Genomic DNA, 275745 nt, shown 5'->3' with positions numbered 1-275745 from the left:
ATATTGTTAACTGTAGTCACCTTGCAGTGCAATAGAACCTGGGAACTTATTCCTCCCAGATAGTTCTACACTCTAGCTTACTACCATAAGCCCTCTGGGCAGGCTCCCTTTCCATTTCCCACCTGGCCTCCTGGCCTTGGCATCTCTTCTTCCTGCTTCTGCACTTACACTTGATTGTGGGGGTGTGTCACTCAGAACAGCATTCATACCGAGATCATTCTCCCCACCCCACCCCATTCCCCACACTGCTCACTAGGCATTGCCTAACAATATGGGGTAAAAGGGTTGGGCCATATCTGCCTGATACAAGAGGCCTCTATTGGGCATCTTTGTTGGGGAACTTCCCAGTTGTTTGGTCAAGACGTTTTTAGAGCTGCACTGCAGACTGGGCTCTTCCTAAATGCTCTCCTCTCCTTCCCTCTTCCATCTCATAAGTGTCAGACCAGGTTTGTGTTTTGAAATCTCTCCTCCTGCTCCTTTCTCCCTTATATTTCATAGACGATTACTTCAAAACATCTTTAGAACACTTATCTAATTTGGACTTGATGTCTGATACTCAGGAGACATAAACATTAATCCAGCCATGGTGGATTAATCCTTTGATAAGGTTAGGGTCCTTATGATCCAATTGCTTCCCAAAAGCCCCTCCTCTGAACACTGCTGCATTGGGTAATTAGCCTTCAGTACATGATTCTTTGGGGGACGCTTCATAGCTAAACCGTAACAAGTATCTGTGAGAATAATTGTGTTGGCTGGTTATTTCAACGTTCTATTTATGTCCTCCTAAGGAGGGATGAGAAACTGAGAAATGATAAGAGGTAAAGGGTGAGAGACAGAGAGCCTCTTTAACTTGGAATACTTTCTTGGGTCATGGGATCTAACATCATTATAAGGTTAGTTTTCTAGAGAAAGTAATGGCCCATACTGAGTGAAATAGAAATTCTTAAGTTGTCAAGACAGAGAGCAAGAGGAAGAAATATAAAAATGGCTGGAAACAGATGCTGCAGTGGATTCATAATGTGAGGCCAGAATTTCCATGAGAGAATTATGTCTACCACAGGGCCCAGAGAACACCCCAGTTTCCAAGGCCATTGAGAAAGTTCTGAGGAGAGAGGCATCAACATCATTAAGAACTTTAGTAGTGGCTGCCCCTGCAGGCAGGGCTGAAGGTGTCACAGAGTTAGGTTTATTAGTAACAATAGGGATGATAGCACCCCAAAAAGATAGAGGCCAGGTAACAATACTTAACCGCCAGAAGCCAGAGGGCTGCCATTATTGTAACTATCAACAGCATTAAAATAGCTGTCAAGGGGTCATGACCCAGAAGACAGAAATAGTTAATAAAATATAATAGTCCCTGGGGAAAAAATAGAAGGTCAGCCAATCAAAGCGCCATTTACCATTTATAATTAGAAACAGGCAAGAGGATGAAAGTGGTTTCCCAAAAAGAAATTCATGATTCATTGCTTAGTTCCTGAGGAAATTTTCACACCCAGAAGGCAATGACTGAGAGGTGATTGTCCAAAGAAAGAAGAACCTTGCAACACCATGACAAGTATTAACTGTGATACCCCTGTCCTGCCCAGAAGGATCTTATAGCTATTTGTTCATGTGACTAAACACTGGGAAAAGTAGTATATCCACACATATTGAGGACTTACAGACACATTGAGCTGTCATTGAAACGTGAAGTCCTGTTAGATACCTAGTCCCATTAGAGCTGGGGCTTTGTGGCCTAATTATATATGAAGTCTGTCTACAGCCCAGTTTATAGTGAGCTCACTGGTTCTATGGATCCAGCTGGTAGTCATTTCATCTACCCTTGGTGAAAAATTAGGATTTATACTCATCTTGTTTGACTCACGTAAGATCCTTAGCTAGTGGGGTAAGGTCTTTCATACTGGAAAAACCAAGAAGAAGCCTCTGAAACTACCACGTCCTGAGCCAAGATTGTGAATCAAACATAATATTATATCTCAGAAATGACAGCAGACATTAGTACCACTGTGATGATTAACTTTATGTGTTAACTTGGCTGGGCCATGATGTCTAGTTATTCGGTTCAATATTTTTCTGGATGTTTCGGTGATGGCATTTTAAAAGGAGCTTTACATTTTAATCAGTGGACTTTAAGTAAAGCAGATTGCCCTCCATAATGTAGGTGGGCTTCATCCAATTAATTGAAGGCCAAAGTAGAAAAAAAGCTGACTTCCCTCGAGCAAGAGGGCGTTCTGCCAGCAGCCTTCCCTCTGACTTCATCTGTAACGTCTGCTCTTTCTGGCTCACTAGCAAACTGCCTTTGAACTAGAACTCCTTCCTGAGCCTCCAGCCAGCCATCCTCCCTCATCAGACTTTGGACCCACCAAATTTCCACTATTGTATGAGCCAAGGCTTAATCCTCAAAATAAATTTCTCTTTCTCTCCCGATCCCTCCCCCAACTTCCCTCATATACCCTACTGGTTCTGTTTCTCTGGAGAACCCTGACTAATACCGCACAACACCTGATAGACTTCTTTGAGGTCTGCAGGTGACCTCGTGTCAGGTAAGACTGCAATGCCTACACACTGGGTGACAGGGAAGTCTGCCTGCTTTGAGTATAAACTGGAGCAGAAAAGAGCTGTGCAGTTCTAACTGCCCTTCCGTTGGACATGAGGAGGTCTGCAGTAGAAGGTGCAAGAATACAGATGATTTTTAATCTTACATGTTAATGCCCATCAGAGAATTGACACAATGAGCATGTGAATGGAATGGCCCTGGTGGCCCTGGTAGCTCTGGTGGCCATTCCATTCACATACTCATGGCAGCTTCATGCAGGGTAATCTAACTACTTCTGCCTGAGAACATCCAAACTCTATCAGCAGAAGAGACCAACATGGAGACACTATTCCTCAAGGAAACAAAATGCTATTTGATGCTATTGAGATTCTTCTGTCCAGGAAGGGCCCAATGGTTTATTTTTATAGGCATAGATATTTGTTCTAGGGGTGGGTTTGCCTTTTCTTAAGAGCCTCAGATAGCATTATTATGTTGAGGTCTTTCAGAAAGTCTGATTCACAGACACAGGATCCCACACAACATGGCATCTGACCAGGGGGCCCCCTTTAAAGAGAATGAGGTGCAAGAGAGGACTCCAGGCCATGGAATTTCCCGGTTCGTCACCATCCTGAAGTAACCGGCTTGGTAGAGTGTTAGATGGTTTGTTGAAGCACAGCTGAAGTACAGCTCAGAGGCAATACTCTGAAGCACTGGGTACAGTATATGCAGAGACTTCTATCTGTTACTGAGTTTCCAAATGAAAGAAAACATGGGTTTAGGAACACAGGGTAGAGCAGCTATGGCTCACTGCCATCACTCTCAGGGACGCATCGGAGGACTTTTGGCTTCCTGTCTCCATAATTCTGAGGTCAGAGGGAGTGAGGAGCATATTCAAGCCAGGAGGATGACAAAGTTCTCATTTAATTATGAACTATGCCTACTGCCTATGTGTTTGGGCTCCTTATATCCACCAACCTGCTGAAAAAGAGAAGTCACTATTTTAGCCAGAGTAATAGACTCAGAACAATAGGAACAAGTAGGGTTATATTTCTACAATGTGATCCTCTTGGGTACTTCTTAGTACTCCATTGTCCAATGATAACCATGAACAGACACGTGAGACGGTATGATTACCAAGGAGTCAGATCCCTCAGAAATGAAACTTTGAGTTATACCACCAGTTAGGTCACCAGGAACAGCCAAGGTAATAGCTGAGAGTGAGGGGAATGTCAAAGGACAGTGGAGGAAGGAGACAATGAGAAGCAGTTACAGTTCTGAGATCAGCTGCAGCATCTAGGGTTGTAGTTGATCTTACTCAGGAAGAGAGGCTCCCAGGAGCCATGCAGGTACTGCTTCCTGAACATGCATGGGGGAATGTACCTGTGTGATGCAAGGGGTGGACCACAATGGCCATGTGGGCATGACATTCAGATCTCCCTTCCAAAGAACTTGCTGTGAGAAATGGAGCTGGTTAAAACATACTCAGCTACTGCATTTTCTGACCTAGAACAGCATTCATGCTGTAGCCATAGCCAGATTGCCCCCAGGCTGCTCCCCATCAATGACTGAGCACAGTGGGTGTTCTAGAGCTGGATCATTTCTCCCTGGTGCATGGCTGCTGTAATGGACATTCCATGATAGGGCATTTGCCTTTGACCTGGCTGTGCTGCAATCTAGGTTTTTATCTACAACGTCCTCCTTCCTTTCCTCTCCCCTTTCCCAGGGTTCAGACCTGTATTGGTGTTCCTTCCTACTCCTGATCCCTCTCTACTTTTTCCTTCCCAGGAATTCTCCTCTATAAAATTTCTACCCATCTCATTTTTCTTAGCATCTTGCTTCTTGGAAGTTCTGCACGGAGGCAAACTGTTTTGGAAATTTTGATATTTAGAGTTCTTAGTCAATTTTTTATTTGGAGGGCGGGTAACGAGGATGGAACTTGGGAGCATTCGACCACTGAACCACATCCCCAGCCCTGTTCAGCCCTGTTTTGTATTTTATTTAGAGACAGGGTCTCACTGAGTTGCTTAGTTCCTCGCTGTTGCTGAGGCTGGCTTTGAACTTGCAACCTTAGTAAATTTTGATATCTGTTCATTCTTCTTTTTTATTCTTTTTCCATCTTATGTAGTCTCCTTCCATCTTATCCTTTAGTCCTCAGCCTCTGGCACACTTCCAGATGTGTTTGTGAATCTACACTAAAATCTGGCATTAGAGCACACTTTTAAAGATCATATCATATTAGCTCAGTCCTGACAAGAACAGTCTTGTCATTGATTAGTAATGCATTATAGTCCTTGGATAATTATTGCTTTTGAAGCCAACCTAGCAGGTGCTTCACATCATCGATACATAAATTATCTAGTCTCACTTAGCAGGCAAGTTTTTTTTTCAAACTTCCCTTCACAGCTTCTACATTTGCACATCCCCTCTGAGCCGATTTAGGTATGGGTTTCCAAGCTCATTCTTCCTGCACCTTCCCAAATATATTGCTGGATCTGAATTCCTAGGATTCTTTACTTAAAACCTGAGTTTCCTCATAGACTCATTAGCATTTTAAGATGCCCACTCAAAAGGAGTGTTCCTACAACTGTCTTTGTTTTCAGCTAATTTTATATCCTTCCATTTTGTGGTAGACCAGTTCTCTCGCCAGCCTTTCCACTTATTTTTTGGTTGTAATATTCCATTACTTCTGCTTTTCAACTCAGTTGTCCATTTACAGGCAGCATTTTGCTTTTATTCACCCAATAAGAGAAACTCAAGCTTTGAAGTTGGACTGTTCCAGAATGGTTTTCACATAAGCACAGATCTTTCTCTTAATATACTTTTCAGCTGGTGAAATTATTTCTAACACAGGAAAAAGATTCCAAGAGAGTATACAACAAAGAAAACCTCAGTAAACTAGGTTAGTGCTAATTCCATACACACTGTTGAAAGCTTCCCAGGTGCCTATAATTACAGGAACATATATCCTTGATGCAAATACACATTTAATGCAATCATAAATATTTCACTTGCAAACTACCCATTCACAAAGCTCCCCCAAGTTTTCCCTGAATCGATTCTAACACAGTATAATTGTTTCATAATGATCACCTTAGAGAATCATACACTGAAGGAGTTTTAAAAAGTCAGTGCTGCTGTATTCTCCTGCCTTCAGGCAGAAATGTACATAAACTAGCCAGATAGGACAAAAAGTTCCCCTGGAAAAGATCAATAAAGTCACTCTAGAGACCAATGATGGGAGGACAGTGATTTCTTCTTCAAAGATATAAATCCATCTATTGAATCTCAAATTCATTTTTTATAATAAGTTTGATAGAGACATAGAAGCTAAAAATTCTTAGAGGAAACATTATTTCCTAAGTTGCAATTGTTTACTTCCTATCATAAATATTTTCATGTAAATGACCATATGTATCCAAATATAACTCATTAATCCATTCAATATTTATTAGTTTTAAACCATCATTTAGCAATTATTTTAAAGTCTTTACCTTATGGCTCCCTAGACTCAATATCTTCCAGTTATTGTGATCAATTTGTGTGTGTGTGTGTGTGTGGTACTGGATATTGAATCCTCATGCCTGCCAGGTAAACTCTTACCACTGAGTCACATCCCTAGCCCCTACTGTGATCATCTTACTGCCAAATTTGTCACATTTTGCCCAATGACTATTCTCTCTGGGCTAGACTCTCATTTTTGACACTTATCTAAGTATTTCCAAAGCCTTTAGTTTTTGACAATAACAAGCTATATCGGGCTCTTGCTTTGTCTTCCCTTAGGACCTTGCACCATAGCTCCTTTTCAGAACAATTTTGTAAGAAAAAAACCTTGGACATGAAGGGTTCACACTATATTTTTGTCCATGACTTTTGGAATTATTCCCAGCTGAAATCTTTAGGGAAGTTGAAGTTAGAAAAGTGAAGGAGGAAGACAAGAGTGTTCTATGCATCAGAGAGCTTCAACAAGGCAAGACCTGTAACAGCCAATAATATGACGTGTGCCAGCTAACAGGAGAGAGGATGGAAAGGGACTGGGGAAGCAGGTCAAAGCAACACTCACTTAGGTTCAGAATTGAGCAATGTTGGTCAGAAAGGGCTCTCTGAATAAGTGACTTAGGTGGTAGGCATTACTAAAGCTCACTATCACCCAGTTCACTTTTCCTTCCTGTGCATGAGGAAGGCTACACTCCTTGGCTCCCCTCTAATTAACCTAGGCCATGTCGCTAGCTAATAAAGTATGAACAGAAGTAATGTGTCACTTCCTGGCTGAGGCAGTGAAAGGTGCTTTTATTCTCCACTCTTTCTTCTTGTGACAAAGTGACCAGCAACATTCCAGAAGATGGGAATTCTGGCACCTGGGCCCCTGAGTGACTTTGTGGATATGAGCACCACTCTGTTAACTTACCACCACTTTGGTGTAAGAAATAATCTTTCATGTGTTGAGCTGCTGACGTTTGGAGATTGTTGATGGCCATAGCAAACCTAGCCTAATTATGAACAATGTAACCTCATATCTTCCTTACTCACCTTGGTTAAGCTTAACTCTTTTACGTTGACAAGGGCAAGAGAGCCATCAGGCATTAAGATATCAAAATGCAACTTGAGCTAATTTTAAAAAGCCATCAGGAAAGTAAACTTTGCTTTCTAATTCAAGATTTCTCCCAGAAAGTGATGCTGCCAGACAAAGTAGTATGTTAAAAACTACTGTTGTCTGTTTATACTGGTTATGATCAAACCTCTAGGAAACATAACAAGTCTTCATTCCTCAGAAAGTTCTGGCGACTTTTCCATCTCTTATTATAGTTTGCTGCATGTGGTTCATTTCACTATGTCATCATTAATATGGGGAGGGGGATGTGAGGCCTGTGATAGGCAACTGGGAATGTTGCCTCAACAGCTGAGCCTTGGCAGGACCTCCTGCTCCATGTTGTCAAATTCCCAAATTCTTAGTTTATCTCAATTGTGGGGTTGTAAAATGTAAACAAGTTATATTTTGTCTTGTCTATGTCTTTTTCTCTTCTTCCTGTGTTAGGGATTGAACGTAGGGCATGTTTAGTAGGCACTCTACCAGGAGCTACAACCCCAATCCATCTGTCATTCTTTTTTTGGCAAAACGCATCTCCAAAACCCACTAAATTAGTACATTGTGTTTCTATTAATAGCACAGACATACATATACACACCGAAAAGCTCCAAGTATACTTTACGGCATAATTACAGCTTTCCAAATCCTTTGTTAGTCCCTGTTGTGGATCGTTTTGTTTGTTTAATATTTGCCTTATTCTCATTAAAATGTAAAATAAACCCCACAAGGACAAGGACTCTGTCATTTTGTGTTCTGCTCCTATCCTCAGAGCTTAGCACAGGTCCTAGCACACAGTAGCCATGCAATACGTATTTGTTGAATAAATGGATCATTTTATAAAGGTCACTTACAGTTGCAATGAAAGGAATAGATTGGAATTCAGTGAGGCTAGCAGCAGACAGTCCAGTTGGAGACTACTGTAGTTCTTCAAAAAGAGATGAAGATGACTCAGAGCAACCCAGTCACAATGGGTTGGAGAAAAATGAACAGATTTGAGACATACTTAGAAGGCAAGGTAGATAAGACTTGATGATAGAATTTAGGAATCAGGTGGGGCAAAAATCAATATTTCCACTTTGGGTAATGAAGTGAAAAAGCAACTCTGAAGAGGAACAGGGTTAGGAGGGTGCAAGGTGATGATAATGACTCCATTTGGCATGGGTTTCCATGAGCTAGCCACATATCAATGCCCAGTAGGCAATTTATATGTTGAGCTGTTGAAATTTGTAGATTGTTGTTACCTGGCCTGAGGTAAGGAAGCACAAACCTTACCTCCTCCATGTAAAGAGAAAAATATGCGACAGCCCTCCCTATTTGGCCAGCAAAATTCTTTCAAGAAATCCTCCTATGATTCCTTAGCTGAGCTAAGGGATGCCCGGTGAGATCTGTCCACTCAGTGAGTCATACTTCTCTTTTGAATATGGGGTTTCTTACTTACTTTCAGTTTAAATTTGACACACCAGAAAAATCCCCATTTAGCATTTTATTATATCTCTAAATGCACTTGGATCAACTACCAAGAGGTAGGAAGAAAATCAAGAGAATATGTGGTCTTGGGAGCCAAAGAGAGTGTTTTTAAAAGCAAGGAGCGTGCCAACTGTTTTAAATCTGTTGAAAGACTAAGGAAAATAAGGACAGAAAAGTGTTCATTGAATTTTGGGAAAAGGTGATGTCCCTGCCAAGGATGGTTTTAGTAGAAGGAGGGTGGGAACAAGTTACCCAACAGTGAGCTGAGGGTGAGGGCTTGGTGAGGGGTCGGGAAAGCCTCCTAGAGAACGCAGGTCAGGCAGTGTGGACATGAAGGGAGGGGAGGGCCAGGAAGATGGTTGAGGCAGGGTTGGGGGTTAGAAGAAGGTTTATTTTTTAAATGAAAGACTTGATCATGTTTAAGTGCTAATAAAAAAGGAAGTCGTTGAAAATGAGAGAATAAATGGGTGATGAAATGTTTTTTAATTTTTTTTTTTTTTTTTGCTTCTCCAAAGGAAAACAAACCCACATAACTGATGTTAAAATTCACTGCAGAGATGCTAGTAGGCAGCGGAAACTGGTATTGATGTGTGTGGGTGGGGTAAGGGGATGAGAAGAAGAACTGGAAGACTGACTCTGTGTGAGCAATAATGTGTTTGGACAGCTGTGCTTTTCCGTTGAACAGAATGGGTATTTTGGGTTGGGGTGTAGCTCAATGGTAGAGTGCTTGCCTAACATGCATAAAGCCTTGGGTTCGATTCCCAGCACCACAAAATAAATAAATATTCACAGGGCTCTAAAATTTTCTAAACATCTTTGCATTCTCTCAGTAGTGAACAAGGGGCTTATAACTTGCTCTCTGGTGCTATTTACATGGCTCATTAAGCTTTTATTTATTTCACTGCTTATAGTAGGAAAACTCTAAAGATAACAATTAGCATTTATGTATAAGGAACCAACCTGCTAAATGCTTTGTGTCTTCTGACTCCCACTCAAGTATTCTGCTGCACCAACCCTCTCTCCCGGAAGGAGATTATTTAATTTTGGATGATTTTTTTAAAAATGTACTTCCTGTGGTATGTGTAAAAAAAGATGCATTTTCCAACACCCTTCCTTTTCAAATTTTTTTCCAAATCTAATTAAGTGGATTGCTAAATCCTATCAGAAAACATCTATAGATTATAATTTACAACCAACCAGATCATTATTTCTACCTCTTTTCTTGACAAGTTTCTTCACTTCTTTGTATTTTACATTGAGACAGGGTCTTGTTGAGTTGCTTAGGGCCTCATTAAGTTGCTGAAGCTGGTTTTGAACTCACGATCTTCCTGACTCAGCCTCCAGAGCCACTGGGATTACAGGCATGTGCCACCATGCCCGGCTAGAAAGAATTCTTTTAGTGTGTGATGAAAGGACAAATGAAAACATGGATGGATAAAGATATGAAAGAATAAAGGATTATTATGCAAGTGGCAAATAACATCAGAAGTGTCGTTCAACTCCATTCCAATCCCCTTGTAGGGCCCTACTAAGCAATCAAGGATGAAAATCTCAAGACCACATGTTTCAGACTTCCTTCCTGCTCATTTTCTGTTTATGACCTCGCTCCCACCAAGGAGGTATAGCTGTGTAAAACTTGGAAGATGGAGGTGACTGTTGTGAGATGGAAAATGTGTAGCTGCCAATTCTCTCTGGAAGCCATTGAATTTTTGATGACAGTGGTAGCCAAGGTCCAGTACCTGATCCTTAATTTTAAGCATATTTGGAGGCTAATGATATGCCTTGAAAGCCTAAGGAAAAATTGTTTTCAAGACAACAGTGCTACAGCTTCCCAGTCTCTGCAGAGCAGCAGCAACCTTGACAGCTCAGTTGTGCAGTGTTTTTTCAACAGTCATTTATGGAAGTTCAACCTAGAGTCCCCTCCTCCAGTTCTTCTATGATTGGATAAGCAAGGAAGCCATCAGTGCTGTTGACCAAAGCCACGCTCGCTTGAGATGGGTCTGGCTCTGTGACTTGCTTGAGTAAATGAGATGAGAACAAAAGATGCTTTCTGGATGCAAACCTTGAGAGACAGTGCACAATTAATCATCTCTCTCCTCTACCATGGTTAACAGCAGTCACTCCATTAGTTTGGTAAGGTATCCATGGATCAGAGTCTGGTCTCTCACTACTCTGATCCTGGAACCATGATTTTCAACTCCACACAAAAGAATGGAAATATAATGTAGACAACTGACATATATCTAGCACCTTCTATGTAGCAAGAACTTAATATATATTTTCTCACTTAATCCTATTTATCTTATATGGTTGGTATCTTGCTCACTTACAGTGAGGAAACAGGGTGAAACAGGTAAAGTGCACGGATAGTCAAGGTCAGAGACAATGCCTATACCCAGGTCAGTCTGCCTCTCAGGTCCAAACTCTTCTGCACAGGGTTGATAAGGCTGGAGAATAACTGCCCCACCTACCTAACAGATTGCTTTATGCCAGAGGCCAATTAATTTGCAGAGGGGATGAAGCTTTCCTATGACTACATATTCACTGTCAGGTACAACTTCCCCCTGTCAAAGCAATTTATTGCAAATGAACTCAATGAGTTTTTATGATCTGGACATTGAAGGAAGTATAATGCTAAGTAAGACAATTCTTATATTGCTTACAGGGTTAGAAGTGACTAGGCACTAGGGATCTATAAGAAGACCATATGAATATCCTTGTTCATGTTACACATCCAAACCCAGTTGGGCATATTCTTAGAAATCCTAATTCCTAGACCCTTGCCTATGGAATCAGAATATTTGAGAGTGGGCCCTAAGATTCTGCATTTAAAATTTTTAAAATAATTTTTGGCACTGGAGATAAAACCCAGGGGTGCTGAACCACTGAACCACATCCCATCCTTTTTTATTTATTTATTTTTTAAATTTTGAGACAGAGTCTTTCTAAGTTGCTGAGGCTGGTCTTGCACTTGTTATCCTCCTGCCTCAGCCTCCTCAGTCGCACACCACGCCCATATGGACTCCGATGGTTTAAAAATCTCTCTAGGTGATTCATAATTAACCAGCCCAGCTGAGTAGCCAATTCCAGAGTTTAAGAAATGAATACTTTCTTTATATAAAGCCTTAAATATAAGTGACAAATGAAAACACTAGCTTTATCTGATAAGAATGTGATCATTTTTTTCTAAGTAGTAATTGTATAGTACTTGTATTTTAGGAGCTCAGATAAAGGAGCACTGTTTAGATAATTTCTATGTCCCTTATAGTGACCCCCCTGAAGATGAAGCAACACTTCTTATTCCTCTGATAAAGGTGACAACAGATTATAAAGAGGCCATATAATCCCACTTACCTGCCTTCAATATTGTCAAACAATAACCCAGCTCTATCACATTATAGAAGTTTCACAGGGACCAAGTGTTGAGGTAACAGAGTTTTTCACTTTGACTTTGCCCTTGGTGAATTCAGAATTTTGGGAGGCACCAGGAAAGGGACAACAGTTGCTATCTCAGTTGGACTCTCGACGGCTAAAGAAGTTTGAATCACAAAGTTATAATTAGACTTGAGGTTTTTGCACATCACGATAAGATGCATTCACAACGAATCCATTGCATTTTAGCTTTCACTTGAATCGTGTGTAAAGTCCTCCAGAAATTTGGGTTATTTTTCTTTAAAATTCTTTCCACTTAGCAGTGAATGGAATGCTCTAAAGATGCACTTTACTTAATAGGAACAACAGCTGTCAAGCAGGCCTACTGGCAAACTTATTTAAATTTTTAATCATTGGGGAAGATGAACACAGAAGGAAAGAACTATATAAAATCTCCCACTAGGGTAGCAAGAAAAATATCCAAATGGTACTGGAAAGACCAATTTTCACTTTGCAGAAATATGTTTTGCCAGGCACAGTACACCACTTTACCCTCATAGCCAAAAAATACTTCCAAGGTATATTCAGTTAGTTGTTTCATGATATTTATTCAATTTAGTATTATTATTACTACTAATACTACTAAATTAAAGAGTTCCCCTTAAAAATGCATTTCCCCATTGGTACAAACCTTACTAACTAAATTAAAGCAAGAATTTGATTTGGGAAAATAATTTATTGAAGGAAATATAGGAATAATATAGGTGAATGCTGAGGAAAACAGTTTTCTCCCCCTACCAGTAAGAAAATCAATGTCAACATATCAAAATAAATCTTTACTAACTTGACCTTTAAAAATTCTATGAATGGAAAAAAATTCTGAATACTCTTTTAATGCACTGGGGATGATGCTAAGAGGCTATTTTCGCCTTCAGCAAATCCTGGTCATGATATGTCTAGCACCTAGACTCCAGAATGCCTTTCGTTCCTGAATGCATGTGCTTTTCAGAGGCATAGAGAGGAGGCAGGGAAGACTACAGACTCTGGTTCCAAATTGTCTGTGTTCTAATATCAACTCTGCCTCTCAGAGGTTGTATGACACTGGATATGGTCTTGAACTTCTCTGCTTCAGCTTCTGCACATGTATAACACCCATCTCATGGGGGTTTTGTGAGAATTAAGTTATCTACTTACATGTGGCATCGAGTGAGCACTCATTATTCTTAGCTGTGATTATTATCCTAATTTATTTGGGGGTTGTTATCTCTTTCCTACTGTACCAAAAGAATAAGGATTGGCATCTAATTGATGGGCAAGTAAGGGCCTGTGTAAAATGAACTCTATTGTAGTAGGATAATTCAACAGCAAAAATTTATTATAATGCCGATACTGTTCTAGGTTTTGAGGATACATCGATGAACAAAAATAAAAATAATGTCTGTCCTCAAGTAATTTATATTTCAATAGCTGCAAAAGGAAAATTATAAGAAGTAATATGACAATGTGTTAGAAGATGATAAGAGCTCGGATTAAAAAGAGGCAGCATAGCTGGTGCAGTGGCACACATCTGTAATCCCAGCTGCTTAGTGGGTAGAGGTAGAGGATGGTTTGAACCCAGGAACTTGAGGCTACCTGGGCTCATAGCAATACCCCAACTCAAAAAAAAAAAAAAAAAAAAAGAAAGAAAGAAAGAAAAGAAAAGCAGGAAACAGGTAATTAGGAGTGCAGATGGAGGAGTCAGGGTGCATTTCATAGGTAAGGGGAGTGAACACTGAGTTTTAAAAGGCAACAACATTGCAACTTGAAGGTAGTTCATTACACAATTTCCACAGCCTTTTAAAACTCCTATTTAAATTTAGTAGGTCAGACAACTTCTTATAGACTTCATGCTGATACCACATTCAGTAATGTTGTTAACGAAGTGGTTTCTCAACTCTGAAACATATGTTCCGTTTCCAAAGTGAGATTTTGGAGTTCTTGGAAACTTTAGAAATCTGACCTGATTTCATCATTTCAAAACACCCAGAACTTTCACAAGTGACCCTATTTATATACCATTCATACTTTGTCCCATTGCCGTGGGAGAAAAGACTCAATTGAAGTGACACTGCACTTTTTCTCTCTAACTCACCGTGACATTTAAAATAGACACTGACCTGGCTGCAAGCTGCACACATTATGGCTCTCAAATGCCTAAACAAAGGAAGGCTCCATTGTAGAAAGTGTTATTTGGTTACATTTATATGTCACTTTTTCCAACATAGCTCTTTGCTCCTAAGTGATGAAGGAGAGGTTTTTCAGCTACACTTAACCTTTAATTACAAGTGAATTTGAGTGCCAATGAGATTACAGAATTTAACAAAAGCTGACATTTTCCCAGGCCACCTTTATTAGTACTTCTCCTGTGAGAGGAAATGGAGAGGCACCCAGAACTGTCCTTTTCACAACTCTGATCCATTCCTTCTCATTATTAAATAGGAATACCAGGCAAGGAAACGTACAGGCACAGCAAGTCTCCATTCATTCTTCCAGTCTATCAGTCAGTGAGCTTTAATCAAAAACTAGCCATATGCTCCAATATGTTCAAAGCTGGACTAAGTGATGGAGAATTGCATGGGGACATGCAGTCCTTGTCCTCCCAGATTAGAATCTTAGTGAGCTAGGGTTCTGTCCTTATGCTCCCAGGGACATTTGTATTAATAGACCTGCTGGCTTCAAAAAGCAAAAGCTAAAAGTTAAATTGATTCCAATTAAGAAAAAAAAAGGAAGAAGAAGAAAAGGAAGAGGAGGAAGAGGAGGAGGAGGAGAAAATTTCTTATAGGGCATATAGATATCTCAGAATTTAAGTGTAGATCTCTGGGTCTCAAGATGGATGTTAGGTAGGTCACATATGCCACAGGAATTCAGCAGTGTCTTTGTGCTCTTCCCCTTCCTCTTTATCTCTGCACATTGGCAATTCTCTCTTTTCTTTAGTCCACAAGGCAGAAAAATAGTCACCTTGCCACTCTTGCATTTACCTCTCTTCCATTCAAAAGGATACTTGATTTGGGAATTATTTTAATCTCCAAATTTCCAAGAAATATAATCTGATTGACCAAGTTTGGGTTAGATGCCATCTATGAACCAATTGGGTATAACCAAGGGATGGGGGTGGCACATTTTGTACACTCCTAAGACCAAGGTATTACTTCTTTGGCTTATAGATTTAGGATGGCAGTTCGGGGACACTTTACATTTAAATTGACTGTTTGGATAACCCAAATTTGTTCAAAATAACATTGCAAAATAGCCTTTTTCTTTGAACTGAGAAAGTAATGATCATTAAAAGTTTGGAAAATGAAGAAATGTAGGGAAAAACTTAAATATCTGGAACATTCACAACATTAAAAAATCCACTGTTAACATTTACATAAGCATTTCACTCTTTTGCTTATGCAAACTAATTTCTCTCTATATTTTTAACTCTGACATTAAACATTTTTTTATTCTTTTCAAAGTTTACATTTTGAACATTTATCCATGTAAGTATATTTTCATTAAAAACTCTTTTAAATGTCTGTAAGATATTCCATTGTATAATATTTCTTTGATCGGTTCTCCACGATTTTCTTATTTCTGAGGTTCACTTTTGAAAATGAGAGAATAGGATGGTAAGCACCCATATAAATAAGTCACAATATGCTTCAGTAGCTATTACTTTGGATTATTAAAAGAGAGACAAAACATAAGGTTTTAGAGGTACGTGTGGTCACCAGGCAGTGCATTAAGAGCTTAATTGAGCAATTAGGTTTATCATGGCTCACCAGCAGCATTACTAATATAGACAAGAAGAAGGTGGAACGTTGGAGTAACCATCACCACCTCCATAGGCAGCCTGTCATTGTAAGCTGCTGTTCCTCATCCTCACTCCCCATTCTTCCACTTTTCCCAAGGGGAACACATTCCTACCTGTACATTTCTATCACAACTGCATGAGCCACCATTCTTGCAGGCATGATTTTTCCTGTTACAGTTACCACACATTTCATAATTGTTTCTGTGAATTCCTAAAGGGCATGGACAGTGTATCTTGTGTTTTTAAAAAAATATTTTGGTACTGTGGATTATTGTTTTTTTTATTTGTTGGTACTGGGAATGGAGCCCCGAGGTGCTCTACCACAGAGCTATACCCTTAGATCCTTCCTTTTTTATTTTAATTTTGAGACAGGGTCTTACTAAGTTGCTGAGGCTGACCTTGAACTTGCAATCTTCACGCCTCCCAAGTTGTTGGGATCACATTCATGTGCCACTAGGTCTGGCTTATATTCTTGTTTCTTATATATCCAATATCTAACTGAGTGCTTGATATAGTGCATATGATTAACATGTCAGTGAATTAATGAATCAATGAATGGGTAAGTAAATTTGATAGGTCAACTGCCCAACTTCCCACAAGTACATAATTTTTTTCTAAAGACTTTTCCTGAACACCTCCAATGTTCTAGCCTGTCAAGAAAATGTGATGGAGTTAATTCATGATATGTTAATTTGTTTATGCAATAACCATCTATCCCTTGTCTATTACATGCCAGGGACTGAGAAGTCACAGATCTTTAGTGATTCTTATACAGAAATTCAAGCACTTGAATTTCTGGGGCTTTAGGCATCTGAATATTGACCATGAACTGTCTTGGACTCTCAGAGTTCTCCAGAGAAACAAAACCACATATATGTGTACAGGAAGATATTTATTATAAAGTTGGGCTTACCTGATTATGGAGTCAGATAAACCCCCCAAATCTGCACAGGGCACTGATGCTCAGGAGAGCTGGTGGGGTAGATCTAGTCCAAGCTAGAAGACCTGAGAACTAGGAAGGCAGATGGTATAGTTCCAGTCCAAAGTCTTGAGAAGGCTCAAGACTCACAGTTCACATTTTATTTCAAGTCAGAAGACAGGGAAAATTCAATAACCCACTTTGAAGGCTGTTGGGCAGAAAAATTCTCTCTTCCTCTGGGGAGAGCCAGCCTTTTTGTTTTGTTCTATTCAGACTTTCAACTATTGGATGAGCCCCATTCATCTGTTTTACTCAGTCTATCAATTTCAATGTAAAGCAAGCTCATCCAAAAATAACCCTCACAGAAACACTGTTTTAGTTAGCCTTGCCTCACCATGACCAAAAGACCTGAAGTGAACAACTTCCAGAGGAAAAGTTTGTTTTGGCTTAAGATGTCAGCCCATGGTCTGCTGACTCTACAGTTCTGGGTCTGAGATAAGGCAGAACATCATGGCAGAAGGGCGTGGCAAAGGGAAGCAGCTCCGTTCACGACAGCCAGAAAGCAGAGGGAGAGAGAGCTCTGCTCCTCAGCGACAAAATATAAATCCCAGTCTAGTCCCCAGCAACCTACTTCCTCTAGCCACACCCTCCCTGCCTACAGTCACCACCCAATTAATCCATATAAGTGGATTAATCTACTGATTAGGTTACAACTCTCATGATCTAATCATTTTACCTCTGAAAATTCTTGTATTGCTTCACACATAAGCTTTTGGGGGTCATTTTATATCTAAACCATAACAAACACCCAGAAAAATGTTTGAGAAAATATCTGGACTCCCTGTGGCTCAGTCAAATTGGCTCATAAAATTAAACACTACAGCCTCCAAATATGCCCCTCCCCGGTTTAATAGTAAGACATTCCATTCACAGATTTTATTTTATTTTATTTTTTTTTGCTTTTCTTTAAAAATCTGACAATCTACGTGGCAATAATAAGATAAAGTCGGCTTACTTAGATAGGGGGATTTATTAATCCCTCCAGGTTATTAGGCATACTAACTCATTTACCAACTGAATGTCTGCCTTTTAGGTCCTGATAGGCATTTGACATGATGGTGTCTGCATTTAGGCTAATTCATCTGGTAGTTGGAAAGAGCTGGGACAGAATGAATAGAGTGCATGGTAGAAAGCTCCCTGGTGACTGAGCATCACCTAGCTTTGCAATCTTGAGTAAAACTTTGATGAATATCAATTTCCTTATTCATACATATGCAGGGATTAGAGATAATCTCCAAGTTCTTTTTAGTTCCAACATTCAATTATGGAATTATCATTTTGCAAGTCAAGGGAGTTAAAAAGTGCCCACAAATTGAAATGATGAAAAAGTTTTGGAAATAATGGTGATGGTTGTGCAATATTGCAGATGCCCTTAGTGCCTCTGAATTGTACACTTAAAATGGTTAAAATAGCGAATTTTATGTTATTCAGTTATACATGACTTATGAGGAGGATGCATTGTTTCAATGTGTCATTAAGCAATTTTGTCATTGTGTGAACAATGTAAGATGTACTTATGCAAACTAAGATGACTATGATGTCATTATGGGGCCATTATCACATATGCAATTCATCATTATATGGTACATGACTGTGTGCTTTTCACCACAATAAAAATATTTTTAAAAGATAAGTTCCTGCATAGATTTGGACCCTGTCCTCCAACACTTAGGATCAACTATTTAATCAATTACTTAATGAGTCTTAAGGGATGGTGAGGAATGGAGAGAGTAGCCACCAGTTTAGGCTTAAAAGGTGGATGGCTCTTAAAAGGTGCTCTGGCCTCCCTAGCTCCCTTAACCCTCTGGCCTGGAAGCTATTCCATGGTTTGCCCCACAGTCCCTCATGTCAGGGACAGGCTGAATCCCCAGGGTGTCCATGCCACCTACCTCTGACGCTGATGAGGAACCACCGCTGTATCTTCAATCGATCTAATGAAGTTGTAACAATATTTTTCTTTTTGTTTCTGCTTCTCACCTCTGTAAACTGATTCCTGGACACTAAACACATGCTGACTCGTCAGCTCAGCAGGTGACTCACCCAGGCTTCCTCTCCTCTGTCTGGGGATGGCCTGGAAGCATCAGGACTCATTCTTCACAAAGCTGAGGCCAGCAGCTCACACTGAACAACTTTAACACTTCACTGTCCTGGTTGAACATGTTCCTGTGTGTGGCCATGGCTGCCTGGCCACTCTCAGGTGGAGTCCTGGGTGAATGGTAGATCATTTTATTCTATTCCTGGGTGCATGGAATTAAAGGATGAGCATGTTTGATGGGGAACTGTTAATTTTGCACAAAATGGATTTCTAAAACAGTTTATCACGATAGACACAACACTAGACACTTAATTTTGTTTACTCGTTGAGGTTAAATTTATATATTTAAATGCATGAGTTACATCTGGAGTTATTTATTTTTTGCAGTGCTGGGATTTACTTAGGTCCTTGTACATGCTAGGCAAGTGCTCTACCAGTGAGCTACACCCCTAGACTCCATAAATGGAAAATTGTAACACTTGGTTTCACTCCTGTGACCAGTATCTTTCTTTCTATCTACTGCCGCTCACCAGTCAGTCATGTTCACCCTCAGAAGAAACCATAGCTTGGATTTTTTTTTTTTTCACTAGACTAATTTAGCCTGTTCTAGAAGTTCATCTGCCTGGACCTATCTGGAGGGCATTGTATTGTTTCTGGCTTCCATTATTTACTATAACATTTGTAGGATTCATTCATGACCATGTGTGTATCAGTAATTCATTCTTTCTTTTTTTCTTTTTTTCAGCACTGAGATTCAAACCCAAGACCTTGTGCATACTAGGCAAGGGCTATACTACTCAACTACAGTCTCAGCCCTTTATTTTTTTTCTCAGTCCTTTATTTCTATTTATTTATTTTGTGGTATTGGGTTTTGAATCCAGAGATACCCTAATCCATTATTATTATTATTATTATTATTATTATTATTTCGAGACAGGGTCTTGCTAAGTTGCTGATGCTAACCTTGAACTTGTGATCCTCCTGCCTCAGTCTCTTGAATTGTTGGGATTATAGTTGTGTACCACCATGCCCAGCAGAGTTCATTTCTTCTTATTGCTAAGTAATAACTTATGACACATTTAATTTTTTATTTAAGTTTACTTTTTAACTGATACATAAAAACATAAAAGTTGCACATATTAATGGGATACCATATGATGTCTTACACCTATATACATTGTGTAATGTTGAAATCATTTTACATAAATTTATCTCTTCAAACATTTATCATTTCTGTAAACATTCAAAACCTTTTGGCCTAACTTTTTTTTTTCTAATTTTAATTTTTGCAGTAATGGTGATTCAACTCAAGGCCTCAAATAGGGTAGGCAAGTGCTTCTCCACTGAGTCACATCCCCTGCATTTTGCCTAGTTTTCCTGAAATGCACAGTGACTTATTGTTATCTATAGTCACCCTAGTGCAATAACACACCAAAATTTCTTGCTCCTCACTGAAACTTTGCACCGTTGATGATCTTCTCTCCACCTTTCCCTACCCCCTCTCTCAGCTTCTAGGAGATCAACCTTTTCAGATTTTGCATGAGTGTGAGATCATGTGGTACTTTTCTTTCTGTAATGTTAAGCATTTAATTTTAAATTTCAAATTATTTTCACAACATAAACAATATAAGTTTACATTTTTTCTTGTAAAATTTGAAACATGATAGATAAGAAGTCTAATAGGGCTCTGATCACTGCTACTCCTTCTTACTCCTATTCCTAGGTATCTGGATATAATTACTGGAAACTGTTGGTGCAGATCTTTATAATATTTCTTTCTCTACATTCATATACATGTAAATATTTCTTAAGAAAACATTCATATTCCTTCCTTTGTATTCATGGGAGATTGGTTCCAAGAATAAAATCCATGCATACTCCCATCCCTTAGGTAAAAGGGCATAGACCTGTACACATCCCCCCATAAACTTTATTTATTTATTTATTTAGGTACTGGGTATTGAACACAGGTACACTTTACTACTGAGCTATATCCTCATCCCTTTTTCTTTTCTTTTTATTTTGAGACAGGGTCTCACTGTGTTGCCCAAGCTGATCTTGAACTTGTGATCCTCCTGCCTCAGGCTTCTGAGGCACTAGAATTACAGGCATGTACCACTTCACCCAGTCCTCCCATATATTTAAAATCATATCTAGATAACTTATAATACCTAATACAATGTAAATGCTATGTGAATCATTGTTATTCTGTATTGTTTAGGGAATGTCAAGAAAAGAGAAAAAAGTTGCAATATTCAGTATAGAGGCCACTTTTTTTTTTTTTTTTTTTTAGTATTTTTGATCTGAGGATGCTTGAACTTATGGAGGCAGAGCCTGTGGACATGAAGCCAACTGTAATTTTGTATCTTTAAATAGTAGGTATCACATTCTATCTATCTCTGGAATTTTTTTTTTTTTTTTTTTTTGTGTGTGTGTGTGAGGGGTGGTACTGGAGATTAAACTCAGGGGCACTAGACCACTGAGCCACATCCCCAGCCCTATTTTTTTTATTTTATTTAGAGACAGGGTCTCACTGAGTTGTTTAGTGTCTTGCTTTTGCTGAGGCTGGCATTGAACTCTGGATACTCCTGCCTCTGCCTCCCAAACTGGTGGGATTATTGCAGGCATGCCCCACAGTGCCTGGCTCTGAAATTGCTTTTTTTACTCAATGTTATGTTTGGTAGATAAAACCATATTTGTGCCTAGAAATCTGCTGTGTGTGTGTGTGTGTGTGTGTGTGTGTGTGTGGTGGTACTGGGTATCGAACCTAGGAATGCTCTATCCCTGAGCTACTTTTAAAATTTTATTTTGGGACAGGTTCTTGCTAAGTTACTGAGGCTGGCCTCAAATTTGCAATTCTCCTGCCTCAGCATCCTGAGTAGCTGGGGTTATAAGCATGCACAGTGGCACCTGGCTACTCTATTTTTAAACTGCTGCATAGTACTGCATCATATATTCTATATTTTTAATCTAGTACTAAGCTGGTTTCCAAGTTTTTCCATTTCAACACATGCTGCAATAAAAATATTTGTCAAGTTTCCTGGTGTACACATGTGTTTCTGTAGGATAGGTGTGGAGAAGTGGAATTTCTGAGTCAGAGTGTACATTTAATTTCAATAGATTTGCCAAAGTATCTACATAAATTCATATACTCCCACCAATGCTTAGAGTGTCATGAATCTTTGAAGTTTCAGCCAATCTTTGAAAGAAAAAAATTTTCCTCATTTTAATTTGTATTTCACTGATTTAAGAAAGATTGAATACTTTTTCATGTGATTACCAACTATTTGTTTTCTTTCTTTTCACGGAAATCTCAGCCCATTTTTTTTAAGGTAGCAAACAAAAAAACCAAAATATTCAAGTTTTATTTATAATAGAACATAAGAACTGGCAAGGCTAACATATTCACAAGAAAAGTAAATATCTCTTGAATTAAAAAAGGAAATATTTTAATGGAAAAACATTAAAAGATTGAAGGAAGGAGAAATTTTTCTAAACAGCAGCCAGTACTTCTGCTACAATATGTGCCTAGAAATACACATTTTTTTGTGTGTGTGTGTGGTGGTGATACTGGATATCGAACCTAGAAACACTCTATCTATAAGCTACATCCCCAGTCCTTTATTTATCTTTTAAAATTTTATTTTAAAATTTTATTATTTGTACAAAGACGTCATTAAATAAATACTTTGGGTTGGGGATATAGCTCAGTTGGTAGATTGCTTGCTTTGTATGCACAAGGCCCCAGGTTCAATACCCAGTACCACCAAAAAATAAAAATAAATAAATACTTTGCTGATATTTACAAAATAGAGGTGAGAGGGTAAAACCTACAGTCTCAGAGTCTTTGATTTGCTGTATCTCTTTCAATCTTCTGAACAATTTACATACCTATTAAAATGTGATTCTAGTGAACTATGTCAAAAGCTTATCAATCAAGTCATCAATAGTGTCAACAAGAAGTTGAATGTCCGCTTTTTCTATGATCACTGTGATTTTGGAGGATGACATTTACATCTTTGCTGACTACTCAGTCAGTAACCTGCATGGATGTATGTCAAGGTATGATGTCATCCTTCATGTCATGGAGCCATCTTGTAGGGCAGTTCACAGGAATCCAACTGTGTGACAAACAATGATATTCTGCTTCCTTAATGAAACTATTGAATGTGATAAAATCCTTTTTCATGGTATTTTGATGGCTTAGACCACACACCTTTTATGTCTACTTCCTTTTTTTACCTCAACAGGAAGCTGATTAAACTTCATCACCAGGCCATCTGCGATTATAGCTACACCAATAAGAGCCATGACCTTATCAGGTCATGCAACTGCAGCATGAAGCCTAAGCCATCCACCAAGGCTAGATCCAACTAGTATCTGTGGTCCTACAGCTAATTCATCAAATATGGAAAGAACATCTTTTCTGTTTCCTCACTGTGAATTCTTCTAATTTACCATCTGAATCTCTAACTCCTGAGTAATCAAACCTTATACAGTCATGACCTAGAGATTTGCAAAACTCCTCCATTGCCAATACTTTTGTACCATTCATATTAGAAAGATAGCCAGGGATAAAGGTAATAAAAGATAAAGCCTCTTATAAGCTAAAAGGCCAAAGCTTTTAAGTTTGGGGAGGTCTAGTCGATTAAGGGAAGAGACTGATGTCTTCTGTCTGCAAACTGGGAGCCCCCAGGGTGCCCTCTGGGGCTTTCATGGATGTAACAAGCTGAGGTCACTGTGTGGGACCAAAGGAGACAGCTGCCCAGCCCCAGCTCCAACAGGGTACCCAGGCAGCCACAGTAGTCAAGCCCACACCCGCCATCTTCCCAGCTGTCCCTCAGCCCAATTTTTCTATTGGCTCGTTTCTCCTTTGCTTAGTGGGTTTATTGGAGTTAGTTTTAATACACATTATTATTCTCAGGGCCAATTCTTCTATTTTTTTGCAAGTAAGATAAACTTCAATTTTGGAGGCTATTTTTGTAGTACAGAAGTTTCAAATTACATAAATCTTTTAGTTATCACTTTTGCTTTTTTAGGCCCTTCTAAAGAAAGGCCTAAAAATCATCCTAAGGGTATAAGCACACAATTTCCTTCTGATATTTCTATAGTATAGGTTGATTTTGATGGGCTTATAGGATATTCTGATAGATGAGGGCCATTCCAATCTCCTCCAGGCTTCAGCAAGCAAACTCACTCCTATCACTTTGGGTATCTTGAGTTTACTATCGTGTCTTTCAACCTATTTCCAGTTCAGTGTGTGTTTGTTTGACTAAATAAACACCATGAGATTATCCCACTTTTGTGGCTTGTGTTCCTTCTTAAATCCATCTTAAATTCTGAAAAGTAAACAAACTTATTCATCCAGCAAATATCTTTATGTGCCTCTTTGAGACAGGCATCAGCACACAGCAAGACAGACAGACAAGTACCCTCTTTTAGGAAATTTTTTCAATGCTGTGACCAAAAGGCTGACAGGAACAATTTTCGAGGAGGAAAAGTTTATTTGGGGCTCAGTTTCAGAAGACTCAGTCTGTAGACAGCTGACTCTGTGCTCTGGGCTTGAGATGAGGCAGAACTTCATGGCAGAAAGGTGTGGAGGAGGAGAGCAGCTCAGGACATGGCACCAGGAAGCATAGAACGAACTCTAGCTCACCGGGACAAAATAGAAATCCCAAAGGCATGCCCCAGAGACTCACCTCCTCTAAACACACCCTACCTGCCTACAGTTGCCACCCAGGTAATCCATTCAAGGGGATTAGTGAACTGATTAGGCTAAGACTCTCATAACTCAATCATTTTACCTCCAAACCTCCTTGTATTATATCACACATGAGCTTTTCGGGGACACCTCCTATCTAAACCATAACATGTCCCTAACTGCACACCATGTAGAAGCCTGTTGAAGGCAGGAAGAAAGCAAATAGCCATCAATGTGATGAGGGCCAAGGAGATGTATAGCAGAGTGCTGCCAAGTCTCCAAGATGTCTGCTGAGGTCAAAGTGACTTCAGATACTCATATTCAATTGGCCTGAACCTTTCCTCCAGGTCCTGCAGGGAGTCCATAACTTTCCCCTGATTCCTGTGAATTCCTCGGGGCTTTGTCATCTTGGCCTCTAAGTTTGGCTTCACTCAACTGTTTCACTTGCTTCCTATCCCTGAAGTTGTCCCTTGCTCTGTCCCAGGCTAGTGGACCTTGGTTCATGCTCCTTGATTTCCCCTCAAGTTGGCCCTTCAAGACTTGCATTTATGAAATCCCCAGTGGAGCTTTGGGGAGCCAGGAGGTATCTGTGTGTCAGCCTGACAAATTCACATCCAACACCCTGCAGCCTTCCCACGATTGGCGCCTGTTCATCATTTCCCCAGTCAGCATTCTGTGTGCTCCAGGGCCTTTGTGTTTGGTGTCCTTCCTCTGTCTGCCACAATACTCTTGACACATCTCCCAGTTTCTTGATTCCAGGCTCCTCCGCAGCTCAGTTAATCCCAGGTTATTATACAGCTCAGTTTCACTAACCATCTTGCCCTTTTGCAGCACAGAAGAACTTGCAGTGAAGCCAAAGCTTTGGTGTCTTTATCCCTCTGCTAGTGGGAGGAGCCAGTTTACAGATGAATCTCCCCTTTGATAAGAAAGATGCTACCCTCTGTTAGTAGACAGAAGCAGCCATACTCAGCTTTGAGTACCTTTCTCCCCCAAGAGAGGAATTAAAGAATGGACACTAATACAATGTGGGCATTTGTGGAAGAAGTGGCATTGAAGCTGAGATGTAAAAAAAATAAAATGAGGCGAGGGCAGAGCTTGGAAAAGTATTCCAGACAGAATATGCAGCACATACAAAGGCCCGGAGATGGACCGAAGCAAGGTTCATTCAAGAAAACTAAGAGAAGACTGCAGAAATGAAGAGATTGGGTAAGCAGAAGAGAGTGGGGAGGACTTTATCTTAAGGGAAATGACAAAACACTAAAGGGTGTTTAGAAAATAAGTAACAGGCTATATTTTTACATTACCAAAAAAAAAAAAAAAGATTACTGTGGGCTGGAGGTGTAGCTTGGTGGTAGAGCATGCTCAGCATGTGCGAGGCCTTGGGTTCAATCCACAGCCATAACAGCAACAACAAAAAACAATTAAAAAAGATTCCTCTGACACAATGACACATTACTTTACACCTAATAGGATCACTGTGATTTTTTTAAAAAGGAAAATAACAAGTATGGGCAAGAAAGTGGAGAAACTGGAGCCCTTTGACATGACTGCTGGGAATGTGAAATGCTGTAGCCACTCTGCAAGAGTCTGGCAGTTCCTCAAAATGCTCAGCCTAGAGTTGCCACATAACTGAGCAACTCTACTCCTAGGCATATACCTCAAAGAATTAAAAACCTGCATTCAAATACCAGTCCACAAATACTCAGAGGATGTTAAGTGTTCCACCAAAGGTCCATTGTGTCCCCACAATGGCACTATGGGAGGTGGTGGGACCTTTAGGAGATGGGGCCTTATGGGAGGTCCTTAGGTCATTGGGAGCATGCCTTCAATGGGGACTGTGGCATCCCACCCAGTAATCTTTTTCTCTTTTGCTTCCTGGCCATTAGGTGGACAATTTGCTCCACTGTTCACTCCCTGCCATTGTTGGGACCAGAGGCCCAAAACACCAGGTCTGCCTGATCACGGACTGGAACCTCTAGAACTGTGAGTCACATACACGTTTTTCTCTTCGAAGTTAACTATCTCAGGTATTTTGTTATATTGACAAAAAGGTGACGAACATAGCAACAGAATGTGGAAAAGTTTTAGAACAGATTTTATAGAGAATGTGCTAGAGAGTAAACTGGTCTGGATGAAGGATTGCCAAGGAACCCTGAAATTTAAGAACACAGCTTTGTAGGGAAGCCAAGCTACTTGTTATGTAATTTTTTTTTTTTTCCAAAAGCACCAGGGCTAAGTCGGAACTAAGGCAGTAATCCTGATGGGTATATTGTTACATAAAACACTAATGAAGCAGTACCCGAAATAGAATGGGAATAGTGTGAAAGAAATACAAGTAGTCTTATGAAAAGTAGGATTTGAAAACCTTCCATATGTAAGCTCCTTCTTCAAAAGAAATGTGATTGAAAGCCATATTGGATAAGTAATTATATGTTAAATTAGCCAGTAGGAATTATTTTTGTACTTAGATGTATGCATGTACCATATAAATTATAATAAGATACAGGCAGCTTTTAAAAAGCCTATCTACTGAAACTATGTTTTAAAAAGTTGTGGAGGATTTTTATGCCAGGGATAACATGAAAATTCTCAAACTTATAAAATTATAGTAATTGTTAGAGTCATAGTGTCATGTACTAAAAAAATTGTCATCCTAATTGAATAAGCATGTTTTGGAGAAACCAATTAACTTTATTCCCTACCTTAAGTACTATATACCTATTATAGCTTATAAATAATTAATATGGTTGTAGTTGACACTCTAGGAATTAAGCTTTTTCTCTTTTTAAATGATTTTATAGTTGTAGCTGGACATAATATCTTTGTTTTATTTATTTGTTTTTATGTGGTGATAAGGATCAAACCCATTGCCTCATAAATGCTAGGCAAGCGCTCTACCACTGATCTACAGCTCCAGAATTTGGCTTTTTCAATGAACATTAAGGCCCTGCAAGTACAGGCTATAGCAAGTGCCCCAACATTTTGTTGACCAATGCTCTAGATCTTAATACTACAAAGAGGAATAAGAAATAGTCCCTAAATTCAGAAAGTTGAAGCCTCATTGGGACTGTAAAACAGTTTTCCAAACATGAATCTAGCAAGATGAAGTAGAAGCTCATGACTGGTGCAGAATTAAGTTTTAGAAGATCTGAAGGGTCAGATCTCACTTTTTTTCTAGGCAGAGGTAAGTGAGGGTATTAAGAAACCTGGGGAGGGAAAACATTGTATTTGAACTGAGATTTTTCTGGGGATGAGAGAAGTGGTTATTTTCTTAAGAGGAGAAGACAACATACAGGTAGATCAAAATACAGAAGCAAACACACAGTAGAGGCGATCTGGTCAATAGAACAGTTGGCTGGAGCAGAGCAGAGGTGTAAGGGGAGCAGGATGAGGTTTTGAATGGAAGCAGGATACAAACTGTGGGTCCTTCCCTTAGGGAATAGGAAAGTAAGGAGGCAGGAGTGAAAGCTCTTGTGTGGTATGCCTGACTCCTACATGAATCATCAGACTCAACAATATTAAATGAATTAGTGCGTGGAAAGACCCCACTACAATGCCACCCCAAGGAAGTGTTCCATTGAGTCACCGTTGTCAGTGTTATTGGGCTGAGTTGTGCAGGATCCTGACAGCTCCAGCCACCTTACACCAGACAGATCAGACCCTGGATACTTCATTCCTTACCCTCCTCCTAAAAAGACTGCTCCTGTTCTTGTCTTCCCAGCATAGAAAACAACACCACCAATGGTGTAATTGTTCCAGACAGGAACCCTTTCTTCACCACCCTATCACCAACCCAGCCCTGTTGTTTCTGCTTTCAAAATATATTCTCCACCATCCCACTTTCCTCCCTCTTTACAGCCAGCATTTTGCATTATTTAGACCTCTGCAAGGGTTTCCTGTCCACGTTCCTATTTTTACTACTCTGCAATATATTTTCATCTCAGATTAGTCTTTTAAAAATATATTCTTTTAAAAATCAGTCTTTTAAAATATAGACTAACTTGAAACATCTCTAGAGAAATCACAGTGTATTTGGAAACATCACAAGTGAATGTTAGTTTTACTCATTCCCAAATATGTGTACCTTTAACATCTGCAAATGTAACATGTAACATCTGGAAAGCAATAAAATTTTCATGGTGAAAAAAATAAAATAAAAATATAGAATAGATCACCTCACCTTACCCTCCCTTCTTAAAAGATCCTCTGGGCTCATTTCTTTGCCACAGACCACAGGAGTCCAATTTCCTACCTCCTCATTCTGACGAATCCCATTTTCTCTTTGTTGACCAGTGCTCTAGATCTGCTGCTCTTTTCTGGCCTAGGCCCACTGCATGTTCCATTCCCATGTTTGTTTGCCTTTCTCGTTCTTAGATAGCAACTTCTATACCACCCTCTCAGAGGTTCCCATGAGCATCAACTCTAAAGTAGATTCCCTCCCTGCTCATACTGTGGGTAGTTTCACCCATCACCTTCCTTGGCCTTTACAGCAGATCTTCCTATTGGAAATACTTGTGTCTTATATTTGCTTGTTTACATGACTAACTGGATGTTTTTAAATGCAGATACTAAAAACAAACAACTAAATCTATCTTAAACAACAAGGACTATTTAAAATCACATCCTTGCAAATGAACATCCAGAGATAGGATGGGATTCAGAGCTGGTTGAGTCAGAAGCTTATGATATCCCATTTTTTTTTTTTAATATATATATTTTTAGTTGTAGATGGACACAATACCTTTATTTTTTTATTTATTTTTATGAGGTTCTGAGGATTGAACCCAGTGCCTCACATGTGCTAGGCAAGTGCTCTACCGCTGAGCCCCTACCCTATTCTTTCATTTTCTCTACTCCACAGAATCAGTATCATCTGGAGGCTGTGAACATTAGTGGAACAAAATGGCAGCCTTTGGGGATAGATGTGACCCGCTGACTTTTTCACATTTACTAGAGATGGAAAGTCTCTCCTTGTAACTAGTTCTTTCAGTCATATTGGGCTAAATTAGGTAGACCCTTCACCCAACTATCATCAGGAAGAAGGCTTTATGCTGGGTATCTTGGGTCTGAGTTTCTGACCAAATAAGTAGGATGGGTTTATTATGTGTTAGTTATATTTTAGATCTGGAGTGTCTCTCAAAAATTTGTGTTGAAGGATTGGTCTCAAATGCAGCAGTGTTTAGAAGTGGGGCCTTTGGAAGGTGATTGGATCATGCACCTCATTAATGGATTAATTCAATGAATTCACAGCTTAATGGGCTGTTGGGAGGTGGTGGAAACTGTAGGAGATGGGTCCTAGTTGGAGAGACTAGTCAATAGGGGTATGATTTTTAAGAGATTTTTTTATCCCTTCTGTGTTTTATAGGTACACTCCTTGCCATGATGTACTGACTCAAACAATGGAAACAAGTGACCAGGAACTTAAATGCCTGAAACTGTGAGGCAAAACAAATCTTTCTTCCTTTAGGCTGATTTTCTCAGGCGTTTTGCTACAGCAACAGAAAGCTGACTAGCACAGCTTTTTATAAGACTAATAAGAAATCTAGGAATGAAGTCAACTAATAGAATCACACTCACTACTCCACTGTGAAACAAAAGTAGGATAACAGTGGGGAGTCAAGCTTTTTATTCATTTACATTTCTACATTCAGTAAGAGAAGGGATCATGTCTATTTAATTCATCCTGTGCACTCCTTTCCTAGCACAGTGTCAGACAAGGAAGAACTCATGCATTATTTGTTTAATGATGAATTGGAGAAGAGAATCAAGGAAGCAGTTTAGAGGCCACTGGTCAGTGGAAGTATATACAGAAGGCTTGCAAATCAGTCTCTCTCCCTCTTTCTGTCTCTCACATACACACACAGAAGGAATAGGTAAATGTGAGTGATATTTAGTCAAAGACTTTGGATTTGTGAAGTAAAAGAGGGAGGTGAAGAATTCCAAAACAGTTTTGAGCCTGGGATTAGACACACTGGGATGAACTTTCAGTCCTCTTTGCTTTCAATTCAGAGCTCTGTCACTGAAAGCAAGAAGAAAGCATGTGTAGCTCAGAGATGGCAGGGTACCAGAGGGCACTGAGGAAGGGCTGAGTCAGGTTTTGGAGGACAGGCATGCTCAGCAGGGGAGACATCACCCATGGATGGGTAAAAATGGATTCTTGTGGAAGGAAAAGAAATCAGATACTACAAAGGTTTGTACCTCTCCAAAGTGCAACCTTATCCAACAAAATCTCAGTAGGATTTAAATGAAATTAAAATATTCTTCTTAGAGGGAGGGAACAGTAACGAATAAAAAACAAGGAACACCAGATTAAAGGATGAGAGATGGAAGATGAGAGATGAGCAATTTAGAATACAGGGAAATTGAAAACCAGAAGAAAATCTCAAAAAATCTCTTGTACACACACACACACACACTCTAGTTATTAAGAGGACCATCTTATATAGTTACAAATAACAAATATGGAAATATTACCTTTCAACTTAAAATTCTTTTAACTGAAAAATATAAAAATAATTTTTGAGTATGGTATTCTATCTCAGCCAAGAAAACCAGCACTTTCTCTGTTCAGAAACATGCCAAAAAGGACACAGATGAGACTGGACGGGTGTGTTTAAGAATATGATGATTCTACCAGACATACATTAGAAAATCATCCCTGCCTGGGGCTGTGCATCAACAGGGAATGAGCTTAAGTGAACTTCCAGGACTTCTTTTCATGTATCATGGTCACTCTGGCTGGCAAAATAAACCTGAGTAAGTTTGACAGAGTTTTTCAAATAAAATATCACTAAGGCTTAGTTGAATATTCATATTAAATCAAGAAGTAAAGGGAAAAAAAATACTACCACACAGTCTCCAAAAGTTCTGAAATAAATTTATCTGAGAAGCCAGTGAACATATACTATGAGGGCAAGTATTTGAAACTTGCTTGGTTTAGGCCACAAATAGAAAGTTTCCTTTTTCTTCTCTATAAAGTGATTTGGAATGTCCTGAGCCCTTGATACTCACCAACACTGATAAGCAATGTTGGTCCCAGGTACCAGGAGGCCTTGGGGAATGAGAAGGCATGAATGATCAGATGTCTCTTCAGCATTCCATTAAAAAACCATATCCGAGGAGCCAAGGAACCAGTGTTGGTCACCATAATAAAGTTTCTAAAAACATATTTTGTTTTTGTCGTGCTGGGAATCAAACCCAGGACCTTGCTCATGTTAGGCAAGAGCCCCACCACTGAGCCATGTCCCCAGCCCCATATTTTTCCTTTTACAAAACAAAACCAAGCTGGGCATGGTAGTGCATGCCTGTAATCCCAGTCTGCAGGAGACTGAGGTAAAAGGATCATGAGTTCAAGGCCAGCCTCAGCAATTTATCAATGCCCTGAGCAACTCAGCAAGACCCTGACATAAAATAAAAAATAAAAAGGGCTGGGGATGTGGCTCAGTGGTTAAGTGCCCCTGGGTTCAATCCCCGGTACAAAAAGCAAAATAACCCCCCCCACCTCTAAAACAAAAAAAGAAACCAACATGACCACCACCACTACCAAATGTTTAAACAACATTACTATGAGAAGCTTGGGGAATATGAGAAGAGGTAACTTGGAAGGTTAAAACTTCAACCCAAACTTCACAAACCTGTATGTCATACTCCACGCAGTGTCTAAAGCTCATTCGTTTTCTTGCTCTGGTGTAAGCACCCTATTACTTTCGCCCTGAGTTCAGGACAGGAGAGAGTCTTATTGCAAAGATACAAAAATGTGTTTCTGTGACTGTGTTTGAGTAGTATATACATATATAAAATTTAAGCTCTAAATTTTGTGATTCTCTTCTTGAAAACACCAAGCTTCTACTCTAATTCCTCTCCATCCTCAATAAAGAAGCTAGTTTCATAACAGAGATTTTCACCTTTACAAAAACCAAAAACCTAGCATCCCATGAATAGAGTTTACTTTTCTGGGAAAAACAGGAAACCCATGCATTCCCTTCAGTGTAGAATTGACCATTTAATATTAATGACATAGATTTAGATGCTTAGGAAGGGGGAACTATGTTCTATACATTTTTATTTTTATTTGTTTTATTTTTTCTATACATTTTTAAATGTTTGCTTTGTAGTTTATCTCATTTGATCAGGGATGGAACCCAGGGGAGCTTAACCACTGAGGTATATCTCCAGCCCTTTTTATGCTTTGAGACAGGGTTTTGCTAAGTTGCTTAGGGCATAAGTTGCTAAGGATAGCTTTGAAGTCATGATCCTCCTGCCTCTGCCTCCTGAGTTACTGGGATTACAGGTGTGTACCACCATGCCTGGCTTATCCCATTTGACCTTTCACTTGCTTTGCTTGTTTGAGATGGTTAGGGGGCCTCAAGTTGACTGTAGTCATTGAAAGGATGCATACTCCAGCTTGTCAACAGACCTCCTAGGTTTTGATATGAACGTAACTTGCCTTGAAGCATAAGAAGTGATACATTAAGCAAATCAGTGTAGCCACTCACACTGTCCGTTGAATACAGTTTATTTCACTAGACTGTAATTTTATACACAGTATGAAGGGGTTTCCAGATAGCACATATATAGTTTACTTTCTGTACTGCTGAAGAACCAATTTTTTTTTTTTACATTATATCATAATACCCTATTCAGTGAATTTTTCCAACTACATATAAACGGAGATTTACCACACACACGGTGCAAGAATGTCTTTATAACATATTTGAATCACAAAATGTGAATCTAAAATACATCACTGTAATTCGAACACTACTTTAAAATTACAATGCCCCATCATGTCATAGTAGCCAGATTTGATTAATCCCCGTGTAAATCAAAAGCAGTTTGGTGGGTAAGTTCTTGGGTAACTGGCAGCAGCTTTTAACTATGATTTCAAAAGAAATCTTAAGAACCAAAATTTCACAATTTTAAAATGTCTTCCCTTATGTGTTTAATATTCTCAGAGTCAAAAATGGGACATTTTAAAATTTATAGTCTTTTTAAACAAGGAGAATAAATCCAACCCTCCCTTAGCTGAAGGGCTGGAATGGTAATATTAGATTTCGTAGAAACCTAAGAAAAGTATTGTACAGGGGAGTGGAAATGAATTATAGAGAAACATAAAAATTTCTTTTAAAACAGCTTGGGTTTCTCTGCCCCTTCCCACTTCTGTCAAACACAGAGAGAATACTGCATTACAAATAAAGATGCTTTTCCACAAAATGACGTAAACAAGTCGGAGAGAAAGGTTTCTTCATTTTCCCATTTTTTTTTTTTTTTGGAGTGGGGCAGTGGGATGATGCTGAGTTAAATAAGAGATATAACTCCTTAATCAAAGAACCACTTCATCACGCACACAACAGCTAGTGACAATCGCTGAAAATTTCTCCTGTGTTTCCTTTGCTTTCCCCCAAAGTCTGAGAATGTTTGAAAGTTCAATAAATAGTAGAAAAATAATCCTTTACTTAGAAATTTTGAGATGCATCATTTAGAGAGCTTCACTTAAGTTCCATACAGCAACCATGGTATCCAGGTACCGCTAAGAAACAAAGCACAATCTTCAAAGCACACACTGGTGTCTGGAGGTGCCACGTTCCCAGTCTCTGGTTGAGCAGATTTTCCTCTTCCAGTTAAGGAGAGCTGAATGCTTCTGGCTCCCTAGAACATTCCTCTGGCTCAGCTTCAGTGACACGTTTCGTCTGTGTTTGGAGGTTTGCCGTCTGTTCCATTCCATTAGCATCGTGGCAGGTTCATTAATCAGGCTTTCCCCCTCCGTTTCAGAACCAGCTTCGCGTCCTCACAAATGTGATTTTGTTGTTGCTTCTCTGTTTTTAAACATGCCGATGGGCAGGCAGTGAGTTGAACCACCCTGGACAAAGCACACACACAAAGGGTCTCTGACGGCAGGTTTTATGCTGGCTCTTTTTTTTTTTTCTTTCCAGAACATTCTGTATCTCCCAGACCCTCGTCTTCTCTTGGAGCTGAGGAGATTGTTAGCATTCTGCATCGACAGTGTGTACGGTCACGGCTGCCTGTAAGTGGTGGCTGTGGTGCAAGGTGGGGTGGTGTGAGCGGTAGTGGTGGAACTTGTGACTTAGTAGGGCTGCAGTCTGGGGCGGCGTGTCCAGGTCTAAGTCCTCGTCGTGGTTCCCCACATCCACCCCAGCTGACAGGGGGTCGTTGTTGCATGGAGGGTTTTCGCTGTCTTCCTGTGGGCTCATGGTGCTATAACCTGGAAAAGGAACAGAGTAAGTACAGCTGAGAGCTCCCAGACACAGGAGAGATGCCAGGAGGTACCCCTGTTGTGTGATACACAGGTGCAGACACAGACACTTGCATGCTGCCTGCAGATGTTGAAGGAATTTTTTTTCCTTGCAAAAGAACTATGAACTTTTTTTTTTTTAATTGGTGCATTATAATTATACACAATACTGGGATTCATTATGCCATATTTATACATGCACATTACATAATTCAATTCATCTCATTCCCTGGTACATTCCCTTTCCCACTCCTCCTCCCTCTCCCTGATCTGCTTGCTCTACTCTATAGTCTCCCTTCTATTATTATTGTCATTTCACTCAGTGCATTATAATTATATAATAAGTGACATTCATTATGTTATAGTCATATATGGACAGAGCATAATTTGTTAGATTCAGTCCTCACAGGAAGCAACTTATTTTTAAAAAGAATTGGAGTTAACAGTTTTTTTTTTTTCTAAAAATGAGTACATAATAAATACATGATCAGTTGAGACAACTGAGAAAGTATGGAGGAAAACAAAATAAACAAGAGCCTTCACCAAAGACCCCCAAGTCCATGAAACAAAACCTGAAATCACTCCACATCCCACGACCTCTAGGTAACCACCACAGTCATTTGGGGAGCTCTCTCTTGAACTCCTTCCTGAGATTAAAAGTTTCTCTCCTATTAAAGAAATCTACAGGGCTGGGTTTGTGGCTCAGTTGGTAGAGTGCTTGCCTAGCATGTGTGAGGCACTGGGTACGATTCTCAGCACCACATATAAGTAAATAAATAAAGGTCAATCAACAACCAAAAAAAAAATAAAAAAAAAAATCTACGAAGTAGGCAACAGGCAGCTTCAAGGGAAAGATCTGAACAATACTCAGATCCTTCAGGGGTAGTGGGGCAATGAGCTTTGAAATGTCCACAAGGACAAAGCCAGCGTCACCATCACTGTATACCTGCCCCATGGCAGGCACAGTGTCAGGCAATTCTTACATACCCATGAATCATGCACATTAATATCCAGTTTATAAGGGAGAGAAACAATGATCAGAGAAGTTAAGGAACTTTCCCAAGGTTCTAGCACCTAATCAGATACTCCACATCTACCCCTAACCAACTAGAAAAGGAATCAACTATTCTCTGTGTAAGCCGGCTCACTGCATTTAAAGATTCATTTCTTTTGGTATTCTGAGTAATACATGTTTCAAAAGAAATTGCCCTTGTTGATCAAAGGATTCCATTCCAGGAACCCTGGCATGTTTTTAAATATTGCAAAAATCTCCTTTAAACGTTTTAGAAGTGGCAGCTCATTAATATCTCCACTGCATCTACAGTTAGCATCAATCAGCACCCACCCATGGGTAGTGCTAGTCACATTTGTGGCTGAAAAATTGATGTGCTTGCAAACAGCCGAGCAGGATTTGTTTGTGATTGAAAATGTATGCTCTGTGAAAAAGTGAGAAAGGCAATTCTCTGTCCTCAATGAAATCTTACTCAAATGATAGCACAGACCGTCCAAGGCAACAAATATTTATTGGGCACCTCTTATGTGCAAGTCACTGGGGTAGACACACAGATGAAAACCTGTCCCGTAAAAGAAGCTCAAAGCTAGTCTTTAAGAAATAAAACAAGTAAAATTTACTTGTACAAGTTATTCAATTACTCATACATTGCAGACCATATGGGCTGGAGGGGGAGATGACAAAACATGAATAAGCAATGTCTTCTTTCCTTAATGATTTTAACTGAGATATAATTTAAGTGCAGAAGAGACAATAATTCCAATTTTGGGAAATGAGGAAGCATCACAACTCATTTCAGTTGGGCCTAAGTAGAAAAAAATGGGAGTTAATAAGTGGAGATGAGTAAAGAAACAGGAGGCAGCTACCAAGAAAGAGGCTTGGAAATGTAAGGCCATTCCTACACCATGTGATGTGATGTGCACTTGCAGGTAGCTGGAGGACAAGACAGGTGGAAGGCAAGAACTTTAAGAGGTAATAGTAGCAGTATTTGGAAATGATGGAAGCAGTTGGCTTCAAGGGATTATTCCAGACTGGATTTGGTGACCCAATGGATGTGTCTGGTCAAGATGCCAGGTGAGTTGACATTCTTAGTATGTGGTTGCTAGGTTCCAAGGCCAGGGAAACAGCGATGCTTTTACCTATGGTGAAGAGACTGGGAGGCCAGAATAAGTACCTCAGCTTCTCAGCTTTGACTGTGCTAAGACTACGATGTGACACTGGAAATGAGACTCCAAAACTTCAATAACAAGTATGGGGTACACTCAGACCACCTTATGCTATACATGTTAAGGCTATGATAGAAAATACGATTTGGGGGGACTGGGGATGTGGCTCAAGCGGTAGCGCGCTCGCCTGGCATGCGTGCGGCCCGGGTTCGATCCTCAGCACCACATACAAACGAAGATGTTGTGTCCACCGAAAACTACAAAATAAATATTTAAAAAAAAAAAAGAAAATACGATTTGGGCTGGGGATGTGGCTCAAACGGTAGCGCGCTCGCCTGGCATGTGTGGGGCGCTGGGTTCGATCCTCAGCACCACATAAAAAAAAAAAAATAAAGATGTTGTGTCCACTGAAAACTAAAAAAAATAAATATTAAAAAATTCTCTCTCTCTCTCTTTAAAAAGAAAATAAGATTTATCTCTGCATACTTACAAGCACCCATGGTAATGCTTCATTCATTTTAGCATTCCTGGGTGTTATGGTTTGGATCTGGAATGTTCCCCAAAGGCTTATGTGTTGAAGGCTTGGTACCCAATACAGCAGTATTCAGAGGAGGGTTTTTGGGAGCTGACTGGATCAAGAAGGCTCTAACCTCATCGATGGATTAGTTTACTAATTTATACCTGAGTAGACTATTAGGAAGAGGGAGAAATAGTAAGAGGTAGGACCTAGTTGGAGAAAGTAGATCTTTGGAGGTGTGTCCTTGGGGATGATATTTTATCTCTGACTCCTTCCTCTCTGTATCTCTATTTCTCTCTGCTCCCTGGCTCTCAATGAGCATGAGTAGTTTTCCTCTACTGTGCCCTTCTGCCATGATGATTCTGCTTTGTCACAGGCCTAAAAGGAATGGAGCCATCTGACCATGTACTGAAACCATGAGCCAAAAATAGACCTTTCTTCCTCTAAGTTGATTTTCTCAGGTATTTTGTTATAGCAATAGAAAGCTGACTAGCACATGGGGTCCTTCTGCTTGGCTTGCTCTCCCATCTTCCCTCATCCTGCTGTTGTGCTTCCATATGCACATCTCCTCTGAGAACCCTTCTCAACCAAATCCAAACCCGGTCCTGCCAGCCACAGGACTCTGGTGCTCCTTCTATGAGTTTACACAGCATTCTGTGCATATCTCTTTGCTTTACTGTATTATAAATAAAAACAAAAACAGGGCTGTTCATTGGCAATTTTTTTCTTAAATTCCAGAACACAAAGCAGGCACTTAAAAACAAACAACCCCTGCATGCTATATCCCCCAAGCAATGGTATCAATGGGATTTTATTTTTTCTTAATTTGCAACTTTGCCTGGTATGAGATTCACTAGTCTCATGTAATTATGATGATAGGTGAGAATTCTTTGAATCCTGTCCAGGGCTTCTGACAAAGCCCAGTGTTGCGCTGAATCTGGGTGGTCACAGTACCTGGGTTCACTCAGGGTGGTAATAATGGTAGCTGTCTCCATGGCAACTTGGGGTACCCCCAATTCTTTTGTTACTGCTTTCTGATGAGCATCCCAGTAGAGGCCTTTCCATAGTAAAACCCTCATACTACAGCCATTTCATTTAATGTCCTCATTACAACAAAATTGCTCAATCCCTCTGTAACTTCCTCTTACTTAAAAAATTAATGGAAGTCTGAAGGGGGGAGCAAACAGGAGAAAGACAACACAGTTTCTCACTCCACACATTAACTGCTTGCTCAGTGCCAGGCCATTCTGCTGAGCACTGGGAACAGTGATGAATGAAGGCAGACAGGGCCCCTGACTCTGGAGGAGGAAGCAGTATTTAAACACAAAGGTTGTCAGCTAACACTTTCAAAGGAAACAGTACTTCCCAAAGGCATATGAAGAAAAGTGTCTGCAAAGACTATCTCAAGTGAGAAACTGACTTCAGGAATGAGGCCAGGCATCCATAAGGAACAGAAGAGCCAAGAAGAGGCTCTTGTGCCTTGGCAATCTGCTTATGTATTTTTGGGGTGGTTCCTAAGAAGCCTCTTGCTTGCAGGGGAATGCTCTGTCCTTCTGGGATCTCACGCACCATCTTGTGGCCACAGAGAATAACTGCAGTAGGATATTTCTGCCTCTCCAGGAAAGGGTCTTGTGTTTTTGACCAGGTTTTCAAGGTTCAGCATTTATTTGCCTTTTAAGCATTTTGTAATATTTTCTTTTGCTTTTTGCTTTTGTTAGTGCATTACAGTTGTACATAATAACTAGGTTGATTCTGACATAATCATACAGATATGGAATTGAATCTACTCCAATTTTACTTCCCGGTTTCTCCCTTTTCCCTCCCCTTAACTCTTCTCCTCTACCTTTCACTCATCTATGGTTAAAAATACACACAGGGCATAACTCTACTTATAAGTGTAACAGTTTGCTGAAAAACAATACTGTAGGTATTCTTAGAATACTGACAAAAATGCCTAGTGCCTGATGGCAAGTTCAAGGTCAGCCTCAGCAATTTAGAGAGACCTTGTCCCAAAATTCAAAGGTTGGGAATGTAGCTCAGTGGTAAAGCCCCATTGGGTTCAATCCCTAGTACTGCAAAAAAACCAAAAACAAAAGACAAAAATGGAGCTGGGATGTGGCTTAGTTGTAGAGCACCTACCTAGCACCTACCAAACACCCATAACATTGACAAAAATGGCCCTATTAAAAAATATATTCTTAACTTGAGTAACTCATCTTTTGTGATATAAAATTAAAATTAGATTCCTTTAAAATACAGAAATTTATTGATCACATAATTTTTTTTTTTAGTACCAGGGATTGAACCCAGGGGTGTTTAACCACTGAGCCACATGTCTGCCCCTTTTTAAAATTTTATATTTTGAGACAGGATCTTGCTAAGTTGCTTAGGGTCTTGTTAAGTTGCTGAGGCTGGCCTTGAACTTGCCATCTTCCTGCTTCAGCTTCTTGAGTTGCTGGGATTATAGGCAAGTGCCATCACACCCAGCCCACATAAATATTTCTAAATAAAAATGCAACCTGGGCAACATTTAGTTTTAATTCTAAAAGCTTCACTACTCTAAGCCATACTCCAGGGGCTAGTCTGTTCAGCAGCTCTTTATTTATGTATTTCAAATTTGCTTTTGTGTATCACACCAAGACTCCTGTGAAAAGAACCCACACTGGGCAGCACAGAACCATGGCACTGTGATCCTGTTTACTCCACGGCCAGTCCCAATGCCTCCTCTACAGAAGCTGTCACATACCACCTTTTACCAATCTCAGGAATATGTGCATTCGTTTCTGCTTTCTTCCCGGATTTAATTTCTCAGGTCAAACAGGTGAATCCTGAGCTCCAAACCTATCGTATGTTATTTGACTTAATCCTCACAACACATTTACAAGGTAGGAATTTTAAATTTTACTTTAAGGTATTAGAAAACTCAGGTCCAAAGTAGCTCACTAACATCTAACAGCTTGTTAAAGGGCGGGGGGGGGGGGGGGGGGGAATCTGAAGTGAGCTTGGTTTGACCCTTAATCCTGTCTCCTAAGCTCTCTACTGTACCGCCCCACCTTGCAGAAATAACAAGTCTCCCATTTTAACTAACTCTGCAGTGCCTGGCACACAACAGATACCCCACACAGGGGAATGTACAGAGCAGCAAGAGTGTGCCTACAACTAAACTTCCTTGCTGAATGTGAATGTGTATGTATAGCTTACCCTCTAGGCACCACAGGGACATTAACTTGACACCACCACTCTCAGTGACCCATGGTACAAGTTCAGAAATAAGACAACACCCAGTTAATTTCTATTAATTTCATGATGCATTTGGGAATATGTGGAACATCAATGCCCTCCACTTCTGGTATTGCATTCTGTCTGCATGAAAAACTATTTTTTTTTTAACCCTTGGGGATAACAGGGATCCAATTATTGTGAAAAATGAAAGAAACGAAGCCCTTAGCTAGATTCCTTGGTTTTCAGATACTGCCACACTACACCATTCTCTTTATCTAAGCTGTTGCTTCATCTGCCATTTTACTGAGACAATGGGAGGGGCTCGTGGACCACTGGAAACATCACTCAGAATCCCAATTTGGTAGGGATGCAACTGGGGAGAGAGACAAAAAAAGGATTCAGTATTTCTGCTGAATAAGAAATTATTTCTGTTGACCTTTAGCAGCCGCAAACCTGTTTTATTATTCAGAGGAGAAGGCACAGAACTGTCGAGCAGAAGAAATTTATGCAGGTTCAAAGGTTTTGTTTTTTTTTTTTTTTTTTTTTTTTTTTTGGGAAAAAAGCCAGAAAGTCAAGAAACTGAAAAAATTTAACTTCTGCTTTGGCTCTCCATAGAAACCCTAAGGTTCTATTTAGTTGGTGGAAACAATGTTATTCAGAGTCCAAATGAAGAGTCTCCAATTTACAAAGCAGAGTTTTAGCTTCTCCTGTTTTCCAAATGGAGTTTGAATACCTGGCAGTGGTATAAAAGGTGTCATGGGTTGCTGGGATGAAAATGACCCTGACACTTGAGCATAGGGGGGAAGCACATAAAGATTTTTATTTTCCTTCAGGATAGGTGTGGGAAAAGCTAAATAAAAAAGACTTAAATATATTATTTATGCATAAAAAGACTTATTTCTGAGAGAAAAATAAAGATTTCTGGAAAATTAGATAACTATCTTAGAAAATAAAAAAAGAGATTTTACAAGAGATTTTTCATCCCTTTTATGTTTTTTTTGAAATGGTGGCAGTGATGCTCACAGACCAGGACATATCTACTGTTCTTCATGAAAATAAGCAATATGACTTTAGAAGGTGAGAAGCCATGTGGTATGGCCGAGTCTCCAGTGGAGCACATGGCCTTCCTAGTCCTGGGCTCCATTGGCACCTACTCAGCCTAGGCTGTCCCTTAGCATCTTACTGGTATTTGTACATACTAATTACCTCTAATATCCTTGGTTCCTAACTTTCTTTAATAATCCTTCAAGGCTCAGTGCAAATATTTCTTTGGCAAAGTTTTTTTTCCTGAGTTTCCAAGACAAGGCCAGAGATTGGGGTGGAGAGTGCTAGAGACAGCCCAGATTCTTGTCATGCCCCAATAGAGCCCTGAATGATGTTGTGGTTTGCCCAACAACAACACTGGGTGGTTGAACCTCAACAGGTGTTGGTTGTGCTGAGAACCAAGCTCAGCAGTCGGGTTCCACATAGTCAACAAGAATTCTCCTCCTCCTTCCTTTTCTTGTGGTGCTGGGAATTAACCCAGGGCCTTGCATACCAGTTAAGTGCTCTACTGCTGGGCTACACCCCAGCCCTGAATCCTTTGTGGAGAAAAACTTGGAAGCAAACCATATGCCCAGAGGTCATCTGGCTTATGCCTGGAAGTGCTGAGATATAAGCAAAACTGCCCTTGGGCTCCTACAAAATGGTTTCATGCTGATGTGCATCTTTTGGGGGAAATTATGTAAAAATAACTAACTTTAAGCACAGAGCAGGTGAGAGAGGGAGTAGGTGTGAGCATCATCCCACAGGCAGAGCAGGCTCCTCTGGTCTTCTATGGAAGGAAGCAAGAACTCACCATGATCACTTTCAGTTCCAGACCGGCCCCAGTAACGACGCCTCCTTTCTGGACTGTGCGCGTGTCTCTCAATGACAGCAGCTATGAAGCGGGTGTTGCTGACTGCAGGAAGTTAAGGACAGTGAACGTCACTCTCATGCCAGCACCTTCATCCTCTCAACCCCCTTGCTCTGAACATGCTCACTTGCATGCTGGGGGAAGGTATTCTTTGGAGAGCTAGAATAAGCAATTTTTGAAAAAAATTCTGAGGATGAGGAGAGGTGACTTAGAACTGAGGCAGGGAGAGGTACTTAATTATCTAGCTTTAACGTGTACCAAGAGGCCATGTTCCAGGTAGCTGAAGGCCAGGGTCTCTCAAGGAATGCTCCTTTGATATAGAAAATGTGATTTCCCTTCTGAGTTTTGTGTGTGTGAGTGTGTGTGTATGTGTGTGTGTGTGTATGTGTATGTGTATGTGTGTGTGACTGAAAAAATGCATATTGGAACATTCCCTTCCTAAAACACTGTTTTGGAAAGTAATGAGGGAGAGAAAGAAAGGAAAAGGTGAGCAGCTTCAGGTCAGAGCACCTACTGCAAAGAATAACAACATAAAGTCTTTTGAGATTTTTCTAAAACAAAGTGAGGACCTACACTTATTCCTAATGGAAAAGGGAGGAAAAAAAAAACACACCCACCATGTCAAAGCTTCTTAAATTTTCATACAAGGCAAAAGGACATAAGAAAGAATATTTGTTTTGGATCAGCCTCCTGCTGACGCCTTCTGCCGCCAGGCCGCTCGGTACTCACTGATGCCTCTGTCCTCGTGGCTGTCGTCGTCCCTTTCATCTCTGTCATTCTCCAGGTTGGACATACGCACTGACATTTCTACCCATCATTAAAAAGAGAGAAACATGACTATTTAATCAAACAAAATCACCCGCTTTAATACCCTGCTGAGTGCTCATTTGATGGCTGGGTGACAGCATTCCATCAAGAATGAATCCTGGGCTGGGGGGGTAGCTTAGTGGCAGAGCACTAGCACAGCACACACGCACACACACACCCAGAGGCAGTAGAGAGTTTCTATCTTGGATGAAAATGAGCTGCACCCCTCCATGCTTTCTTTAATGAAAGAGGGAGCAGTAATCAAAAGGAGAACAAGAAGTGAATAAACAAGCCAGGCATAGTGGCACATGCCTGTGACCCCAGAGACTAGGAAAACTGAGACAGGAAGGTCTCAAGTTTGAGGATAGGCTTGGCAACTGAAAATAAAAATATAAGAAGGGCTGGGAGTATAGCTCAGACGTCGAGCAAGTCTGGATTCTATCCCTAGTTCTACACTCAAGCACACAAACACATGTGCTTGCACACACACACACACACACACACACACACACTGAGGTTGATTTCTGAAGAAACAGGAGAAAAGAAGCTGACAGAGGTCAAGTGATCTTTAACCCTCTACTATAGTGACAAAACAGAAGCAACAGGGTCAAAAACAAAGACCTACCATGTTGATAAAATGGTGTAATGGTGTTACAAATCCCTATAAAAGGCCAGGCACAGGTCACACTGGATGGTGGTCATCCTCAGCCTAGCCAAATCTCACCAAGGGCTGGTGCATTTTCATTATCCCTGCTACTAACAGAGATCATGACCCCTTGGTCCCCTTCAGCTGCAGTCATAGAAAAGCCTTCCAACCTCATTCCATTATTACTGCTGCCAGGGTGAGCTACCTCACCAGTTAACTTTATCTCCATGAGAGTCAGGTTAACACATCCCTGGGGCTTTAGGAGGAATAGGATGGCCATTAATCGTTGTTGCTCCCTTCAAATGAGTACCATAGCATACTTAAAATCTGGTATCTCAGTATCAAGGTCATGATTACAGATTTTTTTTTTTTTTTGCACTTGGATTTGATTACTTTTCCTGTTTTAAGAGATGTGATTATTCCAAGGTGTGCTCCTTCACTTCATATAATAGCAACTGCAATACAACAGATCCATGTTCTTGGCAACAGTGCCATGGGGAATCACCAGGGCAGTGCAAACTTCCCACTCAGTCCCCCCAGTTTCCCGGCTGACTCACTAGAGGCAGGCCATGGTGGGCCAATGCTGGTAAAAGAGAAGATCCATGGATTTTCCTGGGGAATCAGAATGGGGCTTGCAGGGTTTAGGCATTAAAGAAAACAGGCTTTGGGGACTTTTGAGATGACTCCAAAGAAGCTAAGGATATAGTGCTGTCCTTGCAATTTCTTAAGAGACTTAACCAATTGGTCATTGTCCTTCCAGCCTTGGAACAACCCCGTGGAGGCAGCTGCCTCCTAGAGGAGCACTGGGATTCATTCTGCACTCACCTTGGGCAGCAAGCGGAGACATATGCTGGTGACTCCGGCGATGAATCTGATGGCGGTAGGCGTACACAGCAAGGACCAGCACCATGATGCAGCCCATGATGCCTCCGGCCACAGGACCCACGGGTGCACTCTTAATCATGTTTAAGGTTATCACCTCGTCACCTTCAGCAAATACACAAACACGTGTGTTGGTAGGAGGTGGGGATGGAAGGATGACGATGGATAGGAAGGACAGAGCGGGAAGGGTTCTGATGAACAGTCGTGTGGCACTCTGAATTCTCCAAAAGACCCACCAATGTGGGAATAGAAGCTTGCTTTAGCTCCTTGCTCTAAAATGCTTGCAAACTGGAGCAAGAGCACAAGGGCAAGGACTGTTCAAGTGGATGTAAATCACTTAAATAGACAGCACCCAGCGCTGTAAGAGTCCTAGCTCCTGGAAGAGGAGACCGTACCCAGCACAGAGGTAAGGTCTTGCTGGGGGTCAGGTCACTCATTCACTGAAACAAGGGACCGAGGCACAATAAATATGAGCTAAACAGACCAAATTTCAGAGCTTATGGGTTCCCTTTAAAGCGCTATTTTCTCTTTGCAGGTAGGAAATTGCAGGTGGACATAGAAAATAATTGCTTGGAGCACAGGTGCCTCAACTATGCTCCCAACTGACCCCATGGCAACACATGAGCTCAAAAAATAATGTGGTGGGTAAGTCAAGGTATAGGTGGTCCCCAATCTCTTACGATTCAGCTTAGATTTTTCAACTTGATGATGACACAAAGCAATAACGCATTCAGCAGAAAATGTGCACTGACTTTTGAATTTGCATCTTTTCCTGGGCTGGTGATCTGTGGTGGGATACTCTCCCAGGATGCTGGGCAGCTGCAGTGAGCCCTGGCTCCCAGTCAGCCACATGGACTTGAAGGCAAACAACTGACAATCCACTGTGTGCTGTGTTGCTAAGCTATGATGTTCAACAGGTTAAATGTATTAAACCCATCCTCTCTTAGGATAGTTTCAACTTACAGTGAGGCTTTCTGGGATGTAATTCCATCATAAGTTGAGGAACATCTGTATTAATTATATTTGACTCAACTGTCAGCTAAGAATTAGAATTTGGTGCTAAATCCAGAAAGACTGAAAAAATATCTAATGAGAGAAATAGTGTCCTTGATGGTGTCTTCAAGGTCTTGGAGCCCAACCCCAGAGGCTCTCTTTCCTGTGGTGTTCTGTACTCTACCTGAAGCTACATGGGGTAGGTTTGGCAACTGCTGACTTGGAGGCCCTAAATTTGGACGTGTAGCTTTAAGACTTCTGCCTTGTGAAAGCTGCAAGGAGAAAGGTAAATAAGAGGCTGCATAGGAAATAGATATACAGTGGTCACTGCATGTCACTGGCCCCGCTAGCTTCTGACAGCTAGAAGCACATTCACGCAGGCGTGGAGTTCAGGAAATCAGCCCTGTATTTCTCAGGACAAGCTTTATGGGAGTGAATTCCAGTATCTCAAAATCTGGCAGGTCATAGGGTTGCTTGCTGTCTCTGAACCGAGTATTGAGCCAGCTCTGAAGGTAATTATGTGCCTTGGTTTTGTAACTAAAGACTACTGGCAAAGGAATAGGGGAAATTGGGCAGAGGATTATTATTTTAACATGTTTCTGTTTTGCTGGGTATGGTGGCACACACCTGTAATCCCATTTATTGTGGAGGCTGATGCCAGAAGATTACAGATTTGAGGCCAGACTGGGTCACTGAGGGAGGCTCTGTTTCAAAATAAAAAAGGTCTGAGGATGTATGTAGCTCAGTGGTAGAGCACCCCTGGATTCAATCCCCAGAACCATTAAAAAAAAAAAGATTTTTGTCTTAGTATGTAGGTGGGAATATGTGTATTTAAGAATCAAGTTACTTTGGGCCCCCAATAAACATACCTATTGCTCCCATGTCATCAACGTAGGGACTTTTGGCTCCCACGATGCCCCCAAAGCATTCCTTCTGTGGTGCACAGTAGGATTTGTCCAGGTGAGTCTTCCCGTCACTGTCCACCACACACCATTCACAATCCAGTACACCAAAACAGTCCCTGTCAGAGACAACACTTCATGTTCCAGAAAGCCGTGTGGGCGAAAGGCCACATGAGCCTGGGCACAGACAGTCCCCAGAGTTCAGTACTGACGTGTTCTGTGGATGACCTGCCTTTTCCTTTCTCTTTCTTTCGAAATGGGAACAGCAATAGTCTGCCTGAGGATAGCTGCTTTATGCCTCTTGACCACTTGGAAATGAGAGAAATAAAACTGTTCTCTGTGCATTAAATTATGACACCCACATATCATGGATTAGTGCAGGGTTATTCTAAATCATCCTGAAAAAAGACCAAATGAATATGACCCAAAGGTTTCTTTGATTTTGGTCTAATAACCCCCATGTGTGTGGTCATTATTTAAAAAAAAAAAAGAAAGGAATAATCAAATAAGTTTAGGAAAACTGAGGCTGCTTAAAATGATTTTCTGCCAATTTCTTAGAGCCTTTAATATATTACATTCACAATGACTCTCTTAAGAGAGTACATGCAGTGCTTCCCAAGCCTAATTGATGGGGGCTACTGCATAACATACCAAATTAATCAGTCTGATGGCACACCCCTCCTCTGCTAGAGTATACAGCAAAAGCAGGGCTGGCTGTCCCCTGTACGCACTTGCTTTGCTTAATCCAAGGGAACCAAGGCTATAATGAACTAATCACCCCCACTCCCCAGGCTTAGTCTATCACAGCCACGATTCCCATGATGTTTAGTGAGCAAAACCTAGGGAGGAGTGCAGCAGAGAGCAGGGGACATGCAGCTCTTAGTTCTCCAAACTGCCATGAAGCAGACTTGCTTTCTAAGACAGGGAAGTTAATGAGCTTCAAAATATCACGCAGAGCCTTGAGGCTGGGTTCTGTTTCTGGATTCCAGCAGATCTTGCTCCCTTGCCTTGCTTCTTCACACCACATCTACTCACCCTGTGTTTATTTCAAGAGAAACATTCCCAGCCTATGGTCAAATGCCAAATAGCTGTAACAAGCAGGAGCTGAAAAATATTTAATCTGGTGGACAAAAGGTGTCTAAAAATCCATTTCAGATCAGAAAAACTGATATTCTTTTCAAAGCAGCAAGAATGGGAATGATCAAGTTTTAGCTAGAAAAGCTCAGTGAGGCTGCTGGTCGCCATTCCCTATGGGGTTTGCTTACCCACTTTCCATCCTCTGACTGCACCTGCTGTTGACACACTGGTGAAGAGAATCTTGTAGGCCAGGATCAATGGCTGTGTATGTTACTGGCTCCTGGTGGACCTCACAGCTTGGGTTTCTGTACAAGAAGCAAGTCTGGAGGTTAGGACTGTATCACTCACATTCCAAACTCATCATGCCCTGGTCCTTGACAGTGGTCAGACAAATCTGAGTTTGAATTCTGGCTTTTCCACTTAATGTAACCTTAGGTCAATTATTTAACTACCTGGGATTCAATTTGTTTATGTACAATAGAACATACACACATATAATAAAATAATAAACCTTCAACATAACAGGAAAGTATAAAATTAAAAGTGAATATAATCTCTCTTGCTCAATCTCTTCCTCAGTCTTACTTTTCTGAGGTACTCACTGTTAGCAACACAATAAGGACACTTTGTTTTTCTATACCTAAACAGATATGAGAATCACAGGGCTAATTACAAAACTAAGTGATTTAATGTGTTAAAGTACCTAATACATGGTATATACTTAGTAAATGCTCATTTTTTTTGTACATAGCACTGACACTTTTCATATTTTTACATTATTTAAATTTAACCTCAAAGCGTACATCATTGGAAATCTGGCATACTGAACAGGTTCATCATTGGAATGAATCATTTTTGTATACCCCAACCTAAACCAAATCCATAGGAAACCTCGTAGCATTTTGTACATAGTTATGTGTACATTTATAAGGAGATCATATATCATATGTGTACACACACACACACACACACACACACCTCTTACCGATTCTCTGCATTGGTGAGGTTGCCAGTACACTCATTGACCTCTAGGGGGCACTCACAAGGGCATTCGCATTCATTTTGTTCCATTCTGAAAAGCAAAGGAAAAGTTACTAGGCAGAGGGTCAATGACAATCGTATATTGTACATGCACTGTAGAAGTAAAATGATGAAACCCTTTGCCAGTTAAAATGACAGTTAAAATAAAAAAGTGGTGACCAAAGTTTTAAATACTCAATTGGCCTTGGTCCAGTGCCCCATGGACAACAATGTTGCAAACAATACAGCTCTAAATGTTTCTGTAACTGTGACTTTCCTTTTCCTCAGGACACACATCTGCCTATTCGGTTCATATGCTATTTTGAATGACTGGCATCAGTTAAATTTTTAAACAGTGTGGGGAACACAGAGTATGACCCATGGCATTTTTACCGGTGACAGTTGAGACAGAGTCGGTCCACCATGCTGCAAGCACAGAAGGCAAGTGAGTCGCATGTCTCATTGACAATGCCAACAAATGCATTTGTTCCTGGGATCCTCGCCAGTCTGTATTTAGAACAGTGGCTGCCGTGCACAAGGTTTGTCAAATCCCCCTATAGAACAATCAAGGTGTCAGCAGTGACAGACAGTAATGCAAAGACTCAGTCCTACCTTGGTGAAAACAACCCTTCAACCATCTGCTGAAAACAGCTTCAAATAAAACTTTGTTGCTGATTATAAAAGTAGTACACAGTCACTGTTAAAATATGGGGAAAAATTACTCAGTTCCATCAGTCAGACATAATTCCCATTTATCACCTGCAAACATATTATATAATCTTTTAATCTATATCTACACCCCAAAACACATTTTTATAGCTGATTTGATCATCTTTTTAAAAACACAAAACAATATGTCATAAAAATGAAAATTTCAAGAAGCAATAAAAGATGACTTTCAGGTAAGGAATAGCTTAAAATTTATTCAAAGGCAAACCCAATTAACCACATAACATGAAGAAAGATTTCTTTCCCTTGGTTAACAAACCTTTCTCCCAGAGTAATATAATATTTAAAAACTAAAGTCTCTTTAAGAGGCTAGTTTGCTGCTTTCAGAATATTGAAACAATCTAACTAAAGTAGGTATCTCCTTTTTTTGCTCCATAACAAGCAAATTTGGGATAGCCAGCTGATTGGATGGCCAGATGTGTTCATTATATTAAAAAGCCAAAGACTCAAAAGCATGTTCTAAAGTTGTCTATAACCATTTTCCTGCATGTGTCATATACCCCAAGGCAAATGAATGCCTGTCTGCAAGCTATTCTTTGCCTATATGTGTGTGGTGAGGAGGAGCCTAACTGAGAATCAGAGCACTGCGTGAGTTCTTAGGGGTTTAGATGCATTTTTCACTATGTGGATGATGCACACCTCTGGAGTATGTGCAATAACACAGGCTTCCCATCCTGTTAGCTCCAGTAACCAGGGGTGCTCCAAATCTAACTTGGTCCCTTAAGAAATTATTCTAATTCACATTGACATGTTTCTACCTGAGTATATTGGCTTGGTCTACCAAAAACTCTGAAAATCATTGCACAAATAATATAAGCCACACAGAAAAAGCCAGATTTTCATATGACAACCTTCCAGCCTCCCTCTGACCACTCCTCAAGTTTGTCAGTGTCCCCCCCCCGCCAAAAGAGAGTGCTGCTCAAAATGGTATGGGGTCTGAATGGGGTGGTAATGACCTCCCTTGCTTTGAAGAGTTAATAAATTAACTACCTGAAAAAAATGCATATGCATTGTTAATATATTCACTTTTTAAACTCCTCTCTTCTACTGTACAATTGCTTTTTGCAATCAACTCTTTAACACTTAGTTTAAGATTTTCAACTTAACCCACTACATTCAAAAATTATTTTTAATCCTGCATAGTGGCACATGCCTGTAATCCCAGTGACTTGATAGGCTGAGGCAGGAGGGTTCCAAGTTCAAGACCTGTCTCAGCACTTAGTGAGATCCTGTCCAGAAATAAAAAAATAAAAAGGGCATGGGATGCAGCTCAGTGGCAAAGCATCCCTGGATTCTATCCCCAGTACAAAAAAAAAAAAATTAAGTTACATATTTAATGATACTTATTCTAAGTTAAAGACTTTCTGTGAATAACTTCTTGAATGTTAATTCTATTTCCCTATTATAATTGCTCCCAATTAGGATTATTTTTTACATATTAGTAAGAATGTCCTTAAGACATTTAACCACAACCAGGTATATTTTGCAGCAACTCAAATTATGCAGAGTATTCTAAGGGCAAAAAGAAATTATTTTCAGGTGATTTGCATAACAGTTCCCATCTAACAGGGTGGTGATCAAGAACTGACTCAAAGTGGCCTTAGGAATTTAAGGAGACTGAGTGATCTCTAGAAGACAGGAAGAGATGAGTATGTGGTGCCCCATATATTTATATAAGAGTGTGGGAAAAGGCTTAAGCAGATATTTCAAAGGGAAAGATTGGGTGAGTCTTCAAACAAACAAAAGAAAAAAAAATACCAACTGTGAGACTTTAAAAAACATTCCCTTCTCTACCCTGGGCTTTCTATCTCACATTCATCTAATCACGAGCTGGACTAAGATTGTGTTCCATCCTATCATTCTGTAATTCTAAGGCAATGAAAGAGGCAAGAGCAATATTCAGACATTAACCCATTATTCTGTTTCATATCTTTTTTTTTTAATTTTTATTGTTGGTTGTTCAAAACATTACATAGTTCTTGATATATCATATTTCACACTTTGATTCAAGTGGGTTATGAACTCCCATTTTTACCCCGTATACAGATTGCAGAATCACATCAGTTACACATCCGTTGATTTACATATTGCAATACTAGTGTCTGTTGTATTCTGCTGCCTTTCCTATCCTCTACTATCCCCCCTCCCCTCCCCTCCCCTCCCCTCTCTCTACCCCCTCTACTGTAATTCATTTCTCCCCCTTGTATTTTTTTTCCCTTTCCCCTCACTTCCTCTTGTATGTAATTTTGTATAACCCTGAGGGTCTCCTTCCATTTCCATGCAATTTCCCTTCTCTCTCCCTTTCCCTCCCACCTCTCATCCCTGTTTAATGTTAATCTTCTTCTCATGCTCTTCGTCCCTACTCTGTTCTTAGTTACTCTCCTTATATCAAAGAAGACATTTGGCATTTGTTTTTTAGGGATTGGCTAGCTTCACTTAGCATAATCTGCTCTAATGCCATCCATTTCCCTGCAAATTCTACGATTTTGTCATTTTTTAATGCAGAGTAATACTCCATTGTGTATAAATGCCACATTTTTTTTATCCATTCGTCTATTGAAGGGCATCTAGGTTGGTTCCACAGTCTTGCTATTGTCAATTGTGCTGCTATCTGTTTCATATCTTGTAAAAGGTTGGTAAATGAGAGTGCTAAGGAATCAACTTACCACAAGGCTAGTGTTGAACTTATAAAACCTCTGGACTGTTCGGTCACTAAAGCTGTTGCACAGGTTTTTCTTTACAAAGTTGGGGTGGTTCAGGATATCATTTGCTACCAGGGGCTCCTAATAAGACCAAACAGAACAGAAGACAATGCCATGGAATGAGGTGTAGGCTGCTGGAGAACTGAGCTTATCAGCTTTGCAACAAATACCTTGTGGGTGATGTGCTGCTGTTCCACAGGTGCATGTCCTTTGGGGTCAATGAGAGTTGGATGTGCCACCAGATAACCCCTGTCCTCCATTATGAAGCATCTGTACCAAAACAAGTGATGTTCATTCACGTGAGCTGCTCTTCTGTGCTTTCAGAGAGCATTTACCTTGCTAGCCCTGAAACAAATTGCATTTATTTCAAGTTCTCAACAAATACTCATTGAAAAAAAAATGTAGGCAGGCTGGCTGGTATGTAGATAGACACTTTATTTTTGAGGTGGTAGACTGCCTGGGATGCAGGATAAGGTCAGAGTTAAACCATCCTCTGTGGTCACCTACATATTTCATACAGAATGTACCCACTCAATCCAAGCATGATGAACTGAGAAGACATTTTGCAAGGATATATGTGACTTGAGTATTTATAGGCATGAGCTTCAAGGAAACCATATAATTTATTTTTTCAATGATAACCATATATAAAATAAAACATTCTTGGGAAATATAAACTCTATTTTATAAAAACATTACATAAGCAAAGCTAGAACTGCTTTAATCAAGGCTACATTATGCTTTATTTTATTCTACATTGGTTATATCACTTTGCCAGGAATCCTGCACTTCCCCATTAAGAGCCAATGTGAAATTCAGCCCTGACATGAAGTACGGACCATGAGATTGAACTAAGAAAGCTATTTTTAAAGCAGCCTGCATTAAATCAAGGGAATGCCCTTGCTTTGATCAGACATGTTCTTTTGAAATTCAGGAGGCAAAGACTTTTAGTTCCATGAGCATCTTTCTGGGGAAATGTAAAAGGAGCAGTCTAAGCAGCTGAAATTTCACAAGGACTTTGGTTTAATGACTAAGTTAACATCAAAAGTACTACCCAAGAGTACCCTCCGGTCTTTCTAGTACCAAAGATATGGGAAACCTCTAATTACTGACTTCTAGGGAAACAAGAGCTTTTGGTATCTGTGCCAGTTACTCATCTTGTTATGTGTAGCATCCATTTGTCTAAATCATCTTAGAGAAAGGAAAGATGAGAAAAAGGAGAAAAATCTTTTCAATATAAGGTTCTTAATAGAACACCCAAACAATGATCTTGACTTCTTATCTTGACCATATCTATGTAGTTGCCATTTATCTGGAGATATCTGACAGCTATTTCTTTTTATTTTAGCAGTAGATGGGAAACAGTGTCCCTAAGGGGCTTACCTTATTTTGTTGCCACCATCTTGGTTACAAACTGGTAATAAGTCCATCAGAACTTTGTAGAAGTATCTAAGTGTAAAGTCAATGCCCATCACAGCCACAGTGTGCCCGGAAGACAGCTGTGTACTTCAAGTGAAAAAGATTAATGAGGACAAGAGGCATGGCTTATTTAAGCATAAAAGATTTGTTCAGGGGCTGGGGTTGTAGTTTAGCGGTAGAGCACTTGCCAAGCATGCGTGAGGCACTGGTTTGATTCCCAGCAATGCATATAAATAAATAAAATAAAGGTCCGTTGACCACTAAAAAAATATTTTTTAAAAAGAGATTTGTTCAGTAATAGGGACATTGTACAGTATCAGAAATACATTGCTACTGTTCTTCCCCACTTCCCATGCCTGTAAAAACTAAGTGACTGATTTACTATAACTTGATATTTCATGACAGAAAATGTTAAGACTTAAGATATGACTTTCTGAATAAGACCAGTCCCAAACACAGGCAGTGGCGGAATGTGGCTAGCCCTGACGCCACATGTGTTCAGAGAGTGGCTAGACTATTTGGCAAAAATATAGGTACATAGGTATCCCACTGGGAGGTTGGATGCTTGGCTATTATGCCATTTCCTTACTTATTTCCTTCATTTTATAGATAAGGAAATGAAGATCCCAAAGGCTGACTGACTGCTGTAAGGTCACACAGAACTTGGTAGGAACAATGTCTACTCTAGTTTTCTTTCCACAATACTAAGGTTGAATCTACTCAAAGCACAGTTTATATTTAAGAACTAGACTCTCTTGGTTCATCCACCAGTGCTTTCTCCATTCTACAAAGTTACTTTCAGAAGGAGGAGAGCTGTGGAAGAGAAAGTTGAGCAACATGACATGGCGCTAACTTTTTAAGTACACAGGAAGTCAAATCCTGGTCCTGATGGTTTCTGTTTAGGTGACTCCTGGGATGCTACTGAGACTTTCTACACTTCGGTTCTCTCATCTGAAAATGGAGGCATAACTGGACCTGCTTCATAAACCTGTTATTGAGATTCCACAAGAGAGCGCATTTGTAGTGCTTAGCGAGCTGCCTGACAGAGAAACACCCCATAAGGAGGAGTTACTCAGAAGAAAACGAGATTGTGAGTTTAAGCCCTCATACCTGGGTTGAGAATGAACTTATCTCTCTTTCAGAGAAAATAGACTTTAAGAAATTGCTAGATAATATCAGAAGTGTGGACTTCTCATCTGGTTTTTTAATTGGAGGGGCCTAGGTTCCTTGACCCTCTTGCACTCTTCTGTTTAGAATTTGCAGGGTTTACCCAGAACGGGACTTTTAAGAATCTATCATTTATCATCATCACTGGTCTGATTTATTTTTTTCTTTTCTTTTTAAAAATTTTCAGTTGTAGATGGATACAAAAACTTTATTTATTTATTTATTATTTATTTATTTATATGTGGTGCTGAAAACAGAATCATTTCCTCACATGTTCTAGGCAAGCATAATACCACTGAGCTATAACCCCGCCCCTGTGTGATTTCTTTATACAGAAAATACCAAACAGAAACCTTAGTTATTTCTCATAGCAATCTTATGAAACATTACCAGTTTAGGAACACTGAAGCTTGGGGAGATGTGGGATTGTGAATGTGGGATGTTTTGGGATAAATTGATCTTATTTTTACACTTTCTCTGTATGATTACTATCTGCTCCAGTATGATCAATATGAAGTAACAGCATGCATCTTGCCTATCTATGCCATTCTATGTCTGGATTCATATCTTTACCTGCATTTCAGATTAAATATACTGTTACCATAGCAACTCATAAGGAATTTCATAGAAAAAAATCCAACCAAACCTACATTTCTAAGCACATCAGACTAGGCTGTTCACAATGCTTGTATGAGCTTTAAACTGCCCAAAACACACGTGACCAGTCCCTAAATCAATGACTGTACTTCATCTCTAGCAGCATTATCATTCTCCAAGAATGCAAAGCTACATTCTTAGTCCCCTGAGCATGCTTATGGAAGAACTGCAACAGAGCTACTGTGAGTAACTGACAAGTGAGTGCTGAATTAGAAAACCCCTCACCTAACTCTCAGCCACACCACTTCTGAAAACCAAGGGTGAATAGGAGTACTTCACAACAAGCTAATTATTAGCTAAAGCTCTTCCTTTTGACCTGTTAAAATGTGGCAAATTCAAAGGACGAATGGTATTATAATAAAAATAGCTGCCATTTGGGAGGACTTGTCATTGTCAAGTACAGTGCTAAGCATTTTACTTGCATTACCTACAGTTCTCATTGCATCAGTTCAATATGGGCATTATTATATCTGTTTTACATGAGGCTCAAAGAGGTTATGGAACATAATAATAATGAAAGTGAGATTTATTGAGTCCTTATCATGAACCAATACTGTTCTAAGAGCTTTATATGTTACATGTTATTTAATTCTTAAAATAATGACTTGAAATAGTTCCTGATATTCCTCTTTCCTAGGTGAGGAAACAAAGGCAAAAATGTTTGAATTTGGTTCTCAAATTGACACAGGAGGCCCAAATCACTGCATTACTTTTTGTACCTTTGCAAAGCCCATCTATCAATAGATCTGCAAAGCCAGGGTTACTTTGAGCACCAGAAGCTGACTTGCAATCTAAACTACACTGAATAAAAAACACACAGCTTTAAATAGTAAAATCACACTCAGCTAAGGAAAATATTCAAATGGTGAGAAATATGGACTGCATATTTTTGCTGGGCAAAAGCAGATATTTATTCATTTAGGGACTTGGTGGACAGAATCCAGGATTAAATGGCCATTTCTCTCATTGAACTTAATATAGGTTAAGGGTACATTATAAAGGTAACTAGAAGGGGTATTTGAACCCAGGCTTTTCTAATTTGAAAGTTCATCAGATTTCCATCATGCTTCATTTGGACAGACATCATACATGTTTGTACATCAACCAAATCAAAATTCTTCCATTCATCCAGATCTCCCCTACAAAACATGCATATAATATACATAGATACAAGCATCCAAACTGTCTCTCCCTCGCCCTTCCCAACCAAAAGAACACTACACAGAAGGAAAAGCCAATGGCTCCTGGTATAGAGGTGCCAACTGGGGAAGCCAATGGGACACCTGAAGACTGAGCAAAAACCTGGGTTTTAATTCTCCTCACTGTAACAGCACCTTAAAGAGCCCAGCTCTGGCCTATTTTTTTTTCTAATCAAAGACCAAGGTGTATGATGTCTTCTTAAAGAAACAGAATTTGCTCACTTCTCCCCCATCAATTGGAATATATGGGAAGGATGAAAGGTTTCACTAGTCTGATACTTACAGGTGTATGCCCCAAATACACCTAGTCTGTCAGCAGAAACACTTAGGGATCTGTTGTTCTAAATAAACAAGTACTTACTCGTTTATAATGCGAAATATTATGTTATGGGAGCAGCTGACAGAGTCAAATAGATACTGTGCCCTACAAAAGAACCAACATTTGGCTAGCTGCAAGGCTCTGCTTCCCACTGAGACCCAGGCCATGATATGGAAATTCCACACCACACTGCTTTCCAGTTCCTACTCCCAGTGAACCTGCATTAGAGGAATTCTACTGAATATCTATCATTTTATAGATAACGAGCGCCAGTGAAAAGCATAAATTAAGCAAAAAAAAACAAAAAACAAAAAACAAAAAACAAAAAAACAAAAAAAAAAACAAAAAAACTGTCTCCTATAAATTTTAAGGCATCATTACAGGTACCAGTCAAAATATGGTCTTTCTTGGTTGCTGTGGGGAAGCAGTTATTTGTATAATGAACGGATTAAAACAATGTGTGTGACTTGCCTCTCTACCCAATGTTTTACTGACATTTGTAGCTTAAATATTGAAGCCACAAATTGCAGGATCTATAAAGCAATCTAAATATATCTATAGTGATATTGACATCATGTAGCATTCTGGGAAAATCAATTTTCAAAGAGCCATTTTATTTTTCAAGAGACAGTTTCAAGGACAAGTGGAAAAACAAAACAAAACAAAAACTCATATTACTCTAAAGAGTTAGATGCAAATACAAGAGGTAATACATTTTATGTCCTAGCTTCTTTTTTCATTAAAAAAATGTTCCTTTGCTTGGAGAACACTCTGGCAGTGAAAGTTGTAATGCTCCTGCTGACATTTAACCAGTGTAAAAGTGGCATTTCTACAAACTGCTCTATTGACTCTAACGTCCTTTTCTTTTTCATAGACATCACCATGGCTGCCAAGAACAGGGCTGAGAGCTTTTCATCAACTTAACTGAGGTGTTAACCTCGTGAGGGGGGAACTAGCCCCATTTTACAGATGTCAGGGGGAAGCTTGGACAATCCAAGGTGACACAGCTGGAGAAGATATTCAAATTCCATCTTGCCTCACTTCAAAGGTCATGCTTTTGCCACTATTTGAATTGTCTCCTATTCTATTTGAATTTTAAAAATATCCCTGATGGATTTAAAGAAACGACTAAAAAATTAATTAAAATATTACCTGGATGAATGAATTGTGTGACTGATTGTCACAACATAGCCAGCTCCTCCAACATCTAGGTAAGGGCCAGTCAAAGAAATCAATCCTGGATTAGCTACAGCATGGAGATACCTAATGGAGTCCAAAGAAAGTCATGTTATTTTAGGTATGAACAACTACTTGGTCGATTTCAAAGAAAAGTGAACCTGCAAGTCTAAAAAAGTTTACTATCATTTTGTGCTTATGTTACCTTAAAATTCAAAAGGATTCTTAGTTTTTATGTCTGATTGTTGCATTAAGTTTCAGAGAATCTGAAATTCTGAAAATCTGTCTCCTATAAATTTTAAGGCATCATTACAGGTACCAGTCAAAATATGGTCTTTCTTGGTTGCTATGGGGAAGCACAATATATAGTTGAACTGAAGGCAGTATATAGCTGTGTTCATTTTCCACAGGTCATACATGAGCTGTAACTGGATGCCATAAAGGTGTGTGGTAAAAATGCAGCATACCCATTAAGGACCACACGCTGCGCACAAGGTAGGAATTAAACAAATATGAGGTGTTGAAATGGCCAAGCACAGAGCATGTCAGCCTCAGGACTTCACTGAGGAGATAGAAACATTATAGGCAGAGAGAAGACATGAAGTTGTGATGCTACGTTAAAAAACCATTCAAAGACAGTTTCTCCCCCACCCCCCCCAAAGTGTCTTCTTTAATGTGATTGCCTGAAGTTGCTTTATTGTGTGTACTTATCATGTCTCTCCAGGATTGGGGGGGGCGGTGCTGACAATGGAGGCCCCTCGAACTCACCACTGTCTCCTAGTGGGATCAAATGCTTTGTCCATGAGGGAACCAGGATAAATTCTGAGGACGCCATTGGGCGTTGCTATGTAACGGCGGACAATGTAAGTGTTCAGGCTACTCATTTCCATTTGTGTCATCCATTCATCTGTGACGTGGCTGGTAGCCATTACTTCATTTCTGACAGAGAACTGGGAAAACAAAGGAAGGCATAGCAGGGCTCCTTTAAAACTCACATGAAAAGAGCGTGGGCCGCTGGCAGGGCTTCCCAAGGCTCTCTCGCAGAGAAGCCAAACCCAATTACTTCTTAAAAATCTTTCCACAGCAGACGACTGCAGCCAAATTTGGCAAAAACAAAAGCTTACAGAAATCTAGTCAAGGGATGTGTGACTACTCGGTGTTCACCCCAGCTAGGCATTCTGAGTTTTAGAGGAAAAATCTTGGGATGTAGCATTAAAGACTCATACACCAACAGCCTCCTCTGCTCCAAATCTTTGCCATTCTGAGTGTCATATTTATCTTGATAGACAGCAGGGGCACTTTACTTCTTTCCCCTGGGAAAGTGGGGGTGGGAAAGTCTCACTGGTCTCTTAATCACACACCCCCTACCCTGACCCTGGAAACCCCTAGTGCATCTGAGACCTGAAACAGATTCTTCATGTGGCCCACAGGGCTTCTTAATCCATCAAAAGGGTCATCACTGACCAGCCTCCCCTGGGCCACCCACTCCGCCTTTCTGGCTCTCCAGAGAGAGGCCCAGATGCAAAGCTAGGCTTCACACTTCAAAGGGTCACTGCCAGCACTCCCTCTTGGGCCCGTAGAGGGGTGCGCCAGGAACGGGGCCCCACGCCAACACTCACTTTGAGTCCCGGGTTAGCAATGAGGCGGGTGTTGTCACTGAGATAGGCTGTGTAATGCTCCACCATGCGCTTTGTCTCTGGCTGGCTGAGGTGTTCGTAGGGGGAGGAGAAGCTGCCAGCAGACAGCATGACAGTTGGACTCTCTGAAAGAGAAGCAAACAAAGCAGGCCTGAGAACACAGGACTTCATCTCAGGCCGGAACAAAAGCATCGCTCAGGCTCTGCCAATCCGTCTGCTACGGTGGCTTAACGTCTTCCATAAGGCAACAAAGAGCTTGACTCTGAGAGCAACAAAGAAGGGAAAAGCCACATTCTCTCCCTTCAGGGAGCTTATGGTCCTAAGAGTGAACAGAACAGGTACGTGCACAAATAAGTTCAAGAGCTGCAGGTGAAAAGTCTTAAATGCACCTCAGATCTATGCATAACATTTTGTATTTATTATTATCATACTGTGTATGACATGGAGCCAGGCTACACTAGATCTGGGCTCCACCATTTCCTGGCTGTGTGATGCCACAATGCTGGAAAGGTTGTGATCCAGGTAACATTTTCCTCATGTGTGAAGGAGGGATCAATAGGAGCATCAATTCTATACTTAGAGTGAGAACTAAATGAGTTAATAGCTGTAAAGCAAAGGAGACAATAATGTAAACCACATAGAACAGTGTTTGGCACTGGGCAAGTGCTTGGTAAGTGCTTGCCATTATTCACAGCAGCATCATTATTTAGGAAGAAGGAAAGATGACAGTAGAAAAATGCAGGAATCAAATAAAGAAGTTATTCTCACAGATGGTACAGCCAAATTTGATATAAACAAGAGCTGTAGAAACAGAACAGTCAATGTACACATATTTAATTATTGATGCTTATAGGAAAGGCACAGTTTCTTATTTAAGACAAAAATCCTTGCAATGAGTTACAGTATGAAACAAAAATGTGAAACCCTTGGGATTTTCTATGGTTCAGTCTTACCATCTCTCTTTTCCTGACCTGGGGAGAGAGCCAAGGGCCTTTTGCATGTTGGGCAAGTGCTCTACCACTGAGCTACATCCCCAGCTCTTACCATATTTGACCTATCTCATTTATATTTGTGGGTCATTTTCTAAACCTTTTGTTAGCAGTCACACATGGTGTCTGGTTCCTCATAGCCTGGTAATCTTTGATTGTGCTGGGCATTATTTTAAAAAACTAATTCAGGGCTGAGGGTATAGCTTAGTCAGAGAGTGTTTGCCTAGCATGTGCAAGGTCCTGGGTTTAACAGCCAGCACTGAGTAAACAAACAAAAAAGACAAAGCAATAACAAACAGCACTAATTTGGAGGAAGAGCTTGAAGTTTTAGAAGACGAGAGTGTCTTCCTCCAGAGGAGATGGTTGTTTGATTCTGCCACGGGCCATGCTACCAGATGAGGCAGGGAGGGTTCCGATAAAGAACCAGGATACTGGCCCAGCATGACACTGTGACTTTGGTGTTTCATTAGCCCCTATCTTATTTTCAAAAAGTAATGCTTAAAGTTTCCCAATCCACTCAGACAATGGAATCCCACAAGGCAAGGCCTGACTCTCAGCCCCTCTCATGCTACAGATGCAGCTTTTCTGGATCTCTGTGGGGGCAAAGAAGACTGGGTTCCATTTAGTAAAGGCTACACCTTTTGGGGACCCTGGATTTGATTTCTATCCCTCTTCCTAGCCCTACCTAAAGGGCTGGGGCTGTGGCTCAGTGGCAGAGCACTTGCCTAGCATGTGTGAGGCACTGGGTTCAATCCTTAGCACCATATACAAATAAAATAAAGGTATTCTATCCATCTACAACTACAAAATAAAATAAAATAAAATAAAAACAGAAGCTACATAAAGGAGAATTTCATTTCACAGCTCTTTCTTCTAGGTTGGGAAATATGTGTACCACTAAAGTGGCTTTAAGAGTTGCTCTTTCCTCTGGGTTTGTATCTTCTCCTAGGTTTTGGCTCAGTAATTCCTCATTATAGTGCTATTTTAGTGTTTTTCAAGAAGATTTTAATCTTGGATTATGTCTTAATCCAGGATTGTTAGTTGTCCTCAATAGGATGGGTCCAAGTTACCATTCTCAGACAATGTGGCTTCTCATTTGTTTCTCATTTAATTCTCATGATGTCTTCGTAGGGCATCTTGGGAGGTTATTATATTAACCATAAATAATCAAAGAGAAAAAAAATAGAAGATTGCGAAGACTAGGCTGTTCAGCAGCATGCTTTAGATTTAGGTGCAGACACTCTTGTGGTCTGTCTATGCAAGGATGGCCAGAAAGACAGAGAGGATGGCTCCTAAGCTCAAAAAATTTTGGATCTGGTCAGAGACTCAGGAATAAGAACAATAGAGGAAAACCACAGTGAAAGAAAAACACAATATAAGATGTATCAAGGCATACACATGCTTCAAAGTCAGGAGAGCTGCAGAAGGGGCCCGAGTGAAGAGAAGAGACACCCCGGGAAGGGGCCCTTTCATGTAGCAACAGAGACTGGCTCTTTAGAAAAGGCTGATACAGTAAGTCGGATGGAACATAAAGGAAGAGAAAGAGTCAAGATATAGGACTCAAAGCTTTATGTCAAAGAGGTAGATATATACTTATATAAATACTTACATTCAGCCTTAACTACCTCTGATGATGTGCTCTCAAAAAATTCTTCGTCTTTTTGTGCATCAAAAAAGATTATATTTCTATCACTCCCCTTAAGGCAGCTCTGACATACTTGATACTTTGCCTCAAAATCTTTAATTCATCAATGCAATAAGATAGAAGTCACTTTGCCATAATTTCCCACATTTTCCACTCCACTTTTATTGTATTTTAATTATCTTGGGTCATTTTTATTGCTAACTGATCCTAAGGTCTACCTGTGTGACCTGGGATCAGTCAATTAATCCTATGAACAGTGTTTAAGTTGATGAACTCTACATTCCTGGGAAATAGCACAAGGAAAGGCAGTGGTATTTAGTTGAAAAGCAGTACAATCCACAAATGTAATTTAAAAAATTTCCAGGTACCATATTAAAAAGGCAAAAAGTCATTCCATACATATTTTATTTAAATTGATTTAAATAAAATATGTATGGAATTCAGTTTTTCAAAACTATTACCATTTTAACATGTAATCTATATAAAAAAATCAAGTGTGCATTTCACACTTCTCATATACGTTGATTTGGACTAGCCCCATTCTATGTGCTTAATAGCTACATGTGGCTAATGCCACCAGATTGGAAAGGGTAGCTATGAGGGATTATCCAAAGGAAATTTTAAAGATCTAGGCACAAACATCTTTCTTACCAAGAAAACTGCTGCACTGTACTATCGCAAATTTCAGATCATTTTTACCAGCAATAGAACTTAGCTAACTGACTCAGAACTTAGAAGAGTCATGTCCACATTACCTTTTCAGTCAAGCATTTCTTAAAACTATGAACTATCATTATACCCTTTTCCTGTATATACAACCATAACCCCCAAACCCAAATGAAGACAAACAAACCAACCCAGCCTTCTTTCACCAACATCCAGCTCTCTCTAATTGATGGACTGTGTCATAGAAGAGATCACTTGGTCCAGTCTGTTCTTCTGATTTCATGTTCAGAAGGAATTTTCTAAAATGGAATTTAAAGGAGGAATCTAAACTTGAGTGCTCTGATTTGGATTCTAGAGTGGGGATGACTCTCCTCAATCCTCTTCCAACCTATGTCCTCTCTAACTCAGTTTGTCAGTTACGATTCTTAGTTCTTAAGTCTTTTGAATCCTAAGTATTTTCCACAGGGAAAAAGAGCATACCTGTTTACTGTACTATGAGCGTCCCATGGTATATTGTCACAAAGGCCTTGGATATGTCTGACATACTGCAGAATGGCAGGCCAGAGGTACACGAGTCAATCTCAGCATGGCCAACAGAAATATAAAAAAGTGCTCGACATCATCAGGGAAATGCAGGTTCAAACCACAATGATGTATCACCTCACTCCAGTAAGAATGGCTATCATCAAGAAGACAAAGGATAACAAGTGCTAGCGAGGACATGAAGAAAGGGGAACTCTTGCCCACTGTTGGCGGTAATGTCAATTAGTCCAACCGTTATGAAAACACCTTGGAGGTCTCCCACAAAATTAAAAGGAGAAGTACCATATAAGAACTATCATGTAAGCCTGGGTATGTATCTAAATGGAGTGAAATCAGTCTGCTAAAGAGACATTTGAATTCTCATGTTAATTATAGCACTATCCACAAGAGCCAAGATAGGTAACAGCTTAAGTGTCCATCAAGAGAATGTGGTACATATATACCATGGAATACTGTGTAGCTGTACAAAGAATAAAATCCTGTCGTGTGTGACAATAAAGACAGAACTAGAAATCATCATATTAAGTGAAATGAGCCAGGCACAGAAAGACAAGTATGACATGATCTCACACACGTGGAATCTCAAAAAGTTGATTCCACAGAAGTTGAGAATAGAGGATGGGGAGAGTATAGGAGGTAGGGAGGGAGAAGGGGAGAAGATTGACTGAGTGGATACTAAGTTACAATTACATAGGAACAAGAGATTATGGTGTACTATAATATAGTAGGATGATGATGAATACTTAACAATAATGTACTATACTTTTTGAAGAGCTAGAAGAAGTATTTTGGAAGCTTAAGCCAAAAAGAAATGATAGATATTTGAGGAGTTAAATATGTTAATGATTTATATATATAAATTATATATTATATAAATATAAATATATATATATATATAAGAAACATTGCATGGTACCCCCTCAATATGCACAATTTTTATGTTTTTATACATCAGTTAAAAAATCAGTTTGGAAAAACACCAAGAAAGGTGTTTTTTAAAATAAAAGATATATTTATAAAAGATGTCTTAATACATTCACATTAAATTTAAAGGCACATATAGATTAGAGAAATAAATGGGTAAAGAAGGATAAATACTAATCAAAAGAAAGTAGAGTTGCTATATAATTTCAGACAGAGCAGACTTCAAAATAAGGAAAAATATCAGGGAAAACCAGGATTACACAATGGCAAAAAGGTAAAACATCTCAGTTTTTCTACTTTTTGTGTTTATGGGAAGATCATTTATCTGTGCTAATCCTAAATGTGTTCCTCTATCCCAGGGCAACTCTGGTGATGAATGCAAGGCTTTGTTATATTAAATGTAAATTTTCTTTGGCCTCCTCCAAATTCTTCTGCAGATAGGGATCATGGAAGACACCATCAGCATGCTCCATTGATTCCTCTGGATCCCTCTTACTGCTTCCCCCACCCCTTCCCCATACTTCCCCACACCTGTACTGGGCAGTAGCTGTGACTCACATAATGAACTGACTGCCTTTGAGACTAATGAAACTTCTTTGCTAAACACAAGAGAAAGCTGAAGGTAAATGTGAAGGTGGGTCTGCCTGTCTAGTCTGGGCAAGCCCTGTGGTGCCATGTACACTCCAGAGCCACCTAGGGTGTCAGGGGGAGGTTGGGATTTCACCTGATATCTAATTTGTCTTTCCTCTGTTCTGTTCCCTCACTTTCTCACTGGTTTCTGCTGAGATCTTGTCATGTATAAATCACTCACACAAAAATCCTGTCTCAGTATCTGCTGGGCAATCTGACCCCAGGCAAGACTTTCAGTCTTCTTCACACTGTCTGTCATCCCCAGACCACCTGGCGCTGCAGGCATTCACTATTTGGGTAGAGCAAGGGGGAGCAGTGAGAGTCAAACCGATAGTTACGGTGAGCTGCTCTGAGCAAGATGAGGCAGGAGGCAGAGAAGCCAGGGCGTTACCTAGAGTTGCCAGCTGCTTGAAGTGAAGGCAAGCACTAGGCTGGCCCAGCAGATCGAGCCGGTGGTACAGCAGCTTGCTGCTGGGGACGGTGTTGAGGTTCTTCAGTTGTTTGACAGGTATTTCTGGCTGAATCACCACGATACACAGAATAAAGGAAGTGTCTTGTACCTGTAAAAATTAGCAAAAAAATTTCTAAAATAGAAAATGAAGATTCTACAGGGACAGGAACATTGCATACATTATCTTCTGCTCTCAGCTGTCTATCTTCAGTTGGAAGGTGTTCATTAAATACTTGATGAATGAATGAAGCTATCAAGATAGGATATCTTCAGGTAACAGAAGGTATTTCTATGTATTTCTATTTTCCTTTCCTGTTGAGGGATCTTAATGTATGTGGCAGGATATCATGGAGCTAATGGAAGGATAACAAAGAAGTCCTTTGGAAACCGTGACACCTGCTAACCATGTTTTGCTTATATAGGTTAATGGATACAAGATTACAGCAGAGCATCACAATACAACATTCATTTTTATTTCGGTGGAAATGTGCTAAAAAACATAACCAGTTTTGCAGTAAGTATTCTGAGAACTGCTAATTGTGATTGCACACTTTAAGAAAAAGGACCAAGGAGCAGCCAGTATAGAATCCAGTTCATTCAATTTCCAGATGACACTTTGTCCTTTCCAGACTGAAGGTGGCCAACATCACCACTTAAACGCATGGGAAGCCCAGACCCCACGGCACCCTGCACTGCCTTCCCAACTCGATACCTCAGACCAGGGCAGGCTTAGCTTAATGTATTAAGTTCAAGGGTGGAAACAGTTGTGCTTTCAGATTCACCTTGCTCCAATAAGGCATGTTTGAACAAATGTAATGAGGAGAATGTCCACCAAAGAATCAAAAGTCAATCAACACTGACCACAAATATGATGTCATCTTACAAGATTGTAATGGAACTAAAAAATTTCTAATGCCTGGTATCGTCACATGTGTTTGGGCTGAAGCTGGTGTTAACCTACTGACGGTGCTGCACGTCATACAGAAGGTGTTGCACATATAATTCTGTACACTTCACATTACTTGATAATGATAATAAACAACCGTGTCACTAATTTATGTATTTACCATAGTATATTTTTATTATTAAGAATATATTTCTTCTACTTATAAGATGATAGTTTACTGTAAAACATGCCATGCTACACTAGTGACAGCCTCATACATCTGTTCATTCCATATCTTGATTGTATTAGTGGGCCAGGTTGGGTGATTGACCTGTATCATTTAGGTTTGTGTAAGTATATAGTGTTGGCACAATGATGAAATACCCTTAAGATGCATTTCTCAGAATGTGTCTGGGTCATTAAGCAGTGCATTACCATATAAGTCTATTACACAGAAGATGGAAAGAGCCTATTTAAAAGATGGCTTATAAATACCTGAGAGGGTGAGGGCCCACTATGTCAGAACTAAAGGACAATGCCTTATAAAGCAACTCAAATGATTTACTTAGTGATCAAGGAGAAAATTTTAACTAGGCAGGTTAGAGTTAAGTGTTATTTAGGGTTTATGAAAATGGTTCCAGAATCTTTAAATACAGAAGCAATTTACATCTTCCTGGAATTGCTTTCAAGTACTGCTGGCAAAGATATTCAATTAGATTAGTAAATTTAATCCTCTGCCTTCATCCCTCAAATTAGAAAGTGACAGTGTGTTGTGAAACATTCAATATTTCCTCTCTTCTCAATCTTACACAGTCATCCTTTGAGTTTTCCTATGTTTTATGTTCCAATGAACCAAAGACAAAAGACAAAAATAAAAAATAAAAAAATAACCCCCCCCAAAAAAACCCACAAAAAGCCAAAAACCTTACCAGAATGACCAGAAGATAATTTTATAATGAGGTCTATTCTCTAAGAGAAAAACTAAAAGTTATCCTACGCTTCTAAAAGTTGCACTGTAAAATCATCCTTAGGAAAGCACATTTTAATATAGGTCTTTTGATCATGTTCTTAGCTAAACAAACAAACAAACAAACAAACCAAAAAAAAGCTAGGGAACTCGGATGGGTCTGGAAGAGCTCTCCATGACGGGGAAGTGATTTTGTCCACAGATAACATAGGGGATCCATGTTATGAAGTCACACCCGAGAACGTGAACCTTCTCATCCCTTCCAACAGTCAACACTTCCTTCTGCTACCACAGCCAGCCTCCTCATATGCTCAAAGATGGACCTGTGTCCATCACAGTGAGAGAGTGATCCTTCAACATTGCTAACATAATCTCTCAAATTACATTTAAATAAATTCAATGAAATAGTCCATCAGTATCTGGAGTATCTATGGATCCTAAGCAGTTTAGCCAATTATTCTCAGCCTAAGTGAATTCTGTTGGATTCTATTAGTAGAAGAATCCATTTTATTCCTTAGGACAAGATGAGCATCTGCTCTCCTCCTCCTCAAAGTAACTGAAGATAGCTTAAAAATATTTGCCTTTATTACTGGATAAGCAGGCAAGCCACTTTTATCTTGAATCTCATTATCTCCCTAATTTTTCACTTAACAGTGATCTGCTTGAAAATTTTAGTACTCTGAGAAAGCTAAACATCTCCCTGAAATGATTGCATGACTATATCTGCCTAAGGCGAGTGGCCAGAATTTACTGGCATCACTGAAAAAAGTCTCTAATAATACTTCTGCCCAAAATGTTAATGGTGGGTTTATTTACTATGCAAAGAAAATCACACGTATGTCTACATTTCCTTCTTTCTGTTATAACACCAACCATTGTTAATGCAGATATTCCACCAGGATGTAATTGAGCTGCTTTCAGTTGGAATATGCTAGAAGTAAACAGTCTCCAATTTCAAATATAAACTTATGTTTCAATTCAGAATTTAATGGAAAGGGTGGCTGGCTCACCCTTTTCTGATGTAAAAATTGAGCAATTGTCTTTAAAATTTACATAAAGACAAGGGTAGTTGCATTATTCTAAATCAATAAATAAATAGTTCTGAAAATGAGGCCAAGAACATTTAAAAATAGATTTTGTCCTTCCTCAAATTTGTAATACCACGAAGCATGGTGGTGCATACCTGTAATCCCAGCTACTCAGGAGGCTGAGGTAGAGGATCCCAAGTTTGAGACCAAAACAATATAAATAAAAACAAAGGGCTGAGGATATGGCTTAGTGGAAGAGCACTTGACCAGCAAGCCAGGCCCTGGGTGGGATCCCCAGCACTGCAAGATATTGGTTCCTCCCTCTCATTTCCTGTCATTTCTGTCCCAGACATGGATACTCTACAAGGGCAGGGACCTTCACTCTTATGCATGCTTAGTGTATATGAAATGTTCCATAAGTAGTTCTTAAAGGGATGAGTAAATGGATCTCTGTGGAGTCAATAGGCTAGGCCTCAGATACGTCCACCCAAACAATCTCAAGTATGGCTGCATTTTAAGTTTAATAGTTAAATTTAATGATAAAAATGAAATTCTACTCTTTTGGTCAGTTACAGAATTTAGTGCCTCACAATAGCATTGTTGTGGTATATAGGGAGGGGAGGAGAGAAACAGGTAAAGTGTACAGTGTGTTTTGGATTCTGTTTCTCTATGATTCTTTGAGGCCCAGGGTCTAAATGAGGTTGGTAAGAGAAAGTTGAAAGGGTACCAAGAGTTACAGCTACACTGTTAATCCACTTGTGTTAAATGTGAATAATTTGAGTTCTAACCTAATGTTTATTTTCCTTGAAGAATGTCAGAGGGCATTAACTTCGAATTTTCACAATCTGAGTTTAAATGATAGAAAACTAACAGGTATAATCTGAATTAATAGGAGATGGGGTAAAGGAATTTGGTCTATCTATATAACTCAATATTATATAGTCATTATAACGTGTACACACACACATACACATTACATACACATATATGTGTGTACATATACATATACATATACAAATTTTCTGGAAATTAATGTAAGTGGTTACATATGGGGAATGGGAGGTCAAGGGCATAAAGGAGGAAAGGCCATAGTTTACTTTCTACTTTATATCCATATAAAATATGGTTTGATTTATTCATCATGAATAATTATTAGTTTTACAAAAAAAAAAAAGGAAAAATAAAAAACATCTGTGGAATGTCTTCTTTCTATGATCACTTTAAATACCAGTCCCATTATCTGACTCAAGTCCCCCAGAGTCCCCATGAAGACAAGCGCTGTACCCTGTAGCCCTTCAAGCAAAAGTGACTTTCCACCACTCACCATCTTCCAGGCGTAGCTAACATTGTAGGCCTCCTTCCCGGTCTCTCTCAGCTTGTTTATGTGCCAAGACAGGGATGAGTTCACAGGGACTGCGATAATCTGGCTGCCCAGAGGGAGGCTGTGTTGCCAAACAGAATTAAATACTTGAGGCAAAAGATAAAATTAAGCACTTAATTAAAGGCAAGGAAGAAGCTGTGAGTCAATGACCACCTCCTGATTCTGAATAGCAATGAAGCTCATCACTTTTGAAAGACATAATGTGAGACTTTCAATTCTGTAAAAGCATGATGTCAGCTCTGCATTAAAAACATTCCTTACTCTCTACCCCTGCCCCCAATTCTAATTCTTTCCAGAGACTAACCTGTCTCAAATCACTCAGTCATTAATTTTCAACCAATGAGCACAAAGACCTATTTCTCTATAGGTTACCATCTGCCAAATGTATCACAGTTGGAAAACATCCAATCTGTTTTTATTTTAAGGGAAAATGTTGTTTAAGACTGTGCTATCAACTTGGAATGATATCAACTTGCCAAGCTATTTTTTGGCAAATACAGTAGAGCTAGTCTTCAACTTAACCTTTTATTTTGCTGTTATTTTCTAGTTAGGTGTAACTGAAGTATTTTTTAATGAAATAATATGTACCTTATTTTACAATTAAAGTCAATATGAACATAGAATTTTATTTACAAGACAATAGTCCCACATAATAGTTTTGAGAGATCTTATCTGTTATATGCAGAAGATAAAATCTTGGCTACTATTCTCATGGAAAAATAACTCAGAATACTTTTGATAACAATAAAATGATTTATATACTCGCCTTATACTCTATAGTAAACAGTCATATTTGACCTTGATGGGTCCCATTTTCTGAAAAAAATACAACAACCCTCACTTTTTTCTTACCTTAGGATATTTTGCCGAACCAACTCAAACTTGGGGATATTTTCATAATGTATAATGTCAGTATGAAGGGGGGGTTCTGAGAGTAAATATGGCCTAGTGAGAGACGGATGCATAAGTGTATACCCTGAAATCAGAAAACACAATGCACACCATTAGAACATGCTATTAGAAGTTCTGGTTGGAATCGAAGTGCTGATTGCTGATTTCAGACGTGGGATACTCTGGGATGGCTGTCCAGGACTCAGCTTCTCAGCTTGTAACTCATCAGTCCAGTAAAAACTGAACCTGATTTATGTATGCTGGTATAAAACTCTTAAAACATAGAAAGAGATTTTAAATCACTGAACAATTTCTCTAATTAAGAATATGATTGAAGTAGGAATTATTTGGTTTTCATTTCATTAAATATTCTAATCTACCACATAAACCTTAATGCTGGTAAATCTAAAGATAAAAATACAAGCAAAAATGATTTAAAGGATCACATCCCTATGTGTGAGTCAATCCTCAAATTCAACTTCCTGATGTTGCAAAATACTGTGACATCTTGACAGAACATAGAAATAAATGTGTAGTTTGTAGATTCCCTCTGCATCTTGGTGTGTTCTACTTCAAATAAGCTATCCTAGTCACACTGCTTTTCTCTCAATACCATCTTTATCCTATTAAGTACCAGAATACCTACAGACTATTGTCTTTGGGTTGCTAAAGAAACCTTTCCTTCCTATGATTAACTTTTAGCAAATTACCTTTGTCATCTATGAGAAAAGTATAGGAAGCCAAAGAATCTTGGTAGTATGTCACGTCTTCAAGAATGTAAGCCAGATTCACGTCCACGCCTACAATTCCCAGAAGTAGGTTTCCAAAATAACATGGTTTACTCACGGTCATGATCAAACCTGTGGGTTAGAAACAAACAAAAAACCCAAAGGGTATCAGAGAAGGCTCTAGACAAAGGCTAGAGATGTGCTCCCGTGAAATACAAAGGGTAATATCAGTCATCTTAATTCTTCTTGGTAGAAAGAGAGAGTGAGAGGGAAAGAGTGTCCTTTGGCAGTTCAGGTACTGAGTTAAATGGAGGCAATTGGTATGCTTCCCACTGCTTTTTCATCTAAGCCATGACACTGCAGATCAGTGCAAACCTCAGCAGTGCATATGTCATTCTGTTTCCTGGGGTGTGGAAATTCAGCTGAACTTGAAAGTCAGTGAACAAGGAATCTAAAAATCCGAGTTCTAGTCCAGTGGTATTCCTTCTGTATTGTACCTGTGACACTCTTGAGTATAAAGGAGAAATTTAACTTCTGCTGGAATTTTTCCAGTCACTTAGGCTGCAAGTTCCTATACTTGTATGTAAAGGGCCAGACAGTAAACATTTCAGGCTTTGTCAGCCATATAGTCTCTGGTACATGTTCTTTTACATTTCTTCTTCTTTTTTTTTAATATTTATTTTTTAAAATTTTTCGGTGGACACAACATCTTTGTTTGTTTATTTTTATGTGGTGCTGAGGATCGAACCCAGCGCCCCGCGCATGCCAGACAAGCACACTACTGCTTGAGCCACATTCCCAGCCCCTACATTTCTTCTTAAAAAACAAAACAAAAAATCCACAACCCCTTTCAAAGTATACAAACCATATTTAGTTCCATATAAAAACAATGGGCTATTTAAGGATAAAATTAAAAAAGGAGAAAAGCACACAGGAAGAAATTCGCAGAAGTAGAGAGTGTAAGTGGTGGAGGAAGGCCCAATCTGAGCATCTGGGCTCTCCTTCGGGCTCCATTACTAGGCTGGGAAAGTTGTGCCACCTTGAATAAGTGTCTTCATGTACCAGATGTGGAGCTGGCACAAAATGATCTCTATGATTCCTAACAATGCTACACTCTTATGGCTGTAAACAAAACTGTAAAGACAAAGGTGGGTCGTTTATCTCTACTTGACCTTGTATTTTCCTGCACTTGGGAGCACCTGCTTGCCTTAGTGGTATATCAGAAAGTCTCTTCTCTAGTACACTCAGGAAAGGGATCTGGATACTCATGAAGACTCTACAAAGTACGGGCCTCCTCACAGGGTTTGCCCATGATGTCTACTTGAGATACTGTTGAATCGAGGTGGTCCCAGAGATTCACTACATGCCTCACCTAGCAAGGGGAAGTGTGTGAAAAGTCATGCAATGAGGGTCTCTTCTATGTCAAAAACCCTTCACTGAGCAGTTCACAGTTAGAATGCCTTTTGTCTGTTCTAAAACTTCTTTTTTTTGAGGAGTTGGGAAAGGAAATTCAGAATCTTGCATATGCTAGAAAAGTGCTCTTCCGCTGAGTTACACCCACAACCCTGTTTTAAAACACTTAAAAATAACAGGTATTTAAGAAGATTTTTAAGAATGCATTTTGTGGGAACTTTTGTTCAGGTCGCCCTGGATGGATGGGTTATAAGTGGCAGGAGCAGCACAGTGAGCGCCAGTATGGAAACAGAGGTCCCCAAATGCAAGCCACATTTTCCAGAGCTTTTGTCTAAGATTAAAGCTATTTTCATAGATTTCAGTAAAGTACTACAGAAATGCTCTGTGACTAAGATGAATGCTCATTTCAAATTTCTATTCTCCTCTGGATTTGTTGAGAACAAAGTATTAAAAAAAAAGAAACACAATCTCACTTTTCAATTATCAACTTGGACAGAACACTCTTGATCCCTTTGTGGCAAAGGAAGTATGCTAAGCTCTTGCCACACTGACAAAAATCCTGCAACACTCTCTGTGAACCAAAAGCACAGAGATTTGCTTTTTCAAAGCAATACATGTTCAGTAACTGACATTTTAATCCATGGTGGTTTTGAATTAGAGCCATGTAAACATGGGTTTCCCTAGACTGAAGTCCTCATGTCATGGAGTTAGAGGATGTGTCACCCAATAATTCTAGGGATTGAAAACACAAAATGAAAAGACACACTCTATGTGGGGAACTCAACAGATCTATAAAGCAATGACTGAAACCCACTGTACGGGACTCATAAAACAAGACTCAAAACTAAGATCTGGATTACTGCAGCCAACAGGTGACCAAAGGTTGACACATGATTTGGTTTAAAGCATTCTGGGTAGCTCTCTGGGCTGCAGAGTTAAATTTTAGGAAGGGTCCCACCCTTCCTGACACCACTAATTGGTAGTAAAATTGGGCTGTTTAATCCCAACTTTGTATAGGACTAGGTATCTACATCTATCTTTGTTCTGTTCACACAGAATTAATTGGATTTCTTGATCTCTCCTTCTCTTATCAGACATAAGATCTCCGCAAGGGTGAACTGTGTGCCTTATCTACCACTGCCTGGCACAACGAGTTTTGGCTCTTAGTAACACAGCCTAATACAATAGTCACTTGCATTCAAGACACAGTGTTTTTACTATGAAATAAAATAACCTTATCTCAGATGTAAGTTTCAACCCTACATATATCTGTGAACCCTTTCAGAAAGAGGAAGGATAGAAAAATCAAGGTGTAATAGCAATTGCCATGTTTCTTTTTATTCTTTTATTTATTTCTTTATTTTTTTAACCAGAAATTGAACCCAGGTGCACTTAACCATGGAGCTACATCTCCAGCCCTTTTTGCTTTTTATTTTGAGACAGGGTCTCACTAAGTTGGTGAGGCTGGCTTTGAACTTGTGATCTTCCTGCCTTAGCCTCCTGGATAGCTGGGATTATAGGTGGGCATCACCACACCTGGCGCCATATTTCTTCTTTATAGAAAGAACATGTTTACTTGTTTCTATAAAACACATTCTCTGTAGGCTTGCTATTATTTGTTTGTTTGTTTATTTATCTATTTTCGGGGGACCAGGGATTGAACTCATGGATGCTAAACCACTGAGCCATATTCCTAGCCCTTTCAGTTTTTATTTTGAAACAGGGTGTCACTAAATTGCTTAGGGTCTCCCTAAGTTGCTGAAGCTGTGATTGAACTTATCATCCTCCTACCTCAGCCTCCAGAGCCCCTGGGATTACAGTTGTGTGCCACTGTGCTTGGCGAAGCTTGTTACTTTTTATACTTGTGTTTTCTTTGAATATTTGTATTTGTGAGAGTTCCAAGTTAACTGCACATTGAAGAAGATCTCGACTCATGATGCTGTCTGGTCAGTAATAAGCTGCCCATTCAATCTTTGGTGTCAGGGATGAAGGGAAAAGAATGCATGTGGTCATGAGGAAGAAAAGAAACAGACTGCATTTCCCTGAGAATAAACTATTGAACAGTCATTTTCCTAGACACTGGATATATATAATATTCCATTTAATCTTCATAATTGCCATTTTTTTTGATAAGGAAATTGAATCATGTGAAGGCTGAACGCTTTATCCAACATCATATCATGGGTATTAGGATGATGACGATGATGAAAACAGCAAAGGTAAAATAGTACATTAAGAAATAAATAAAGGGCTGGGGTTGTGGCTCAGTGGTAGAGTGCATGCCTAGCTAGTGAGGCACTGGGTTTGCTCCTTAGCACTACATAAAAATAAAATAAGATATTAGTTCCACCTACAACTAATATATATACATATATATATAAAATAAATGAAAGCAGTTATTATAATTGGATAATATGCCAGTTACTGCTAATTAATTATTACAGATAATGGATCTAGTACCTAAAAACTAGAAATATTACTTCTTTTGGTAAATGACAAAATGGAGAATTAATGAGATTAAATAAGTTACCAAGGACAACTATTTAATGGAAGGATGGGATTTGGGATCCCATCTGATGCCTCCTTCCCTCTATTTGTTTGAGTACGCCCTGGTGCCTGGCTTTTGAGGCTAAACTTTAAGTACTTTATTTATTTGTGATGCAAAGCTACCTCTTGATTCCAAATGACCAAATTTGGATACTGAAGAATCCTCACAAAGTCTCATCAAAAAACATGCCATTCTATCTATTGAGACTTGGGCAATAAGGAGGAAAAGGGCTGGGAATTTCTGCTCTAGAATACAGTGTTACAGGTTATATGGCAGAGGACTTCACAGGCCTGGGATCCCCAGAAAGTGGTACACATTTCTTCCTGTTCATTTCTTTCCCCCTTCCTCTAATAGGAAGTGTTCTCCAAACTCACCATCTCCCATCTCATCAGAGAAGGGGAGGCTGAAGACAGCTTCATCAATCATCCGGTTGGGAAGGTTTGTGTAGAACCTGCCAACTGTGGTCTCCAGATTGCTCAGCTGGTTCAGCACCATCATGCTGCCCTTAATCACGGGCAGGGCGGTCCGGTCCGGCACCCCGTACTTCCCAGAGTTCTGTTCAGCCAGATCCCTCAGAAAAGCCAGCTCTTTCAAACCAGTCACCCCATCTGAAATCAAAGGCAAGGGAAGACCATGGAAAGCAAAAGGGTTAATATGCACAGCGTCTTACCACTTAGATCCAATGGGGACATGGATGAGGTCTTACAAAGTCAAAGGGGTCTTTTCAGACACAATATGGACTCAGGAAACAAAGACCAGTTCCTGCTGAGGAGCAAAGTTTGAGACAGAGTCTTCCCTTAAATAGCCAAGAGGGTAAAGGGATTCTTCAAAGGTCAGTGATGAAAAACATATGAGTAAATAAAGGAACCCTCTTCAGCAAGGATGTGTTCTCCCTCAAAAAGCTTAATTATAAGATTTAGATTCCTTTGCTGCATTTAATAAGTGAAAGCAAAAGTAATGGTTAACAAGTCTGTATTTAATTTAAAGTAGGAGATGAAATTGTAAGAGTTTTAAAGAAGTTTACCATTTCATTCCTTACTTTCCCCACAAAACCATTTGCCAAAATCTCATGAAACTAAATGAAAGAATTATGGATTGCATTTAGTGATGCCTCCAAACCCTGTTTCCTTAAGCTCATTTTAATTACAAATGTTTTCATGCTTGATATTGTTAGGATAATACTGAATTTGATTTATTTAATGTATACTTTTTATATTTAGAAGGTTTTGAAAACTTTGTAAAAAGATTTAGGCATACTGGGATGTATTGTTCTAAAACATCTGTAACCTATAGCAAAAAATAAATTTAATAAACCATGTTTTTTAGTTTGCTATTGTTGGAACGCAGTCAAAAGGATTAGTAACTGATCACATATGGGTACCATTGTAAACAAATTCACATGATCTCCGTCACTATTGAGATTCTACCATTGTGTTTTGAAAAGGGTTTGCCTCATATTCTTGAAGATTTTAATAGCAAACCATGAACCATTCAGTCATTGAAAAGAATCTGAAGCTTTCATGGTTCACCTACCATACGTGTCTTCATCATTTCTATATAGGTAATACAGACTTTTTTAGCATTAGATGTTTATTCCTCACGTAGTGGCAGAATCAAATGGATATGATTTCTTTCACAAAACATTGTATTTAGAAAAACATTGTATTTTACTCCACTCATATACAATTCTAAACGAAAGGAAAATAATACCTGGGAAAAATTAGGTCAGAAGTGACTTATTGTTTCCTTTGCTTGGTATGAATTGAGATTGGGAGGCCAGGGGTATGCTCCAGAGTAAATGACAATAAAAAGCCATGACTGACCCCCAACCTTATACCCTTGAGAAGCCCGCAGAGGTGAAGTGTTAAATCAGGCAGTAAAAACGTTTCCTTTCTTTGCATGTATTGCTTGGCTCACTCAAAATGTAAAAACTGACAAGAGTATCTTCTAGGCAAAGCAGCACCGTGTGGGGTGGAAAGTTATCAAGTGTTGGTTTTTCATTTAGGGATGGTAGAAGGTAGGGTCTGTAGGTGGCAGACTGATAAGTGTGTTGGATTGTCTACTGCTAACATGGTCATGCTGGAAACGACATTTCCCAGATTCTCCAAACTATATGCTTTCTAGTTGAAGATGACAAAAGCCAGTGTTTTTGAGTTTTGGGTGATGAAGTAAGAGAGGAAATAGAATGTTCCAGTTTTTCCCACTCTTCGTCGGTTGGCTTGCTCATCAACAGCAACCCTAGGCATGTTCAAGATATTTCACGGAGAGCACACAAGGACCAGCAGCCATGAAAAGCCAACGACCTTCCAGAGGCTTCTATACCAGGCTCCTAAATGGTCCTCAGAGTTCCCAATTTTAGACTTCTTTGCAAGCTTCCATTGGGTGATTATAATTTCTGAAGTGTCAGCTTTCCTTTCTGGATCTCTACATTTCCAGTTTCTCCTAGAACTGTGTACATTTAATTCCAATAATAAAATTTTATTCCAAAATTCTCAGAGTGGCTCTGCTTACCTATCTGAACCATGCCTGATCTAATAAGGGCATATGTCCACCCCAGTGAACAACCTTCAGAAACTGCATTCTGAGAAAGAGGGAAGAGAGACAACTGGTGGGTATGTGTTTGGTTTGATGAAAAGGAGAAAGAGAAGGAGATAAGGATGGGTGGATGAAGTCCCTGGAGGTTTGAAAGTGTGGAATCATCAGGGCACCACAGAAGTAACAGGAGCAACAAGCAGTCAGAGATGACCCCGAGGGTTACGTGACTAGGCAAAAAGAGGGACTTGCACCTACCTCAACTGTGCTCAGTCCTGTACCAAGTTCTCAGGGTACAGAGAAAACAAAGACACAGTTCATGTCTGCAAAGCTCACATACTAGGGGAAAGTGGAGGGACAGGGAAGGGGACATTGTGTGAGCACCTCACTGCAATACAGTGGGGGACTTGCTCATGAGTAGGAAGCATGGCATGTGGGGACACCATGCTGAACAGGGAGCCCGACAGGGACAGCAGTGACATCCTCCACCTCTAGCTGTGCTGTCCGACAGGAAACCACATCCTCCTCTATTCACTCCTTCAGCTGCCTTGTTATTTACCAGGTTCTATGTTAACACATCCTGAAGGACACGCTGGACAGCAGGAGGGAGCAAATGAACTTTCCTTGAATTTATCAATTTACTAAGCCTCTTTGAAATACTATCACTTAACAGGAACACAATTCCTATTAATGAGTATTGAGAAGTGCCAGGTACTACCCCAGTGTTCGCCTGCCCCACGGCTAATACAGCCCTGCAAAGTAGGTCGCTCTTATCTCCACGTGACAGGCATGGAAGCTGAGGTGAAGAAAGAGGCTGAAGAGGCTTCAGGAGGAGATTCCACAGGAAAAGTTGCTATTCATAGCCTCGGTGACATGGAAGAATCTAGGCCAGTGCTTTGGCTTCCCGCAGCCGAAACCAATGAGAGAAGTTAATGACCTCCACGTAGCATCAAAACCTTGGATAACCTAGACTATGAAGGAGAACTGAAAAAAGGGAGCTGGACAAAATCCTCTGAAGACCATGAAAGTGGAGGTTTAGGAACGAGCAGTCGGCTGGACAAAGAGATGAAGGGAAAGGGGCACCCCAAGCTGCCCAGAACACCAGCATTAAATAGAAGAGCTGCTCAGCCTCCTCTGATAGCCTTCATCAAAGCCTGGTCATGATTCTCTCTCTCTCTCTCTCTCTTTTTTTTTTTTTAAAAAAAAAACAAAACCAGCATTCACTTAGAGGGAACTTTCATCTGAAAGAAAAATCTCGAATCACTGCCTACCGTTCATGAGGGCATAGGTGAGAATCATTACGGAGTTGTTCAGAAAGCTATTTTCTTCATTGATGACACGGAGAGTTGCCTTTTTATCTTCTTCCGAAGAGTCCTTTGATGTAATGCCAGCTGACAGGTAAATGACGACCAAGTCTGTATCTAAACAAAAACATACAAACTGCTGTTATGCCTGGACTCCGGCTGGAGGCAGCTGTGCAGCTGGATGTGTCCACCCCGAGGACCTGCAGGCCCCCAGTTCCCATTCCTCCCTGAGTGATGGGTGGCTTTCATCTCCCCACCCCCGCCTCCTTTCCATCCTGTCCTCTCTGGACACTGCAGCCTCATTTAATCCAGCATCCCGTAAAGATGCTCCTGATGCATTTATCAAATAAAAGGAGATGATTTCCTTTACACACCACTGGCTGTGGTAATGTGAGCCAGCCCAGGTGGAGGGGTCTCCAGCTTTCTGAACCAGAGGATTCCAAACATGACTTATTCTTTCCTCAGGGATGAAGGATCATCACCATGAACCACATTTTTTGGGGGACTAGACTTTAAGATGATGGTTCTTCCAGAGGTTCTTTAGGGATGCAAGGTTATTTGCCCCAGGTAGACTTTTTATTTTGAAAACTCATCAACATCATGTAGCCGAACGGTAAAAACAGGGACGTAGAGCCCTGTGCTCAGAATCCAGCTCTGCTACTTATGTGCTGTGTTGGGGTCATTTGACAAGTGTCTGAACCTCTCTACCATACCTTATCTATAAAATGGGGTAATGGCACCATGACTTCAGAGGGTTGCTGTGAGAACTAGTGGGTTAATTCACGTAAAAAGTATAAGCAAAAGGATAATGGCATAAGAGGGTAAAAGAGAAGAAGAAGAAGCTGAATAACAATAATAACAACAAGAACACACACACACCCCTTCTATTGGTCTAAAGAAGTGCCTGTGATGTGAGATTAAAATTACTCTCTAAATGGACTAATGGACGGAGTGACTGAGAAGTAGTTCTGGCTAAGTGAGAAGTACTTGCATCAACTAGATGGACTTAAAGATGAAGATGATAAGCTTCTTACCACTTCAGATGCACAGGTGGAGGGTGAACAATCACTTTAATAAAAGGAGGGAAGTAAGAACATGAATTTTATATTTCTTTCTAATCTGAGGTTCTTTGATTCAATTGATATTTTTAGGACATCCTGCATATTATCCTTTTATTGGGAAATAAATATTTGTTATATATTTATTTCTTTGGGTTCCTATCATTGTCATTTTTTTTTGGAATCACTTTGACAACCTCCAAGTTGGTCCATCAATAAGGCCACCTCTGATAATCATGTCCTTGGGAGGATGCCTCCCTGAGTGTAGACTAAATTTAGTAACTTGCTTGTGGTGAGCAGATGCATCAGCAGTGATAAGATATCAAGATAGGTTAGGTTATAAAAAGACTGTGGCTCCTGCTGTGGGTATTTTCTCACTCTGAGGGAAGCCAGCTGGTGTGTTGGGAATTATCCTATGGAGAGGCAAGCAATGAGGCCCTCAGAACTGAAAGTCCTCCAAGCAACAATGTGACTTTGGAAGTAGATCCTCCTCTAGTTGGACTCGGAGATGACAATAATTGTTTGACGGCAACCTTCTGAGACACCTTGAATCAGAGGCACCCAACTATGCTGTGCCCAGATTCCTGACCCATAGAAACTATGAGCCAATACATATTTATAGTTTTAAGACATTAAGTATTGAGGTAATTCATTATACAACAATAGATGACAAATATAGTTACCCTGAAAATTATCCTAATAGTAAGACATAATGCTAGAATTTCTTTCAGTCTGAAAATTTCCATTTTAGGTTTTGAAGTATTCATTAATATGCAGAATTGAAACGTTAATTTGTTGTATCAATGTTGTAGACAATTAAAGTGACTTTAATAGAATGTGACTCAAAGAAATAAATACAAAGTTTGTTTATATACTACCAACACTTCATATATAAGCAAATCTTAAAGTCAGTTTTGATGATTGAATACTCCTGTAACAAACCTTAAGTACAAATAGAAATTCCATTGTGTGGTCTTCAGAGATTAGAAAAGTGAATACTGATGCAAATGTATGATGCAAATGTGTGTGTGTGTATGTGTGTGTGTGTGTGTCCTTAAGTTTTAGGAAAATTCCTATCTTAAACTAGGTGTCAATATTTATTTCAGTGTTGTAAATACATTCCTGTAAATTATTTTATTTTATTAAATTATTTTATTACGATCCTAAAAAAAAGCTCCAGAATAAAAACACAAACAAATGAAAGAATGAAAACCACTCCATTCCTCCTGGGGAAGGGGAAGGTGAGGCTACAGCTGTACCATGGGCTGATATATAGTACGAGACAATTCCTTGTGAGACTTGGACTGACCTAAAAGAAAACACTTTGGGTTTTCTTACTTAGGTTTATGGTTCTGGATATAATTCACTGTCACCAAGACCTGGGTTATATGGCAGGGGTCATGACTGAAAAGCCAGAAGATCTACACCCTCAGGCTGTTGAGCAGCCAAGCATATTTTCGTTCTATTCCAACAATAAGGCATATATTCTGTAAGTATCTTCACTGGTTCTTTCCAAACCCTGACTCCACTCCTACACTTATTTTTCCATCCTTAGTTATAAGATTTATCAAATCTGATCTGACTTTTTAAAACTTTTGTTTTAGTTGCAGATGGACACAATACCTTTATTTTATTTGTTTATTTTTATGTGGTGCTGAGGATCGAACCCAGTGCCTCATGCATGCTAGGCAAGCACTCTACCACTGAGCCACAACCCCAGCCCCTGATCTGTCTTTTTGACTCATCAAAATATTTTCCCCCAAACTACTGACTTAAAGAAATTTAAAATTTGCAAATGGTAATGTTAGGGGTGGTTAATTATTGAAACCTGTGGCAGAGAAAAGACACAGTATGGAAATTGAAAAGAATGTAGCAGACTCTTCATTTGAAAACTCTCTAAGTCACCATCATGTTTTTTGGGGGTCCATATGAAAGTGGAAAGGCAATTCAAATTTGAGCTCTGCCCATATAATTTGATTCCCATTCCTAATTATCTTATGCCTTCGGCTATAAAATGATTCCCTAATCAATCATTCTCCAAACTTAAAAATCTAAAAGGGTTATTGGTACCACTGATGGATCTACTATGGGACTGAAAAAGAGCCAGCTTTGAATAAAAGTTTTGGATTTGCGGATTAGTACAAAGCAAATTGATGCAAAGCTACAGTGGTTTATGACATGTAGTTTCTGTTTATATGATTACTAACATGGGGCAGATGCTTTGCTTCCATGCATGGGCTAATCCTTACAACAATCATAAAGGATAGGTCTTACTCATTTAAATAACCTTGCCCCGTGGCATATGAAGCAGCACCAGATACACAGTGGATGTTAAATAATCATCTGTGGCTTAAAGTAATGATGTCGAGTTACAGCTCCTAGGAGTAGTATTCAGACCCTTCACTTGCTGTTGCCAAGGCTATAGTGGTCCTTGGCCATCTTTGGGCTTGAGGTCAACCTAGGACCTCTGAGGAATCTGCTTTACTTTGGCTGGAGTGAGAAGTCTTGTAGGAAATGGAATATCATAATAACCACAGCTAACATTATTGAATACTTATGATGGGAACCTTGAACTTACTGTCACCTCCAGTTTATGGATGAGGACAGGAGAGGTGAATTAATTTACTCTAGTTTACAAGGATAGAAAAGTTTCAGACTAGAACCCCGGTTGAAATTCAAAACACATGCTAAGTCACTAGGCTATACTGCTTGAGAGCACCTTAAAACCTCTCCTAGATGAAGAGGACAATGCAAATCCCCAGAGCATTTCTTTATACAAGCTAATTTGTATTTGTTTCTCTGAACTGCCAGTACATGCTGCCAAATGGAGGATAGTGACCTAAACCTTAAAAATGTCTTGGCCTAAAGGAAGCTTTTCTGAGCATTTTGAAACCCAGGCCATCAAAATTTGTCCAAGTCTTTGATGATCAGTCTTCCTGCCATGGTTCTGTTTGCCAACATTAAGAAAAACAAACACACACACACACACACACAAAAAAAAAATCCCAGAGGAGAAATGCCTCCCATCAAAAAAGGGTTCTGCTAATGTCCAGCGCAGGGAGCCGTATGAGAAGTTTAATGAGGTCTTTATTTGTGGCTTTAAAGCTGAATGAATGTCAACACTTGAAAACTAAGGAATTTCACATTAAAAATCCACATTTCTAGCTTCTCTTGAGTCAGAATATCTGGCAGCACTGGGCAGGTATTTCTGTATGCCAAAAATAGACTGGACACAAGAGCACCTGCCCTTCTGGTGGATCACACACTCTCAGGCTTACCATGCTCTCCAACTGATCCTCATTACCATACTCCTGCCTTGTTGGTCCCACATTGGCTGCCTGGTCACGGTGGGCATCTGGGTTTGCAACTGCTAGTCTAATATTTCTCTCTATTATTTGAAAGTGTAACAATCAAAACTGGTCTTAAATTCTAATGATGGCCAGTAACTAAGAATTAGGTGGAAAGAACACTTCTGGGAAAGATCACTGACAGGTTTGTAGCCCTGACCAACTAGCCAATCTGTCTTGTCCACCAGCTCTACTGAACCATGCTCAATTTAACACTTAGCTATCCTGTGATATGGGCCCGTGGATAGCTGGTATTTGCCAATGCTGGCAGGAAAAAATTCTAAGGTGATCCAAAAAATCCAGAGCAATGTGTCATTCTTTTTTCTTGGCATAAACTATAATTTGCTTCTAACCAACAGAATATGGCGAATGTGATAGGACATCACTCCTGTGGTCATGCTACATATCTGATTGAGATGGATGAATCATGGAGATGTAATTAAGGTCCTTTTGGCAAGACAGTGGATTTGGTCTAATCAGATGAACGCATTAAAAGAGGTCTAAGCCTTCCTTCAAGATAGGGACTTTAAGCAGAAGAGATGTTCTCCCAGTGGCCTTGAAGAAGACAATCAACCCGAATTTTATAGTTGCAAGGAAACAAATTCTGCCAACAAATATGCAAGCTCAGAAGAAGGCTCAGAACCTCAAATGAGACAATATCCCTGGCTGACATCTAGTCTTTAGCCTCATGAGGCCCTAAATAGAGGACCCAGCAAAGATGTGCCTGGACTCCTGAACTATAGAAAATATGAGATTATAAATGTATGTTGTTTTAAACTGCTAACTTTTTGGTAATTTTTTTTTTTTACAAAGAAAGACAAAGCCATTACTGCACATAGTATCATCATTTGTAACAATTACAGTAGCTTCCTTCTTTCAAGGGCCCATTATGTGCCAGGCACAATGCTTTGTGCTTATCAGTGCTGTCTTCGTTTAAACACATACACATGGAAGAGCTTGAAAATGCATTCCTTAAATTTATCTCAATAGGATATATTAATGTTTTCAAAAAAAGAAAAAAGCTCCAAACAGATTTTTGAATATAAAAGGGAAAATGAAACAGATTCCTTCCAGTAGTTTCAAAGCTTGAATTCCATTTCAAATATTCCTTCCTTTATGTTAGCATGCACCCTGATTCCAGATTTTCTTTAGTACATGAAAATTAAATTAGAGTGTCTTTGTACATTTGAAGGGCTGTGCTCATCTAAATGACAGCTGGTTAGAAGAAGGAAGGATCAAGGCAAGAATTCCAGCAGCCCCCTTCAAGTGCACATGCGCATAAGCAGGGCATCGACCCCAGGTCCACGGGCAGGCAGAGCTGCCAATTAACACTGAAAAGGATGTGGCTATTCCCTTAGGAAATAAGTGAGGACATGTTCTTAATAAAGACGCAGGAAAAGGAAACCCTGGGAGTCAAGAAATCATGCAAACTGACCACCTCTGGTTGGAAAGGATGAGAAAATCTAGTAAGATCCTCATATTAAGTGATCATGAAGACAATAAGTGAAAATTTTATCCCAAAGTGAATTAAAAAAAAAGTCTCTAAACACAGTTTTGAACTCAATAGTCCTATTGATTCCTATGTTATGCTTATGAATTCTCAAAAGACACTTACTTGCTTGGAATTTTGTGTTATTGTTTGTGCTTCGAATCAGCTGGAATGCCTTTTGAAACCCTGATGCGTGCTGTGTGGGACTGTCTGAAGCTTTGACGCTGCTGACGAAGGTGGACATTTTCCTTTTCGTCTCACTGGTGGCTGGAGACAGGAAGGTCTTGTAGCACTGATCTAGTGAGCAAGTCCTGACAGTGTCTGCCACAGTTAAGACAGAAATCTGCAGGAAAGGGAGAAAAATAACACAACAAAATTTGTTATCCCACCATTTAAAGAATGTTTTAGAACTTAGAGATGGGGGTGTCTTGCTCTGTTTGCCCAGGCTGGCCCCAAGCTCCCAGGCTCAGGCAATCCTCTTGACCCCACATCTGGGGCTATAGGTGTGTGCCACTGTGCTGGCCAGGATTTTTAAGAAATCAGAAAAACCCAATCAGTGAGAAGTATTATAGAACAGCTTATGAATTTAAAAGTAAATGCCTGGAGGCACCAATCTATCAAATTTGAAAAGGATTAGTAAAAGGTGAGGGGCCTGTAGAGTTTGGTTTTGATCCCCAAATGAGGTAGCAGTACAGTGTTCACATATAACATTAAAAAACAACAAAAAGCCAAATTCATACAAAGAATAACTTTAACAGGAACTAGCCATCTTGTTTTATAAACTGGAGTTAAGGCTGGGGGTAGGGGCATGATGGGTGTACTCTAATCAACTGGGTTCATGAGTAAAACCCTTGGAGAGGAAAACGTCAGAATGATGAAGAAGAAAATACCTGAAGGCAATAGATTATCATTAGCTGTACCTATCGCTAAGGTGTGCTCTGAGATTAGTAACCTCTAGTAGTCTTCCTTTTTCCCTCACTTCCCACTAATCTTGAGATAAAAAAGTTCAGCCACCCATTAGCACCCAGATTCCCTTACCCTTCTCCTCCACAGCATAACTTTGTGAAAGTTCTGGCTCATCACAAGTATTTACAGGAGCCATCAAGGAAGTGGGACTCTGCTTGATGGTGGTATTAGTTAAAAGGGAGGTTTGTCAGATTGTCAGTAGCTTTCACAAATATTAAAATAAAAATTAAATCACTCTCTGTCCCCACAATCATTTTAAAAAGATGGATTAAAAATGCATAGGCATGTACTGCTTAATGATGGAGAGGTGTTCTGAGAAATGCATATTTAGGCAATTTTGCTCTTGTGTGAATATCGCACACTCTGTTGCACTCTAACTATGTTCTAAGTAAGCAGTGTAATCTACTTACACAAAGCTAGATCTATTACCTATTATAAACTGAGGCTATATTACAATCTCATGGGACCCTTGGTGTATATGTGGTCCATTACTGACTTACAGTGTTGCTATGTGGCATACAACAGTATATTATAAAACAGAAAAATAATTTTAAAAAGACCTTCAAGGAAGACCCCATGCCATAGGGACCAGTAAGACCATGTCACCTTATCATGTTCATCGATGGCGCTGAGGATGACCTGAGCAGCGTCCTTGGCGATCTGAAGCTGGGTGTCTGTGACTGAAGCCCCATGGTCCAGGATCACGACGATGTGCTTGGACTGTGGCCGTACAGTAGAGACGTAGATGGGTCTAGAGGGAGAAGAGGCCCTCTGGAGTCAGTTCTGGTACAGGTGAAAGGCCTCAACCTAACACGATTCTGGACACTACAGACGTGTGGGCAAGGTGATATTTATGTGTTCTTCTGATGCACAAGGAGGGAGAAATCAGCATGGAGGGAGAAACCAAATTGGTGCGCTGAAAATACCACCTCAAGACAACATTTTGTGTTGAAACAGGGACTGGGAATTTATGACTTTAATGATGAGGGGAGTTTTTAGGAAGCAAATCCTTTGGGAAGTTGGCTTTTTTTAGCACACTTAAAAATCACCTTTCATTTCTGCATGGCAATGCCATTCTGCTGCAGGAAATGAACTGGTGGACCCTTGGACTGTAGAAACTAGCCAAGAGGGAGAGAAGGTCTACTGGCCAGTGTTGAATTCTTCACAGACTGACAGAGTGCAAGAAGTGAGCTAGTCCATAACCCGTGGATGTGCTAAGCGGCTTTGAATGGCAGGTTTTGTTTCTCTCTTTGCACATAAACACTCCTGCTAAGAGACCCCTTTTTCCTTTCTGTGCTGAAACTATCCACACAGGTTAGCCTCCCAAAGGTCCCTTATCTGAGCATTTAAGACCATGCCACCAAAATTTGTCCAAGCCTGTGATCCCCACTCTTTCTGCTAGGTTTTTGTTTGCCAACATTAAGAAAAAGAGGGTGGAGTGCAACCACAAAGGAGAAATGCCTTCAACCAGAGCAGCCTTCTGCTAATGTGCGGTGCAGAAGGGTTTGTGAGAAGAGGTTTAATGAGGTCTCTATTCACAGTTTTAAAGCTGGAACAAATTAGGGAGAGTTTAGGAAAGCAAACCAGCCTCAAGAGAATTCTCTCCTTTATTGATACTCCTAAAACACTAAATTTTTCTGTGAAATCTTAGATGCCAGTTGAGTCACAAAAGCCTGGGCACAAATTGAGAAATGTACGCAAAGTAAAAAAACAAAACAACAACAACAACAAAAAAAAAACCCCAAAAGCTGGCCAAGTTTACACTAATTGTTTTCAAGCCAACAGCCCTGAATTAATACTAAAGTACCATTATTACATTTTCACTGGTCAATACCACTGAGCCAGGAGGGAAATGGGATAAAATGAATCCAGGAGAGGTGACCATAGAAATGGAACAGGAAACACAAACAAAAAGAGGACATCTGACCATCCCAACAGACAACTAGGTTAAATACTTCATTTTTGAGGTTCTCCAAATGAGGGGAGAGGATTTTCTTTAAAACAAAATACTTCCTTCATCCAACTGAACTCAATGCAAATGAAAAGTGGGATATGCATTAACATTGTCTCATGATGTTGTTAAATCTGCTTCTGTGGGATACATAAATTCAAGGTTAAATGTATAAATGGGAAGGCTGACTCAGCATGACTGGTATCCAGGGTCTCTTTCTCATGTTGCTATGTTTTTTGAAACACACTCCACTCTTTTGAGGGTTGCAGAGATCTCACAAAGGCATCAGAGGACAGCAGTTGGTACAAGTAGAAATGGGAATAGCAATCTATAAGGCTTAGGCTGGAGACACAGGGAAGCCTCCCAGTTGTGCGGCGTTGGTGAATGCTGACTTGTGAAAGGTCTTGCTCTCCCTTTTGGATTATCCCTCACAGGTGCTTCATTAGAAGCAACACACCATCTAAGCTGTCTCCTAGAAGCAAATGAGAATCAGATGGTTCACAGTAGCCTTTGTTCTCCTGAGACAGCTAACTAGCCAACGACATGACTTCTGGTCCAGTTTCCAAGATACCCAAGTCCCCACCAGAGTGGCTAGGGAGGGATGGAAGAGACAATACAAACAATGAAAAGTTTTCTTCCTAGGAAGAATGCAGAAGTATTTTCTGTGGGGAAAAATCCTAGATACAATTTAAAGGCAAGATGAAGGGAAGCTAAAGTCATTGTTTATTTAGATTCCAGAAAATGGCGTGGAACGTGGGCACCTCCTCGCACTAGCTCCAGATGTTCTGTCATCAAACACCTGACACTGCAAATGGGAAACTTTGGGGGCTCAAAGGAAAGCATCTTTGCCTTCAGGGTTCTGCAAATTGATGAGACTTGTCATACAAATTATCTCACCATTACTCTCCCTCTGGCTATGTGGTACAATCCCAAGTCATTTCCGTGAGAAAAGCAGGATGCTTTCTGAATAGCCTTAAAACTTCTAGTAGTTGAAATTGGTATGTAAATTTCAAAGTATAACCAAGTCTTTTATCACAAAAAGGAAAGCTGAGAATCATGAACTCTACTGCAATATACTATAGAGTTTTGTTCTAGAATTGTGCTATATCGATATCATTATTTATATTTCAATAAAGACGCCTGAAGTTCAACACATTCTAAGTACTTCAAACAATTCAATTTCATTAGTATCTATCTGTTCTGTAGTTGGTGCATTAGTTTCTGAAAAGCTCTTAGTTTTATCATCTGCCCTATTCTAGCATTTCCACATCTCCAGTTATCAAAGTGTGAAATAAGTTCAGAACAAGAACCAGCTTCTCAACTTAGAGCTTTCAGGCACAGCTGTGTATGGAAAAGAGAAATCTATATTTCATGTAGATTCCTCTTTTTTCTTTGTTGTTTGTGGCCCTGGGATCAAGCCCAGGGCCTCGCACATGCTAGGCAAGCGCTCTGTGGAACCACAGTTGCAGCCTGCTCAACATAGATCACTATTAAGCAATAATTAAAAACTCATTAAGCAAGTCTACATACCTACTGCGATGTTCGTAGGTGCCCTTACACCGGAACTTGTGTGCTGGGAAAACAGTGAAAATTCCTTCTTCTGAACTGAAATACTGCCACTTAATTCCAGGGTTGGATTTCAGGTTGTCTGCAAGAACTAGAGAAGTAAAGAAAATGAAATATAACCGCCAAATGCACAGGTGTACACAGGCCTGGCTCTGCAGGCATCTGTCTTGCATAAACTGCTTGTAGTATGAAGAAATTCCACTAGATAAGAGGTTGTAAATTTTCTACAAAACATATCTTTCTGCTTCTTAAAAAAATATCCTTTGAATAGAAAATGCAATGTTTCAGTTAAGTGAAGCTATGATTCTTAACATTGTAGGGTGACATTTTATGTCCTGGATTATTTTTTCCAGCACAAATGATTCATTTGCATTAATCTCTCTCCTCATGGGGCTGGTCCCTGTGGGCTGGTGTCCATTCTCTTACTATGGAAACAGTGTTGTTAATAGGCCTTGTCTCCAGAAGGACTAGACCTATGGCATTGACCTTGCCTTCACCTGTCTTACTCACAGTAAGGGAGATAGCACAGATGGTACCTGAAGGGCTCGAATCATCCTCATTGAGGAGAGCTGTTACATATAGAATGATTCCTATGTGCCAGCTGATGGGAGAGAGGCTTTCCATTATTCATATCATTTCAATCATGAAACAACCCTAGGATATTAGTAATATTATTATGCCCACTTTGGAGTCGACTTGAGAAACATGCTTACTGAGTGTAAGCAGTTTGCCAAAGACTTCATCAGTAAATGACCCCAGTTGGAGTCCAAACCAGGTGTTCTGTCTCCTGTGTTCTTTGTGTGAAGTGGTCCTGCCTCCCTGCTGCTGATCTGCATCTGCTGCTATTCCCTCAGCAAGTCTTTTTTACCCCCCTCACAATCAAAATTTCCTTCCTTCCTTAAGCTCTTTTGCCCTTTTGTACTGTTCCACACCAACTCAGTCATTCGTGACACACTTACTCTGCGTCAGTCACTTCTTCGTATCCTGCAAGATATTCAGAAATAAGCAAGAACCCAACTCTGTGGTCACAACTGGCACACCAGCAGAATTACAGGGATGGAAATGGAGCAGAAAGCAATTCAAAGGAAGAAGGAGCCTGAGGAAAGGCCAAAAGGAAGAGAGGAATGGGCTGTGTTTGACCAAAATTACACAGAGCTCTAAATGCCTGGGTGACAAATTAAAGATCTGTTTCTATGGCTTGAAGGTCTGAGATGTGACTTTAACAATGATGATGGACCTTGACTTCCTCAGTAGACAGAGTTTTCATACAGGCTATTTAATTCCATTGAATTTTTACAAATATCAAATGCAACATGTGGTCTCATTTCCATGTTACAAATGAAGAAACTGGTGCTCAAAGATGCGAGGTGGCACTTTATAACATCACCCCAATTTATTTTCTTCATTGCACACTTGCCAACATCTGAAATTGTCTTATTCGTTTAATATCAGCTCACCCTTCTCTCTTTCCTCATCCCCAGCTACACCTTGAGGTCTGTGCAAGCAGTAACTACAACGCCTGCCCGATCAGTGTGCAGATTCCACAGCTGGTAGGTGGTAAGGTCACATCTCAAACACAGCTCTTGTGACTCTAATGCATACTGTCAGCAAATCCTTCTGCCCTGAATACAAAAGGGTGAACTAATAATAATATTATGTTTTTTATGCCATACTTCATACAAGAGATTAGAATTCTGAAATGGGAGAGACAAAGATTGGCAGGATATAGTGGGATCAGTGGTACTCTTGGTGGTCTAATGGTGTGGGCGATAACCATATGCTTGCCTTTCTTCCTCCATAGCATCACAAACTTCAAGAAGGCAATATGCTAGTCTGCTCCTTAGAATTCTGTACACCTGCTGGCCTGCCATGGTGGCTCACTCTATAGGCTGGATTGAATTCCCATTTGGCATGGGAAGCCCTTGCTTCAGGTCCCAAGTCCTGCTGCCTCTCACTCGCTGTATTTGCATCTATCATCCTGATGCCCATTTAGCTTTTGATCAACTCTTCATCACTCATTCCTGGCAACAATGGGCAGGAACTGCTTGGTGGGATGAGAACAAGGCATTCCAAAAGATCAAATTTATACCTACAAAAGATACAGACTAGCAAGGGAGACCAAAAATAGACATTAAGCCTTTTATTAATTATCATTCTATCTGATTAAAAGCTTAGATAGATACATAGGAGAGCTATCCAAAAGTGGGGAACATCTACTTGTGGCTGTTAGAAGGTGTTAGGGACAAGTGACAGCATCCCACCTACCAGGTTTTATGCTAGGCGTCCTGCACACACTACAGTGGAGTTTTGGGTCACTTGGGAATGTAGTGTGAATACATAACTGCTTCTTGCGAGGTAACCAATATGCAGGGGTGAGGACATTACAGTAGGGTCACTATGGGAAAGGCTGACTTAGCAAGAAAGGAGGCTAGCCAGAGGCCAAGAACTCTCCAACTTGTCAAAAGACAGTGCACAGAGGTGCATGTCATCTGCAGTTGCCCTGTATGAAGTGGAACACAGAGTGACAGTCTGTTTGGCTCCTGTTCCTTTCTCCATCAGAACGAGATTCATTATGCTTAAAGTTTTATTGACTTAGCGGACGTCTTCCAGCCATCAGCAATATGTTTTCTGAAGGCTATCTTTGTGAGCCATGGCAAATATTTTGATTGCTTTCCAAAAATTAACAAACGTGACAGCAATTAAAATATCTGACTGATGTTAAAATGCCAGCTTCGTCTTTCCTCCTGGCAGGTACAGATGTAGGTCTGCTATTAGAGCCAGCTCCACCTGTCACTGGAACCATTCCAAAGATGGAGCAAACATAAAGATGTTGGTCAATAAACCTCTTTTTTATGTTGATCATTAACTCTAACTTTTGAAGAAGAAAATGATGAGACAACATGAGACTGTGCCACTGAACTGCCACACAGTTGCCGCCTCTGTCAACCTGCTTACTTCCAGGAACATATGCCTGGGGCTACCCAGGGTTAAGCCTAGGTAGGGTCCCATGAAACAAAATCAAGAATCTATCCTAACAAACGCCTACCAGGCACTGTATGTGACAAACTTTGTGCTAACAGGAATTTTGTAATAATGGCCTCCCATAAGGCCATTAAATTCTCACCTCAACAAATGAAACTTTAATATACACTAAAGTTTCCGGTGTTTAAATTAAATCAAAATAAGGTGAACCCCACAGATGAGCAGGAACACTTCAGACTTCCCACCTATCCCCTACCCATTGATGATTTAAATGACCAGTTCTCAGCATAGAAACATTGATTCAGTCTGGTTCAGTGCTCGCAAACTTCAGTAAAGGGCCAAATAGTGGTCACTGCGTCTTTGTAGATGACACCGACCCTCTTCAAGGCTTCTGAATTATGCCACTGTAGTGATAAGGCAGTCCCAGACATGTATTAATGAATGAACATGGCTGCATGCCAATAAAAGTATATTTACAAAAACCAGTGACAGGCCAAAAAAGTTGTGCAAAATATGCTGCATATAGGACTTAAGGTATTTCCAAAACCTATACTTTTAGCAATTGCTATCCTTACATTTCTGTACCTCCTCAACATATATACCAAAGAATGCTAGCACATCTTAGCTTCACAAAATTCCTAATGGTATAAATATTATCATCTCCAAAGGGTTTTTGACAAATCTGAGGTTTAACTTAGGACGAGATGGGGACCTGAGAGTCCAGCTGGCCTTTAACCATGATGTTTAGCTTCCCGCCTCTGTGAGGAATGTGCCCTTGTCAAGGTCGTCTCCTGGACCAGCAGCCACACTCTTTCACGAGGCATCTGCTGATATGAGCATGTGCAAACATGGATGAGGATGCTTCTGCTTGTCTCCTGGGGTCTGAAGCCTTAACCTTGATCTCATATTCACACCATTCCCCAGGCAGCTCTGCCTACCCCACAACAAAAAGGTAAACACTGCTTTTGGATGTAAAGAAAAGCTCAATGACCTCTTTTAAAAGTAACATCTGTAACAATAAATAGACTCCAGTGAAACTATTAAAAGGAGCCAATGAGACCAAGAGTGTTTTTAAAATAAATCAGAATTCATACAGTGCATGACTCATTTAGTCTGACCACAAAAGATCACTCTGGGTCCTTATCATCATTCCACATTATAGCACAGTATCAGGCAAAGTTGTTCAAATCCTGCTGAGGATTCCTTTGGCATCTGATTAAACTTAATCCACCATCTGATACTAGCAGAAGATGATGGATATGATGATAATGAGGCCCCCAGAATCCAGTGGTGATCTATCACTGTGATGTGCAATCCACATAGGCCCTTCTCTGACCTGGATGTAGTGGTGAACAAGAGCAGCCACGTTGTCTGTCTATACAGCAGGCCAGAGGGGATCCCCCTTTCATATGAGCCAGTTACATGTTCTAGCCACTCGGGCTGGTGTCCAAACACAGGGTCCTATACACTCATTTCTCACACATGCTGGAAGTTATCCAGAAAAATATCTGGGCAGATGCCCAACCCATGGGCCCATGATACACAGCATCAAGCTTTAAGCTATTAATGGGCAGGGCCTGTATCTGTATCCCTGAAGCAGGGGTCCCCAGTTCTTTTCACATCCAGGCACAAGTTCTCTGAGAGCTGTGCAGCTAGTGTCTGCTGCACACAGGCTGAGACAACTTGTGCTTGTGTCCATAAGTTCAAAAAATCTTACTTTCCTCTAATACCAAACCTAATTAAAATAAATATTTTAATTACAATAAATATTTTAATTACATCAATATCAAAGCAATGACAATTTAAAGTGTTTTACCATGCTAACCACTCCCTTCTCCAAATACCACTGACTTGTTGAGAATGTTTGCCTGTATGACTAACACAGAAATTGACAGGCAAATGGAGAGATAGAAAGCCTGCTCATGGGATGATTTCATGGGTCTAAACATGCCAAAATGTAGTAACTGTACATGTTAAAATGTAAAATTTATTGGATATCAATAAATTGGATATCAATATTCCTCCATAAAGCTGTTTTGCTAATAAAACTCACAATTTTATTGAGCATCAATCTATATATATGGCATGCCACTTTTCATAATCGCACCTTGTTATGGTTTGTATCTGAAATATCTCCCAAAGGCCATGTGCTACAGATTTGTTGCCTGCCTGTGGCACTACTAGGTAGTGGTGCAAACTTTTGGGGAGGTAGGACCTATTTGGACGAGGCAGGTCACTGGGGATATGCCTTCAAAGGTTATATTTTGTCCCTGGTCTCCTCTTTTCTCTGTTTCCTTGATTCCATGAACTGACCAGATTTTCTCCACCATACCCTTTCACCATGATGCTCTGCCTCTGCTTCATCTCAGATCTAGACACAGTGGAGTCATGTAATCATGGACGGAAACCTCTCAAACTGAGCCAAAATAAATCTTCCCTTCTTTAACTTCATTTTTTCCTCTGGTATTTTGTCACCATGATGGAAAGCAGGCAAATACACCCCATGAGTTTTTTTCTTTTATTCTCACTTCACAGATGCAGAACTTATTCAAGGCCAGAAAGGCATGACTTGATCTGGGGGTGTCTGGCTCTACAGCCCTTACTCTTTCTAGAACACTTTTGTACTTCTGGCGTCTGAAATACATTCTGAATCAGTTAGCAATCAAAACCTAAGTCTTTCTTGAGAAGCAGAATAAATATATGAATGAATATACAGGTCCTTGTCAATCAAAATAATAACTTGCATTTGTTTGTAAATATACAAGGTAAATAGGTACAACTAAAGAGATACTTAACAAAGAGAAATAACTTTATAATTGAAATAAGAATTAATTATGGGAGAAAAAACACACTGTTGAACTGCCAGGACTAGCACAATAAGCTGGGAAGGCCAGCGCCCAAGGGTTTGCCACTACCCACCAGCTTTAGCTGAGGATGGCACAGACATCTGTTGTATCACAGCGAGCATGACTCTGAGCAACACTGAACAACAAATAGCATATTTTAGACAAGAGAGGGAGCTTGATTTATTTATTTATTTATTTATTTATTTATTTTGGGGGGTATCAGGAATTGAACACTCAACCACTGAATCACATTCCCAGCCCTATTTTGTATTTACTTAGAGACAGGGTCTCGCTGAGTTGCTTAGTGCCTAGCTTTGAACTCTCAATTCTCCTGTCTCAGCCTCCCGAGCCACTGGTATTAAAGACATGCACCACAGTGCCCGGCGAGAGAGGAGGCTTTGAGAAACTCTATAGCTGAGACATTTTTCTTGCGTTTTGTCAACTTGAGCAAAACTGAGAAGGCCATTTGGGCCAAGTACTACTGTGCACTTTCTATTTACCTAATGCTGGCACTTATGTACTAGAAGGAAGACTGTGACAGGTCAGAATGGACCAGGAATGAGCAGCCATGGTTCAAGTCCCATCTTGAGCCTGGCAAGACATCTTAAAGTTACTCTCCATAGAGCACCAGAGGCATCTTCCAAAAATGTAAAACAGATCCCACTGTTGCTTTACTGAAAACCTTTCAAAGGTTTCCCATGGTACTGTATCTACCATTTAATCCAAATTCTACAAACCCTGTACAATCTGGTTCCTCTGAATGCTCCAATTTCACTTTCTTCCTCGTTAGCTCACTACATTGAGCATCAACAGTTAATTCTTTCAGTTCCACAAATGTGCCAGGCCCTTTGTACAAGGCAAGCCTTAGGGGTGAGATAACTCTTTTCTCCCACTTTTCACCCACTTAGCTTTATTTGTATCCTTCAAGTTTTGTCTTAAATCTCACCTTCACAGAGGTCCTTTCCTGACCACCCTCAGTTTTCACCCTCTTGTATAATACCCAATAAATTCTTTCACAGTAAAACTTGGTAGTGCTCTGTGTATTTATTTATAAGGATATTTGATTAACACCTCACATGCAGAGGCACGGTAAGCTATGTGAAGGCAGGAACCAATCAGCTCTGTCCATCAAATTCAAAGGGCCTCCCATAGGCCCGGATGTTAGCAAGCACTGCCAGTGTTTGCTGAGTGAACCAAGATCTTGGCTAAGTCTCTTCACTTCTGTCCCCTATGAAATTTAATTATTTCAATTATTCCTCATGTGCAAAGCAACGGATTGGACAAGGAGTTCCTAAAAACCCTCTAGAATTCAAAAGAAAAGAGTGGTAAAAAGGTAAAGAATGAATGTCAACAGGAAGTATGGATGATGCTCCTTGGCTTACAACCAGGTGACATCTGATAAACCCTGCATTGCTGAAAATATAAAATAAAAATGATTAAGACATCTCACCTACTGAGTGAGTATCATAGCTTAGCCTCGCCTACCTCAAACACATGCATAGCATTGCGCTAGTCTACAGTTGGGCATTGAACACAAATATTTTATAGTAAAGTGTTGACTATCTCTTGCACACACCTGGATGGACATTTTGTAGATGTAAGATGGAACACCCTGAACAGAATATCCAAAAGGCACTAGAAACAGAGTACACTGTAGAGTACAGGATACTTGCATGGGATCATATGACTAACTGGTAGCCAGTCAGGCCACTGCCCAGCATCAGGAGAGAATATCATCCCATATGTCACAAGTCCAGAAAAAGACTCAAATGTAAAGGATGAGTTCTGCTGCATGTGTATCAGTTTTGTGACATTGTAAAGCTGAAAAAATAATAAGTTGCACCACTATAAGTCAGAGACCATGGATTTATAACTAGAGAGGAAGAATAAAGTTCCAATTGGCTTTCAGAAAGTTTGTAGAAAAAAAGAAAGAAAGAAAGAGAGAGAGAAAGAAGAAAGAAGGTAAAAAAGGGAAAGAGGGAGCAATCTTACTTCCTATTGATTTAAAAGCTATGTCAGCACTATGTACAAAATGTGCAAACATATCAGGAAATGTTATTTAGATGAGCATGATGGAGAAAACTTAATGCCGGCCTTTAAAAAATGAGGAGCCATCACAAGCTGTGATCTCTGATGAGTAAGAGCAACGAGAGGAAGTGTTTTCCCATCTCAAGTAATAAGTTAATTATAGAAGCATTTATAGAATCTCTTTTACTGTAAGCCCTTAAAAGCCAGAATGAAGCTTAATAGCTTAAAAGTATTTGGATAAAGCCCAGCAGACCATCAGGAGGCCAGTAGAAATTGCGTTTAGTCCTAAAAATTTTGTTTTTGGATTTTGCTTAAGATTGTGTAATGGAAACCTTTGGATCTGGTCACAAGTTCAGGACAATCCTCCTCCAACAAACTCTAAATCAGAGGACATTAACATCTCCATTACAGTGAAACAGTTTTCAGAAATATTAAAAATTCAGGTTTATAGCATTATATGCACTTCCTTCTTAATGCATCAAGAAAGATTTAATGGTAGGCCCATGCTAATCTTTGGAAATGGTTTGAGTGTGTCCCTCAAGGGTTCATGTGTTGAAGTTTAATCCCTATTGTGAGATATTAAGGCAGAAACTTAAATCTGACCATGGTGTTTAGAAGCGGGACCTTTGGGAAGTAATTAGGATTAGATAAGGTCCTTAAGGTAGTGCCCCCATGACTGGTGGCTGAGTAAGGAGACAGACTGACTAGTGAATACAGACACACATGTGCGCTCTCTGCCATTGCCATAAAATACCCCGTGCTCCCTCAGTGCTCTGCCAGAAGAAAGGCCATCCCTATATACAGTCTCCGGCCAAAATAAAATCTCTTTTCGGTATAAATTAGCCTGCCTCATGTATTTTGCTGTGGTAAAACAATGGAATAATACAATCTATTATTCCATTATCTTCCATAATTGGGAAATCAAGATGAGCATATGATGGTACTACAAGACATCTTTAGCACCCATTCTCTCGGAAAAAAACAGTCATGATTTCTTTAATGGCAGCCACTAGTATGGCAAGTCACTGTGGAGTGTTGCCTCAATCTAATCAGTGAATTAGAGGGTAGTGAAAATAAGGACCTAATTTATTTAACATCCAAATTAATCCATGAATACCTTTAATTCTGTTCAGGAATCCTTTGGGAGGGGATAGGGTTTGTGATCACTAGACTAAAAAGACCTTATTCTAAGAGACTCTTGCTGCTTTTTATATTCGTATGGATTAGAAATCAACTTATCGAGAAGGTTTCACTGTGAGGACCACTATTATGAAGATGCACTTTCGAAACAGCTACATGTAGATATCAAGGTACTCAGTGTTGACCCTATTTATATCAATAGGAGTAAGTTTACAGCAGCTCAGGAAAAAACAAAATACTTCTAAAAACAAAAACATCAAAGGCCTATAATAAGAAACTGGCAGGTTATGGTGATGCCAACCCTGAACTTTCTCTACCAACTGAAAATGCCCAGGGTGCTAAGCAGATGGCAATCAGCAGTTGGAGATGGGATTTAGATAAAAATCATAATGATGGGTCAGACATTTTACTTATTTTTTATGAAATGTTATAAATATATTTTATAAATTTAACATAATTACTGATTTTTTTTTTTTTTGAGGAGAAAACTGAAGCCGAGACAGGGGAGGTGACTTAACCATGACCATAAAGTTGTTAAAAATGGTAGGAGGAAAGTCCAATCAATGGATTTAGTAAACTCACTTTCTTCCCACCTTCCTGCCTTCCAAATATTTATTGAGTCTCGATTCTGTGTGAAGCATGATGCAGGGGTCATACCTTTTGCCTTTTAGTCCAGAACACTTTCTACTAAACCAATGGAAGGTTCCCTGCTTGCTGCAGTGAGAGCACAGGTGAGAGGCCTCAGCGGAGAGGTGCTTACCACCATTCTTTGGGTGCTGCATGTTCTTGCCCAGAGCACCTCCATAGGTAAATCTCTTGAGTATAGGAGCTCTTTTATTTCTGCACCATCAAATGCTGATGAAAGACTGTTTCAAAATGGAAACAGGTTTTCCAGCAAGCTCTATGCTCTCCAGGTAAGGACTTCGACAAGCTGACTATTTTTCTTATAGTTCCCATGCTAATTCTAAACAAAGACCAACAATTTCGTAATAGCCACTGCAAACTGTTATGAGATAAGCAGCTGAAAAAATAGGCCTTTCTCCTTTTCAGATGCTCTTTATTTCTCATTTATTGAGTCTCAAGATTCACCAGCATATAGTGTAATAAATTTTCTGTGAATCATGTGAATATATGGGCACCAGATTCTCTGGCCCCCAAATATTTTCCTTCTAATTTTACCGTCCACATTGTCTAACTGGTTCTTTTGCCATGGCCTCCCCAGTCAAAACAAAACCTAGCCATGTCCCCAAAATTCCTGGCCTGCCTTTTTGAATCCTTAAACCACCCCATCTATGGGAAACCAATTATAATTGGGTGGAGACTTTTGTTTCTCTCAATATTATTCACCAGAAGTAGAGACAAAAAGAAAACAGTTGTAGTGGAAAGTTTGTGCCACCTCAAGAACTCTAGGCTTTCTCATGCCCAGCCCGACAGCACTCAGCCAAGCACACCAAGCAGCGCACCTCCCACAGCCTGATGAACAGAACATACAAGAGCTATCCTAACAGACACACAAACACACACATCCTCAACAGACCAGAATTTACATAGCGCCTCTTAGGAACAGTCTGTGAAATAGCAAACATTTTGGAGAAGTAAATCAATACTCTGAGGACCCTCAGTAAAATTCCTGGCATCATAACCTATTCTACCTTTCAAATTCCCACTCCTCACTTCCACCTTGAGTAGTGCTACCATGTAATCTGGAGAGGCCATATTTCAGAGACTCCTGGGTCCTTTGTATGATGCTCCAGGAGTGGCAAGCATATTAAGTACTTAACCACCTACCAGATATTTTATTAATTCTTTTAAATACAGTATCTCAGTTCTTTCTTACAACAACCCTATGAGGTAGATTTTATTTATCATTCAGAAAACCAAGGCATAGAGAGTTAAATTTCCAGTACACACTAGCCAGCAAGAGTCAGAATGTGGAGGTTGACCAAGAGGTAGCATTATTCCCATTTGATGGCTAAGGACATTCTGTTTCAAAAAGGGAAGAGTCCTGAATGGGACCCAGAGACTTCATTACCACATGCCCACCGTCAAGTTAAATTAGGGACAGTTGACCAAATTTGCTCCCCGCAACAACTCAGTGATCCTTTCCTACTTCCTTGTATTTATTTTAGACTAATACTTAGGAAAGGACATCCTTAAATCTCAGATTCTGTTCCAAGTTCAGGGCTCTTCATACCCATTTGAGGTTAAGTATATTACACAAAATTAACCAGTCCATTTGGTCCTTGATTCATTTGAGACAGCCTGCTTACGGGCTCAGAAAACCTAGGATAAACTTCTGGATCATTCATAATCAGGAAGGATCTACTGTTCTACCTTCTTCCTGTCCTAGGACACACTTACAAGAAGCCCAAAGGGTGAGGAGATCTCCAAATTCACTCATGAAAGGAATAACAGAAATTTCACAAAAAAAATTTCATTCCCAAGCCTGTCTGAAACCTATGGATTTCCAGTCTCTACCAAGTCAACCTTTGGATCCATTGGGTCTGGGTTGGCAGCCAAAGAATAGTTTTTGTTTGTTTTAAACAAAGCAGCCAAGATGACTCAGATAAATCATCAGCTAGGTTAGGGGCCACTAACCCAAGATGTTAAATGGCTTCCCAGACTATCTTTGTGTCTTTAGCATAAAATATTTTCAAATATATCTAACTTTTAAAAAGTATATTAATGGCAGCAAAAACAATAAAGACCTTCCTATATTCCAAGTTACCATGGATTTCTCTACTTTTCTTGAACAACTTCAAAGAGTGATCTACACCGACTCTACCCTTTACCCCACCCCATTCAACCCTCATCCAGCCATCCTGCATATGCCTTGGTCCCTCTCCACCACCCACTCTTGGATGAATAGAACAGTCTACGCCCATTTCCCCTCCTTGCCAGACTAACTACACTTCTTGCCATCCTCAAATCCCTCCAGTGGCCCCTCAGCTGGTTGCCTTCAGAGTAAAAACATAAACAAATCAAACAAAAACAAACCAAACCCAAACTGACATACATGATCCATTCATATATGGCTTAGTGCTGCTCTATTTTCTGATGCTCATTCCCTCTGAAACAAAGATCCATTCTGGCAACTCATTTTACAGATTTCAAAATATGTACTTGCTACAAATGTCTCATCTGGAAATTTCCATTCACGTTGTAAGACTCAGATCAGAGCACAAGGCCTGAGTCACGTGCCCCAGTTTACTTTTATCATTTTTTAACTTAGCACCCTACTGTCTGTTTTGACTTTTCTCCCCCACTCCCCTCCCACCAATGTACACATACACACGACTAGGTTTTAAACTCTCTATAGGCAAAAACTTTATCTTCATTATTTTGGTGTCTGGTACAGGAACTACATGCAATTGCCAGCCGAGAGAAGCTTTTTATAAAGGAGAGTGGGGAAGGAGTCAGGGTTGTTTCTGGGTCTCAAGCTTAGGCAAGCAGCAAAACAAAACTGCTCATAACTGATATATGAAGCACAGGCCAAAAGGAGGTCTGGGTGAGTGCAGAGATTCTAGGTTTGGTTTAGATGTTAAGATTTTCAAGTGTCAGCAGGCAAAACATAGCAATAGAGAAACATGTCTTTAGTGATCTATTATAGGGAGGCCTTTAGACTTGGAGTCAGGACCCATAATATTTAGCCATGTCAATTACAAGAATTTGGTATTTCACTGTAGGTGATCAGTTGACTTCTCTGGCCTGTTTCTCATCTATAAAATGATGCTGACACTTGTCTTTGGTATCTATGGCAAGAATAACATGAATGTATAAAATCAATTATGACACATAAAGAGGCACTAGACTGGTTACCTTGTATACATAGTGTGTTTGGACTCCTCACAGGGAGTTTCCTATGAATGTTGAAGACTATGACTCATCTGTAGAGCCTGTGTCACTCTATATACTGGGACCTTTATGTGTGCAGATTTGCTGTTAAGCTAAGAAAATCAGGAGCTACTTTATAATAAATCAAAATCACAGTCCCCCCCCACCCACACTGAGATCCTTCAGAAGTCTTGATTGCTCCACCATAAAAATGGAGAAACAAAAGCATAAAGAAAATTCTAGCTCCTTTCATTCTAACATTCCATAAGGACCTACTGTGTACCTGCTATGGGCAAAAACCTGGATCAGGCCCCTGGCATACAAAGGAGCAAACAGAAAGGAGCATAAAGTCTAGCAGATGTCCAACATGAAAAAAATCAACATGCTGTAATAAGAATATGTCATGGAGCAAAGTCACACAAAGGAATGGTAGCTGAGCCAACACAACTCTGAAGGGTAGAAAAGGGGAGGAAAGATTCACAGTGTAACCAGGATGCAGGTGCCAGTGACCAGGACTGGGGACCCAGATTGGGGAGTTCAGAGGCAAGTTTGGTTTCTGTTTGATTTTTGAGGTCACAATAAGATAATCATAGAGAGAAAAACTGAAGGTGGTTATTTAGTAAATAAATTCAGCATTGGGCCAGGGCTGTAGCTAGAGATTTGGAATTTAGCAGCACGTGCAGAAACTGGGGTGTGGGTTAACCTGACTGAGAACTTTCAGGGGGGTGACAATTAGTGAGGGTGTGTGGGAGCATCTACGCTGAGAAAGAGACAGAGGAAAGAGACAGAGGAAAAGAAGCCCTGGAAGAAAGACAAAAAGGTCTGAGAAGAGGCTGAATAACAGAAAATAATTTTATAGAGACCAAAGGATGACAGTTGCAAAAATGAGGTTTATATGTCAATGGCTACAAAGAAGTCAAGTGCAATTGTAGAGGAGTCACTTGAAATTCTACCCAGGATTTTTTTTTTTTTTGTAGTACCATGGAGCTACATCCCCAGCCTTCTTTATTCTGTATTTTGAGACAAGGTCTGACTAAGTTGCTAAGGCTGACTTTGAACGTGCCATCTTCCTGCCTTAACTTCTTGAGTTGCTAGGATCATAGGTGTGTGCCACTGTGCCTGAAAGCTGGGAAAATCTAAGTGTTAAACTGAATTGGACTGGTAATTCAACGATATTATACAATCATCACCAAATGATATAAGAAAATGTAAAAATGTATATATGAGTATGTGTGCGCATACATACATTTTTAAGTTAAAAATCATCTCTAGTCATTATGATCTCATATGCTAAAAATATTTCATAAGTGTGCTCTAGCACATTCTCTTCATTATGAACCTATGTATAAAAATATATATCAGTATATGGCTTTTAAAATATTCTGAAATGGGGGCTGGGATTGTGGCTCAGTGGTAGAGTGCTTGCCCAACATGTGTAAGGCACTGGGTTCAATCTTCAGCATCACATTAAAAAAATATAAATAAATAAAATAAAGTTACAAAAAATTCTGGAATCAATAAAATAGGGTTGTTGTGAGGAACTTTAAGCAGACTAGACTCCGAACTAGTAACTTGAGGGGGAAGTCAGGGTTAAAAAAGGACCTTCTGTTTTTCACTTGATCATGTTTGTGTACATATCCACATAAATAGATGAAAATAAACCAAATCATAGGAGTAGAAGAATTGAGAAACTGAATAGTTTTTTGATGTTATATAAGTAATTGCCACATCTTTAATGAAACTAATGCAATTGTGCAGCTGGGGTAATTGGGCATAAAAAAGAACCAGAGATTCCTAGTTTGGCAGAGTGTTGTTCTTTTATTTTAGATATAGCATGGCTCTTTTTTTTTCTTTTCTTTCTTTTTTTTTTGTTACTAGGAGAATTTGCCAATGCTTATATAATAGATCATTTTCAATAAACAGATGCTTCTTGACTTACAATGGAGCTCTGTCTTGATTAACCCACTGTGAGTTAAGAGTATTGTTAAGTAGAAAAATGCATTTAATACACTTAACCTACTGTACATCCTAGCTAAGGAACATAGGACAGTGTGGAGTTTTAGTTGTCTCCCCTCCTGATTGAGGTGACTAACCGGGAGCTACAGCTATCTCCCTGCCCAGCATCATGAGTGGGTATCAAACCTCACCTTGCTATCCTGGGAAAAGATCGACAATCAAATGTATTTTCTAATGAATGAGTTTTGCCTTTGTACCAGTATCAGTCAAACCATTGTAAATTGAGCACCATGTGTATTTTTTTAAAAAACTATTTATTTTTATGTTGTAGTTGGACACAACACCATTATTTTATTTATTTATTTTTATGTGGTGCTAAGGGTCGAACACATCCTAGGCGAGCGCTGTACCACTGAGCCACAACCCCAGCCCGAGGACCATGTGCATTTTACAGAAGGGAGAGCAGTGGTTACTCACCACAGAAGTGCTGAAGCTACTGAAATTAGCAGTCTATAGCCTTTGGGGCCCACCTGTACCTCCCGTAGCATTTACCTCTGTAACGTGACTTCTAAATGCCCCTTACACCCCATGAATCCTATATCTCAATGAAGACTGCAACGTTACCAAGATCGAAGTTTGTAACTTCAAATACTCTTTAAAAAAATCAAACACAATAAAGAAAGTCCAGACACTTTTTCTTTCAGCAAGAAAGACTAACTCCCACTTCCACTCTCACCTCAATTGCATAACTCAAGAGAGCAAGAGGCAACTTTCCTTGGACTCTTCAAATAAACTCTCTTTAGGGATCAGGCCACATACAAGAAAATAGCTCAGCAGGAATTTGAAAGAAAAAAAAGAGAGAGAGAGTGAGAAATGAGGGATAAAAGCAGGAAAGAGACTGAGCAAAACATTACCAGCACCATAATATAACACATGCACTGTCAAACTTTAGTTACTTGAATGGAATCAGGGACAAGGAGTCAATTTAGAAAGTAGAGATCTGCCAGGGGTGTTTTAAGAAAAAGACTGCACATGTGTGTTGGATGGATGAACACATGACCTAGTTTTGGATAAATGAATCTAAGAATGGTTTATAATTTATGTGAGTCTGTTTCCAGCTAGTCTGAACAGCAATCTGAAACTGTGTTATCAATTAGGGGCTCATTGATGGATTATATACAGTCTGAAAGAGCCTGAGGCTGGACATCTTACAGATGTAAATATCGGACATGTGATAGCCCAGGAGCACATTAACTCTGCTCTGAAAAGGGGGTATGCACTGTAGGAGGAGGAAAAGGGGGGACTCTGAGGTCACCCTTCACCACCTACCACTCCTCTCATGTTACAAATAACTGCTCAAGTATGTGGACTTTGGGATTCAGCCGCTGCCTGCTAGAGTGACACATGACTTCAAAAGCAAATCAGTTCTTAAATACCTAAATATTGCCAAGGGCTGCTTGTAAATCTAGCTGTGTCAACTGTGCCGAGAACAACTCTTGGTAGGCAGTAGGTTACACTTGAGTCATGCTCTTAGAAATGTCAAAATTCAAGATCTAGTCTCTATGTTCTACTTACCCCTGTCATCTTCACTCTAGTTTTCAAACTCTCTTAACTCCCTTAACAACAAACACTGCACTTTATAGAGATTCTTCTACTTTTTCAGTGCTGGGAATTGACCTCGGGCCTCATGCAAGCTGCACAAGCACTCTACTGCTGAATCGTACCCCAGCTCTTGTAGGGGTTCTTGATCATTTGTGTAGCTAAGTTTTACTCTAAATCTTAGTAACAGAATGTAACTGTAGTTCAACTAATAGGTCTTTAACTCTTAGCTCATGATATTGCTTCTTGATTTTCCAAGAAAATAGAATTACTAAAGCAGGAATGTCCCCAGTTTCCAGGTATTGTGACACTACACCTATCATCCTCTGGGCATCTCTAATCACTGACTTTTCCTTCCCTCTTCTTTCGCTCTACCCGTGATGCAACCATCTCTCACTTCATTGAGGAGAAGGTTCCTGTATCATTAGCTTTTCTCTGCTGGATCATTCCCTTTATTACATGAACTTGCTCTAACTTCGCTCAATGTAAAAATACACTCTGGACTCCTAAGGCCCTTCAGTTTTTCTTTAAGCAAAACCTCATGCAATTACTGTCTTCAACTTCTCTCTTCCATTCTCAAGAGCTTAAACCCACCGCCATCAGCCTTTCATTCTAAGATGCTACTCCACCCAGCACCTCTTCTCAGGCTCACCAGTGACTGTATGTCGCTAAGTCCTGTGGTCAGGTTTCTAACCCTCACTTACTGGGACTGCCGGACAGTCAATCTCTCCCCAAGAAAGTGTTTTGAAACAGGGAGATGTTCCTCTTGGTTCTCTCCCTAGGAGACTGACTGTCCCTTCTGATTCCTTTTGGGTTGCTTCTGAGAGTCCTCTAAGTGACAAAGTGTCCCAAGACAGTCTCTGGAGTTCTTCTCTTTTCTAACTCCAGTCATCTGCTATATGATTTTAGCAAGTTCCATGACTGAGGTATTACTACACCTAGACATAATGAGCCCCAAATTTAAATCTCAAGTCTGACTCTGTTCCTGGTCTATAGGCCTGTATAGCCAACTGTCCAAAGTCCTTTCAACTTGGGCGTCTAATAAGCATCTCATTTAGCTGCCTGTATCTTGGCCTTTCTCTTGTCACAGCAGCTCAAATTAAGTAGATTGCTTCCCTGCATCAAATCCTCTGATGGCCTTAAATTTTATTCATACAAAATCTAAAAATCTTTAAAATGGCCAGTAAGGAAAGGCTTTTGGTGATCCATCCCTCAACTACTTATCTGACCTAATCTTTTACTCTCCCTCCTCGTTCACTCCATCACAGCTTCTGGCAGTTTGGAGCACACCAAACATTCTCCTAGCTCAAGACCTTTGCATGGGATATATTTCCACCAGTTATCCTCATGACTTACAGCCCCCACTTCTTCAGATCTCACCAATGAGCCCTTACATAAAACAGTAAGTCTCCTCCTGTTTCCACACCAAAACCCCAAACAACAGCATTCCTTGTCTCAACTCTGAATTATTTTTCCTTGACAGCATCTGTCTTAGTCTGTTCTGTGCTGCTACAACAGAATACCACAGCCTGAGTAACTTATTTGGTTTATTTGGCTCACAGCTCTGGAGGTGGGAAATCTGAGGTCCAGGGACAGGATCTTCTGGAGGTCTTCTTGAAGCATGGTGGAAGGCATCACATGGTGAAAGAGAGAATGAGACCAACTTGCAGCCTCAAGTGCTTTGATAATTGGCATCACCCATTCAGCAGGGTGACGCCTCACGATCTGAACACCTAGCATTAGGCTCCTCTCATCAGGCTCACCTTGGGACACAGTGGAACCACAGAGGCACTCCTCATCATCGACCTGGGCATTTACTTGTCTATTTGTTCAAAATCTACAGCTCTTAACCTCTGAATTTTGTTCTTTGTTTTGTTTATAGTTCCTGGCCTAGAATTTACCATGTAGAGAATACTTAATAAATAACTGCTGAACACATTGTTATGTATTTATTTCCAATTGGTAGAGAAGAGGCAATAGCTTGGAAAAACTGCTTTTTCTGTATCTGTGGTGAGCCGCTTCTGCCGTTTCTGCAGATTATGGTCGCCATTACAAGATGACGCTGGCTCCGCTGTGGTCTGTGACAAACAACTCCTTATCTGGGAGAGTTGGCACATGATTTTTCACCACCCTGTACATCACCCTGTGAGAAAGCTCCACGCGGCAGCTTTGCATTGGGGCTTGGGATGCTTTATTAAGGCTGGGAGGGGCATCCGAGAGAGAGAAGAAAAATATCAGGGGCCTGAATAAACTGTTGAAAGAAGATTCCCGAGTTGCGTCTTCCTTGCGGGCAAGGGGTCGCGACATGTATCCACTAAGAAAAAGGTATAATACTACTAGTAATGATGCATGAATGAGTTTTGTATGTCTACAAGAGAACTGGGCTTTGGGATATACTTTTGTCATGTTTAAGGATTTGATCCTTCAAAATAAGGAAATGGGAATGTGGCCCTGGCTGCAGAAGCTTCCACATCCTCCAAGGTCTGGCCTACTCACTGAGGTTGGTGGCCCTGGCAGGGGAGCCTCATTCTGGACACAAGTGAACATGTACCACCTGCCTGCCCCAATTTGCCCTTTCTTATTGTCCCAATCATAGAGCCAGGAGGTAACAGAGCTTTGCTAGAAACTCAGCACCAGACTGAGGATCTGTTGTCAGAGATATGTTAAGCAAGGTATTAGCTACCAAAAAAGAGAACAAACATATTTGAAAGTACAGTTAGTCTATCTGTGGATTTACCCAATCTTTGATTGAAAATATTCAGAAATAAACTGAATCTGTACTTATCAGGTAAAAATTTTTTTCTTGTCATCATTCCCTAACCAATATGTATAGCAACTGTTTACTTAGTATTTACATAATACTAGGTATTACAAATAATCAGGAGCTGATTTATAATAAGCTGATTATAAAAGCTATGAATGCTTAATTAAAATAAGAAAATAAAAATACACCACTGTTCCATCACTTAAATATACCCACTATCATTAATGACTAGATCCTTCTAGATCTTGTTTGAATGAATAATGCATTGTTTTCTCTCTGTCTCTCTCTTTTTTATCAAATTATGAAAACAAGAATAAGATTTATTAACAGTGTAGAGACAGACGCACTCAGCTGAACTCTAGGGACTTGGTGGTGCTGCTTGGGAGGCAACTGTACTTGCATTTTGTATATTTCATAGGTAATCATATTACCAATAATATGATTAAATTATATTACCAATGACAAACTATTTCATATTTCATCATTTATGGTAATAATCATTTTCTCCAGAAATACTTGTTTCTGTGATGTTACCAGTTGTACTAAAAATTTCTTTTTTTTCCTTAGTTATAGATAACAGTAGAATGTATTTGAATATAGTATACATACATAAAGTATAACGTCCCATTCTTGTGGTTGTACATGATGTAATGCACTGTTTTCTTTATTAATTCAAATAAATAACCCCACAAGTTCGCATGAATTGCAAAAAATAATAACTACATACAATAGTAAATTACCTTGTACATTTTTGGGACACACTTAGATCTGATTCCATTAAAAGATTGCTGCTTCAACCTCAAATCTTCAGACCCAGTCACATGTCTTGTGTTAATGAACTTTTTTTCAGGGAAAGAGGTAAAGTACTGAATTTGAGAACATGGAGAATAAAGTGCCAGCTCTGAGCCCTGTGTCAGTTATGAAATCTTCCACACTTAATTTTTTTTTTTTTTGGCCATTCCATACTTTTATCTACTTTTTTTTTCTGTTATTACTGAAAAATATTCTCATATATCTTCGTTTCTAGCAGTAAACCTTATCTGCTCCTGAAGGCTTTCAGTTTCTCTGACCAATTAAAAAATTATTGACTTCGGCTGGGGTTGTGGCTCAGTGGTAGAGCACTTGCCTAGCACGTGTGAGGCCCTGGGTTCTATCCTCAGCATCACATTAAAAAATAAATAAAATAAAGATATTGTGTCCAACTACAACTAAAAAAATATTAAAGCAAATCTTAAAAAAAAAATATTGACTCTACTATATATTGGCCCAGAGAATACGTGCCTGGCAGATTTGGATTGGACCATTTATCTAGCAGCTATAGTTTTATTATCTCTAAGAAATATAAAACTTTTAAGTCTTTTTTTTCCAGGCCCAGTAGATTACCTGGTTTGTGTATACAGTTCCTCATGATTATATCTTTCTTTCCCAGAGACTGGATGGGGCCCTACAAGTAAATGTTCTCATCCTATGGCTTCTCTCTTGGGTTCTGCATGTCTACAAAAGAACTGGGCTTTGGGAAATATATTTCTCATGTTCAAGGATTTTATCCTTCAACTTCCCAGTAATAAAGGAAAGCTTAGGACCATTCTGGGCTTTGGATTCTTCCTCAGTAATATCTAAAAATTGAGGCTGGTATTATTTCTAAAATTTCTTCCAGCTCCAAAAAGGTGAAGCCTCCAGGCTCTGAGATCCATCAATCAGCAAGTGTACACAAGACAAAATGGGAGAAATATGAAGTGGAACTCCAGGGCAAGAAAGCAGAGACATCATGTTACTCTGACGCTGTCAGGAGCTAGATAAACATAGGTAGCTAGTAGTCATTACCACTGCATGGACCTGAGTTCCAATTAGACAGGAAGAAAGTTTAACCTGAATCTATGATATTATGTGGTAACATTAACAGGTAGAAAACCTCTTCCATCATTCTTCCAGAAAACCCCCAAATTTAAAATTATAAATACGCAATGCAAATGAAGTCCAACAATTCTTGTTGCAAACATAACTAGGTCTCTAAAGTAACCTTTAAAATACAAATATAAAACACACAACAAACAAGATAATGGATTGAAGAGTCTAGCAAGGTCCTTGGCACATGCCATATGTATAACTAGACAGTAGATGCCAGCTTGATTTTTTTTTTCTCCCTCTCTATTGAGGGTTAACTTACCAGAAAGAAATATCCAATTCTGGGTATGTGATAATTTTCTTCAAAATGTGAGGGAAAATGTTTGAGGCAATACCTGTATTCCACTTAAACTTGATAGAAAATAGTTCACCCTTATAAAACAAACAAATTACTGACCTGAATTTAAGTCTCGTCCCGGATTGAAGGCTCGGCTATTAACAGTGGTGGAAAGTCGATCACAACTGATTGTTCTAGATACATTGGTATTAAAGTTCCCATCAAATCTGAAACAATAGAAAAGTAAGATTAACAATGCTTATTTGGGGGTTTTCTGATCTAGAAAAACCAACAACAAAAACAATAGTTCATACTATGTACAAAAAAGTTCAGCCAATAAACAGGAGAATAGTGATTTAACATTAAAAACTTAAATATTCAAAAAAAAAAAAAATTCAAGCCTGGGATGTGACTCAGCAACAGAGTACCAGCCTAGGATACATGAGGCCCTGGGTATTCCATCCCCAGCCTTTAAAAACAAAACAAAATATCAATAAAATATGGGAAAAAAAACATCTGTGTCTAAAAAATTTAGAAATCAAATTCAATGCTAAGGGGATTAAAAAAATAGATGACAAAATTCAGACTGACTAAAATCATAAAAATTCAGACTTGAGCTTTGGGGTTATATGTGAAACCATATTCTTTAAATTATCCTATTTGAAAACAAATGAAATAGTACAAAAATAGACAGCATTGAAAGGGACATAATAAGTCTGGATCTGAAGCTCTTCTGTGTCTCTACTAAATTGTGTGACCTTGAGAAACTTAATAAATTTTTCTGAGCCTTAGTTTCCTTATCTGGAAAAAAAAAGAGATAATAAAATTTACTTTCCAAAGCTCTCAGAAAGATTATAAATGATGTATGTAAGTTCCTCTCTCAGTACAGACACAGAACTTCTACCTGCTAGACTGTAATGCAAATAAGGCCAAGCTCTTTTTTTGATTTTTCAGTGTGGTAGTACAATGCTACTATTATAAGCAAAACAACAGTACAACTCTGGATCACAGCAGATCAACAATACCTATTAATAATCAATTACTCATTTGCTAGAGAAAACAACAATCTGAAAAAATGTATTAGGAACATGGGCCAATAAATTTATAAATAGTCATTAAGAGTATTTTTAAGCAAATCTAATCCAAATGTATCAAAAGAGATTTTAAACTTCCATGTAACTTGTTTAGGTTTCAGATGAGAGGTCTCCTGAAGTTTCTTTGAGATACTCAAAAGAACTCAAGCTTATATTAGGATTTTTTAAAACTTGGGGTAAAATGTGTAATTAATGAAATTCCATGAGCACATAACTTAGGAGAGGTGCTCTTCAAAATCAAGATCCATTTGATCTTGAAACTCTATTGTCTGTTGGTCACATCTCATAATAGATATGAATTATTAAAATCACATTGGTTGAATAAACAAGGAAGCTAGAATTTCACGAGGTACGTCAGTTTCAACAGCAGAAGTTAAAAGTTTTGTTTTGTTACACAGCACCTCAAAGAAGGAGATAACTGAATTTCACAGTCCTTTAGGGCTATAGCTCATGGGTAGAATACTTGCCCATGCATGAGGCCCTGGCTTCCACCCCCCAGCACCACAAAAAGGGGGAAAACATAGAGTCCTTTAGTCTAGCCTCTAGCCCAGTGCAGAATTACATCAACATGAACTGTGCCTCAAAGGACACAGTTGCTTCACCAACAAAGTTGCTCTTCCTTGGACCTGCTCCAATTTGTCTAGACGAGAAGACTGCTGCCTTAAAAGCCACAGATGGGGAGAAAAAAAGACAAGATTAACACAGCAGCAGCTGCCCGTGTGTGTGCGCTGGCAAAGCAGCATCACCATAATCTCACTCCTCTTCATGTGCTAGCTAGCCATGAAAAGGCAGTTTCTTTACGAAACGCTTTTATAGAAGGCCAGATAATAAATACTTTAGGCTTTGTGGGCCATAAGGTCTGTTGCAACTATTCAACTCTGCCATTATAGTGGGAAGGCAGCCACAGAGAATATATAAAGAGTTGAGTGTGGCTGGCTTCCAATAAAACTTCATTTTCAAAAGTAGGTGGTGTGTCACACTTGTTTCACCACCCCTGGTCTAGACCAGGGCAGGCCAAGGGAATTCTCCAAGATGATGAATAGGCACAATTTTTGCACTGCCCAGTATAGTGTAGCCACATGTGGCTACTAAGCATTGGAAATGTGACTAGTGTAAGTCAGACACCAAATTTCCTGTTTTATTTAATCTTTAAGATGAATAGTCACTGAAGAACAGTTGCCGTATTGGACAAGAGAAGTCTAGAAGGGTCTTTTGACTGTTTACCTCCTCATCCTTCAGGGCTGTGTTCACACACCGGTTCCTTAGGAAGACCTATTCTAACAGTGGGTGACTTCCCAAGCTTTTATAGAGTACTTCCATATTCTCTCAAAACACAATTTTAAATCTACAGTTCTGTGTGTGTGTGTGTGTGTGTGTGTGTGTGTGTGTGTGTTTTAACCCAGGGGCCCTTACCACTGAGTTACATCCCCACCCTCTTTCATTTTTTGTTTAGAGACAGGGTCTCACTAAGTTGCTGAGGGAAGCCTCAAACTCTCCATCTTTCTACTTCAGTCTTTCGAGTTGCTAGGATTACAGGCATGGGCCACAGTGCCTGGCTTGTTTGTGTACTTTTTATAGACAGATTTTATAGATCAGGTGCTATAAATAGAAAGGTTTCCCAGGAAGGCAGACACTATATCTTGTTGGTTTTGCTCACCATTTTGTACATAATACTTAGCACTGTTCTTGTCAAAAGTAGGTGCTCATATTAGCTGGTCTTTCATGAATATCCATGGAGCCTGGCCCTGGTTTTTGGACTCTCCTTAGGATCCAGAAATCTTAGCAAGGCAGGCGTGTGACTCATTTGAATGGTTATAAATGACTGAAATTCTAGCTGCTCCACAGTCACCTGGGAAGCATGCTGGAATGTGGATTCCTGGATCTATCCTTGGAGAGTTTGATTTTAGTGAGGCTGGGGTAAGGTACAGGAATTTGACTTTTGTCAGCCTCTGAGAAAAAAGAAGCACTCTTCCAAATCAAGATGAAGAGCCCTTTGCTTCTGCCATGAAAATTCTTTTAGAAATAAAGCAATCAAATTTCTTTCTAAGGGAACACAGTTTTTCCAGTATGCCTAAAAGAGACTAGGGACAGAGGATCTTCCAGTTTGATTTGGGTTCAAGAGGACAGAGTAGTTTTTAGGTATGTCTGCATCTCACAATCTCACAACTGAACTTTGCTATACAAATTATGAACCCCTTTCGTGGTAGAAAAAAATGACACCAAAGGTCACAGAGCAAGTCAGGGACCTAAGACAGACTTGAATCCACAACCCAACTTTGCCTTTCCAGGGAGGAGTCACACACCACTCTGTCTCATTTAAGTGATGCATAAGGGAGAACTTGCTGAAAGGGGCAACTCAGGATGGGTACTGAAAAATCATCCCAGGAAAAGTGTAGGCTTGCCTAAGAGCCCCTGTCTGCCTGGATGGAGCGTCCACAGCCAGGACCTCTGCGATCACCCTGGAGGCTTAGATTCCTTGGGCTTTTGTGAAATGATAACTGGTTCAGGCGAACCAAGGAGACGAGGGGAACTATTACTATGGATCACTTTACTTCCTTCACTGCAAAGATCATCTTTAAAAACATTAAAGCGAACATTTTACAACAGTAAAAATGGAAGTGACTCATTAACAAAAGTCTGTGCTTAGTAAACATTTGTCAGTCATAAAAGAGTTTCATGATATAGTACTTGTCATCAATAATCTACCCAGGGCTGGGGCTTTAGCTCAGTGGCAAAGAGCTTGCCTAGCATGCATGAGGCCCTGGATTCGATCTTCAGCACCACATAAAAAAAAAAATTAACAAAATAAAGGCATTCTGTCCATCTACCACTACAAAAATAAAATAAAATAAAAATAACCTACCCAGCCTTCTCTTCCACTAATTCCCAGCCTACACTTGTTATCACACTGGTCCCTCAACAGGTGCTTCCTGTTGGATCCACCTCAGACTCTCCGGTCCACTGCACCTGTTCTTCAGCTCAACTCATCTTCCTCTTTCAAATTCCTCCCATCAGTCCAGCTGATAATAAGTCCTTCCTCCTTCAAGCTGACGAATCTGTTTTTTAAACATATGGCTTTTTTCCCTGTAATTTTTATGTTCCTTTGGAATCGGGCTTATCATAATATCATAGTCGTATCCATTGGACACAGATTGTTTTTAGATTCTGCTTTTATCAACAAAATACAAATGAATTACTTTAGTCCATTTGGGTTGCTGTAACAGATCACCATAAACCAGGTGACTTATAAACAACCCACATTTATTTCTGGAAGATAAAAAGTCCATGATTGTGGCTTTAGTAGATTCAGTATTCGGTGAAAGCCCACTTTTTGGCTCAGAGATGACACCTTCTCACGGTTTCTTCAGTGAAAGGGGCCAGGCAGTTCCCAGGGGCCTCTTTTGTGCAGACACTAATCCTACCCATGGGCTCCGCCTTTATGATCTAATCACTCCCAAAAGGCCCCTAATATTTCTCCTCAGATGATCACATTGGTGGTTAGGTTTCAACATACAAATTTTAGTGGGGGAAGGCCAGTGAATATTCAAACATTGAAAAGATTTATTGTAAACAACAAGCAAATTATCTCAATTATTTTGCTTGACTCACATACCAAATAAAGGTGTATTAAGTGGGGATGAGATGCCAAAAGATTTTGTTCTGGAATCCTTGTTAACTGATACCCCTCCCTGCTCCAGGGAGCTCTTGAAAACTCTGAATTCTCTCTAGAAACTTTCATGTACTTGAGTGGTCTTGGTTTCCCCCAATGGGACTGTAAGTTACTTGAGAATTTATTTTTCTCTCTTGGGTCTAACACATTGCTGGGAATGTGGGGTATGCCATAAATTTTTATTGGCTGATTGAATAATGAGAAAGGGCAGAGAGCTAAGTCACCAGAAGGCTCTGGGCATTTTGTTCAGTAATATTCATTGAACAGCTACTTAATCTCACAATAGATTGGATGGCTTTGAGTTCTCTCACGCGTACTGCACCTCAGCCATGGAACACACATCCATCCACCAGCCAAGTTCACATGAAAAACCTGGAAATAAGCCCTACTCTGCTGCTTTTCTCACTAACTACACCACTGACCTGCCAGTCTGGTAAGGAAGTAAGTGTCAGTAGGGGCTTAAGAGATACAGAAGGAAAAGTGTGTCCAGACATAGGAGGAAAAGGTGGGCCACCTAGGCTAGGAGGAGAATTCCTCCAAGCAAATGTAAAAGGGGATCATCTCTCTGCCCTTCACTCTTGCATGCTAATGCTGCTGCTCTGTCTGGATTCCAGACCCTACTTGACTCCAGCACAGGAGTGAAACACGCTTAGCCATCCTCGTTAGCTACCTCTGGGCCCTGGAGGAACAGTTGCTTCAGCCAAAAGCAGGAATGTGTTTTATGCACGTGCGCCTTTGAGGAAAGTGATTTATAAAAAGCAGTATGCTGTTCACCCTGATTTGGAGACTGTGGGAAATATCAAGTTCACGCTTGAGATACTTTATAAAGCAGGTCAATTACTCTTTGGAGTAAACGAAAAGATTTCACATTGAGAAGTATATTAGTTGCCAGTCACATTTATATAATTCCAGGTTTATGAAAAGGTCAAGAACTCGTAAAAATCATAGATTATCATGTAAAATGAGGTGGCAATTCACTTTAAGAGGTTTTGTATACTTCATTCTTTATATGCATGCTTTTAAAAAAAGTAATGGCAATAGAAAAATCCTATCTAAATCTCCTTTAGACCTTGACTCTAAAAACTGGAGATATTGGATTAAAACTGCTTCCTATACTTTTCATAAGAAAAAAAAAAACAGTTCCTGAAATCCAGTTTCAAGAGAAATAACTCCATCTCTTACCCCCTTAAGAAAAAAAAAAAAAGAAAGAAAAAGAAAAAAAACTTCCTTCTGGATTTACTTTCATGAACAACTGATCGAAACTGCATCCCGAGGGAGAAAACAGAACTGTGACTCCCACTTTGATCTCTTCTCCATGGAGAAATTCACTCCCTGCCTGCCTTGCAAGATGTTCATTTGATTGACGTTTGCTCTGATGTGCAAACTGCTTTGAACTTCAGACATTTAATTCCCATCAGGCTGCAGTCATTTTTATTCTCCTTCAACAGGATTTACAAGCAGGAGATCAGCAAATGTAGAAGATAAAATAAATTTGCAGAAGCTTTGAATCTTACATCAAAACAGTGTTCAAGTGAGTTCCAATTGGATTTCATTCAGCCTCGATTCACAGTGTAAATCAACTTTGCAGTGGAGTCCCAGTTTAGAAAGAAAAAGATATGAAAGACACACACACACACAGAGACACACACACACAGACACACACACACACACACCAGTTGGGGTTTACTTCCTGAATCTTATTTGGTCTTTGTTTAAATTTCCTAGGGAAGGTGATTTGCCGGGCAAATCACTTTGAATCCTGGATTTTCCTTAACATTTCCAGGGAAGCCTGCCCAATTTATCACATATCGCACAAAAACCACACCCCTGTGTGGATTTGCAAGAGTGGTGGTGAAATGCGGTATTGTTCGTGGATACGTTTTTAAGGCAATGATTTAAAAAGCAAATCCCTGTGGATTTCTCTGAAGAGCAAGGCTTAAAGCGACTGAGTCCCTATACAAAGCTAATATAATGATGGCTACTGGGGCAGGGGATATTTTTTACTTGTTTGCTTGTTTCTAATCACTGCTAAAATGCTGAGACAAGTGCAAAAAAGGTTAAAAAAATATATCCTTTCTACTGAAAGCAAAACCTGCTATCAGTTCAGGAGTAACTGTAAAACAAACCCCACGAGGCTCTCAATGGAGTTGGTGCTGCTGCCGTTTTAAGAACATCACACATTTTTCTGGGAAGCAAAGGAGACCAAAAGCCCTCACTGGTAGCTGCCGTCAAGGAAGGTGTGGACACTAGAAACAGCCTGGCCCTAGTGACAGCCTCACAGTGTCTGGCTTGCTGTAACTTGGAGACACAGCTCTTCACCTCCATTCAATCAGATTCCCGCCTGCTCATTCTTTCTGGGAAGAGGTTGCTCTCCAAATATTTGAGCAACACCAGTTGAAAAGAATTAAACAAGAACCCCCTTATCTTCCACTTAACCACCCATGAGACTAAAGTTAAACAAAGAAAGAGCTAAGATAAAAATCAAACATCTGCACTGGCAAATATTTAAACTCTGTTTGAATGGTGGAGGAAAAGGGTAAGAGTAGGATCTCTTCAAAAAGGAACCATCACATTTATAAAGTCAATGATACTCGACTCCCCCCACCCCACGAGTTTACTTATTCAAACACCTAAATTAATGGGCAAACTGAAAAGCTGTCAAATAACGTGTAATCATGTTCCGAGAAATGGTTTTTCCTTCCATCTCTGCAGAGATGGGAGTGATAAGTCACATTCTTTTTGTTCTTATCAGTAATGAGGATTAAACTTTCAGGGTTCAGCAATTCAGCCAGACTGGAAACAAGGGCTGACTTCAAATGCCCTTGGAAGGTAAGGCTTTCAAAGTAAAAAGTACCTCTCTCTCTAGCAAGGTCTCAGTATCACAGGGACAACCATATTTCTTTTTAACCATTTCCCCACCACAGCAGATCGCCAAGGAGGCCCTTCCACACACCAACAGGTAGTATTATCTGTTTTTCACAAAAGATTGGGAGATTGCACAGGGTGGCATCTAGGGGGAACTGGAAGTGGGTCCACAACCATGTCAAACATTTATCCCTGTCTTCCTTATCAGCAGGTTGGAATGTGGGCACAAGAATAAGAAATAAGGGCACCTTTGCAAAGAAAAGAGAAAAACAGGTAGGGAGCAGTGGCCTGGTGGGATCCACAGGCTTTCTTTATGCTGCTGCCTAGCACCTCTGACCACTAGTCATCTGCACTCTGGTAATGCCTCAACTCACTTTACAGATATTTATCTGGATGCTTTTCTTGCTTGGAGGACACAAAGGGAGAGAGCCCTTTGCCTCTGCCTCCTCATCTCAGGCCTAGCCCATGATCAGACCAGGGAAGAGTTCAGTCACTATCTGCTGAATGAGTAAAAGTAGAAAACCTAAAGGGCTGAGACTTTAACTCAACATTAAAAAGTTAATAAAATAATGAGTATTAAGATAGAAATGCAAATCACCATACCAGATAAAGCAAGTCCCAAGAAAGAAGCAGAATGGTTTTTAAATCTGGGACTTCTTTGAAAACTTCAGCCCAGTAAAACACACAAAAAGCTTAGGGGGAGGTTTTTGGTTTTCAGCTATGATGGGATCTATTTCTTAGTTGACTAGCTAGTTTGCTTTAAAAACCAGATTTTTTTTTTTTTTAAAGAGAGAGGAGAGAGAGAGAGAGAGAAGAGAGAGAATTTTTTTAAATATTTATGTTTCAGTTTTTGGCAGACACAACATCATTGTTTGTATGTGGTGCTGAGGATCGAACCCGGGCCGCACGCATGCCAGGCGAGCGCGCTACCACTTGAGCCACATCCCCAGCCCCCCAAAACCAGATTTTTAAAAGAAAGAAAATTCCTAACCAACTCTGCCTAAAATCCATAAAATGCAGCTGGTGAAATTCAATGCTGGAAGCCGTGAGGCAGGTCTCCCAGGCCTCTGCCAGTGAAGGTCACTCAGAGAAATCCAGAAAGCAAATTCTCAGCAGAGCCAAAGGCAGGTGCTTTCTACCGCACTGTGAGATGCTCACCAAGAGTACCACAGACACACACAGACACACACACACACACACAGAAATCACACAAACTGCTGTGGGAACATGGCTTTAACTGGGAAACAAACTAGCCAGACTACAAGGGTTTTCTACTCAGTCAATTTAGAATCGTGAATGCTCATTCAGTAGCCTCAACAGAAATTCCAAGAAGGAACACATAGTTCAGCATTTCAATGGCAGAAGAACCACTCCAATTTTACCTTTGGTCAAAGTATTTTATCATTTATAGAGAACCACATTAATAGAGAACCACATCAGGAAACCAAACTCACTCCCCTGAGCTCTACCACAATCTCTCTGATCCTCTTTCTTTATATGTAAGATGGAAAGGGCCCCATCTGGGGCAGAAATAGTTCCCATCTAACTAGGTAGTTCAGAAATCACACAGAGGATGTAATGTAAGAGAATTAATATTTACAGAAATAAAAAAAAAATAAGAAAGTGTTTACTGAGGTATAAACATGTTACTCTTTTTATATAAATTACACAATGTAACTGAGTAGGTTTTCAGAAAGGCAAAGTGCTCTGCACTTTGTGCTCTGTTTCATTGAATTTTGAGCTCCACCAAGTCCTTCTGGCAGTCCTATCCATAAAGGCTGTATTGGTAACATTTACTTTGCCTGCAGGTAACAGCAACTGTTAAAGAAACTGGAGATGGAGTGTGAGATGATAAGGGAGGGAGACCAACATGAAAGAGTAAGATCTGTCATACTGTCACACTGTACTTTGCAACTAAAACACAAAACACAACTCAGTTGTCCAGAACCAAGCTTGTCAGATTATTTGACCTGTGACACAGAACAAAAGAACAAGAGTCATAAGCACAAAAGTTCCGTGCTAAGCCACAATGTTTTATTTCACATAAGAACAGTAATAATAATAAATAAAACATGTGGAGTTAGGTATTTTACTTCATCCGTGTGCACTATCTTTAAAATGGAGTAGAAAAAGAAAAAAAAAGGTGTTGCCTATATTTGGTTCAGTATTATATCTAGAAACATTTTATAAAAAAACTCCACTATTCATTCATACAAAACATTAAGGTAGACATTCCTGGGGGTAGATATAACAGTTACCCTCATCTGATCATCACACATTGAATACATGTAATAGAACATGAAAGTGTACCCTATAAACACATAAAATTACTATGTGTCAATTAAAATAAGAATGCATTAAAAATAAGTCTACATATTTCAATTTTGCTCTCTCTCCTGAGCTGCCATGGGGCAAAAATATTTTGGTGATGAAAATAAAATGATGCTGTATGTTAATCTCAACTGCTTGCCAAACATCTCCGAAGGGTGATCTTCATGCAACTCAAAATCCAAATCAGCATGTTCATACTAAGTTCTTTTTCCTCTTATAAACCTTTTGCTCTTCTTTTTGCCCTTTAGTAGCAGACCCTCATCCTCTAAGATGCTCAATTTAACCTGTTAAGTTCCATCGTCCCAGATGTGGGACACCACTTAAACTGAACACCCCCATACTGCCAAAAGAAAAAAGAAAAAAATCTTCCTCCTCACACAAACCTCCAGTAAAATCTAGTTGCCAGATTCTACATATTCTGCACTCCGTTTTTACACTCGGTTTCACAGTGCCACCATATGTCTCTTGCTTTCCTGCAGTTGTCCCTCCAAGCTTCAGTACTTTGTGATTACCAAATTGGCCCAATTTGATGAGAGGCAACTTGCCCCTCCGTCTTGGTTACTCTTCACTTGCCCACTAATTAATTTGCCCAAATCACAGACCTGTCCACAGCCTTTTCTTGCTTAAAAACCTATTCACAGAGAGAAGCCTATTTAAGGCACCTAGGATTTTGAGCCCACTGCAGTCTATCCCTTGTCCACTGCTCCAGCTGGGCCTGCCACCTCACCATACTCAATTGCTTTATGGACACGTGCTGCTGTTTTCTGGTCTGAAGCATTCTTCTAGATCTGTCTGCGGAAGCTCCACTCTTCAAGTTGTAATTGCCTACCACTTCTCCATCAAAATGATCAGAGGCCTCTGATCATATTCTCTTTCTCTTCTGAAACGGTCTTTCATGGCTGTCATGCACTTGCCAGTCTGCCGCAGCCTGCTCTACTTGTGTCCTAGGTTCGTCTGAAGGTATAATGGATTATATTCATCTTTGTCTACCAGACAGTATCTAGTACAATGACTCCTACATTTATTACCTTCAACACGATAAAGGCAAGTTGAGTTCAAAATAATACAGACATGGCTTTGGTATTGTGGATTTTCAAATTCATAATGCATATAACATATTTATTACATATATTTGAAAAAAATAACTAAGAAAATATCAATGTAAGTTTTATATCAGAGCTTATAATGTTGGATAATGCTCAGATGAAATCAGAGACTATTATTAAAGGCCATAAAAACACAACACTGCTTGATTTCTGCCTAGAGGTAAAGTAACTTGATAAGTCTGAAAGCACCATCACTGCTGTTAAACCAAAACTAAGGAAAAAAACTCACATATGCTACTGTGCACTAACTTCTTTGTCATGTATTTATACAAGACCCATTTAAGCAAGGTATTTGATGCCAAGTTGAATCTGATAGGGTCCCTGAATTCAAGTGACTAAGAGGAAAGAGCACACAAAGTGCAAATAAATAACCCTCTGCTTGTGGTACCGCCATGCATATAGTTCCCCAGGCCTCTTCCAAACCTTGACAGTGTGTACCAACTTCCAAATTCAGGTCTGTTCTTGCTCCCTGCCTACATAAATGAAATCAGACAGGTCTTCCAGTTGTTACATAGTTAACAAGTAAAATTCATTTAATGTTATGTCTTATTCTTTTACTCCCATTCTGAAAATTCTTAAATTAATTGCCTCATTCAGCTACTAATATTTATGATCTACCATGTGTCAGGCTGTAAAGATATGATGAAGGATACACACTGTCCTTTACTTCATGTATGGAGACTGAAACCTACTGAATAATGTTCAGATTCTTCAGTCTGGCACTTAAGATCCTCTATGATCTCATATTAATCCAACTTCTCCCCTCACCCCCTACCCACAGTAGTGGGGATCCAAACCAGGAGTGCTCTACCACTGAGCTACATCTCCAGCCCTTTATATCTCTTATTTCAAGACAAGGTCTTGTTAAGTGGCTCAGACTGGCCTTGAACTTGCAATCCTCCTGCCTCAGTCTCTTGAGTAGCTGGGATTACAGATGTACACCATTGTGCCCTGGCAGTTCAACTTCTTAGCTGCCTCTTCTATCATTTGCTCCAAACAGGTTCATCTCAGCACTCCTGGTCATTTCCATCCATGGGATTTTCTTCATGTTGGCACCTTGCTCCAGGAAATCTCTTCCTCCATATCTCCTTATGCTCTCTTTTCCCTACTTCAACATGCAGCAGAAGTACTTCTTTCATAAACCATTCCACAAAGCTACTTAAAAAAAATGAATGAACGATCAATTGATTTAACTTCTATAGGTTCTGCTGCATAGTATCTCACAAGTGCCCTCATGGAATTCAGAATTCACTAATTTGAACAGTAGGAAAAGTTGCCTCTAATGGCAAATGGCTCCAGTTAAAAACCAACCCTCCTAAGATGTTTAGAGGAAATTAAATAAATCTTGAGAGTTGGAAGAGTGTCTAGAGTGTATTTCAAACTGCACATTTTATAGTTAAGAAAACTGAGGACCAAAGAAGTTAAATGAACTTCTTAAGTTGACACAGCAAAGTAGCACATTGTAGAGGTTCATCTAGTCTTAGCACTAAATTACTACAGCATAATCTGTATCACAATTGAACTTAAAGTGAATAGAAAACTGTCTGCACTATTTAAGATATTTCATTTCCAGCATGGTAGAGTCTGAGATGATTAAAAATAATAATAATAAGGGTTGGGGTTGTAGCATAGTGGTAGAGAACTTGCCTAGCATGCAACTGAGTTTGATCACCAGCACCACAGAAAAGCCAATACATAAGTACATTAAATAAAAAATTTAAAAGACCTTTCTCTCCTTCAAAATGAAAGCTCATTTTCGAGTTTATTTTAAAAACAAACAAAAATCCTGACTTGAGGTTAAGTCCCTGAAGAATGGAAATTATGTCATTTAAATCTACTATAAATTCCTAAAGAGCCTAGCATAAGAATCTGAATATTATGAATCAGCATGTTAATCATCAAAATTAAAAAAAAAACTCTCTAATAACTTATTTTAGGCTCGTATGGTATCAATGATGCTTTTAAGGAACCAGGTATATTAATATAGAAATTTATTTAAATCATGTTACAAGATTATATAACCAATTTACATGGGAAAAAAATTCTTAAATACTGAGACTCCTTTCCAGGGATTCATTAACATGAGCATTGACCTTCAAAAGGGAGCAATAAAGAAGAACACAGCAGAACTTTCTAGGAGTAAGAGCTGGCAGCCTCTTGACAATCTGAAGACTAATAAAACTTTAATTTCCATAGTAGGTTTTACAGTTCAATTTTCTATCCTTTCTCTAAGGATATTATGATTAATTTGATGTATCACTTGCTATCCAGATATGTGGTTATGTGGTTAAACACTATTCTAGATATTTCTGTGATGGATTTTCTTCTTCTTTTTTGGCTGAAATTAACATTTAAATTGTGGATTTTGAGAAAATCAGATTACTTTCCAAAATGTGGATGGGCCTTATCCAATCAAGTTGAAGGTCTTAGTAGAAAATAAAAAAATACAAAACAATGATCTCCTTAAGCAACAAGAAATTCTCCCAGCAGATTGTCTTGGGGCTTGAACTACAGCTCTTCTGTGGGTCTCCAGACTACCAGTCTATGCTGCAGATATGAGACTTGTGCCTACACAATCACATAAGTCAATTCCTTAAAACAAATAACTACGTCTCTCTCTGTACATGAATGCACACTCACATATCCCTGTTGGTTTTGTTTCTTTGGATTCTGACAGTGGTTATTCAAGAGAAATATAACCAGGAGCCTGTGATTCTTACCTCAGAACCTATGCTACCTGCCCTGTTTGAAGCACAATGCTCTCACGAGGTTGAGTGACAAGACTTGACTCCTCAAATCAGAAAGTTCTAGTGAGTACCAGCTGAGAATGGGTTCCTTAAAAATGAAATGAGTTCTTTTTGCCTTCCCTGGAGACTGGATAATTCTTTGTGGATGCCCAACTCAAAAGCTCCCTATAAAATAGCAGGAATCCAATTGTCAATGGTTCCAAGAGTTTCTTCATTTTTTGGAATGAGTGAAGCTTTTAAAGTCTCCCTGATGGGCATAGAGAATTATCATTCAGCTGAAGTCTCCTAGCTCCAGGTGGCTGGCTTCAGAGAGCCTTGGAAAGAAGGTGCTTACTGATTCTAGCTCCACCAGAATATCACTTTGCCCATCAAGCCAGGCCTAGATGCCCTAATGCCAATTCCTGCCGAGACTGGCTGTTAACAAGCCTTAAGTGAATGAGGACAACATCACTGAACTCCATTGGACACATAAAAAAAGAATAAAAATCTTAAGTTCATTTTCCCAGGATATCCTATTTTATTCTCTCCTTATTAAAAGCATCAAAAGTTTTAAAAATGCCAACAGGCAGTAACATCTATAGGAGAAATTCGGAACAGAAAAGAGAAAGGGCTTAAAAAATGTGGAAGATAAAATTATTGATTGGTTTATATAAAAGCCCAGATTTAGCAGGGTCTGCTGACTGAACAAAGGTTGCAGAAGCACACAATAAGCCTCATCTCTGTGCAAACCAGGTTTCAGGGATGGATAACTTTAGTGTTCTGCAAAAGGGTTAGAGTTTTCAAAGCCTGAAAGAAGGAGATGGAAGTTCAAGCTGGCATAGCAGGGAATTCACAGGGACAAGACGCTTTTTTAAGTCAAATCTGTTAACATCATACAACTCTTAAAAATCAAGAGTTGTAAACTTACGCACTGCCATAGGCCAAGCAGGTGATAAAAACTGGGGAAATGGGTTGGGTGTCATACCTCAGACCACGGACTGGTGGGAACTGCAGTGAATGGGAGAGCACACACCTTCAAAGTGGAGGGGCATTTCTTGAGAGTGGACTGTTGTCAAGTGGGAATGTGAATTTTTCAAGAGATCACAGATATTTGACTTTTAAAAATATATAATCTCACAAAGTTTAAATGCTGGCAATGGATTTAAAAACTTTAAAAAAAAATCTGAAAAACTTTCAAACACCTGTGAGGGCCAAACAAAATATACGTACAGGCCAGATAGAGTCCCTGGGCATAATTCTGTGTTTGTGTATTCCTTGCAAGAGAAGTTCCCCCCACCCCCACCCCCCCTCCCGCTGCCACCATCAACTAACCCAACCCAAAGAGAGCTGTTAATTAAGTTACATGAATAAATGAACCCACTCTCAAAGCTATGTGAAGTCATAGCATTGAAAATGAGTTGTCTTTGAGCCTTAACCTATTTGTTTTTCCACATTAGAGAATGCTAATTCTGCAGATCATTCCTTTAATAAACATTGACAGAGTACCTAATCATTATGCAAGGCACTGTGCAAAATCATTAACTTCCAAGGCTCCTGAGCAAGAATTTTTAAGAGTTGACTAGTCTGAGAAGGAAAGTATCAAACCCATCTGAAAAATCAATTTTCTGCCACTTTGCGGGTTCTCTCTGTTGTCATCATAATACAACCTTCAGGGTATATCGGGCAGAATTCTCTATAATAAACTCTTTAAAACCCCTCAGGTCTTCAGAGCTGGGCATTCTTTTTTTTTTTTTTCCAATATGCACTATTAAGTCAAAGTGAAGAAAATCAAATATGGATTATAACTCAGTAGAAATGAAAAGCGTGGCCTAAAACAAAAAGTGGAAAATGAGCCATTGGCTTAAATGATTTATAAAAACATTGTTTTAGTTCTAATTCATCCTCAGTACATTTGGAGAAGAAGCAAGGTCAGTAGGTCACAGGCTCTTAAAATGTTAGTAACAAGCTGCTATTGTAGCTTTGGGCCAGTGCTGAGTTTTAGAAAAAAATGTTTATAGGGCCCAGATGACTTAAGGATAGACAAGATCCAGAACTAAGAGTGGAGATCCTTTATCTGAGGTCCAATTGCTTACATTTATTACAAGAGCAGTATTAATACATGTGTCTATGGCCAGATACAGGCGATGGGCATTAAAAAGTTTGAAGAGTTTGCTTTCAGAATTATAATATCTCACAGCTCAGAAGGAAATCTGTAATAATATTGAGTTCATTTTTCACAAAGTCATTTTCATATCTACCACTTTCACAATATTGGTCACATTCAAGTGGGTATTTTCATTCAGAATAATTCAGTTTTTTTTATTTATCTGTATTTATTTTTAAAAGAAAAATTTGTGATTGCCAAAAAAGAGGAAATTAGAATGAGCACTTAATAATCCAATAATAAAGCTGCTCTCAATACAACCTTAAAACACCTCCCCTACACCAACCCTGTGAGATAGGTACTATTGTTTTCATAAATTTGGGGAAACCAAAGTTCAAAATTTGTGACTTCCAAAGTCAACCTCTGAGTCAAAGAACTATGACATAAAACAAAACAAAAAAACAAAAACCACTATATTTCATCATGCTTTTAGGCTGTTTGGTGAGACTGAGAGTTCTTTCTTTCTACACTTAACTCCACTGTGAACTCCCTGAGATTTAAAATGTAGACATTTACAGCAGGACTGAAATATAGGAAACAATGAACTGAAGTCGTGTTCAGCAGGATACTTCAACAGACAGAATGAGCCATAAAAGTGTTTATGAGGGACTGGGGCAGTGGCTGCTAGATGAGGTTTCCTACTCTCATTCTCCCACTAATTTACTGCTCTTTTGATTTTTGCATCTTCATTTAAAAGCTGAAGAGTTCCTGGAATTCTTTAGAGAGTGCCTGTGTTTAGCAGTCATTGGAAAAACATCACCTCAGGACTCACTTCAAAAATTCCTACACATATTTTCCTGGAAAGGGAGCTCTATGCCATGCCAAGTAGCCTTGGTCGAAGAGAAAGAGAAGGGCAGTTCCCACTTGTCACTTCCTGCTGCAAACAGCTGTTGTCAGTTATCTCTTTCACCTGTCACCAGAGGATCCCTGTTTTGCTCATTTGTACATCTTATGATCATGCAGCTTTACCCTTGGGACTGCCTTGGTTTTATAAAACTCTCCCTAAACAGCAGTTCCTGGCTCTGTCAGCTATTCTTAGCAAGGGGAGAAGACGGTACCCAATATTCAGTGGAAAAACTCAAACCAATCTGCTGGTTCAGTCCACATCTTTCAAGTAGTGCCACGAAGATCTCTTGGAGTAACCTGAACTAAATGAGAAGTTCCTGGGGGCAGAAACTACATTTTACGTTTCATTATAGTAACCAAAAGGTAGATTGGCTTTGCCAAATAAGTTGGTCTTTATTTCAGACTTGAACTCTTATCTTGACCTAGTCAAAATGAAAGTCACTGTTTTTACCTGAAAACATGTTAATGTAAGTAGTCCTGAATTTGCAGTGTGTGCACCTGTGTTTGTATATTGACCATTTTCACAAGTCAGCTTAAACAGCGTGGCTACATCTTTCCATCTTACACATATGAAAGTGATACCAACCTCCTATTATTAGAAATTTAGAGAATTTACAAATTTCTATATTCTAAATGGTACTACATTAACTTTCTTTATCATTATGAACATGTCTGATTATTTTTGTGTGACATTCCTCCAAATGGCCAGATCAAATACAATGCATAGTTTTGAAATTCACAGAATCACTTTTGATACAACCTGCCTGGTACAGTTCTCTGCTTTGAGGAACCACTCTGCTGTATCACAATTTGCCCTATTAGGATTTGCCACCCTTCGATAACTCACACATATCTTGAGACTAGGCATCTTCTTGCTCATCCAAAAAAATAGTCATTAACCCCAATAGCCAGGTGCCAAGAGTAAAACTGGAAGAGGTGTAATTCCTGCCCAAAACAGCAGAGGAGGCAGACTCACCACCAGCACGGTATGATACATTAAGTTCTATGCTATATAGAGTTGTATGCACATTACTGTGGGAAAAAACACAAGGGAGCTAGTAATTCTTCCAGAGGCAAAGAAAATAAGGAGGGGCCGGGGGAAAGTTAAAAGGGCAATTGTAGAGTTATTCCTTAAAACTTCAACAGAATTTCACTAGGTAGGCAAGTAATAGGGTAGATTTTCCCAGTAGCAAGTTGTCAATTCAAGATCCATAGATTGATTGATTGATCGATTGGTCTATCTATCTTATCAAGAGCACTAGTTCTACCTGGGAATATATGGAAATATTCTTAATCTTCTAAGACAGGGATTTTCAATCTTAACACTACTGATCTTTGGGGCTAGACAATTCTTTGTTTTGGGAGGGCTGTTCTGTATGTTTTAGGATACATAACAGTATCCCTGGCTGCTACTACTAGATGCCAGTAGCAACTATCCCTGCCTACCTCCAGTTGTGACAACTGAAAATATGTCCAGATGTTGCCACCCACTGGGGTTGGAGGTCTATTTCTAACTCAAGTGATTTTTTCTTACTATACTATATTTTCTTCCTTTCCTAAGTATGATTTTTTCCTTGGGGGCTCAAACCCTGTCAATTGGACCCTCATTTCTAGATAAGAGATAAACTTGTCCAACACATTAAGTTACTGGTCCCCAATTATAGAAGGTGTAGGTTCCTATGATAAAACTTAATAAAAATGAAATGTTCACTACAATATATACTTATACTTCATATGAAACATTATAACATAAAAGTGTTATGGCTAGTGTTTATTTGAGACATCAGAGTTTACAAAGTATTTTCATACTAGATTTCACTGAATGCTCACAGCACCCTGTGAAATAAGCATTAATTTATGTTAATTAATTAATGTTCTCATTCCAGAAAAAAAGACTCCAAATATCCCAGGCCTTGTGGGGATTATGTGCTGGAGGTAGATGTCCTACCCTGACAGTATCATTCCAAATTGTGTAAGCTTTACATTTAGTTTAGAGAACAATTAGTATGAGTTTCTTGAGGCCACAGCCAGGGCAAGTCAGAGAAAGATTCATCTTAACAGTACACAAATGGAGAAATAAAATGAGTTGACGATGCTCTGCTATATATAAAACCCACCTAAATTCCAAAAGTAAAAACATGCTGTGGAAGCAAAACAACATTTAACCACCCAAAACCTATGTCGTGTATCCATCCCTTGTCTAATCTCAAAAGCATTAATTATGTAAGAGGAAAATATATACTTATTAACATTTATGCTCATAATTTTAAAGTATGTTAACATTCTTTACCTATTATAAATAGCTCTAGTAAATTGGTATAATCAAGACTGTCAACACTGATAAACTATTCACAAAAATAAACATTAAAGAAGTAGATTAAGGACACATGGCTAAAGAGAGGACACATCAAACTTAAAATTAAGACTTAAGTTCTGTGTTTTTCTAGACAAATGATACTTTCCAATGACATTTCCAGCATCCTATGACCCTAAACTCCTCCAGAAAGAAACACTGCTAGGCTAATAAACAGAAATATCCTCAAATGTGCAAAAATCCTCTTTTAATAATATCTGAAATCACATTTCCCTTGGGAGCTTTAAAGATCATATCTTCTACAGTGTGAAGTGGGATTTTTGAATTTTTTGTTACTCTTTCAAAGATAAATAGCACTCCCTTAAAGTAAATCTGTGGGACTATCTTATTCATGGCTTAAGAGCAGACTCATGACAAAAACATTTGTAGTTTTCTAAATTTAGTAGAATCCATACTTAATCTATAGTCAATGCTTCTGAACCTGAATTTGACCACACAAAAAGGTGACTAGGAAGATCCAGGAAGCTGGTAGCTACAGAACACTGAATCACATTACTTTTTTTTTTTTTTTTAAATCATTTGTCTATGTAAAAAGGGTTTAGCTTAAATAATAGGACACAAACTGCATATTTTTCAATAAACAAACTCAGGTTTTGGTTTTTGTTTTTAGGACCAGGGATTAAACCCAGGGGGCACTCACCACTGAGCAACATCCCCAGCCTTTTTTTTTTTTTTAAAGTTGTTATTTGAGACAGGGTCTAGATAAGTTGTTTAGGACCTTGCTAAATTGCTGACACTGGCTTTGAACTTGTGATCCTCCTGCATCAGCCTCCCCAGCCAGTGCCACCCCAGGCCAAACACAGGCATTTTGAATACTAAACTGAGCGATTCAATTTGTGGCATCAACAACACAGAATGTTAGTCTTACTCCATCATGGAAGGCGGAAGAGTGCAGCAGTCCTGAATCGCAGTCAGCGGGGAGGTTAGGTGAGCTGTATAAGATGCTTCCACAACTTGCTTGTTTCGGTTCACCACATCCAAATACCGGTTGAACTTCTCACGGATTTTTTTGGCTAGCTGTGGGATGACAGGAAGCAGAATAAATGGCAAGTTCAAGACAACGACCCATTGTACTCCTTCAAATAAAATAATTAATTTATACCACAAGCTGCATATGTTAAAATTCCGGTAAAACAAAAAAAAAACCCACCAAGGTCTTCTTCCACCATGTGGGCTAAGACAAAAATTGCAAAACTGCCCCGAAGTTGCAGAAGAAAACTCAGAAATAAAACAGTGTTTCTCTCTCATAACAGATGATGATGTACTACAAACTTGTCATGTGTACAAATTCAAATGGATTAATAGCTATTCATAAAATGCCTTGCTGGAAAAAGGAAATAAAGACTAGCCAGTGGGGCTGGGATTGTGGCTCAGCGGTAGAGCGCTCGCCTAGCATGGGCAGGACCCGGGTTCGATCCTCAGCACCACATAAAAATAAAGGCATTGTGTTGTGTCCATCTACACCTAAATAAATATAAATATATATATATATATATAAAGACAAGTCAGGTATTATTGTTGGCATGACAGTAGGCATTGCAAGTTACAGAGCAATAATAATGATTGGAAGAAAAAAAAAGAGGAGAATCATTTTCCATTATTAGTGGTTCTGGATTCACATGAACTTAGGGTGGGAGGAGGAGACATGATGGAAGGGAAGGACATTCACTACCTCCTGCTATATATACAACCCCAGGGACACCATTCCCAGTCTTCCATGTGAATGGTAATTCCTGGGAGTTTTACAACGCAGACATCCATATAAAACAAAATGTATAAGTAGAAATAGCATTGTCTGTGGCCTATTACACCTTCAAGATGGACAAATGTCTTTCTTAACTGCTGTGAACAGAACACTTTATCATGATTTACTTTCATGTGGGAATAATGAAAGCAAATTGGTAAGCACACTATTTTCTCCTCCACTGTTCCCATCAAACACCACAGCTTAATTACAGATCTCCAAGGAAAACAGTGTTGTTTTTCTTTCCCTTAAACAAAATGTTACCCAAATGAAATGACTGATAGAATTATAGCTAATTGGTTTTGTAGAGCTATTCATTATCAGCACACTAGAGGAGAACTAATCATCTCCTTTGGGTTATGTGTCTCGCGAAATCCAATAGTATACAGGCTGAGAACATACAGTCAAATCAGAATATCTTCACTTGTTATTTTCAAGCCAATTTTTAAATGTTGATTTTGTTGCAGAGATATTTTAGAGCTTTTGGAGTCTCAATGAAAGAAGGGAAATTCTTAACCTTCCTAAAAACTGCACAAATTATAAAGTTTAGAAAAACTTCCAGACACCACAAAAGAATAAAAGAGTGATGTTTAATTGGATGATGGGTTGCCTAAATTCATTTCGTCATTTTCAAAAGAGGAGTTGTGTGTGTGGAAGATGATCCGGTCTACCTACCTTTCTACTCCCTGAACTATAGCTCTTACTATTAATGACATACATATTTTCCTTGTTGGGGTCACTATAGTAATATATACAAAACAGTTGAATTTCACACTTTAGTTCAGACCCATTGGTGATTTTGCTCCCCAATGGACATTTCCCAATGTCCATTTCCCAATGAGTGGCTATCTAGAGGTATCAAGAGTGGAGTCTATCACTCAGTAACAAATGTTTTGGAACAGAATGAAGATAAACTATACTTGAAAGAACTGAATTTCCAAACAGTATCTTTGCCATTTCACATTAAAATAAAATAAAATTTGGAATCAACTTCACTTGAGAAATGCCCAGGAGTTTCTTTTACACATTTGGTGAATTCTAACCATAAAAAGTCAGATCTTTTAAGAATTAAATATTGTCATCTGGTCCAAGGCCTGCTTCTATATAGGCCATGACCTAAGAATGATTCTCACATTTTAAAGTTTGGGTTTGTTTTTGGTTTTGTTTTCCCCCTTTACTGTATTGCTTGACTTTTTTCCCCCCTTCTTCAGTGCTAGGGATTGAATCTAGGGCCTTGGGCATATTAGATAAGTTCTACCATTAAGCTACATCCCCAGCTAAATGTTTTTCTTTTTAAAAATACTATTTATAACATTTAATAATTACATGGAATCCTAATTTCAGTATCCACAAACAAAAATTTATTGGAACACACTCATGTGTTTGCATATTGTATTGGCTGCTTTAGCTATATAAAGGCAGTGCTGAGAACTTGCCATACAGGTTATATGGCTTGCTTTGCTATAAGTAGAAGCCAGGAGACCTAACATGTCTCAAGATGGAACCATAAATGCAGTGTAGCACTTTTTATAAAATTTTGCTGCAAATTCTTAACCACGTCTCCCCTTTGAGAGTGGGGTCTACATTCTTCCTATCCTCATTGCTTGAATTTGAGTAGATTTATGATGGCTTCTGCCAGTATAGACAGGGTGATACTGTGTAATTGCTAAAAAGAGATAGTGAAAGGCCATGTAGCTTTCTACCGGTGTCTCTTGGGATGCTCACTCTCATGGTAGCTTTTGGCTACCATGCTGTAAAAAAATCCAAGACAACTGACAGGCAATAGTACGTGCTTGGTTGGAGACCTTGGAAGAACATGCCTTCAAGTCTTCTCAGCACAAGTTCTGGCCATGAGTCAAGAGGTCTCCAATAATTCTAGCCCTTGGGGTCTCCCCTGATGTCTCTCCAGACTATATGGAGCAGAAGTAAGCCATCATTGCTGGGCCTGGTCCAAATTCTTGAGCTCTAGAATCTTTAAGCATAAAGAATTTTTTTTTTTTTCTATACCACTAAGATTTGGGCAGTTTGTTATGCAGCAACAGATAACTGAAACATCCATGGATAGACAGAAATTCTATCCTAAGGGAAATATACTAAAGCTAAGCTGAACAAAGCTGCTCTAATTCAAGCACTGCATCTAGATCATCAAAATGATCAAGATTGTACCCTGCGGACTGTACTCCTGTCACAAAGAGACTTCAGGGTTCTTCAGAAAATTATAATAGCTATCATATAGAGATACTTATTTACTGTATGCTAGGCATGATGACTCTACAGTGCAGGTATTCTCATTTTATGTCAGCGAGGTTAAGTAACTAGCCCAAAGTCACAAAATAAGTGAAAGAGTCATTCACTTATTCAAACTCAGGAGTGTCTTTTCTGTAAAACCTTTGTGTTTTCTTGCTTAGCTATGGCACCTCAGTAAAACAAATCTTAAAACAAACAAAGAAAAAAAGAAAGAAAAAGTTGTAATGGTGATTTAAGATATTAAAATACAACAAATCTCACAGGTCAGGAAATCCTGTGAACATAAGCAAGTAAGGCACAGAAGAGATTGTTAGAAGGCTCATGGCCTGGGTTGGCTGTGGAACTGACTGCTCCTTGGGATGGTGGGTCTGACTGATGGGAGAGAGGAGGGCTTGGTTAGGTGAGAGATGGGAGAGAAGACTTCTTCTTCCCGCTTTCTGATTAGGGTTGACCTCAAGCTGAATGCTTTTTTGCCCCCACTGATGCTAGGAACTGAACCAAGGGCTTTCCATAGGCTGAACACTCACTACCATTGAGCCATGCCCCAGGGCCCCAAGCTGGATCCCTTCAGTGGAGGCAGCTTATACAGAGTCCAGATACCCATGACGACAGGTCTCACATGCATGCTCCCTTCACCTCTCAGTCTGAAATTCCCCAATCTTTCATGCAGTGACATCCTATACTGCCTCCTATTAAAACAAACAAAAAACCAGTTGACAGCATTTGCTGAGTGCTATATGTTAAGTCACTGTTCAAAGCATTTCACATGCATATACAATTTAATCCTTTAAAGAACCTTACAGCAGGGAACAGTGACCTTGTCCTATATCCTAAGTACTCAGGAACTGAGGCAAGAGGATTGCTTGTGCCTGTGAGTTCTCGGCCAGCCTGGGCAACATAGGAAGACTCTATTTATCTATCTGTGTCTCTCTCTGTCTCTCTCTCTCTCTCTCTCTCTCTCTCACACACACACACACACACACACACACACACACACACACACACACCCCTCTATAAGGTACATACCTCCATTTCCCAGAAGCAGACACTGAAGGTTAAATAACTTGTTCAAGGTCACAAAGCTATATAGCTGGGATCTGAACCTAGCAGTCTGACTGTAGACCCCAAGCTTCAACTTCTATTCAACACAGCTTCTCTGTAATACACAGAAATCAACTATATTCCCCATTTCTTTTCAATTCTGTTTGAACAAATGCTATGGAATTCTTGGCAGGATACTATAATCTATGCAGCCCCATTATTTTATAAAAAGAATTGAATTTTAAAAAATTAATGTGATTTCATTTAGAATTCTTCATAATTCCTATGAAAATCAAGTACTTTGAGGAAGTTTAGCATTAATCACCAACATAAAAAGGGATAGAGAAAAATGTGATAAAGTGAATTCCCTCCAAAGCCAAAAATCCTGGGCTGGGGTGTGGCTTAGTGGTAGAGCACTTGTCTGGTACATGTGAGACACTGGGTTAGATCCTCAAAACCACATAAAAATGAATAAACAAAATAATGTGTCCATGTATAACTAAAAAATGTAAAAAAAAAAAAAAAACCCAACCCCCCAAATCCACAAAATAATGCTTATTTCAAATTACCTAACTTAAATTGTTCTAATGACCCAGGGTCTTTATTTATTTACTTATTTTTTGCAGTACTGGGGATAGAACTCACAGCCTTGCCATGCTGGAAAAGCACTCTATCTCTGAGCTACATCTCCAGGCCTCAAGGGCCTTAAAATGTTAGTCTATTTGTGACCTGGAAAGAGAACAGAGGTTATATATTGTACCTTGCCTTCAGGAAATGAATTTCAGACATCAATATTTTCCTCAGGATTTTCACCTTAATTACACATCTGTCATCATAACAGGAAAGTGCAATTCCCATTTTCCAAGTGAAGAGACTGAGGCCTGTGGAGCTTAAAGGTCTCCAGTCTGCAGGGGTGCTCTGGCCTCCCTGGACCCTTGGCCTTAAGAGGTGAGCTCCTGCCCTCTCTGACAAGGAGTGTGCTGATGACTCACTATGGAAACCTCACCCCATGCTCCACTGCAGGGGTTTGCCCCCATCCCTCCCCACTATACTCTTAGAAGCAATCTTTTTAAACATGCTAACCAAACCCAGGTTGCTCGGCAAGCATAACAGAATCTCTTAGAGTAAAGACAGCCCACAGAGAGATTAAATCCTGAATGTGTCTGTTAAACTGAAGAGGACCAGCTAACCACTGTGAAACCTTCCAAGAGGCCAGACAGACTCTGGGTCTGTATCCTGCCATGATCCCTGCAGACAGGAGAAAACAAAGGACATTCTCAACAAAAAGCTACAGGTGGACCCACAATCCTCCTCAGTGTAATTAAAAACATTTTTCTTTCCACCGCTCAGCTTTCATCTTTTATCCTTCTTTATCCTTTTCCCCTTCATCCCCTAAGGGGTTCCTGAATGCTGATGAGACAACAGGACTAAAACCATCTTGTCATCTTTTGGGTCAATTCTTAGACTAGCCAACATCCAGCCATGGGTCAAATGATCAGTAGGTAGCACACAGTCCCCATGGGAACGGATTCTAACTTGTCATCATCTCCAGTGACAACGTTTCATCACAACATCAATGAATTTCTTTCTTGCTGAATTTCCTCTCCCTTAATTTTCCCATAGACATTTCTTTCATTTGCATACTTCCCCAGAGCCCCCTTTTTGAAAGCTCTTTTTACCTTGGCTTTACACTTCTGAAGATTTGGGAGTGGGGGATGGGCACACGGTCAGAAAAAGGTAAAGGAAAACAAAAACAAAACAACCCCCCCCCCCCCCCCCCCCGCAAAGGACCCGTACACACTTTATTTATGTCTGCTTCCTAAAAGGAAGGGCCGGAAGGAGTTTCAATGTTAAGGAAAGCTTTATTTAAAATACATAACAATGAAGCTGACAAGCACAGACAGGAAATGTATCCTAGGGGACTCAGGATTCATAGCAAAATTCTTATTGAATGTAGAAGAGTTTAACATTTGACATTCAAAAACCTTTATGCCATGATAAGAATTTAAAAATAGCGGGTCCCTCTTTCCTTCAACTCCAGACTTATTACTCAAGAGTAAACCTTTTGTTTTGTTTTCCAGCAAGTGTCAGGGTTTCATTGTTTAAAGGTCTGCAACACAGAAATAATTTTGAGTATAAGCCAAGCACAAATATACAACATCTCTGAACAGCATCACACCGTTCACATTCAGGGTTCTTCAGGTAGAACTTTCTCATTGTTTTCTGTCACACAGGTACACAGGATATAGGAAATGCTCTTAATCCTGGCTGAATAGTTAGTAATAATCATTGTAATCCAGATAAATATAAAGCTCTACCACTTACTAGCTGGAAATTTGGGCACATTCCTTGACTTCCCATAGCATTAGTTTCTTCATGAGTAAAATTAGAATTATACTTTTTAAAGGGCTTCTCATGAGTTCAAATGAAACAATGAATATATAAAGCAGAGGATGATTACCAGGATTCACTCTTATTGTTATACCTCAGTCTCTGGACTAAAAAGTACATGTGGTCCTGAATGGGAAACATGGCAGAGTCCAAATTTCCAACAATACAGCTGAAAGAAAAGGGAGAGGAACCACCCGAATATTAGCTGTTTTGTTCATTTGGCACATCTTCATCTTTCTACTGGGGAAACCTGGCATCAGATCTGGGGGAAAATATTTCCTTAGTTTAATAGCAAATGGCACAAAGAGCTTATGCTCTAGGGACAAATAAATATGAGTAAAATTCAACTCCATCATTTCTGGGCTAAAGGAAACTAGGCAAAATTTGCACTAAACTTCAACTTGATTGCTTCTAAACTGAGAAAAATAATAGCTGTTTCCCGAAGTTGTTTGAGAACAAAGTAGGATAAGGTATGCAAAATATTTAGGAGTGTTGAATGTATTAGAGATGCCAAATAAATGGTGGTGGCTGTTGTTTTTACTCTTGTTGCTGTTATTTGCTATTAACGTAGTTGATTTCATTTGGGAGACTTAAAGAATTGGCTTAGGTACTCGAATGGAGGCTCCAAAGAGCACTCTCTATGCTTGCGAAAGGTGAGTGGCCAACACACCATGGCGTGTAAGGGAGGGGAGATAATTACAGTCTTGGGCAGCTTGGGATTTTTCAGGCATCCTCTTCTTCTGAATTTAAGGATCTAATAATGACTCCACTTTCAAAGCATTTTTCCTAGAGTTGTCTCATTTGTACCTTATGAAAACTCTGGAGGCTAGGAAAAGCAGGTATTCCCTGTTTCACTTTAACAAGCAAGGAAATCAAGGCTCAGGGGGTTGGCCAAGTTCACACAGAGTAAAAGTAGAAAAAACAGATAATTTCTCCTAATTCCAAACTCCTTCAAATTGCAGACAAACACAAACTCTCTCAGATTAAATTATCTAAGTTCTGCTCAAAGCCCAAGTACACCCTCTTTAAAGCCATCTCAGGCTCCCCTTTTCCAAAATTTTCCTAGGATTAAACATCTGCTCCACTCACATCCTGTTTCACATTGTTGATCTTACCTCACTTGAGAACCTGTTTTCCTAACAAACCAATAATATAGCAATAGTTAGCATTAATTTTTTTTTTACTATATTCCAGCTACTGTGCAAAGTGTGACCTTACCCGATGCCTTTGAATCCTCACCTCAGCAATCCCTATATGCTATTTTTACAGATGCTTCCAATGGATTAACTTGCCCAAGGTCATCCAGCTGATAAACAGAATAATTAGATCAAATTCAAGCTCTTGGACCACTGCACTGTGCATTTTTATTCAGTAGGGTACCTAATACGCAGAAGGGACTTTTTGTTGTGTCTGTTTTGCAGTGCTGGAGATCCTTGTTCATGCTAGGCAAGCATTCTACCACTGACACCCCCTGCCCTAGAGGAGACTTGAAGATATTAATCACTGTATGCATCTGCCCTCATGCATTATTTGGCAAAGTGGAAAAACCTTCAGAGTCTAGGAAAAGGCAGCTAGCCTGAATACTGTTCATATCTGGTGCAAGCTGATTAGAAAGTTCAGGGCCTGTCTAATTTCCCTGTCTGTCTGCCTCCCAGGTAGCATCTGCTGCTCTGGACCATGCCTCACTGTCTTAGTCAGCTTCAGCTGCTAAAATGAAATACTATAGTCTGGGTGTTTTTTAAAAAACAAGCATTTTGTTTCTGTAGGCTGGGGATACCAAGATCAAGATGTCAGCAGATTCTATGTCTGTTGAGACCCCTTTCCCAGCTTGCAGATGATTACCTTCTTCTTGCATCTCCGCCTGGGAGAGTGTGTCTCTGTCTCTTCCTCTTCTTATACAAAATGTTCTGAGGTCTCTGTCTTTTCTTATATAAAGGCACTAATCTCATTATGGGGCTCTGTGCTCATGATCTCGTTGGAACCCAAATTGAACCTTCCAAAGTCCCTACCCCTAATACTATCACATTGGGGTTTAGAGCTTTAAAGTATGAACTTTCAGGGACATGAATGTTCAGGTTATAACTTTTGACTAAAAGAAAACACCCATTCGGATAGGTATCCTGATGGCAAGTGGCCATTGCTTTGTCCCTTTTGAAACTCAAAAATTTCATGGTCATTGTTAACAGTATTAAGAGGTGGGACCAGCTTAGTGTCCATGGATACTGGGCTCAATATCCAGTATCACACAAAACAAAAACAAAAGAGGTGAAAACTTTAAGAGGTGATTAGGTCACAAGGGCTCTGCCCTCAAGATTAGACTAATGTTGTTGTTGGGAAAGTCTGTTCTGGATCAAAAGGATGGGTTTGCTGAATTCTTCTCTTATGTCCTGCACGTGGTCGCTTGCCCTTCTCTCATGTTGTACAGTATAAGGGCCCTTACTAGATGACAGTGGCAAGCTCTTGGACTTCTCAGCCTCTAGAACCATGAGCTGAAATAAACTTCTATTGTTTATAAATGGCCTAGTCTCTGGTATTCCATTATAACAACAGAAAATGAACTAAGACAGTCATTATCCTGATTAAGCTGACCATCAAAACGAGTTTGGGCCTCATCAAATACCCTTTAGAGCAGAGCCTGACCACAGCAGGCAGTGATATGTGACAAGACAAATGAAGACACAGAGGTGGAATGGGGCCAATCTGAATTTTCAGTCGCCCATGAAGGCTGCAGGTTGTCTGATGGATGTGTGAGAATAGCCCATCCAAGGGAGAAGCAGGGCAGCCGCTGACAGATAATCTGCAGGTGGACCAGGAAGATTTATGTGCAAGGCTGTCTGGGCTCCAGGGTCACATATCCTGATCTTGTGAGAGGTGGGGACCCTTGGGCTGATCGGGGCAAAGTACAATGGAAAAAACAGAAGGCAAGCGCTGACATGCCAGAGACCCGGAGGAGGAGGGGCCCTGGGAAATGTTGAGAGCAGCAGCTTCCTTCTTGAAGCACAACACAGGGGTGCTTGAAAGGTCCTGATGGAGTCTAGTTTGGGTGACAGTTGGTATTCGGTTTTCCAGGAGAGTCTTGGTCTGCACTCCCAGTCCCCTTGAAAGCCAGGTTGTCAACTCAGGAGCTCAATGGGCTCTTGCCCTGCTTTTCACCCCACTCTACCCTTAACTACGAGATCTCAACAAAGAAAACAATGAGAAGGGCAGGCTCTGGCCCACTTCTCCTCACTTCACTCTGTAATGGGAGCTGCTGAGCTCCTTTAAATCTGAAAAAAGCAAGAGTTCAGGCCTTGAAGGTTTTCAGCCTGTTCCCTTTACAAGAAAAAAAAAAAAGTTCCAACCTCATCTTGACCTTCAAAAGAATGGACAGGCTGAGAATTGGGGAAGGAGAGAGCAGGAACCATCCCATATAGAATAAATCTCTAACATTTTATCTCACAACTTCCGAGGTAAATTTGTATAGACTGTTAATCACAGAAGAAGCGGCGGGGGGTCGGGGGTGGGGGTTATATGTCATGGATTCACAAACTTAGGAATTCCCTAATGGCCTATGAAAGACACACTCAATTCTGGAAAAGAAAAGCAAACCCGGTCTCTCTCCTCTTACTCTGAAAGGCTGTTTAATTTAGAGTATTAATATCTGTGTGTCACTTAACCAAAACAAAGTGGAAGCACTTTGAGAGGGGCTACTAGAAGAACTGGAGATGGAGAGGCTGGGAACCTGAAATTTCAGTTCAGCCCAGACTACCTTCTCCAGGTTCAATGCAAATAACATCTCATCACCAACCCGCCTGGAAGCCTGGGCCAGAGCCTGGCCTGCAGTGTTAATGAAGGACGAAACCTGACTTGGAGCATTTTGCTATTCTTCAGAGGCACCTCTGAGAGCATATTGAGCAAACACTTGCCAGCAAGTGTCAATTAGCTCAGCAATAGAATAGAAAGATGACACCGGCAAGGAAACAAAACTCTGCTACACAAAACACTTCCTTACCTTGCGTTGACCAAAAAGCTACTGAATGCAATTCCTGGGAAGGCAGTCTTGAGGCCTTCCCTAAAATTTGCAAAAATCTGGATGTTTTCAATTGCTCTTTCTTAATGACATTAACTTGATTCAACCTTTTCAATGGAGTATAACATTGTGCCATCTTAGGACTGGCAGTAGAGCTCTGTATCAGTGAGGATAATGTCTCTGCTACTTCTCTTTGTGTATATGAGTGCAAGACAGAGCCTAATGCACAAGGCGTTTCCATGTCTGGAGTGATAAACTTCCACAATGTAGATTCCCTTTAAAACTGAAGAAAAACAGTGCAAAGTGAGGCATTTTGTGAGCATTTGATTTCTTAAGCTATTGAAGACTACCCTTGAATATCCATGTTACTGGAATCTTGACTATATTGTGACCACCTTATGGGGTAGGAGCACTTTCCCTCCAGGTCTTACCTTTGAATTAGTAAGCCAGCTGGTAAGTGCTTATCACTCAACTGAGAAAAGGCCCTTCTAGCTCTTGAGCAATGGCAAACGGCTCTGAGATGTGGGGGCCTTTACTATACAGGCAGATAGCTGAACTGTGAGTGGTGATCCAGAGGTCCAAGTTCATTTATACACACACACAACACCACCACCCCCACACATCACTTAGAGGAGGTCTAAACATTGAATGTTGGTGAGAAACACACTGCCTGCTCTTAAGACTGGCTAGAAACAACAACAAAAGAAATGTTTCCCATGTGGGTTCCACACTAGAGGAATGAGGATATTTTCCTCAACCACAATAATTTTATTATATCCTTCTCTGAACTATTCTGTGTGTTCCCTTGCCAGCTGTATCTAATATCACTCTCTTAACTCACAGTTGGATTTAGGAAGGTCTTCTCATCCCCTAACTGATGACAAGGCAGATTGCTAGCAGAAGAAGCAGAGTATATTTTCTCTCTATTGGTGGCTTGTTTCCAAAGGATGCAAGCTCGCATCTTCCCTGGGAGACTGGTATATGGCAGGCTTGACCTGGGTGTCAGTGGATGTGATAGTGAAATTTCTGAGGGTTTCACAGAAGACCCAGCATGCACTCTGTAGCATATAAAAGGTCTAAAGGCTTAAGTAACACCCAGCCCAAATGCCCATGAACAGCTAGTTCAACATGATCCCTACCTGCCCAGTCTTCTAATATAAAAATAAAGCTGTAGCTCTTGGAATCCTTCCAATTCCATCATACCACATGTTATTCCATGGGTCCAGAGTTTCAAACCATTTAGCCAGCTCAGGGGTTCCTCATATCAGCAGCAATTCATGTCTTCACATCATTACCAAAGTATTTCCTACTGCACCAAGGAATATTTTAGGGATGGAATGGTCATTCTTAATTTGCTCACCAGGTTTTAGAAAATATTCTGAGCCCCGTTTGTGTTTGCACATTCTGCCATCACAGATGGCTTGAGGTTATTTTATTTTTCTAAAAGGAGCAGCAGTTTTGTGTGCAGAATGAAGTTGGGGTGAAGGGTGAGGAAAGGACTAGAGAAATCATTCACATTTCCTAATATTTTTTATTCCTGAAATACTGGAATTGTGAATAAAATGGATTTGTTTCCATTTTTAGTGGAATAGTCATTTCTCATGATAAAGTCTTTCTGATCTCCAGAATGAAGACTTAGACTCCATCTATTCACCTCTAGTTAAATGAAGCCTGAGTGTTTGAGCATAAAGTGCAAGCCCATATTTGTTTGAAGGATCTGCTTCATGACAAGAAGGCATCTGCACACATATGGATTGCAGAGTTCAGTGAAAAGCTGAAGTTTCGGTGGATGCAAGGAAAGATGCACATCAGAGTGGGAGCTGGCATGCCTTTCAGAACTTGCCCCAAAGGTCCCCCACCTCTCTCCTGGCTGCAGCCGATTCCCTCCGGCTGTGCCCACATACACCCAGTCCCCTATACTGCTGGAGAAACAGTACCAGCCTCTTCACTGGCTTCTTTACCAAGAGTGGGAACAGAAAGTGAGGGAATGAAAGGAATGAGGAAGTAAACTAGTTAGGGTTTCCGCCAAAGCAATCACAGCACACACAAATGTATTAGCAGAATTTTCAAGCCTTATATAATAGTGTGTGGTGGTGATAGTGTTTATAATGAATCCATTTCCTATAGTGGGTACAGGTATATCTACACAAATTGGGGTGTGTGTGTGGGGGGGGGTCTGGTAGTAAAGCACATGCTTAGCATGTATGAGACCCTGGGTTCAATCCCAAACATCCCTACCCGCCCCCCAAAAATGAGCATACACACAAATGCAAAAATAAACACTATTCATATAGAGTATAAATATATGCATAGAATACAATTCATATGTATAAACAATCCATATACACTTTTTGTTTCTAAGGAGAGAATATAATCTAAAATGAATGAGTGTACGTGTGTATATGTGTAACAACAGACACACATATCGGCTAATGTACGATATGTACCCCTGAAGTCAGCTGGTCTATATTTAGTATAGGAATTTAAGCCTTCATGCATGCATACACACATATTTTAACTTCCAAACATATACAAGGATATAGGACATGGGCTTCATAATACTTTCCCTAAAACATAAACAAGACTGCTAAATACTTTGAATTTCTAATTGTCATTTTTTAATAATGAGTCGAGCTGTCAGGACCACCTTATTCTTTACCTAAGAAACAAGCTGAGCAGTTTCCAAATGTCTCTGATCATTATCAAAATTTCATATGAGGAAAGAGATATGGGAATCCCAAGTAGTTATCTAAAGGCTACACGATTCCCAGAAAGCTGTACTAAAGAGAGATTTGCCACCACAGCTCCACACTAACAATAACAAATTGTTTCCACTTTCTCCTGTGTGATGGAAAAGAAGCGCACTACGTGAGACTTTAATCCTATCTACTAGCCCAACAGCTGCAGTTTTTCACTCACCCAATTAGCTAAATTTTCTTATTTAGGGGCTATTTATTTAAAAACAAAATAAAGCCCCAATAGTCCAATAGAAATTCCACAATGACAGAAATTATAACCAACTGTCTTCAGGTTATGGTAATAATGGAATAATGACGAATGGTTCAGAAAGACAAAAGAGCCATCGAGGGCTTCATTCATTTTTATATCTTGTTTATGTTTCTGCAGGACAACCCATTAGTAATATAGGGCCTCCTCATAACTCCCCAATATATCCTTCTGATTTATGAGAGCTAAAAGGCTTGTGGCCCATAGCTCGGAAAGCACCACCATCATTGTTTCGCCCCTGTCAACTCAGCGTTTAAACTCCATCTTTTCCTCGTTTAGCAGCTGAGTTTTCATCATAGTACTTAGGATGTTTAGACATATTATTTATCTTGCGTTGGTTGATGTGTAAGACTCTCAGGAGAGAATAAACCACCTTTCTTTAAAAACCTGAAAACATACAGAGGACTTTGCAGCAGAGAAAATGTGCACAATGCCAGCACACAGTTTCAAAACACCGTGAAGAGTGTGAGTTTTAGAGGTAGACCACATTGGCTAAAATCCTAATCCTATCATCTAACTCAGAATGATTTGGGGAAGTTACTTAACATTCAGAGTCTTAAGAATAATTGTATTTATATCACAAGGTTGTGGTAAAAACTAATGACTCATATGAAGTAATGTTTGTTAAATGAGCACAAACTATTATGCTAAATAAATGATCCTTTCCAACATGCCAAGCGATTTACTTAGGTACTAATTCTTGCATCCGTTCACCATTTATTAGGATTCTAGAAAAAACATCTGTAACTTAAACCTAATAGGAAGTACTGCCAGACTGGAAGAAATGTTGTCTATTTAGCCCACCATCCTGCTATATCTCAGGAATATAACCAAGATTTCCCAAAGAGGGCATCTCTGTCCTTTGGGGCATCACCTTTAAGAGATCATCGAGATATATTAAATGTATGAACAAATAAATGTCTCCTGTGATTTAATAAGACCTTGGAATAAGCTCTTTGTTTCTCTTCCTCCAAAGCCAAGTGTATAAGTCCTCAACAAATGTTTGCTGAATTTATCACCTGCCTTCCACTTACCAGAGGTATGCTCAGAATCTGCCTCCTCAAAGAGATCATAGTCCTGTTTATCCATCCATTCCCCTATCTCTATAAAGCATCATATAGAGAATTATTCCAATGTTATCCCTACACTCAGGAGATGAACTTCCCAAAGAAGAAATCGGATTTAGTTTTTAGAGGAGGTACCAAACACCACAACTTTTCTCTCTGCAGTAAAAATTCTTGATATTTCTTGCTTCTTCCAAACCAAAAGGAATATTCCCTGAGCACAAAATTTTTGCATCATATAAAAAACAAACTGAAATTCAAATTGTGCATGGAGTTTTTTTGGGGGGTGGCATGTAGTAGTAGTTTGTAAATTTTTCCTTTTTTCTAAAGTAATAAGCTACTTAAGAAAATAAAATTCCATACTAAACTCCAATAAATGCAACAAGTCAGGTGAATTGATGGACAAAGAAGTGAAGAAAATAGAAGTTGATCCTTTATGTTCTGTAATAGCATCTGCAGTACCTCCCTTAGGCCTTAGGAAACAAAATTTTGAAAACACAGAGGAGCACTGAACTAAGAATCAGGTTCTGTAATCTACTTGGATGACCTTGAACAGGAAAATTTTATGCATGGTTTTTCTTATTGATAAAACTTGTATTTTTTTTTTTAGGATTGTTAATTCATACAAATATTTACCGAGCAACCTTTAACAATGTGGGGTATACATCAAAGAATGAAAAAGGTAAACTCCCTTGCCCTCATGGAGCTTATATTTTATCAGGGGAAGACACACAATAAAAATATAAATACAAGCTGGGTGGAGTGGCGCACATCTGTAATCCCAGTGGTTCAGGAGGCTGAGGCAGAAGGATCAAGAGTTAAAAGGCAGCCTCAGCAATGGCGAGGTGCTAAGCAACTCAGTGAGACCCAGTCTCTAAGTAAAATACAAAATAGGGCTGGGGATATGGCTTAGTGGTTGAGTACCCCTAAGTTCAATGCCTGATACAAAACAGACACACACACACACACACACACACACAAGCAATTAACTATAAGGAGATAAAGCAGAGAGATGATAAGAAGTAAAGAGATATGCTAGTAATAAAATTCATAAATATGAGCTTAAGGAAGGTGTCACTGAAAGACAGGACTGAAAGATTGTAAATGAACAAGCCATGTATGTGGCTAAGTGAGAAAAGATTTAATTGCAGTGCTTAATAATATAAGTTCAATAAATGATGCTTATTGTTATTTTAGCCTGTACAATATAAACAAAGGAAACACAAAACTCAGGTTAAACATCCTGCCTCTGTCACTTGCCATTTCTATGAGGCCTTGCATCATTTATAATGTCTCTCTGTGATGCAGTTTATTCATATGGAAGATGAGCCAGGTAAAAATACCTGCTCTTCTTACAGTGTCTTTAAGATGATAAAACCAGAAACTATATGTGAAAGCACAAAGAAAATCAATAAAGAGAAGCAGATGTTATAATTTATCACATCTCCTCTTAGATGACTACTATTCCAAAATGACAGATTATCATCTCATTCACAAGGCAGCCAGATAGGTAATCCAGAAAGAAGGTATCTGAGATTAAAAATTAATTTCTTTTCTGGAGAGTCAGGCCAAGAATAGTTAGAGTTGAAACAGACCTAGGTGATTCCTAGTCAAGGAAGTCTAGATCTAACCAGGTAAACTTGCTGGGGCTCCAGCTCAACAGAGCAGCCATCTGTTTACTCTAATCCTTGGCTGATTCATGATAAATTCCCCATCAGGGTGGCTTCAGTGCCCCTCAACTTCTCTTTTGCCTTCCTACTGATTTAGTGCCTTTCATTCACTCATTCAATAAACATTTAGGGAATACTTACAATAAACACAGAGCCCAGCGTGGATCTGGGTAAGGGGATGAACTAAACTTGGACTCAGCCTGAACAAATCCCCTGGGGACAGATGGAGGAAATAAAGTTTGGGAGCAGGGAACTAATGGAATCCATCTCCCCACCTCTGGGATTCCTCCTGTCTGGACAAGTCTGAGCCTTGAACATACTTCAATAGGTAATCATAAACAAAATGAGAGCCCTCAGGCTACCACCACACTAGATTACACTTGGCAGGGCAACCCCAAAATAAATCCAGATTCTGTAAATATGAATGTTGAGGCACAAGAGTATCTCTAGTCATTTTTCAACAAATATTTATTAAACCCTGCCTAGTGCTAGGCTCTGAGTGCCAGAATTCAAAGACAAGTGTGCCTAGAGCTCAGCTCTTCTGTGCTTCCTCTTCTCATCCCTTTTCTTCCTGTGGTCTAGTACGCAATTTAACCACATCACCAAACTTTCCTATGGTGGAGAGTTTCTGAGAGTGGAAATAAGGAAATATTGGAAATGCAAAGCTATAAATCCCATGTTCAGTTTCACATTTCTCATTTAGTGTGACCTCTATTTAAAGTTACTACTAGGCCCTTCTGTGGCCTTTCTGTGATAATTTTCTTTTGAAAATTCTGCTTTTAATGTTGACAGAACTTTGAGGACTTACCCAAGAGAATTTACACAACAGAATAAGAATACGAAATCTTCTCTTTAGCTACCTTTATATTGACACACCTTACACTCTGGAAGTGGAAAACAAAATATTGAACGCCTACTCTGTGCCAACCACTTAATCTCTTCAATGACCTTGCAAGATAGACAATTAACTCCATTTAAAAAAAAATAAAATTAATGCAGGCACTGAAAAGTAAAATACTCTGCCAAAAACCAAAGAATAAATGACAGAATTTTCCATCTCAAAAGATAAGGGTCTTTAGTTTGGCATTCCAAAGCCATTCCTTCTAGGACTGTCCTTAAAAAAAAAAAAAAAAAAAAAAAGAGGGAAATTTCTTAACCTTTCTGGCCTTGCCTTGTCTTTGAGATTCCTCCCAGCTTTAAAATCCTAAAACATTAAAAAAAAAAAATTCCTGAAAAGTTATCTTAGTTAGGACTGATTAGAGTCTCTAAGGTTGACTCTCAATTCATAATCTCTTTAAAAAATAAAGCTATCTGGTGTTTGTGGGCCACGTGTAAATAATTCTGCTACAGCACACCATTCTTCTCTGCAACCGTGGTATAATTGTGTGCAAAGTCTACATCTAGCTCTGTATCTCGAATTCAGGTAGACTCTGCTTTATTGTTTTGACTTTGTTTTCATGACTGAACCCTAAGTTTACACTGGGTAAAAAAAATTATTTGGACTATTGACATCTGCTAAATATCATCTTTTTATAAAACCAATAATGCTACTTCTTTTTCAGTATGTCCAGAGACTGACATTTAGTGAAACAGAGCATCAAATGTTAAATATTTTAGGTAAAATTCTCATGAACAAAGAACAATTCAGAAAAATAAAAAAGCTTCTACCAGAGTGAATTTTAAATAATAAAAATTGATTTAAAATATCTTTGGAGCTTGAAAAACTCTTACATTCCTGATCCTGAACCGGGACAAATTCCATCTAAGGATAAACTGAGCTGAGATTGGCATTATAAAGAGACAGATTTCTCAGTTTGAGTCCAATCAAGTTAATTGCTGGCTAAATCAAAGAAACAAATAAAAAAAATACTCCTCACAGGAATATAACAGAATTTAAAGTTTTCACAATATCAGGTTACAATACAATTTTTTTGGCATATCAGAAAAAAACAACAAACAACAAACAAAAAAATACAGTGTGACCAATTCCTGAGAAAAAAGAAATCAGAGGTAAATTTCAAAACATTTTCAAATATTAGAATTAGCAGAGAGAATTCTAAAGCCGCTACTACAACTAAAGATATGAAGGAAAACATGCTTGCAATGTATGAAAAGAGAAATCTCAGCAGAGAAGTTTATTATTTAAAAGAAACAAATGAAAATGCTAGAACTGAAAAGTACAACATCTGAAATTTTAAAAATATCTTGAGAGGTTAATAGCAGAATAGTGATGAGAGGAATAAACTTAAAGACAGATCAATAAAAATAATTTAATCTGAAAACCAGAAGAATAAAGAGAAAAGGGCATTCTCCCAGGAACTTACACTAAATATCATAATATCTAGAATACATATAGTCAGAGTCCAAGAAAGAGAATGGAAAATGACATAGAAAAGATACTGGAATAAATAATGTCCCCAAAGCCCCCATATTTGATGAAAGACATAAATGTACATATTCCAAAAGCTTACAAAACACCAAGCAGTATAAATGTAAGACTGCCATGGGTAGGCAGGCATAGCCATAGTCAAACTGCTAAAAACCAAGAAACAGAAAAATCTTGAGAGCAGCCAGGGTAGTGAAAAATAAAACCAAACAAAAATGCAGTATATATGATAATGACTTTCAATGACTTGTCATTAGAAGCTGAGGTGCCCAGTAGATAGTACAACATTTTTTAAAGTGCTCAAAGAAAAACTGCCCATCCAGAATTCCATCTGAAGAAAAAAAAAACAATCTTCAAGAGAAAAGTTGAAGTAGAAACACTTTCTGAATGCATAAAATATGAAGAGAATTTGTCACAAGGATATCTCCACTACAAAAAATATTAATAGGATGTTCTCTAGACACCTTATTTTGTTGACATCATTAGAAAGAAATGAAGAGCACTGTAAACAAGTATACAAGAACATACAATATTTAAAAATAATTTTAAATAAAAAATAATTTTTTAAAAATGTGGCAGGAGGTACTGGGGCTGGGGCTCAGTGGCAGGGTACCCACCTTGCATATATGAGGCACTGGGTTCAATCCTTAGCACCACATAAAAATAAAGAAACATAATAAAGATATTTAAAAATAAATAAATAAATAGATAAATGTGGCAGGAATTTTTTTGTTTTGGGGGGTGTTGGAGATTGAAACTTGGAGTGCTTTACCACTGAGCAATACCCCCAGTTCTTTTTATTTTTTATTTTGAGAGTCTTACTAAGTTGCCTAGCCTGGCCTTGAACTTGTGATCCTCCTGCCTCAGCTTCCTGAGTCACTGGGATTACAGGCATACGCCACCACATCCAAGTAAAACATGGCAGTTTAAAGCAAAAGCTATGACATTGTCTCCTCCTATGTATCACATATGTAGATCTAATAGAGATGATAACTTCAGCTCAAAGGATGTTGTTAGGCAATGGACATAGAAGGTTGCAGTGGCTGTAGATTTTATGTGAAGGGACAGAATATTAATTTTAGATTATTATAAGAATATATCTACAGGTAGATGGATATACACACATACATATATACATAGTAATTTCTATAGCATACATTTTAAAACTAAGAAATGTAGCCAAGGAGCTAAAAAAGATTAATTTTTTAATTCAAAGACTCATGGTGACTGATGTAGTTTGGTGGTAGAATACAGTGTTCATTCTCTAACACTACCAACCAAATAAAGAAACAAAAAACAGAGATACATTTTAAAAGAGGGTGAGGATGAAGGAATTAAGGAAAAAATTGAGAATGGAAAATGAATAGTAAGAGGGTTGACCCAAGTTCAACAATATCAACAATCAAATGAATGTTAGTTAACTAACATTCATTGACTAACACTCCCCACAAACTCCCAATTAAAGGGCAGAAATTTTATGACTAGATTTTTAGAAGCAAACAAACAAAAGCAAATAACACCTGCATGCTGTCTATAAGAAATGTATTTTTAACAAAAGAAACACAAGTCAATGCTTGTGAAAAGACACACCATATAAACACTGAGCACACCCAGGAGGGAGCTGTTGTATTAAACACTTCACGGGTAAAACACTTCAAGGACCGAGCATGATTACCAAAGACAAAGAGTCACATTTCGTGATATCCCAACTCACAATTCATCAAGAAGACACGATCATCTTCAATGTGTATGTATATAAGAATGAAGCCTAAAAACATATCAGGCCAAGAAATGGACAGAATTAAAGGTAAAAATATTCACGTTCATCATTATAGCTTAAGATTTTCATCCTTCTCTGCAAATGATAGGACTACACAAAATAAAGATTGGCCCAAACAAGAATGATTTTAATAGCACCAACCACCTTATCCTCATGTGCAATTAAGGAACAATTCAAACTGCTGAATACACACTTGAGTGTGTATATACACCAAGATCGATCATATATTGGGTCATAAACCCTAATCTCAACAAATTAAAAGAGACTGAAAACATACATATTATATTATCTGACTTTGAGGCAATTAAATAAAAAATCAAGAAGGTATCCAAAAGACCCCAAATATTTTGGAAATGGAACAAAACAATCTATGACAAAGGAGAAATCACAAGGAAAATAGAAAATATTTAAAACTGAATGAGAAAGAAAATATATCACATCAAATTTTGTGGGAGGTAACTAAAGCAATGCATAGAGGAACACTTATAGCTTTAAATGCTTTTGTTTAAAAAAAGAAAAAGAAAGGTATCAATGACCTAATGTTCCCACTAAAACCAGAAGAGAAGCAAAGTTGATCTGAAGTACAAGGAATAAAAGAACATAAATCTGTAAAAGAGAAAACACATAATAGAAAATTAAGGAAGTGGTGGTCAAGTTTGGAAAGTTGGGTTGTCATTAATAAGTTTTCTCCTTTATTTGCTCTCATTCTGTCTTTCTAGCTAAAAGTTTATTCATTTTATTGATCATTTCAAAGAACAAGCGAGCATCTCATGTTCTTGATTTTCCTCTACTGTTCACCATCCTATAGATATTAAGAAGATAATAATATTATAAACACATTTATGACAACAATTTGACATCTTAGATTCAAAGGACAACTCTCTTGGGGGGTTGGGGAGGGTGGGAATTAACTTACCAAAACTGGCAAAGAATGAAACAAAAATCTTAAAAACAAACAAGCAAATAAAATCAAAACTACCAATACCACTGAAACCGACCTATATCTATTTAAAAAGCTGAATGATGGAAAAATCTCCTCATGAAGAAAGCCCCACATCTTGATGGTACTCTGATGAGTTGTACCAAACTAAGGAAGAAATAACCATGAATTTATTTATTTATTTATTTTTTTTTAAGATACTGAGGATGGAACCCTAGGCCTCATGCATGTCAGGCAAACGCTCTACCACTGAGCCACATCCCCAGCCCTAACACCAATCTTACATTTCTTCAGAAAGTAAAGGAGAAGGGATTACTTCCATACTAGTTGTAATATCAATATCAATATCCTATAACCAGAAAGGCTATAAATGATGTGGACAAAAGAAATTGTAGAGCAGGGGAAGGGAAAATCAGGAGTATGAGGAGTGGGATGGGCTCAAGTATTAAACACCATGATCCTATTCTTGAGATGGTGACATCTGAGAAGACTTGAAGGAGGTGAAAGCCCATGTGGACACATGACATGTTAGCACCAGGGCAAAGGTTCACAAAGATAGCAATGCGACACAGAAGGTAAGGAAGCAAGGGTGGGTTCCTGAAAACCAAGTCAGGAAGAAGGCGAAGAACTGCTAGAGGAATGTCCTCAACCAGCCATCAGGCCTACTTCCTGGGCATGTGGTTCCTGTACCACACTTGTCCATTTCACAAAATTCTGAAGTCCTCGATCATCATTGCTGCTGGAAATTCCGTAGTTTCTGAAACATTAATTGTGAAGATATACCTGGCATTTCATTCATCAAGTCAATTGTTAGCACAATTACTATTGTACTGGAGAAAAAGTCCAAAGGAACTCTTGAAATAAGTCCCAAGAAGCTCTGTATCCTTTGGTTTCCTCTTCACTACTCTGTGTTGTAGGGAGTATATTTTACTACTCTCTGGGCCATTTGTACAAAAATCTATTTTTCTTGATTCAGATGCCATTTTATGTAGTGTTTATGTGCACATGCAACTTAATTTCTTAAAATATTCAAAACTGGAATCCCTGGGAGGTGTTTCACACAAGAATGTGAGCATGGGATTTTTATTTTTCTGAGACTGTTGCCATAGTTTTCTTGGCAGCAAAACTACATATAGTGAAATAATCCAAGATTTAAAACACATTGTTAGGCAGATTTAGACCCACACTCTGGGGGTTAACCCAAAAGAAAGAAATAATGGGTAAAAGCAAGGAATGCGTACGCCATAAAGAGTTCTGTGGTAAGAGTCAGGAACCACAGAATGTTTTTTATTAGTGTTAATTACTTTGCTTCCTTAACCAGAGATATTAACAACACTTTAGATTTCCTGCCACTTTATACAGTATGTGCAAACACAATCCAAAGCTCAACAAGATTTGATTAATAATGGGAGAGAGTAAGAATCCATGGGACTCTAGTTTTCATTAACCCAAAACAGAAATGATAGAGGGGGTTGGGGCAGGAGCTTAGTGGTAAAGTGTTTGCCTATCATGTACCAGGCCCTGGGTTTGATCCCCAGCATAGAGAAGGAGAAGAAATACTGATGGATAGAAAATTTATGTCATTTTAGATTGTTCAAACACGTGGAAAGAATGATTCCCCCCTCGTCTAAAGATTGTAAGCTAAAATTAAGAGCACAAATTAAGAGTCAATAATCTATTTTGAATAGCTAGCCTATTTTTGGTATCTCAAACATATCCTACAAGCAGTTTTAACTGTTTTTATCATTGGTAAAAGGAAGTGGCATGAATGGGGGACAAAATCACTGTGAGGGGCACTGAGACCTCATACAAAGTGAAAGCAAGAAATCTGGAAAGTGAGAGAGTGCCAAACTATGGTTGCAGAGTCTAGGAATAAGGGCACAATCTGGAGACTGAGTTTCTACTTCAATGATCACCCAGGACACCAGGGGGTAGATGTCCAGTCTTCGCTCTGGGAGAAATCAAGAAATATTACTGGAGGGAACAGTGTTATTCTGCCAGATATCAAAATCTGATATAAAAAGTCAGTGGGAGAGCAGGGTACTAGCATGACGAGAGATAAACAGACCAGTGGAACCAAATCAAACTTGCACACACATGGAAACTTGATTAGCAACAGAAACATACCATAAACAGTTAGCATGGACTGTTCAATAGAGAGTGTTAGAACCTTTAAAAACACATATGGAGAAAAGCTGAAATTGAATGTCTACTTCACATCCAACACCAAAATCAATTCTAGGTGGATAAATCTTAAATGAGAGAGGTAAACATTTTATAAGAAAATATAGCAGAAGACTTTCATACCTTTGAGAGTAGAAATGAATTTCCTTAACAGAACACAGAGAGCAGAGACCAAAAGGAAAGACAGATGTTTGAAAATTGATTGAAAATTAAAACTTCAATTCTTTAAGATATTATTAAAGTAAGGGGCTGGAGTTGTGGCTCAATGGTAGAGCACTTGGCTAGCCTATGTGGGGTACCAGGCTTAATTTTCAGCACCATATATAGATAAATGAATAAAATAAAAGTCCATCAACAACAAAATAAAAATGTTTTAAAAAGATTTAATAATAAGTAAAAGGACAAGCTAAAAAAATGGAAGAATACATTTATAAAACACATCTACAAAGCAATTTAATATGATAATGACCAGCCACGTATAGCTACTTTAAAGTCAAGTATTAAGTTTTAAATGTAATTACTTGTAGCTATAGATATATTTCAGATGACCCATAGTCACAGTAGCTAGCAGCTGGCTGTACTAGAGAGTATGGAACAGCCTCATCACAGAAAGTTCTCGTTGGATACCACTGATCTAGAAAATACACAGCACTTATAAAATAAACATTTCAGCAACAATAAAAAAAACTGATAAAGGTTTTAATAGACATTTGACATAACAACACAAAAAGTCTATAGCTGTGGCTATAGAGCACTTGCCTAGAATTTATATGCCCATGGTTGAATTCCCCAACACACACATGCACATGCACACATACATACACCAAAAAAAGGAAAAAAAAAGTAAAAAAGAAAAAAAAAATCCATAAAAGCATACTAACACGTAAAAAGTCATTTCAACCTTATTAATAATCATAACAAAACAAACTACACTCATATGATACTCTTTTAGACACTTCAAATTGGCAAAAGATTCAAAATTGGATATATGGAGTAGTACTGAAGAAGATGCAAATTAGCACATTTATAAAAGGGTCTCAGGGAAGTAACCCATGGGAACTGCTGTGGAAGCAGCTGGCATTGTCCAGTCAAGAAGAACACTCAAAACCTCTCTGCTCCAGAGAGGCGACTGAACCTGAACTGAACAGTCAACCTGTCCATACACACACAGATTTAGGGCATTTGGACATAGGTGGTAACTGTAGGCAGATAGGGTGTGGAGGTGGGTCATTGGGGGCATGACTTTGGGGTGCATATTTTGTCCCTGGAGAGCACAGTGTTAGAGTAGTTTCTCCCCCCCCCCTCTCATAACTCCCTTCCTCCCTCCCTCTCTCCTTCATGGTGGCCATGTACTAACCTGCTTTCTTCCTCACCACACCCTTCTGCCATGATTTTCTGTCTCACCTCAGGCCTTGAGCAATGGAGTTGACCATCTATGGACTCACACCTCTGAAACTGTGAATACCAAAGGAAGTTTTGCTACCTCCTTTAAAATTGTTCTTGTCGGGTCTCTTAGACATAGCAGTGAGAAAGCTGACTAAAACAATAACCAAACTGAAAAATAATTTGGGGATGAATAAAACAAATTAAAACACAAAAAGTACAAGGAAATGGCTAACAACAACAACAAAAAAAATCAGAACAAACTTGCCTCTGGGAGAAAGACACCCTTTGGTCACACAAGGGCTTTCTGTTTGTTAATGTTTTATTTCGTTAGCTGGGTAGCAGCTTAGGATGTTCATTTTAATATACTTCTTTTTCTATACCTATATGTTTTATACATAGCTTTACATGTATGAAAAGATTTCCCAAATTTTTAAAAAGCCAGCTTAATTGCTTCCTGGTGTTCTGAAGTTCAAAGGGGACAATAGTGTGAGTGTTGGGGAACATGTTACAGAATGGGAAGTGTAAGAGGTAGGCATTTCCCCACAGATTTCACCCTCACTGCTGTCCAGGATCGTGGAGTCCAGAGTTACAGACAGTTTTTAATTATGTGAAGATGATATCAGAAATCTATTTCCTCACTATAAAATGGTGATACCCATAGAATTTTTATCATAATGAACTGATAGCAAATTTTTCATCAGCTATGCAAAAGTAACCATTTAAGGTGGTGGCGGTTGTTATTATAGTGACTGCGGTGATGAAAAGATCTAGAAACGATGTCAGAAGAGAAGAAATTATTTAGAATCTGAATATATTAAAATTTAGGATAAATAAAAATGATAATTATATACGAATCTCGATATTCTAGATAGGAAAGGGACCTAAGATCCATTTGTTCAGCTTAGACTGGCAAAATTGCAGAGAAGTTAAAGATAAGTATTTTTGTGGGTGGGGTTGTAGCTCAGTGGTAGAGCGCTTGCCTAGCACATGTGAGGCACTGGGTTCAATCCTCAGTACCACATAAAAATAGTTAAATAAAATAAAGATATTGTGTCCATCTACAATTTTTTAAAAAGTGTTTTGTTTTTTTTTTAAGTAAGTATTTCCTGGCTCAGTCTAAGATCGAGCTTTTTAACAAACGGTGAGAAGACAAAAGAACACATGACTACGTGATAATCCCTTACTTGAATTATTTAGATAAAGAGTTCAGCAAAGACTTCTCTTTTGAATGAAAACATACATTTCTAAATTAAATTTTATCAATTTAAAAATACAGGTAACAAAAATTTGTGTCAAACTCATGGCAAAAAGTAGCTATCCTACTTAATAGTCCTGACACTGCAGGTAACTTATTTTACTTCTTGGAGCCTCAGTTTCCTCATCTGTGATAGGATAATCTCTTTCCTTCAAGATTACATTGTAAACATCAATGTGATGGTAATACCGAAATGGCTTTCATGCTAGTGTTCTATAATTGCTAATCAGCTGCTATGATTTCTATATTAAAGGTTTCCAAACATGTTCATAGCTAGACAAGTAAAGCAATGGCATCAGTCTGAGAAAACAAAGCAGCGTTCACAACTAAAAACAGCCAAAGTACAAACTTGTATCTGTTACTTTGAGGAAAGAGGCAAAACTGATATCCCTGGATCAGTTTCTTTAAAAGGTTATCAAATGGACTTTGGTCTACAGAAAACTTTCCTCCTGCTTTTTATAGCAATCTTCTCCTCTAAAACCCTCCTAGATTTAATGATCCTAAAATACTTTTTAGCTTGTTGAAATAAAAATAAGAGAGGAATTATGAAAATAAGATTTGGTGCAGCCAACCACATCATATTCATTACAATCTCAAGACATTAGTATTTAAAAATATCTAAAGCTAAGAAAAAGTTATATGCATGGTTACTTTAAATTTAACCTGCAGAAACCAATAAAAATGCCAGTGTCTATGAACAGGAAATGCTGAACTTCAAGATGAAACCACAGTAATTTATTATAAATAAATAACTGTCCTATAAATAACCTCACTCTAATGACACTTGCAAAGCTTGTTCTTCTTGTATAGCACTGAAGTTCAGATCAAGTCAGGCTTTTCTCCATGACTATAATAAGGACAGAAACTTAAAAAGTTAACATTATTTGGCATTTTACCATGGTTATCTTTTTATCCTGTGGAAGCACTTTACCACTGTCTGGTTTTTAGCTTGGTTCTGTCTTTTACTTAAGTTTCAAACCTAGCTTCAAATGACCAGTTGACAGTCACATACTGTAATGAAGTTGGTAGATGAGCTGAAATTAAAACCAACTCCTTTTTCCCACTCTTCATTTCTAGCACAGATCAATTATTTATGACCATGTTCACCAACACTGTTTTAATTTAGGAGGCAGTCCATTTGAAGCCAGCTATAAATAAAGTAAATAGAATCTGGCCTCAAAGCTTCATGACTCCACAGAGCAATGAAAGAAGATGGGAGAAAAGAAGCAAAGAGAAAATACTAGAAAAGAAGAAAGAACAAAAGAAGCCAACATCTAATGAGCTGCCTCTATGCCAGTACCTTCCACACAGATGATTCCATTTCATTCTCAGTTAATTTGACATCATTTAATTCTCCAACCTCATAAAGTTAGATTTTATGATCCCCTTATTTAAGATTGGGAAACTATGATTCAAAAAAGAAAATTTGTTTACCAGGGCCACAGAGTAAATAGGAAGAGCAGAATTTCATGTGGGGTTTGTCTGATTCCAAAGCATGGCACTTATTTTCTACAGTAGATGAAATATTTTTTTAATAGTTTAGAGATGTTAAAGACAAAAGAGATTAAATATTTCCAAGATATAACACGAACAGAAGAAAACCTTCCACATAATCATTGCGCTGAAATTCAAGTAGGAGGTGTTCATCCTTATGCATGAAATGTCCACAAAAGCATATAATGAGAGTGACAGGGAACCTCTGGTGGATATTGTGAGGAAAGAGTAACAAAGCACGGCTAAAAGTCAGGCAAAGTTGGGCAATGCCAAGTGCTCTACTGCTCTTACCTGCTGTACTTCGCTTTCTCCATTTGAGATCTTCTCAGTGTAAACAAAGGAGTTGAATATCCGCTGCAACAAAAAGAGGAAAAAAACAAACCAACATTAGATTTTCTAAATAAGACATCATTTTCTGTGTGTGAGTAATTTATTACATACAAGATAAACAGAATCAAGTAGAAAAAAAACTTAATTAAAATACAGTAATTTTACAGAGAAGAACCCAAATACCAGCCAAAGTCAATCACGCTTACATAAGCATTACCCAGGCACTTCTGTAGTGAAATAAACCAGATGTTACACTATATTTTTTCATTTTCAAAAAATACATTTAATTATAGATTTCCGGAGCCCATGCCATTTTATCCGACTGGTATAATCTGACAAAGTTGTGTTTCTCATTTAAATCCTGCACTCCCTGAATGCTGTAATTGTTTACAGACACTAAAATCTAATGCAATAAAGTTCTTTAAAAAGGATTCTTTCCACATTCTCTCATGGCCCCATCCAGCCAATACCTACCCAATATTACCTACCTATCACCTTCGTTACTCAAGCACCCCCTTGGGAGAGTAACATAATGGGGCTTGCCAACTATGTGTGGCCTTAAGAGAAGATCCAGTTCTCACATGCCAGGAAACACGACAGCCTTGCCAAGATGTTAGGCCGAGCCACGGCACACAACACACACATTCTTCCAGCAGCCCCTGCCTACCTCACACCTACCTACTCCTCCGCACACTGCCTGCAGCTAACATGTCTTCACAGACTTAGGACCTGACCAATCCGTAGCTTTAACCGGGCAATCCCAAGAGATGAAAGTACAACCAACTGAAAAAGGAGAATCCAAGTAATAGGCCTCTATGGGAGGCACAAAAAGAGATCAGCAACCTCATCCTCTATCTTAAAGCTTTAAAGATACCACTGAACTCTCCAGATGAGTAAGGAGTCAGATCTGAAGTTGTCAGCCAAAATATCCTTTTTCCTTTCTATCCTGTTGCCAAGAGTTTGTCAGCATCTGGGATGGCTTCCCAGGCAGCCTTACACACCTGCATGGCTGTGGTGAGGAAGATAAGTGCCAAGTTCATCAAGCTCTGTACAATCTAAACAGAATGCAAATGAAGAAAGATCAAGCTGCCGGGGCTGGGAGGGGGAGGGGGAATACAAGGTGGAGAGAAGCAAATAAACTTAGGAAAGACAGGAATGGAATCACAGCTTGGAAAACTATAATTGAGAATCGTCATGGTGCCACCCATCATTTTCTAGTGGGCCACTCATTCATTCAACAGATTGTACATTTCTTTTCTGAAAATGACTCTGTTGATAGGATTTTATTATAGATTTCTTGAAATATTCATAATAAGAATGCTGGCTAATACTTATTGAATGCATATCTGGAATGGACATCTAGGCACATTACACATCTACTTACTTATTTCAGTCTTCAAAACACATCTGTGATAGGTGCTATTGTCTCCATTATAGAGATGAGGAAAGAAGTGTATTTATTAGAAGCCTAGTGCAATGCACATAGTCTGCCTTGTGTGCATATTTTACTTAATCTTCATTTAAAAAGTGCTGTGTTTCTAAAGATGAAAAAGTAAGACCCTGGGAATTTAAAGAAGTTGCTCAAAATCACTTGGCAAAGCTGAAATATGAAGCCAGGAAGTATGGTTCCAGATCTGGGTTCTCTGTCTTAGAATTTCCTAGCTTGTTGCTTTATACAGATAAAAATTAGTCCTATTGGGAGCTAACATTATTTATGGTAGATCAACAATCCCTATGTGTATTCCAAAATTCCAAATGCTCTGAAAAATCAAGTTTTATGTAATATATTTGTTAGCAAAATATGGCATATCCTGGACTTACCTGATAATAAAAGCTAATGAGAACTGATGTGTATTTATAGCCCAACAAAACCACAAAGTCATTCATTTTGATGCACACACCCGCTAATGCACTTAATTATATGGTTCTACTCCAGATCTCAATGGGTATCAGGATTCGGAATCATAAAACATATCTCATTTTGAAAAAGGAATTATGAACCTATACGCCTGCACTCCCAATTTTCTGGAGGCTGGTCTTATGTCATTACCACTCAGACTCCCAGAAAATATTCAATATTTTTATAAAATTTGATTTTCAAAATTGTTTGGCACCAAGAGTAACATAGTTCATGTAGTGATTGGTGAAGTAGTGATTAATGATTACATTCATCTTGATAAATATAATCAATTTCTTTTTTTATTTTTTTTATGGCAGTGACATCCCAATGAACACAGTACCTGTCCTAACTTGGAAGGTGGTCCTCCTGGAAGTTACTAGTAAGTGAGGCCTGGATTGCTTCCAGGAAGCAAACCAGATCCACTGCTCAAGCCAATACCCACAAGGGCCAAATCAGATACTTCATCTCCTTTTGTTAAAAGAAAGATAAACTACTCAGTAGTACTAAAGAATACACGCTGGGAATGGGTCCATGAGGTTGTTCCAAATCCTATTTTACTTATTATCTTAACAGTAATGATGACTAATATTTTTATGTAGATCCTTTCATGGCTTGTAAACATTTTTATATTCTCTACACCTAATAAATGTGGTTGAGTAAATGAAAAATTTAAAAGCAATTAAGAAGTCCAAGATGAGAGCACCACCCTATAATCACCCAGCAATGAAAAATAACATGTTAGGATCATAGTTTGGTGCTATCACCAAAGCAAATAAATTCTGTCCCTTCTCCTTCCCCATGCTTCAGTGTTGGAGTTTAGTTTAAGTTTCAGAAGTTTAGGGAGAAGCCAGGACAACTAGACATGTTCCAACCAGCCATAGTGGGTACAAGGTTAAAAGGTCAGCCTTATGGATGTGCACAAGATCTCAGGGTACAGAGTGAATTTCCACTGTGCTCTAGGTCAAGGGACAGTAATCGTCTTTCTTAAAACACGCTTACTAAGCTCAGCTCTCAAAAACTTAGCACTTTTATAGTTCACACTTTCACATGAATTATTGCATTTGCTCCTCACAACTGTATGTGGTAGGCAGGGCAGGGATCAGAAACCAAACTTCACAGGTTCAAAGAGCTACAGCTCAAAGGTTAGAAAATATATCCCAGGTTAAAAAAAAATTGAAGTGCTGAGTTCTGAACCAAGGTCTTCGGTTAAAAATGGGCAATGCTTTTAGCTGAACTATTAAAATTTTTACTTATAATACCTTTTTGTTCAGTATACTCTAGGAATCTTAATGCCTGTATGTAGAACAGAAAATGAAGATTTGATTTCCTTATACCTATTTTATTTTAAGCAAGGTATAATGTCAAGAAGCAATTAAAAAGTCCCAGACAAAGGTTTTAGTTTTTTATTCTTTTTATTGCTATGTGAATTATAGACGAAACAGAATGTGAATGGGGTTTTGTAGTGTGGTAGGGGTGATGTGAAATCCAGGAATTCAAAATTATATAACCTAGCCTACATTTTGGTGATCTTGAGGCTATTATAGACCTGGTTGTTAGAGGACTAAAAAATGAAAATGGAAAGGAAGAGTTTTCCTAAAACATGAAAATGATGAGTAATCCCAACAGGTCAGATTCTTCAGTTCTCTCTGATGATTTACTCCCATTAATGGGGGTCAGGGAAGGGGCGGCAGGTAGGTATTCTGCACTCTATTCCAAGATGTTACTTTCCCTATTCAAACTTCCTGAAGAACCAAAAAGAATCCAGAAACTTGAGCTCTTAATTTGCACAGAACCCGTGGGGAATCAAAACTGTCCTTGGTTTACAAATCCCTAGAAGTAAAGCCAAAGATTCTGCCCACCACTGCCCATTCATTGCTCCTGTTTTAAACAGTTCTCAAATAGTAAAAGTAAAAATGGTTTATTGTATGGTAAAAATATCACTAAAATAGATGTGTAGTTTTAAAGAGGAAATCTTTCTAATAATGAATGAATTTCTAATAATAAATCCTCATTACTGTTTCCATAATTAAAAGAAAACAATAAATGTCTTATTCTTATGTTCATGAGAACTGAATATTCTGATCTGAAGACAAAACTGACCTTTCTCTCATTAATGCAAACACTTTGGAAAACTGGAAGTATCTTCTAAAGTTAATTAAATGCACATATTCTGACCCAGCAATTCCCAACCTTGGTAAATATCCAGCAGAATGTGGTCATATATTCATCAAAGTACAAAAATGTTCATAGCAGCACTATTCATAACAGCTCCAACCTAGGAAATACCCAAGTCCTATTAGCAACAGGAAAACAAATTGTGATCTATTCAATACACTCACATAATAGGATATTCAGCAATGAGGATGAACAATTGCCACATTCATCAACATGATGAATCTCACAAAATAGTATCGAGTGAAAGAAACCAGACAGTAGAATACATAGTGTATAATTCCACTTATGTCAAATTCAAAACCAAAAAAGCTAATTTATCCTCTTGGAAATCTGGATAGGGATTACTCTTTGTGGAGAATGAATAGAACAGCACATGAAGGGGCTTTTGGAACACTGAAATGATCCAATGCTCCATCTGGGTACTGACTCCTGGACTGTGTGAGAATTTATTTAGCTGTACACTTAACTTTGCACACATTTTATAATTACACTAGACTTCAACAAATGTACTTTTAACATACACGCTAGGCAGTCTAAAACATACTCTACTCAAATACTATCATATATTTTTAAAACTGAATTTTAAAAAAGAAAAAAAATTTTAAAAAACCAAAAACTATTAACTGGCTATTATTAAGTACTCAAAGAAAAACGTAAACTGTCTCCCTAATCCCAATGGAACTGAGGCTGTACTGACTGAAGAGTCACCTGGCAATTTAGAGGTAAGGTCTCTTGAGCCTTCCCTGAGGCTACACATTAATTGCTCCATCAATCTTTAAGTATGTAACATTACTTATTCCATCCAACAGTACTGAATAAACCTGACTTTCAGCGAGAAAAAAAAAGGTATTCTTACATGCGTTTTATCCAACCTGAATGTTCTAAAGGTATATAACACAATTTAATCAAGATTACCCTTGGTACTTTCTATTCATTTCTTAAGCTCTGCCTCCACCCCTTCCCAAAAGATGATGGTCAACTCAAATGAAGTAAAAAAATTAAAGAGAAAAATAGTAACGAATGTATATAGTTCCTCTTACTTTTACTTTAAGGAGGGGTCAGGGAGACAAACATTCTGTCCTGTGGGTGGAGTGGGAACTGTAGCCTGCTTCCCTCCACCTCCTGAAGGCTGTCCCTTGCCCTTCCCCATCCTCATTGCCCACTCTGCTGATACACCCTCCCATCCACCATCTCTTCCCCTCCCAAATCTATTTAATTGAGCCTGCCTAACAGATGGCAAGAGAATCTCACTTTGCTGGAACAGGAACAATTACATGAGTGTTTAATAAGACGATCAGTCCAGACAGTCAGTCCCACCTCCACTCCACTAATAGCTCTGCCAAATTTTAACTAGATATTTAAATGAATGCTAGAGCAAAATACCGTAGCGAGGAAATAAATACCTCGAAAAGCTAACGACATTCTGTTGATCTCCCTCCCTGATCCTCACTAAGAAAATGTGGTCTGAGTTTTTATTCCAAAGTGTATTCTCTTGCTGTTTATGGGTCTCTGTGGCCAGCCCATATGGCTGGCAGTTCACTAATAGCTTCATTCTGCTCTGGATTAGTTCCTATGATTCTAGGCATTGTGGCCAAAGGGGAGAAAAATAGAGGTCACCATTGTTATCTCAAGAAGTTGGCCAGCGCTAACCACTAAAAGAGAAAGACTGTCATTTAAACAAACTCAAAAAAAAAAAAAAAAAAATCACTGGAAACAGAATTAAAAGGAACTTAATTGAAGTGTTTCAAGAAAGAAAACATGCATAGCTTTATTTTCCTCTATATGTACCCCATGAATAGTCTTTTACCAGGTTTTAAAGCACCACCCCCTGCCTAGATTAGACACTGTCTGATTTTTACCAGACTATTTAACCTCACATAATTACACATATGGAAGGCCCAGAAGAAATGACGTTCTCCGAGGAAGCGAATCACTGTGCATTCTGAGGTCACAAATCTGTTCCTATAAATCTTGGTCATTTTTTAAATCTCTGAACTTGTTAATTCTGGATACAGGTGGTTCAAGATAACAGTTTGGTAAGAGTATTGGAAAGGTTACCACTAAAAAGAAAAAACTGAAAGTAACCAAAATATCCAACAACAGGGAATTGATTATTTTTCAGCCAATCAAAAGCATATTTTGTAGCTATTAAATGCATGTCTTTAATAATTTTTGTTCTTGTTTATATTTTTAAATCAGTATTTAAATGTCCTAATTATATGTTTGTGTCCATGTGCTACACATAATAATGTTATGTATATGACAAGGGGCAGGAATGTATTCAGGTGCTTTACAACACACTTTCACAATATTTACAACATTCAAAACATTCACAGCAATCCTTCATAGTAGTAACCAAGTCCTCAGAACTAAGGTTCTGAGTGTTTAACTTGTCCAAAGTTGACCATTAGTAAGTATGTGGCCAGGTCTGGATGCAAAGGCAGCTTTAATCTAACATTTATGTACAGTCCTCCATGCAAAGATCATTCTAATAGAGAAAAACTTATGGAAACTAGGGACATTGGCCAAAATAGTAGTAATAGGGCTTGCCTGTGCATGGAGACTCTAAACTCTTATTTTCTTTCCTTCTTCCCCCATCTCAAAACTGAACACATACTTCCCTTATAACAGATAGACCATTTTTCAAAGATCTATCAAATTCAGAACATGGCCTACATTCTGAGATATAAGTAGATTTTAGAAAGAAGCCTTTGCACTGGATCACCACCGCAAGAACTTGTGGAGGAGAAAGTAAATGCAGGTGCTTATATTTGATCCTCACCATAAAAATTAGATCTTGAATGTCACAGCGCCAGGAAAGAAAGAGGGCTATTCCAATTTTGTAATGAAGGAAAATGCTTAGTTACTGAAAACCATGGCAGAGGAAGAGGCCTACACTGGGAGTTTAAAACAAAACTAATCAGTGACAACAATGGATGACCTTGTACAAATCAACTGTATTCCAGGTACACACGTCCCAGCTCCCACAGACTTCCTTATTTTGTTTTAAGGTTGCTATAAATAATGCCCATAGCTAATACTTACATAGATCTTACATCTGACAGACGGTAGGTTTTATGTATATATATGAACTCATCCATTTCATAAATGTAAAGATGAATTTATACAGTGTTTTCAAAATATCACACATGTATCACATACACCTTTATTATAGTTATTATTTTATCATATTTAACCTTGAAGAATAGTCTCTTAGGCTGGGGTGTAGCTCAGTGGTAGAGTTCACCTAGCATGTATGAGGTACTCAGTTCGATTCTCAGCACCACATATTAATTAAAGGTTCATTGACAACTAAAAATAATTTTTAAAAAATAAGCTCTTTAATGACAGTCATTCTTTGATAGTTGCAGATATGAGGAAACCAAAAATACCTGCATAGATATTTACCAACTTAAGTCCCACATCTCAGTTGGAGATGGTGGTGATGGTAATTTCTCCTTTCCATAAACTTCTGTAGCAAAGACTACCTATGCCACAATTAAACATATTCACTATAGAAAATTTAAATATACATGAAGGAGAAAAAACCTGATGCCTGACTGCTCAGGAAAAAAAAATAATATTGTTTATTTTTACTTTATTTCCTTCAAGTGTTTTGGATTTCTAGGTTCTAGCCTTATAAGTTTTTTGAAAACTGGTCCATACCATGATTCTTTAATGCTCTGTATTGCACATAGTAAGTATGAAAAGCATGTGTGTACCCATTAATCTACACATTAAATCACACGGATCATTGTTATATTTTGGTTGGTTATTCAACCAGCTAGCAAAAAGGGAAAAGTACATGTGATGAACATCATTATCCAAAGTACATGTATGAAGACTCAAATTGGATGTCAACATACTTTATATACAAACAGAGATATGAAAAATTGTGGTATATATGTGTAATAAGAATTTTAATGAAAAAAAAAACAAAAAACAATGTACATGTTTAAAGACATGAATTGGCATGAACATACTTTATATACAAAGATATGAAAATTTGTGCTCTATATATGTAATAAGAATTGTAATGCATTCTGCTGTCGTGTATTTAAAAAAATGAAATCAATAAAAAAAGAAAGAAAAAAACAAGATAAAAAAATCTATTAACTCTCTTTGTATTATCAAAGTCCTTTCCCCAATTTCTTCCTTCCCAGTCCCTTTAGGCTCTAACACATATACACGCGCGTGCACACACACACACACACACACAGCCACTTGGATACTTGAAATTATGAATTCCTTAGTCTGATGGCCTTTAACACCCTTCAAACCAACATGAGCTCTGAATAGTAAGAAAGCATGTGGCAGAGTCACAAGTTGGTGATAAGTGTCACCTTTACAAAGGGCTGCCTGTTTTGGGCCACTGTATCCCTCAAAAGAAAAAGAAACAGCCTGCACTCTGATTTAGCAGGGAAAATCTAAGGCAATCATCTCAGCAAACAAAGTTTCTAGTCTTGATCATTTGATTTCCTGTTGGAGCATTCAAAAGCTGGAGAGGGGGTAAAAAGCAGGAGAGGGGGTAGGCAAACATGAACACAGAGAACAAAGGCAAGCAAAACAAGCCAGAAATACTTCCTCAAATGCAAATGCAATAAAGCTTCTGAAGGGTTACTGGGGTTTTTGTTGTTGTTGTTGTTGTTATTGTTGTTTTGGTTTTCAAAAGGAGAAAGAGGGGGGGAAAGGCAAGTAAATCAGTTCCACATGTTAGAAAGATTCAGCTGAGCCAATGTAACTTGACTATAAGCAACATTCATGACAATGCACACGGCAACCTCTCAGAAATGGAAAGTCAAGTTGCCCAAATGCTTTGCAGATGGTGCCAAATTTCCACTCCCCTACTTTTACTCTCCTGAATTCAAATTCCTTCCCTTACACCTCCAGATCTCCATTGAGACAAATTTTGACTCACCTTGAAAGAAAAAAAAAATTTTAAGGAGGTATTTAATGCTTGCACATTTATTTTCTGGGGGTAGTACTTATTCGTACTAGCCTTCAATATTCAGTTTTCTGTGTATGTAAAAACCCACCCAAATGCACAGGTCCCTGGGAATCTATTCATTAAGGACAAAGGGAATGGAAACACTGAACTATTTTACCTTCCAGACTTAAACAGCTGATGTTTAATTAATATCTGAGTCAATCAAGTCCTTTCTGAAGGAATTGGAAGCCATGTAAAATATGGTCCCATGCCCTTAAGGAGTTTATACTCTCATTGGGAGAAGACATTAATGAAGAAACTGAAGAAGAATTAACAGTGAACAATGTAATACAGACTCTGGCATGAACTCCGTTGTTTGGCATAGACCCAGGTTGCTGTCAGAGTTCAGCAGAGGGGGAAATTCCAAAGAAATGGGACATGAGCTTGACTTTGAAGTAGGATTTAAATAGGAAAAGAGTGAAAGAACATTTGAAGAACATTTTGAAGAATTCACTGAGGGCCTAGCACATAGTATGCATCCATAAAGAAATATTTATGAAGTCCCTACTTTGGCCAAGTACTATTCTAGACCCGAGGCAGACAAGAGTGAGCCTAACAGACAAAAACTACTCTCTGTATGGACTCTACATTCTAGACCCTTTGGCCTCAAAAGAACTTTAGAAAGGGCTCACTAAGCATTGGCCCGAGTATTTCAAGAACATTGTTTCCTGCCTGGAAAAGTTCACTTTCTAGACAGGATCTCAAGCCAGTACTTATGATGTAAGTCACATGTGGTAACAGAAAGTCAAGTATCCTAAGGGGATATTTTGGAAAGGAACCTGAACTAAATGGAGTAATATGGATGGGGATGGGTGGTGGAGGGTTTCAAGCCAGGAAGAAGAGTTGGATTTTATGCAGATAGGTAGGCACTTAGTCATATATATATATATATATATATATATATTTTTTTTGTAAATGAATATACATTTGCTAAGAAATGAAGAGACGTTCAAAGGGTCTTAACTGGAGAGTCATGGGACTGGGGATGTGGCTCAAGTGGTAGTGCGTTCGCCTGGCATGCATGGGGCCCGGGTTCGATCCTCAGCACCACATACAAACAAAGATGTTGTGTCTGCCAAATGCTAAAAAATAAATATTATAATTAACTGGAGAGTCATATGATGAGATAGGTACTTTAAGAATGTTTACATTCCATATGCTCAGAGCCATAGACCCACTTTCCTAAGCCCTCTCCTAAAGAAAAAAAAATTTTAGTCCATTTAGAAAATCAGGGGTTAGATCCCAAGTGTGTAGGACAATTCTAAGAACCAAATGAATGGATCATCTGCTAGTGTGAGTGAGAAGGACCTCGAATTGGAGTTTCCCACATGTCTTATCTCCCTTGTAAGAATACAACATCCTTTTAGGGACTGTTTTATTCAATTTTGCAATCCTTGTAGTGCTTGCATGGGGTGGGCTTGTGGAATCAGAATGAGAAATACTTGGGAATTCATAACCCACTTGAATCTAATGTATGAAATATGATATGTCAAGAGCTTTGTAATGTTTTGAACAACCAATAAAAAATTTAAAAAAAATAAATAAAAGATTAAAAAAACAATTTTAAAATAAGTTAATGAAAAACAACTGTTGAAATTTACAATGAAATTGCAGTTGCACTTCAAAATATGCTACTGTTAGGCAGTTTGGGATGTTTTTCAAATGAATTGTTTATTTATACTGTTTTTATAAGTATGATTCTGGTATATTCTTTTATTTAAATAATGTCAAATTAAAGCTGGGTACAAACTAGTTCTATGGCCTGGGGAAGTCACTTAACCTTCCTAAGCAGTTTCTTTCACTCATAAGATGGAAAACTGAGTTAGATTCTATAAAATACTGTGAGCCTAAAATTTCTACCCTACAATTGTGCAAGAATTTTACTGAAATGCCATTTCTCAGGCTTTTGGAAATCTACTAATGCTAAAAACTTTCTGTCATATGGATATTTGGAGAAACTTTTATTTTCTGATGAAATCTACATTAAATTGTTACATAATTATAGATGTATCTCTGAAATTTGCTGCACAGAGAGTGGCCAAGAATTGATAGGATACATTTTTTAAGATGAAAATTTAAATAGATTCATTCTTAAAAATAATGAGTTTAATTGTGGAAATTTAGGACATGAATCAAAGCAGTTACCCTTTATGGAATAAATGTGATGCTAGTATGATTACATAAAAAATGTCTCCTAAGTCCTCCTGACTGCATCATTTCAAGCTCTCACAGGCAGGGTGCCTGTCACCCATATTGAATACCATGGTAACAGACCTTGCCTGTGAAGCCTCCAGTACAACATGCCATGATTCTCAACAATAATTATTAACTAACATCTTGGTTGAATGATGGCTGTCTGGGTTCAGAATTGCAATATTTGCATGAAAAAAATTTTTTTTTGGTAGACGTTTTCTTCAGGTTTTTAGGGCTTAAAAAGGGTGGTGGGGGGGAGGTAGAAAGGACTTAAAAACAACAAATTCCTCTTTTGCTACTTCCCAGTAATTTTGGCCTTGAAAAGGTTAGACTTGTATTGAATTTCTTAATTTGTAAAGTGGAGGTGATAGTAATAGCAACCTGTGAGGGATTTTGTGAAGTTCAATAAATACGCAGCACTTTATTTCTTAAATATCTTCAGAGATCAAGAAACTGTCACTTTAAAAAAATCCTTCAAAAAGAAGGAACTCTTTCAAATCAGCATTTCTGAAGCCTTCCAAGGTGACCAGACCTTTACCAAAACTAGTTTCAGTAAATGACTTTGACTCTGAAGATCCATTTGTGACATTTGCAGCTCCCCCTGACTTTATATGTTTGGTTCCTAGTCTGAACAAACTAGCTTCTCTAAGTTTCTTTAGAAAATCACATGCAAATATAGGGTCCTTGAGAAAGGGACTTATCCCTTGATTACTGATAGTAGCTAGGAGGAAAACCTATCTGAGAAAACTTCAGTTTACTTCAGCCCAAGGCTTTGGAAGCATATGCCAAAGAGCCCAGGAAAATTAGCTGAAGTTGGGAAATATGTTGCAGAAGTGCTGGTCCCTCCCAATCTAGCATTGCTCAACAAATAACTCCTTTGTTCAGAGTTGAACCAGTATCTGGAGAAGGGAAATGAGTAGTCTAAAAATCCAACTAGTACATATTAAGGTGATATGAGAGAGGGGAAAGTGCATTGATCAGCTACACTTCAAATAGCATCCACGGCTAGTCTTCCCAGACCTACCCAACAGAGTCAAAATTTAAACCCCCTTTGGTACTGTCACTGGATATTTATTTTCATGTTTTAGTGTAAATATTTACTTATAAGCATTAGTAGCCACCCTCACAAAGGGCAAAAACAATTCTTTGCTCATTTGGAGAGGCAACCTAATATGGGAACTATCACTGGGTTTTGGAACCATCGGATTTCAGCTATCTATGAGTCAGAACAAATTATTTAAGCCTTCTGAGCCAATTTCCTCATGGAAATTTAAGCAACGTGCCTCCAGGACCACAGAGGCAGAACAGGATAATTGCTACCTACTAGATTTGCAACTAGAATTAATGGGGCAATCAGCTAGAATAGTTAAGCACCCTCAGTATTAAAACTGTTGTCATTTTCTCTGAATATCCAATATCTAGAATACTCACCAACACAAATCTAATACATATTTAATGAATAAATAAAAGATTTGGTATTACTTAAAGACACTTGGCAAAAGAGGAAATCAAACCCTCATGAAGGTATATGAGAGGTCACCATCCAGAGACAGGACCAAATACATACATCTCCCAGTTTTTAGTTTCCCACTATTAATTTTAATTTTTATTTTTTGCCATGCAAATGTCTCATGTCATTTTTAAAATCTGACTTCACTACACACCAAATTTAAAACTAAACCATATTTATTTACACCACAATGCCAGTTGGAACAGGAAAGAAAAATACATTATCTAAAACTACTGAACAAAACCAGAATATCAAATTATTCTCCCCAGCAAATAAATATTTAATTTGGTTTGGTTCTGAGAAAGGAGCATGGTATGGAGGCATGAGCATGGGTCTGGAAACAGGAAGTTGCTCTGGCTCCCAGCTCCACGCAGACTGTGGGTTTGGAGGCTTGTTGCTTAGACGCCTAGAGCTTCCAAACTTCTGTCTGTAAAAATGGGCATAATAATATCTACCTTTGAGGGACGGACCACTACTACTGGAACAGCTTTTCATTTTGGAATGATAAAATATTCTAAAATTAGATCATGGTAATCAGTGCACAAATCTAAAAATGTACTAAAAACCATTGAACTGTACACTCTTAATGGTGATTGCATCTCAACAATATGTACTTTATAATCACAACTGTGAGGACTTGGTTACTACCTGAAGAATATGATAAGGAGCACAGAGTAGGCACTCAGTACCAGTTATATAAATTGGTCTCTGGTCCTCTGGTAAGATAATGAGCATGATGGTGATGCTGGCAATGATAGCAACATACCTGCATTTAGTAACATTCTAGCAGCTTTAAAAACTAGAAGTGGGCTGAACCACTCTCAGCCTCTGAAAATTCAGTTACAGTGAACACACAAGGATGAATCCTGGCTATCCAAGTTTTTAGAGTATTTCACATGTATGGCCACCACTGCCCAGAGTCTGCAAGGTCTCTTTTGGGGGTCTCTTAGGAACTCAAGCTTGTATTCAAATAACTATCATATATGTACAGAATTCACCACATTCATGCCCTGCCTCTCCCTCCAAAAGATGCCATTTAACTTGTAAAGGATCCTCTGACTGCTATCTACTACCACTGTTGCTGCTACTACTTCTACTATTACTTTATTCCTCTAGATCCTCATTACAACCTTTCAAGGTATGAACCATAAGCCCCATGTTATACATGGACAATCAGAGCTATCAAATAGCAGGGCTAAGATGTGAACTCTTAAGAGTAGATTGACTCTTAAGGCCAAGGCTCTTGTCAGTTCCAGTCCCCAAACTCCAAGGTGACTTCTCAACAAATTCAGACTAAAAGTTGAAGTTCTCTCCCTGGTTCTCAAGCTCCACCATTGTGAAGCAGGACGTTTGAGCTTCTCCCAGCCCTCTCTCCTGGTTCAATCCGTCCCAGACACAATCTGCCTCCCGGTTGCTACTATACCTGCCCAGTACTCTCCAGTTGCAGGTCCCAGTACTCCCTATTCCTCTTTCTGTAACATCTCCTTTAGGTGGGCTTGCTCCCAGCCTACCACCAGGACTCTGCTCATTTCATTCAAAATAGCAACTCCAGTAGTTCCTGGCATATCTGCCACGCCCTCTCTGTTGTCAGTCTCACCATAGTGATATATATACCCTATGAGCATAAAGGCTTTGTTTTGTTCTCATAGTGTCTCTAGCACCTGGAACCAGCAAGTGGTAGGCACTCAACTCAGAGGGACAAAGTTATACAGTCACCATGAGAAAACTAGGAATCGGAACACAGAGCATCATCCAAGAGGCTGTCTTCCTTCCAGTTTATTTGTAAATTCATCAGTAAGTCTCCCTTAATGCTTGCCTCCTTGGAAAAATCTTTTCTGATTTTTTATTCTAACACTTAAAACACATTGCAATTTCCCATTGACGTATCCCCATTTACATATCTAGGGTTTCCCCCTTGACTTATATTCCATGAATTTCTTGAAGGCAAGAACTGGTTCTTGTTCATCTTTGCTTTCCCAGTGCATGGTGGTGTTTTTGAATATATGGTCTAGTATTGCCTTCTAATGTATCCCACATAAGCTGCCAGGGTTTAGGTAATAGTCTATGAGTCTGGCATTCACCTAAACTGTAACATGAAAGATTTTCCAGCCAGAGAGAGCAGCACCAAGCCAACCGGTCCATGTAGAAACATGCCCAGCCTGGGCAGGTGTGGCAAACACTTCTTTGCCTTTGAGAAACAAAGAGACATCAAGGAGTAATAAGCAGATTTAACAAGCTAAGAATCACTCAAAACACATCTTCGTTTGTAGATATTATTCTGACAGTTTATTGTTTTGCTGACCTTGTTAACCTTCCCCAAATAAGTTCTCCAATGGGATTCTTTTATAACTTTTCAGGTTCACCCTCTCTCTCTCTCTCATATACCATTCCATCTACACAGACATGTTCACTAACTACTGACAATCAAAGGGACAGTAGAAGGCAGAGCTATTTGCCAGAATCAAGAGTCCTGGGATATGGCTTTTGTTAAAAAAGATGTTTGCCTGGATTCCCCCTCCTCCATCTCTTTAACCCGAAGTAATAATGCAGGAACCTGGAAGAACTCATAAACACTATGAAAATGCACGCAGGTGAAATCAGCTTAATGTCAGTGGTGTATACCCGAACTGCACTGAACTGCAGTCAGCTGGATTCCCCAGTCTGATTTATAGACTTCTGGAGTGTTCTTTAAGTGGGGCAGACAAGAAACAAGAACACTTTCCATTATATCCACAGTGCATTAACTCCAAGTTTAAGGAACAAAGCCAGCAGAGAAGTGCTCTGTGCAGTGAACAGATGCGCTGCATCGCAGAACTGGCTGACGAACACACAGTTAACTGCAAGAAGCCTTCCTCAAAAATTTTTTTCAAGCAAAGTTCTGGTGAAAATGAGGCTTAAGAAAGAAATACTGATTTTAATTCATTCTTCCTTCCTTAAAAATGTAGAGAATGAAATAATATATAGCCAAGCTAATTCTTTTCAATTGACCATTCCATGGGAACTATTAATAATCCATTAATCAGGGCTGGAGTTGTGGCTCAGTGGTAGAGTGCTTGCCTCACATATGTGAGGCACTGGGTTCAATTTTCAGCACCACATATAAATAAATGAATAAATTAAGATCCATCAACAACTAAACAAAATTTAAAAAAAAAATCCACTAATCACACAACAGTTGGACACAATGGCGCACACCGGTAATCCCAGAGGCTCGAGAGCCTGAGGCAGGAGGATTGCAAGATCAAAGCCAGCCTCAGCAACTTAGTGAGGTACTCAGCAACTTAGCGAGACCCTCTCTCAAAATAAAAAAAAGGTGGGAGGGCTGGGGATGTGGCTCAATGGTTTAGCTACATGTGATTAAGTGGTTAAGTGCCCCTGGGTTTAAATCTCTGGTACCAAAAATGAATGAATGAATGAATCAATCAATCAATCAATCAATCATACAACAGTGACAACAAACGAGATCACTTTTCATCATGCAAATAAGGCTATCTTTACTATTTTTAAACTTAGGTGTTCTCTAATTAACTTTTATTTCAGATGATTTCTAAGATCTTGTCAATGACCTTGATATTCAAAATCAATGCTATTTCTCAGAGCTAAGTTTTCACTGATCTTTAAATTGCTATTCAAACTTCTAGGAGGGAATGATGGGACTCAGTGTGGAGGCTGGGATTTGGAAAAGTTAACTGGCCCCAGATAATGTGAAGTTGTACCAGCCCCAGAACTCAGCACTGAAGCAGCACTCAGCGCTCTTCTAATTAAACCATAGGGAAAAACGCTGAATGTAATTTTCAGTCTAAAAGAGTTCTGTGATGTCAAATCCTGGCCACAAAGGCCATCTGATCTGATGGCCAGGCCAGGCACTGTGGAAGTCAAGAAACAACCAAGGGTCTTAGCCAAGGAACCATCAGTGTCAGTCTGGAAGGCGTCTTTTGTTTTGCTTTATTCTAGCCAGTCAATCTTTACTAATCATAAATGATGAAAAGGATAAAAAAAGTGGATTTGGGCAAACTCATAGAAGGCAAAACCTGCAAGACTTGAAAGTGATAAGGAAACTATAAAATATGTTATTGAGCAGGTGGATGAAGTGATCTGATCTGGGCCTGTAGAAGAACAATTTGGCAGCAATAGATAGAAGTGAGGCCTATTTGAAAATGAAAACATAACAGAGGACTGAATAGGGTACTAGGGCCAAAGGCAGTGGTGGATTCAAACCTCAGCTCTCCTAATTACTAGCTGAGTGGCCGGGGACATACAACCTCACCTCCTGTCCCCAACTAGCTACATCCTAAGACTATTGTTAGTATTAATAAGGTAATTTATTTATCACTGTGAGTCAGTAGCCAGCACATGCTGAGTTGTTCAATAAAGAACTTTAAAAATAAACCCAGAGAGAGGGAAATGAAGGGCTAGAATGAGGCTATGGTTGTAGGACATAAAGAAGGAAAATAGGGGCATTTTAGAGCTTTCACTTGTAGATTGGTTGTGGAGTATTGAGAAATGCATCGAAGATGCCAGAAACATTCGAAAGCTGGGTAATTACAGGACCAGCAATGATAGGTTCCATTTTGAGTGTGTTAGTTTTACCTAGTCAAAATGAAAGAAACAGGAAAGAGAAAGAAGCAATATTCTCGGTAATCACTGCAAAGAGAGCAAAAAGTTCACAGAAGTGACCCCACTTTTGCAAACAGACAAGGTACAGACTTAAGCCCCTTTTAGAAAAGGAGGGTTTCTCAAGAAAAATTCATGGAATTTAATTAAAAACATTGTTTGAAACACCATACATAGCTTACACTTTTATAAAAGCAAACTTCAGACTATAGACTCATGAATCCCATTTTCCCAATTCATAATACACGCTGCAACCAGAATAGAATATAATAACCAAATAAAAGGCAGGAAAGTATGACAAGAAAATAAAGGAAAGATTCTTTTTCAAACATCGTATGTTGGCATTGTAGAATAATTCAAGAGTCTCCCAGTTATTAGGATTTTTTTCAAAGAATATATATATATGTGTGTGTGTGTGTGTGTGTGTGTGTGTGTGTGTGTGTGTGTGTGAGTGATAATAAAAATCAAGGTCAACAAAGTTATTCTTGAATAATACCATCAACATTTTTCAGAGATCCTACAAAAAATGTTTGTAATACTCTAAATCTCATGAATCTATCAGAGTAAACTCTACTTAATAACAAAACAACAAACCTAGGAAAATTTCTTTGCAACAAAGGCATTCTCTCTCTCTCTCTCTCTCTCTCTCTCTCGTCATTTGATTTTATTCTTAACTTTAAACAAAAAATAAAAAGGAGGTAGAGTGATTAACCTCCAGAGACAAAACTAAAAATTTATTCAAAGTAAATCTCTGCTGTGATATTATTCAGAAGAATCCTCTTTATATTAACTTCATTATTTAGGATGTCCCCATGCTGATCAAATACATAATGTCATCTTCATTAAAAATAATTAAGATTCCCTAGGCAGACACACTTGAAATAGGGGGGAAAAGTCTCAATTTTTTATACCACTGCAAGGTTTTCTAAAACTCATTCATATTTAATTTTTAAGGATGCTTTGCAGCACATTAAATATTTAGCAGTCAGAGGGTTTTCAAACCAGAATGCTAAATGTCAACCTAGTCCTCCAAAAATACTCCTTGTTTCATTTGCAGTAAATTAGCTGGACCTCCCTTCAGAAACTGGAGAGGAAAAAAAAAAAGGTCTTTAAAGTTAACTCACATTAGGACATTGAGGTAATATCGATCTACATAATTAGACCATGTAAGAGATTTAATTTTAAATACCAGGCTTATTAGGTATTGCAGAATTCTAAAGTAGTGCTGCTCACATTATAAATGGAGATAATCTTTCAGAAACTCTTCCCCCTCCGCCTTCCAGAATTCATCCAGCATTATGCAACATACATTACCATCTAGGATGGGTGTGATAAGTCAGCACAGCAGAAGACCAGCAGTGAGGTTCCACAGGCCCTGGGCCAATTAGCAATACAATGACAACTGAGCAGCACAGCTCCAGTCAGTCCCTGATTACAAAGGGGGCTTGGGAAACCCATTTTCATTTTTCTATGGAGCAAGTATTCTAATGCCAAGGTATTGTCAGGGGTCCACAAGTGTAGACCACCTTCAGTACTTGCTGACTCCTGCCACACACACACACACACACACACACACACACACACAATATTTTATAGGTTTGTGAACTCATTCCAATAGTAGACACGGCAGTTAAAATGTGCTTTATTTTCAAAGAAAGGAAATTGGTTTTAAATGCTGATAATAAGGAGAATGTAAGAAAGTATAACGAAAATGTAGAATAGAAAATCTCGATTTTGTATTCCTCCAGACCCTAAAAACTCAGAAAATGCTAGCATTTTCACAGTGGGGCCATGTAAAGTGTGTTTGCAATGTTACAGCACAAAACAAGCCATCATAAGACTTCCCAAAGAAAAGACTGTCTCTTACAAAGTCAGGAGATAAACTACAGATTTGCTCTGATGGCTCAAATCAAGAATCTAGTGGCTTTTGGTAACTGAATGCAAACAGCACACTTTGGAAATGCTAACAAGGACTGAAGTCTAGATTTCACCTGGGTTCCACTTGGTGATTCTGGTTTTGATGGGTCCTTGATCTGCAACACTTTCTGCAGAGATGGGTAGGTGGACAGGGAAGCAGGACAGCATCTGCCCCGCCCTGCTCCACTGTCCTGCAGTCACCCATCTTGTGACATTTAATAAGAATCAAGTTGTCTTTTGCACCAATTTTGCCACAGATGTCCTTAAAATCCCAAACCATCTCTAACTCTCTCTGTTGCTTCCCCCTCAATCCGACAAGAGCAATCAGGCATTTCTACTGATTTCAGATCTGCACTACAGACCCAAGGTTTCAAAGTGCCTAGAAAAGTTCTACTAATTAATCTATTCAGGCCCCTCCAGCTAAATGGAAGAGTTAAAAAGGAAAGGAAGATGGAAGAAATGCTCTCACCAAGGGCTGGGGCTCTCATATTGCAAGGCTCCAGACACCTATAAGGAAAAGAACAACTCTCTGACCTACATGGAAAATAAATAAATAAATCTGGAGAGCTTTTTGCACATTAGTAGGAATGGGAAATTGCTTCACTTCATCAATTTTGAAACTTTAACTTAATTGCTTCTTTCACTAATGCCCTCCCCTCACCCCCAGTCTCTTTAAACTTGAGTCTAAAAGAAATCCTGTTACAGGGCAATCCGCCCTCTTAGGACTGACGCAGATTCCACAGCAAGTTATAGCAGGCTGGAACCTTCTTTTCTTCTGGGAATAATGTTGTTATTCTTATTAGCTACTTTTGTTTATCTCTTTCTCAAACTGCTTTTTTTTTTTTTTTTTTTAAGGCACTCACAGTCCTGTGGCCTCATATGTTTTGGCAAAGTGAATAATTTCTTCAACAGTTTTTCACCAGCTAAAGATGAATGAAAAGGTCGGAGTGGGCAGCAGAGGGGACAAACCATCCATAGTTTGGAATCCTGTGTGCACTGGAAGTACAGCTCCAACACCTACACCACAGAAAGACTTACAACAAAATGACTATGTCCACATAGTCTTCCTTGATGTGCACACCAATGGCTGGGGAGTAGGGGGGTGGGAGGGGTACGATGTGGACACTCCATTGCAACTACACCTACTTTGCCATCCAACATGGCTTGTTCAAAATGATCTGATCTCAAACTCAAATTCCCATTTTTTTGACCCTAAATCTCCAGAAATTAACATAGTTCATAAATCTAATAAAGCAATACTGGGTCAGGTTTTTATTTGGACCTTGTACACTTAATACAGATGCAATTCTTTCCGGTTCCTGGCTCATTTGTCCATTTAAAGGAATAAAAAAATTTAAAAGTAAACACACACCCAGAACAAAAACAAAACCAAAAAGCATTGTTGCATACATTTCTAAGAATTTCATAACCACATGAAAATGTTATAGTCAGTATGTTTGTCCTCACCAATATTTTTCTGGGCCAGCAAATAAAATAAGCAATGGTTAATGTTTTACCTAGTCAGACTGGGTCTACTTCTTCCATTCTCTTCCCTGCACACAAGTCTCATCCTGTAGTGTCACAAGCAGGCAGAAGCACACTATGTTGTCATTATCTAATGGAAACTTAGGGTCCAGAGGGAAACCTAACCAATCAAAGCACACTGCACATGTGGGGTCAATTAGGTGCAGAAGACCTTTGTATTTGGGATAATACTCAAATGCTAGTCAGCCCTACTAATGTCGGACTTGTATCTGAAACTGAAGAACTACAATGATTCCCAACATTGAAGCCCTTCAAGCTGTATTTGATCATCAATAACACAGTGTGGTAAGAAAGAAGATGGGTTAAGGAGATAAGTGAACTGCATTGAGAACAAGCATGTCAAAACTAGCCAAGGCTTCTCAGACAACCCATTTGTCATACAGGAAAGAAAAAAATAGGACAATAGATTAATCTCGAATCTTGGGGTAAATTTTGCGTTGACATTCTTTGACTATATATTCATCATTGAAAAATTCTTCACTACTTCTGTCATTTTAAAACCTCGAAGGTTCATATTTTTATTCCCTCTGTCTGTGACCTTGAGTATTAATTTATCAATGTCATTCCTGGTAGGAAACCTAACACTGAATTTTTTTCTTGTCTAGATTTGTAGAAGCTTCAGAACAATCATAAAGCAAAATACAAAGTGGATATTATGATATTTTGATATTATAATATATATCATAAGCAGAGGACAATGAGTGAGGAGACATCTGCATAGACTATGGATTGGTGGTAGAATTATAGATGTACTGGGTGTGGATGTAGAGAGATGTAGCTGGGTCTCTTCAATCACATGAAGTTCAAATCCCGGCTCCCTGGTCACCAGCAATGCAACCTCAGGCTACTTACTTGACTACTCTCAGTCATCTTCAAGTCTCTTTTGCCTATAAGATGGCTGCATTATGTGTGTGTGTGTGTATGTGTGTGTGTGTGTGTGTGTGTGTGTGTGTTGGGGCAGGGGGAGCAAAGCAGAAAGGAAAGTGCCAGGGATGTAGTAAGCATAATAAATAAAGCTATCATCAACTCATTACCCTTTTCCTCAGGGTCTTTGTTGTTATAATTAATTTGTAATTTAAAAACATTATTAAAAAGATTCCAAGGAATTAGATATGGTGCCCTGTTCCTGAAGTTCCAGTTACTTAGGAGGCTGAGGCAGGAGGAATACTTGAGCCCAGGAATTCAAGACTACCTTGGGCAACACAGTAGGACTCTTTCTCCAAAAAAAAAAAAAAAGTAGTTAAGAAAAAGAAAAGGTGGTGGAGGAGGAGAAGAGCAAGAGGAAACTATTCCAAAGATAACCCTCCAATTATGCCATTTAAGAGTTTTTTTCTTTCTTTCTTTTCCCCAGTTCAATTTGGAAAGCCATCTAAAGGAATCATTCTTTTCTAGAATTCCTTCCTGGCTTTTGGTATTAATGTCCTACTAGCTCTCTCATTAGTCACACAAACTAGTGAGGTAGAGAGGCAAAGAGAGTGTACTTGAAAGTACTTCTTTACAAAGTTAAGTGCTTTACAAAGTTAAGTGCTAGATATTCTACTGTCCTATCACCCTCACCCTCCCATGAGCGAGGAGAATGGAGGTTCAGTATAATCTGGGTAATGCCACATCATCAAGGGTTAAAACCCCAACACATGGTGCTTATCTAATCTTGAACGTATTCATAAAGGTCAGCATGGACCCAATATCACAAAATACTACATGTTGGGCTCACTTCTGGAAAGGGGTACATCATTTACATAGTGACCAATAATCACTCACATACTTTATGGTTTTTCAAAACAGTAGAACAACCCAGAGCTGCTCAGAGCTGCTCTTCCTTTTGGCTAAAGCAGTGCACAGAGTTTCACAGAAAGCATGCAAAACAAAAACAAAAAGTCAGCAGAACCTTTACAAGCCTTTTCAGAGCCTGGCACCATTTACATCACAAAGTTTAACAATCGAAAGAAGTTGGAATGCTCATGTTTCATTATACTAGCAAAACCAAGAATAAAGCACAGAATAATTTCCAGATGGTGTCCTTTTTTGTACAAATTTTTCAATTCTACATTGTCCTAAAAGCTTTAGTCATCTGAATACAGAGCTGTAACAATTTTATGCAAGAATCTTGTTCTTGGATAAATAGACTCATATACTCCATTTACTGAGGTTTCTAGCTATTAGAAAGAGCAAGAGAGAATAAAGCATGAGAGAGTTTACTACAGACAGTGCAATCAGTGACTGGAAAAGAATACAGCCCACATGATCACGCTCTCTAGAGAATATCTCTGACTTTCTCTCGTTATCAAATTTACATATACGTTGTAAGTTTACATTTTATATATAAACTTACATTTTAAAAAGTGCAAAGATTTACAGAATCATGGGTTTTTTAAAAAGCTTCACAAAAACAAACTGATGTAACTATGAAACAAAGGGCATGACAGATGCCCTTGCATCTACAACACACAGAGCAAACAAAGCAGCCTAGGCAAGCGCATCTAAACTCAGAGAGACTCACTTCTACATGAAGAAAGTTCAGCTCCTAATGCAAATCTTTCTCAAATGTTTCCACTGGTATATTAAAAACTAACCACCCCAGGCTGGAGTAGTGGCTCAGTGGTAGAGCGCTTGCCTGGCATGTGTGAGGCCTCCAGTGCCACATATAAATAAAATAAAAAGATCAATTGGCAACTAAAAATATATCAAAAAAAAAACAGCCCAAATCTTTTTTTTTTAATTATGAAATGCCTATGAAAGAAGACAAAATGTTATAATAAATGTCTGTACATCCATTACCTAGTTTCTGTAATTACCAACTTGTAGTCAGCCTTGTCATTCCATATGACTACTTTCCCCAACCTAAATTATTTTTGAAGAAAATTAAAGGTGAGGCATTCCCTCACCTTTAATATCAGGTGTTCCCCCAAATCTCCTGTGTTTATGTGGAAGTGTTTAGATGCGAAATGATTACATTATAAGAGTTGCGACCAAATTAGTGAATTAATCCATTTGATGGATTAATAATTTGAGTGGATTCACTGTGTGGTAACTATATATAGGCAGGTGGGGTGTGACAGAAGGAAGTAGGTCACAAGGGACATGACTTTTGGATTGATATTTTGTCCCTGGCACCTTTATCTCTCTCTCTCTCTCTCTCTCTCTCCATGCTTCTCATCTGTCATGACCTAAGCTGCTATCCTCCACCATGCCTTTCCACTATAATGTTTTGCCTCACTTTGGGTCCATAGTAATGGAGTTGGCTGACCATGGACCGAATTTCTCAAACTATGAAACCCGAATAAACTTTTTCTTCTCTATGTTGTTTTTGCCAGATATTTTGGTCTTGCAATGAAAAACTGACTAACACATTCATCTACAACTAGTTTATAAAAATCCTAACAAAGAAAAAAAAAGAGAGAGAGAGAAAGACCACAACACCATGAGCACACTAAATTAGCAATTCCAGAATATCATCAAATATCTAGTGACATTTAAATTAATCTACTACACTTAGAGCTGCACTACTGGGAAGGATGGAAGCAGCAATAAAGAGCAGGATCTCATAATTACTTGTGTTTTTGTTTTAATACTGTGCTAGCACTTATGACATAGAAAGGGTACAAATCATTCCAAATTTTACTAAGAGTCTTCTCTTTCTCTTGCAGCCTAGATGTAACATTCTTTAACCTGGAAGGGAGGACACATCAGAAGAAAATTCAGGAAGCCATTTTCCTGATTAGTATTTCATTGAACACAAATCTACTAAATTCTGCTTACTTCCTAAAGGACATTTAAAAAAAATCTTCTCTTGGAAAAAAAAAATTCAGACTTAAAAGTTGCAAAAGTAATAGAGTAAATTCCCTATACTTTTTTTTTCTTAAGAGAGAAAGAGAGAATTTTTTAATATTTATTTTTTAGTTTTCGGTGGACACAACATCTTTATCTTATTTGTATATGGTGCTGAGGATCGAACACAGCGCCCGGCGCATGCCAGGTGAGTGCGCTACCGCTTGAGCCACATCCCCAGCCCCTCACTATACCTTTTAATATCTTTCTTCGATGGTGACAGCTTACATAACAAAACTTTAAAAACCTATATCAACCCACATATTTATGGTCAACTGACTTTAGAAAAACATTCCAAGACCATTCAATGGAGAAAGAAGAAGCTCATTAAGAACTGGTGATGAAACAACTGTACATCTATATGAAAGAAGGAATGAAATAAAGAAAGAAAGAAAGAAAGAGAGAGAGAGGGAGGGAGGGAAAAGAAGAAGGAAGGAAGGAAGGAAGGAAGGAAGGAAGGAAGGAAGGAAGGGAGGGAGGGAGGAATTGGACCCTTACTTCACATCATATATAAAAATATGGACACTTATCTCATCACATATAAAAATCAACTCAAAATGGATCAAGATATGAGAGCTAAAACTATAGCTATAGGAAAGAAAGAAAGAAAGAAAGAGAAAAGAAAAAGGAAGGAAGGAAGGAGAAAGAAGAGCTCTTAGAAGAAGCTCTTGGAAGAAATCAGAGTGACAAATCTTCATGACCTTGGATTTGGCAAAGCATTCTTAGATATGACACAAATAACATGAGCAGCTACAACAACAGAAAAATAAACATCTCAAGCTTCCTCAAAAAGAAAAAGAAAAACTTTTGGGCTTCAATAGATAACCATCAAAAAAGTGAAAGGACAACCTATAGAACTGGATCAAATACTTGCAAATCATTTATCAGAGAAGGGACTTATATCTAGAATATATAAGAATTCTTAAAACTAAATGATAAAAAGACTAATAATTTTAAAACAGGCACATGATCTGAAGAGATACTTCTCTAGAGAAGATATGCAAATGGCCAATGATCGCATGAAAAGAAGCTCTCCCTTGCTAGTCCTCAGGGTCATACATCCAAATCAAAATCACAAAGAGATGCCATTTCACCCCATGAGGACAGTTAGAATCAAAACTCAGGATAACAAGTGTTGGTGAGGATGTGGAGAAATCAGAACCTTCAGATGCTGCTGGCAGGAGTGTTTAGTGGTGGAAATATCCTTTATCTTGACCTAGAGTTACATGAAGGCATAAATATTTACAAATACATCAAGATGTACATTTAAGATTTGTGCACTTTATTGTATTTTGTACTTCAGTTAAAAATAAAATAAGAAAAATGGTTTCTGTGAAAGTACTTTGTAGACTGTCACATGCTTTGCAACCAAAAAATCTTTTTAAAGAAGTTGTTACGAAAAAAATATAGTCGTTTTCTAAAACAGAACATAAACCATAAGGAAGAAGTAGCTGTACATTCTCCACCAGTCCTCAGTCCAGTAATATTTACCAGGCAAAGACTGTATTATAGACATTGGGTGATACAAAACTAATATTCAATTCTCTTAAAACACAGGCCATATCTGGGTTGCCAACACTATTAACTTTTGGTCAACTTTGTGGAACAAAACCCAAGTCATATAACTAGGAAATCAAGTTCTTCCCTTCAACTAATGTTCAATTGTTTCTTGCATAAACCACGTTCTAAAGTCTGTTACTATGGTAGTTTTTTTCTAAAGTCTGTATATGGTAGTTTTGGGGTCAGCTCTCAACAAAATGGTAACACACAGTTTATTATCTGGGGGGTTCTCTTATCAAGGAACCTTCAACCCCTGGTTGATCCCTTCTATCCCTCAAGATTAGCAGTTCCCACTGTGGTCCTAACCCTGGGCAGAGCTCCAGCCCTCCTCATCTCTTCCTTCCAGATCAAAACTCCTGAGAACTGTTGGACAGGCAGAATTCTAAGATGCCCCCAGATTTCTAGCTCCTGTTAATATAAGCCTGCGTAATCTCCAGGATTGAGGTCTTACTCCATCTTTCAGTTATATTACAGAGCACAGTTGACTTTCAAAAAGAGACTATCCAGTAGGCCTAACCTAATCACATGAAATTTTAAAAGCAGAGAGTTGTTGTTGTCCCCCCACCCCACTCCCAATGCCAGAGGGAATCAGACACACTCCAGCTGGCCTATAAGAGAGTGACACCCATGCTGCAAACTAACTGCCTATGGAAGCCACGTGGCAGGAAGGAACAACCTCTAGGAACTGAGAGCAGTTCCTAGATGACAGCTACAAGGGAGACAGGCACTTCCCTCCTATCATTGCAAGGACATAAATCCTACCTACAGCCAGTGAACTTGGAAAAGGAATCCAAACCCATCTGCGAACTGAAGCCCCAGCTGCCACCTCAATTTCCATTCAATGAGACCCTGCACAGAAATCTAGCCACACTGTTCCCATGGTTCTGCTCGAAAGAAACTGTGACATAATAATTCATTAAGCCATTAAATTTGTGGTAATTTCTGATGCAGCTTGAAGGAAAAAAAATACAGTATTGAAGTAGAGTCCTACCTGCAGAGATAGACCTAGGTTTAGATACAAGTTCCACCACATCTCTTTCTTTATTCTGTTTTCTTGTCTACGAGATGAAACCAAATTCCTACTTCACAGGATAGATGAGAGGATAAGGAGAGCCAATGTACATACAGTGCTTGACACATAGCAAGTGCTCCATAGGTGGTAACTAATGATTTCCCACTCAGGGATGAGGCAGTCCAAGTATGTGGAAGTCAAGCAAAGTTTTTGAACAAAGGGATCTTGACAAGTCATTTCAAAGTCTGTTCCTACAGAGTGTCATTAGTGACAGTAGTTTCCACAACAGGATTCCAAAGGCAATGCTAGGATGCCTGATTATCGATAATTCTGCACAGGTAATGTGAAAATGCATAGGAGCTGATCAGTTAAACTACAACTCCAGAGCAGGAAGCACTGTATTCAGCAAGGTGTTATCCACAGAAAGCTCATGTTCTAAGCATGAGGTTCATAAGACAGAAGGAGGCACTACAAATATTTCCATTATCCACATTAATCAACACCACACCCTTTGTCAATCAACTAGTAAAGTGAATGTCAGAAGTGAATTTTTGTGTGTCTAGGAAATGCATGGCTTATTTGCTAGCCTCATGAGTCAAAGAAATGGACCCTTACTAGTGGAACTAAAGATATATTCAAGATAAGAGAAGTGGCCAGAATATCATAGAGATACAACTCTCCTTATATGAATAAGGGCAGAACCTTGGTAAGTATGTCCCCTGAATAGTTGGAGGAATTTTGGTTGCTAGGTGCTGACAATTATGACAAATAAGGACTACAGAACTCTCCTCCAGAATGTTGGCAAGCCTGTGAGTATAAATTGGGAAGAAAGGAAGGAAGGAAGGGAGGGAGGGAGGGAGGGAGGGAGGGAAGGAAGGAAGGAAGGAAGGAAGGAAGGAAGGAAGGAAGGAAGGAAGGAAGGAAGGAAGGAAGGAAAAAGTTGTAATCACAGCAACTAAAAGATGAGACCTGGGACTTTTTTAAGCATATAGAGTCATTTTTCATGGACAATTTTATGGCCAGTGGCTGATATACAGTTGTATGTATAGCAGAATTGTGTCTCAGAACCAGTTGTAACTAGGTGGCAAGGTTGTGGGATAGTAGCTAAACCTCACTCCCCTTAAACCACTGACTGTTATCAAAATCAATCCCCCCTAAATCACTAGGACTTGTGCCTAAACAAACTGGCTTAGGTTAGTTTACAACAGGTGGGAGTGATTGAGAGTTGTTTGCAATATTAAAAAATAAAATGAGGGCTGGGGCTGTAGCTGGTAGAGTGCTTGCCTAGCACAGGTGAGGCACTGGATTTGATCCTCAGAACTACATAATAAAATAGAAAAGGAAAAAAATAAAGAAAGAAAGTTATTTTAAAATTTTTAAAAATAAAATAAAAAGTTCAAAATGTGCCTTTCATAAAATAACTGAAATGTCAAGTTTTCAGTTTAGGCCTCGAATTATACCAACCCAGTGTCATAATTCTAGCTAACATGAACCACTCAGGGGATCTGATTTGACAGTTAATGGGCAGTCACTGATACTTTCTTTTTGCTAGAAGGGAAAAGTTAATTCTGACTTACCAAAAAGTTGGGTAGGTATGTTTTAAAGTATTAAAATAAAATAATGAGCTCTCTGTTACTGAGTTTGTCAATCCTTTCATTTTAGAGATAAGGAAACCAGGCCTGGAGCAGATGAATAATCTTTGTAAGGTGCTCCATAGCTGAAATCAGATCTCCTCAGGGTATTTGATGTGACTCTCCTTGCAGCAGTCCCTGGCTGTGCCTCAATCAAAGGCTCCGACACCTCAGCCTGCTGGCCCCAAGCCAGATTACCTATTTAGCATCTGCAATTTCCCCACATTTCCATTGCTAAAGGGAGAAAGGTTATCAATCAGGCCCAAGAAGCTATTAGTGTTTGGCCAGAGATTTTAGAGCGAATTCTTCCTTTAGGGATTTGTTATCAAATGGATAACAAGGGGCTAATGAGATGATAAAAAAAAAAAGTTTCTGCTAATGAGTAAACTCTCAATTGTGAAAGCTTTAACACAATAAAGAGACAACTATCTCTGACATAATGGAGGAAAGATGTCATGGTGAGGGGCACAGAGATATTCATAGTCACCTTAGATAGAGGACAACTCTGTTGGGGTACACCTCTCATGAACATGAGATGTTCATGAAAACACAGACCAGGTTCTTATCTATCTATGGGGCTCTAGAATACAACTCCCAGGGAGTGAAGCAATAGAGGACTACTAGGCATGCTGATGTTCTCTACAAAAGGTTAACAAGAACCATTTCATTTTTTGTCTCTCCGCAAACAGTAATGTCACCGAAAGTGGTTCCCAACATCTGGAATTACAAAGTTGTGAGTTGGTGACATCTGTATATCTCATTTTTTCCCTTTCCTATGAGTCAGAAAGGATACATGTGACACAACCCATTTTGGAGACAAGGAAACTCAGGCTCAGACACGACATAGTGACACAGTTACTTTGACAAAGATGGGCATAGATCTAGTTCCTCTGCCTTCAACCCCAAGTGTCACTGTGTTAAATGCTACATCATGGCCCACTCCTGTCCCCTCTATTCCCTATACATCACCCTTTCCCGTGCATTGTGTTGAAAAGAAGGGAGAACATAAATGAACCTGGTTGAAAATGACAGAGCATCAGTGAAAAAGTGGAGACCATCCTGGATATTGAAAATTGGGCTTAAGAGTCTTTGGTTCTCACTGGAAATGCAGCACAGAAACCACCCCCATGAGGCTGAGAGTACATCTGTGGCTGTTATCTTGGAGTTGAGAAGTTAAGCATAGGTCGTGGGCTGACAAATTACTACACTTAAGCTCTTCCTCCTACCGCCTAATGGATCCTCCCTTTAAGGAGATACAAACATTGGAAAAAAAAAAGACACTAAACCAGACCAACACCTCCCAGGATCCTCTACAAAGGCTTCCTGGTTCAGTAAGGGAAGCCTGCAAAAGATCAAGTCATGTTCAAAGAGCAACACAAGCTGTGCTACCACAGGACTCCACTTTCCTTCCCTCTTAAGATCTAATCATTTCTTTTGTTTCCCAAGGAATACAACCAATTCAACCCCAGGACTGCCAAGTTCAATCAATGACATAGAGAAGGCAGTGCAGCTACCCCAGGGTGGTGGCATATACTTTAAAGTGTAAAAGGGTTACGCTAATAGGAGAAAAAAGAGTGTCAGGTAAAGGTGCTACTCTGTCCAGGGCCCTCTTCCTGAGGGGAAGCTTCTTGGTGGTGATGACTGCCCACTTAAATCCAAAGTTGATCATGTGACTCCCCTGCTGGAGATCCCTCCCATGGTTCCCCGTTACTCTCCCAGTGGCCTCTAAGGACTTAGTGACCATTCGTATCATTCTCCTATTGCACTGGTCTCCTTGCAGGTCACCCACACTCTGCCAGGATCTCCCAGAATTACCCACATGGTAAACTCTCTTATCTTCGAATATGATTTTTTTCAGTGAGGCCTACAGCAGATACCCTACTGTGACCTCATTGCCTCCCCCAGTCATCCTCCCACACCCACTTGATTCTCTTTACCTTCCTTTACTTCTTTCTTACTAGCTATCCTCCAACATGTAATTATTTCCCAGTATTCATTATGTCTGTTGCTTAGCTCGACCTGATGGAATGTGACTGGAATGTAAATTCCATGCAGAAGAGGATTTTTGTCTGTTTTAGTAAGTGATGAATTGGTAGGACCAGAAAGTGCCTAGCACCCAGTATACATTAAAAAGAAAGAGAGAGAGAGAGAAAATTATGATAAGGCTGGGAGTGTAGAACAGGGGCAGAATGCATGCTTAGTATACATGAGGCCCTGAGTGCTGATCCCCAGCACCAAACAACAATTGCTGATCATGTCTTTGCCTTTTGGCTAAGATCAAGCATAATCAATATTTGCTGAATGAATGAATGAAATGTTATCTCTTTACTGACATTGACAGCAGCTAGCATTTATTCAGCATTTACTATGCTTCAGACACGGTGCAAGTGCTTCCTCTCTATCAAACCCTGATCCCCATAAACCTATGAGACAGGTCCTACAGGTTAATTGTCCCTTATGTAAAAAACTTGGGACTAGAAGTGTTTTGTATTTCAGATTTGGGAATGTTTGCATATATGTAGTGCAATATCTTGGTCACAAAATCCAAGTCTAAACACAAAATTCATTTGTGTTCTCATATATACCTTGTACACAGTCTGAAGGTAATTTTAAACAATATTTCTAGTGCCCTTTGATTTTTACTGTGACATGTCACACGAAGCCAGGTGTGGAATTTTCCACTTGCAGCATCATATCAGGTTCAAAATGTTTCGGGTTTGGAAACATTTGAGACTGCGTTGCTGATTGGGGGCGGGAGGGGGGGTTGTGGATTTTGGATTTTGGATTTTCAGAATAGATGAACTTATAGCAGTATTCCCAATCTACATGACACAACTGAGGCTTCAATTACTTGATCTAGGATTACATTACTAGTTAAGTGATGAAGTCAGAATGAAAACAGGTCTGGCTCCAACTAACTCCAATGCTAAATCTCTCATCCAGCTCTAGACAAGTTTCATGGTTTTGTTTAAGAGGGGAAGGATTTGAAAGACAAAAAAGGCATTGCTCCTATGAATTCAATGGGAGTTAAAAGAAATCCTTATGACAAATTTCCCTCGATGTGTAGTTCTCTATTGTAGAATATCCCCTGGTGAGAGAGCAGGAAGAACAAAACTCAGAGGATGAAAACTGGAGCTCAAACCCAGAATTCTCCTAATCAACTCTGAGATTACTGTGAGGCTAATAATCCTAGAAACAGGAATAATGATGTTTATCATATGAGATTATTTTAAGGATTAAATGAGATGTTCATGAAAACACAGAACATGGTGTCTAGCTCATTGCTTGGTCTTTCCTTCTTTCTACTGTGACACTCACTGTTAGAATCTGGTAAATGAACAAACATTTATTAAGCACCAAGTATGTGCCAGGCATTATGCTGGGTGCTAGGGTTACAAACATAATAATATGGTATATTACAGTGTAAGACAGGCTCCAGGTCCAAGGATGAGGCAGAGCTGCAAAGCAGCTATTCTAGAAATGTGTGTGAAATGACACTATCGAGTTATACGCTGGATACCATAGGACACTTAATACTGAAATTGATTGCTTTGGCTAAAATGAGAGTGGAGAGCGATAACTGCAGAATCAACAAGGGGGAAAAAAAACATAAAAAAGATAGGTATATTAAAAATTGGGCTGGACATGTTGGTGCACACCTGTATCCCAGCAACTCAGGAGGCTGAGGCAGGAGGATTGCAAGTTCAAAGCCAGCCTCAGCAACTTAGTGAGGCCCTAAGCAACTTCGTTAGACCCTAAGCAACTTAGTAAGACCCTATCTTAGTAAGACCCTACCTCAAAATAAAAACATAAAAAAAGGAATGGGGATGTGGCTTTATGGTTAAGTGTCCCTGGGTTCAATCCCTGATACCAAAAAAATAAAAAGAATTGAGACTGCATTGCTGATTAGGAGGTGGGTCGGAGTGGGTAGTGTTGCAATACCTGTGGATTAAAATTAATTTGCAAATATTCAGTGTTGGTTTAGGTTACATGGTTCTTATGAAGGAAAAAAACCTGCTTAAATAAATCAGCATTTTCTCAGAGATTCATGAAAGAATCTTTTTTAACAATCTTTTCCACCACTTCCTCTGCAGCCTTATGAAGCACACCTTACATTTCAAAAATGAAAAAAGATCTAAAAATTTTCAAGTTTTATACATGCTTTAAGTTCAGGAAGTAGGGTTGGTCAAGGGAAGGAGTAAAATCAATGCCTCCCAATTACTACAATTAAAAGCAATGGAATTGAAGCCGTGAATATCAGCTGCTTTTGCCTAAACATAAACAGATTAGCATGTTAGTTTAATTTCTGTACAACACTTCAGACCACCTGCATCCCCAAATTGTGTCAGATAACAGGCCTTTCCTCATACATTAATTTTACATTACCCTCTCTCCAAGGCAGCAAGGGAGCTAACAATCAGTCCCTGCGGCTCAATCTGAGCAGAATTGGCATGCTTTCCAACAACACAACTACAGCTGTTGCATAATAACATTATTTCATATGAGAAAGCCAAACCACCACAAAAACACTAATAATCAAAATGATTTAAGAAGGGAAAACGCTTTGCAATAGTTCAAACTTGCAGTGATAGAAAACTCATTTTTGTCTTTAATTGCATTGGTTTATATTCCAAAGGTCCTAAACAAATATCAAACCAATCAGATTAGAAATATGTCTAGATTTAGGTGACTGTTGGAATAATTTAAATTTAGCCTCTCACACAAAATGGTAGTTTGTATTATTTCCTGTTTTCAAAATAACCCGAGCATCTGTAATTTTCCCAGTCTCCTATTCTGTTTTCAAAGTGTATCCCAGAGAAATTATTTTTAGAAGTATCTAGTTCAGTTAAGATGAGTAGGAATTGTTAAAAAGTTAAATTGTTAAATGATTTGCATTAATGGGAATAGAAGATTCATTAGGGGGAAAAATCCAAGAAAATGTCATTCAGATGAATCCAGATCTCTAGTTTTTCCTTTCCTTTGCTATAAGTACATAGATCATATTGGTTAATTACTGTGAGTGGGTACTCTCCTCGCAAGTTATTTAATTCTGTAATGTGACCAAAATCACATGGACACCAGCACACCAAAAAGAAGATCCAGAGAGGATAGACATGGAAATTCTATCTCCATTGCACCTAAGAAAGAAAATAGGAGCTCTGGAACTTGTGAGCTGTTCGACTTTATGTTATTTTTCAGAATAATTACAGATTATCTAATTGTAATTTCTAGGGACAAATAACAATTCCGGCCAAATTATGCCACTTATTTTGTCATTCATAAATGTAGACACTGTATGGACTAATGTATACACTGATTTTATCAGGACATTGACAACCTATTTCATGCTTTATGCTTGGAGAAGATGGCTAAGCATGGGTCATGAGCTGACACCATCAGACTTGAACTTAGGCACCATCATAAAAGGTTAAACTACTGCTGGAGGCTAAAATAATACAAACAGGCGTTATCACATAGCTTTGTTGCTGAGAAAGTACCAATAATCTTATTGCCAACTATGATTCCAGCTCTGCTGCCTCCCCCATTCCTTGTTTCAATGTTTTCAAAGGAGTGTGAGGAGCAGAAATTAAAGACTTTTATGTAGCACTACAAAAAAGAAAACTCACAGTCAAGCTGGCAAGAGGCCCTCTTAGCTAGATAGCCATATGGATACCTCTTGAAAAAAGCCATATGGTTATACTTGTTATTTTTGGCCTTTCTACCTTTAACTCCTTTCTTGTATATGGAGGCCTTCAGTTATTACCACCAAGCGATAAATCACTTTGAATTTCCAAGGCTACAAAAGGCATTTACTGGCACCAGTACAGGTTTCACTTTTAGTTGAAGACCCTGGAGAATTCTTAAGTGAGGGATATTCATGCTCTCCAAAAACATGATTTCATGTAAGCTAAGTCAACACTTCAGATCCATACTTTATCTTGATGGCTAAGTTTCAAACGGAGAAAGTAAAACTTGGGTGGAAATGAACAGTATAAAGTAGGGACAGACTGGCTGAACTTGTCCCCCAATATTTTTTTAAAAGAAAGAATAAGGGAAAGGTCTCTCCTAAAGCGATTACCTGCAACACAGGCTGGGCAAGGTACTAAGATTTCCTCTCAGGAAGGATTTCCCCATCTATAAAATAGGGGGAAGTAACATTAAATAAGAAAAAAACAGTGACTGTTCTATAGCAAAAGTGCTATTATTCTCCTTCATTTGCAATCCTCCCTACCACACTGTCATCACATTCTGTCTGCTTTAATGTCCTGCAGTGCCTATGAAGATCTTAGGTACAATAAAAATAAGAACAGTAACCCCAATATTTATCATCTAACAGGCATTGTTCCTGCCACACACAGATGGGTAAAAGGAACATGCATTCTCCACTATAAGGACTGGAACCATTATCAAATCCTTTACTACACAAAAGTGTGGCCTTTCTTTGATACTCTCAATGCCAGAGAGTATCCACAGCCATATTAAGTCCATAGATTTCTCTCTCAACCAGGAATACTAAGCAATGAACACCCATCAAGGTCCAGAGCATTTCAATATGGACCATCTCATCTTAATCACACAATAATCATGCAGAAGGTTCACAAGGGCTATCAAGATATAAATTAACTTAATCAGAAGTAATTTATCAGACAGATATTAGAAATGCAACAAGAAGCAGACACTCAGTCTGCTTAGTGAGGTTAGGTAGCTGAGAACATTGTCCAGGAGATCGAGCCACCAAAATGGCCTCACTAGAAGGCCGCTGTGGACAGTTGGCTGATCTGTCAGCAACATCTTCTCTTTCTCCATACATTTGAGATCACAGATCACCCGATTTCTATTGAATGTTCAAAGTCACCGGCAACAGTCTCTGCTCACCTAGAGAAAGTAACACACATGCCACTCTAGCTGTTGTGGGGCAGAAAGGAGTATCACCTGTCCTCCCCCAGCAGCTTCTGGGCCTCCAGAGCCAAAAGGATGCCTAAGATGCAGGGCCACCAAAACAGCAATCACCATATGAAGTTGCACTGAATTCTCACGTCTTTTGACAAAATACAGATTTGCTCAGATTCATGCAGCTGAACAAATGCCAGCACTGAGAGTCCAACTAGGACTCCTGGTTCTTGACTTTCATTAAAATGCCATTTTAACTAGCACACTAAGGCACCCTAAGTGCAGGTTTTCTATGAATGTTGCAATCTGTCTTCAATATCATCATAAACATGACTTTGTGTGTATGGGAAAGGGACATAGGCTTGCTGGGTTGTCCGTTTTTCAGCAAGATGTCAAAAATGAATCGATAAAGATTTTTTCCCCCTGAAATCTATCATTTCTTTATCATTCTGAACTAAAAAAATCTAACAATAGTTGTATAAGACAAAATACATCTAAGAGTATTGGTTGGAGATCATTTTCTATGTCTTACATTTACCTCATTAATAAACTGGAAGGGAACGCAAACGTTGCTAAAATTAAAATAGGCATAATATGTCTGGATTTTAAAAAATATGCTTTCACAAGTCTACCTCATAGTTGTAACTTCAATTTATATATAATCTTGTAGTGTTTTTCTTCTATCCTTGGAGATTTAAAAAAACTTCTCCACTTTAAAAAGTCCACTAGAGCTGATTATATGGTCAAAGAAAAAATAGATCTTATAAAATCACTGAATAACTTCAGTGTTTTACCCTAATTCCCCTTTCCTTCCTACCCATTTTTTTTAAGTCAAGAAAGATAAATGAACTAAAGCTGTTCATCTTTAGTTGATTCAAATCTACCTTTTTAATAACAAGTGGCCGAAGCCAAAAAAGGGATTAAAGATGGCGTGCTTTCAACAATTCTTTATTATGGCCTGGGATTTACTTTGCAATTATTCCCTTCTGGGCAGAGCCAAGGCCCAGTGAACTTGTTATTACCCAGTCTGGAGATTTCTAAAAAATGAAAACTCCACACTTGCTTCAAGGGGCGGGTACCACAGGCATGAAAGACACCAACGTGGAGGAAGCCATAAGATCTTTGAGAATGGTGCTTGGAAGAGATGAGGAGCCCCCGCACGCAGAAATAAAAGCAGAGAACATTCTTCATCCACACTTAGTTAGAAAAGAGGAAACAAATGAAGTATGAACTTCATTGAATTTTGAGTCCTGTATAACTCTGAGAATAATCTTTCTGCAGTGTCCTCTGCTTTTTCTCTTATAGTTAACACTAAACACCTTAAGAGGAAAACAAGATGAGGGGAGTTGTTGCCAATCATGGATGGAAAAAAAAACAGAATTGTGAAGGGAAAGAGAGGGAGCAGAGGACAACCCTTGAGTTGTGCTTTATTTACACTTAATACAAGGATGCTTCTAAGGGCATTCTTGGGCAATTCCTACAAAAAGACATGGGGAAGAAGAAGATGGTATATATTACTTTTTCCACCTTAAAGATGATGACACAAATCTTCCACCCTTAAATGACTTGCCCATGCACACAACTTAAGGTTGGACTGGAGTCTCCTGACTCTTCATAGGTGCCCTTTCCTCTAAGTATCACATTTTTGACCTATCCAAAGAAGTCATTTTCTTGGTGGAGCTCAAGTTCCTCTCTGACTCTCTGCTCCCGAAAGCTTGTTCTTGTCTTATTTCTGGCTCATCTTCCGAAGTCAAGTTGAGTTTCTACATTCCCTATCTCCTGGGCTGCCAGCAGGTTCCGACTTCAGCACTCCCTGGAGCCTCAGAACCTCTGCTCTTTGCCTATCTGTGCAAGGTGTTCCTTTTCCACCTCAGAGAATAAAGGATAGAAACAAAAAGTAAAACATTTTCTTCCACTTTAATATCAACCAGGTGACCCATTCATTCAATTCAATCAGCATCTGCTATAGTCTCAACTGTGATCTCAATGAGTTGGGCAAAGATGAGTTGGGTAGGCGCTGGCCAAGGAACACATGATCTAGTGAGGCAGACAGAAGTGGATACGACCATACTGCACAACTCTAGTGAGAGACAAAACAGAGACACAAAGAGTACAGTAAAAGAAACTGTATCTGGCTGAGGGAAATGAAGAAAGGCTCCCTTAGAGGGAAGTAGCTGTGGCTCAAAAGTGTCCTGTTCTGATCCAAACACATCAAGAACAATCTTCAAAGTAAGATGCATGAAATAAGTGGGCACAGTGGCACAGGCAGGAGGACAAGTTCAAGGCCAGCCTGAGTAACATAGAGAGACCCTGACTCAAAATAAAAGAAAAAGGGATGGGGATGTAGTTCAGCACACTGGAGCACTTGTCTAGTATGGGCAAGGCCCTGGGTTCAATCACCAGTACCACAAAAAAAAAAAAAAAAAAAAAAAAGAGAGAGAGAGAGAAGGAGAAGAAGAAAAAAGATCTTCTATTACCTTTTTTCCTAGGATTCACGTCTCACAAGAGAGATGGTAGAGTTATTAATTCCACCTTACAGGTGAGAAAGTTGAATTTGTTCCCTAAAAGCTATCACAGAAAGAACCCAAAAACAAATGCAACTCCTGTCTACCAATGGTGTCCGACCACTTTAGAACTGTTACTTTTTTAATTGCTCAAAAAAACATGGTAATGGAGCTGCTTGAACAAAGAGCAGGCAATTCAAAGTATTTGTTCAGGAAAAATTCATGCCAGAATCCTAAACAGCTTTATTGGCATTTGAAACAACTTTCTAGGTACCATTCAAGAACATCTTTTATCCAAAATCAAAACGTATACTGGGAAGAAACAAAACCATCACAAAAGGTACACCAGATGCTCTGTACCACAGCTAGGCTTAAAAGTCACATTCTCTGGATCTTTCTTAACACATCCACCCCTCATCCCTCCAAGTAGGAAAAAAAAAAAAACTTCCCTCCCCTTATAACTACTTCACCCTGCCTGATAAGTTTACCCCAGTTCTACTGTCATTAGTATGTGGCTCTATGAAAAGTCATTTCATCTTTAGTCTTCCAGTCCTTCTCTGTATTAAAATAAACAGTACTTAACTCATTGCTGGTTGAGAAGATTAAGCTAATTAATGCACATAAACTGATTTAAACACAACCTGACATGGTAAGCATTCACTTTATTGTGACATTTTACTGCTCTTCTTGGGTATGGTATTTAAGAGCCCAGGGGGTTAAATGCTGGCTTTTTCATTCATTAGCTCTAATTAAAGAGTCAATCTTATTATCCACCTCCAAGAAAGGTTGTGAGAATTACATAAGGTAACGCAGATAAGAATACTGAGCACTTAGCAAGTGCTCAATAAATAACAATGATACAGTACTACCTGTCTCTGCATGGATCAGCAACTTTGGCGTCTGATTTTTTTTTTTTTTTAATTTCTAGAGCTCAACACAGTGCCAAGCACTTCCCAGTGCTTATAACATGTTAAATGATCAAGTGGCAGGCTTCAGCCTAGCTTATCACTAACAGAGAATCCCTGGCACCTGACACTTCTTAGGAGTAGGCAAAATGACGAACACTGAATCACCACAGTGACTCCCAGGACCTCAAGGCACCATCTTGATATGTATGAGACTCCTTGCCCCATTTAAAAGAGCGCCTCCCCCACCCCATATCGTCTCCTGCACGTTGTTGTAACCCGGTTAAAAAATAAAATGCAAGCCGAACTGGATAGGAGCGGAAGGGATGCAGAGGTGGAAGAGGCAGCCAGGTCACACTGTCCCTAAAGAGTTCCTGGGAAGGAGGAGCAGAAGGGGCAGGCGAGGGGCCGGCACAGAAAACAAAGGGCAGACAGTGCAGTGAAGGCGGAGAAAAGTGACAGTTGGTACTGGGCGGCGCCAGGCGGGGAGGAGCACACCGGCCCCAGGGGGTAACAAAGAGCTGGTCCACTAGCCTCGATGCAGCCCCACTACCAGGCAAAGTCTCAAGCAGGATGAGGGTCCAAAGAGGTGATGGAGACAAGGGTGCAAGGAAGGGTGCTGGGCTCTGCCAAGAAAAGGAGGGGCGCATACCTGGAGGGGCGGGGTCCCAGGCTGGAACAGGAGGCGGGCAGCGGAAGGGCCGGGGAGGCGAACCTTCCCAGGGATGTCGAACGCAGTCCCCGGAAAGCACAGTTTCTGCTGTGGCCACCAGGGGTGCATGGAGGAAATCTCCTGTATTCTTCCCTCCAGACCTTGTAAGACAGCTACCCTGACAGTAACACCAGCCCAGGGGCTCACCAATGCACTTGACCGCTTCCCCTCCCTCCACTGGGTATGATGACCTTGAGAAGAAGAGGCACTCGCGCACATGGACATAGGGAGTTTAAAACTGAGTGGTGGTGTTGGTGGTGGTAAAAAAAGCTCTAGTGAGATGCGGATCCAGAAGACTGAGGACCTACAAACCAGAAAAGAAACGCTCTTCTGACTAGGCAAAATAATATTTTTCCCCCACAGAAAAATTTGGAAATCTTGTGTCTAGAGTTGCTTTTTGAAATCAACACTATCCTAAAATACCAATTCATGGAAACGAAACTACAAATAAGAACTATGACCACTTACCGAACAATTACTAGATGTGCCTTGTGAACATCCTATCACTTTGTCTTCACAATCCTATGATTCAAACATCTAATTAGTGCCTTCCCTGGGACAGGTACAGTGCTGGTGACTGACTTTCTCAAAGGGCAGGCAGGAGGTCCCAGGCCTCATGGAACTTGCAGTCTACCCAAAGACGGGTACAATATGGAAAGGAGCTATGTAATAGGTAATCTGCACATGGTTATATCCAGGTAAGTTTGTATTTTCACTACCATATCTTGCTTCCTAAAGACATCCATTTCTACCCTATTGCTTAGGAGAGCAAAATAAACTAAGAGGAACCTATAATGAAAGAATTAAACCCAATATGTAAATCCAAAAGCAAAAATCAGAGTGATAGGGTTCTGATACACCCACAACAAAGAGGTTGTAAATTAGTAATAAATTTATGAAGTCCAAGGTTCAAGTATAAGAAAACACGATTCTAAATATTTATCTAAAACAGGTGTTTCCTCCATATTAAAAATTTGAACCTTTTCAAGTGCATTTCTATTGTGCTCATCAGTGGTCCCTTTATATTATATATATTATATCAACCTTGGCCTGCATTTCAAAAGGACACAGAATGACAGAGCTGCAAGTGCTACCTCCAACCTCTTCATTTACAACAGAAAGGGAAATAGTGATAGAGGTTCAGGTCCTGGAACTTGATGGCTGGCAAGGTTAGGAATTAGAATCTAAGTTTCCCAGCCAAAGATCTTTCCAGCAGTATATAGGAAATTGAACCTATTAGTCTAACAAACCCCTAGTTTAGTCACATTTAATTCTCTAGAGAGGCCCTTCAGTTGCAAAATATAGACAATTGAAGCTTAAATTTACTGTGTATGGGGGACACTGGTTAATAAAAAGATTTCTAATTGTCCCAATTGTTCAACATAAATTACCAATAGTTTTAAACCTCCCAACAAAACTGTACCCACCACCCTACAGAAACACATTTGAAAATCTTGATCAAAAATGTCATCTCTTCTTTCACATGCTAGAGTGCATCTTAAAAACATGGAATCATATTTTATGCGAACAAAAATAAATTCCTAAAAAGCATTACTTAGTACCATTGCTCTGTAAAATTTTTCCTTCTTTGTTTTTGTTTTGCTTTTCCACATAAAATATATTCTGTATTTTCTCTGAAGTAAGCTGGTGCTTTGACAGATTTTAGATTTTTTTCCCCTCAACTAAAGGCACTATTCAATTTCAATGTCCTTGGAGTGTTTTATCTGGGGATTAGACAACTGTACCAAAACACAGCTGTTCCAGTTTTTTCTCTTTTATTTTTCACATTAAAAACTCCCACTATCAGCCAGTCCAATTAGTTACTCACTATCAAAAGCCGGCTTTGGTCTTTCATCTTCTGGAAAACTGGATCCAAGTGACAGGGTGTCATGGAAACTGTATCTTGGGTCATTTCCTGTTTCAATTGTTTAGCGACAAAAAAAGTTCTGCTCTATCAGATGGAAATTAATGAATACTTGCTGTTGCCTTTTGAAGAGTATGCAACTAAATAAAAAAGTAATTATCCTTTTTGACCAAGTTTTCCCACTAACACCAGGGAATATATGGAGATCAATGCGCCCAAAATGGGAAAAGAAAGGTACTTTGATTGATGCAATAAACCAAGGTTTGTTTCAGTTCAATTTCCATAATTCCATAATTCAGACTGTCTGTCACTCCGGTTTGGAAAATGTAACTACGGGTTAAGTGAGTTTAATTACAGTTCACTTTATTCAATATTCTTCCACTTAGAATAAAACTTCAACGTCTCCTTATCTATTCTATTTTACCCCAATTTGGACATTAACTAGGCAGCTGGTATTTTCCTTTTTAACCTGAAATGCCCTTAACACAAGAGAATGTATAACAGAAAAAACAACTGTAATATAATTGAAAAGATTCTATGCTATATCTATGCTTTGTAAACAAAACATGCACAAGTGTGTGTGCGCGCATGACATGTACGTGCGTGCATGTGTGTGCACACGTGCACTTAAGAAGAAAAGTGGAGTTTAAAGACTACAAGTAATACCAGGCAGGAACATGTGTGGAGGACATGAAGTCCTGGCTGGAATTCAGTCTTAATGAGCCCCTTAGTGATCTAATGTGTACCAGTGAACATTAAGGATGGAAACACAGTGCCAGACAGGACAATGGAGAACTCAACTAGTGTTTAATACATTTCAGCTCTGTCTAAATAACTGTTGGCAAAAAATGTGGAAGCAATACAACAAATCAATTTTAGGGCTCAGGAGGATTTGCTTAAATAAGACAGCCTTGAAGTGTGCATTACAGAATAAGTTCACAGCTCGACTGTGAGAAAGGCATCTACTTGACATGCTTTCTACCCTTGCTTAGTTGTTGAATAGCTTTTCTATTCAAAACAAGAAAAAAAATGGTTCTTTCTTTTTCGTAGCCTTAAAAAGGAAAACAAACAACTGGGAAAACATCCAAAAGCAAATAAACTTTAAATACTATACAAAGTAAGCTAAGCCTTATATTACTTATATCCATCTTGATGTTTGGAGAAATTCTTTTTTCTTTTTCTAGTACTGGGGATGGAACCCAGAGGTACTCCACCACAAAGCTACATCCCCAGCCCTTTTTATACTCTTCTTTTGAGAAAATGTCTCCCTAAGTTGCAGAGACTGGCTTGAACTTGTGATCTTCCTGTCTCAGCCTCCTGAATAGCTGGAATTACAGATGTGTGCCTCTGCACCTGGCCATTTAGAGAATTCTATATAGAAGAAACATGAAGGGAAAAGAGGATGCCTTTTGAGCAATGATAACCTGAGTTCTAGAACTTTTTAATCTATTATTAAGTCATTGTGTTATTTAATTAGTGCCAGCAAAGAGGCATTTAGGCCAAGCCTATCCACAACATCTCTCCTAGTCACATGATTTCCTCCTCTCAAAATCTACACTTTTGCTCCTAAGAGACTATGTTTTCTTAAAAGTAAGATAGTAGGACTGGGGATGTGGCTCAGAGGCAGAGTGCTTGCCTAGCATGCACAGGGCTTTAGGTTTGATTCCCAGTACCACAAACAAACAAAAAAAAAGCAAAACTGTAAGATGGTGCTAATAACTTCTACCTGGAAACCACTCCTGTTCCTTTTTTATCAGCCTTCAGGGAAAGTGAAACATTCATTCTTCTATACCTTTCAGGGAGAAAATCCCTAATTCAGGAAAAAAGTTACTTGTAGGAAATATTTCATAGGTATTTACATTATACTTATTATGGTTTGGTCTTTATGTGCACAAAATACCAGAAGTAGAAGTAATTTAACCAGAAATTATTTTTTCCCATAAGTAGAAGTAATTTCTAGAAACCATTTGGATAGTATTTTCTAAGTAGTTAAAAATATGGAATTAATTGCTGAAGGCATCAACACAAGAAGGCATAAATCAGTTCAAAGAAATAGGTAGTGAGACTTGACTAAAACAAACCAAGGCAGCTACAACCAGGCTGGAAGGCCTCTGGTCATGAGGACTGAAGTTGGGTTTTTCCCAAGAGAAACAATACATAAAACAATGATGGAGCTGGTAGGAGGACAGGTTATGAACTTTAAGAGAAGCAAGGAATAGAGTAGAAATATAGTCAGAGTAGCAAGGCCATTTTTATATTCTGGTCATAACTCACTGTTTTCCCTTCAATTTCTTTCCCAGAAAATACAATGATAGTGAGTCCACCACATCTTTCTTTTTATTTATTAAAATGCAGGAGCAGGGAATAGAGAATCTTAATTTGTAAGCATAGTTTAATTATCGAATTCTAGTAAACTCTTATTATATGCATGACAATAGGCTGATTCTTATAATTAGTGTATTAACATCAATATTGGACTAGCATGCATAGAAATTTCACTTCTGTGGTTGCTTTTTTTTTTAACATGTCTAATCAAGGATATTATTTAGAATATAGATATGTATTGGGCACCTGGAAGGTTGAAAATTGCTGACCCCTCTGGATCCATGAAAAGTAAATTACTGCAGAACAGATCCGGCGCTGCTGCTGGACTTACCAAATACCCTGCCACAGCCCCAGCTCGTTTGCAGGTAGGTGGGGTCATGTGACCAACTGTGGCCAAGGGCTGGTGATCAGAAGTGACTTGTGTCATTACCCAGCCAAAGCCATTAACACACAAAGAGTTTTCCCTGCTTCTCTGGAGTCAAACCTGGAGGTCACAAATTGTGACACTAATATTTCAAGGTCAAGGAAAGCCACCTCAGTCTTTAGAAGGCATGTTTAACTAAATGAAAAATAGGTTATAGAATCACTGAGATGCAGGGATTCTTCTGTGCCCGCAGCCCATCCTGGGTCAGAGAGTCCTAGGGTTTTTTTTTTTGTTTTTTTTGTGTGTGTGTGTGCATAGAACTCAAGGACAGTGAATCTCTTCTCAAAATCACAAGTTGAAATACATACACTAAAACACACAGGACTGTAAAGAATAACCATCATAAAATATTTTTAAGTTATGAGTTTATTAATATATTAGTCAATAAGAACTAGCAGTGTGTCTAACAACTACTGTAATTTCAAAGCCCTGAGGATTGGGTTATTTCAAGTTACCTATGATAGGTACAAGGAGGTATGAGATGCTTCTCCCAGTGTATCTAATATGACCATTTACAATATGCCCTCTCCATCTTCTAATATGACCAACTCCAACGCAGAGTTCTGGGCTCAGTAGAATCAGGTGCTCGGCAGTGTGTGTGTGTTACTCTCCTTCCTGGCTTCTCATCTGCTGTTGAGTTTCTGTCACTTATTCTGTGTACTTGCCAACAGTTTTCTTTTCTTTTATTAGAGCTTTATAGTTATAAGTAATAGTTGGGCTTATCCCAGGAAAACTCATACATGCATAAAACCAATTTCAGTTCATGATCCCCCCCTTTTCCCTTCCTATTTCTTCCTATCCACCCCTCTCCCATTCTCCTTCCTTTACTAGACTTCTTTTTTGCTCATCTGTTCATTTATATTTGGTTGGCTCTTTATGTGATCCTATCCTTCCCTCCCTGTTTCTTTGATTTTATTCTAGTTTCCACTTATGAGAGAAAACATTCAACCGTTGAGTTTCTTGAGTTTGGCTTACTTCATTTCCATCCTTTTATACCAGCAAATGCTCTCCTTTTTATGACTAAGTAAAACTGCCCTGTAAATATATACCATCATTTCTTAATCCATTCATCTACTGACAGGCATCTGGGTTGAATCTATAATTAAGCTATTGTGAATTGTGCTGCTGTAAACACTGAAGTGGCTGTATGGCTATCGTAAGCTGATTTTAGATCTTTGGGGTAAACACCAAGGAGTGGGATAGCTGGGTCATATAGTAGTTCCAGCCTTAGTTTTTTGAGGAATCTCCACACTGCTCTTCAGAGTGGTTGTACTAGTCTGCAGTCCCACCAACAATGTACAATTTTATCTTCTTCACATATCTTTGCCAACATTTATTAATGTTCATATTCTTGATAGTTGCCATTCTGACTGGAGTGCAATGGAATCCTAGCGTAGTTTTCATTTGTATTTCCCTGATTTCTAGAGACCTTGGATATTTTTTCATGGATTTATTGGCCATTTATGTTTCTTCTTTTTAATTTTTTTAATTTTTTTAGTTATAGATGGATACAATGCCTTTACTTTATTTTTATGAAGTGCTAAGGATCAAACCCAGTGCTTCACACATGCCAGGCAAGCTACAGCCCCAACCCTTATGTTTCTCCTGTGAGATGATATTTAGTTTTTTGCACATTTATTAATTGGGTTATTGGAGGGTGGGTGTTGTTAAGTTTTTTTGAGTATATTATGGATATTAATCTCCTATTGGAGGAATAGCTGGCCAAATTTTTCTCCCATTCTGTAGGCTCTCTCTTCATGCTCTTAATTGTTTTCTTTGCTGTGCAGAAACTTTTTAGTTTGATGGCATCCCACTGATTGATTTGGGGGTTTATTTCTTACACTTTGGGAGTCTTGTTAAGGAAGTCAGTGCCAGAACCTATATATGGAGTATAGACTCTATGTTCTCTTCTAGCAGTTATAAATTTCTGGTCGAATTCCTAAGCCTTTGATCCAATTCAACTTGAGTTTTGTGCAGGGAGAGATATAGGGGTCTAGTTTCATTTTTCTACAAATAGTTATTCAGTTTTCCCAGCACCATTTGTTTAAAAAAAAAAAAAAGGTGTCTTATTTTCAAAAAAAAATTTTGGCACAGTTGTCAAATATCAGATGGCTGTAAGTATGTGGATTTGTCCCTATGTCTTCTATTCTGTTCCATTGGTTTTCATGTCTATTTTAATGCCAATTCCATACTTTTTGTTTTCTATAGCTCTATAGGCTAATTTCAGATCAGGTATTGTGAGGCCTCCTGCTTTGCTTTTCTTGCTTAGTATTTCTTTGGCTATTCTCAGTCTCTTATTCTTCCAAATGGATTGCCAAAAGTTTTGAACATTAAGATAAGTGACTGAGGAAGAGTGTTATTCAAGTTGTTAGAAGGCAATTTTATGGAAGCGTAGGTGCCTTTAAGGCAAGGGCCAAGAAAACTGACAGTAATCAGCACACACAGGAGACTGATCAAGACATCAGATTCCACACCCAGTCTGGGAGACTGGACCAATAGTTGTACAAAAAGCAGTTGGAAAAAAGTCTCTCTGGAATCTTATCATGACCAAACACAAGACACGTGAACACTGCTGATAAGGACTGGTGTGTAGCCCTCATGGGTCAGAACTTCCAGTGATGTACATTCCGGACTAACTGGGAACTTGACCTATTTAATAAGCCTGTAAGGGCTGGGTAAAAGGAGGCTTTAAGTCATTCACACCTTATAAGGCATTCCTTCAAGTTCCGAAGGGAGGGAAATAATTTATGTACTTTAATATAAACCACTCCAATCATCCCTACATTATATAGTCAACACCCTACCTAAGACCATGAGACACAGTGGACAACTGCATTGTAGCTCTCATTCCTGAGACAAGAGATCAGAGAATCAAGAAAGTATTTGAGCCAGGCACAGTGGTGCACACCTGTATTCCCAGCTGTTCAGGAGGCTGAAACAGGCAGATCTCAAATGAAAGAGAGAGAAAAAGAGAGAGGAAGGATGGGAGGGAGGGGAAGGAAGGAAGGAAGGAAGGAAGGAAGGAAGGAAGGAAGGAAGGAAGGAAAGAAGGAAGGAAGGAGGGAAAAAGGAAGAAAGAAAGGGACTGGGAAAGTATCTTAAATAGAGTAATGAACTCTGTAGGCAAGACTTGGTATCCAAGAGGCTGAGGCCTGGAACTAAACTTTGCCTTGCATTTCAAATACCAAGAGGTGGCATAGTATGACAGAAGTGCCATTGGATCAAATGCCAGGAGACTGGGCTTTGCATTTAGGTCCCATTACCAATTATTTCAGCAAACGTGAGCCAAAAAAAAAACACCCTTTGCTTTGAACTTCAGATACTTCTTCTTCAAAAAAGGCAATGAGCCTTGAAGGCACCTTCCTGTGCAAAAATGAAGATTCAGTAAACTCTGGAAATCTCAGGAAGACATGATTAAAGAAATACAAAGTATTACAGTAGAAATACGATCAAATACAAATTTATACTGGATGTTGTATAAGACAAAATATATTTCGGTTTCAGTTAGTGAGAAAATACAGAGGAGAAATGAATAGTTTCCATTTATTGAACTGCAGTACTGTGCTAGGTACATATGTGATTCTTGAACCACGTATATACATGACTTTAAAAGCTGCCCTAGTCGGTGTCTATATGCTGGTGTGAGTTTCCTCTGCTTTCTCCCCCTGGAAGCCATCAACAAGTTATACTGAACTACGTGTAACCAGCTTTCTGGGGGTGAACTACTGTCTCACTTGGGGGTCGATTCAAAGAATCAGGAAGGGCATTCTGGAGAGAAGAATGCCTGAGGCATGTCAAAGGGCTTGAGATCCAGTCCACACTCAGTCCTGGCCTCTGCCTGTTTTGCTGCTCTGCTACCCAGTTGTTTGGGTTTATTTTCTTCACATGGGTAACTTCTTTGCTGAGAGCAGAGGCCGTACAAATAAGCAGGAGAATCAATCAGGGCTGACTCTCAGCTGATCCAGGCTCTCTCCCAGGTATTTTTTCTTGAACTATATGACTCCAAATAGCCTTGGTATTCACATCCATCATGTTAATCTCGGCTGACTTTGAAACTTTATTCTTGGTGGCTAAGGGTCTCCTCTGTCCTTCCCTACTTTCCTTGCTAACCACTGCTGGCTATAACTAATTGGGAATGAAGTTTCAAAACTGAGAAGGACTCTTAGGCTTCTCCCAACCTGCCAGCAGTGAGCAAAGGCAGAGCCTGTGTCCTTTTCTTTATGTACCCTAAGTCATCGGGAGGCATTGTGGAGCACAGAGTGAGTGCTAGAAAATATTGGCTGAACCAATGACTAATCAGAGGACCATTACACGGGCTGAGGTTGTGGCTCAGTGGTAGAGCACTTGCCTCGCATGTGTGAGACACTGGGTTCCATCCACAGCACCACATAAAAATAAATATACAAAATAAAGGTATCATGTCCATCTACAAATATATATATAATTACTGACCAAAGCCCTGCAAGTATTATCAGGTGACAGAGGAAAAAAAAGAAAAACTCTGCCTTCACTTTGGTGACACAAGTCCTATAAAATCTGACAGACTACATTTCTATTTCTTATTCTCTCTTTATGACAAAGCTAATACATACAGTAGCCAATAGGCTGATAATTGTTCAATTCTCAGCATTTTTTGGAAGAAAAAGTAAATTTGTCCAAACAAACACACACATGATAAAAGAAAATAAAAAAAGAACTCAATTCCCACCCTGCTTTGAAACATAAATCTTAAGACCCCTCAGGTCAAAAATGACAGCTAGAGTCCTTTAATCTTGAAAATGTTCTCTCCATGGAAACCCAGGACAGGAAGCCACTTAAGTGAAGCTCATTTTTTCCCCCTCTTTTTGAGGTAACTTCTAAGGGAAAACTAGGTTTCGAGGAAATTGGGCTTCCACGTATGACTATCCTATAGGAAGGTACTCCAAGGCATCTGGTTTCATTGACCCATAAATTGACCCATGAGTAAAGCTTTCCCAGTTTGCTTCAGCTGGAAGAGACCTTGGCTTACTTTACTTTCGTTCTCAGTTCCCAGCATACCATTTCTTTTATTAAAATTCTTATTGGGTATCTGGGCATGATGGCTTATGTCTGTAATCCCAGGAACTCGGGAGGATGAGGCAGGAGAATCACAAGTTCAAGGCCAGCCTGAGCAACTTTGTGAGGCCCTGTCTCAAAATACAAAATAAAAAGGGCTGGGTATGTAGCTCAGAGGAAGGGTACCCCTGGGTTCTATTCCCTATACTGCAAATAGAACAGAAATTTACTCTACATGTTTTATCAGCTTTGTGTCGCTGTGACCAAAAACCTGACAAGAACAATGTGAAGGGAGAAAAGTTTATTTTGACACATGGTTTCAGAGGTTCAGTTCATGGCTGACTGACTCCATGGCTGTGGGCCCAAAGTGAGGTGGAACATTGTGGCAGAAGGGTGCAGCAGAGGAAAGTAGCTTAGGATATGGCACCAAGATGCAGAGAGAAAGATCCACTCTCCAGGGACAAAATACAAACCCCGAAGAAATGACTCCAGTTACCTACCTCTTCTAGCCACACCCCCACTTGCCTACAGTTATCATCAAATTAATCCACATCAGTGGATTCATCCAACAATTAGGTTACACCTCTCATAATCTAATCATTTAACCTCTGAACATTGTTTTATTGTCTTACACATAAACTTTTGGGGGACACCTCATATCTAAACCGTAACAGTTCATTTTCACCTCAAGTCAGTGAATTTTACACACTATGATTTACCATAATTTCAAGTATGACAAGCATTTTAAGTGTGATACCTTTGGCTATAAAGGACTAGGAAACTTGGAGTCCACACATCATCTTAGGAAATTAGATGAGGAAGGGTTCTAGTAGATTGCAAGAGGAAACCATATCACTGAGAAACTAAGTGATCAGCCAGATGTAGAGCCAGATGCAGAAGATGGTTTCCTAGCTCAAAGATTACTAGATTTTTCTCCACTCTCCAGCATACAATGCCTTAGATATTCCAGGTGGGAGTAACTTAAATCCTACTAGTACTAAGAAGCTTTTTAAAAAAGCAATCAAAATATTTCCAGTAAGACTAAGGTGGGGCAATTTCGTACAATCCTGGCATCCTTTATAGAACCTTGAGCTCATTAGCAGAAGCAAACTATCCCATATATTTCAAAGCCTAACTCTCAATGTGGTTCAAACAAACACTAAACATCAAGTCGCTTTCACCACCACCCATGTTCAGGGATGCACTGTCTGGGAGAGCAGCCAGCTTGGCAAACAAATCACTATAAAATGCAAAGGTTTTAAGTGCCTTCTTGCCTTTGGCAGTACATTCAAAGCTATTCAAATATATTTTAGTAAAACTAAAATAGAGCTACTAATGTCCCAGCCAACAAAAAGGGTGAAAAGTCTATACATGTTCTTTATTTTAATGAAATGAATTAGATATTTCAACTTTTGTTCTATTTCCTTGTAAATGACAATCCTGAGAAGAAATGGACAAAGAGGGAGGCATAAACCTGTAGGAAAGCTAAAAGGGAAAACTAAGTAGACTGATAAGAAGAAGATGGTGACTTAGTACTTACTAGGGACACTTTGAAAGCTCATTATACTAACTTGGGGTCAAAAAAAAATAAAGCATGATTCTTTAGCTCTAATTCAAATAAAAATAGCTCTGTATTACTTCTCTTTCTGTCCATGTGTGTCTTTCCCAATCAACAACTGAGGACAGATTCTATCCAAACTTAATCTAGGTAGATGGAACCAGTACACTCGTGACACACCTTTGCACACAATAAATCACTTGGACTTCACAAGGAAGCCCTTGACAGTCTCTCAAGTCTACAAAGAGACTATGTGAGCCATAACAGCAGTCACTTTATCTGTTTCAAAGGAGAAAGTCAAGAAGAAATCAACTTCAACTACACAGGAGAGCTTTTCCAAACATATCAGGAAATAATTTCAGAATTTACGATAGACATTGCTTACTAAAAAAACTTACTTGAGATTGGAATGTTCTCTGTTCTCGGGTTTTCTTTCCTTTTCTCTCTTCCCATCCTATCGGGGATGACAATAAAACTTTACATGTGCATTCATTTCCGGTTTTCAAATTGCTTCCACATCTATTCCATTCTCCCTGAGCAGCAAGTGGAGGAGAGGTATTCCATACAAGTCTCCTTAGGAGAGAGGACTGAGATGCACAAACATGCCTTCCCTGCTGCATCTGTAAAATATTTCCTCTTGACTGAGTTGCACAAAAAATAGTTTCTCTATTAACCCATGCCTATATTCTCCAGAGCTTTCTACACCAAGAAATAAGATTCAAGCAAACAGCAAATACTACAGGACTCATTAAGTGCTGAATCATTTAATGTAATTAACCTAAGTGTTCAGGCAGAAGCTGATTACATTTGAATCCCACCTCTACTGCTTTGTGACTTTCACATCTTGGATAAAATATTTACTCTTTCTGAAGTCAATAGCCATCCACATTAAAAAGAGAAATTCTAACCTGGTTCTTGAAAGGTGCCCCCCAAATGAGCACTTCTGCTAAGTCTTATCTTTAAAATATTGAGAATATTTTTTTCTTGAATATTTGAGGAACGATTATCAGGCATAATCTTTGTGGTTTTACCATAAGTGAATTAAAGAGCTTCCCTTGGTCAACGTCTAGACTGGAGTTTACAAATTAAATTTAAGGGAAGAGAAAGTGCAAATCCTTTGTCTAACAGCTTTGAGATGTGGGGGATGTTATCATTTATAAGTAAATTCTCTCTTTGACAGCTGTTCATGATAGGACACTAACAGAGCATTGCACATCCACATATACAAATGCAAAGATTTATTTAAAATTAAGAGAAAGCTGGAGGATGGGGAGAGATGGTTAGAAGAGATGAGAAAATTTCACATGCCTTACCAGGCAAAGCCAGAGCCACAGTCCCACATTACAAGCCCCTACCTGGTCTAAAAGAAAGTTATCTAAAGCATTAACTAAGAGGATAAGAAACCATCATTGTTGCAGGCTTAAAGTGATCCACTTTCACTGGAGCTTAGGGTAGAGGGGCTCTCATTGAAAATGCAAAGTCCACAGCTGGGGGTAAGAAGAAGAGAAAATGTTAAGATGCTCAACCCTGGAGAGCCAATACCATGGTCTCCGCATTCCAATGCTGGCCTCCTCCCTGCCCCCACCCCAGCGCCCCCTCCCATTATTCTGGAGCAAGGTCCTTCCCAGCCCTGCCATTCAGTGTCAGGGAGACTTGGGAAGCGCCCCAGGAACTGCTGCGAGATGGAGAAATACACAAAGGCAGCCTTCCACAAAGCATTCTTTCACAGAGGCGCTGTGTCTATTAAATACGTCCCCTTAATGTGCATACACTTCTCTAAGGAGATTATGAGGACCATGAGCTCACTAAAGCAGCCCCGAAAAATGTGTTTAAGTCCACTTCAGGGAGGAGAAAAGGTGTGCGTGGCTGGGAGGAGGGAAGATTTAAAATTACCTTGTTGGTAATTCCCAGGGAAATAAAGGTGTAGATAAAATGTCCAATGAGGCTGCTGCAGCTCGCAGGCTGAGTTAGTTGGTACCTGCATGGTTGCCTCCAGACATTGGCACACTTTCTCACACGGCCCAGTTATGGGCCATAACACTTTGGAAATGTTCCTTGCAATGTGTAAGTCATGAGAAGAGAGGCCTAATCGCCCCCTGTCCCTCAAATCTATGGAGTGGGAAGTACAAAGTGTAATAAGTAATTTCCCCATAAAATGTATGATACATTTCCCCAGAATATATAACTGAAGTGCCCAGATTATCAATGGCTTAATAAATGACTAAGCTCTTCACCTGGTTACTTCTTTATGATTATGTCCTCCTGGGGATCAATGTTACCAAAGAGCAAGCTCGTGTGCAATAATACATAGAATGTCCTCTTACTCACCTAGATGTGGAAAAGATAAAACAAGAAGGCTGAACAAGTATTTCCAAATTCTTATAAGATAGATTATTTTATAATTCACAAAAGGATTTCAAAGATATCTGGTTCGATATAACAGCTCTGTGAAGAAAGTATTATTTATCCCCTTGCACTAGGTGAGGAAAGTGATCTGGAGAGATTAGGTGGCTCCCCAAGGTTTTGCTTCCAAATTCACTAATTCATTTGGCCCTGACTGAGCATCCACTCTTGTCCTAGGCTCTCTTGAAGGTATTGAACATTCAGGGAAAATGGACTTAGTCTCAACCCCCAAGAAGCTCACAAGGACAAGGGCACAGTTCTGTGGGGGTCACAAAGGAGCAGTAAAAGAAAACAGGCAACCATCTAGAGAAGGCAACGCTGGGGCTGACTCCTCATGGATGAACACAGTGCTCTCTTCACACCACAGTGTTTTCCATGACTCAACAGTAGGAAGCCAGGCTAAGAAAAAATGGACCTGATGATCACTTTTATGGTAGAAGATAAGTGGACAATAAATACACTCAGGGAGCCCCAGCAGCAGATGCTACCTTTTTTTTTTTTGCATTTATGATAACTCAAAAGATTGAATAAGCAGGGTGCCACCACAGCGTGCTAGGATCAGCACAGGTTCTGGATAAGAAGGAGCCCAGTGGCTCTGTGTGTGGCAGAGGGTGAGGGTTTAGAACTGGAGGACACCTCCAGGAAGCACTGTGGTGAACAGAAAAGTGTGTTCCTGTGAGATTGGACTGCAGAGATCTGGATCCAGTTGGTGTTGGCCAGGACACGAACAGACACTTGAACAAAGCCTGGACCAAAGGCATGTGTAATAACAGTGACAGCACCCAACGCCATGCTATCAGAACCAAGGCTGCCTTCCGCTAGAGTTTTCACAAGTTATAAAAATGTCCTTATTCCTCAAGCAGCAAAGATTGCCAATGGACTTTCACTGAGAAGAAATATTTCTCAAATACAGATTGTTTTTACTGCAGGAATACAGTACCTTCTTCAATCCTCCTCTTCTTTTTCCAAATGAATAATACTGCCTAGATGGAACTGATTTTCTTTACCTCTGTTTCCAAACTTCTAAAAAAAAAAATTATCTCCCCCCTTATTTAAGTTATGGAGATATATTCAGGGGGAATTTCTGAGTTCCTTTAGTCAAGAAAGAAAAGTAATGGCCAGGCACAATGATACACAGCTGTAATCTCAGCTACTTGGAAGGGTGAGGTAGGAGGATCACAGGTCTGAGGGCAGACTAGGCAACTTGGTAAGATCCTGTCTCAAAACAAAAAGGGGCTGGGGATGTAGCTTGGTGGCAAAGTACTTGCCTAGTGTGTGTGAAGTTCTGTAGTCATTCCCTAGTGCAGCAAAAAAGCAAGCAAACAAGTGAATAAAAGATCTTTAAGAAAATCAATTGGTGTACACTGTACATGATTTTAATACAGCAAACATAGTGTCTCACTGTTAGTTTTTATTAATTAAAAGAAAAGAGGGAGCAGTTTTTGAAGAAAGGCACCTCTTTTCCCACTGCTTTGGGCTACTAGATAGAAGGACCTTGACATTTGTGCTCTGAACATTTACAGTTTGGACTGCTAAGAGTAACCCCTGCCCACGCCGTAGGTAGCAAGGCAGCAAATTTAAGGCATTATTAATATTACAGTCAGATCATATTGGTCTCTACTGATTATTTAACAGCTTAAATAACTTTTTTAAAAAATCACTTAAGCAAAGTTTTTCTAGATTTCATCTTTAAATTTTTATAGAAGATCCCACAGGTTTGAAAGTGTCCTGGAAGTTAAAGGGCCGGTGCTTTTTTAGGCCTACCTTTTCAAAGAGCAAATGTTGCTCTGGACCTATTTCTCACTACAATTTGCTGACTTCCCCTGAGAACAAAAGGTTATAACTAAAGAGCACAGAACATAGTGCTTTCATACGTATTCTTTCCTTTAGTCTTCACAACTCCCCCAAGGTTAGGTAAAATCCCCATTTTGCACATAAAGGAATCAAGGTGTGGAGAGGCCACGTCATTTAGCCATTGTACAACCACTGCACAGTTAATTCTTGAAAGTTGAGAGAACTCTGAATCCTGGTGCATGAAGAACACTGTGTGAGCCATGCTCTGCGTTCCCAAGCACATTGCCTCTGTTTAGACCTCTGGAGGACACACACATCTCCAGAGATGGGAACTCATCAGTTTGAGGAGAAAATGCCAAGTTGAAATTGAGACCGGTTAGACAGGGCACTATCACAGATTATTAATTTAGCGTTCTCCCCCAGAGAGTGTTTGATGTAAATGGCAAGGGTTCAGAGGTCAGAGAGAAGGAAGTATGTGCTTTAATTTCTCCCCCCTAGAGGTGTGTGAGTGTTTTCTATTAACAAAAACCCTGTAGCTAACAAATCCCGGGCTTGGATCAAACAGCCCTCCATCTTTTAAGTCATAACATCACAGGGAGGCATTTCAAGAGGAAACCAGGCCCAGTCAGACCTGCAGGAACCAGAGAGAATGCCGCTTCTGTCCTTTGGGAATTTGAAATGCATCTTTTTGCTGAAACTGCTGAGTGACAGACAAAAATATCCCCAAATAATCATTCTTCACTGATGGACAGGGGCTAAACTGAAAGAACTTGGAGCTATTTATACCTTCAGCCAAGGCAATCAGGAACACACACTAGGCAAGCAGCTTGGTCCACTGACGTTATGTCTGAGTTAAGTGATACTAGCCAGTATTTAACCTGTACTTATTATGGCATTACAGCATAGTAAATGCTCAATAAATGGTAGTTACCTGTATTATAGCACTTCCCTCTTTTCCCACTTGAATGACATTGGAGAGTTGTCCTACTCATTTTTCAACCCCACGAACCTATGATCCTACCAATTGTACAAAATTCAGAAGTGAGAAGTGGAACATTTAATTCTGAAGAACCAGTAATATCTGCCTGCACATAAAGAAAAAAAGCTAACACTTCTGGAGACCTCTGGCATCAGGCATTGTGCTAGATAATCTAACAAACCTCCTCATTTAACCCTGCAACAATGATGAGCACATCCCCAATTTTTACAGTGAGGAATTTGAGGTTCATAAGGACAGTGAGAGAACTTGGAGTAAAATCCATTTCTCTGAAGAGGCTTTTGTGAGTTGGCCTGAGAACTGGGTCTGCTTTTATAACCTCTCTGAGTGAATATTGTTCCAAGCAACAGACTTCTAAATGAGCTTTGGAAGCCAGTATTTGCAAACTGGGGCTTGCTGGAACCATTCATGTCCCCTGCTTCCTTCAGGGAAGGCCTCTGTGTTACTTAAAAAATGGCTTTTAGTTTGAAGGACTCATGCCTCCTTCAAAAGCAGATCCACAGAGCCTTCCAGAAGGTAGGTAATCCTGCCAGGGCAGTCCTAGGGGGGTGTGGAATGGAGAAAGTCTCAGGGCAACTGGCAGCTGAGCTATAAAAGACAGAAAAAAACTTAAGTTGAGAGTTTATAGGAAACACACAGAGGAAGAGTGAAGCATGGTAATTGTTTACAGGCCACTTGTGAGTCGTCTGAAAATGCCATAAATAAGAAATACAGCTCGAGACAAACTAGCCCAAAGAGAGTTGATCCCCCAGAAATGGTCCTCCAGGGCACATGACCTATCTGTATCCATGAAGCAAAGGTTATGAGCACTGTTTACAAATCATTTCTCTGAACTGACCCTCATCCCCTGCTGTTCTCAGCCTGCTTGCCAACTAGTCTCCCCAGCAGAATGTTCACTCCAGAAAATCAGGGCTGTATTTGGGTGACTATCTTCAGCATCTCCCAGAATGCTCGGCTGGTAGTACACATTAAATGTATGTTTCATTTAAAGCATTGCTCACTTCAGTATTTACCTAATTTTCCTGCTTGGACAGTTTTATTGTGGAAATCATTGGTAAATCCCCCACAAAACACTGTGTGAGTATGTGTGTGTGTGTGTGTGTGTGTGAGTGAGTGTGTGTGTGTGTGTGTGTGGTGATAGGGATGAACCCAGGGTGTGTGTATGTGTGTGTGTGTGTGTGTGTGTTGCTAGGGATGAACCCAGGGCGTGTGTGTGGGTGTGTGTGTGTGTGGTGCTAGGGATGAACCCATGGCATGTGTTTGTGTGTGTGGTGTTAGGGATGAACCCAGGGCATGTGTGTGTGTGTGTGTGTGTGTGTGTGTGTGAGCGGTGCTGGGGATGAAACTCAGGGCCTTGCACTAGCTAGGTCAGAGCTCTGCCACTGCATACCTAGCTCCCCAAGTCTCTAATGGTATTATGTCATGATGTGAATGCTTTTGAGGAAAAAGGCATTTATAGAATTTTAATGTGACAATAAATATAAGAATAGTCCAGTATCTAGATAATAATTTTTTTAGTATAATAACTAAGGGAACCAATGTGTAAAGGTCAAATACTAATGAAATGAAGATACAGTCCCTATCTATAACTACAGGCTTCACATAAATGGACACAACCAAGCAAAGAGAAAATATTGGAAAAAAATTGTGTCTATATGGAATTGTTTTTTTCCTTGTTATTATTCCCTTAAAAATACAGTATAACAACTATTTGTATTATAGTGAGTCTTATAAGTAATTTAGAGATGATTTAAAATATATAGGAGGATTTGGGTAGTTCATATGCAAATACTATGTATGCCATTTTATACACAGGACTTGAGTATCCCTGACTTTTGGTATTTGTGGGGAGTCCTGGAACGATCCCCCACAGATATCAAGGATGTGCTTAATACTGAATAAGCCATACTGCTTGACAGATTTTAAGTACTTTTCAAGTGAGCTGAAAGAAAGAATTATAGGGAGAACAATGCAGTTAGGTTAGCAGACCTCTCACCTTTTCATTCAATATCAGGTATTTTGGGAAATAGCAACACAATACTATTTATGATTATCCAGTTATGCTGGTGCACGCCTATAATCTCAACAACTGGAGATGCTGAGGCAAAAATATGGCAATTTCCAGGCCAGTCTTGGCAATTTAGCAAAACCCTCTCTCAAAATAAAAAGTAAAAAGGGCTGGGGATGTTAAAACAAAAACAAACAACAACAACAAAAAAAACCCACAATAATGTCTAACTAAAGCATTTTTTTTTACCTACAAGTCTTATATTAACTCTTGAATAACATCAAATGGACTTTGAAGAAAATTAATTTAAAAGGGAAAGTCCTCACACTTTACCTCCTTGAAAATATTTTACTATGTCATAATGAGAACCCCTATACAATGAATTCTAAATAAATGACCAAAACATAAATGTACAAAAGAGATACTAATTGTTTTGGAAACTGTAAAACTCTTAAAAATTATTTATTAAAATCAAATAAAATTTATATTCATTTATTTGAAAATATATTAACTATTATTTAGTTTCAATAACCAAGTGAACAACAGTAGGTTAAGTTTACACCCTAAAGTAGCAAATCTGTTTGTAACTTTTTGAACATCATCATAGACAGTCACAACCAAACAAGAAATTAGAGATAGGAAAAGAGAGATTGATAGAAAACAAAATAACAAAAAAAAAAAAAAAAGGAAATTTGCAAAACCCAGATTATAGAAGTATCTGCCACTACATAGTTAAGAACATGATTCTGTCTATAAAACATGTTATGTTGTTAAGTTCTATCTGTAATAATATGTTTAGAAAATGTAAACAGGCAATTCCAAACCATAATCACTTTACAAATAGTTAAAAATTATATTCTAATATGTTAAGTATTGAAATTGCCTTTTAAACTAATTGATTTGGATTCTTCTACTAACCTAATGGATTAAGCTATCCCAGATACTCATTGTTGACTCAACATTATCATGTATGTACTATGTCTCAGGACTCCCTTGAGATTAGGTATGGCAAATACTCAGAAAAAACAGATGCTCCTCAACTTACAAAGGGGTTATATCCTGATAAAGCCATCATAAATTGAATTATGTCAAAAAATAGATTTAACATACCAAATATCATAGTTTAGCTTGGTCTGCTTGAAGCACTTCAGAACACTCTAAGCCTACACTTGGGCAAAACCATCTAACACAAAGCCTATTTTGTAACAAAGTGTTGAATATCATGTACACACACAGATGGGCATTTTGGAGACACATGGGATGTGAAAACACAAAAAACAATATAAAAAAAAATACTGGCAACACATTACACTGTGCACTGTTGGCTGATTGCCTTCATGATAGATCACATGTCTGGCTGGGACTTGTGGCTCACTGTAGCTCCCAGAATCAGTACAGTATCCTATGGCATACTGTTAACCACAGAAAAGATCCATAAGAGAAGAAGTATAGTTTCTACTGAATACATATCACATATGCACCATCCTAAAGTAAAAACAAAACAAAACAAAACCATGAGTCAATAATTCTAATTTGAGGGGCTGGGGATGTGGCTCAAGAGGTAGTGTGCTCGCCTGGCATGCGTGTGGCCCGGGTTCGATCCTCAGCACCACATACAAACAAAGATGTTGTGTCCGCCGAAAACTAAAAAATAAATATTAAAATTCTCTTAAAAAAATTCTAATTTGAGAACTGTCTGTAATCAATTAATTGTGTGTGTGTGTGTGTGTGTGTGTGTGTGTTTTGTTCTGTTTTGAGAGAGAGGGGAACCTGGCCAGGTATGGTAACATGTGCTTGAAAGCCCATCAGCTGGATGTGGTTCAGTGATAGAATAACTCTGTTGATAAAGACTATACAAAACAATCACCAGTGCCACTAAGAGACAGAGACAGAGAGATAGAGAGATAGATAGATAGATAGATAGATAGATAGAGAGGTCCATCATAACTAAAACATAAGTCAGAACAATCAAAATCATTCCTTATACTCTACTGCCATTGATTGGACGGTGATGGTGTTAACTGCAGTGAACATTTGTGATACCTCTCTGCTGTACAAATCACTGGATTATGCAGCAGTCCAATGTGGGTGGAATTGATCCAAATCTAAGATCTCTGGTTCCAGGATTGTACTGTGGTTTAAACACATGGAACCCCATCCTCCTGTATTCATTAAGGTGCAATCAGGGTGACTGGAGGTGTTCTTCAATGAGTGGGGAGACAGGCACCCTCCTCTGAAGAATGTGATGTGTCCCAAAGAGGACTGGGATTGATGCACTTATGTTATTGTAAGCAAAGCCAATAGCTAGAGGGTAATAAAACCAAGAGAGTGAGAAGAAAGCCATGGAGCCAGCCAGAGGCCTGTTTCTAAAGCAAAAGTCAACCCCACCACTTTTGGGCCTGAAACCCTCGAATGGCTTCCCATTTCTTCCAGAATAAAATCTAGTCTCCACAGTGATCCTATTCTCTCTTGTCTTCCTTCATTGACATCCTCCCTCGACACCTTCGTTCAGCCCCTCAAACACCACCCCATTCCCTCCACAGGGTCCTGTGTGCAGTCCTCTTTCCTTAGCTCCAGCCTCAGTTCACCCACTCATCAGCTCCTCCAAGAGCCTCCGGTGAACAACACTGGAGTCAGGGGCTGACATTATCTCTATTGAATTTTTGCATGTTTAAATATCTAAAGGCAGGGAGGGTTCCAGTGAACTGGTACAAGAGCCAAGCAACAGTTCTAACAGGTTGGCTGGCTCACTCCGTGTAAGAATCTACATCTATTTTTTGATAAAGATTACACAGAACTGCACTGGAGCAGTAAAAAACCAACAGTTAACCCGAAATTGGAAATAATTCTTTATTTTTATTTGAAAATGAGAGCTGCAAAATCTTCAACTCTCTTATCAAGGTTTTAATGTATCTTGGATTATACTTTATTCTTGCTAATATTGGATGTCATTGTTATTCAAATAATGAATCAAAATTTCCTGTGAGAATGTCACTTGAAAAAAGTCAATTTACAATGGTAGGATTTGGCACTCACAGGGAAAATATTTACATCTAAATATGTACATGTACACTCAAAACTCAATAACAAATGGGCACATTGGAACTTTTAGGAGTGATAGAAATGTTATAAAACTGGATGGTGGTGGTCACTGTATAACTCTACAAATGTAAAAACCATCATTCAAATTGTTTTTTAATCAACAACAAAAGAACCCATTTAAAAATGCATTAATGTTGGGGAGGCGGGGTAAGGAGGTAGGAAAGATGATGGAATGAACGGACATCATTGTCCTAGGTACATGTATGATTGCATGAACGGTGTGACTCTACTTCATGTACAACCAGAGAAGCGAAAAATTCTGCTCCATTTGTGTACAATGTATGGAAGGGCTTTCTACTGTCATGTATAACTGATTAGAACTCATAAAAAATTTTTTTTTAAAAAATCATTCTTCAAAAAAAATATGTATTAATGTTGCGACAGTTCACCAAAATAGAAAAAGAAAAAGAAGAAGAAGATATATTAATGACAAGAAGACTCTTGAAAAAAATGCTCAGCATCATCATTCATCTCATTAAAAGTAAAAATGAGGTCTGGGGTTGTGGCTCAGTGGTAGAGCACTTGCCTTGCATGTGTGAGGCACTGGGTTTGATCCTCAGCACTGCATAAAAATAAATAAATAAAGGTATTGTGCCCAACTACAGCTAAAAATACTTTTAGAAAGTAAAATCAACTCTTATATTCCTTAGTTTATAAGACATTCCAAGCTCTTCTGGTATCCACCCTGCTCCAGCCTTGGAACTGGCCATTTCTCCAAAGAGTCCTATGAATGGCATCTGTTTAAAAGGACCCTGCAGGACTAGAGATGCTTAAATGGCAGGAGAAAGAACAAGTTCTGTGCTCTCATCTTCCCTGACACTCAGTGCTATTATAACCAAAGACAAAGATACTGGGAAGGAAGAAAGGGGTTGCATTTATTTTATTTTTTTGATAAAGACTACACAAAACTGCACTGGAGCAGTAAACAACCAACAGTTACTTGCTAGAGTGATAAGGGCAAGCACTGCTACTGGCAATGGCAGAGTGGCTGAACTCACACTAAAGTACAAGAAACTACTTTGACAAATCCAAGTATAATGAATGCAGGGAAAATGGACACTTAAGTTACACCTGTCTTGAAAGTAGGCTCGGAGAATGTGAGCCTCCAAAGAAGGAAGAGAGAGGGAGACAAATCCTGAACCAGAAGAACAAAGGAAGGAGAAGAGAAAGTAGAAGAAAGTGAAGATGAAGGGGAAGGGAAGTTCCTGCTTCTGACAGTCCCAGCCAGGCCATAGCATTCCAGGTGGCGAAAATTGAAGAAAAAAACTAAAGGACATGCATTGAAGGGGTCCCTCAACATCAGATGATTCAAGATGCCCAAGGATAAAGAAAAGCACATATTTTCAGTGATGTGGAAGAACTTAGTTATTAAAATTGTATTTACTAAGCAAATAGAATTAAAATAAAAAACCTTGGAGCTAAGCTAAGCAGCACATGCCTATAATCCCAGTGGCTGGGGAGATTAAGGCAGGAGGATCCAGAGTTCAAAGCCAACCTCAGCAACTTAGTGAGGCCCTAAGCAACTTATGCTATAAGGTGTATATGAAACATAAGTGAATTTCATGTTTTGATGTAGGTCTGATTCTCAAAATATCTTATCATTTATGTGCAAATATTCCAAAATCCAAAATGCTTTTGTTGCATTCTTAATAAGAAATATCCAACCATACTAAAAATCAAAATTGTTAGTAATAATCAATCTTGAAAAAACTAATCTGAATAAAAATAAGAAAAAAACTATCATATTAATATTATTGCTATAAAACAGGTAGGTATTAAAGTGATATTTTTAAAATTACAATGAGATACTACTTCATCCATGTTATAAAGGTTAACATGGAAATGATTGCCTCTACCAAGTTTTGGTAAGATTATGCAGCAACTAGGACTCTGATAGTGCTAAGGGGAAAACGAAGTGACACAAACCTTTTAGAAAATAGACTAGCAGTTTCTTATAAAGTATAACATACACTTAACATAGGGCACAGCAATTCTACCCCTAGAGAAATAGAAATTTATATTCACACTAAAAATTTGTAAGTAGATGTTTAATAGTGGATTGATAACAGAAAACCCAAATGTTCCTTAGTAAATGGATAACTGTGGTACTTACACACAATGGAATAGTACTCAGCAATAAAAAATAATGAACTATTGATACATAACATGGATAAACCTCAAATGTACTGTACTAACTGAAAGAAGCTAAGACTCAAGATGTATACCATAATGCTTCTATTTATATGGCCTTCTGGAAAAGGCAAAACTATAGAGATGGAGAATATACATGTGGTTTTTAAAGATTCCAGGTCGGGGAACGACTGGTTACAAAGGGGGCACCAGACCATTTTGAGGGTCAAGGATACTCTTGTGGTTCTTATCTGTGTGGTGGTTATATGACTGTATTTTTTAAAATTCACAGAACTGTGCAACAAGGATATATGTTCATATACACTATCAAGAAAATTAAAAAAAAAATCTGGGACCAGTGCATGCCTTTAATTCCAGCTACTTGGGAGGCTGAGGCAGGAGGTCACCAGTATGGGCAACCTAGTAAGACCCGTCTCCAGATAAAATTTGTAAAATGGCCTGGATTTGTAGCTCAGAGGTAAAGCACCCTGGGTTCTATCCCCAGGACTGCAAAACAAAACAATGACCACAGCAACAACAAAAACATAAAAATCACCATAGAAACAACTTCACTTTTGGATATAAACCAGAGACTCCAACAGATATTTGTATAGCACATTCACAGTAACATAATTCATAATATTATTGCCCAAAGGTAGAAGGAACTCCAGTGCCATCAGTGGACAAATGAACAAAGAAAATGCAGTATTCACATGCAATGAAATATTTTTCAGCCTTGGAAAGGGAATTCTGACATGTTCACAATATAGATGAACCTTGAAGACACTACACCAAGTGAAATGACCACTTACAGAAGGACAATTACTGTTATTATTCCACTTACATGAGGCACCTAGGATAGTCAAATCCCTTTATGGAAAAAGGTAGAGCTGTGGTTACCAGGGGCAGGAGTGAGTGGGGAATGAAGAGGTGTTGTTTAATAGGTACAGTTTAAGTTTGGGGAGATAAGAAAGTTCTGGAGATAGATGGTGGTGAAGGTAGCACAATAATGTAAATGTACTTGCTAAGGCACAGAATTTTATACTTAAAGTATTTACAATTGAAATTTTTGTTATGTGTATTTTGCCACCATTATAAAAATAAAATTAAAAATGAATGTTTGATGCACTTCACAAGGACTTTGTTCTGAACTTTCAAAGCCATATTAAAAGGAATCATTGCTTTCTTCTGTAAGAAAAGAGTACATTTTATTATATACGAATCTAAAAATAAATAAAGGTAATATACGGGGAGAGAGGAACACCTGAATCCTTAGTGCAGGACTCCATTACCATGTGCAAAATTGGTCCTAGACATTTACTTCATCAAGACTTAACATGGGGGAGCTGGGGTTGTAGCTCAGTGGTAGAGCACTTGCCTAGTACGTGTGAGGCCCTGGGTTCAATCCTCAGCACCACATAAAAATAAATAAATAAAAAGCATGTGTCCATCTACAACTAAAATATTTTTTTTAAAAAAAGAGTTAACATGGGAAACGTGAATGTTTTTTAAAAGTATGTTAAGAACAATTCACCTAAATTTATATTCTTCTTCACTTTACATTTTAACAAAGCCAGAGAAGTTGGTTTGCTTCAATTGGAAAAGAAACATGGCCTGCCACAGATTCTCTACCTTCTAGACCTCTTTAGACCCAGGGGGAGAACTCTATTTGTGCTGATGGGGAAGAAGAATCTAAGTTCTCACTTAATGACACCCTTCTGTTGATGTGCTGTCACCAAGTGGCTTTCTTTCAGTTCTTGAGTACCCCAAGGTCCTGCCATTCAACTCTAGGAGGCTCTTCCCCTATTGGAATGCTAACTGCCAGTCCCTCCTCAGTGGCTCCTCCTCCCTGTCACTTCTTCAGATTCCTTCATACACCACCCAGCTAGTTGTGGCCCTGACCCACCCACCTCCAGTAAGCACTATTCTACAGGAACACAGCAGTGAACACAAGACTCACTGTGACAGGTTGGGAGAGCAATAATCACATGAACTGGGTGAGGAGGCAGAAAGAGGGAAAGCAAGAGAGTGCTGTTTTGAAGAGAGAAAGCCTTCTTTCCCCTCCAGCCAAGGGAACTGCAATTTCAAAAACTCTGGGACACAGCACACTTGGAGTGTTCAAAGAATAGTACTGTGAGGAATGGGGGGAAGTAGGGGATGAAATCACAAAGGTAGCAGGGACCAGATCCCATCCCCCTCAGAAGGCCATTGGAATTTGAGGTTTTATTCAGAGAGTCAAATAGAAACCTTTAGAGAGTTTTAAGCACAGCAATGTCATATATAATATAACTTATATTCATATTTTTTTTGAGGTGCTGGAGATCAAACCTATGTCTTACACATTCTAGGCAAGTTTGAATACTGAGATATAACCTTTAGCCCCCAACTTAAATTGTTAAATGATCCCCCATAGTCTTTCTAAAAGTCCTATGTTTCACAACACTGCTAAAACTTTATAATTTATATTTATATAAACTCAAACTCAAGACCAAAGCATAGTATCTGGCCCATAGTATGTGCTCAATATTTGTTAAATGAATTAACTTATAAATTCTAACCTCTATGATAGAGTAGATCCACATATATGTAATTTTCAAATTTTTAAATGTTTTTTTAGTTGTAGATGGACACAATACCTTTATTGTTTATTTAATTTAATTATTTATTTTATGTGGTGCTGAGGATCGAACTCAGTGCCTCACATGTGCAAGGTAAGCACTCTCCCATTGAGCCACAACCCCAGCCCACATATATATAATTTTAAAGTACATTCACATTTTTAAAAAATATTTTTTTTTTTACATTTCTAAATGTAGCCCACTTTCTCTACCACAAATAAATTAGACATCAGGTCCAAAATAACTATTTGGAATCCTAGTGTTAGATACTGCTCTAAGTACTTTTATTTATCTAAAACATTTTAAATCTTTAGTAGCAAGTAAAGGGTCATAGACATTTCACAATAAGTCTGGAGGAAGTAATGAAATTAACACATTAAATGGTAGCTGAAGGTAATTTGCTAAATAGTAACAAAAGGTTATTTACAAAGTTACAAAGTCTTTTTTGCTATAATAACTTACAAAGTTACAAAGTCCTTCTTTTTTGCTACAATAACTTACAAAGTTACAAAGTCTACCATTTAAAAATGGCTGGGCAGTTCCTGTGGTCCTGACTTTGAGTACTCCCAGTATGTCACAGACAGTGCTAACCACACCAAGGCTATGCAGACAAATGTCTGGGCTCTTTCCTGTAAGAGCTCAGACTCTGACAATTCTTCATCTCTATGTGCTTTCATTTTTGTAACTCTTGCCCATCTTTATCATCTGAATGTACACACATGCAAATAAAAAATAAATTTCCAAGTCTCTTTTCTGGTAAATTGATACTATATCCAGAGATCTCAAATTTAAAACATCCATAACAATCACAATCAGCACACAGTATGGTCCTTCCCAAGTCTACTAAAAGTGCAATTCCCCCTTTCACAGAAACATCAGTGAAGTCAATTCTGGATCAAATAGCCAATACTGCCAAACCAAAAACCTGTTCTCCAGGTTTTCCTCCAAACCCACCCAGGATAGCAACAACTCTGTGACTAATAGATTCCCAGGGAGGGGACAGAACAAGCAGCAAAAAGCATACAACTGGCTCTCTTCTATAGTGGCCAAGGACATCTCATTCAGAGAAGACATGGCACCTAACCCCATCACTACCCCATCTCTGGGCCACTGGAGGAGACACTGGCTTTAGAGACAGTAATAAAGTGGTTGGGATTAAGACAAAGGTGGCCACACAGAGACCAACCCAAGCAGACACGAAGGTCTCATGAAGCTTTATGAGTTAGCAAATGATTGAGGATGGACTAGAATTCCAATAGGAAAGATAACTCTAACTTCTCAGAGATGAGTTGATTATCACAGAAGACTTTTTTTTTTAATATTTAAATACACATATTTATTCCATCACTAACATGGACCAAAAAAAAAAAAAAAATCCTCAAACCACTTATAAATACTTTACATTTGTATCAGAGAAGTGATACACTTCCAACTGTTTTTTTCATGGTTATATACAGCATAGTAATTGCCAAGTCTTTATGGCTTTTCTGTGAATTTTTTCCTCTATAGAATCCTCATTTTCTTTTCAATAACGTAGAAATATGATGACTCTTCTAAGCTGATTATTTTTATAAATGAAGTTGGGGTGGACTCATGAATTGGGGTATTCATGGATCATTAATTTCTGGCCATCCCTCTTTTGAATGAAGATTTTTAAAGAAAGAAAGCAAGCAAAGTTGGCCATCATATGAGACTCAGTTTGTGTTGTTCCCCTAACTTAAGCCTTATCAGCTCTGCCACAGCTGAAGTGATTCCAAATTGCTTTATGACACACTTGGATTTTCTCCTGCTAATAATTCCTCCTTCCTGCCCATGACTGGCAGGCTTCCTCCACACTGCAGTAATGCGGGACAGCTAATTATCTACCAATCCACCTTGCTATTCCGTACTTGGCAACTTTTATCTGCACAGGACAGCTGCACTCCCTGCGTTTGAAGTAAAATGTCAGTCTCTGCTAATGCAACAAGACTTACATCACTAATGATGTCTCCACACTTTGAAGCAACAACTCAAAGCCTAATTAAAAATTCAGATTCGTTCTCACTGACTTGCCCATTTTTACTGCCCTTCCACCAGGACCTCGAAGTATTTTTAAAAATACTCCATGCAAAAAATAAAATTAAAAAAAAAATTCAAGAAGAATCAAGCAAAAAAGTATGCTGTCTTGGACTCTGTTACAGTTGGAAGAGAACCAAGACATTATTGTGCACAAGATAAGAATTTACTCCACTGACTGCTACGCTGCAATTGCAATTTCCAAGAAAATATGGACCATAAGCTATTTTTCAGCTGATCCACTCTGGGATTTAGTTGTTGGAACTTTTCAAACAGTAATTAACTCAGTTGACTATGTGAATAGGAAAACTATCTTTGAACTCAGAAAAAAGAGGCAAGGTAAAAAGATACTCAAATCACATTTACTTTGTTTTATTGTTAAATCAAATAAATGATTCCTCCAAAGTAATAATATTACTGCAAGGAGAGAGAAAGAGAGAGAGAGAGAGGGAGAGAGGGAGAGAGGGAGAGAGAGAGAGAGAGAGAGAGAGAGAGAGAGAGAGAGAGAGAGAGAGAGAGACTGACTTCATACTCCTAATAACTAGGGAGAGAGCTGTTAAGTCATGAAATCCAATTTCAAAATAGAACTTTGCTGAAAATTACAGGTGGGATTTCTTTCTGTGGATTTTTACATAAACAAATACTAAACAACCAAAGTTGCTCCTCCCCCAAAGTTTTTTCTTTTTCTTTTTTTTTTTTTCTTTCTTTTTTTTTTAAGCTTTAAATGCTTTCCCTTTGTAATAAGAAAATTAGTTTGACAATACAGGTTCACAATAATAGTCATTGACCAATTAACCGTGTTCTTTTAAAGTATGTAACAACATTCTACAAGTCTCAGAAACTTGAACTTTCTTTAGTGGCTCACTGACTTTTAGGTATTTAAGTAAAGACTTAAAATTAAAAAAAAAAATCTAATCTGGTCAGCTGTCAGATTAAATTATCAGCTTGAAATTCTCAACCATAAAATAACTAAGCATACTTTCTTTTCAAAAGAAGAATGTGGGAACTGAGAGGATAGGTCATTGGTACAGCACTTGCCTAGCATGCAGGAGGCCCCAGGTTCCATTCCCAGTACCACACACATGCACAAATAAGAATGTATACTATGAAGTCAGGTTCCCTTTCCCAACCTAAGGAAATGGGAAAAGGTTCCCACAGTATAATATCATGAAAAGACTCAATAAAACCCACCACTTAACTACTGGACTGGTATAATCTCCAGAGAAGTACTTTCACTGGGTCTCAGCTTCCATAAAATGGGTCAACTGTAAAATGAGGGTGGTCCCTCCCAGATTTCATGGCACCTAGTGATCTGATAATTCAGGGAGAAAAGACTTGTCAAGAGCAGGGCTGCTGAGCTTAGATTGGCACAAAGCCTGGGGATCCATCTCAGCAGGTGGGCGGTCAGAGAGCCTATCTTTGGGCCTCCTTCTTGAACTGGACTCAGGGACATAGAACCCAGAAAAGTAACAGGTTCTAACAACTGATGATTACTAACAATATTTGCATCTTAAATCATTTCTGCTGTGTTTCCTGGGTTCTAAGCTTTTTCCAGATTCTTGTTTCCTCTCCCCATTTCTAAATACAAAGAGCTGAAGCCCAAGAAGCAAATAGTTCTCAACTACCTGGTAAGCCTCTGCCAGCCATGTGAAACATGGTTCTCACCATATTGAATAGGTGAGAATCTACTTAACAAGGTGGCATACGAAGGAAGAGAAATGGTGTACTAGCCACATCCTGGAGGCCTCATCGAGACTGCCCAAAGACCTACCACAGATGGTTAAATTGCACAGGGCAGCAGGCTTCTTTCTTGTTCAAGCCAGTGGGAATTGGGTGTTCTGAAACCTGTCATAAAGCAAGTGTTGACTGGTATGAAGATTCTAGGGATCCCACAGGTTGACCTCTCTCTACTTCTCCACCCTCTTCTCATGCCTCCTACCCTCAGTTCAAACCTTAATGCCATCTTTCTATTCCTCAAAGGTGCTACACTTTCCTTCCACAAGGAGACTTCTGGGAACTCCATTCTGACCAACCAATTTCTATCCATTCCACTTTCCAGGAAAACTTTCTCGAATTCCTCCTCACCCCAGTTAACATCCCTGACATACTTCTCCAAGCATCTGGAACCTCCTGTCTCATAATTATATTATGTCAGAAATTAACTGGTAGATATCACAGGTCTAACATAGTACCTGGCACAAAATAAACTTAGAGGAAATATTTGAAGTAATTATAATGACAAGGAGCTCATCTCTCAAGGCAATTCATTTTAGAGCTGTTCATCACAAAGTTCTCCTTTATATTATATAGAAATGTGTTTCGCCATGGCCTGTGCCTAAGCAACAGCTTTACTTTCCAGAACCCACTGAGTAATTCTAACCCAAACACTGAAAACTGGTGGCCTCTGCCCTCATCCAGCATGCAGACATGTTTGGTTTGGCCCCAATAGTATTGTAGGGTCCCCCCCTCCTAAATCTGAATTACTGGCCAATAGTTTAAGAATCAAGAGACTTCATATAAAAACCTGATATTCTGCTTCTCTTGAAAAACAAAGAGATGTAATAACACTGGCCCCAGACTGCCACCAGGCTGAGTAGTACCTGTCCTCCTGCCGCCCTGGCTTGTGCCCTCTGGCTGACAATATTTAATACCTCTCTCTTCTGACCTATACCTGCTTCACTCATTTTGTCTAACTGACCTCTGTGTGCATTAGTTTTAGCAATCCTGGAAATACTCTGCCTCCCGTAGTTTGGCATTTCTTTGTATATACTGTTTTGAACCAGCCAAGTTGGTTTAGCCTTCCTGATGAGACAGGAGCTCCCAAGTGAGGCACAGGATACCCCCTGTGACTCCTGCAGTCTTCTGGCCTGATTCTACAATGAGGACCCCTCCCCCACCCCAACACTGCCTGTGAACATCTGCTGACAGCCTGGTTAGAAGACAAACATTGAACAGGTCAGCTCTTCCTCTTCAGTCCTCCCCTGTCTTCCACTCATAGCTTATCTTGCCTTGTTCTTTCCTCACCCTGCCTCTTCTGGAAGGGGATGGAACAGGAGCAAGCGAGGATGTGGTTCATGATGCATCAACATATATCCAGACTGCCAGACAGCCATAAGGAAACAAGGAACTACACAACCTTATGGGGAAACAGGCATGAAAATGACAGTCAGAAGGTCCCAGCAGGGAGAAACCCAGAGGAGCTTCAAGAGAATCTTGGCATCCCATCTGGAAGACTGGGGAAGTTGCTGAGTAAAGGTACTAGCTCTTCAAAAGCTGGAGATCCACATAGCTCAGTGGTAGGCCCTGGGTTCATTTTCCAGCACACTCCTACCCCCCACCCCCTAAAAGGTACTAGCTATTTATAAAGGCCTAGGGGATACAATGATTTTTTTTAACCTGCAAATACCATGATTTTATTATCTTTTAATGCTGAATAATATACCATTGTGTTTATATACCACATTTTCTTTATCCATTGATCTACTGAAGGGCATCTAGGTTGGTTCCACAGTTTAGCTATTGTGAATTGTGCTGCTATAAACATCGATGTGACTGTGTCCCTGTAGTATGCTGTTTTTAAGTCCTTTGGGTATAGACCAGGAGTGGGAATGGTGGTTCCATTCCCAGTTTTCCAAGGATTCTCGACAATGGTTTTGTTCAGGCCTAGCACCATAACAAATTTTAAGGATAACCTGGCAAGAGGATCATGAGTTCAAAGCCAGCCTCAGCAAAAGCAAGGCACTCAGCAACTCAGTGAGACCCTGTCTCTAAATAAAATACAAAATAGGGCTGGGGATGTGGCTCAGTGGTTGAGAGTCCCTGAGTTCAATCCTCAGTACCACCCCCCTCAAAAAAATTTAAGGATACAAATATTTATATATGTATTTATTTATAATATATATATATGCATATATGTGTGTGTATATATATATTATCAATTGAAAATTCTATATACTAGTGAACCAAATACTATTTATATAATGAAACATGAAAAATATAGAAATAAGAATGCAATTTTAAAATGACACAAATGAGCTGGGCATGGTGGTACACATCTATAATCCCAGCTATACAGAAGGCAGAGGTAGGAGAATTGCAAATTTAAGGTCAATTTCAGCAGTTTGCTGAGACTATCTCAAAATTAAAAAAATAAAAAGGTCTTGGGCAGCAGCTCAGTGACAAAGCACCCTGAGTTCAATCCTCAGTACAAAAAGAGTTGAAATTTTGATATCTGAAATATGCTTCAAAACAATCTGGGGGAAGGAGAAAAGCAGGTGGAGGCAGAGGTAGAGAAAAAAATAAAACCAAGGTTGACCGTTTAAGATGGGTAAGAAACAGATGTACTGTCTTACATTATTTTCTTTACCTTTCCATATTTTTAAAAAAATGTTTGTAAAAAGTTTAAAAGTTAACAAATAACTATAAATAGCAGGTCTAATATTTTCTTCAGAAACCTCAAAGGATGGTTTGGCACCAGATGCCTGAGGTTTGTTCACTGCCCTCTAGAAATACTGGGGCAGGGGACTGACCACACTGAAATGTTAAGTTTTTAAAGATTAGATTTCTCCCAAACTCAGGAGATATGTTTGCTGCACTCCATGTTCTGTGCACTAACACTAAACAGACTTCTCCCATATTTATATTTCTATTTACTGACTGCTCTCATGTTAGACCCTGTGCTAGACATTGTTGTCTTTTAAAATATAGTTCTCCTTTGCCAAGTACAGTGGGGTACACCTATTATCCCAGCTACTAAAGAGGTTCAGGCAGGAGGTTCACAAATTTAAGGCCAGACTAAGCAACTTAGAGAGACCCAATCACAAAAATAGAGAGCTCTTGGGTTTAACCCCCAGTTAAAAAAGAAATCCCCCTTGAACTACATGAAGACACTGAAGTTCAGAGGGATTCAAAAATATGACAGAAGTCACACAATGAATAACCAGCTGAGTCAAAATTCGTGTCCCTATTTTCCTTCATATTTTGAATTTCAATAAGTTCTTATGCCAGGTTCAAGAAGATCCAAAATAAATCTCAGTCCACTTAATACCAAAATTCCAGAGTTTTGAAAGGTTCCACTTAAGCTCAAGGAATCACCTCTTCGAGTAGCAACCAAAAATAACACCAGCATGTTACAAAGTGTGAAACCATCTCCTTCCCCAAGACTTTCCAACACTGAAGTACTATTGGCAGGGAAAATGTAATAAGCACAAGGAACCGAGCCAGCTAATTCAGGCAATAGTGAGAAGGAAGTCAAAGAAAGATTAAGCACAACAAGGACAGTCCATCATAAGTCATTCAACATATTTTCTAAGGGGGCTCATTTTTGCCAAGTTCAACTCGGAGTTATCTATTAATGGTTGGTTTCAGTTTTCTCCTGCTCCAAATATTCAATTTCAGAAGAAAGCAATATGTCAGCTTTCCCACTAAGAGTGATACTGTACACAGGCAGAGAATCATAGAATTATTTACAGATATAGGTGATTTTTAATCCCCTGAAATATTCTATATTGCTTAGCCACATTCAATTCATTCAAAACCACACCATTCCTGATATGGTATACATGAGACCAGGGACAATGTGCACCTTACTTAAACATGACAACAATTCAGCTTCCAGTTGTACTAGAGTCACCAAGACATTTATGTCTAATAACCACAGAAATGCCAGGTAAATGCCCAGAGAAATATGGGAAGAATCAGAGCCACTCTCCTGTTGAGTTCAAGATATACCAACTACCTTGTCTAGTGCCACCAAACAGAATTAGAAATGTCTGATGACTGCTGATGTGGTTACCCTTCACATCTAAAGTTGCAGCCACTGCTTTCTGAACTACCCTTTGCATGTGGACATTTTACTGAAAAGGCCAAGGACAAAGTCACTGACTTCCTTCACCACCAGAAGGGCTTAAGCAAGGTTTCTCTGTGGTCATCCTGTTCCTTCTCTACCACTGCACTAACCTGCTTCTGTCTACTGCCTCTATGCCCCTTGCTAGCCCCCTGTATCATAATGCCTCTTGTGTCTATTTCTCATCATTAGTTGAAAGATGAAGGATATGTACCAGATCTTGGTTACCTTTTAACACTAGCACAGTCTAATTCAAGATCTCTCAGAGTAAAACTCCCCCAAAAGTTTATTGCAAAAGCAAACAATGAGTTTCTGTATTGTTGTATTGCTGTTTTACTGCATACACTGGGGACCTGCTTTTTCACATTCAGTTGGAGTCACTATTTACAACATTGCTTTCTATTTTCAATAGACACATCTGCCCAGCTGATCCCTTAGTTCCTGAAGTCACTCTGTGTCCTGGCTGCTGCTCTTTCTTCAACTTGAGATGAAGCTCCAGTTCGTGCTTCTCCTCCCCCTTCCTTTCCCAGGCCCCATACAGCAGCTGTCTGTCTGATCAACCTGCTGGTGTGTTTGCCAAATTCATACTGAGTGTGCTCAGCCCAGCAGAGTGCGTTAGAGCCCTCACCAAGGCGGGCACACTGGCCTTCTGCCAGGCTCTTGCTGTTAGGAAGCCTGTATTGTCATATAATGTTAAATGGGCCCTATAAGTGCCTGGTGAAATGACTCCCAGGGCAGGTATGCCTTCTAACAAGCAGGCATTGTTGCTTGACTGTTTTACCTGTGCAATCTTACCCCCTCTTCCAGAAGCCAAACTCCTAAAGGTCTGTGCTGTAACACTTCCTTGCAAACCCCCTGAACACCTAGCATAGAGCGCAGTAAGCTTTCAATGATTATTTCTCCATCAACATTTCTCAGCCTCAGCTTAACATAACAGATGTGCTCTACTTCCATTAAATCCACAAAGCAAATCTCTAGGAAGAGTTGCCATCCCCAATTTTACAAATGAAATCACCCTACTAAATGGCAACAGTGGAACACAGGCTTCCAGATACTTAATGTAGGGTTTCTTTCTACTGAATGGAGATGCTGCTTGATAAAAACTTCTTGCACAAATGAATAGGCAGAAACAAGTCACCCTGGACACAGTTTGTGCTCCCCAGACTACAGTGTTGATGGCTTCACTCCATGGGACCCCTGAGGAGATGATGATTAGGTTTTTGACCTTTACCCATGATGTATGGATGTCTGCTGCCTGGGGGTAGCATTCAGTGGCAGCTTTCCCAGGACACTGGCAAAATTGTTTGATGCAAATTGTCTGAAGATTTTTTTAAAAAAATTTCCCCCATTATTAAAAAGGAATAAAAAAAAAGACATGAGTAGGTAGCATTCATTAGAAAACTTTTCCAAGAAAATTTTAAGATAAACCTCTTTTCAAACTATCTTCTCTATCAGCAAGCACAAAAACCATATCATGGGAAAGTATGGTGCTAAAGACATCCTCATTTTTGCTTTTGTAGAATTACTACTCACAACCTCCTCTGAGCAGTATGTGCTACCATTTTAACTGCTACAGAACAACAAGCCTGGCTTGAGTGCTACTTTGCAATTTCTCAAAATTAAAAATTGTCTTTGGAAGCTGGGTGTCATAGCCCATGGCACTAATCCCAGCTACTCAAGGAGGCTGAAGCAGGAAGATCACAAGTTTAAGGGGCCAACTTGGGCAACTTAGTGAGATCCTGTTTCAAATTAAAAAAAAAATACAAAAGGCTGGGGATGTTCACTTGTTGGTAGAGCCAAACCAAAAAAAAAAAAAAAAAATGTCTTGGGAGAATTTCAGCAGCACAGCTATTTAAAAGTCTGAAATTTTGCTTTTTACAAATAAACTGGCCTCAGAAATTTTCTCATAAAATGAGATGCTGGGCTAGGGCAGTAGCTCAGTAGGAGAGTACTTGCCTAGCACGTGTGAGGCACTGGGTTAGATACTCAGCACCTCATAAAAATAAAATAAAATAAAGGTATTGTGTCCATCTACAACTAAAAACATATATTTAAATAAATAAATAGAATGATGTGCTGATCAGAAAGACCATACTGTGCTAAAATGTCAAGGTCAAATGAAGAACTGAAAAAGGCTCCCCACCCCTCCCCCCACTGCAAGAGATGTAAGCTCCTGTCCCACTCATCTTTGTGTGGAAGTCTGCTCCAGCTCAGATGAGGCTATCTGCCTTGTAACCACTGATTAGCTCTGTATCTGCAAAAGCCAACATTCCAAAAGGGAGGGCTACATAATCTACACTTTAGGCAACTAACCCCACATTAATTTCAAATCTGCTGAACAAGGCCCAAAGGTTTACAGAGAAGAATGTGAGGTTCACAGTCTTTATCCTGAAAGCTAGAAATCCAAATGGCATTATAGTTCATTTTACAAGTTCTCCCCGCCCCCCCCCCAAAAGCTGGCAGTCTAACTAAATTAAAAAGAGACTTCCCCAGTTTTCCCAGAGAAATGCAAGTGGCAGATCAATGTACAGCTCAAGAAGAGGAATTTAAATACAGTATGTGCATCTTCTTTCAAAAAAGGAAAGAAGCCCCTTCACATTTTGCCAGACAAAACCCTGTCCACAGGAGGTCAGTTTCCACAATGAGGTTGCAAAGGTGTTTGAGAGAGGCCAGTTGGGAGGAGATAAAGGGCCATTTGGGCACAAACCCCCCATGGTTCAGAGGGTCCCCCCCCCCAAAGTGTCTCCTTTTCAACAGGGAAGCCTTTTAAAACTACATTTGCTTTGGATCCCTACCTGAATGACAATGTGTTGGGATCCAATTTCACCTTTTGTCAAGGACGGGGTGAGAAACAGTAAAACGGCTGTCAGAATCTACAGAAGGAAGGGGGAAACCCCTAAGATCCCTTGAACAGCCCCAGTGATGGGATGAAGGAGGCAAATGCCACCTAATTCTAAAAGAAAAGTTGAAAACAGCAGTATATTAAATTTCTTTTGTTAAAAGAGGTGCCTCTGTACAAAAACACAATTCTGTTTGTGTTCTGAATTGAAACACTCACCAGTGGAAAGAAAACCCTAGTTTTCCCTCTCTTCCAAAAAAAGTCATTTCACTCCTAAGAACTTAGAAAATGCACATGGAAAAAGAATTATAAATGAACCAGACCCAGAAAGATAGGCATAGAAAGGGACAGTTTAATGGTGTCTCTTAAAAGTGTACCTATTATTATGTAAATAAAGAAAATCCGACTCTATTGCACTTCAGGGCCAGTTGTCTGCAAATAAATGTAAAATTACCTTTCAAGCAAACCATCCACTCCCCAACCTCCCCTCACCCTTAAAAAAAAATAAATCCAGTCATCACTGCTGCAGTAGGGAAGGTCTGTAGAACTTGTTTTAGGAAAACTGCATCCTTTTGAGAGAAGCCTGGGATGGGGTAGGGGTTAAAAATATTTATATACGTGTGTGTGTGTGTGTGTGTAGATGTCAGAAACCTGAATCCCCAAGTAATTCCAAATACCTGGCCCCTGGGAGCTGGAATAGTCACAGCAGGATGGAAATTAGAAACCTATTCCAAGAACACATTCCTGGAAACTTCCTCTTTCGAAGACCCCATTCACCACCATTATTGTTAGAATGTACAGTATAAGAGAACGGTGTTATTGTAGTAAGAATGTTACAGCAAAGGTTTCAGATTCGGAATGTCATCTCAACCTTTCCTAATGGAGTGGGCCTTCTCGGCCAAGAAGATTAAAATAACGGCGAGATAGAATCTCCAGGTGGTTACTGTAGAGCAATTTTTACTACTCTGGGTTATTTTAGTAACATCATCAGGATTCCTTATTAGCCGCGGGCAATTTTTTTCTGTAAGCCCCTCTTCTGGGGAGGACTGCCACGGTAAACAATCTGGAGAAATGGGAATCCTATTCACTTTGCTCCCTTGTCCCTTTTTTCCCCAAAGGCACACACAAAACAAAAATCAAAAAGCAGCAAAAGCGGAAAGCAACAAAAAGAGTCCCCCCCCACACACACACCAGGACCAGAGCCGGCAATCTATCAGGCCAGCCCCTCCCCCAAAGCATCCGGGAGGGGAAAGGGGGCGCGGAGGCTGCTCCGGAGCAGCCCTCCTATGTGAGTGAAGGTGGCCCAGAGCAACGGGGTATAAGCTCTGGTACCTTCCCTTCCGGTGCCCAGGGGTGCGCCTCGGTCAGGAGGACATTACAAGGCTGTGAAAGGGGTGGGGGCCTCGAAAATCGCCCAAGCCAGGAGGGGCCTGGTGCTCCGGGATGGGGACACAAAGAAAGAGGGGAGTTTGCAGGGGTAGCAGGGTGAAAACACGCCTGCTGAGGAAACGTGTACAAATCAGGGGGAAAGGTGCGAGGAAACCGGAGAATTCAGGCCGACAAAAATGAGATGGTGCTCAGAAGAGGGAAACGGTGCAGGGGAAAGTGGGTTCCATGGAGAGGGCAGGGAATTCTGCAGAGGAGAAAGAGGAGGGGTAGATGAGTGCATGCAAGAGGAGCTGGTTGTAGTCTGGGATCTGTGCAGAGGACAGAGGAGTCCAGCAGGACAGGGAGCTCTGTGCATGCAAAAGGAGGGTTGGCCCTGGGCAAAGAGGAAAGGCAAAATACCTGGCAAGTTCCGGTGCACGAAGGGGCGGGGGTCACTTACCTGCATGGTGACGACCCCCAATTCTTCGGCCGCTAGCCTCCGCATCTGACTCGCCAGTACTTGAGCTTCGTCTAGGATGGAGAAGTCGGCGTTGGCCACAGCGCCCAGGAGCCAGCACGAAAGCAGGCAGAGCAGCCAGAGCGGCGGCCGGGTCGCCCCGGCCCCGGCCCAACCAGGCGAGCCCGGACAGCGGAGGGCCAGGGCTGCAGTCCCCACCGTCTCCTCTTCCTCCGGCTCGCGGGCCATGCTGCCTCGGGCCACTCCCCGCCGACCAGCTCCAGGCGCGGGGAAGCGGGAAGGAAGCAGCGGGAGGTGCGCCCAGGGCCCGCTTGGCGCACCCCACAAAACTTTCTTCCTCTTCTGCACTCTGGTCTCTGCGCCGCGGTGGCGGCGGCTCCCAAACTTAGGGGGCGCCCGGCTACAGCGCGGGAGCGCGGGCGGCCACCATCGCTAGGCTGCGGCGGCGGGCGGGAGAGGAAGCGGCCGCCCGAGCGCACTGAGGGCGCCGGGCACCCGCAGGGCTCCGCGGCGCGGTGGGCGTCTCGGAAAGGCGCCCAAGGCTGGGTGCGCGGGCGGCGGTGGGGCGACAGGAGCAGCCGCGAGCCGCGCGGCTTTCGCTTCCCGAGTCCTGGCGCTGAGAGGCTGCAGCCGCGGCGGTAAGGGCGGGCGGTCGCACCCGGAGGAGGAGCGGCGACCGGCTGCGCGCTTGGGGCAGCCACAGAACGAGGAGGGAGAGGAGAGGCTTAAAAAACGCACACTGAAAGAAAGAGAAAGAGGTGGGGGAAAGGGAGGTGTCTGGTGCCACCACGCTGCGCTCTGGCTCCGTGCACTTCCCGGCTCCGCCGCTGCGGTGGCTGCGGTGATTTATGGAACGAGGGAGAGAGGCGGGGAAAGTCCCCCTGTCGCCCCTCCTCTCTTTTTCTGGCTCCCGCCTGAGGACCGGCCCCTGAGACGCTGGGGGCCCGAGGACAGCCTCTTCTCCGGTACCAACTTCCCGAGGGAAGGGGACCACTGGACCTTCTCGTGGCGGGACACAGAGACACCTCCTTGCCTCCGCTGTCACCACCTCCGCCCACGCGAGAGATTCGGAGCCCCACCCGTTCTAGGTTCCACCCGTCAAAAGTCCCTTTAAGTTCTAGGACGTTGGCTTTCTGCCTGGCAGAGATTTGGGAAGGCGGCAACTGCCATTGAACGTTCACTCCCTTTCTTCGAGGTTCTTAGTAACAATAGCTCGCCCTCGTGGAAGCAACCGACTTCTTTTTGTAACTAGCTACTGTGTGCCCCGCACTGTGCTCTGGAATCTGTATACATTATCCTTTAATCCTCACGACCTCCCTAGAAGTGCATATCTTTATCCCAAAATTTTAGGTAACAAAGATTAAGCCTTAAGAAGGTGGAATAAACTGCTGAAGGTCACGCAGGGTTTAAAAGGCATATCCAGAATATAAGTACAAGTCTTACTCCAAGGCTCTTGCTCTTAAACTCGACCCTTCTTTCTGTCTCTTTTGGAAAATGAACCATCTCATTCCATCAAGAGCCAAAGCAAAACCAAAACTGAACCGGATCTCATCATAAACACACCTGTTCTCCCAAGCATGGGCAGGCAGGGTTAGCCTTCCTGTTTGCTCCTGACTCCTGGTTCAGGCCCTCTGAGAAATCACCTTTTGAAAGCGCCTGATACAAGTAAATGGCACTATGTGAGTGTTTGTGCAAAGCAGCTATTCTCCTTTCCATGGACTCTGAATTTAAGGGGTAGTGAGTTCCTAGAAAACCAAGTCATGTCCAAAAAGATTGAAGAGCTTGCCTAGGGCTACCTACCAGAGATGGTCTCACGACTAGAACCTGGATTTAATGCTCTTTTCACTTTACAGTGAAATCTTCTGTCTTAATTTTTTTGATCATATTATGGTAAAAACCACCTTCTTTTCCTGGTCCAGCTTACCTCTCTTCTGAATTCCTCACTCAGTATTGTGAGTTATATTAGTATGTTTTCATTTTGTGACACTCTCAACCCTATATCCCCATGTAACAGGCACATCAGAATCTTACAGACCATCATTTAGTATCTGCAATGCTTGTTTTACTTAGTAGAACTGGAGTGAGCTTGTTAAGCGCAGGGCCAATCCCTTCACCTCCACCTGATCCAAAGTTGTCACAAATTTCTAAACTTTCCTGAAAGGCCTTCACAATGGCTTCTCTTCCATTGCCCCTCTTTGGAGTATTGGTATTTTTTGAGATTCTAATCCTTTATCATTTTTATAGTTCTTTTTGAACCTTTATTATCCCCGCCCCCCAACTGTGGTACTACTAGGGATTGAACTCAGGGCTTTGCACATGCTAAGCAAGCACTCTAAAGTTCTTTTGGAAATCTCTATTCCACACCCATGCCTTTGATTGTTACATCTCAGTTTCTGCATTAACTATACCACCCAGAGTTTTTGTGAAAAGGTTCATAAAGCCCTTAGCATAACATGTAGGACCTACAATGGCACAAAAATCAGCTAAGAAAGCCAATGAGAGGGAAGGGAGAGTGGCTAGTGCACAGGACCTGTGACCCATTACAGAGACTATCACCAAACCAAACTAACTGTGTTTCAGAACATTCCCATTCCAAATCCAATCCACATGTTCAACTAATAGTAGAATCTTTCCCCCATTTTGTCATGATGTATCAAAAGATCAATTGCTTGTTCTATATAAAGAGGACACTATTAACTGTGCAGCTATTTGAGCAATGGAACAATGGAGGGAAAAAAAACTGGCAAAAGGGTCACAACAAGAAGACCATAGACCAACATGAAACTTCTCTAATGGCCTTACCTCCTCCCCAGAGTGCTCCTGTAGCCCTTGCTCATGACTGAGCTAGATAACAGTTCACTATCTGCTTCCTCTCCAGAAGTTCTAGCACTGAACATGAAGCCCTGCATTGTCCATCTGCAAATGTTTTCCCATCTTGATGTTTCTCCAGGTGTGGTTTATCACCATCTGCAGCACAATTAACTCTCAGTTACTGTGTCTACTTTGGTCACTGGAACAGTCTCTAGCATAGTTTTACACTTGGAGTAAGAAACTCAAGAAATGATGAGCCAAAAATTGGAAAAAATTTAGGAAAAGCTATGAATAACTAATACTGTGCAAAACAAACAAACAAACAAAAAAAACCCCTGCACTGACAGTTTTGTTCCTTGAATGCAACAAAGAATGAACCAAGAGTCCTCGTTAAACTGGCTGCTCTTCTACATGTAGGAGGTGGAAAGCTACTTCAGTGACAAGCTACCTTCTCGTAATGATTGACTGAAACATTTGCCAAGAAAAATTCTGTGTCAAACTATATAGAGGTACTCTTAATTAGATTTCCAAAAATATGGAATGGAGTCTCCAAGCCGCCAGGTTTCTCCTTTGTATACTCTGAGGTGAAAAAAAAGGCCCAAGTTAGCAATAAATGCTCAGTCCCATATTGCTGTCAAACCTCCCATACAAAACAATAAGTGACTGCAAACTATACTAATAAGGAACTCAGGGAGCTCAGAAAAGTAGAACCAGTAACTCAGCAGAATTCAGCACAGGGTTGTTAACTTCTATGAGAATACGAATGGCAGCAATTATGATTTATTATTAAATAAATGGAAATGGCTAATAATCTAAATTGAATCCTATAATAGATCCTCCCTGTTTTCATATTTCTCCTGCAGATGTTGCAAATCATCATATTTCCCATTTCCTTTCCATTTGGGGACCAGTGAAGATAGAATAACAGTAGTAGATGTAAGTTTCTGAGACATTACCATGGGTTGGGTATTACTATATGGCAAGCAATGTTTCATTCCTGAGCCCTTAGTATATTTCTTATATCCTAGCATTTAAGTATGAAGACAAGGTTTTTCTAAATCTATTCACAGGAAAGTATGGAACTTAACCATATGTACAGACTACTAAGCGGTAGAGCTGGGATGGAAACTTATGACTTCAAACTCAATTCTTTTTTGTTTAATATTTTTTTAGTTGGAACTTTTATATTATTTATTTATTTATATGTGGTGCTGAGCATTGAACCCAGGGCCTCACACATGCCAGGCAAGTGCTCTACCGCTGAGCCACAACTCCAGCCCCAAACTCAATTCTTTTGCCAATTTTATTGTGTACCTCTCTGAAAAAAAAAAAAAAAGGAAAGACAATCCAAAGTAATTGGCAACATGGATCCTGGCATAAGAAACACCTTTATATCCAAAGCATCACTATTTTTTCCTATATATTTCAACAAGCACTTTTTGAGCATTTGCTATGTACCAATGATTTTGCTGGATGTTAGAGGTACAAAGATGAATACAATTGCTTGTCCTTAAAAACTTAACAGTCACTGGGGAAGACAGAATTTTTCCTCCCTGGTACTTGGAATTGAACTCAGGGGAACTTGACACAAGCTACATCCCCAACCCTTTTTTATTTTTCATTTTGAGGCAGGGTCTCACTACATTGCCCAGACTGGCCTCAAATTTGAGATCCTCCTGCCTTAAACCTCCCAAGTAGCTGGGATTACATGTGTGCACCACAGTGTCCAGAAATGAGAATTTGGGGGGGAATGGGGGAGGTGGTCCAAGGGTACCAGGAATTGAACTCAGGGGCACTTGACACCTAAACCACATCTCCAGCCCTATTTTGTATTTTATTTAGAGACAGGGTCTCACTGAGTTGCTTAGTGCCTCACTTTTGCTGAGGCTGGCTTTGAATTCATGATCCTCTTGCCTCAGCCTCCCAAGCCACTGGGATTAAAAGAGAATTTTAAGAGATGATATTACCTACAGCAAGTATCTCAGGGCCTTTTTACTACTTGTTGTTCCCTGTGTCTTGAACATTCTTTCTTTTTTTTTTTTTTTAATTTATTTATTTTTAGTTCTCGGCGGACACAACATCTTTGTTGGTATGTGGTGCTGAGTATCGAACCCGGGCCGCACGCATGCCAGGCGAGCGCGCTACCGCTTGAGCCACATCCCCAGCCCTGAACATTCTTTCTCCAAGTATCTGAACTTCATTGTCAAGAACCATGAAGGACTTGAGACTTTTTACCCTATTTGCAAGTCAACAATTCAGTCCACTACAGCCTCTTGGATGCTGACAGAAGACATGAGATTCCCACATTAAAGACAAAGGACCTTAGTGCTCACAGCAACAACATTATCCAAAGCATCAGCATCCATGCCTAGGCTCCAAGGTCTGACTCCCACAGGCAATGTGAAGAGAGCCAGGAGATACCTGCATGCATCAGGCAGCACTGAAGGAGAGGAACCCCAAGCTTAGATAACCCGAATCTTCTATAATGAAATGCAAACAAAAGTGCCCACTGCCCTAGAAGGAGATATCTTTAATGTACTAGGCAGAAAGCAAATTTCCCCTTTGCTTCAAAGAGAGACACTATCTCTATCTGGCAAGACTGTTCACTAAGCAAACATTTTTGAAAATATAGTTCAGAACAAAAGGGCAGTTATTACCTTGCTCACTAGGCATGCAAAAAGGCGCCCTCCCCCCAAGAAAAAAAAAACATGGAAAATTGTTTCCTCACATCACCTAGTCTGTGCTCAAATGTGAGGGGAAATCTTCCCTGGCCACTCCAGTTAGGACTGTAACCCCTATTATCCAGGAACTGCCTCCACCTCTCCTCTCATTGTTCTTATGTGGTTTCATTTTTAATTAATAGAGATTTGCTTACTTATTCTATTTACTTTAAGCTCTATGAAGGCAATGATTTTTGTGTGCTTTGGCAACATGTCCTTAGTGTATAAAATAGTGCCCGACACATAGTAAATGCTCAAGAAATACTTGCTGTAGTAATAAAATAATATGGGAAGATCGAGAGAGGCAGTTAGGTACCTGTTATTCTGGGAAGCACTTAATGTAACTGAGTAGGAAGGTCACAGAAGGATCCCTAGAGGACATGACAGCTGAGGAGTGTCAACAAGGGTAAATAGGTATGAGTCAGGGGAAAATAAAAAAAAAAAAAAAACAACAAAACAACCCTGAAGAAGAGAAAAGCACTCCAAAAATATACAAAGATCAATACAAGCAAAGAAGAAAACGAGAAACTTGGGGTTTCTACAGCATCAGTGGGAAGAGGCAGGAAATGAGGCTGTTGGTAAAAACAAAGGCTTGACTTTTGGCCAAGGGACTTGAGCTTTCTCCTGCCAGCGACAGGGTGGCATAAGGGGTTTTTAAGTGGGAGAGTGACTTAGAAAGATTACATTTTAATTTGCAGATGATGGATTTAAGACAGGGATCCTGATCCACAGATTCAGTGGCTAAACTTAACAACGAAAATGTACCTAAATATTTCTGAAGAGGCCATTGAAATTTCTAAAGGAAATGTCTCATATAGGTTTTTATTTAAAACAAAAAAATAAAAATACACCAAGAGCTTCAGCCAGATTCCTCGGGGCTTTATAATAAACACAGTAGTCATAACTTAAACATAACTTGGGTAACCTTTGAAAGCAAGAAGCAAGACCAGGTGTGGTGGTGTACACCTGTAATCCCAGTTGTTCCAGAGACTGAGGCAGAAGGTTGGCAAGTTCAAAGCCAGTCTCAGCAACTTAGCTAGGCTCTGAGAACTTAGCGAGGCCCTGAGCAATTTAGTAAGACTCTGTCTCAAAATAAAAAATAAAAAGATCAGGAGATGTGGCTCAGTGGTTAAGCACCCCTGAGTTCAATCCCTAGTACTAAAAACAAACAAACAACAGACACACACACACACACACACACACACACACACAAAGAATTAACTATCAGTTACTCATTTCTTTATGTTGAAGTCAAGTGATAATTTCTTTTCATGAGCAGCATAGCTCTTTTCATCTTACCAAAGTTTAAAATTTTTCAAAAAAGAAGTTTCCACGTAGTAGAAAAATCAGTAAATCAAAGCAAAGCAACTGTTGGTATGATCATCTGCTGTATGCAAGACACTGTGCTACCTTCTCTGGGTATTTTTTTTCTACTGGGTAGGGAGGCAAGACTCAGAAATACACAAAGTGAAAGAGCAATGAAAAATTTAAACCCCATATTGGGGCTGCAGTAGGAGAAAAGGAACAAAGCAAACGAATCGCACAGGCACTAGTTGAATAGTGAAATTATAGCTATATATGGAAATAGTACTAATGGCTGAGTTTTTGAGTTGTTACTAGGTTCTACGCATGATACTGTGTTTTAAATGGAGCAATCACATTTAATCCCTACAACTCTGTGAGTCATAGTAACAATAGCTAACATGTATTGAGCTCTAAATTCTAGCACTATCCCAAGCATGTTAAATGTTTTGTTTTATTTTATCCTTCCAACTAACCTGTTTTGTACCAATTAGAAAACCGAAGCTGTCTAAGACAAGACTAAATTTTGCCCAAAGTTTCAGAAGTAACATGTAATGGTGTCATTATTTAAATCCAGGTCATCTCTCTAAATTATGATGCTGTATGGCAATAGGTTGGTATTATGATCAAATCCACTTCATGAAGGAAACGAATATTCAGAAAAGTGAGCTTATGAGCACACATCTGAAAGCCAACCTAGAGGAACTTAACCACAAAATAGCCTGAAGGATCAGAAACATTGATGCTTTAAATGTTATATTTTATCAATGTCATCTGGCCAACTTGAACTTGAGTTATTATATGAGTAACTTTATGGTAAATGGGGCAAACCAGATTCAGATTTTAAACCAAATTCAGATTTTAAAATTCTTTATCACTGACTCACACCAGGGACTTTGCTACAAACTAGGGAGCAAGGCATACCCTTAGCAGCTTACAGCTTCATGGTAAAGACAGATACTGAATCAGCAGCTGCAAAAACAGGTAACGCCCAGTGAGGAAATTTACGAAAGGCAGACACTATGGTGCACACTTTCAGATCAGTGCTCATTTGTTCCACAGTATTGAGGAATTCTAGAATACCTGTTGCAGTATGTACTGTGACTTCACTTACGTCCTCAGGGCTCAAGAAACCTTAGTGCGCGAGTAAGCCCTTGCCAGCACTGTATTAACACCCTTGGGAAGCTTCCAAACAAGTCCAGGGGAACTTGCATTTCACTTGCTGTTCATCACTCCTGTTTTCCCTGGTCCACTTAAGTCCACTCTTGACTCCAGATTCTCACCTTCAGCATTCCTGAGTTTGATAAGCCATGTTGGACCCACTCCTTCAGTATTCCCCTCACACACATTTGGATTTTTCACCCTCTGGCACTAGTCATCTTTCCCCTCAACTCATAGCACAGACTGGGCAGATCTGCTTCCTCCCTGGCCATTCTCATATGAGAGCAGATTCGAAGTTCAACCTGAGGGTGTGAAGGTTGAAATTAAAGTCATTTGTTAGATCTCTTTTTTGAACCTGATTAAATCATTTTATTCTCCATTATGTATTTATCAGTGAACCCACATTATCTTCAGGATGAAATGAAAAATTTTAATAACACAAGGACTTGCACAATCTGGATCTAACATCTCTCCCTGTTTCCCTAACCAACCTCTTGCCCCCATGCACCTATATTCTGTACATCAGTTGAAACAAGCTACTCAAATCTCTGACTTGCTTCTACACTTCCCTGTCTGTCCAGTGGTTTCATCTGCTTGGAATCTCTTTTTCCTACCTACCTAAGGATCTCTTATTTTTGGAGATTTAGCTGGTGCTTAAGTTAGCTTTTTCATCACCATCAAGAAAACACCCAAAAAGAACAACTTAAAGAACAAAAAGTTTATTTGGGGCTCATGATTTCAGAGATATCAGTCCGTAGATGAACAATTCCATTGTTCTGGGCCCACGATGAGACAGCACATCATGGAGCAAGGGCCCAGTGGAGAACTGCTCATCTCATAGTGGGGCCAGGAAGCAGAGAGAGGCAGAGGGGGAAGGGACCACAGGACTCCTGATTCTTCCAGCACATATGCCCAACGACCCCACCTCCTCTAGCCACACCTCACAGTTACTACCCAGTCAGTCCATTCAAACTAAGACAGACTGCTTAAGTTACAGCTTTCATAATTCAATCATTTTACCTCTGAATATTTCTGCATTAATAGGAACTTTTGGGGGGACCTCATATTCAAACCAGAACATCCCATTCCTGGCCCCCAAAAGTTCATGTCCACCTCATAATGCATAATGTATTTAGTCCAACTCCAAGAGTTCCATAGTCTCGACAGTTTCAGCATTGTCCAAAATTCCAAGTTGAAAGTCTTCTCTGAGACTCAAGGCAAACTCTTGGCTGTGAGCCCCTGTAAGATTCAAATGCAAGTTACATATATCCAATATACAGAAGCACAGGGCAAATATTCCAGTTCCAAAAGGGAGTAGTAGGGGCAAAGAAAGTAGGGATGGGGCCATAGGCTATAAGGACTCTGACCCGGCTACATTTTTCCTGACCTCCCAGCCCTTCCTTTGAAATCTTGGTGGAAACCTTCATGACACTCTAACTCAGCATCCTGTATTCCTGCAGAACGTGCATCACCTGGATGATGCAGGTTTGCTACCAGTTTGTGCATTATCTGGGCCCCCTGATATCATAGTTGCAGCAGCCTCTGAGTGCCTGTGGACCTCAGCAAGATGAAAAACTTTCTAGGACCTCTGTGTGAGCAGGGCACCACATGATCTCTTCTTAAGGGAATTTGCTCTTCTAGACCTTTAAGCCTACAATGGGTGTGTTCTTGCAAACTCCTGAGGTTTTCTCAAAGCATCTTTCCTATTTTCTCCTGTGGAAAGTACTTAGCATCTCTGTAGGGAACATAATCACTTCAACAAGCACAACTTTCTAGGCCCCAGTTTTGCAAATATTTTTCTGGAAAAACTGTAAGTTTTAATATCCATTAGCTCTGTTTTCTGCTCCTGATTCTTATAGTAAGCCTGTCCAAAAGTTCTCGGCAATATCCATTCACTAACTGAATACTATGCTGCCTTGAAATTTCCTTCACCAGATTAATTAGTCCATCACTTTTCAGCCTCACACAAAATCTCCAGACATAGGGAAAAAATAAACAAGTTCATCACTATGAGTGGCCTCTAGTCCAATTTCCAATAGTCCTCCACTCCCTCTGAAATATTATGAGCAGAGCCTCCATTCCTACTGGCATTCTGTTCTTCTGAACTCCCACCAGAATTACCCACTAGGTTTTACCTACAACATTCTAAAAAATTTCCAGCCTGCCTTTCCAAACTTTTCAAAAATTCCTTTCACAAACCATTTCCAAGGGCTTCTGAACCTTGTAGTTAGGTAAATCACAGCAATGACCCCACTCTTAGTACTAATTTCTATTTTAATTAGCTTTATGGTTGCTGTGACCAGAACAACCAGCAAGAATAACTTAGAGGAGGGAAAGTTTATTTGGGGCTCATAGTTTCAGAGGTGTCAGTCCATGGATGGGTGGCTCCAAACCCAAGGTGAGGTGGAAAGACCTAGTGGAGGAAAATGTGTCAGTTTATAGTGGGGCCAAGAAGCACAGAGTGAGAGGAGGAAGGGGCCACAGTAAGATGCACCCTTCCAGGGCATATCTCCAGTGACTGACCTTCTCCAATCATGCCCTACCTGCCTAAAGTTACTATCCAGTCAGTCACTTCAAACTAGGATGGACTGATTAGGTTACAGCTCTCGTAATCCTATAATTTTATCTGAATATTTCTGCAATAGCAAGAGATTCTGCAGGTCACCTCAAATCCAAATCATAACAGATGGACAACCCCCCACCCCCAGGAAAATCAAGCAAAGGTAGAAGCCACTTCTTGATGCTCCCTTAGCCTGCATCAGGAATCACCTTTTCACTCTGCATGGCACATGTTAGCCCTTGCATGCTTTCTTAGAGTATAGTCACTTCCCTTAGGGGAAAAGCAACTTCTCTGAAGCTTTTTTAATATTTCATCTCTCAGCAGCAAATGATACATAGTGGGAGCTTAATCAACATTTATAGAATTAAAGAATGTATGGATAAGTACATTAGTGAATAAATGAATGAATGACTACATCATGGAGATTATTAAATGTTTACAGAAATACCATAGTGCATACTTACAGGGTTCAGGCAGATAATTGGCCATGTGGGACACATGTCATACCTAACATGACCTCTTCTTTAGACACATGATATTCCTTGAAGATGCAGAAGAAAGCTATATAAACCATATGTTTTCTTCTTTGATAGGCAAAAATTTATTCCTTTTTAAAAATTTCCATATAAGGAGGCTTTTCAACTTTCTCCCAAAGTTCTAGCCAGTAAGGATTAATATTAAAATGTCAAATTCATCTTCACCCTATTGAGTTTTCTGCTGAGTTTCTCTTCCCATCACCAGGAGAGCAAAAACCATATTATTCACATGTTCTGCTTATCACTTAGCACATGACGGGTGTTTAATTAGTGTTAAAAGACTAATCATAATATGTAGACGGTAAGAGAAAAAGTTGTGCAATTTTAATGAAGAGTTCAATAACAATTTTCTTTTGGAATACAGGATCAAGATAAATGTGATTTCTTATTTATATAACATTGTCTTCCCACACCACATCAGCAACAGGAGAAAAGTTAAGTTTATGTCACAATCAAAAATCTATTTAGCACCGGTAATCCCAGCTATTCTGGAGGCTGAGACAGGAGGATTGCCAAATCAACCTCTGCAAGTTAGTGAGATTTTGTCACAAAATAAAAAATAAAAAGGGCTGGGAATGAAGGTTGGTGGGAGAGTATCTCTGGATTCAATCCCAAATACCCAACTGCTCCATTACCGTCACCACCACACACAAAAGGAATTCTGTTCATAGCCTTCCTTATTTTGGTCATTCATTCATTCATTCATTCATCCATCCAATGGTGAATGAATGAATGTAGGGCTCCCCATATGTCAGGCCTATCAGGGGTTATTACCCCAACTCTGTTTCAACCCTTTCAGTGCCCTTTACTTTCTTCCTGAGAAGTTCCTGGTAGTTTTGCAGTTCTCTACTGCCCTAGTCCTGTCTACTTCTATAAAGCAGAGGTGGCTTACTTAAAATCTGACAACTACTTCTGGATCAATATAGACATTGGCTGGGAACAGTGCACCTCTGCCCTGACGCTCTCCCTCACATGCTGCCTCAGGGCTCTGGGGCTGATGTCCACAGCTGGCACCACAGACCTCCTCCTAAGAGCCATGTGCAGTGTCTGCTAAACACAGGGATTCCCATCCTCATTTGGTGCTGACAAAAAGTTGATGAAGGAGACACTATTATTATCCTCATTTTGTAGAGGAGAAAACGAAAAGACAAAATAAGATTCACCCACAGACCTTGTGGGTTTAGGCACCAACTTGTCATCACTGTGTTAAACTCCCTGAGAGGGTTGGTTTTTAGTCAACAAGAACTGTCAACAGTGACAATAACAACAGACAATAATGGCTGTGTATGTGGTAGATTCCCAGGTATTTGGGGATATGAAGGCCCTCTCTCTTAGGTCCCGAGGAGTAAACCTAGGGCCTTGCACACACTAAGCAAGTGCTTGACTGCTGAACTACATACCCAGATACTCCCAGTCTTCCCCAGCTTTTTTTGTAAAATGGTTTCCTAAAACAGAGCACATTTCTCTTCCTACAGTTTTGTACACCCAATGGGATGAAACAGAAGCAGAGCAGTTTCTAGAAACGTTCTTTATAGCAGTGGCTTTGAATTTTTAAAGAATATTTACTTATTTTTAATTTAATTTAATTTTTTATTTGTTCTTTTTAGATATACATGACAGTAGAGTGCATTTTGACATATTACACATACATGGAGTATAACTTCCCATTCTTGTGGTTGTACATGATGTGGAGTTCCACTGGTTGTGTATTCATATATGAACATAGGAAATTTACGTCAATTCATTCTACTGTCTTTCCTATTTCCATCTCCCTCCCTTTCCTTTATTCCCCTTTGTCTGATCCAATGAACTTCTATTCTTCCTTTCCCATTCTCTTATTGAGTGTTAGCATCCACATATTAGATAGAACATTCTACCTTTGGTTTTAGGGATTGACTTATTTCACTTAGCATAATATTCACTAGTTCCATCCATTTACCAGCAAATGCCATAATTTCATTCTTTATGGCTGAGCAATATTCCATTGTGTATATGTACCACATTTTCTTTATCCATCTATCTGTTGAAGGGCACCTAGTTTGATTCCATAGCTTAGCTATTAGGAATTGAACTGCTGTAAACATTGATGTGGCTGCATCACTGTAGTATGCTGATTTTATGTCCTTTGGATATACACAGAGGAGTGGCTAGCTGGGTCAAATGGTGGTTCCATTCTAACTTTACTGAGGAATCTCCATATTGCTATCCAGAGTGGTTTCACCAATTTGCAGACCCAATAGCAATGTATGAGTGTACTTTTTTCCCCACATCCTTTCCAACATTATTGATACCTGTATTCTTGATAATTGCTGTTCTGACTTGAGTGAGATGGAATCTCAGTGTAATTTTAATTTGCATTTCTCTAATTGCTAGAGATATTGAACATTTTTTTGATCATTTATATTTCTTCTTCTGTGAAGTATCTGTTCAGTTCCTTAGCCCATTTATTAACTGGGTTATTTGGTCTTTTGGTGTTAAGTTTTTTGAGGTCTTTATATATCCTGGAGATTAATGTTCTATCTTAGGTACAGGTAGCAAAGATTTTTCTCCATTCTGTAGGCTCTCTGTTCACATTTTTTTTTCTTTCTTTTTTTTTTTTTGGTACTGAGGATTGAACTAGGGCATTTACCACTGACCTACATACCCAGCCCTTTTTTGTATTTTATTTTGAGAATGGGTCTCATTGAGTTGCTTAGGACTTTGATAAATTGCTGAGGCTGGCTTTGAACTCACAATTTTCCTAGCCTCCCAAGCCACTGGGATTACAAGCAGGCATCACCATGCTCAGCTCTGTTTACACTTTATTACTATTATTATTAATTTTTTATTTCTTTAGATGTTGACGGACCTTTATTTTATTCATTTATTTATATGCAGTGCTGAGAATCGAACCCAGTGCCTCACACATGTTAGGCAAATGCTCTACCACTAAGCCACAACTCCAGTCCCCTCTGTTCACATTCTTGATTGTTTCCTTTGCTGTGAAGAAGCTTTTTAACTTGATACCATCCCATTTATTAATTCTTGATTTTACTTCTTGTACTTTAGGTGTCTTGTAGAGGAATTCAGTTCCTAAGCTGACATGATGGAAATTTGGGCCTATTTTTCCTTCTAATAGGTGCAGGGTCTCTGGTCTAATGCCTAGGTCTTTGATCCACTTTGAGTTGAGTTTTGTGCAGGCTGAGAGATTGGGTTTCAATTTCATTCTGCTACATGTGGATTTCCAGTTTTGCCAGCACCACTTGCTGAAGAGACTATCTTTTCTCCAGTGTACGTTTATGGTGCCTTTGTCTACTATGAGATAACTGTATTTATGTGGGTCTCTTTGTCTTCTATTCTGTTCCATTGGTGGCTTTGATTTTTTTATGGCATTCTTGTCATAAGAGATACAGATTATATTATGTATTTATCACATACACACTCAGATTTAAATTTCTGAAACAAAAGTTTTAAGCAGAAATATATCTTCTGTGTGGTACACTATGATGTTGTCTCTTTCATTTTTTTAAAGTTAACCATTATATTGATGTAATGATCCCCTTCTGAGTCATAATCCACATTTCAAAATTCTCTGCTTGACCAGGCAATATCTAGGTGCTCTTCTCTTTTTCTTTGTCCATGCCACCATCCTATCTCCTGAAACACAGTTGTACCCTTTGGGCCCTTGAGCTCAAGGGCACATGAAGGAGTATCAAGATGGATGACACCTGTGTCTCTGTCAAGATCAAATGCCATAACAGCCCTAAATCCCCTGCCTGAGCTTTTACATGAGAAACACAAATGTCTAGCTTATTGAGATTTCTCATTTTGATTTTTCTGTATCTCATGTCCAAAACCAATCCCAACTGATTGTGCTAATGAATTGTGTGTCTGGTTTGAATTCCATTTATCTAAATTCCTATACACTGTTTGCTTTTTTTTTTTTTTTTTGGTACTGGGGATTGAACCCGGGGTGTTTTACCACGGAGTCAAATCTCCAGCCCTTTATTTATTTTTTATTTAGAGATGGAGTCTCACTAAGTTGCTGAGGACTTTGCCAAGTTGCTGAGGCTGGCTTTGAACTCACAATCTTCCTGCCACAGCCTTCAAAGCTGCTGGGATTATAGACATGCGCCACCACACCCAGCACCACTGCTTTGCTTTCTATCAGGAGAGGAAGAACAGAGGGCAAAGGAGCCAAAGTATTTCTCACTCTCCTCTTGCTGTAGTTGGCATCTTCCTGGCAACAGGTGCGTCTCCTCCACAGTTCCAGTTCTTGCTAGACATGGTTTTCTTTCGTTGAGTGACCTCAGCTCTCAGGCTCCACAGCACTATCCTCTCCCTTTCCGGATGGGGGTTGCTTCCTGCTGCCGTGGATCTCTGAGTTTTCTCACCATACTTTTTTGGCTTTCAGTCCTCCAGACTCCATTTAACTAATTCCCTGCATTAAATTTCCTCTATGCTGAATACTTGGAAGCAGTTGCAGATTTCCTGATCAGGCTCTGATTCAAATTAACATATACAGTACATTAAATAAAATTTCTCATTTCCTCCTCACCCTGTTGGGCAGTTACTACTCTCCTTCCTCCTCTCTGCTTACAAATGAAGAAACTGAGGACCCCAGAAGTTATATAACCTGCCAAGGTCAGGTGGTAAGTGAACAGTATTCAACTCCAAGCTACTGCCTTTATATCCAACTTTCAAAAAGCTTGAACATCTTCTGGATTTTTTTCTTTCAAAAAGTAATCATTTTACCATGTTGATTTCCAAAGGTCTAGTCACAAAAGCTATTATATGACCTCACTCTTTGCTACCCATGTAGGTAGACTCCATCTTCCAAATGCCTCCCCATAGCAGGCTGATGTCCTTTAACTTCTGCCTTAGAGAAAGGTTCCAGCCTTCCTCAAGGTGTCTTCCCACCCTGGGATAGGGGAGCCCTTTACCTCCCTTCACATCAAAGTCTTAATTATTATTCAAGGACCACATTCTCTCATACATAAAATGTTTATTGAGTGCTTAGTATGTGCCCAAGGGCTAGGGTCTGGAGCAAAGCACACATGAATGAGAACCTGTTCTTGTACTCAAAAGAGCTCATTGTCTAGGAGGGGAGACAGGTATATAAAATAATGAAAGCACACTTACAAGAAATACTGTTGTGAAATTCAGCACATTAGCAGCATAATGAAGGGGTAGATCTTGAACTGGTTCTTGAAGAATAGTTGGAGTTTGAGAAGTGAGGGATATTGGAAGAACATTTCAGGCTAAAGGACGCAAAAGTTCAAAGACACAAAACATTATACTTGCATCAAATAGGATGTGTAGCTCGATCCTCATTATGAAACTCAGGACTTTTACATTTACCCAAAGAAATGTATGTTTTTCATCCCTACACACAGGTAACCACAAACCTATGTTTTAGAGAGACACTATGCATGCAAGTATTTGCATATAAATACAGACATATATACATATGTGTGCTATGTATGTAAATATAGGCATACATATTGTCTTCATTTTTCTTTTCCTTTTAGCCATTATAACATATTAGCCCAACTCAGTGAATAAAGAATAAATACAAACAGAAGAATTAATTTTTTATCAAAGTAAGGAAATCTAATTGCCTCAGTTATATCTGTAACTGCAATCACCACACTAACAAATTCCTAAGCAAAAATGATTGAAATATAAGCCATAGGCACATAGCTCTCTACAAGGACATTCCTTCATAGGAAAAAGTCTAAATGGACCTTGAAAGCTCAAGTTCCTTTCTGGAAAAGTATTAAATAGAATGTGTCCCATGTTTGTTAACATTTAAGCTGAAAGTACGATGTGAGTAATAACTGATATTTTCCACTGGGCCAAGTCAGTTTGCATCTATCAGTTTACAAAATGACTGTCTGCCTCCAAATTCCTTCAGCTCAAGGCAGGACCACTCAGTAAGAAAAAAAGAATCAAGTTAATTTAAAGCTGCCCAGAGTTCTCCAAGGAGGCCCTGGGCAACCTTCTGAATTGCCACCTGATGGAGTCTGGCTGCTCTATAGTGGTGGGGTTCAGGGAGGCTTCTCCTGCTGCCCTCCACCCAGCTCAGCTCTGCAGCCAGCTGAGCTGACCCCTGAGCAGCCCCAGTACCTGCAACTTGCAGGCAGTTTGTGCATTATTCCATCTTTTGCACACCAGCTCTTCTCTCTGATTAGCTTGCAAGGTCCACGAGAACAAGAAATCTCTCATGTATTCAGATCTTTGGAGAAAATTTAAATTATGTTTCCTAAAACAAAAAAACAAACAAACAAAACCCCCCAAAAAAAATCTCCCAGGGGATTTCCTTTCTTGTTTTATCAGTTTTCTTTTGTCATTCTGACTCCAGGAAAAGGGCTATATAAATCAGCTTGGAGATGAGGAGATTGTGGCAAAGCCCTTAAGAAGAGTCCTCCTGACACTGAGAAGTAGGGGCTTAGAGGAGTGGAGTATGGCCAAGTAAGGAGGTGAAAACTATGTGCCTGGCTGCCTGCTATGACCTGAAACCCCAATGTGCGGGGCTCTAGAGTTGCAGGAAAACAAGCAGGTGAGTCTATGGAGACATAAATCTGGGGGCTTGTCCTTGTTTCTTTGGGAAGGACCCACCACTGAGCTGTAAGACAGATACGGCAGAAAGGCATGGCAAGATGGGAGATGCCACAGCTCCCTGGTTTCATCAGGTTGGCAAGGAGAGTATTCCTAGGTTTCCTATGGACTTAGAAAAAGCTGTGGAAGATAGCTGGGCATAATCATGTCCACTAGCTCCCCAACATGTTGTGGGATATGCCTACCGGGAGGAAGCAGAGGTGCCCTGGTTCTGCCTCTGCATATTCCTAAAGCCTAGAGCTTGAGGGGGAATATTCTCGGAGGGCATGTATAATGGGGCTATCTGAGAGCCTGCAGCAAGATGCCACCAGCTCCAGAGACAGGAATACATGAGGACACTATCAGCTGAAGCCATCGCTGAATAGACCAGATGTTTCTTTAGCTGAATGCTGTCATAGTGGGTACCAGTCAGATGCCAGAGACAAGAACAGAACAGCCACCAGCATCCAAGGTTGGCAAAGACCCAGATAATTGGATGGGGACCAGGTACCCTTCTAACACCAGCAGACAGGTAAGTTATCTTCCAAGCAAGGCTTACCTTGGAAGATGGGGGAAAGGAGGACATTCCTGACAGGTATTTACCCTAAAGAGTAAATTTAAGCTAAACAGACTTACTTAACTGAGAAGTGTTGTTGCTTGATGTATTTAAGTGTATTTTTTCCTTTTGTCCCGCTGAGGAACTTAAAGTTCATCAGAAAAAAAAATTACAAGGTCAAAGTCTCTCACATATTCTGAGTTTTGTGCAATGAAATATTTAACTTGACTACATTTACTAGTAGAGATTATTAGCTCAGAGGACCTTTCAGTAGGCATGTATTTGTTTTTGACACAGTGGTCTTGCTATGTTACCTAGGCTGGTCTCAAACTTGTGTCTCAAGTCACCCTGCTGCATCAGCCTCTCAAGTAGTTGAGATGACGGGTGACAACCAATATACCTGGGTCTCAACAATATTTTAGTAAATGATGTGGGTTCATAAAAAGTCTGTAATTGCCTTTATCCTACCAATTGTTAGATGGATTATCAAATTTAATATCTGCAAGAAGATTCAATGGTTTCTAATGAACCAAATGTTAAAGAAAATTTGAAGATGATTAATTTTTGCTTATGTTTATACTTGGGCCTACAAATGTACAAATTCTACATCTACATACGCATCAATTCCACTTTAATGACCTGTTTTTCTTGTATGTACTGCACTTGTCAACCACTTCCAGCCACTTCCTAATAAAGCACAGAAATTTGGAACAGAGGGAATAAATGAAATTGTTTTTGCATTCTTTATTTTTTTTTACTTAATTTTATTTATTTATTTTTATGTGATGCTGAGGATTGAACCCATTGCCTCACATGTGCTGGGCAAGTGCTTTACCACTACACCCTCAGCTCGTTTTTGTAATCTTAATGTGTTGGTAAGATTTGTGTCTGTTGCGCTCTGCCTCTCACCAACCTACCATCTTTTAAAATTAAATATATATATTTTGGTTTTTTATTGTTTTAGAGACAGGTTCTCACTATATTACCCAGACCATGCTGGAACTCCTGGGCTTAAGTGATCCTCCTGCCTCAGCCTCTACAGGTCAGTACTACCACAAGCCCCTGACATTTTTTTTTTCCTTTTGGTACTGGGGGGTTGAGCCCAGCTGTGTTTAACCACTGAGCCACATCCCCAACCCTTTTTTTTTTTTTTTGAGATAGGGCCTCGCTAAATTGCTGAGAGCCTGGCCTGAAACTTGCCATCCTCCTGCCTCAGCCTCAAGTCACTGGAATTGCAGGTGTGCACCACCACACCCGCCTAAGCTGAAAATTTTTATCTACTAAATATTCATTTATCTACACCAACAAGCCTTAAGCACTAAGGTTAAGTAATTTTTACCATAATGACCAGTTGTGACAAAATTATTCTACATGTGACATTTCACAGTTCATAGAACTCTTGATGTGTTTTCTCTTCTAATTCCAGCCACTCCAGATCTCTCTATAGCTCACTCTAAATAAGACTTTGGAGAAGCCCTTGCCAAGGTGGTCAGTGATCTTTACCTTGCATAATGCAGCGGCAAATGTTTAGCTTTTTTTTCCTTTTTTTTTTAAAGAGAGAGAGAGAGAATTTTTAATATTTATTTTTTAGTTTTCCACGGACACAACATCTTTGTTTGTATGTGGTGCTGAGGATGGAACCCGGGCCGCACGCATGCCAGGCGTGCTACCGCTTGAGCCACATCCCCAGCCCCGCAAATGTTTAGCCTTTAATTGATGTCTTGATAGCACTCAGACAACTTTCTGACAACATTTTCTTCACTATTTCCTCTTTCTTTTCCTTTCTTTCTTTCTTCTCTTTTTTTTTTGGCCCATCAGCTACTGATGTTTTCCTAATTTAGTGGCTTCTCCACTTCTATTCAGTGTCCTCTGCTTTTCCTTTTCTTTCTGATGATATGTTGAGGGTCTCAGGGCTCAGTCATGGGTCTATTTTCCCAGGAAGTCTGACTCAGAGATAGGCCTTTCCTTACCTTGGCAGTCTTTCTCCTGTTCCAGCCTCCTCAGTTTACAATGTCTGAATGTCCTTGCTCTTTCTATTTAGATGTTCAGCAGGTATCACAAATTAAGTATGTCCACTTTTGTTGGCCCTCCCAGATGTGTTTTCCTGATTCCCAGTTTGGGGCCTAATGACAGTCTTGACTTTGCTTCTTTTATATGCCCTGGCCCTGGCTTCGCTACTTGTTCTGGCTCTAACATTAAATTGGCTTTGATTTACTGGGCTTATTCCTGCGTTAAGCTGCTATAGACCTATAGTCTTGCTTTGTGCTTTGGTTTCCAGGTTCTGCACTTATTTGCTCTTTTTCCATGGAAAGTCATACTTAGCTCCAGCTTTTCTAAACCACACCAGCTCCTTGCCCTATACCCAAGGCTCTGGTTACCAATGATCCTGGTGTTACTATCTGCTTGAAGGCTTAGTTTTAATGAAAACTCCTTTAAATTATAGTTCCTTTATACTTTCTCCTTTCATGAGGACAGTTAATCACACAGCTTACAGGATATACATCATCAGAGAAGGCTTATCAAGCATTCAATTGCATACTACCTTTGCCTTTTATTTAGATTATAATCTAGAATTGATAAAGAGGTTCATCTCTATTACCATCTCCTCTTGATAAGTATTATCTGCTAGGAGTGCATTTTGGAAAGGATTTTTTTTTTTTTTTGGCCAGGGTCTCACATACGTTAATCAATCACTCTACCAACAACAACAACAACAAAACAACTTCATTCATTCTCACTAAATTACCCAGGCTATCTTCAAATTTGCAATCTTCCTGCCTCCTGAGTAGCTAGGATTACAGGCATGTGCCACATCATACCGGGTTCGTTCAGAGGGATTTTGAGTTATTAAACTCAGAAGAAATGAATGGTCTGATCAATTGATGATGTGCACTCTTTACATTTCAGGGAGGAAATTTGCTTTTGCCAGTCATACATATCTAAGATAGCATTCTCTTTCCCAAATGCTTTTTCTGTTCTTATATGAATACAAATGTTTTATTGATACAATTAATTATCAATTGATAATCATCAAAAATGCTAATCTATTAACTAATGATAGTAACTTAATAACTGATTAATATAGTAATAGTAGCACTGCTAATAATAAGTACCATTACCATTTCTAGAATATTGTACTCTTTGCCAAACAATATATCAAGAATTTTGTAAAACTGACTCATTTTATCCTTACAATTAGCCCCTGAGCATTCAAGACTCATAGATATGAAGAATGGACATTTCTCTCAGATAGTAAAATGATACAATTATTTGAACCAAAGATTGTATTATTCCAAAGCCATAAGGCATGTTAGAAAATTTTAAATTAATTATAATATACATAAAGTTCCCAGATCTTAAGTGTGCAATTAATGAATTTTTACAAACACCAGCACTCATGTAGCTACCACCAAGTCAAAATATACCCACCAATATCTAAAATATTTTCAATACCTCAGAAGTCTTCATTATGTCTCTTCCTAGTTGCTGTTCCTCCTAAGAAACAGGAATTATGTCTTTTATTACCATGAATTCATTCAAACTACTGTTGAAAATCACATAAATGGAATCCTATGGTCTAAACTTTTGTGGGTTTTTTAAATCATTGTGTCTGTGAGATGCATCTGTGGTGGACAGACCCTCAGGTGGCTCTCAATGATCCCCTCCTAAGTCTGCCAATGGGATTTCTAAATGGCAGAGATCATTCTGGTCTGGATGGATCAGAGAAGTAGCACTGGAAATCCTCTTGGAATGCTGAGGGGGACTTGGAGAGGCAGGGCAGGGAGGAATACCTGATTTGGGAAGGAAGTGCAGCTGGCCAAGTCATGGTTATGACCAGGTGCGAAAAGCAGCTGAGTCTGAAGACATGCTCCCTGGGCCTTAGAGACATGTCTAGGATGTACTGTAGGAATGAGAGCTGCTTAGTATTTCATAACAAGCAGTCCTTCAGCCATTGACATGATTCTAATTGCTCATTCTTTTTCATTATTCTTTTATTTACGGGTTTTTAGAGTGCTTTGGGGGCCAGTGTTTTAGTTGATCTACTTTCTCTTCCTCGTCCCAATCTAGAACACAATGTCTTCTGAGAAACTTCCATTATTCTCTGGTATCCACTAAAGAAATATTCTGGTTACATTCAGCCAAGAGGGAGCAAAGGTCCTCAGGGGCATAGTCTCCCTAGTACTCAGCCTCCTGCCTTTACAAACTTCCTCCCAGACTAATTTCATTTTAATGGACATGCACAATTGTCATCAAATGTTGCATTAAAAATAGTTTTCTGGGGCTGAGGATATAGCTCAGTTGGCAGAGTGTTTGCCTTGCATGCACAAAACCTCCGGTTCAAACCCCAACACCGAAATAAATAAGTAAATAAGTAAATAAATAATTTTCTGCATTTACTGAGAGTACCTTGGCCTAGAGAGGCAGCATCACAGGTATCTTTAACACAAGTAATGCTGAGAAATCTTTGACACATGCCAAGCCTTTTAGAAATCTACAAACAAAAACTAATTCACACCAAAATCTTTCCAATAGAAAAATCAACTTCTAGTAACAAAAAAGAATGCAAAATGCCCTGACAAATGTTTTTGTATTTACTGTTAAATCAAGTCTCTTCAAATTTGTTCTAGTCTTGAGATGATCTCAATGCTCTAATCAAGTCAATGGAAGAACTGAATTGAGGTGGCCAATTCCAATTTTGTAGAGAAAGAAAATTTTAGAAAAATAATAAAAATAATTTGGAATAGAATTTTCTTTTCTGGCATATATGATGAATCAGACCATATTCTCAGCAATTTTTGCAGAGATTTGGGGAGACAGACTTTTTTTAACATTTATTTTCTAGTTGTAGGTGGACACAATACTTTTATTTTATTTTTATGTGGTTCTGAGAAACAAACCCAATACCGCACGCATACTAGGAAAGCGTTCTTCCTCTAAGCCCCAGCCCCAGCCTGACAGACCTTTTATGGGTTGCAAATACCTGCTATTTACCTTTAATTATGCTAGCATGAGGCACACATTTATGGTCTCTGCATACCATCTTTCCTTCCTCTTCTCCTTCTTTCCTTTTCTGCTTCCAATCAGAGTGTTTGCCTAGCATGCTTGTGGCCCTGGGTTCCATCCCCAGCACCTCAAAACAAATTAATTAATTAAAAAAATAAAGTAAAAATAAATTTTATTCTTAAAATTTATGTAATTGAGTCCCCAATGGAAAACATTGTGTAAAGACTTACTCAAAGAACCTAGGCAACATGTCAAAGGAACACAGGAACCAGGTCAAAGGAACAGCTTTAGATCAGATCTGACCAAAGTGAGCACCAAAATTAATAATGATAGTAACAGATTATAACTCATCAAATAAAATTAGAATACATGTGACCATACTGACAAAAATAAATGACTGTGAACCAGACATGGTGGCTCATACCTCTAATCCCAGCTACTGGGGAGGTCGAGACAGGAGGATTACAAGTTTGAGGTCAGCTGGGGCAACTTGGTGAGACCTTGTCTCAAAACAAAATAAAAAGGACTAGTGATATAGCTCAGCGGTACAGCACCCCCGGGTTCCATCTCCAGTACTGATAGATAGATAGATAGATAGATAAATAAATAAATAAATAGGAAAACTTTCTTAAAATAAAGCCAACTAATCAGTGTAAAGGAGTGATGAATTTAGAAAATCACTCTTTGAGAATCATCATAGTGAGTGTTGATTCAGGCAAGAAATAGCACGGGTTGCTCTAGTAGTAAGTTAAAAGTTGACAAGGAAAGAAATATCCCCTGGTCTCAATGAATCTCTCCATAAAATACTTATTAATTACAAAGGAAAAATAGTGATTTTTTTACCCTGAGGAAAGTTGGCAGACACCTGTTTAACTGAGTGATCCACTCAGTCACCAATAATGAGGTACATTGATGTTGTCATTTTTTGATTGACATCACTCCTGGAATATTCCTGACACAATTATACAAGCTGAAGCCAATCATAAGGAAATATCAGATAGATATAAGTTGAGGGGCAAATACAAGGGCTCCAACCTGTTCTCTTCAAATAATGCCAAAGTCATAAAAAGCAATAAAACATTGAAGAATTATTTTAGATTAAAGGAGTCTCTAAAAAGAAATGACAGCAAAATGTAATGCAGGATATCAAATTGGTTCCTGGAAATTATTGGGCAATCAGCAAATTTTGAAGAATTTTATGGATAGATGGTAGCCTTATACCAATGTTCATTCTCTGATTTTAATGGCTGTATTCTGGTTATATAGGAAAAAGGCATCCTTGTTTTTAAGAAATATACAATAAAGTATTTAGGGGCAATTGGAATTCGTGCATGTAACTTATTTCAAGTGGTTTAGAAAAGAAAGGAGAACAAAAAAGTGAGCATCGTAAAATGTTAGCATTTGAAAACTTTCAGTAAAGGAAACGTAAAAATTTTAAGCGCTTTTGTGTCTTACCTGTGATCTTGAAGTCATTTCAAAAGTTAAAGTTTAAAAAGGGTGTGCAGCCACCTGCAGAGAGAAGAAGGGCCTGCAGTAGTCAGCCTCCCACCTAGGAGGCAGGGTGAGTTCTCCCAGGAGACCAGCAATGGCTGGGGGAGGCCAGGCCAAGACCACACTATTAATTCTTCTCCCTGCCCCCCAGACTCCCCCATAGTCTGTAGCCCCCAGTGTTTCAAGAGGAGCCCTTGCCTTGTTCCTGCTGCTATCTGGGTGCTACTGGGGAAACTGGCCATGGCCTGCAAACTGGGAACCCTTTTCCCACCCACCCCATTCTCCTCCTCCATTCACTATCTACACTTTAGGTCCAGCCCCCCAGATTGAGCTGGCCTTCACCTCCAGGTTCCTGCATACCCTCATGATCCGAGTCAGGGCCGAGTCTTCTGCTCCCAAGATGAGATGAGGCCATTGTGTTCCTTCCTTCTTGGAGCTGGTTCCCAGAGCTTCCACTGAGGCCTGGGCCCCTGTTTCTTCCCAACACTCTTCTCCCCGCCCCTAGGAATTTTGCACCTCTGGGTGAAGAAAGCGGGGTAGGAGTGGAAGAGAAGGAGTATCAACAGTAGGGGGGGCTCCTGGGGCCTGGGAGGGGCAATCCTCAAATTGAGGGGAGAGAACAGGAAGGTGGCCATCTCTTGAGCTCCTGTCCCCTGCTCCTACACCTGTTTTCTCAGCTGCCTCCATTTGGGGAAAGTGGGGCAGCTTTGGGGGAAGGGGTCCCAGAAATTCTTGATGATTGACAACACCCATTCTTTTGCTGACCCCAGGAGTTCTGAGAGTTGTAGTTTATTGTCAAAAGACTTTGGGACTTCCAAATTATTTGGGCCAAAGACATGAGATCTGAAGAGCTGACCTCACCCATTTAGGTGGAAGGTTGAGAGTCTGTTCCCCTTTAGATCTCTGGGTCAGAGATGGGATGCCCTGGAAAGACCCCTAGCTGCCCTATTCCCTCTCCCCACAGAGTTCAAGCCCAGTCTACAGTCACATAAGTCACCCAGACATAAAAGAAAAAAAAAAACCACATTTTTTTAAGGAAATGATTTAATAAAAGAAAATTACAACAACAACAAAAATTTAATCCTTCCAGCCCTTTATGTGCTCCCCATTCTACCCCTTTCTTCCCCACTGCTGCCCTCAGTGAGGTGCACTGGGTGGGTTCCCCTTCTGTTTGGGGTTTGATGACTTTCTTTTGTTGTAGGGCTTTGGTGTTCCTTCTGGTGTCATTTCCCATCCACCCCACTCCCCACTGGGTTCCCTAGGTGTTGCCACCAGATCTGATTCGTAGCCCACTGAGAGGACAGAGAAGTGCCTTTTCCCAGCTTCTTACTAGAGATCTCTTATCTCTTCTCTTTACCCCCTCCTTTAGACTCTCCTGAAAAATCGCTGACTATATAGCTTTGGAAGCTTAGCTCTGAGAACCATAGACAATTTCAGTTTTAGGAAATTAAAACCCGTTGATTATTTAAAAAAAAATAAAAATAAAAGGTGTGTGTGTGGTGAAAAGATATTCTCCCAAGACAACAGTAATCCCTGCCTCAGGGGATTATACACACTTTCTAATTTCTGTTTATTTGCATTTCTTTGTTTTCTATAATGCCAATATAGTTTTTTAAAGAGAAAGAAATAATAACAACAATCTCTTGCTCAGAATGAAATCCAGTTGCCTTGCTCTTTTAAGCAGGCTGCTCTCTGCTTTTCTTGCTTTGTCTTCTAGCTGCGCCCCTCAGTCCTCAGCTGCAGTCAGACTGTTGGATTCTAACTGCCCTCCCCATCCATGCTAATCACATCCCAACTCTGTTTTTACTCTGTCTTCCTCGAATTCCCTCTTTCTTCTCCACCTCTCCAAATCCTTCCCATTTTAAAAAACCTAGTTTGAATCCAAGTCCTCTATAAATTCTACCCTGACCACCCAGCAAAATGGAGCTGTCCCTCCACTGACATTGCTTGTGTAATTTGGCAATTTAAAAAATTCCAAAGTAATAAATATTTATTGAGTGTTTACCATGTGAAAATAGCCATATAAGGTACTGTATGGGACTCCAAGATAAATAAAGCACTCTCTCTCTAAGTAGGGTATAAAATAAGTACTCAAAATTATAACCAAATGCAGAACATGCTCTGTGCTCTGAGGTGTGGCCCACAGAGCTGTGGGGATTGGAGGAGGGAAGGGGAAACCAACAGACTGGAGGCTATGTATTGTCACTTAGTCTTCACATCAACTCATTTTATAGGGCTAGAAGATAAGATTCAGGAAAGTTTTAAAAATATTAGCCAACTTTGTATACCTGGCTAAAGGGTAGTGAAGAATCAGAATTCAGATCTAGGTCTGTTTGGCTTCAAAGTTTCATTCTTCCCACAATCTCTTATACATTTAGAGATTTAAGAAAGTTTTCATGAAGAAGTGGGTGTTTAAGATGAGGCTTGAATCATGGATAAGACATTAGTGAGGGAGAGAGAAGTAGGTTCCATTTGCAAGTGAAGTGCAGAGCTAAGGACAGAACGAGTAGAGGTAATGGTAAATGGTCAAGTTACATGGGCCCAAGGAGTGTGGGTGGTGAGCTAGTAATCCAGTAGCAAATGTCTTTCATTGGGTCGGAAACCATTTTACACACAAGTTTATGTGGAATGACTCAGGAGTGCTCCTGGCAACCTTCTGAGCTGATGTATCAGTCAACTTTTACTATATAACAACCACTTCAAAAAAGGCTTAAGTTAGCTCACGATTCTGTGGGTTGGCAGTTGGGATTTGCTCATCTGGGAGATATGTTAGCTAATCTCACCTGGGCTTTCTAGTGGATTGGTTAGAGCCCATAACCTAAGGTGACCTTGGCTACATGTCCAGTGGTTGGCAGTCAGTTAGAGCTGTGGTTCTCTTCCACAAGTCTGACTTGAGTTCATCCATCTTGTGGCCTAGCATTTCATGTGTGGAGAGAGGAATCCTCAAGGCCTCTTTGAGATCTAAGCTTGAAAATGGTACAAGATCACCTCCACATATTCTACTGACCAAAACAAGTCATAAGAGCAACCTAAATTCAAGGAGTGGAAAAATACAGTACAAATTTTGACAGGCAGGAGATTTAGGATCTGCGAGTTATCAGCAACCTACCATGAATGAATACTATTATTATTTCCATTTTTATAGATTGAGAAAAAAAGGTTTGAGGAGATTGAGGAATTTTCCTAAGGTTTCATAATTATAAAGTGTCGCGACCCCTCGCCAGCAAGGGAAAACACGACACAGGATTCTTCTTTCAGCAGTTTATTTAGGCCTTGTTTCATGTATCATCTTCTAGCGACCCCCCCGCCGAGCGCCCAAGCACAGCCTAATAAAGCCTCCCGCATACCAATCCCAAGCTGCCACGTGGATCTCTCTCATAGGGTGGTAAGGGATTGCGCGCCAACTCTCCAAAAAAGGAGTTGTTTATCACAGGCCACAGTGGAAGCCGGCGCCATCTTCTAATGGCGGCCACGGTCTATAAGAATGGCTTACCACAGTTCCCCCTTCTATTTTATAAAACAATGCAGGCGAAAGTAGAGGTCCTATCCCACTGTGCAGAAGTGGCTGCAGTGTATGGTTCAGTCCTAAGGAGGGCCCTTCCCTAGACCTGGTCCCATATAAGCCGACGCCTTTTTTTGTAGGGCGGGGCGTGGACGTCAAACTCGCATGCAATAGGACATGCTTTCCTTGAGGTCCGTTGAGGGATCACTCAAGTGCAGTGCCTTGCCTCGCATCCTGCATCGTGATGACGGCAAAAAAGAAAGGGGATTTTACAAGTAGCCGGTCAGTGACTATGAGGTTGGAAGTGGCAACACCATCCCTCAGCCCCTGAGAAAACGAAGGGTCCAAAGCATAAAGTGCAGCACCAGCATGGAAGCCCATCTGCGTGCAATGGCAACAAGGCCTGCAGAGTGCATGGGCCTTCCATAACTGGGAAGGCAGGAAGAGGAGGGCATGCCAAACCCAGTGCAATGTCAAAGATGACTTGGGGTGCAATGGCCAAAACCCAGGAAATTATTGCTTAAGTTGCGCAAGCCAAACTTGTGGAGAGATACCATTCTCTAGGGCTGCAAAAGCCTGGACGATCATAGCCTTTTCTTGGCTATGACGAGCTCTTAGGCGACAGAAAAGCCACAGACAAAGGACAATCCCAAAACAACACATTGTTCCAAAAATGCCTACTCCCACCCATTCCTTAAAGAAAGAAAAGGCAGAAGACAGCCAATTCGTAAATTGGCCCAATGTCACAGGGTCCACACGAGTGTTGTTCAACATGGCAATTTGTGTCAGTTGGGTCTGGATCAACTTCTCTGCTTCCATGGACCAGTTTCCGGCCAGGTACTGTCCGATGATTTGAGAGGTATTTCTGGAATCATTAAATCTGAGAGATGTTATACATAGATGTGCACGATGATCAACACAACCCAAATGTACTAGGTCTGACAATTCCTCAACTTGAGCTTGAAGCAGATCTATCCTTTGATTAGCAGCCAAAATCCCAGATAGAATGTGTTGATTAATTCTACTTTGAGATTCAAGTATGGTGGATGTTTGTTGAATAACCTGATTAATAGTGGCAGCAGTTTGAACCTGGCTGGCCATGGCTACTCCAGCTATAACTGCTGCAGCAGCAGACACTGCCACAGCTGTCACTATAGCTGCCGTAATTCCAAAATCTCTACGGGCTCTAATCAGTTCAACAATAGGAAATGACTCTGGATCCGCAGTAACTGGGATCGGGACAAAAGTTGGAATTTTCATAACCACTGCCATAGGCCAGGATCCATTCCAACACTCAGACAAGTAACAGGTAGTATTAGAACAATTAAGCATCCCCTGTGATGTAACATTAGCCAAAAGGAACAGAAACGGAGATTGGAGACAGACTGTTGCAGAGGGTAACGTTGCATTACCTAATAGTGCATTGTGTGAAATAGATTTGAGTCTCCTACCCCACCCCGAGTCTTGGGTACTGCCAGAAACATTAAACAGCCAACTTTGGACTCCTCGTAATTGAGCCAAAGCGGAGATGTTGGCTGTGGCCCCCTTTTCATTGGAAATCAACCATTGAAACCAGGACCAACCCGCTCCTATAGAGGAATTATTGTTGGAAGAATTATACAAGTACCTTTTGAGAGAGGGGGAAAGGGAAAAACCTTTGGCGACCTGATGTTTCTCCCAAGAGTGATCTTGACAAGGTGTAAATGTAGGAGGGAAGCCATACTCAGGGGTGCAATAAGGAGAAGCCTTAAAATGAGTGGCATTAGAGGTCTCATTAGAAGGAGACAACGGAATTAACACCTGGGAAGTAATGGCCAAAGTGGTTATATTTAACTCAGATGTATTTGTCGGGACTCTTCTTGTCAGGCGTTCTGGAACCCACACCGGCTCCGTCCGGTCCCGGCCCCCGGTGGCGCTCCGCTTTCTCCGCAGCGTGAGCCCGCTCCGCAGCAGTGCAGGCAGGTCCTTCAGCCGCGGCCGCAGCGACACCGGTGGCTGCTCGCGCTCCGGCTCGCGGGCGCTGGGACTGCGGCGCAGAGCGCTGTCCGCCGCCGCCACCGCCGCGACCAGGGCCGGGTTCTCGCACGGCGGCTGCATCTTGACTGAGCCCACTGCCATCCTCATGCCCAGACCGCGGCCTCGGCCCCGGCAGCTTCTCTCAAAAACATCTGCAAAGTGCTCTGCTTTACCTTAAGTCCTTTTGAACGTAGCAACCCATCTAGGGCCAACAAAATTGGGCTTGAAGAGGTAGCGCCCATAATGTTTTTAGAGCTATAAAGGAAGTGAAAGTACAAAAATCCCCGCTCTCTTCCTTTTACAGGGGAGCGTTCCGTTCTATGAATTCCCCGCTCTCTTCCTTTTACAGGGGAGCGTCCTTTTTCCCGCTCTCTCTCTATTTACAGAGAGAGCGCCCCGCTATTTGCTTGCGGATTCCCACTTTACCTGGGAACTTACCGGTGCACCACCCTGACTGCTGAAAGTTCTGGATCCTGGGTTCGAGGAATATAATTCCCCGTCCGGGCCACCAATTGTCGCGACCCCTCGCCGGCAAGGGAAAACACGACACAGGATTCTTCTTTCAGCAGTTTATTCAGGCCTTGTTTCATGTATCATCTTCTAGCGACCCCCCCGCCGAGTGCCCAAGCACAGCCTAATAAAGCCTCCTGCATACCAATCCCAAGCTGCCACGTGGATCTCTCTCATAGGGTGGTAAGGGATTGCGCGCCAACTCTCCAAAAAAGGAGTTGTTTATCACAGGCCACAGTGGAAGCCGGCGCCATCTTCTAATGGCGGCCACGGTCAATAAGAATGGCTTACCACAATAAAGTAGTCAGAATTTGAAGCCATATCTGTGTAGAACCCAGGTTAAAAAGGGTATGTAGTAGTTGTACAAAGTGTAGTATGACTGACAAGGTGATTTCTCATGCAGTTTGGAAAGATAAACTGCTGTTGGTGGGTTTTGAGAAGAAAAGTGTAAAAGTCTTTAAGCTTTAGAAAGATTTCTCTGGAAAGCCTTGGGACTGGTGAAGTAAAGACCAGAAGAAGCAATGCCATCACAGAGGCTCATAGCATGGCTAAAGTGAGAAGAATATTCTCTGTCACAATCACCACAGCTGCTATTAGAATGGTAAGAGTGAGAATATATGTCTCCTTCTAATAAAGAGAGAATAGATTCAAGAGACACTGTAGGGTCAGAATGTATAGGATCTGGCAATAGACTGGGCATGGTGGAGGAAGAGAAGAGGAAGGTGAGCCTCCAAAGTTACAATCCTAAGAGTCAGAGAAAAAGCAATGTTATGAGCAGAGTTAAAGTTGGAAGAGAGAGTTGGGTTGGGCATTCATCAAGAGTCTGGTTTGGGACTTGTTCAGTTTAATGAGTCAGCAGAAGAATCATGTGGAAGTGCTCAGTGGGCAACTGATGAAGGAGGATTAGAGCTGGGAGAAACTGGTTCTGCAGGAGAGGTTTGGAAGTCATCTGCAAAGAGGGGAGATGAGGAGCTGTAAGACTGGACGAGTTTGCCATAGGGAGAGACGGTGAGGAGAAAAGGGAGCGTGGAGGAGAGATGTTAAATGTTAGTGTCATCCACTTTCTGAGGCTGTCCAGATTAAATGAGGCCAGCAAAATAGAGAGGAGAATTGTCAAAGAAGTAGAAGAAGGGCAAAGGTCAAGGAACTAGAGAATTTGAAAATGTCAAGGAAAGAAAATCTCAAGTTGGAAAGGTTATCTGCCCTACAAATGCTACCAAAAAATCAGATTGATTGTGTTTCTAAGCAAATGGTTTGAAGCCATGATCATCAGAGTAGAGGTGGAGGATTGGAGAAGTGACTGGAGATTGGATCTAAGGCAGAAATTCTTAATATTATTTGAGTTGGGGATAACTTTGAGAATCTGATGAAAGCTATATACACTTCCTCCAGGGAAAGAGATATCCATAAAATACTTCATATATAGTACCAGAAGTTTTTTTATGGGGAGGGTGGGGGGGACTGGGGATTGAACTCAGGGGCACTCCACTACTGAGCCACATCCCTAACTCTATTTATTTATTTTTTTAGATACAGGGTCTCACTGAGTTGCTTAGCATCTCACTTTTGCTGAGGCTGGCTTTGAACTTGCAATCCTCCTGTCCCAGCCTCCTGAGCTGCTAGGATTATAGGCATGTACCACCTCTCCTAGCCAGAAGGTTTATAGAGTTACATAAAATTCAGAAGATTTATTCAGTCAGTGGGTTACATGAGCTAGAAATAGACTGCATATTTTGAACCTCTGATCTAAGGGTGAACATTCTTATCCACATCAAAGGGAACACAATTCCTCCTATACATGTTCATTTCCTTATGGCATAGTTTTATAATCCCAGGTCCTCAGCAGGCTGGGGCAAGGATTACAAATTCAAGGCCAGTCTGGGCAACTTGGGGAGAATCTGTCTCAAAATAAAAAAATAAAAAAAGCTGTGGATGCAGCTCAGTGGGAGAACAACCCCAGGTTCAATGCCCTGTACTGCAAAAAATAAAATAAGACAACATTGCAGCACAAAATGTCAGATCTTCTCCCCTAAGTCCTCCCAGTAACTGAGGGATTGCTAATTTGATTGCTCAGATAGGAGGACAGGTCCTGAACCTGTTCTATAGTAGGCAAGGTTACTACATATAGCTGCAGTCCTGCTTCCAGCCATCTTTTCTTAACTTTCTCTTTCTGCTGTGTGTGTAGGAGCTTCTGCCTTTGCTGGATATACCAAGTGCTTCTCTCCCAGCCTGGTGCATCTGTATGGGGAGCTCTCACTCTCATTCTGTGCCCTCATGTTGGAGCTTGCCCCTCAGCCATAGACTCTGCCATTTTTTTTATTTTCCGAAGAGTCTTAGCCACATCTGCTCTCCCCTCTTTTCTCCCAGGTAGAAGCAGAGACTCTGCTGGGACTCAAGGTTATGCAGTTGTGCAGATACTTGTTCAGAAATGTGCATGTGAAGGGAGGAGGGAGTTGGGCTCTTCTCTTAGAGACTCTCAGCAGCAACATCTGGACTACACATGCTCTTCTCCCTGGTAATGGATCTTCTCCCTGGCCAAAGGGGTGACTAGATTCATGCTGGAACAATTACATGTGCCAGGCAGTGGTATAAGTGCTTTATACAAATTAACATTGAATTCACATGAACCCTAAGATGAGAGCTCTTTGGCTTAGAGAGCTAAGTCACTTTCCCATGTCAGAGTACTAGAGCGTGAACAGAGGTACTGAGGTCCACACCAGACAGCTTGGTTCTCAACTCCTGGGCTCAGCGATTCGAGCTGGATCATTTGGAGTTTTTTCCTAGGACATTTCCATTTGTGCTTAGGTAGACAATACTGATGGATCCCCAGGAAGGCGGATTGTGAATCTAGACATATCCCTGCGTATGTCTGCCAGGGGTAAAATGAAGCTGATAACTAGAGAAAAGCAGAACTGCTTAGCAGGTTTTAAAAGCATCAAAGCGTTGCTTCCAGAAACCCTCAGCCTTGCTCGTTTTATTTTTTTCCCAATATTTATTTTTTTAGTTGTAGTTGGACACAATACCTTTATTCCATTCATTTATTTTTATGTGGTGCTGAGTATCGAACCCTGGGCCCCGCACATGCCAGTCAAGCTTCTACTGCAGAGCCAAAATCCCAGCCCCCAGCCTTGCTAGGTTTTTATCAGTGTAAGATATAAGTAATACCAGCCCCCCTTACCCACAGAGGGTACGTTTCAAGACCGCCAATGGATGCCTAAAACCACACATAGTACCGAACCCTATAATTTAATGCCTTTTACGTCTCGACTAAGTACTTATCACACATGGTGGCCTTAACTTCTGTAGTTTGAGATGTGACAGCAAAACCAACACAAATTTCTTTTTTCTTCTTCACAATTTCTTGGGCAGAAGATTTTTCTTAGCAGCATAGCATTTTTTCTCCCCCACCCCTTACTAAGTCAAGAATTTTCTCGTTTCTTTTTTTTTCCCTTTTCACTTTAAAGAAGCAATTTATGGCTTCCCTTCAACATATCTGAATTGCCAGCATCACTCCTCTTTTTGCTTTGGGGCCATTATTGAGTAAAATACAGCTTACTTGAACACAAGCATTGCAACATCATGACAGTCCACTCAGTGCCTAATCAGCATGTTCAGTATGGATAATTCGAGTCCTGGGTGGGATGGAGAAGGATGGTGTGTGAGAGTTCATCACATGACTCAATAGCATCCAATGTTAAATTTATGAATTATTTGTTTCTGGAACTTCCCCTGTTTGATATTTTCACACCACAGTTGACCATGGGTAACTGAATCCTTGGAAAGCTAAGTGGGGATAAGGAAGGGGAAACTACATTACTGCAATTCATCTTAATTGATTGTGCTTTTTCAAACAGCGTTTCTGTCATTGGTGATCAAAAGCATTCTGATTGCTAGAGAAATACTAGATTGATGGGTTCCATGCAGCAGACTGTGTATAATCATTAAAATAGGGAGTAAGGTGGGCTCAGTAGTCCTGGTTAGAGAAATCACCAAAGGAAGAGCTCAGATAAAGTAAATTAATCATGGGTTCACAGAAATTAATTTAACAGGTGACTCACTGAAGTCTTAATCTGCTTTATCCCAAACATTCCAGGACTGGTAAACAGGCTTTATGTGAGCCACTGCACAGTAGTATGACATCCTCTCACGCATTTCCGGACCTGAGCAAATTTCCAGATTCAAAATCCACTGAAAGAAGAGGAGACAGAATACCCCTTAATAAGGGTTCTGCTGTGTCCATTATGAATCTCCCCTTCTCCTTCCCCAAAGGGACTTGTGGTCTATATGACTATACTCAGGAAAGAGAAATACCCACACTGAGGAGGAGAGTCTGTTGGATTTGGGGTCCTAACCCACACTAGTTTGTTGTTTCCTACATATACCACTGTATTGATCTCATGAGGGTCAGATGGTCTGAAGCTGAGTTCTACTCTAAGTCACCTCATAGAAGGACTAATGGATCCCAGAGTCCATTTCTACAAATATTTCTCTGGTCCCTGATCCCAAATGAATATTCCTGGCAATTGAATTTTTCTTTGTATCACTGACCCATGTAATAAGCAAGCTTAAGAGGAAGGGTAAAGTGGAAGCTATTGGAGGTCCTCAAAGCAATTATCTATTCCTTGCAAAGGAATGTAAAAAGAAAAAAAAAATAGTCCTTTGGACATTGATTACATATTTTTTATTTTTATAATCATTCACTCATTTTATATTCCTTTTTAAATCCTGGGTTTTGGAACTTTCTTAATTTCCCTTGTTTTTGATGTTATTATTAGTGTATTACTTGAGTCCAGAATTTTTGTTAATGAGCTAATGGTTTTAAGATTTATATCTGTTTTAAATTATATTTTAAAAACATAAACATGCACAACTAAATCTTACTTCAACATATAAATCGAAGCTGGTAAAAAGAAAATGTTACCCTCCCTCACTAAGAGCAATTCATTGTCTTGAGTCCCTGACAATAGGGACAATGACAGCTGGTCATGGAACTAAAGTAGTAACTTATTTATTCATAATTATGTGAACCTCATTCTGCTAGTCATATCTATCTTGGGAACCATTTTGGAAATTAAAACAGGTGCTCAATACAGAATATGAAGAGAGAGGAGCCAGGTTCTCAAATTATTTGGGTGTTAGAAAATTTTATTTATTTCCTCCTGAATAGAAAGTTTAAGTGTTTTAAAGATCTCAATTCCACCCCCCCAATAAATCATTTTGTTTAATCAAATTTTAACTAATATCTCAACTGCACTTTTTAAGAAACTACAAAGATAACGCTAGAATCTGTCTAGGAAAAGAAAAAAGAAAAATAAAGGGATAAGAATAACTAAGTGTTGTTGAAAATATGGTTATTTAATGAGAATATGGTTATTTAATGAGAGGATCACATTCTCTCACCCATTTCCAGCCCAATAATAGTTAAAAATGAAATAATTAAAATAGTGTAGTATTGATTGAAGAATAGATATAAACTCAACTAATTAGATATAGCCCAGAACTTGGTATGGGGAAGTATAAAAACTTAATGTATAAATAAGAGTGAAGAATTCGGTGGGGGGTGTTATGGAAATTAGACACTCTAAAAAGAATTTAGATTTTTACATCATGTGATTTATAATAATAAGTTATTGTCATATTAATACGCTTTTTTAAAAACTTTTTTTGTTTTTTTCAGTGCTGGGGATTGAACCTAGACCTCATGTCTGCTGGACAAATGCTCTACCACTTAGCTACATAATAGCCCCTTAAACTGAACTATTTTTACAACTATAGGAGTATTTTAATAGATAGTCTTTTGATCACTGAATAAAAAAATACTAAACCAAAAAACAATAAAAGAGTAAAAATGTAAAAGAATTGACAGGATGTTTATACTATAAATCAAAAGCAATCATAAATATAATGTAAAAACTAATGAAAAATAGGGAAAAATAATACACCTAGTAAAAGATCAATGTCTGTACATATACAGAGCTCAGAGATGTTGATGAGAAACTGTGTGTGCTTTCAGATTAAAAGACGGGCCAAGATTGTGGAAAGTCAGTCCACACACATATAAACACATACATACAAAGAGAAAAGACAGTGTTTTAAAATATAAAGAAGTAATTTAGCCTTGTGAGTTATGGTAGGGGTGGCTAACTGAACACCAAAATATCTGATCCTGTTCAGCAATTTTTTCATCACATTTCTTTGTCACCTACCTTTTGTGTAGGTGAAGCTATAAAACTGGTCCCTGTTGAAGGAATGTGAATGGGAAGTAATTTGTGTCCCTTTTAGAGCAAGGCTTTTATCACTGTGCTGGGTCTTTCTCACATTTTGTTTTCTTCTTCCACCTCCTCATGCAGTGGACTCTGCTGTCCTAGTGAATGTCTATAACTTAATTACAATTATCTGGCATTTTCAGCTTTTATAAAATGAGGTGGTCTCTTTTCTCCTGTTAAGATTCATAAAATAGGGAATTCTCCAGAGTTTTAGAACATGGGTAAACCAAGTAATCAATGCTACCGCTAGACAGCATTAAGACCATCCTTAGAAAAGCAAGGAATGGGATGTTGGACACTGCGAACCCATAGCAGTTAGGATTACATTTTCTACATGTAACAAAGTAACAGCAATGTAAACAGGATAGAAACTTACTGCTTTTCTCCATTAAAGAAATTCAGAGACAGTCCAGGGAGGACTGTTAAAGTGTCTACACATTATTATTTTTGACCTACGCTCACATATTTCTGTTCTACCAACCTAGCATTTTGTTCCCATCCTCAAGGCAAATCATAATTCTGAGGGGACAGCAGAAAGCCAGCTGTCATAGACATAGGCTAGAGGAAGAGAAAGTGCAGAGGCCAGTCAGTTTCCTTGAAAAGCTTTGCGAGGAGCCGTAGGCACCAATCCTGGCCTCCTCTCGTTAGCCAGAACTTTGTCATGTGGTAGGACCAAACAAGGAGGATGTCTGAGAAATATGTTTTATTTGAGTGTGCTCAGTTAAAATTTGAGGTTGCATAGGGAAAGGAGGAAGATGGTAGG

General features: G+C 39.6%; 1 protein-coding gene and 2 pseudogenes across 1 annotated transcript; 1 reads left to right on the top strand and 2 right to left on the bottom strand.

The window, feature by feature from the left end:
• Window positions 1-22724: 22724 nt before the first annotated feature.
• Window positions 22725-23634, bottom strand: LOC124096875 (palmitoyl-protein thioesterase ABHD10, mitochondrial-like; annotated as a pseudogene).
• Window positions 23635-33009: 9375 nt separating this feature from the next.
• Cachd1 (cache domain containing 1) lies at window positions 33010-238345 on the bottom strand. Its single transcript, XM_046451058.2, has 27 exons — window positions 237951-238345; window positions 159204-159266; window positions 131184-131332; window positions 111260-111366; window positions 89773-89899; window positions 86898-87042; window positions 85452-85668; window positions 79399-79548; window positions 75970-76203; window positions 71617-71766; window positions 70868-70991; window positions 69959-70076; window positions 65694-65862; window positions 59888-60030; window positions 59037-59218; window positions 58245-58355; window positions 53715-53837; window positions 52502-52601; window positions 52296-52412; window positions 49294-49454; window positions 48866-48952; window positions 48069-48185; window positions 46771-46922; window positions 44852-45013; window positions 43303-43380; window positions 42517-42618; window positions 33010-34732 (listed from the first exon to the last, which is right to left on the bottom strand). Exons 1-27 carry the CDS (start codon window positions 238194-238196, stop codon window positions 34494-34496), a joined length of 3873 nt encoding a protein of 1290 aa, XP_046307014.1. The 5' UTR covers window positions 238197-238345; the 3' UTR covers window positions 33010-34493.
• On the top strand, window positions 221410-221985 carry LOC124096860 (zinc finger CCHC-type and RNA-binding motif-containing protein 1-like; annotated as a pseudogene).
• Window positions 238346-275745: the final 37400 nt, after the last annotated feature.

Source organism: Marmota monax, unplaced genomic scaffold (assembly GCF_021218885.2).
Source record: "Marmota monax isolate L192 unplaced genomic scaffold, Marmota_monax_Labrador192_F-V1.1 WCK01_AAM20220418_F8-fsc00023, whole genome shotgun sequence".
Lineage (NCBI taxonomy): Eukaryota > Metazoa > Chordata > Mammalia > Rodentia > Sciuridae > Marmota > Marmota monax.
The sequence above is the reverse complement of the archived record's forward strand: the minus strand, read 5'-3'. Positions and strand labels throughout refer to the sequence as shown.

Coding starts and splice junctions, on each gene's coding strand:
- Cachd1 (XM_046451058.2), bottom strand. CDS start 238,196: ATGGCCCGCGAGCCGGAGGAAGAGGAGACGGTGGGGACTGCAGCCCTG. Junction 65,863..69,958: donor TTAGCTACGCCTGGAAGATG/GTGAGTGGTGGA, acceptor TAATTTTTACAG/GTACAAGACACTTCCTTTAT. Junction 49,455..52,295: donor AGTTCAACACTAGCCTTGTG/GTAAGTTGATTC, acceptor ATTGTTCTATAG/GGGGATTTGACAAACCTTGT.